This window comes from Pinus tabuliformis, chromosome 5_1, assembly GCF_031772625.1.
Source record: "Pinus tabuliformis cultivar Carrire ecotype Pingquan chromosome 5_1, CPIR1, whole genome shotgun sequence".
Classification (NCBI taxonomy): Eukaryota; Viridiplantae; Streptophyta; class Pinopsida; order Pinales; family Pinaceae; genus Pinus; species Pinus tabuliformis.
In genome coordinates, this window is record NC_142305.1 from 290,579,679 (window position 1) to 290,868,036 (window position 288,358).

The following is a 288,358-nucleotide window of genomic DNA, read 5'->3' on the forward strand; positions in this document are numbered from 1 at the left end:
CCTATATAAACTTTACCACAAGAACATGGAATCGAATAAACGCCTTTGTGACTTTTAGGGTCAATTGCATCTTTTGTAGATTCAAGCAAGTTTTTTAAGGTGTTGGGGGGGGGTGAAAGCTACCATAATGTTGTGCTTAGCGAGAACTTTGGCAATTTTATCTGTGATTCATTTGATATAGGGAAGGGATATTCTAGGGTTATCATTTGATTTCTTTTTGTTTTGTTTATTGGTTAAGGATTATTTAATAATTTTGCTGATGGTGTGATGTTGATAGCCATTGTTTACAAAAACTTCATGGAGATGGATAAGTTCTTCCTCTAGATGTTCTGGGTCGGATATTCTAGAGGCTCTTGTGGTTAGGGTTTTGATGACTCCCATTTTTTGCTTAGGATGGTGGTGGGAGTTAGCATGAAGATACTTGTCAGTGTGTGTTTGCTTCCTGAAGACCTGGTGGCTTAGCTTGCCATCCTTTTTGGTGAGGAGGACATCTAAGAAGGGGAGCTGGTTGTCTTGCTCTATTTCAATGGTGAATTTTATGTGTTGGGAGAGGCTATTTATATGGGATAAGAATTCCTTGAGCCTTTCCAAGCCATGGCTCCATTTAGCAAAGATATCATCTACAAAACGCTTCCACTCTTCCGGTGTAAAGGGGAAAGACCTAAGGGCCATTTGCTCAAAGTGTTCCATGTAAAGATTGGCGATCAATGGGGATAATGGGGAACCCATTGCAACACCATGGGTTTGCTCATAAATTTTACCTTTAAAACTGAAGTATGAAGATTTAAGGCAAATGCTTATAAGTTCCACTGTTTCTAAGTCAGTAATGTTCTTTAGAACTTCTAAGGCTTCATCTACAGGAATCATGGTGTAGAGAGACACTACGTCAAAGCTAACCATTAGGTCATTGTCATTAAATTCTAGGTTTTTGATCCATCTTATGAAGGAAGAGGAATCTTTGATGTACGAGGGGGTGTTCCCTGCTAAAGGTCTGAGTTTGCTTGCTAGATATTTAGCTAACCAATAAGTGGGGGATCCTATAGTGTTCACTATAGGTCTTAATGGAATGCCAGATTTATGGATTTTTGGCACTCCATAAATTCTAGGGATGATGGCACTATTAGGAATTAATTTTTTCTTAATGGAGGTATCAAGGGAGGAGTTTTTAATTTTGTCACTTACTTGGCGAAGAATTTTGCTGCTAGGGTCTTTGTTTAAAACTCTATAACAGCCACTGTTTACTAAGTGATCTTCCATTTTCTGCTCATAGTCTATCCTATTCAAATGATAACCCTAGAATATCCCTTCCCTATATCAAAGGAATCACTGATAAAATTGCCAAAGTTCTCGCTAAGCACAACATTATGGTAGCTTTCACCCCCCCCAACACCTTAAAAACCTTGCTTGAATCTGCAAAAGATGCAATTGACCCTAAAAGTCACAAAGGCGTTTATTCGATTCCATGTTCTTGTGGTAAAGTTTATATAGGGGAAACAGGGAGATCCTTTGGAGTAAGAGTAAAAGAGCACATCAGTGATATTTCTAGAAATAGGTCTGATAAATCAGGTCTTGCAGAGCATGCTTGTTCCTCCTATCACTATATATGCATGGAACAAGCTAAATTAATCCACAAGGAAGACCACTATTTAAAAAGAAGAATTAAAGAGCCTATAGAAATTGAAAAATCTTCGAATAATTTGAATAGGGATGATGGTCTTAAACTAAGTAATACCTGGAAACCCTTGTTAAACAAAATAAAGTAACTGTAACTTATACAAATTCTCCCTTAAGGCATCATTTGCAGGTCAAGAAAGTAAATAAATTAATATATATATATATATATATATATATATATATATATATATATATATATATATATATAAATAATTACATAAATTAATAACTAAATTCTATTAATTAACTAATCAAAATTTAAATTTAATTTAAAATAATTTATCTAATTAATTAATTAAATTGATTCCATTTCAAATTTAGTTCAAACTAATTTTATTTTAGGCCAAATTAATTTAATCTTATAAAAAGTTTTAAATTTATTAATTAAACTCAATATAAATATTAATTAATTCATTAATTAATATAGTTAAAATTTATTAATTAAACTAAATTTAAAATTAATTTAATTTAAAATTAATTTAATTAATTAATTAATCAATTAAATTGATTTAATTTAAATTTAGGTTAAATTAATTTTATTTTTTAATTTAGGTCAAATTAATCTAGTTAAAAATAAAAAATAAAAAATAAAAATTACTTTTTAATATAAATAACTAAATTCTATTAATTAACTAATCAAAATTTAAATTAATTTAAAATAATTTATTTAATTAATTAATTAAATTGATTTTATTTCAAATTTAGTTTAAACTATTTTTTATTTTAGGCCAAATTAATTTAATCTTATAAAAAGTTTTAAAATTTATTAATTAAACTCAATCTAAATATTATTTAATTTATTAATTAATATAGTTTAAATTTTATTAATTAAACTAAATTTAAAATTAAATAAATTTAAAATTAATTTAATTAATTAATTAATCAATTAAATTGATTTAATTTAAATTGAGGTTAAATTAATTTTATTTTTAATTTAGGTCAAATTAATCTAGTTAAGAAATTTTACTTTTAATACAGTTTTAAATTTTTTTTTAATTAAAGTAAATAATTTAAAACATAATTAAAATTTATTTAATCCTTTTAGTTTAAACCAATTTTACTTTTAAATGAGGCCAAATTACTTTAAGTGAATTAAAAAAAAAAGAAGAGAAGTTTTAAATTTATTAATTAAGCTTAATTTAAAAATTAATTAATTAATTAATTGATTAATCAATATAGTTTTAAATTTATTAATTAAACTAGATTTGAAAATTAATTTAATTAATTAATTAATTAACCAATTAAATTGTTTTTATTTGAAATTTAATTTAAATTAATTTTATTTTTAATTTAAGTCTAATTAATCTTGTTAAATGAAAAAAAAATTACTTTTAATATAGTCTTAAATTTATTTAAAAAAAAAAAAAAAATAATAATAATAATAATAATTAAAATTTATTTATTCCAGTTATTAATAAATTGATGAAAATCAAGCCGACCTCAGGTTAAGCTATCCATCCTTCTATTAATAGGTTCTCATTCTCTTGACTCTCTCTTCTCAAAATGCAGATCTCATTACCCTGATGATAGACTCACCTTGCTAGTCTCCGTTTCAAAATCGCTCACAGGTCTTTCCATTAATTAAATACTCTACCAGCCTATATGGAATCTCTCTTCAATACAAATTTAATATTGTATTAATCCAAAGTTATTAAATGTAATAATATTAATATTATAATATACTAATATGAATATTAGATTTACTCATAATAATAATAATAATAATGCTTTAATATTAATATTAGGGTTAATAATATTTTTTTGCATGATATTAATAATTATTTGGCCCATAGGCTTCACCTAAATAAAACCTCTTTTTTATTTTCTTTAAATATAAAGAGGTTTATGAAGTAAATATATAAAAAAAAAAAAAATTATTTATTTAACATACCTCTAGTTTATTTAAATTTTTGTTTATTTACCATAGCTCTTTTGAGTGTTCGTAAACCTTTTTATGTTTTAAATTTATATTGTGTTTATACATAATGATTGATTTTTAAATAGCGCCTACATTAAATTAAAAATTTTAAATGTTAAATGTTAAACATTACCTTTACGTTTACATTTAAATTTACATTTTCGATTACATTACATTTTTAAGTGAGAGCGTTTACATTTTTACGTGAGATCTACCCCCTATAGAGGGCCTCTCTACGCAATAAAGAAACAAAGTTCTAAAACCAAACTATCTGATTTTATTCTTAATCGTAATGCAGAATAGCAAAAGTATATTTTCACAAATTATGTGCATAAAAAACTACATAAACATTATATTTTTATAAATGGCTAAATAAGCGTTGTTATAATATTATGAACCAATATGATAGTTTACAGATACCACTTACCAAAACCAAACCTAACTCATTTTATATAAAATTTCTTTTAATTATTCAATTTTATTAAAATGACCAAAAAAATAATAACTATTTTAAGGAGAAATCTCTTCAACCATCAACACAAAAATTATTAATACTTAAATTAAATTTGTGAAAACCTTATTCCAAAATAAACACCCCCATCAACATAAAAAATTAACCTCTTATATAAATAATAACCTCGTGACTTTTTATATAAATAAATAACCTAACGATATATTTTAAGTGTCTTTATCTGGCCATCTGTAATATATCTTTAAACTTTTTTGATAAAGTATGTCTTATTTCTTTGTATGTGTGTCAGTCCTCCTTTTGTTTTTCCCCTGATGCAAAGGTGTCCTGTCTGCATGCTTTTCAAAAGCTATTGTACTATCTGTTCTATTATATGGCCTCAATATAGTACCTCTCTTTTTGTCCGCATGCTTTTCAAAAAGCTGCCTCAGTCTTTTTATATAAATAACCTAACCCATGTGCACGTGGAAAAAAAACATTTGTGAATCTAATGAAACTCGCAGTACAATAATTGAAAGGGTGCAAAGCGGAGAAAAATTGACAAGGCCGAAATTTCGTTGGATATGCATTGTGAGATACGACGATGACTTTGTGGTAATGAGACGCATTGTGAGATACGACATTGACTTTGGGGTCAGGGCTTCACACTGTTCTAATAACTATAACGTGGAAATTCTTATTTCGTACATTATAGAAAAATAAATGTTCGTTGATAAGTCAATTATTTACTTTTCACTCTCTTCCATACAGTACTCAAATCCAGATAGTAGGTTGGAGAAAGAGGACGAAGGTAAATGTCTGTCATGTCAGTCTGGAGAAAGAGAACGAAATAAAAAGCACTCCTATTCATAAACGGCAAATCCTATTTCCAACCCCATTGAAACATAAATGCAGTTTGACATGCAGGGAGTATAGCAGTTTCTTTGCATTTATATTTCCTTCAAAATTGATTTTGACGTTTTAGCAGCAAAAAAACTGTTATTTCCCTTGCATGTTAGAAGCATTTATGTTTCAATGGGGTTGGAAATAAGATTTGCCTTCATAAACTACAGAAAAATAAATACTTGTTGAGATGTCAAATATTTAACTTCCCCCTCTCTCCCAGCACGCGAATCAAGACGCAATGTCTTTGCAGTGATGGCGTCACACTATCTCCCTTCTCCCTGATGCATCAGAAAAGCTTCACTTATTGCGACAATAATCGTGGTGCAGAGGGAGGATAAGGGACACGCATCAAATCTTCCCGGTTTACTCCCGCGTTTAAGAGCATAAATATTCTAAGGTTCAGTTTGGTGGTGGTGCAGAGGGAGGATAAGGGATCATATACAGCACGCATTCGAGGTAAGTCGAATCCCGGTTTCATTCATTCTTCTCCCTTAAAATAGTTGCAATCCGCTCAAGGCTTTCATAGTTTGTTATGATTTCACACGACAACAATCTGAACAAACGGCATCATTTGTAGCCCGCCCTTCCACACAACAACAATCTGAACAAACGGCATCATTTGTAACCCGCCCTTCTGAGCCTTCCTCCAAACCCATAATCTGAATATCGGGAGTTTCAGTTCTGATACATCCTAAACCAAATTAAATATATATTTTATAATTTTATACTGAACGAAAGCTACCGTATCTGTACTTCTGAAACCAGGCCGTATACTGCCTTTTGATTTTCCAATTAAAATATTTGCAATCTTAGTAGGTTTGGTTTGGTGAACAGGGGACCAGTCGAATCAAATCTTCCCGGTTTACTCCCTTGTTTAGAGCATAAATATTCTAAGGTTCAGTTTGGTGGTGGTGCAGAGGGAGGATAAGGGATCATACACAGCACGCATTCGAGGTAAGTCGAATTCTGGTTTCATTCATTCTTCTCCCTTAAAATAGTTGCAATCCGCTAAAGCTTTTCATTTGGAGCCCGCCCGTCCGAGCCTTCCTCCAAACCCATAATCTGAATATCGGGATTTTCAGTTCTCATACATCCTAAAGCCAATTAAATATATATTTTATAATTTTATACTGAACGAAAGCTATCGTTTCTGTACTTCTGAAACCAGGCCGTATACTGCCTTTTGATTTTCCAATTAAAATATTTGCAATCCGAGTATATTTGGTTTTGTGACTTCCATAATCTGAACAGAGGATCTGAGAAGAGGGCATTTTATACATCTTAAAACAGTAATTACAACAAACAATTTCAATCTACAGAGAATGAAGATCAGGTTAGCGAGTTATATTTTGGTCCATCTTAGGGATGTTTTCGTGCGTTGGGTTAATGTTCTACTGTTTGCAGCCAAAGCTTGCTTTAGACTTTATACTATCAAAGGAATGATAGCCAAGGATAATTGGTAGCCATGTTCTTGATTCAAACATAGCTATTTCTATTTATTTATACATTCTTCAAAGTATTTATGTAGATTTATTTATTTATACCTGCTTCAAAGTATTTATGTAGCCGACACAATTCTGAAACATATTAGATATACGAGTTTTGTTTGTATTTGATTGAATGTCTAGTTATATTAGAAATTGTAATGGATTGAATTCTTATATTCTAATAGCTGCACTTCTCTGTTTACTTCTGCTAGTTGAGGATCATGCCCACTATTATAATAATTATGAATATTATGCTTGATGAATCAGAAAATCTTTTCTTGGGATCAGAATGTTGGAAAAATCACTGCACGTCTATAGAATTCATAATTTCCACCCTGGGGATCCTAGTTACTGGTTTGTAACATTTACCAACACCTGTGGGTTTTGGTGTAACGGCAAACCTCCACATGGTATCAGAGCTTGGACCCATGTTCGATTCCCCCGAGTTGGACACCTGTGGGTTTTGGTGTAATGGCAAACCTCCACATGGTATGACCCATGTTCGATTCCCCCGAGTTGGAAAAATCACCGCACCTCTATAGAATCCGTAATTTCCACCCTGGGGATCCTAGTTACTAGTTTGTAACAGCTTGGAGTTTCTCAAAGCATCAATCCTAACACCGTACAACTATCATAGGTTGGAGTTTCTCAAAGCATCAATCCTAACACCGTACAACTATCACGAATGGAAGGACCAAATGGCTCGATACCTTCGTCAAAAAAGGGTTGTACAGGATTACCATGGCTGCAGAAGTGGAACCCACTTCAACCATAAAGAAATCCAAGTACCTCAACTGCATGGATGAGGCCCACGAATCCATATGCATGTGCATCTCCCCAAAGTTGCAGTTTCATCTATTTGACTGCAATACTCCCAATGAGATTTGGAAAAAGGTTGAAGAACTCTACGGGAAATAGGATGAGATGAAAGGACATCTGCTCGAAGTGGAGCTGCTGTCATTGGATCCACTGAACTATGACAGAATGCAAGACTTCTTCACCAAATATAATGATCTTTTGCTGCAACTCAAGGGTTGTGGAATTGAGAAATCCAAGGAGGAGAGTCGCCAAGTTCTCTCTATTATGTCAAAGCTCGAACTTCCACATAGAAAAAGCTTTTCTTATTGGGAAGATAAGGGATCCCGTACATCAGGCATTCTAGGCGAGTCAAATCCTGGTTTCATTCATTCTTCTCCATTAAAATAATTGCAATCCACTCATGTTTTTTTTTATAATTTGTCATGATTTCACACAACAACAATCTGAACGTATATTTCATCTATAAATTACACTACTCCTTAAAATTATTTTATATATTAATTATTAAATATATATAATTTATTTAAATAACATTAAATTATTAAAATAAAATCAACTCAATTTATAAAAATATTATATAATTATAAATTATAAATATATAAAATAATAAACTAATGGCTCTTCTTTTCCTCTCCATAAGATGACCCTTTTCCTTTCCTTTCCAAGAGTCTATATCAAATAATCCCAAAAAATACTTCATTTTCCGAAAATATAATAACCATAAAATATCTCCATCCACCCATCCATACTAGATAGCTCCACAAAATACTTCATTTTCTAAAACTAAAATAACCATACAACAGCCACCCTTATTAATGAATTGTAGATTCAACTTTTCCATTATAATTTATTTTTTCATAATTTAAATTATATAAATCATTATAATTTGATGATATTTTTTTTTCCTTTAATAAACGCAACTCTTATGTTTTAATAAAAAATATTTAAGTTTATCAAAATTAATAAAAATAAATATTCAACTTTTGTATTTTTAAATAATACTTTTACACACACTCTAATATAATAATAAAATGTTTATTTTCAAACAAATTTTTTTCTAATTTAATGGTTTAAATTTTAATTAATAATTTTTATTTTAAATTTCTGCTTACATTTATCTATATATATATATAATTTTTTTAACATAAATCTAGAGTATTAAAATTTTTAATAATCAATATATTATATGATTTTAAATTATTTTTGAAGAAGCTTTTTTATTTTTCTATCAATAATTTATTAATAAATTATTGGTGGGAAGTAAGAGATCTTATTAATTTATCTTTTCAAATTAGATTATCCTAAGTTGCATGAGGGAATACTTATATTTCCAAATTATCTTTCAAATATTAGGCTCTCCTTTGAGCAACCACCACCAAATGGAATCTATACGAGGAGCTCCTATCAAAGTTTCAGAACAAGTTGGACATTTAGATGCCTTAACATAGCTGGAAGATTAGTGCTCTTGAAATCGGTCCTACAATCTTTAACTATCTACATGTGCTCTATAATGATGGCACCATCCTTTATAATACAAGAGTTTTGTAGAATTCGATGATCTTTTCTTTGGGGTGGAACTTGTCTAGAAAAGAAGTGGTCCTTGACGGCTTGAGATACTTAATGCCGGCCTATGCTCAAGGGCAAGTTGGGGCTCCATGATCTAGCTACCATGACTACAGCTCTCAGAGCAAAGATTTGGTGGTGGTTGCTCAAAGGAGGGTCGAATACGTGTATTTTTCTTTGAACATTTCAAAAGATTTATGAAGTGATAATAATAAAAAAAAATTAAGTTTTTTGAAATTTGTTTTATAAAGGAAGTGTCTACCAAGGTGGAGGAATTGCTCGGCTAGCCAAAAGTGGCTGGAATCCAGGGAAAATAATTTCCAAAAATATTGCACTTGCAATGTTTGAATCATGTTTTTGATGGTGTAAATGGGTTCAATATCATCAAAAACCTCTGGGACACCCAAAAATTTGAAGTTTCAGAGCTAAAGTGGATTTACAAACATCCCTGCCGGATTTTATCAAAATCTTGCCAGAGTTTCCATGATTTTCAGGGCAAAAAAATTTGTAGTTACACTATGATTAATATAAAAGCGCTTTGTTAAAAGGGAGTTTATAAAGTTTTTAAAAGAAGGGTTTTTCGAAGAATAAAAATTTTATCAAGGGTTTTTTGAGAAAATTTTAAAGGTTTGGCATCGATCTGATTAAAGAGTTTAGTAGTATTTTCTGGAAAGTGGTTATTTTTGGAGAATTAAAAATCAATGTGGTTTTATTGAAAAGAGAGTTTATGGATTTGAAAAGTCTGTTCGTTTGTAAATTTTGTTCATTTGAAAATTTTCTTGTTTTGCCAAGTATGACATAGGTTTTTATGTGAATATTATGTTTTATGGGGGCACATATTAAAAATCATATTTCTTTGGGGGGAATATGGAAGATAACCTCATGCAATCAGGAAAGTAGCTATAAGACAGAGGAAATACAACAATCACAAGTTGCAAGGTGTAACTGAAGAAGATTAAAAAAAAAGAAGAGACAAAGATCTTTGTCATAATTAGAAAATTTCAAGCCCGAGCCGAGGAACTAAAAGGTGTAGTAGAAGACAAAAGAGAGATCAAGGGTGTTTGGTGTAGCGTGGATGTGCTACCACTTCTTATGTTTACTAATAAATATTTTGATTTTTGGGTTATCAAAACGCTAACTTTTCTTCGAACTAAAGAGTTAATTGAGTACTAGTCTAATAGCCTATGTGATGAAGTATGTGATGCTTTAGCATTGGATTTTATAAAATAGAGATTGGGTGAGAAGTTTTTTTGCAAGGTAAAAAGCTACAACTTCTGAGGAAGCATGGAAGATCCTGGAAGAAGAATTTGGTGCAAGGGTCAGTGACATGTAGCAATGAAATGTGTCATAATTTGTTGAGTCAGTGGCAGATCTCAGAGTAGATGATAAAGGATCTAAGAAGACAACAAAGCTTGAAGAATCTCACTCAAAAGTGGATGATGGTCATGAAGACTATAAAACTAAAACCCATTATGCAGGCATGCATATGGAAGAAGAATATGTAACAAATATTGTAGAGAGGGAATCAGGAAAGTAGCTATAAGACAGAGGAAATACAACAATCACAAGTCGCAAGGCGTAACTAAAGCAGATTAAAAGAAAGAAGAGACAAAGATCCTTGTCATAATTGGAAAATTTCAGGCCCGAGTCGAGGAACTGAAAAGTGTAGTAGAAGACAAAAGAGAGATCAAGGGTGATTGGTGTAGCGTGGATCTGCTACCACTTCTTATGTTTACTAATAAATATTTTGATTTTTGGGTTATCAAAACGCTAACTTTTCTTCGAACTAAAGAGTTAATTGAGTACTAGTCTAATAGCCTATGTGATGAAGTATGTGATGCTTTAGCATTGGATTTTATAAAACAGAGATTGGGTGAGAAGTTTTTTTGCAAGGTAACAAAAGCTACAACTTTCGAGGAAGCATGGAATATCCTGGAAGAAGAATTTGGTGCAAGGGTGAGTGACATGCAACAGTAAGATGTGTCACAATTTGTTGAGTCAGTGGCAGATCTTAGAGTAGATGAGAAAGGATCTAAGAAGACAACAAAGCTTGAATAATCTCACTCAAAAGTGGATGATGGTCATGAATACTATAAAACTAAAACCCATCATGCAGGCATGCATATGGAAGAAGAATATGTGATAAAGATTGTAGAGAGGGAAGTCGAAGCCTCTATGTCTGAAGTAGAGCAAGAGCATATCAATTCTCAAGGACTCCATTGTAATGTGAAAGGTGCAAATCATGGTGAATCCTACAGTGGTAAAACACATGTGGATGATGACTGCAAAGTGAGATGTGAATTGGTGAATCTAGCTGCCACTGATGAATTTAGTTAAGTTGAAATTGTTAATGAGAAAATGCATGCTCGAATATCCCACAATAGAGTGGATGAAAATTATGTTGATGTTAAATTTGATGAAGAACCATTAACTAGTGATAGGTTGCATATGGTACAACAAAAAACGCTTATTGATATGTTGTTATGTGGTGAGAAGCCCACTTGTGTTTAGAAACCAAGTGGAAGACAACATGTTTGCAGCATCAAAGGTTGGTAAAAAGGCAGAAAATGAAGATTATGATGCAATGACAAAACAAAAGAATGCAGAGAAAGAAGATGAAGAAAAGAAGCTCTCAATGTAGAGCATAAAGAAGATATTTCTAACATTGATCTTGAGTGTGCAGAGTACAAGAAAAAATAAGTACCATATGATAAAAGTGAAGTGAAAGAGATGGATGTTTTCGAAGACAAAGATGAAAGCATTGAAACAATTTTTGAGTGATGGAGTCCAGAAGAGATAAGATTCCAATATCAAGAAATATGGAAGAAAGAAAGTTAGGAATATGAAGCACAAAAAACAGTGGAAACAAGACAATTTGAAGATGAAGAGTTGTGACAACAGTCCATGATAGAACAAATATTTGAAGAGGAAGGTGTGGAAGACATGATTATATTGTTTTTAGAACAAATTGAAGACAAGTCAAAGACAAATTTTAGCAACATCAATTGAAGAAATCCTACAACAAGAAAGTGCAACAAAGAATGAAGCAATTTCTAAGATATAGAATTTAAAAGAAACAAAAAAATTGTTAAAGTTTTAAGACTTTGTAATCATGGTTGAGACTTAGATTAGCATGCATGTTTGACTGATGATTGAGGTAATTTATATTGTAAGCCTACTATTGAGTTATGTTGAGTCATACGGTCGTAATTAAGGGGGAGTGTTGGAAAAAGTAATTACCTCCGCATGAAGATTTAGTAATATCCTATTTGAGTGATGCAGGAAGAGATCAGTTGAGTTAAATGCAGTCCAAATTTAGAGTGTGAGTTAACTAAGTCAAGTTGAGTGATTTTGAGTTCAACTTTATTTTGGGAAAATAAAAATATAGAGTGTGTTTGCATGTTGAAGTTATTTTGAGTGAGTCACTAGTTGAAAAGCATAAATACCCTATGTGGGTTCATTGTAATCATGTCAAGTCAAGTCAAATCAAGTGTATGTAAAAGGAAAGAGCCGAAACTCTATGGATAGTTGTATGTGAAAAGCTAAATTTATGTGATCAATTGAAGAGTCGCAACCAGTGCTATTGTTTTGAGTGCAAATTTTAAGTTTCCTCTCCTTTACCTTTACATCAAATTTTGGTTCAATAAATCCACTCTGCATTTCTAGTTGCATTGGGATTTCTAAATGTCTATGATCTTCAACACCACGATAATTTTTTATCGTTATGTGATCATTAAGCACCATTCCTGCATGAACCTTCGTTATCACATTGTATTGATCCTTAGACTCCACAAGGAACAATCAAGATCTTAGTCTCGAGCCTATTACTAGCGCCAATGGTTGAGGATATTATTGTTGTCTTAATGATAACATCATAGGCTTGTTCGAAACTCAATGTTGTAGGCTATGGACACCGTGTTGGTAAATAGTCAGGCTGGAGTACTATTTTCAAATTAATAATGAATTCCCTCATTATTTTTTGGCTTGGCTGAAGAATTTCAAATCTCTGGGAAGTCTCCGTTAAGAAATATCAACATTCTGTCGACGCAATTATTCAGGCTCTATGGTAGGTTAGTCCCTCCCATTGAAAATTAGGCTACACTCTTAGTGGTTCCTTACTGTACAGACAAAACTGGCTCATTTCGTACACCCTCTACTAATCATACATCGATTTGACTCAAAAATTTCCATGGAGAACTGTAGCAAAATTTTCACTGTGAATGCCAAAGGATAGGTTAGTGTCAACCCTTCACGATTATGAACACGTTGAGATATTGGGTCATTTTTATTGTTTTGAGGGAACTTACAAGCCTCTTGACTACATACTGAAAAGAGATGACATTTTGGGGGAGACCTGTTCGGTGGGTACAAGTAGCAATGCTCCTTGACATATAAAGATATGCCCTCTCATTGTGGGCATCTGCATTGTTTTGTTAGAACAACACTTTGCTATCATTTATATAAGTGGTTGCTCAAATTTTTTTTTGGAGCATCATGGTATACATTTTAATTGTTTATTAGAGTTGACATTGGAGGTTTATGTGGATGCGGTATTCACATTTCCCAAAAATTCAGGATGAAAAGTTATTTTAATTAAAATGTTTTTTTTTTAATAATAATAATAATAATTCTTAAAATTTTAAGGTTTTAAGGATTTAAAAAAATAAAATTCTATTAAAATGATTGAAGAATGATTACATGTTTATTTGGTTCAAAGTGTAATGTATTTAGTGCCTTTATAGTTGGCGGCTATGAAAAGATTGCTTGTTGGTTGGGCATTCAAACTCGTGAGTATTGGTCTCCTTTGTATAGTAGCTAGATATGTAATGTTGTTTTTGTTATCATTAGCCTTGTTTTATAGCAATTTGTTTTTGTGGCCAGTACAAATACATTTGCCAACTTGGTGTTATCAATATTTGTAGAAGGTTGTAGGAACTTTGTGATAAGAAAGAAACCAAATAACTTTGCAATGAGATCATTCATTTGTAGTAAATTGTTTTTGTTGTTGAAACACACATAAAATTAATAGGAAGAATTAGGATAAATCTTGTGATTTAATATGTCTCTTGGACTTTTGTGACTGTTGGAATTCCTCCACACAAACCCTAACATATAACATGCCCAACATTCCCCCCTTAATCCAAAGGGGCATATGTAAGTCCAATAAGAGAGCTGAAATACAAAAATGCATGGTAGCTAATGACTAAATGTGATCTCTGAAATGGTGGTTTAAGGAACAATACAAAACAAATGAGGTAGAAGAACTCAAGGTTTCCATCGGTGGTGGTTTAAGGATGACACCAACTTTGGAGCTAAAACTTGAAGCAATTTCTAGAATAGTTCTTAATCTAATTAGAAACCGAAGTCTTATGTGAAGTGGAAGTGTTGTTTGGTGATGATTGAAAGATGACCCCAAATTGATGTAGCAGAAAAATAAGTCTTCTGCCAGTGGTGTTTTAGGGATGACCACTAACCAAAAACACACTCATGGAGCATGATTTATTTTTGGTTATAACTTTAAATATGACTATGTCTAATTTTGGCTCTAGGCTTTGGCAATTGGCTCTGGTTAAGTCTATGGCTCGAGCTTGCTTGACGTATATTCAAATCTAGTAGTTCATCATAAATTCCCCCCTTGTTAGATACAATGTTAGAAGATGAAGATATATCCACTACAAGACATGTCAATACTTGAGATTGAACTCTAAGGTATGACCGATATTTCTTCTTGGTGGTTGAATACCATTGCCAAGAAGAAATTGATCCAAGGTGAATTATTTTCTTGCAAGAGTCTTATTTCTAGAGAATTTACTTGAATGTTCAATGTGTTTTCCACAATTCTTATGAGGGTGAAGATTAAAATAGTGATCTTTCACATGGCCAAATTGATCACAATGTTGGAAACATTTAAATGTCTAAACCCATAAAGTTTCAAAGTGTTGGATTTCTTTCATCGTATTAAATGAAGGGAGAAAAAGAGAGTGAGATATCTCACTCAAAAGAAGGCTTCAATCTCATATCTATAGATTGAAGATGAAAAATCAAAGAGGGCCTCTCTCACCCCACCATTGAAATTACAATTTGAACTTGTTCTAAGCAAAATTATATAGAACAGTCATATAAAATAAGATGCGTGAATATTCTCCAACAAACACCCTCTTAGCAACCTTCTCTATCCAGACATCATGTTTAGTAATAGTCACTAATTGATCCTTGCACTCCAATTTTTCACAATATGTATTGATATTCATACACATCAACATGTTTCATGTTCCTATACTCCACCAAATAATAGAGTACAATAGTTGTGCTTTGATATCAATTTATGGATGCAAAAATGATGTAGCAATGTGTGGTATACTAGAGGGTTCACATATAAAACTTGAATATCAATTTCCTTCACATAATTTCTAGCATTTTCTACAATAAACAAAAGAACACATTACATAAACTATGACTATACTTCGTCCTTCATTTCTTCCTTCAACAAGGGGATAAAAATGTCTTTTTATCTTACTATACTTCGACCTTCTTATCTTGCTTGGGTACTTCATGCATTTTAGAGATGGACAATTCATATGTTGCATACACGAGTTCTTCTTGAGAGAAGATGAATGTCTTATTTATAAAGTCATATTTATATAGAACCTTAGTTCATAAACAAGGAACTTAAGTAAGGAACACTACTATATTCCTTTTATGGTTCTTTTACAAACTTAGATATATTTCTAGTTTTCATAGAGAAATAATATTTAGATTTATAGATTTCCTAAAACATCACACCATAGAGTTGTAAAATTGGCCCTTCAAAACTATTCAAAACTTCAAGCTTCTACTCAGACCATAGATTCAATATTCAGATCATTTCACTAGCTCTCACACCATGTTGAAATTATAATATAAGAGAAAATTTCTAAACATGGTAATTAATTGTGAATATGTTTAGTGTTCTTCTTAGTTTTTATTTAATACTCATCAAGAAATTATCATTCAAATATAAGACACAAGAAACACAAGAGTTTATCCTAGAGGCTAAGGAAAAAACCACAAGGCTAAAACCCATTAATCCTTTCCTTATATATTCTTCATCGACAAGAGAATTCCATGTCACATCTAACTTACTAGAAAATCCAATTTCCAAGTCAACCCTCCAAATAAGTGTTCACATGAGGTATATCAAGATTCCATATGTTTTCCCATAAGTTTTGTCTCTTTGGAAGCTTGTATAATCACAGAACAATGCTACCACAAATAACTTGGATACTTCAGAAGTATGGTTCCTTAGAAAGCTCAGATTATTTGTGCCTTAGAATTTTGTTCATATGCTACAAAATGCTCAATCAAGTGCCTCATGAATATTGGATATATGTGCTTCAGAAAATTGAATATATGTGCCTCATAATCTTCCATAGGTAGCTCGCATATGTACCTCGAGATCTACGACAAACCTGAATTACTTTTCCACAAAAGATCACTGAATTGGTTGCCAATTGTTGGAGGATAGGTTCCAATATATAGTTGTTCTTGCCTCTGAAAGGACATTTATTTTGGGTAGGCGGACTTACCTTCCTCGTGGTAAAACTTGGCAACTAGGAAGGACAAATAACACTTACAAAAATTCAATTTTTTTTCTTTTCACAAGGGTCACAATAAGCACACCCTTTAAAACTTTTTTTTTTTACCAAAACAAAGCATGAAGAACATGCTTGATAATAAAAGTAATAATAAAAAATATCGTCTTTTTGCTTTTACATGAAAATACATATTTATACAAGTACAATAATTATGAATACCAAACCTAGTTATAGTTTCAACAGAAAGCCCAATTATGATGAGAAGGAAAGTGAGTATGGAAAAGCCATCATAAAGACCATAAAAAAAGGAATAAAAAAAATTAAAGTAACAATAAGAGTTGTTGAAGCTATTACAACAATAGAAGAGAATATGAAAGAAAATGATGTTTTCTTTTATCTTAAAAAGGTTTATTAAACAATTCAATCAGTAGTAGTTGAAGTAAAAGTAGATGTATAAGAATAACCAGATGGAAATAACATTGAAGAAGAATAAATATTGAAGAAGAAGACTAGAATAAGACTGAAAAGAAAAAAAAGAATAAAAAAGTTTCTATAGAATACAAAGTTTGGAGAAAACATTTATACAACATAGATATGAAAAAATGTGCACTAGCATGTAAAAGTATAAAATAATTAATAAATAAAAAACAAAATTTGCTTACGTGTAATCCTAGTGAAGACTTAGACCAACATGTAGTAGTGTTTGTAATTAAGGGGGAGTATTGGAGTGTGTTAAATACTCCTAGTTGGTAGTGTTTGTAATTAAGGGGAAGTCTTGGAGTGTGGCAAATACTCCTAGTTGGCTGATAGTTTCTAGAAGTTTCCAATAGAGTCTAAATTTAGTAAAATTATTGGTGCACATGTGTAAGCTAAAATTAGCATAACCATAATTATCATTCTCAAAGGTCCTAGAAAAGTATATGTGATCATATTAGATAATTATCCATGATCTTTCTAGAGGATACTCCATTGTTATTTTGGGTCCATTTATTCTTGTACCCTCAAGGCATTCAAGGAATGAGAATTTGAGTTACAAATCCGCAACTCTATTATATACTATTGTGTATTTTATTGTCCTTTATTGTGAATTATTTTTTAGTGTTTAAATACTAAAATAATCATTTTTTCTCCTCTGTTGATCATATTGTTCACATGGTTATACCAATTTTATAAATTTTATTTGAATCCAAATACTAATGTAATCTAAATTTAGTAGAACAAATACCTCCATTTCCAGAGAAGAAATGGCCTACAATGTCTGACCTACTTACACTTATTGGAGTCAACACATCACATGAAATAGTTGACAACAGATCACATGAAATAGTTGTTGTCCCTTCTCATGTTTAGAGCAAGCATTTAATTTTTTTCATTTTTTTAATAAAATTAAAATGATTTCAAATTTCTTATTTATTTGGTCCATGTCATCACACTTTTTCCAAAGGTACTAGTGTATAATTGGCCACTTAGTTTTTTCATCATGAACTAAGGCATGATAAAAATTCATATTTAGCCTCTTCATATACTTCAAGTTTTTATTTGTAATGGTATAATGTGTTTATATAATACTAATTCTAGCGAGAGCAATGGATAGAAATATTAATAGCTACAATGCAGCATACTCCATACCTCTATCGCTAAGTAATTGATTAAGATAATGTGAGGTTTGCATTTTATCTTTATTCACGGATGCTTTGTTTCCATAACCTTTCATTATTACCGCTTCCACACAAACTTCGCACTCTGCATAATAAAATTCATCTATAGAGGTATCGCTAAACACACTTCTCCACACCTATGCACTCTGCATTTTCGTAAACAAAATGTGTGCCTTCCACCTATTCATCGTAATAACCTCAATATTCCCAAAATCATAGATAAGAACTAACAATCAAGAACCTCAATTTATGTGTTACAATAATTGTGTGGAAGAGAGATAGCTTCTCTGGTTGTGCAAAGCTTCGCACTTCTAAACTCATGAAGTTAACCTATGCACCTCTGTACTATGCTGGATTCATGAATTTTTACATAGAAATCCAATGACCTTGACTTTCCCCGCACTCCCTTTCTCCTCATCATAAGAGTTACACATCATTTCCAATACTATATAATTCCAAGGCATATGGAGAAAATTGGTTCCATGCTTTTATACAGGAACAAAAGAATTTTGTTAAAGAATGAGCTAAAAGAGACAAAGTAAAAGTTACCTAAGAAATATGCAGCCACCCATTTGGTATGGGCCATAACAATATTTATGTAGATGTAAAAAAATATATATATGATCAAAATGAAAGTTGGTCACTCCTTGGATAAACCTCTTGTAGTGTATCGTTTTCAAATTTTCACCAAGAACACACAAGAAATCACTTCCATACTCATTCTTTTGAACTAGTTCACATTTTCAAATATATCAATATTATTTTTGATCTTTTGGAATGTGAAGGATAGATCTGCTCCTGATCTCACTCCTCTTCATTGCTCAAACTTTGCATTGCCATTTCGGAGGAAGTTAATTGTGCAGAGTGTGGAGTATGTGGAGGATAGCATTCCTTCACATTACACTCCTCTACATTACTCAAACTTTTCATTTCCATTTTGAAGGAAGTTCATTGTGTGGAGTGTGGAGGACCTCCATGCTCCGCACAATGAACTTCATTCATAAGGACAATGCAGATCTAGACAATAAGAGTTACATGTTATTTCCACTACTAAATAATGCCAAAGGCTTATGGAGAAAACTGGTTCCATACATTTATATATGCACAAATGCATTTTTTTAAAGAATGAGCTCAACGAGACAAAGTAAAAGTTACATAACAAATATGCAGCCGCACATTTTCTATGGGCCATAAAACTATTTATGTAGGTGTAGAAAGATACAATATGATCAAATTGCTATTTGGTTATTTCTTGGATAAACCTCTTGTAGTGTGTTGGTTTCAATTTTGCTTCAATAACACACAAAAAAAAATCACTTTCACACTAATCGTTTTCAACCCTATCACATTTTCAACTATATCAACATTGTTCAAGCTCCACATTCTACACAATGAATTTCCTCTAAAATGGCAATATAAATGCGAAGAAAAAGAGTTACATGTTATTTTCACTACTATGTAACACCAAAGGCTTATGGAGAAAACTAGTTCCATAACTTTATATAATCACAGATGCATTTGGTTAAAGAATTAGCTCATAGAGACTAAGTAAAAGTTACATAACAAATATGCAGCTGCCCATTCGGTATGGGCCATAAAACTATTTATCTAGGTGTAAAAAAGTACAATATGAACCAATTGCGAGTTGGTGGCTGCTTGGATATACCTCATTTAGTGTACCATTTTCAACTTTCCTTTAAGAGCACACAATAAATCACTTTCATATCATCATTTTCAACTACATTAATATTGTTTCTGTTTTTTTTCAAGGAATTTGTTTATGATGAGAACATAAGAACCTACCTGTAAAGAATGGATTCCGGATTTGAGCTCTCTGTTATGGCATTCCATTATTTTTGCTTCTTTATCTCTACATGCTTTATCATATTTTTCCTTGGTTATCATTTTTGTAGTGAGAGGCAACAATGGCGGGCGCTCGTTCGATATCAAATAAGGGTGAGATGGATTCCTTACAAGTCCTGTGCCATCGGATTTTTCTGAAAGCTTCATTGTGGGTATGGTTTCAGGTTTCCCTGTTGAAATGGGGGTTTGTTATAGCGATTGGCTTCGTTGTTTCGCTCGAGCTATTAGCTTTGAAATAGAAGAAAACATCTCAAATGCTCTAATATTTAAACATTGCTCTAATAAAATACTGTCACATATTTTTCTAATACACGTAAGGATGTGGGGGTCGAGATCCATTTAAAACCATTTTGTTCACATTTCTCTCTGTACTGCTTGAATTGCCATTTCAGAGGAAATTCATTCATTGTGATGAGTGCGAAGTACCTCTGCGTGTTGAACTTCCTCCGAAATGGCAATGTGGATGCAGAGGATAGTAATGCGAAGGAGATCTATCCACTGCATTCCACCCTTACCACGTGCATCTAGTTGAAAAGGAAAACTTAGATGAATATTTTAAACTACCCAAAAACTTGAAATGAAAGTTATTACGTCATTCTCAAACCAAGCCATGCCTTATAAACTTAGATGAATATTTTAAACTACCCAAAAACTTGAAATGATAGTTATTACGTGATTCCAAGTGAACAAGATTGATGAACGTTCAATAAATTTTTGCACTATGTACCATATTATTGGGTATTCATTCTCTTGGGGAAATATTTGAACACATGGGGCATTTTGGGGAGGATGATATTATTCCAAAATAGCAGAAAGGATCAAGTTGCATGCCTTCTTCAATCCCCCACAAAATTGTCCATCGACCTTAACAACCTTCCTGTACTAGAAAGAAAGGAAGACTAAGAGATAAATGAAATTGGTAAACCTTAAGAGACGAGACCTGAGGTTGCCCGCAACTGTGAATATATTCATTAAATTAACATAATCAATTACATCTTTATAAAGATGCATAGGACTAGGATAGTTAGAACTAGTTCCTAGAAATTAGGAACTAATTTGTAATTGAAGAAAACATGTAAATAAAAATCTGTTTCTCCATGATTTTCAAGTTCCCCCCTTAATGGAGAAAGGATTGATTTCCAAACCTAGCACCTCTCTAAATGATTCAAATTTGATATTTCCAAGGGGTTTTGTGAAAATGTCAGCGACATTTTCACAAGTATTACAATATTCAATAAAAAAATTCCTTAGCTCTAATAAAATGAATTTGGGCATCAACATGCTTTGTCCTTGCATGAAAAATCAAATTATTTTCCAACTTAATTGAGCTCTGGTTTTCACACTTGATCACTATAGTATGCTTTTGTTCTTCTCCAACATCTTGAAGAACTTGCATCAACCAAACAACTTCACAAGTTGTTGCACAAAAAGCTTTATATTATGTCTCTGTAGATGAAAAGGATACAGTTGGGTTATTCTTGATGCTCCATAAAATAATCTTATATCCAACACTGAATGCATAACCTGTAGTAGATCTTCTATCATCCGGATTAATGGCCCAATCTAAATATAAGTAACCTATCCTCTTAACACCAAATGAATGGGTATATTTAAGACCAAAACCAATTGTGCCTTTAAGATACCTGAGTACTTCTTTCATTGCTATCCAATGGATTTTTAAAGGTCTGGTCATAAATTGACTCAGCACATTAACTGAATATGCAATATCAGGTCTAGTGGTAGTAAGATAATTCAGACTTCCAACTACATGTCTGTCAAATGTACCATCAACCTCTTTTGAACCATCATCAAGATGAAGCTTCACATTTTATTGCATAGGAACAAAAGTATCTTTGCACTAATCCATATTAAACATTTTAAACACTTCTCTAGCAAAATTACCCTGTGAAATAAAAGTCTAGCCAACATCTCGCCAAACTTCAAGGCCTAAACAGTGATGCAACTCACCGAGATCTTGCATCTCAAATACTTGTGACATCTGCATCTTAATTTCATTAATTAACTTCACTGAATTTCTTGTAATGATTAAGTCATCAACATATAAAGAAATCAACACCACATACCCCTTTGCATCAAATTTGGTATACGAATTTGATCACTTTGACTTCTCATAAAACCCTATTGGAAAAAGAAAGAATCTATCTTTTGATACCATGACCTAGGTGCATGTTTTAGCCCATACAAAGCTTTCCTTAATCTACAAACTAAATAATCTTGCCCTTTTTTACAAACCCTTCAGGTTGTGTCAAATACACTTCCTTCTTTAAGTCAACATTCAAAAAAGAAGATTTTACATCTAGTTGGTGCAAATTCCAATGATACTTTGTAGCTAACGTAATTAACAAATTAACAGTGTTCAATTTAGATACAGGTTCAAGTGTTTCTGCATAATCAATCCTCTTTCTAAGAGTACCCTTTTGAGACCAATCTAGCTTTATATTTATCTATACTTCCATCTTCTTTAAACTTGGGTTTGTATAGTCATTTGCATCCGATATATGGGCTCTTTTCCTTTAGGAATTTCAGTCAATTCCGACGTTTTATTTTTAATCATAGATTCATGTTCTTCATCCATAACTTTTCTCCACTCTTCATATTCAATAGCTTCATTAAAATGCATGGGTTCTATGACATTCAAAGCATTGGTCATGAGAGCATAGTCCTTGTACCTTTCAGGTAGTCGAATCTGCCGAATAGATTTCCTGCGTGCTTCACTACTTTCACTTGTATTCTCTGAAAGTACTTCTCCATTTATGATTAGGATCTCACTGGTGATGATGCCCACATTGCTAGACTCCTCCCCAAGATTTTGTTTCTCACTGTCTTCTGCTTTTTCTTTTGCTTTATTGTTATCAACTTCAGGAAGAATGTGTCATATTTCATAGTCGTTATCCTTATTGCCTTCATCTACCTGTTCATGGAAAATTACATCTCTACTCGCAAATACTTTGTGAGTAGATGGATCAAACATTTTATATGCTTTAAATTATAGAAAGTATCCTACAAAATACATTTGATACCTTTAGCATAAAGTTTCTTTTTGTTCTCCTTTGGAATATGTGCAAAGGCATTACACCCAAATATCCTCAAATGATGAATCGTTGGTTTAAAACCATACAGGGCTTCGAATGGAGCCTTGAAATCAAGATACCTCATCAGACTTCTATTATTTCGATAAACAACAATACTAATGGCTTCTGCCCAAAAATAATTTGAGAGGTTCTTACCTTTGATCATACTCCATGTACACTCCACCAATGTCCCGTTTTTCCTTTCTGCAACATCATTCTACTTTGGACTGTAGGGTATTGTGAATTGTCGCACTAGTCCATGATCCTTTCAGTAATTGACGGAGTTCCCTAATATGTATTCTCCCCCTTGATTTGAGCAGAGAATCTTTATAAAATTCCCTATATGCTTCTCTCCTTTTTTTTTTTTAATTCTTTGAAGTACTAAAACACATCACTCTTTTTCCTGAGGAAGTACACCTATGTGTACCTTGTGCAATCATCAATAAACAACAGAAAATAATAGGCTCCTCCTAAATATTTGGTCTGCATTGGTCCACAAACACCATAATGCACAAGTTCTAATACATGTCTTATTCTCCTATCAGAATTAGAAGGGAATTCGTCTTTGTGAATTTTACCTAATGCACCGCCTTCACAAGCAACATATTATTTTTAACATAGGGAGACCTTCAACCATATTTTGTTTCTGCAGCAACAATAAATCATGATAATTGATGTGACCATACCTGTGATACCAAAGAATTTCTATTGACATAGTTGTAGAAGTCACTGCATGATGACTTTTGCTGTTAACATCAAACTTGTACAAACCTCCGACTCTAACTCCTGAAGCCACCGGTTTGCAGTGATCCAACAAATCTTTCACTGTGCAATGTGCTTTAAAGAATTCAACCTTCAGGTTCTGATATGTAATTGTAGACATAGAGATCATTTTTTTCTTGATCCTAGGTACATACATAACATTATAGATGCATCTAATGCTACCATTGGGTAAAGTCATGGGTATGTCTCCATATCCCATAGTCTTATATGCACGATCATCTCCAAGGTAGATGTTTACACCATTGCTAATTTCCTTGAAGTTTTTGTACGTGTCCTTATTGCATGTCATATGAATCGACACTTCAAAGTCCACAAACCATATATTAGCATCATCCATTTCAACAGACAATGCAACAATAGACACAAATAACTTGAGATTTTTGAGATCAAAATTCAGGGCTTCTCCTGACTATCTTCTATATTTATGTCTAGAAAGAAAAGAAGATAAAAATTGGGAAACTTCATGATTGGAGATCCAGAAGCTTCTCACAGCTAAGAATACATTCGTTAAATTAACCTAATTAATTAAATCTTTATAAATATGAGTAAGACTAAGATAATTAGAACTAATTCACAGAAATAAAAAAACTAATCTCTAATTACATCAAACATCTAAATAACAATCCGTTTCTCGCATTATTTAATCAAACATCTAAATAACAATCCGTTTCTCCATTATTTTAAGTCATGTGACTTTAGTTTATGATGATGGTCTCACAATAAGGCCAAATGTGAACTTGGAAGCACGAAGTCAAACTTAAAAGGAAATTAACAAAATGTACACAAAATTAATCAAGTCTAACATGATTCTATGCTGCTTCATGACGGGGTTCACCAACTTGGTTTAACATAAAATTAAACATGGCTATGACCCTGCACGACCACACACATCTCCTGGGCTTCTCTCAAATTCTCCAATTGAACAATTCCAAAACAAATAGTCACACTATTTTGCTCTGATACCAACTAGAAAGAAAGGAAGACAAAAATTGGCAAACTTCACGATTGGAGACCCAGAGGCTTCCCACAGCTAAGAATACATTCATTGGATTAACATAATTAATTAAATCTTTATAAATATGAATAAGACTAAGATAATTAGAACTAATTCGCAGAAATAAAAAAACTAATTACGTCAAACATCAAACATCTAAATAACAATACGTTTCTCCATCATTTTCAAGTCACGTGACTTTAGTTTCCGTTTGTTCATGACAATGCTGCTTGATGAAGGGGTTCAGCAACTTGGGCTGCCTCAATATCCCCCGAAGTCCTGCAAAATTCAATATTCTTGCTTAATTAAAAAGGCCAAAAACTACCAAGCATAATGAATACATGACTATCACAAAAAATAATAATCAAAGAGTAATAAATTCATGGCTACCACAAACAAAAACCAATGCAAACTTTTTAATATGCCATAAAAATGTTTAGTACACAAGATCATAAAAGGGAGAAAATGAAAATTCCAATGTCGGTGAGAAGCAAATGCTTAATGGTTTATCTGTGAAGTCAAAACACCGAACCGAATGATTCTCAAGACCTAAACCTTTAGGACTTGTGACGAGATGGCATACATGGGCCGGCTATGTCTTAGAATTAAGCAATATAGCATTTATATGCATGAAGGCTCACTTTAAAAAAAAAAGCATTCCATCCCATTGATGAACTTGTGCACTTGTGCGTGAATGACCCACCAGGTTTCGGTAAGACAATAATAATAAGAAGGGGCAATAATAATTCTTTTCATTTCAAAAGGGGTTCGATTTATGTAAAGTAGAGTGTGAGGTGTGAATACTACAACAAAGGGGCTTTAAGATAATATTTGAGACAATTTTTTGGTAAATTGTTTGAACTTGAGACAAAAAGAAACTTGTATATTGTCTTAAATATTGTTTTTAAGTGAGTGTCTCAAATTAATGTCTTAAAAAATTGTTTTTAAAAAGACAATATATAGCACAAACGTTATTGTCTCTTAGGAGACAATTTCATTTTTTTGTCTTTAGAGACAATAATTTGGATTAAAGACATATTGTCTCTATATATGTCATTCGTCTCTTTAAAGACAATATAAAACAATGAATACAGAAAAATATCTCACCATTGATATAAATCAATATAAAATGTTTTTAATTAAAAATAAACAACAATATCATTGATTAATTCATATTAGGGCACAATGGAATCAAACCACTAATGTCCTACATATAAATTAGATGCTCTTCCATTGAGTTAGCACCCTTTAAAGAATTATGTGATCAAGTTGGGAAGTTAGAGGATGTGGCAGAGATACATGAGGTGATGATGGAGCTTTAGGAGAGTTTCCAAGATGAAATGGATAGGATGGCGATGGTTGAAATTTTACATCAACTATATATTGAACATCTTAAACTCACGAGAATTAGATAGGTATTGAGGTGTTTTTCCATGAAAGTCATCTGCACAGTGTCCAAAAGAAGAGTTAATTCAAATATGAATTGTAGCAATATCTTAAATAGAAAAGAAATTAGCTATTCTATCATTATTGTTGAATTGGAAGAACGTGCAAGATTCAAAACAATTAACTTTCTTGGCAATAAGCATCATATCACTAAATATTTGATTTTTGAAATGTTAATTTTTTTGTCACAAAAAATTATAGAAACACATTTACAAGTCAATTGATATAGTAATAAAGGGCGGGAGTAAAGGAGGATTCTCGATACAAGAAGAAGAATAAATTGTTGCAAATGTAAAGGTCATATAGTTTTCTAGTAGCACCATAGATATATCTATGAAATGGAAATCACTAGACTTCATCACTCTCCAAAAAAATATGACATAATATCTCATAGTTTGAGCCTCAGATAGAGATTTTGCTTTCATTTTTTAAGTATTAGCCACAAAGATGAACAATATCGGCCATAACTTGAGCCCAAAATTTCAATTGTTCCTTCACTTGTTAGGGATCATCTCTTGTGATGGAGATTTTCCACTTGGCAATAGGAGATTATGAATATCCCTCATTGTTTGGATATTTCCTTTTATCAAGAGTAGACACAAGACAAAATTTCTGATGGTGGTCATCATGAAACTGTTGGTCGATTGCATAACATAACTCCAAGGCTAGCAAGGTATTAAGAGCTCAGACATTTCTTCATAATTGAAACTGAATCCTAGATAAAGACACCCATTCAACTCATCTAATTCAATGTTTGTAAGCATCTTAACTTTGGGAGTGCTAGAAGTATGTGTCAAAGTTGAATAAGGACAATCAACTTTGGCCTCTTTGTTGGTTGAGTTAGAAGTTGTCTTAGAGGACTGGAAATCACTGAAATAATTAGAATCGCAAGAAAATTCCTTTAATATAGATTGATATCTTTTCGTTTCCCATGCCTTCTCACTCCAGTATTCTATACTAGACATATATAGGCTTCTTCTGCTTCTACTTTTCTTAGATTGAATGAAATCTCTACACTGATCTACATCTCCATAAACTACGGTGATTGGCTTGTTGAGAGGATTACTTAAATCAGAGAGTGGGGACTTCTTGTCATACCCTGAGATAATAAATGCCAAAATCCCTCATTATATAATCAATTTTTCTTTTTCCTTCACCTTATGAGACTATTGCACAATATTGCAATCAAATCACCTCTGTACATATAGGCTTTCACATAATCAGGGTGGTTTCAACCACTCCCTAGATAGTAGGATCTAAGATCTAATATTAGAGTCTCAATCTTATCATCATCATAACAGTAAATTAAGTTTATCTTTATCCGTTCATTCCAACACTCCCACTTAATGGAGAAAGGGTAATGAACATTAACATATGTCTGTTGGTCTAGTCTCAGCTATGCTCAAAATTAAAAAATGAAACAACTTGGTAATAGAGGTTTTCATTTTTGTCTTCTTGCAGCAGAGCCCATACTTGTTCATCTTAAGTCGAGGCTTCATCTTTTCTTTCCTCGCCATGAGGTAGTGATATCTCTTCACCTCATTTCTTCCCCATTGATGGAAAGCTTGAATTCTTATTCTCACCCTTCTCAAGAATGTGACAGGCTGGATAGGAGAATTTTCCCTCTCACTATTTCCGGTGTCAACCATCTGAAAGTCAACTTTGATGTCTTCATCATTCATTGATGTAACACCTATACACACAAAAATATTAATGAGATCATCATAATCTAATTTCTCTCCAGCTTTGTCTTCTTCTGCCACGTCTTTGTAATCAGCGTCATGTGGCTCGTCCCATTGATCTTCAACACTTTGTTCCTTTTTACACCCTTCCTAAAGGTTAGCTCGTGTGTCTTCAAGCTCAGGATCTTGCACAACAGATTGTGCCTCTTGATTCTCGTGGTCAACAATAGAACCACATTGTTTTTCTGAAATTTTTTCTGACACTAACATACTGCCCATGCTAATGCCTCCGAATGCCCACATGAAAAAATCATCATCATTAGAATCAAAAATACCTAAAAATATAGACATGTTGTTAAACGCCATCTTATCTCGCTTCGAGATTATTTTTTCGGCTCCACACAGTCCTCTAACGAGCTCCAACAACCCGGTTACCACGCAGGGGGGAACTTCTCCCTTTGTAAGCTCTTCAACTGTGGAACCTTGTAGACTGTGGCTTCTGTGCCACATAGGTCTTAGTGCCCTCGGATCTAGCGATGAGCAACTAAACGACATCTCACAAGATTTCTCAATATCTAATTCCGATGCACATATTTCTGAAGATGGGTTCAAATCAGCAAAAAAAAAAAATTGCATTTTTTGTGGCATATAATAATTTACAAGAAAATTTACCGAATTAGTTTTGGGATCTCCACAACTTGCAACTTAAGTTTCTCAAACAATTAAATTTTGAGGACAAATCTGCTATAAGAGAAACATTGCCACATGAATGAGCAAGCTACCACTGAAAACATAAACCAACGTTCTACAATCGACTGCCCTCCTCTGATCCTGCAACGATTTTCACTCTTTTACGCTACTCCTAGAGGCAGATCTACAAATCCATGACACCACGAATCTACAATGATTGAAGGCACTAGCAACTCAATCCACGCGGCACCACCAATCCATGATCAATGCAGTGCTGGCCTAAAACTGTTTGGCCTCAATCAAGACAAAACCTTCTTGGTAGACCGCAGCAACCTCAGCCTCAGGAGCAGATCAGATGTTTCTCCCTTTGACCACGCCATAGCTGCCACACGGTGATTTTGCCATTTCCTACGCAAGGTCATGTTAACGCTCTCATGAATTTGGCGTAGCTGCTGGCTATACGTGGATTTTTCATCACATTCTTTGTGGGTTCTCCACTCAGACATCGAAGATGGGAAGCCTGCAGTTTTACCGGATAGCTTTGAAGAACGAATCAAAGATCGGGCATTGCTTGTAAGTTGGGTGCCTTAGGTTAAAGTGCTTGCCCACACGGTCATGCACGCATGTTTAAGAAACATCGAACAGTTGTGAACTTCACCTGCTCCGAGATGAAAGATGAAGAGCAGCCATAGCACGCACGGTGCGGTCCGGAGGGGATCCTGAGACAGGTTATGGAGGCTACCAAGAAAAACAGGTGTGGGCCTTGCTGGGGAGAATGTGTTGTAGAAGTTCGATGGAAGATGCAAATCTTCTTGAAAAAACTTATCGCACAGCTAAGAAATCGAGCTGCTGCTTAATCCAAAACACTTCAGAAGTAAACGATGGATCAGAAGCTCCGTGCAACTTTGTTTCTCCATGTGCTCCCCACAGATCTGGTCTTCAATCATCGGCGATAGCACAGTCACTGCCTTCCTTGAACACGCAGCCTTGGTTTCTGTTTGCACAGTCGGCGCTCTTATACACCACGGTCTCGAGAAGATCTTCGCAACTGTACACTTGACATCTGCAACGAATGAAAAAATAAAAAAGTGCGTAGTTCCACAGTGGGATCAACGCGTTTAGCCCTCCAATCCAAGCGATGATTTTGCCTCAGTTTTTCTCTCCACTCGGTTTACAAGATTGACAACCGTGAAGCTCTCATACCATGATAAAAATCAAATATTCTATTAATTAAATGGCTCTCTAGGTGAGATACATGGAGAGTGCCCAAACACTATACACAATACACAATCTTTCTTCAACAACCTAGTATATATAGGCTTTCACACAATTAGGGTGGTTTCAACCACTCCCTAGATAGTAGGATCTAAGATCTAAGATTAGAGTCTCAATGCTATCACCATCATGACAGTAATCTAAATTTAGCTTTTTCCATTAATTCCAACACCACCACCTTCCATTTAATGGGCCTTCTTTTGTACCAATTCTAACACATTTGTTTGTATCATCGTAGAAAGAGTAATAGCTATTTTAAAATTTTGGTTCACATTGAATGTGCACTTAGGTTTCTTGACAAATAGGGTAAAGGTGAAGGTTTTAAGTGTAGAATATAATGATCTTAATCGTATACAATCAATATTTATGAATTTTACATAAATGATACATTTGACAACGAGATATGAGAGTTTGCGGTGTGCAAATCTAAACACGTAAGGTTTGAATAAATATTTCACATTTTACATCGAATTATGAGAGTTATTATGGTTGGGACACGTTATTGAGAAAAACTTATGTTCGAGGTAATTCTTAAAGGGAAATATTATATTTGAAAGATCATATTTAAAATAGGTAACAAATATCTCATTGAATGGACATCTGCTCTCTTAGCATTCAATATTCGCGACATCTACTTACTCGGCATTCAATGTTAGGGATGGTTGAGCACAACAATGCCAATTTCAACATAAAATTTGCATAATCCTAATTACATGAGGAACGGAGTTTAGGAAATACATGATAAGTAACTAACAAAATACATCTTTGAAGGAATGCCAATTTCGATATAAAAACTAGCACAAACGGTTAGGAAAATCACGATAACTAATTTGAGCTGACGTTAATTTGAATATAAAAATTAAATGGTTAGTAAATTAGGATTTATAATAACCACTATAAAATTTACTATATGAATAAAGAAAAAGAATTAATATAAGTTAAATATATATATTTTTAAAAATAGGGAACAAAATATTTTATTTTTTATATAAATTTTTTAATTTATAAATAGATTTTATTAGTATTTTATTTTTTATATAAATTTTTTAATTTATAAATAGACTTTGTTATAATATTATAGGTTGATATCATATATCGATATAAAAATCTACAATTCATTTTATGACATGTGTTTATATAACATTTTTTTAATTAAATTATAATAGGCTTTGTTATAATATTATAGGTTGATAGCCTCAAGAGTTAGCTCAATCGGTCAAAACAGTGCCTCGCCAATCGGGAGGTCACAGGGTCAAATCCCGAAAGCTCTTGGGGTCAGGTCAGTATAGGCCGAGGGGTGTGCTCCCCTTCGGGGTCGAACGCCCAGTTCTTTCCGTGGACGTAGCGGCTGCCCATTGACCATGGGTATCCGTGAACCACATGTGAAAAAAAAAAAAATAATAATAATATTATAGGTTGATATCATAGTATATGTATGTAAAAATCTATAATTCATTTCATGACATGTGTTCATGTGACATTTTTTAATTAATTAGTTTAATTAAAAGGGTGAAAATAGTAAAACTAATTTGAATATAAATCCCAACTTTTGATTGTGTATATTACTATGAATATTCTAGAATATTATGCGGAGATTAAATCTTTATTATCCATTTAAGTATAGGGGTTTTCGCAGTGCATTATATTAGATATCATTTTCTTGGGATTCACCCCTGAGCATCACTTGATGCAATGAGTGCTAAGTGAACTATTCAAAAAATCACGAGAAATTAGTCAGTTACGACTACCTCTCATGGGAACGGTCATAGATGAATGACTTACTTAACGCAACTGAATCCCAAAAAAATGATATCTAATATAATGCACTGCGAAAAACCTTATACTTAAATTCAAAAAGAGTGAAGGGAACTCTACTTGAATGGTTCATGAAGCACAATACTTGCTAAGGTTTTGCAAATGGGTAGCAAGCTAAGTGGGCTTGATTGTGGGGAAAACTCCATAGTTAAACGCGCGCTTGAGCCAGAGGTGATCTGGGATGGTTGACCTCCCGGAAAGTCCTAGTCACCGAGTGCAAGCCCCGAAAGTGATGATTGACGCTATGTGATTCATTTCACTAGTTTCAATCCCACTTCTTCACCCCTGTGAGCATCACCCGATGCAATGAGTGTTGAGTCAACTATTCAAAAAATCATGAGAAATTAGTCAGTTACGACTACCTCTCATGGAAATGGTCATAAATGACGTGATGCAATGAGTGCTCAATGAACTATTCAAAAAATCATGAGAAATTAGTCAATTGTGACTACCTCTCATGGAAATGGCCATAGATGAATGACTTACTTAACGCAGTGGAATCCCAAAAAATAATATCTTTATTATCTATTTAATAATTATTGACAATTAAACTAAAATTATGAAAATCTCCAAAATAATCACATTATCCATAATTAAAATTATAAAAATCTTCAAATATTCACATCTATCAATATAATTACATAATCATAATTGAGCTAAATAAAATTTAAGAAATATCATAACAACAAACGAAATTGGGTAAGAAAATGATCTCATGTTAAAAACTGTGAAGCACAAAAACGTTATTTTTTTTTAACTTCTATGGGGATAAATTTTAATAAATACAAATCTCTATCTCACAAAATATATATATAATGTAAAATAAAAAATATCAAATCTCAACTCTTAATTATCAATATATCCTAGAGAAGATAATTATATCAAACTTATAAAAACTTTCCAAAACGTACCTCTAAACTTCTCTCCGACTTCTACATGTTATGCTGAATGCAATGACTTTAACCACCACTACGAGAGACAAAGCTAGACAGTCCACGGCATACATCATTATCTTTTTGAGTCCACGATTGCCGATGCCTAGAATTTCAGTTGCTTGGTTGCGTTCTTCAAGATGTTGTAAAGGAAGAATTATGCAGGAGGCTAGTAGAAGAAGCTCACAGATAAAACCAAGCATTTGGTATATAGTCATTAGGCATTTATTGGCATGTGACTTTGCTAAAGGTACGTCAGCTACAATCATTGTAACCAAGACCGCCACACCTCCCATTACGAAATTCAAATCTTCAGCCATCGTCTCTGTAACAGTTTAAGAAACGTATCAGCGCTACAAATTGAACGACATTAGTCATGGTAATCAAAAGTGGCCATGAGGAAAGTATTTTAGCATCTATATTATTTATTTTACAGGAAAAATCTTCTTAAAAGCACTTTTGTGTTAACAATCATACATAGATCCGAGACATAAGTTAAACTAAGATCTGGGATCCAGCTTATCAAATATACGACCTTCTACCTCTCGTACTAAGTGAAAAACATAGTTGCAAATTAAACATAAATCTCCCGATATTTTTATTGATCATACAATGATTATATATGAGAATAGATTACAGACTAAACTAAATCGGATATAACTGGATTTAATCAACTAAAAATAACTAATCTAAAAATTCACCGCAATTAACAACATGTAACAAACATATAAGCATTAATTCTAACTAAAATGAATTGGATACAGGTTACATTTAACAAATTAACTAAAAATAACTAACCTAAAAACTCACAACAATTAACAATATGTAACAAACATATAAGCATTAATTCTAACTAAAATGAATTGGATACATGTTACATTCAACAAAAATTAATGAGATTCTAGTGATCAAAATGGTGAACATAGATATTAAAATGTAAATGAGATTGATTAAGGTGATTCCAAATCTAAAACAGGTTGAACACAATGTTGGAAATATGATTATACTAGGAGAGGGAAGGGGTGAATTAGGATAATGGAAAATTTTAACCAATCAAAACACTTGCATGCACATATAATATCAATCACTTTAACAACATGAAAATATATATCAAAACTTATTTTATTATGAATGGTCTTGTAGGCATTAATCTATTATTACATTGATTTTTTAACACCAACTAGAAGAATACACCAACGCCTTGAAATGTTATGCTTGCACTAACTAGAAGGAGGTACCAAGCCCTTGAAATGTTTCATTGCCATTGACTAGAAAGAGGCACCAACCCCTTGAAATGTTTTACTCGAACCAACTAAAAGGGCTTCACTGAATTCTTCGTTTACGTCATTGCTTTGTTTTGTGGTACTCCTTTGTGTTGCACATCACTCCATGTTATATATCCTCAAATTAGTTTCATGCACAATCCTTGTATGTTGCTCCTGGATTACATAGCATTTAGTTGCACTTGGATTGAAGTGCTTCACATGTATTCCTTGACTTTATCTTTTAACCTCTTCTATGATCACATGTCTTCCATAAAATTTATGTCTTAGACTTATTTCCACCTTCCATACCATGGAACCACAACAATCAATTGCACAAAACAAAAATACTTCTATCTCAATTGACCGAATTCACACTCAACTTCCAAATTTTTTTGGTTAATTTATGCTAAACTATATCAACAATTTCATACGAGGGATGAAATTCCATATAGGATCATCCATAAAACCTTGAGTATTACTTCAATGTCTTCTATTAGAGATCTAATCTAGATAGCCCAAATAGGATTAAAATTAATAGCTCCTTGGAACCTCAGGGAATTAACTTTATATCCACGAAACCACATGGTGTGACCACCTTTATGAATGCTTCAGTGAATTTGGGTCCAGGTCCACTTGAGTGTCTTACTAGATATTCAGATACTTGGATTGCTTTTAAGATTATCCCTAATTCTAGGGGCTTCACCATCATTCTATAAGATTGAGTTTTGAGATCACATTCTTATTATGTTGCCTCTCTAGTGTACTAGTCGACGCTATTTTATGGGCTAATCCCTGGATGCCTAAGTATCTTTTCATTTGACTTTGGCACCGACTACTTTGACACTATGCAATTGGGACTGAGTGCTAAAGCCCCAAAGGTGCTTAGGTTCTGAGGTTAAACAACCACCAAATTCTAAAGTGCACTAAATGATCTGATTAACATCAACAAAAATGAAGACACTTCGGGGTACACCTGACTATCCAAACTTTATTAAAGGGGGTTGGGGGGGGATGGGGGTTATAATTTATTGTATATGTAATTAACTAACTCACACCTTGTTAATGCACACTAATAGATATCATGATCTAGCTAAAATTGATGACGATGAAACGACATTAGTCTCCATTGACTATCTGAACTATAATAAAGATGAGGGGGTCCACTTTCTATCATTTGATGAATAAAAATTGTTGTTCTCAAATCTTTTTCTATCAGTTTCCACTAGATTGAGAATTCAAAATGCAATGTTCCCTTGTTGATGGGATTATGAAATCTATTATTGTTCACTGCTCATTAGTTACAACTTCCCTCAATGACGATCCAAGGGATGGAACCACTACCTGTTGTCAAATTTTTCTATTGCATATGATGAGGAAATCTACATTTACTTCTCACCACTCACTACCTGATCATAAGCCTTGTATGACCTTAACTAGAAGTATGATAGACAAAATAATAAAAAAACAAGAACTCTTTCGTTTATCATCCATATTTGCTAAAACTACAGAGCCTTGAAAAATTGCTCCCTAGCACAAGTCTCAAAAAACTTCCACCTTATTTTCATTGCAGTTCCTCTACACCTATCATGCTACGTCAATACCACATAATTTCCACATCTCACTCAAAAAAGGTTCACTTGACCACCCAAAAATCTCAAATCCACTTATCACGTGTCCTCACCTTAGGGTGACACATCATCACTTCCACCATGTGTACCAACCAACTATCTCCATGCCATCCTCACCTACTAGGTGGTGGTATCATCTGTACTAGGGACCTCATAGCCAAAATAAATCTAGCTAATTCAACATCCCTTTGATCCAACTATATGAATAGTGAGCACATCCCTAGAGGCCCAAATGCCTGGATGACCTGAAACCCTAGATTAATACAATTAATCTGACATTCGCCTTATTCACTCAATAAATATCTGATGCATTTGGGATTACCAAATGCATAGATGCCTCAGTGAATCCTTTGATGAATCTGTATGCCCAATTTCCTTGAAGCCGTTACTAAATTGTCTTCACTTCAAAGCTGCTTTATACTTCATTCCTTGGGAGGTTTTGTAATAGACATACAAGCAATTTGAAAGGCATATCTATCCAACCATTTTCATGCTTATCTTATCACAATAATTGAAGATAAATTCATGCAAATATAGGTTGACCAATAGACTACATTTACTTCAATCATGAATGTTCAACAAGATCTCCCTGAACTTGACATCAATATCCCATGCTATTGGACTATGACATCAATGAAATTGCAACTAACATCAATGAAAAATCAAACAATCTCCCCTTTTGGCATTGATTCAAATACCACCAGATATCTATTAGTCATTAATGATCTTGGGGTAGACACCGTCTATCTATTTGGAGAATGCACTCCCCCTCATTAAAAGAAATGTTGAGGTATAAAATGGGTCTCATAAAGAATATTATAAAATAATAGTGGGAATAATAAAATAAGATTAGATTACATCATAAAATTTTAGAGGGAACACCCAAATTGGATGCATAATTTAATTTCTCATTCAAGGAGTACCTATGTTGCATACTTTTGATAGACCCTGCTACACGAAAAATTAGAAATACATTAAAAACGTAATTGCAATCACATTTTTCATGTATTTCTAATTTTTTGTGTAGTAGGGTCCATTGAAAGTATGCAACGTGGGTACTCATTGGACAAGGAAATAAATTATGCATCCAACAAGTGCTCTTGCTTGAAATTTCATTAAAATCGTAGGGGAGATAAGCTGAAAATACAAGTTGAAAATATAGTTTTTTTTATTTTTTAATCTTATTAATACTTTTAATTTATTACTCCAAAAATGGAGAATCATCCCTCATGGTTGACATCATCATCTTGAATCCTATTATTTCTTATAAAGTTTATTTTGGTTGTACATTTTTGTTTTGAGGCCCATTTTTGACCTCAAAATTTCTATAATTATTTTCTCTTTGGATGTTGAGTGATCTTCTCCTTATATCTTCTTATTATCACCCTTTAACATCAATGGTGAAGGGAATATACTCCCCCTATGCTAATTTGGAGTCTTTCCATGAACTCTATTTGTTATCAACATTCTTCTTAACTGAAATTAGTGAATCATTCCCCTTTGCGAGGAAGAAATTATGGCCTTTTTATGTCTAAGATATTCAAAACATTCTCTAGCTAGACATTTAGTAAATATTTCTGCAAATTTTACTTTTGTTAGAATGTATTCCAATTGAACAATTTCATCAACTTTTTCTTGAAGAAAATGGTATGTGATAGGAATACGCTTTGTTTTATAATGGTAACATGATTTTTTTGAGATATTGATAACACTTATTGTCACGCATGATGGGTATAGCCTAATTACCATTTTATTGAAGATCCTTGAGATTTCGGTCCATCCATAAGACTTGGGTATCACATGATACTGTTGCAATATAGTGTGCCTTAGTTGTGGATAGAGAAATGAATGTTTGTTTCTCTCTAAGCTAGGAGACTAGACAACTAACTAATTAGGCCCACCCCATTGGCGTTCTTCTTAATGTCAACACTTCCAACCCAATTTGCGTCTGCATAAGCTATGATAGTAGGATTTTTTCCTTTGGATGCCATAAGACATAATCTATGGTTCCTTGTAGATATCTAAGTATCATTTGGATTGCATTCAAACGAGTTTCTTTTGGGCTTGATTTAAATATTCATAGCAAACCTATTGCATGCATGATATTTTGTCTTCATGTGGGTAACTAAAGAAAGCTTCCAATCATCGATTTTGATATGAACTTAAAAAAGAATGCAACAAATACACATATAACCATAAATAAAAAATAATGTAGTAGAAATAACACTTCATTTCATTATTATCAGAACACTGAAATATGCTTACAAATAGAATGGAAATAAACTAGCTCGGGCGATGGTAGCTTATCTCTGAGAAGAGATGTGGTGGCTACATGCCTCTGAACTATGTTACAATGAGGCTCAAAGGCCTATTTATTATTGGGAAACAATGGAAAACCCTAAACATCCAAAAACCTAACCCTAGGAGATGAAATGCCAAAACTGTGGGCCCCGTTTCGGTAAATTGGTACATCAACTTCCCGGGGTCGTAACATTGGCATACGATCTCCGTTTGGCTATCATCATACCTCATTTCGAAGAGGAGGCCGAAATAAAGTGGCAAGGCAATTTGGGATATTTTTGGTCTCTTAATGTTCCCTAAAAATGTCGTTTAGGGCATCAAAATGGCTTTGGTAGACCAGGACCCGAAAAACTAGCAAAAATAGTAAATTTTGTTACAATTAAAGAAACCAAAAAACTGAAAGAGACAGTGCTGGGGGTCCAAGTGGAATAGGTTTGTAGCCACGAATATCCACGTAGATCATTCCTCCCCCCTTAGGAAGCAATGGTCCTCATTGCATTGAGTGCCTCCATGAGTTGGGGAAATTTCTGCTAAACTTCGTCACTGGTGAGCCACTTACCTTGGTGAAGAAGTTGGCCAGCTTTGACAACCCAATATACTTGGATCTTTTGTTGGCAAGTGTTCTTGATCTGTGTGTCCATGATTCGTTTAGTTGTGGCATATTCCATGCAGTATGGGTTTAGCTCTATTGGTGTGAGTTGTTCTACAACATCGGATGTGTACAACAATGGTGGAAAGTATGGCCGAAGGAAGTCAACATTGAACATTTGGTGTAGACTAAGGAATGGTCGAATTGTAAGCTCAAAGGCATTGTCCCTTATAGCTTTGTTAATGGTGTATGGCCCATATCAGAGCAGGCAAAGCTTGCGGTGGGGTCCAATGCGGTGCTCCTTCTGCAAATGTAGCCAAACTTTGTCGCCCATCTGGAACTTGTGTGGCACCTAATGCTGATCATGGCACTTCTTGTACTTAGCATTGGCTCTATCCAATATATCATGGAGCTACTGGAGGATGTGTTGAATGCGCTTAATGAAGTTGTTAACCCTATTGGCTTCGGACTCGACATGAGCCAAATCTGCCTTGAGTAGCTGCAAATGGTATGGCCACATCAATGAGAGATAATGGCTGAAATCCTAGCCCTACCTGAAAGAGGACGTGGCCCATTGAGCTGTGGAGAGCTCTGTTGTAGATGTGCTCGACATAGGAGAGGCTTTCATCCCATGTGTGTGGATTCTTCTAGTTGTACATGGGCAAAATGTGTACGATAATCCTATTGACGAATTATGTTTGGCCATCAGTTTTTGGATGGAAAGTTGTGGACTTAATGAGTTTGGTATCCAGCATCGACCAGAGACTTGACCAAAATGAACTTAGGAATATGCTATCCCGATCAGAGGCAATGGACTGTGGGATCGCAAAGTATACCCACACTCGCTAAGAAAAGAGCTTAATAGTGGCCTTTGCTATGATACTCTTCTTGCAAGCCGCCATAATGGCCATCTTAGAGAATCTATCGAAGACCATGAAAAGGAAACCATTGTTGTGCTTAGTAGAAGGAAGGTTCGACATGTAATTCATGTTGAAAATAGCAACAAGAAATGATAAAAATAGAATCCAGATATTCCAATTTTAATTTGTCCCTGAATTAAAATTGTGAATTAAAAATCGAATTTAGTCTTACCAGCTATTTGGAAATAATTAATTAAGTTATTTTGACTTAATTAGTTAGAGAAATTCAAGTTAGAAGTATTTTTGAAGTCATGCAAGAGTTATCCCTTAAATTAAGGAGATAAGCCTTAAATTAAGGAGATAAAATTGAGTTGTAATTAGTTAACTCAGTTTACTGAGTTAAGTCCAGTTAAATTAGTTCCAAACTGTTTGATGAACTAATAGAGAGTTAACAGTCAGTTGATGCATGCATGCACTCAACTAGTGTACTCTAGATAACTGAAGATTCCCTCATCAGAAACTCATGCATGTCTATGTAGAGAAAGACCTAGTTGAGATTAATGTCAAGGATAATGTACTATCAGTTGCATGTGTTTTTTCATGGATAAAACACAAGCATGCAGAAGGAATAATCATTGGAGATTGTGCAGTTCTGACAGTGTCTGAGAGCAGTGTTCCACTTGGTGAGGTGAGAATCATCCACTAGGAACAGTGCAAGGAAATAGGAGCTTGGAGGGCAGAGAGGAAGGCTTGTGAGAAGCCAAGATTTCCTGTGAGCATCTATGAGGATTGTACTAAGAGCTGGCTAGTTGTGAGAGCTAAGAATTTGTATAATTCTAATGTATTTCCACCTTGTATGATAATACAGATAGTGGGCTTTTTAGCTGAGGCTGTCCCCAAAGTATTTTCATGTGTTCATGTGCATTGATTCTTCTTCTTATGGTTATATGTGTTTAGCTCGATCTTTAAGCTTCCGAAAAGAAAACTTTGATAACAGAAGTAGGCTATAGTATTTTTCTTTGATTTATATTGCATTATCGGGATAACCTATAGACAGAATTTCTACATGGTATCAAAGTTGGATTTGTAGGAAATTTGTAGAATTTCTATATGGTATCAGAGCACTGATCTGTAGAGAGAATTTCTACATGGTATCAGAGCTAAGTTTATTGGAGCTGTGAACAGTATACTAAGAAGAGAATTCAAAGTTTGAAGTTTGGGGTTGTAGGTGCAAATCGAATTCATATCATACTTCAATTGCGATGGGACATTATGTGACTAATTTCCCATAGAAGAAGTCCAAGAAGAGATCCTCAGTAGGATCGAAAGGTGAGGCATTAGCCTCTCAGTTTGAAATGGACTTTACCCTCATCGCATGCATGGTGTCATTGATGATGGGTTGTGTTTGGTATCTTGACAGAGGAGTCTCATTCCACATGACCGGTGATAAAAGTTTATTCAGTACCTTGGAGGAGAAAGACCTCAAGATGCGCATAGAGATGGGTGATGAAAAAAGGTATAGTGTTTCAGGAGTGGGAACGATTGCTTTTCGAAGGGAGAATGGAGCTCCTATCACCTTGACAGATGTGAAGTATGTGCCTGGACTAAAGAAGAACTTGGTATCGGTCGCTGTTATGAACCAGCTCAAGAAAAGATAGAAAAGATAGATCCACGCCTTAGAATTCAGCCTCTTCGAGGGGGCAACCTCCTTTAAATTACATAAATGAAAAATTCTTGGATGATTCAAATGACAAAACCTCCTTTCTATATATAGGGGTCTAAGGAGTCACAATATAACCCAGCCGACCTAACAATAATAATATAAAGCCACAAAAATAACAATAGAGGGATTCTATGGGGCACAGTAATAACAATATGGGGACAATAGGGGCACAACAATATTAATAAGGGATACAACTACAATAGTAATGGGGTAATCACTAGTATTATAGGGACCCAACATGCCCCTCTCCTTCCAAAAAGTGTTGTCCTCAACGCTTGAGTAGTTCTAGGTGCTTCTGTATAAAATTATCATCCTCCCATGTGAAATCTTCAGCAGATAAGTTCTTCCACTTTATAAGATACTTCGAAATTGATCGATTTCGTAGCTGTTGAGTTCTTGTTTTTGTGACTACTTCTGGTTCCAATATAATTTTTCCTTCCTCGTCAAGTTCTGGCAATATTGTTTGAACTGGGAGCTTGTCGCATATAACCTTCTTTAAACATGAAACATGGAAAACTGGGTGCAATCGAGAAGCTGCAGGAAGCTCCAATTTGTATGCCATAGTACCAATCTTTTGCAACACATCGTACGGACCATAATACTTTGGTGATAATTTATTATCCTTCTTAGCTTTCTTGAAGGACATTTGCTTATATGGTTGTAGCCGTAGGAATACCCAATCACCTACATCAAAACTTCTTTCGCTGCGATGTTGATCTGCCTGTTGTTTCATTCTATTTTGTGCCAACACGAGGTTATCCTTTAAGAGTTGGAGGACTTGTTGTTGATGTTTGATGTGATGTTCCACTGCTTGAACCTTAAAATTTTCTCTTAAATATGATGTGATGGATGGTGGTTGATATCCATAAAGTGCCATAAATGGGGTCATTTTTGTTGCTTGATGGAAGGAAGTGTTATACCACCATTCAGCCAGAGGTAACCATTTGACCCATTGTGTATGTTTATCAGATACAAAGCAACGAAGATATCCTTCCAAACATTTGTTTACTATCTCAGTTTGCCCATCAGATTGAGGATGATAAGATGAGCTATGAGCTAACTGAGTACCAAGACAAGAAAATAATTCTGTCCAAAAATTTCCAGTGAAAATGGGATCTCTGTCACTTACAATAATCTTTGGGTTTCCATGTAGCTTTTGAATTGTTTCCATAAATGCAGAAAAAACTGTACTAAATGGATGTGATAATGCACAAAAGTGTGCATACTTGGTAAGTCTGTCAACTACCACCATGATGACACTCTTTCCCTCAGACTTGGGTAAACCTGTGATAAAATCCATTGAAACCTCCTCCCAACGTTGGCTTGGAATGGATAACGGTTGTAATAGACCTCGTGTCTTAATTGTTTCAGGTTTATTTTGTTGGCAAACCAAACATTCTGCCACAAACTTTTGAATATATGATTTAAGGCCATCCCAAAAAAAATTCCTTCTTAACCTTGTGGTAAGTTTTTAAAAATCCTGAGTGCCCTCCTAAGGGAGAAGTGTGCAATTCCATAAGAATCTTTTGTTTTAGCTGGGAATTCTTACAGAGGTATAAGTGATCTTTGTACCATAACGAATCATTTTGCCAGCTAAATGTATTAGACGTACTGGAATATTGTTGTAACTTTTGAATAAGTTCCCACACTTCTTCCTCATTCTTCCATTCCTCCCTTGCTTCGTTTATCCAATCTGGTTGGATTATAGAAATGGCGCACAACAATGCTTCCACATCCTCATCCTTTCTTGAGAGTGCATCTGCCACCACATTTTGCTTCCCTTTTTTGTAGATGATTTCAAATTCATAACCCAACATCTTTGTGACCCACTTTTTTTGCTCTTCAGAGGATAATCTTTGTTCTAAAAAGTATTTAAGGCTATCATGATCCGTTTTTACCTTGAAGTGTCTTCCCATTAGGTAGGGTCGCCATTTCTTAAGTGCATGGAGTATTGACAACATTTCCTTCTCATAAATAGCTTTTTGTAAAATCTTTCCCTTGATTGGACGACTTTCAAAAGCAATGGGTCTTTCATCTTGCATTAAAAAAGCACCAATTCCATTTCCTGAAGCATCACATTCCACAATAAAGGTTTTTGTGAAGTCTGGTGTAGCTAAGATTGGTGCTTGGCACATTTCCTCTTTAAGATGTTCGAAGGCCTTTGTTGCTGCTGGAGTCCATGAAAATGCTTCTTTCTTCAATAATGTTGTTAGAGGTGCTGCTATTCTCCCATAATCCTTAACAAAATTGCGATAATACCCTATCAACCCGAGAAATCCTCGCAGATGCTTTATGGATGTGGGGATTTTCCATTCCTTAATGGCTTTAATTTTGCTAGGGTCTACCTTAACTCCTTCATGAGATACAATATGACCCAGATACTCCACCTCTTGTACTCCAAAGAAACATTTGGATCTTTTTGCATATAATTGTTTCTCTTCCAATAGTTGTAGCACCATGTCAACATGTTCAACATGATCCTTCCAAGACTTGTTGTAGATTAGTATATCATCAAAAAATACTAACACAAATTTTCTAAGGAATGGTTTGAAAATGGAATTCATCAGACCTTGAAATGTTGAAGGTGCATTGGTAAGGCCAAAAGGCATGACCAAAAATTCATAATGACCCTCATGAGTTCTAAATATTGTTTTCGGAATGTCTTCAGTCTTCATTCTGATTTGATGATATCCTGAACGAAGATCCAACTTGGTGAAGTAAATTGATCCATGCAATTCATCCAGTAATTCATCAATGACAAGAATGGGAAACTTATCTTTAATAGTGAGCTTGTTGAGCTCCATATAATCCGGACACATGCACCATGATCCATCCTTCTTGTGCACCAATAATACTGGAGCAGAGAAAGAACTTTGACTCGGTTGAATTATACTAGCCTCTAGCATTTCTGCAACCATACGTTCAATTCCACTCTTTTGGGCATAGGGATATATGCACGACCTGATGTTCGGAGGAACACTTCCGGGAATCAGATGAATAGCATGATCATGATCACGAATAGGTGGGAGACCTTTGGGAGTCTCAAATACCTTGGAATGATTGTCCAAGACTTTTTGGAGATCTGTAGAAATAGATGATTCCAATGTGGAAACATCTAGCGAACATAATTGTGCAATTACACCTCTTTGTTCCTTTTTTAGAAGCTTTGTCATACCGTTAGAGCTGATTACCTTTCCCGGTTTCCCTACAATACCACTTAATTAAACTTCCTTTCTTTCCATAGAAAATTTCATGAAAAGTTCTTGAAAATTAAAAGCTATTGTACCCAAGGATTGTAGCCATTGGACTCCTAGTACAACATCAACACCTCCCATTGGAATGGAAAGCATTGGGCTAGTCAATACATATTCTCCCATGGATATCTTGATACTATGGCACTTTCTTGAGCAATTTATTGTTCCTCCATTTGCAACCATCACTTGACACTCTGGTGCTGGATATAAGAAGCAATTTAATTCTTTTGCTACCTTACAATGAATAAAATTGTGGGTACTTCCTGAATCAATCAACACTATTACCTTTCTCTTCTTGATTTGTCCTTCTATCTTGATGGTTTGAGGAGTGGTAATTCATGCCAACACATTACAAGATATGGTTGGATTCATTTCTTCTTTATCTAGACTTTGTTCCTGGAGTATATCCTCTTCTTTTGACCTTTCTTGCTCCTTTTCTTCTTCCTCTTCACAATCTATGTAGAACAATTTCTTCTCAGCACACTTATGACCTTTAGTGTATTTGCTATCACAACTGTAACAAAGCCCTTTTGCTCTTTTTTCTTCCAATTGTTGTGGTGTCAACCTTATAGGTTGTGGAAGACTAGGGGCAACAACACTTCCATCTTTATAGTTGTGAGTGGTATGCTTCCTGGTTGCCATAATTTTGCTTTCCATTTTTCTTGCTAACCTGAATGCCTTCTCTAATGAATTAGGTTCCCAAAGGCGAACATCATGTTGGATATTATCCTTTAAAGTCCCCATGAACACATCAATCCTATGCTCCTCAGGAATATTTTTTATCGTTATGTTCAATTTTTGGAACTCCTCAATGTTCTCCATTATTGAACCTTTTTGTTTGAGACTTATCAATTGGCTAAAAAAAGTGTTGCTTTTTGTATCCACATAATGTGCTGTCAATTCTTCCGTAAAAATTGCCCAAGTGATAATTTTTTTACGAGAGCAAAGCCATTGATACCATACAAATTGATTTGGTTTCAAATATAAAGTTGCAATACATACCTTTTGTGTGTTTTGCACATTATTGAGATCGAAAAATTGCTCCATCTGTAATATCCATGTTGCGGGATCCTTTCCATCAAACTTCCTCATATCAATTTTTGGAATATGGTGGGTCTTCAATCCCACATTAGAGTCTATGAAATCATGATTAAGATTTCCTTTGTTAGCATCATGAGTTTCCTTTACTACCTTTTCACCATTAGTAAGTATTTCTTGTAGAAAATTTGTCAAATCTGTCTTCAAATCTGCCATGTCTCTCTTCAAATCTGTCTTCAAATCATCAATCTTAGCTTATACGCCCTTTATCTTAGATTCCACGCCATTTATCTTATCTTCTGTTAGCTTTTGTGAGAGTGAAATTTGTTGCACTTGGTCTTGTAATTTTGATATATCATGTAGCATTTCTTCCTCTTCTTGATGAGTCATGCTAGGGCTTTCAAGTTGCTTACTAGGTGTTTGCATTTTCTTTCCTCGAGGTATCAGTTACTAATAACAATGCTCTACTGTGCCCTTTGAATTCATTCAAAATAATTTTTCAAACCAAGCTTAAGCAAAAATTTAAAAAAATCTACACACCGTTTTTCACTTTGTAGGAGCTCGATATTGTCTCTAATCTCTCTCTGTAATTTCGGATCATCCAATTTTGAAATTGCAACCTATAGTAGCCCTCTATCTCCTCTTTCCAATGCCACTAGTTTGATCCAAATTGGATTCTCCAAGGAAGAGTTATGTCAAATCTCCCACAGTGACCTGATTATAGACTACTTCAGTAGGGCGAACTTGTACGACATGCCACGTGTCCCTGTTTCAACCTTCTACTCTGAAAAAGATATACAAGAAGCTACAGTCCATACTCTTTCTATACCTTCTTACGAAATTTCAATCCAATGCTCAGAGAGAAAGTTATGATGATTTTCCCCAGGTCACCTGTTTAGAATGTAATTCAGGAGTCTGCAAAAAGACTAACTTCCTCAGATCATATCTCAACAAATATAGCGCGAAAAGGTCTAAAATTCGGACACGAGATTCAGCGCAATGTCTTCTCAAATGGTTTTTTTTTTAGCTTCTGAAATTTCGCAGAAAAAAAGTTATAGTGAAAATTCCATGATGACCCGTTTGGAGCAGCGAAACCCTAGAATCCAAAGCTCTGATACCAAATGTTATGAACCAGCTCAAGAAAAAGATAGAAAAGATAGATCCACGCCTTAGAATTCAGCCTCTTCGAGGGGGCAACCTCCTTTACATTACATAAATGAACAATTCTTAGATGATTCAAATGACAAAACCTCCTTTCTATATATAGGAGTCTAAGGAGTCACAATATAACCCAGCCGACCTAACAATAGTAATATAAAGCCACAAAAATAACAATAGAGGGATTCTTTGGGGCACAGTAATAAAAATATGGGGACAATAGGGGCAAAAAAATATTAATAAGGGATACAACTACAATAGTAATGGGGTAATCACTAGTATTATAGGGGCCCAACAGTCGCGATTTTGGAGGACAAAGACTACGATGTTGTCCTTAGTAAGGGAAAGGTTTTCCTTAGACATATCACCATGCGACAGGTGAAACAGATTGGTTCATGAGTTAAGAACCTGTATGCTCTTGAGGTTCGAGATGCATGCAAAGCCTTGAGGAGCAAGGAAAATATTAGGGACTTGGTGGTTGAGAGGGAGAGTAAATTACCTCAACATGCAATCCCAGAAGAAGTCTCAGACAATTGTAGAGGAGCCACAATTGCAGAAGTAGAGAGAAGACTGAGTGAAGAGATCCACTCATGTAGATACCTCCATTAGGGGGGAATTTCAATCCAAGTGGGCAAAGGGATCACATGCAGCCTACCTCTAGGTGTGAGGTGGAGCGATGTGAAGTGATAGTCCTAAGAAGGCTGAAATTGTGCAGGGCCCATTGAGAGGTTTTATCTCATGGATTGTACCTTGCTACGGGAGCCCAAAGTACATAGTAGCTGGAGGAATCAGTGGGATTGATGCAGTCAGAGATCAAAGTGACAGAGGCTAGAGCAGTCAGATACTGAAGAGCGTAAAGAAGGATTGACAACGGTGCAGAAAGGCAGAGTCAGCAGAAGCACAAAGTTTTCAGTTGACAAAGGAAATAACAATCAGAGACTTTGATGATAGATGCATCATACTGACTCAGGTTGGATGTTTTTTTTTTTTTTGAGTTTCATAAAATTCCAAAGGTTCATGATCAGGATAGAGTTGAATTCCTTTCTTGTTGAGAGGGGGTGTTGAAAATAGCAACAAGAAATGATAAGAATAGAATCCAGATATTCCAATTTTAATTTGTCCTTGAATTAAAATTGTGAATTAAAAATCGAATTTAGTCTTACCAGCTACTTGGAAATAATTAATTAAGTTATTTTGACTTAATTAGTTGGAGAAATTCAAGTTAGAAGTCTTTCTAAAGTCATGCAAGAGTTATCCCTTAAATTTAGGAGATAAGCCTTAAATTAAGGAGATAAGATTGATATGTATTTAATTAACTCAATTTACTGAGTTAAGTCCAGTTAAATTAGTTCCAAACTATTTGAGGAACTAATAGAGAGTTAACAGTCAGTTGATACACGCATGCACTCAACTAGTGTACTCCAGATAACTGAAGATTCCCTCATCAGAAACTCATGCATGTCTATTCAGAGAAAGACCCAGTTGAGATTAATGTCAAGGACAGTGTACTATTAGTTGCATGTGTTTTCTCATTGATAAAACACAAGCATGCATAAGGAATAATCACTGGAGGATTGCGTAGTTCTGACAGTGTGTGAGAATAGTGTTCCACTTGGTGAGGTGAGAATCCTCCACTAGGAACAGCACAAGGAAATAGGAGCTTGGAGGGTAGAGAGGAAGGTTTGTGAGAAGCCAGGATTTCCTGTGAGCATCTGTGAGGATTGTACTGAGAGTTGGCTAGTTGTGAGAGCTAAGGCTTTGTATAATTCTTATGTATTTCCACCTTGTATGATAATACATATAGTGGGGTTTTTAACTGAGGCTTTCCCCAAAGTATTTTCATGTGTTCATGTGCATTGATTCTTCTTCTTATGGCTATATGTGTTCAACTCGATCTTTAAGCTTCCACAAAGCAAACTTCGATAGTAGAAGTAGGTTATAGTATTTTACTTTAATTTATATTGCATTATCATATTAACCTACAAATAGAATTTCTACATGGTATCAGAGCTGGATTTGTAGGGAATTTGCAGAATTTCTACATGGTATCAGAGCACTGATCTATAGAGAGAATTTCTACAATCCATGGAGATGGATTACCAAGGTCGACTAGGAGTAGGCAGAGGAGTATATAACCCTTTCTTCTTGATGGTTGGTTTGGAAATGGCACAAGAAATATAGGATCAAATGTACTTTGCAACATCCCGACGAAGGTTCGACCAATAAAAATACTTCTACAATACTGCCATTGTTTTTGCTACTCCGAAATGTCCAGTGAGTCGACTGTATTGCACTTCCAAAATCATCTTGGCACACTTGCTTGCAAAAACACAGATGTGTCCCAAGTGGCATAAAAATGCATCATGGAGGTGAAATTTTGGAACTTTCTTACCTTCGAGGAGTGTCTCATATGTGTTGGTGAATTCTGGATCGCTCTTATAAAGATATGGCCACCCTGAAGTCTTGTGCCCATAGGAGTCGAGCACAATGATCAATGTCATGACTAGTGGTTGGCTGAGGTAGTCTGCAACATTATTGGTGCTTCCCTTATTGTACTTAATATTCAAAAGGAACTGTTGGAAGTATGTGGACCATTTCTAATGGCAATCATCTAGCAATTTCCCTTGTGTCTGCATGAACTGCAAAGGTCGGTGGTCTATGTGGATGACCATTTCCTTCCCCATAATGTAATTATTCCATTGACGACATACCTGCATAATGGAATACATTTATTTGTTGTAAGTTGGATAATTTCGGCCTATGTCTAAAAGTGTCTCTGTTATAGACATTTTTGTGTCTAACAGCATGAAGCATGAAATGTCAATAATCTAAGGGATCCAAAGTCCCTAAACATGTTGTTCCTACCCCTAGAGGAACAAGGTCAGCAAAACACAGCACTGAAAATCAGTTCTCCACCTGAAAACACTCAAAAACAAGCTGTTTCTGGACCATGTCAACTGCTCCACTGAGCATCTGCGCTGAATGTCAACTGCTCCACTCTATACCTGCGCTGAATGTCAAAAGCAATGAAGGCTACCTGGGCTGGGCGAGATTGGCCAAGTGGCATAGTCATTCTGCAAGGTGTCAATTGTCCAAGAAGCTTCCAAACTAACACTTGGGTCAAGGAATTCGCCTTGTGATGAGTAAGAGGGTCTTGATCTCCAAGTGGAAGCAAGAATCTCCAAGTGGACTCAAGAACTGAAGAATAACTAAAGTGGGAGAGGACACAAGTCAGCTTCATGCCAAGCTCAAGCTCACTCATCCTTTCTCCAAATATCCTATATATAGAGCTCTCTCATGAGGTCTAAGGAGGCTGGAATTTTGTGCAAGTAAGGAAGTGTTGTTGGTTTGAGTATAGAGCTATTGGGTGATTTGCTTGAAGGAGGTGAAGAGGAGATTTCTTTCTGTTGGGAGGTGTTGCTGGATTGGGCCTATTATGGTTGTAACCCTCTCAGAACTTTACTTCTTCCATTAATAAAGTATTTGAGGTTCTTCTATATGCATGTGTCTTTATGGTGAATAGATGCTTGTATATTTGATTTATGCTAATCCCTGAATCGATTATGGATGTATGCTTCTTGTAGTTTCCTTTTCTTGTGCTTTTACAGGATCTTTGTGTAGCTGGGCCGGTGAAAGAGCAAGGAGCTAGGAGCAAGCAGCAAGGAGTGAGGACTGGATCGACTATTAAGCGCAAGATAATGGTTAGTAGATCACCCTTCTCTTCTCTCTTTCATCTCATAAAGAAGTAATCTTAAATAGCTTTGCATTCAGTTGTTGCTGAGGTACTATCACCCTTAGAGTGGGATAGGGTCATTCCGTATTGGATACTTTTCCCAACAACAGTCTCACTGTGGTAAGCCATTGGATGCCCGTGCTGAGTAAGAACTACACCAATAACATAGTCGGAGGCGTTTATCTCAATCTCAAATGGTTGCTGCAAGTATGGTAATGTGAGCACTGGTGCAGAGTCGACGCAATGCTTCAACTCGGAAAACACCTTCTGTTGGGTTTCAGACCAAAAAAAACTTTTCTTTCGCTCCTCCCTTGGTGATTTGACTTAAAGGCCAAGTGATATGAGAGAACCCCAACATGAACCTGCGGTAGAAATTGGCAACACCCAAAAAGCTGCGAAGCTCTGTAAGAGTGGTTGGGACTGGAAAATCCCAAATGAATTGTATCTTGGTTGGGTCCACATGCACATCCTACTCATCAATTATGTAGCCAAGATATTTAACATGGGTCATGCCAAAAGTGCATTTCTCCAAATTGGCACACAACTTGTGTCATCGCAAGATTTGAAGGACATGTCAAATATGATAGAGGTTCTCTTCCCAACTCTAGCTGAAGATCAAGATGTCATCTAAATACACCACCATGAATTCATTGGTGAAGGGTCACAAGATGTCATCCATCAATATCATGAAGGTTGCAGGGGCATTCATGAACCTGAAGGGCATGACCAACCATTCGAAAAGTTCCTCCTTGGATTTGAATGTAGTCTTCCACACATCGAAGGGTTCGATAGGAACCTGGTGATAACCAGAAATCAAGTCAATCTTGCTGAAATATTTGGCCCCCCTTGAGTTGGTCCAGAAGGTCATAAATCCGTGGGATTGGGTACCTATTCTAGACAGTGATCTTGTTTAGCACTCGATAGTCAATACAGATTCCAAGTCTCGTCATTCTTCTGTACCAATATAATTGGGCTCCCACATGGTGATGAGATTGGCCTGATGTGCCCTCTCTACAAAAACTCCTCAATATGCCTCTTGATCTCATCGTTCTCCCGAATAGAGCATCAATAGATTGATTCATTACATAGTGGCGAGTCTGGGGTCATATCGATGGAGTGCTTGATCTGAAAGTGTAGAGGTACCCCTGTAGCTGAGGTGAAATTGTCCCTGTACTCCTCCACGACCTTGTCCATCTACTACTGCTGTGAGGAGGAGCCCTGTCTAGAAGTCATGGCCACAACCTTCTTCTTACCCTGAGGGCAATCATAAGGAAAAAAAAAATTCTGGTCAGGGAAATGATCTTACTGCATTTCTTTGCAGTGATCAAAGCTATGGCAGTAGGTGGGGCTACCTCCAGTATCCTATACAACTTATTGCCTAAAGTAATAATCACAAAGTGAGGTCTAGACTCATATACATCATGTCACTTCCACAAGTATGGTTGCCCTTATAATATATCCAAACTTCAAGAGGAGCAACATCACACAGTACCTCATTCGTGAAGGGCTTGATGTTGTAGGGAAGGCGACACTATTGGCTGACGCGTAGATCTCATTCTTGGTGAAGCCACCTGATGGTGTATGACTGTGGATGCGTTGTCATCAATAGGCCTAATCGCTTCAAAACCTCTATTGAAATGAGGTTCTTTTGGCTCCCGCTATCGACAATGAACTGCAGTGGAGAACCTTCCACCCACATCTATGAGTGGAAGAGGTATTCCCCCTTCTCTGGATCTTCAAGCTCATTCTTCTAGATCTTGGTGGTGGCCACGGTGCCACTGGGTTCCAAATCAATGATTTGCTTCCCTTTTTCATTCCCCTTTACAGGTTCTGACTCAGAGTCGGAACATGTGTCTGATTCGGAAGCCTTTAGCTTAGCCACCAGTGACAGCTTGGCCTGACACTCACTTTTGTTGTGAGTGGAGCTCTTATGGAACTCACACCATTTTCTTGTGTCCTTCTTTATCTTCGTGGTGTTGTTATTTTCTTTCGACTTCGATTGGTTGTCCTGGGTCACTCTGCCTTAGCTTTGGCCTTTTCTCTATGGTTTGGTAACACCTTTTCCTTGCTTCAGATTCCCAAATCCAAAGTCCCACTTCTTCTATTTAAACTTCTACTCAATCTTGATAGCATATTAGTATGTCGTGTCATGCGAGGAGATGTCCAGGAACTCCATCTCGTCCTAGATGTACTTGTGTAGACAACCACAATATTTGAGTACCAACTGTAGCTCAGAATCCTTGATACCCAACTTCATGCAGAGAGTATGGAAAATATATTGATGAGCCCCAAAAATGGGTAACTTTATGGGCTCATTTTGCCTATTATTCTTGATTAATCCACCATTCTTCATAGTTTTATTCATTCTTTTGAATATATTTATGTTAATTGAATGAATGAGAATAGTCACTTGACCACAATATTAGGTTGGGTGAACCTACCTATGGTTTTTGGTCCATGGTTTTGGACGCGATGGTTTTTTGGTCCATGGTATTAGATGCTTCGACATGTATAAATAAGTATTGTAACATTGAAAGGAACATAATGAAAAATCAAGCTGGTAATCCCGATTTTGGGATCCAGTGGGAAATCTCTGTGTATATGTGTTTTATGTGTTATGCTCTCGCATTGTTTATTTTTTGTGTTTTAAAATTCATATGCAGGTAATTTATGTACAAGGTTAAAACCTACAATCATGCACCCCTGAAACCCTGGATGGTTGAATAAAGCCCCAACGTTGTTTAACATTATCTTACCCTCTAGATACATTGCCACAAACATGTTGTGGAATAGATAACACACCATAAGATCATTTTGGCTTTATTGGGTCATATTTATTTGACTGCACTAGGTTTGGAGGGATTTCCGTGATTTCGATAGCATAATGTTGATCTCTTCTCTCTCTAAGATGCAATCATAATTTCTTTTCTAGGCATGACAACTAAATAGTCATTATGAAATTGAGGCAATTCGCATGCTAAGGGTTTAAATACATTCGAGAAAGTGTCATTCACATACCTAAGATTAAATTATTGGAAGTTACTCATGCACACAATGGATCACGCTTCTGAGAAGTTAATTTACCTTAGTGGTATTTATATCATCATTCAAAATGCCTTTAACATTTTTTTAACAAGTATTTTAAGGCATGGCCCATGTTCATTACACTTTCAGGTCTTAACATTGGAGTGTGCAAAGATTTTTGTTTGTGACATATAATATTATCAACACCTAATATTACCTCTATGTTGGATCAACCATAAAGGAGGTTATGTCCCACGTCACAAAGATCATGATGGCACCTCTAGGATACAAAGACCAAAGTTTCTAGGTCATGAGTAATGACCAACACCCACAGGGTCTCTACGTTGAAAAACCACTTGTATGAACACATTGAAGTTCAATGGTTGACGAAGTGTTAGATAAGGTATGAAGAGGTCATTAAAAGGTTCGACGAATTTGGATTGAATATCAGCTCTGCTCTACTTCAATTCATCAAGACATTGGTGTTTATCACAAAATGAATGTACTCTACTGAATGAATAAAAAGATTGGGTCTTTAAAGATAATAAACATGAGCCTGGAAAAAGGTGGATTGAAGCTACAATCTCATTTTAAAACAATTACTTTGAATAATATGAATGGATGAAGTATTACATGTATATCATCTACCGTGTGTTCATGAATTGTTGGTCCATAAATTATGTTGGACAAGGGATGATTGCAAAGGAGTTGTTTCTCTACTTGGGCATTTCATTCTTGTCTCCACTCTAACGCCTTCTCTTTTGATAGCCAAGAGTAGAAATATTCATGGTGGCAGTCGGGCCCACATACCGGATGGGTCTCCTATCCAAAATGACATGAGTTCTAATTGGGAATTCACACCGGGGAGACCCCCTAATTGTTGGCAGTATATTTCAGCCTGTTAACAAACCCCTACGACCTGTTCTCTACCTAAGAAGAACCTATAATCAAATTTTCATGCCGCTCGTGTTGATTTTACCACAGAAAGACCCGTGAGTCACACATCTATGCAACACATAACCCATATGATACATAGAGAGCTCAAAATTTCATTGTAATTTCTCTTTCCTAAGTGTTGGGAAACCTTTAGTGAAGTTCCTACCCTTCTGAAAAAATTATAGTGTAGATAGGCTACTTAATTGCTTTACTAACCACTATTAGTAGGGTAATTGCTTATCGTTTACTTTCAAAACTTGCATCACACAAAGGAGAGGGCAGCTACTCTAGCTCAGTTTCTGAGCAAGTTTATGATTTGAAGAGCTGATCCACAAGGACTTTAATAAACTCTTAGTGATAGCTTTTCATCCTCCTTTCCATCCCTTAGTGTGTCCTTGACTGATAGCTTCTGATTTGAGCAAAAACTGTGAATTTTTGAGCAATCTGTGACCCGGAAACCACCAGAAACGAAAGTTTCGTTCTTCAGTGCAGGCTGTACAAAGGTTGTCTGCATTTCAGCGTAGTTCCCAAAGGGGCTACCTGCAGTGAAGGTCAAACAGGCAGTGTACCACCTGCGCTGGACCAGTCTTGCATTGTGCTACTGGGGTTTCCTGCTGTTTCTTGCCTTGTTTTCACTCTTGTTTTGCTGTTTGTTGCCAGTCAATGTGCCTATCTGAAACCAACTTCCCTTGTCACTATTCTGCCTCGGTTGTATAAAGAAACTGTGTTTGTTCTTTGTGTATTTCTTGTACATTTACAGTTTCCCATAACGAAAGTGAACTAGTCTTGCTGTGGCCTCTTAGATCTAGACCTGTGATGAAGTGTCGTTTTGATCTTAAGAGTTAGTTTATTTGTTGTTCATAGCTGATTGAGATTTTGCTTTCGTCATTTTCTTTGAGTTTGCATATTTCTAGTGTCGAAGCAAGTAAATCTTAAGGTGTCTTTTGATTTTGGACAAGCTTGTTTGCTTTCACTTGAAATTGAATTCAAAATTATACAACAACTTTCTTTTTGCATTTCACCAACATTAAGAAAGAGAAATACCTGCATATTTGCATTTTGCATATAAGTTTGTATGTTGATTTAAGGAAAAAAGTGCATTAGCGAGTGCTATTTGATCTGTGTGAAAAGATTTTGTCTCTCTTTTCCCTCAGTAGTTAAGATTTTCATAAGTCAAAAAGATTGAAAAAGCTTGCTTCTCATCTTAGACTGCATTTAGGAATTTCTATCAATACATCTCGTGGTGAACCTTGAAAGGCAAATTTTAAAAAGATCAACTTAAAATATATTGAATGAACCTAACAACGCTTTGAAACATAACGCAAACATCTAGAGGTCTAAGCTAGAGATGTGTTCCAGCGTCGTTAAACGTAGTGACTGTCGATCTCGACGAAGGTGGGTGATTCCTCCTGAGAGTCGGTGGCACTAATACGGACTTGTGCTCCCACGTACCGTCGCGTATATATTGGGAGACCCCTATAGGAATAAAGCCTTTATCCAATAGGAAACCGTGTCGGCCACCCTACTGATCGCAATGTAGTGAACACAACATTCACGAAGATCGACCACTCGTACCGTAAAACGTATTCTGTGGTTTTGCGAAAGGTTTGGCACACCCTCTGCCTAGATCTCTAGAGCAGTTTCTTTTGGCCTTTTTCAAACTCTATAACTGAAAAGTCCAACCGAGCATTTGTCACTTCGGGCTCGTTAATACATCGAAGGAGACTAGAGTCATCTTTAACTTTTTCTCGAATCTTAAAAAGTGAAAAAGCAAGTTGTGTCTAAAAGCGTCTAATAAAATTCATTCAATTCGGAAACACAAATTTCCCCTTTTAATATTTTAGTTGGTCGAGTAATCTGCAATCGTGGAAGAAAGTCAATTGAAACCCCGTCGTTCGCGGAGGCTTACGAGTCAACCGTCTTTGTCCCCGGAATCGAAAACAGTACGGGCAAAGCGAACTCGTTTAACCGGTTCAAAATCTCCTTTGAAAGTTAGAACAAGTGTTCCTACTACATCTGAGGTTCCAGTTACTCCTTACATTTCTGGAAACCCTGCCTCTATAGAAGAAGTTCAACAGCCACAGAGGGACAGTAATACTGATCCTAGTCTGGGGGCAAATACTTGTGTAACTGAACCAGTTCCATCTGTAACCGGTCCAGAAAGTTTTGTTCCCCAAACAACTATCGCTGTCGAAACAACCACTTCTTCGACACCATAAATATTTTACGGACGTGACGGTCTTCCTCTTCCACCGGGTTTGATTGCGATAGAAGAAATTGCAGAGGATCCGCAAGCAAGTGCTCCAACTCATTTTGGAGTAGGGGTCACTCTCTTTCCTTCATCAGAGGTTAATCCACAACAACTGGAAGTCCCTGTAGAATCGCTAGGCAATCTATTGGATAGACTTAAAATGTTTGAACAACCGTCATTGTCTAGGGCTTTGTCGAATGACACAACGACAACAGAAGCCCCTGCCGTCACTCCAACGATGTTTGCCGGCATACCAGCTGTCCCAACTAGCTCTCAACAGCTAGAAGGAGTCCACCAAGGGACTATTTCAAGAGTATGGTCTGTTCCAGTTTGTTCATCCGGCGTAATACCCGGTAATTCTTATGTTGAAAATCGAAAGATTGATCCTCATGGAGGTCAATTTGGGCCATATAGTCCTCAAGGACTAACAATCCCTCTGAGTCTGGATTGCTACCATATGGGGGGCAGTATGCCCTTTCATTACCTCCTCCGGGAGGATATCCATATGGCAGTTCTCAACAGTATTATGGTTATACTGGAATTGCATCAAGTAGTTGGGTACCTATGCTACCTCAACAACCAAGGATTGTATATTCTATGAAACAGTGTGTACCTGTGACGAACATCCCAACCACACCGGCTATTGTAACCGTGTCGCAAGTTCAAGCGATACCTGTTACATGTCAACCTCAGATTTCTCAGGTTGTAATGCAACAGTCGCTTGACCATGGGTCACAACCACAATCGCCAACTGGCAGGACGACACAAGTACAATTGGGTACAATTACCCCACACCTTGGTCCAATGGTTAGCATGGCGCAACAAAACATGGCATGACAACCATGGCTTGTACAATACCAACAACCGAAGTTCCAGCAAGTGTACCAAGGTTCTGAGCAGCAGATCTTTGCGAATAGTGGACAGCCATATATCCAAAACGGTCAAAACCAACCACTTTACAGTGGTCAAGTCCACCAACCGTATCAATCATACCAACATCAATTACATTATGCTTGTATGCAAAGACCCACTGCTCAAGCGATTCCATCGTACCCTGGTTACGCTTCGCCTAACCTGAATCAACAGTTACCATTCGTGGCAACTTTAGAGTTACCAGATTTACACCGTTTAACCAACGATCTGATTGCTTATGCCCCTTGGTGGCCAATGATTCCTCATAAACTTCCATCTGACATTCCTAAATTCAATGGAAATCCAGGTGAAGACCCATCGAATCACGTTATGACTTTTCATCTGTGGTGTTCGTCGAACACCCTTAACGACGATTCGATAAGACTTCGCCTTTTTCAGAGGACATTGACAGGTCCAGCGGCTAAATGGTATATTGAATTGCCAAGAGCCTCTTTCGACAACTTTAGTTCCCTAGCCACGACTTTCTTAACCCACTTTCAATTACCGATAAGGTATGAAACGGGAACAGAAATATTAACCAACCTCAAACAGACAACTGCTACCCATATATCGGATCATATACATGAGTGGCGTCGTCGTCGTAGGATGGTGAAAACATATGTTCCCGATCAGCTATTAGCCGAATGGTTTATAAAGTCGTTAGTTCCGGCTATTACGGAAGATGTGGCCAAGTGGGGAGTCGTAACAGAGGAGCAAGTGATTGCTCGTGCACAATATTTGGAATTAGTTTATACTCAGTCCGGCACACTCTATGACAAAATACCTGACGCCCCTAGACCAGAATTTTCAATTCCTCCCCCTCCTAAATAAAATAGTGACTCTCATGCCAGTGACGGGGTGATTGGCGCAACAAACGCGAAATTGATAAAGGCTTCGTCAAAGAAAGGCCGTAAGAATTCGGATCAAAATGCAAAAGAAGAAATTCTTGCTTCGGAAGTAAATGCCGTATCAGAAGATAAAGGCAAAGAAACCAATCAACCAGGAAGCAAGAAGAATCAAAACAAAGGGAAGAAGAAGGAACAAGGAAAATCATCTCCTAAAAGATCTTCTTCAAACTCTCCTAGGAAAGGAAAACCAAAAAGTCCATGTTTTATATGTGACGAGGATCATTGGACAGCAGACTGTCCATACAAAGCTGAAATAAAAAGATTTTTTAAGAGTCCGAAAAATCCAGCTGTGTTGACTGATCCGTTTCCCAACCCAGGTCAAAATCTGGTTGATAGTGGAAATGCTTCCCCGTCGCAAGTACTTATGTTGTCAGTTGCAAAGCAACAGAATGATGCTTTGATTTCAACAGAGAACAAAGATCACAGAAATCTGAAGTTGTCGAACAGCAAGGGAAGAGATCAACCAAGCAGTTCGACGACAACTTCGACAGAAGTTGTGCCGTCATTTATTACGGGAAGCATTCCAATGATCCACGGAAGGAATCATTCTCTCCAAAATATCGGAGTAATTTTCCTAAAAGATCCCACTTTAAAGGGTACTTTTGCCCTACCGCCTACAATTAATCTGGCAGAAATGGCCACAGCGGAATATGAAACCTTCTGTTTCTAATGGATCTAAAACCTCGAGGATAGTTCCTATCTCAGGTCAACCTCGTTAAAAAATGAAATAAAGAGTCAAGAGGATAGTTCTTTACGGTGTCAACCTCATTAAAAAATGAAACGCCCCCCCTTAAGACTAGGGGGCATGTGCCTCGTTTGCATTATTATGCTGGGGGCATACAAAATTATATCGAGCAGTTTTACCGCGGAATTTATGCTCGTTAAAAAATAGAAAAGCGAGATCCGAGCAGTTTTAGCGTCATAGTTCATGCTCGTTAAAAAATAAACATAAGCTTTTGAGCAGTGGTTTGGCGCATTCAAGCTCTTTAAAAAATGAACCCAGTACCGGTAAATAACCATTGTGATCGTAAATTTATTCGCCATAAAAGCCTTGGTCGTGTTTGCACCCGCCACCTCCGTTTCATTTGGCCAATTGTTCACCTCCATATGATTGTTTACCCATTTTGAGGAACAGCTGCGAAGAGTGATTTCACTTAGCCATCCTTGTGACACTGCCGTGATTGGAAAATTCCAACCTATACCTGGAATCTGCTGCTATCCCTGTTTATCACTCGTTCCTCAAAAGACGAGTCTTCTTTGAGCTCTTTTCTCCTGACTCGTAAAATATGAAAAGTTTGCCGAGTTTTGGCCTTCCAGCTCGTTAAAGTGACCGGAAGAGCTATCCCTCCTATAGATTTTAATCTTTTTGGACCTGAGGGATTATTGCACAAAAAGGTCGAGCGCTTGTTTTATTCGGCTCGTTAAAATTATCGAAAACTCATCCCTTCTGTATTGTTTTATACTTTTTCGGACTTAAGGGATTAGATGACGAAAAAGGAATTTTGGAGTTAACTTTCTGTACCTTTTCAGACTCTCTAAAAATGAAAAGGACCGAGTTTTCCTTGTCGTTAGACTCGTTAAAATGATTAAATAGCAACAAACTTGTCTTTAGACGAGAACGAGTTTCCCTATCGCTAAGCTCGTTAAAATATAGTGATGGGCTTGCCCGAAGGGCAGGTTATAGAACAAGCATATGTTATCCTCCTCAAGCTTGACAAAAATAAAGAGGTACTGGTCAGAAATGACTGGGGAAAAATTGGGAGAACCTCAAAGCTTTAATGGTAGCAAGTCGCTCTTGAACATGACACTTTGTCCTCTGTATCACATCGAGTTGGGTTGTTTCATTCACCGGTCTCATCACCATGGTCCTCGCCAAACCATCCACATTTGGGGTAATGCTACCGATCCATCACATCAGTGTCGTTATATGTTCAGGAGATGTTGTTCAGAAAGAGTCAACCGTGTCCCATCCATTGCCATACATTATCCTTCATCCACCCATGATCGCCACCCTGAATCATATTTCACAGATTGTTTTCACCTCCACTAAAATCATTAACTCCGTTCCGTGTCACTGATGTGGGATTCATTAAGGCCCTCCTTTGACGGATCGCTTCTTGTCGACTTCAGCTCATTATCCAAGAAGTTGATCTAGGGACAAACCCCCCAGTACTTTGAAGCTTGCATGCCTCAATGGCAAGTTTCTCACTTCCGGCGACATGTATACATCAATGACCTTCGACCAGAAGATTTTGCATGGTGTTCGACGCCAAGTCCTTTATTCACACCACGTGAATTGTACTGCAGTACCTTAAGGGTCATTGTCATTATTGGTGATTCCTCTCGCGCTTGTTAACGTTTTACATTATTGACCGGTAATCAAGCGATGTCTTTTCATGTTCGACTTCAACGTAATTCTCACGTGGATCGACTTGTACTTAGAGTGAAGATCGAATGAGATTGAAGACCCCGGATCTAGTTTCATCCATCCGGGCTACGATATATATTCAGGAAATATAAAGACATTTGATATGTACATTATTGCAGCAGATGATCATCCTACTCAAAGGATGATAATTTCAGCAGATAATTATCAGTCTATCACCAGACGATCGTCTGATCTATGTACCAAAATGAATTTATAAAGCTGAGCATGGGAATGCCCGCCTCATCTAGATCATGAAAGCAGAATGAAAAATAATGTATTGTATTGTATCTTATTACAGGGCACCTCTCAGCGATTGAATGAACTTCGGATCCTCCTGATAAAGCATTTCACCCGATAAACGACCTCATACTTTAGGGGGCAACTGTTATAGACATTTTTGTGCCTAACAACATGAAGCATGAAATGTCAATAATCTAAGGGATCCAAAGTCCCTAAACATGTTTTTCCTACCCCTAGAGGAACAAGGTCAGCAAACCACAGCACTAAAAATCAAATCTCCACCTGAAAACACTCAAAAACAAGCTGTTTCTGGATCATGTCAACTGCTCCACTGAGCATCTGGGCTGAATGTCAACTGCTCCACTCTGTACCTGCACTGAATGTCAAAAGCAATGAAGGCTACCTGCGCTGGGCGAGATTGGCCAAGTGGCACAATCATTCTGCAAGGTGTCAATTGTCCAGGAAGTTTCCAAACTGACACTTGGGTCAAGGAATTCGCCTTGTGATGAGTAAGAGGGTCTTGATCTCCAAGTGGAAGAAAGAATCTCCAAGTGGACTCAAGAACTGAAGAATAACTAAAGTGGGAGAGGACACAAGTCAGCTTCATGCCAAGCTCAAGCTGACTCATCCTTTCTCCAAATATCCTATATATAGAGCTCTCTCATGAGGTCTAAGGAGGCTGGAATTTTGTGCAAGTAAGGAAGTGCTGTTGGTTTGAGTATAGAGCTATTGGGTGATTTGCTTGAAGGAGGTGAAGAGGAGATTTCTTTCTGCTGGGAGGTGTTGCTGGATTGGGCCTATTATGGTTGTAACCCTCTCAGAACTTTACTTCTTCCATTAATAAAGTATTTGAGGTTCTTCTATATGCATGTGTCTTTATGGTGAATAGATGCTTGTATATTTGATTTATGCTAATCCCTGAATCGATTATGGATGTATGCTTCTTGTAGTTTCCTTTTCTTGTGCTTTTACAGGATCTTTGTGTAGCTGGGCCGGTGAAAGAGAAAGGAGCTAGGAGCAAGCAGCAAGGAGTGAGGACTGGATCGACTATTAAGCGCAAGATAACGGTTAGTAGATCACCCTTCTCTTCTCTCTCTCATCTCATAAAGAAGTAATCTTGAATAGCTTTGCATTCAGTTGTTGCTGAGGTACTATCACCCTTAGAGTGGGATAGGGTCATTCCGTATTGGATACTTTTCCCAAAAACAGTCTCACTGTGGTAAGCCATTGGATGCCCGTGCTGAGTAAGAACTACACCAATAACATAGTCGGAGGTGTTTATCTCAATCTCAAATGGTTGTTGCAAGTATGGTAATGTGAGCACTGGTGCAGAGTAGACGCAATGCTTCAACTCGGAAAACACCTTCTGATGGGTTTCAGACCAAAAAAAACTTTTCTTTCGCTCCTCCCTTGGTGATTTGACTTAAAGGCCAAGTGATATGAGAGAACCCCAACATGAACCTGCGGTAGAAATTGGAAACACCCAAAAAGCTGCGAAGCTCTGTAAGAGTGGTTGGGACTGGAAAATCCCAAATGACTTGTATCTTGGTTGGGTCCACATGCACATCCTACTCATCAATTATGTAGCCAAGATATTGAACATGGGTCATGCCAAAAGTGAATTTCTCCAAATTGGCACACAACTTGTGTCATCGCAAGGTTTGAAGGACATGTCAAATATGATAGAGGTTCTCTTCCCAACTCTAGCTGAAGATCAAGATGTCATCTAAATACACCACCATGAATTCATTGGTGAAGGGTCACAAGATGTCATCCATCAATATCATGAAGGTTGCAGGGGCATTCATGAACCTGAAGGGCATGACCAACCATTCGAAAAGTCCCTCCTTGGATTTGAATGTAGTCTTCCACACATCGAAGGGTTCGATAGGAACCTGGTGATAACCAGAAATCAAGTCAATCTTGCTGAAATATTTGGCCCCCTTGAGTTGGTCCAGAAGGTCATAAATCCGTGGGATTGGATACCTGTTCTAGACAGTGATCTTGTTTAGCACTCGATAGTCAATACAGTTTCCAAGTCTCGTCATTCTTCTGTACCAATATAATTGGGCTCCCACATGGTGATGAGATTGGCCTGATGTGCCTTCTCTACAACAACTCCTCAATATGCCTCTTGATCTCATCGTTCTCCAGAATAGAGCATCAATAGATTGATTCATTACATAGTGGCGAGTCTGGGGTCATATCGATGGAGTGCTTGATCTGAAAGTGTAGAGGTACCCCTGTAGCTGAGGTGAAATTGTCCCTGTACTCCTCCACGACCTTGTCCATCTACTACTGCTATGAGGAGGAGCCCTGTCTGGAAGTCATGGCCACAACCTTCTTCTTACCGTGAGGGCAATCATAAGGAAAAAAAAAATTCTGGTCGGGGAAATGATCTTACTGCATTTCTTTGCAGTGATCAAAGCTATGGCAGTAGGTGGGGCTACCTCCAGTATCCTATACAACTTATTGCCTAAAGTAATAATCACAAAGCGAGGTCTAGACTCATATACATCATGTCACTTCCACAAGTATGGTTGTCCTTATAATATATCCAAACTTCAAGAGGAGCAACATCACACAATACCTCATTCGTGAAGGGCTTGATGTTGTAGGGAAGGCGACACTATTGGCTGACGCGTAGATCTCATTCTTGGTGAAGCCACCTGATGGTGTATGACTGTGGATGCGTTGTTGTCAATAGGCCTAATCGCTTCACAACCTCTATTGAAATGAGGTTCTTTTGGCTCCCGCTATCGACAATGAACTGGAGTGGAGAACCTTCCACCCACATTTGTGAGTGGAAGAGGTATTTCCCCTTCTCTGGATCTTCAAGCTCATTCTTCTAGATCTTGGTGGTGGCCACTGGGTTCCAAATCAATGATTTGCTTCCCTTTTTCATTCCCCTTGTCAGGTTCTGACTCAGAGTCGGAACATGTGTCTGATTCAGAAGCCTTTAGCTTAGCCACCAGTGACAGCTTGGCCCGACACTCACTTGTGTTGTGAGTGGAGCTCTTATGGAACTCACACCATTTTCTTGTGTCCTTCTTTATCTTCGTGGTGTTGTTATTTTCTTTCGACTTCGATTGGTTGTCCTGGGTCACTCCGCCTTAGCTTTGGCCTTTTCTCTATGGTTTTGTAACACCTTTTCCTTGCTTCAGATTCCCAAATCCAAAGTCCCACTTCTTCTATTTAAACTTCTACTCAATCTTGACAGCATATCAGTATGTCGTGTCATGCAAGGAGATGTCCAGGAACTTCATCTCGTCCTAGATGTACTTGTGTAGAAAACCACAATATTTGAGTACCAACTGTAGCTCAGAATCCTTGATACCCAACTTCATGCAGAGAGTATGGAAAATATATTGATGAGCCCCAAAAATGGGTAACTTTATGGGCTCATTTTGCCTATTATTCTTGATTAATCCACCATTCTTCATAGTTTTATGCATGCTTTTGAATATATTTATGTTAATTGAATGAATGAGAATAGTCACTTGACCACAATATTAGGTTGGGCGAACCTACCTATGGTTTTTGGTCCATGGTTTTGGACGCGATGGTTTTTTGGTCCATGGTATTAGATGCTTTGACATGTATAAATAAGTATTGTAACATTGAAAGGAACAAAATGAAACATCAAGCTGGTAATCCCGATTTTGGGATCCAGTGGGAAATCTCTGTGTATATGTGTTTTATGTGTTATGCTCTCGCATTGTTTATTTTTTGTGTTTTAAAATTCATATGCAGGTAATTTATGTACAAGGTTAAAACCTACAATCATGCACCCCTGAAACCCTGGATGGTTGAATAAAGCCCCAACATTGTTTAACATTATCTTACCCTCTAGATACATTTCCACAAACATGTTGCGGAATTGATAACACACCATAAGATCATTTTGGCATTATTGGGTCATATTTATTTGACTGCACTAGGTTTGGATCGATTTCCGTGATTTCGATAGCATAATGTTGATCTCTTCTCTCTCTAAGATGCAATCGTAATTTCTGTTCTAGGCATGACAACTACATAGTCATTATGAAATTGAGGCAATTCGCATGCTAAGGGTTTAAATACATTCGAGAAAGTGTCATTCACATAGCTAAGATTAAATTATTGGAAGTTACTCATGCACACAATGGATCACGCTTCTGAGAAGTTCATTTACCTTAGTGGTATTTATATCATCATTCAAAATGCCTTTAACATTTTTTTAACAAGTATTTTAAGGCATGGCCCATGTTCATTACACTTTCAGGTCTTAACATTGGAGTGTGCAAAGGTTTTTGTTTGTGACATATAATATTATCAACACCTAATATTACCTCTATGTTGGATCAACCATAAAGGAGGTTATGTCCCACGTCACAAAGATCATGATGGCACCTCTAGGATACAAAGACCAAAGGTTCTAGGTCATGAGTAATGACCAACACCCACAGGGTCTCTACGTTGAAAAACCACTTGTATGAACACATTGAAGTTCAATGGTTGACGAAGTGTTAGATAAGCTATGAAGAGGTCATTAAAAGGTTCGACAAATTTGGATTGAATATCAGCTCTGCTCTACTTCAATTCATCAAGACATTGGTGTTTATCACAAAATGAATGTACTCTACTGAATGAATAAAAGGATTGGGTCTTTAAAGATAATAAACATGAGCCTGGAAAAAGGTGGATTGAAGCTACAATCTCATTTTAAAACAATTACTTTGAATAATATGAATGGATGAAGTATTACATGTATATCATCTACCGTGTGTTCATGAATTGTTGGTCCATAAATTATGCTGGACAAGGGATGATTGCAAAGGAGTCGTTTCTCTACTTGGGCATTTCATTCTTGTCTCCACTCTAACGCCTTCTCTTTTGATAGCCAAGAGTAGAAATATTCATGGTGGCAGTCGGGCCCACATACCGGATGGGTCTCCTATCCAAAATGACATGAGTTCTAATTGGGAATTCACACCGGGGAGACCCCCTAATTGTTGGCGGTATATTTCAGCCTGTCAACAAACCCCTACGACCTGTTCTCTACCTAAGAAGAACCTATAATCAAATTTTCATGCCGCTCATGTTGATTTTACCACAGAAAGACACGTGAGTCACGCATCTATGCAACACATAACCCATATGATACATAGAGAGCTCAAAATTTCATTGTAATTTCTCTTTCCTAAGTGTTGGGCAACCTTTAGTGAAGTTCCTACCCTTCTGAAAAATTTATAGTGTAGATAGGCTACTTAATTGCTTTACTAACCACTATTAGTAGGGTAATTGCTTATCGTTTACTTTCAAAACTTGCATCACACATAGCTTAACTGGGGGAAAGTAAGTGGCCCAAATCCACAAATCCTTTCTATCTTGTTTTTCTTGATTACAATTGTTAAACACATACATGGCAGAAATAGAAGATGAATGATAAGCATGAGTGTGTATCTATTATTGACAAGAATATACATTTATAGTACATTCATATGACCTTTGGTTTCATATTCCAAGGTCTCTTGGACTTCCTTAGACTATTCAACTTCCACACCAACCCTTAGAGGATTAGGTGTCCAACATTCCCCCCCTTAATCTGAAGGGTTATGTATGAGTCCAAGAAGAGAGCTGTAATACAAAACGTGCAAAAATGCATGGAAGCATTAGGCTGAATGTGCTCTCTAAAATGTTGGTATAAGGGAGGTGGTTTAAGGATGACCACCAACACTGGAATGCCTAGTGCAGTTCCTAGAACTCTTCCAAGTCTGGCATGAAGCTCAGGTATTCTACTAGAGGAAGTGCTCCTGATGTTTTGAAGAGGGAAACCTTCAACCATAAAGGGAGGTCTCACTCTACATAAAAGGGATAACCTCAACCTGAAAAGGGAGGTCTCAACCTACGATGGTTTAAGGATGACCAACAACTCTGGAATTCTTAATGCAATTCGTGGAACTCTTCCAAAACTAGCAAGAAGCTGAAGTCTTCTGCTAGAGGAAGTGTCCTCAATTCTTTGATGAGGTATCACCAACTGAAGGCATGCTCAGGGGCATCTTTGTCTCTGCCTACAACTCTGAATCTGGTATGGCAAGTTGTCGCTCGGGCTCGCTTGATGTGGCTTTGAAGCTTATAAATGACCATCACTTCCCCCCTGTCAGATACAAGGTGAGATGATGGAGAAAACTCAACTGCAAGAGTGTTCAATACTCTAGAACAATTTCAGACATATGACTGAAATATCTTCTTGGTTGTTGGTGCCCATTGCTAAGAAGCGATCCATCCAAGATGAATATTTGTTCTTGCAGGAGGTTTGTTTCTGAAGCATCTGTTTGAAGAATGACTAGTTTTATGACAGTGCATACATGGATGAAGATCAAAACAATGATCTTTCATATGGCCAACTTGGTCACATTGTTGGCATTTAAAAACTTGTTGTGGCTGATGTGGAAGAGGAGAAGAATCTGGAACAGTTGAAGGTGGACTGTCATGAAGGAATCCAACACTCTGAAACTGAATGGGATTTGAGTAATCTGGAATATGAAAGGAAACCTCCTTGTCATATCCAAGACTTGTTCTGTGCTTGTTATGGACAAGCTCTTCCCAAGGTCTGATGATGGGCTTGGGAAGTGCAAACTGAACTTCTGCATCTGCATGTACAACTACTACTTCATTGGGTACTAAATCTGAATGAACTTCAACAATATTGACTTGTTGTTGATGGGTGGTTGTCTCAATGTTCTGAACAAAAACAGGTTCAAAATGATGTCTATTTTGATGTAGCTCTTCTTGCTAGAATTAAGATTCAAGCTGAAAAACGTCAATTTTCTCATGTGCATTTTGCAGACAAATTTTAATATCAGAAAGTGTATCAGACCTAATTTTTACCATTCCATCAACAGTAGAATGAATTAGGATATTTAACAACTCTAATGTATCATCAATTCTATCCATTGTCTCAGCAAAGAAATGAAGGCTCAACAATCCTAGTGGAGACTGTAGCAAGGTTAGACAAACTACAATGGGGTGCTTCTCAGGTACAAATTCTAAGACTAGAATGAGAAAATCAGCAAAATCATTTGCATATTGTTTAGGAAAATTATATTTTTCTTCAAGGAATTAATTCAATGGCCAAAACCGTAGTCGCCGAACATGTCTTAGATCATTATGCCTATGGAAAAAGTCACGAGAATATTGTCCACCTGTTCAGGGAGTGCATGCCATAGCCTTTATGGTGGAGTTGTAAAATGGATGATGGGAAAGGAAACTTATGGAAGTGATAGCATTGTTGTTCAGCTTGCAACTGCGAAACATTGGGAGGATCTTGTCATTTTGATTGATGTGGTAAGCTCACATGAGAAGGAAACAAGTAGCATAACTAGCATGAGTCAAAGTGTTGAAACTAGTGAGCTTCTTCGCCACAAATCACAAGAAGTGGTTCCGAAGTGAATTTTTCAAATGGAATAAGCAATTGAAAATCATGATTTTGGATCCTTTGCGAAGATTACTTGTGCAGATAGTAACCAGTTCCATGCAGTTTTCCTTGATACATCTCCTCCAATTTTCTAATAGGAAAGTTGCAGGCCAATTCCAACAGCGTAGACACTCACTCTTCCCTAGTTGTGGAGACTCCAGCTGCATCCTCTATGAATTAAACTACCAACGTCGCAAGATCATCTCCCTAGCTCTTATTCGAGTGCAATCATGGCTAAATTCTCACAAGCAAGGAGAACTACAAAGACTCGGCATGAACAAGGGTGCAAAGGCATATAATTTATCAACGGAAGTTCAACGCTTCATTCCAAGAATTAATCAATGCGTGGAGACCTTTTTCTTCAACCCACGAACATGGACTTCAACGCATAGTGAATCACATACTATGAATCGAACATGCATACTATGAACTGAATCGCACCTTTCTACTGTCTTTCAATCATTCCATTCTGTTCCAGAATGTACCAATGCCTCAAATCAATGCCATTCTGTTGATACATAGAATCAATTTATTTTTACCTCTGATATTGTTGCAATTCTCTTGGAATGGATTCTTTCAAGGCTGATCCTTCATCCCAACATACATGCCAAGATTCACAAGGAGATGGAATCTGTGGTTGGAAACTCTCGACAATTAACAAAGTTTGACATTCCCAAGCTCCACTATCTGGCAAACAAGGGAATTGATCAACAACCCATGGATACAAGTTTTGATGCCAAACATAGAGTTATTGAGCATTGGAGAACACCAGAGGGAGTGACGTAGTTCATTCTTGAAAAGGGATGTGAGGGAACTCTTGAACTACACTTTATCCTCGACACTATCTAGTCTTCTTTGCCAAAGTTGTAAGTTGTTATTTAGGAGCTCTGCTCCGAAATTTTACATGAGATGGACATGTGTCCAGACTGTCAGGATGGCTCCAAATCCAACATCTGTATGGGTAATTTTACATGAGATGGACATATGTCCAGACTGTCAGGATGGCTCCAAATCCAACATCTGCATGGGTTTATCAGACCTTGGATTTAAGGTTTGAATGTTGATTTCTTCAAAGCTAAAGGATATTGTCTTTATAACACATAATCTTTTTTTATTATTCTTAAAATGCTTGGTCTTCTTGCATGCCGACTCCTATTTGTTATAGTTTTCTCTAAGAGTGGAGAAGCTATGAATCTGAAATTCCCTTTTTCTAACTCTTTATTTCAACCTCAAATATTGTCAGAGTGTGGCTTCTTCATGACCTACGAGGCTCTCAATCTCAATATATGAATGAAGCTTTAATATATATATGAATGATGCTTCACTTCTTCGTTGGAGATAACCTACTTTTGGGGGACAACACTCCATCGACATTCTAAATGTATCATATCTTCCTCAACTCTCTATGAACGCAGTTGAGCCTTTCTTCATGCATTTTTTATTCTACAAAATAGATTTAGGTGAATAACACACAAGCAATAGTAAAAGGAAATACAATTGTCGACTGTAGATGTCGAGTTATGCAAACCTGTCTAGTTCACAGAAGTCATACCAACATTATTGAAGATAGGAGCATTGGTCTACAGAGCAGCGCATTTCATGCCAACCAATAGATATTTTGTAGAGAGGACAATCATACCAGGCCTTATTTGAGTGCAGAGCTATCACAATGAGTGTTGAGCATTCAAAGAATCAACAGAGGCATTTTTGTCAGGCCAACACGCAAATGATCAGATAGATCACTCTTCAAGGCAGAATCTAAAAGAGAAACGGTTGCTGATAATAATTATTAGTAGCAGAGAGGGTATGGCATCGATTCTGATGAGTAGAGGGCAGAAGTGACACACAGAGAAATGACACAAAACCAGTGGCTCAAATTGAAGCAGGGTAGGAGTACGTTTGCTCTGATACCATGCTAAACAAATACATGGCAGAAACAGAAGATGAATGATAAGCATGAATGTGTATCTATTATTGACAAGAATATACATTTATAGTACATTCATATGACCTTTGGTTTCATATTCCAAGGTCTCTTGGACTTCCTTAGACTATTTAGCTTCCACACCAACCTTTAGAGGATTAGGTGTCCAACAACAATTATCACACATAGCTTAATTATGAGGAAAGTAAGTGACCATAATCCACATATCGTTTCAACTTATTTTTCTCATTCCAACATAGCTTAATTAAGAGGAAAGTAAGTAGCCCTAATCCACATATATTTTCAACTTGTTTTCTCATTTAACAACTCACATTACATAGCTTAATTAGGCAGAAAGTAAGTGGCATTAAATCCATTTATATTTTTACTAACCAAATATTTTACTTCATTTAAAATTAGTATTGAGACTAGGACCAAGTGTTATTAAAGAAAGGGAGTAACCCCTTCTTCCTTTTCATCCTTGTGATGATCCAGGGCTTGCATCTAAAATATTTCTCAAAGAACTAGGTTTCCATCTCCCTTTAGGCCCACATGGTGTAATTAGGAAGGAAGTAAGTGGCCCATCATCAACACATTATTTCTTTTCTTGCAAGGAACAAGCATATCATAATGTAATTAGGGCAGTTTGTAAATGATCATTGCATATCCACATCGCTCCACACTTTGTATTCTCACTATTTCATTTGCACACACTTTACACTACACACACTAATCTATTTTAATTGTACAAAAGGTATCCACTTTCTGGAGCTTTTGTCCTTAGTTTATTCTAGCTTACATTTCACACCCTAAGTGAATTAAGACTCTCTAAAAGCAACCGTAACGTGAACACATTAAATTCCCCACAGGGACCCCAAAAGAATGAATAGTTCAGGTTAGTACCAATGGGGGTAGGCATTCCATAAGCCATCATGGTAATTTTACATCTTTGAAACATAGAAGTTGTATTTTAGGGTGCTTAATACACTTCATAATCCCACGAAAAATAATATTCGGGCACGCTAGAAACCCAGTTCAGAGGGGGTTAAGCTAAGGTCTCAATGTGTGTGGTTCCAAACGAGGCTACTCGACTCGTCTAGGGCTCCACATTATTGATTGACTACCAAGAAGCTCAAGACTCAACTACCCCCATGGGATGAAGGTAACTTTAGTGGCCAAAATTTTAGGGCATCTTTTCCCAATAGGTAAAGGTGTGGGAAGCACTAAAACCTCTCAATCCCTTGGTTGCTTCTTCGCTACACGAAGCATTGCCAGTACTTTTAAGATGTAGCCCTAGTACCTGTCCAAAATATATCATCACAATGCCTAGTTACTTTTGAGTGGAAAGGATGCATAGGTCTCTTAGGATTTTTTTATCATACACAAATGAACAAAAACCTTTTTCTTGTTTGATTGATCACATAACATAAAGTTAAAGGGAGAATTAACCATTTATTTTGGATTTATTTTATGTATGTGATTTACTTGATTTTTTTAAAAATCCCCTCTCACCATATCAGTGTCACACACTCCATCAAACACCATAGGGGGCCCCACAATACCCCATCACTCTAGCCATTTTCAATACCTCTCCCCATTGTAGAGAGTTGTGCCAGTTCTCTCACCATTTTGGCAGAGAGGACATAATTTAGCCACTATGATTGGTTCATATTTCTTGGAGAAACCTTGATTTGGATGCCTATCCCCCAAGGTACCCCCTTTACTACCCCTAAAGGGAGTCCACACACTACCCTCTTGGGTATTCCCATGCATACTTCCCCACAATGGACCCCTTTCACACCGCATTTCAAAATTGTTTTACCATGGTGAATAAAAATTAAATCTCATTTATTTATTCCTTGAATATCCCATATTTAAGCAAACTTACAAACAATCCCATTGCACATAATCTGCAATGGCCCCCTATGCCAACCAATTTGTCTTCTCATATACCATAATTTAAAAGAAAATAGGGGGAGGATCTTGGAAACCATATCATGACCTTTCATTTATGGAGCTCATCCAATAGCATCATAGGTGACTCAGTTCATTCTAGACTCTTTCAACACACCCTCACTAGTCCTATGATGAAATGGTACGTAAGCGAGGCCTCAGGTTCCCATAGAACCTTTGACTCCTTAGATAGGTCATTTCTCACCTTTTGTTAGCTCCCAGTTCATTATGATACTGGGTTAGAGCTACTCACCCACTTCTGGCAAACACATTTCACACATATTTCAGAACATTCCTATAAGTGGCGAAATTGTCATAGCCAATGTAAAGTGAACATAACAAAAGGCCTCCCCCTCAACTTTTTTCTAAAATCTCTTGTGCCAGCAATAGAAAAATATGTGGCCATCACCATTCCCCAAATAGAAAAGGAAGCTATTAGTAAATCTCAACAAATTTGAGCTCATTTATACTTAGTCAGGGTACCTTGACTATGTCCTACCCAATGCCCCTCGATTACAGTCATTTAGACAATATAAATCGAGTGCATCAAGTGTTGTGGATGGTCTAATTTGTACCATCACCCAAAATAAACCTGAAAACACTTTCTAATAGTCTCAAAACATGTATAATGGACAAACCCATTTCCAATCATATGGTGCTCAACTTACAACTCAAATTCCACCCAACATGAGACATCATTTTAATCATGTTATGCCCTCTCAGAACCATACCATGTAGAGTAACCAATACTCTAACATTCAGGGTAACCAATATCCTCCCATGCAGGTTGGTTAGTACCTTCCATGGGTTGCATAGGTGGTGTCCACCTCCCAAACCACTTATGCTAACCCAAGACAAAGGAACCCTTATTACCCTTTTTTATTATCCCAACAGACCAACCTCATGGCTCAGCCTAATGTTGGGGTTAATTTTTTGCAACCTTCTTTCCCACAACAACAACAATGATTTGAATAGTTGAACACAACAAGCCCTTCAAATTCCAACAAGAAGAAATGAAAGAAAAAACAAAAAGGGGAACCTCAGTAGGGGGAAACAACCAATAACGACCTTCGCCGACATCGGCTGGAGGAAATCCCCCTAACCAAAACCAGAACCAAGGACAGAGTAACAAAAAACCCCAAAAGAAAAACAAAACCCCTAGTATAAAGACTAATCATTCTTGTGCTATTTGTGGGGAATATGCGCATTACACCCATCATTGCCCTCAACTCCCAGAGTTGAAGAGGCTGAGAGAAACCAGAGGGTAGGGAGGTACAAACCAGAAACCTACAGTCATGTAGAATCCTTCCCACAGTAGGGAGTAGTAGCCACCCCACAAGAGCCCACCCCCCACTGGTATCAAATTCCAATTGGGAGTAGTTTGAGTGACCCAACCAATCATGACATTTAGCCAGAGAGGATGTTCTCCTACAAACACAAAACTGAGATTATTTAACCCCTCCAGAAACCAATCCTTCCACCTCAACTAACGCTAGAACCATGACACCGTTAACATAGCCGTGACCCCCTTTCGAAACCATCACATAGATGATCAAACTTCTAGTACGTTATGTGGGCCATAATTGAAAGGCAACCCACAACTATAACATCATTGGTGACTTAACGCAGTCAACTTCTACCATGTCATCGTTATAGGTTTTGCAAACCTACCCAACCTAACAAAAAGCCATTATTTATGCATTAGTCGCAATCCACCCCTCTAATTCGTGTTTGATGTCTTTTTTTTTGGATAATTCTACACCACGACTTCCATCTATAATTTCTTTCTTGATCCTAGACACCATCTAGATCATCACCATCCATTATTGCATCGTTGATGAGGGGGAATCTACCTATATCATGTTAAAATTAGTTTGTCACAAACTAGGATCCCCCAAGCTAACTTCTTCACCCATTACACTTAGGGCATACAACGGGCAACCCTCAGCCCCCGTAGGACCTTTTAGAACATCCTGGTATAGCTCACCAGCAAAACAATTCTTATCGATATCGAAGTCCTCAATGCCTAACTAGATTACAACATCCTGTTGGGTCATATATATATGTACGCCATGAAAATGGTAGCATCATCATTGTTTCACATCATGATGTTCACACATGATGGGAATATCATCAAATAGATCAACTTAGATACTATGAGAAAAGGGAATTTACCACCCTCGATGGTATATTACCCTTCGTAGGGTCCCATAGATATTTTATCCCATCTTTGACTAAAGCAGGCCTAAGGAAGTTCAAGGCATCATCACTCCTAAACACATATCTAGGAGACCCATATTTAATCTAGTCTATCCCCATAGCCCCTTTATGTATGATGATTTTTTCTAACACACCCCATTCTCACCAAGCAACTCAGGACACACTTAGCACATTAACTACTGACTCAATGTTCTTGCCATATGCAATCACTCAAACACCTTTCTTGTATCCCCCACCTAGTTTTGTCTCACACCAAATCATGGAAACACTTACATTTCCAAATATGGATCACACGATATCCATCGCCCAACAAGCCATATCAGCAAGTTCAGACATCACCTCATCTGGATTGATCCCTATTGGTACCCCTCCAACCATTACATATTTTGTCCCACTAACTGTATGGCACCTACAGTTGCCAACAAAAAGGACAAGCATAAACTTAAGAAGGTTGAAATCCTAGCCACTTCCTCTCCCAGGGTACTCTGCCCTGTGCATTATGTGATATGTCTGGGCACCCCACCAAATAGTGCCTGAAACTAGAGGAGTTAAAGGTTCTTCTTCACGCCCCACAAAAGACAGTGGCCCCACCACCACCTCTAGGAGACAAATCCACGCCATCATGTAATAAAGGCTTACAGACCAACCAGCCATGCACTATTTATGCACATGGGCACTACACCCACAATTTCCCTAATCTCCCTTGTTATCAGGATGCATTGGTGGCCCTCTATTAGACCAACACTACCACACCATCATTTCATACCACTTCAACTATTGACAAGGTGTATAAAACCATTTATTGTGCCTTTGAGGAAGAATATTTGCACTCGGTTCATCCTTGTGCCCATTGTAATTCTACCTCTCACCTATTGTTAGTCTCCAATAGGATGGGAAAGCTTCCCACATCAGCCTTGCTAAATCCTTCCCACTCCTGTGGCCTATGTAACAGATTAGGCCATCAGATTAATCAATGCTGAGAGTTGAATAGAATCAGGGACCCTTTTCTCTCATTGGTCCACCTTCCTATCCTGTTTTTTCAAACCAATCTTGACGTAAGTGCAACCATTGTTACATTTTTTCCCAAGTCCATCATACACAGGACTGCCAATACCTCCCTCAATTTGAAGAAGCAAGGGAAGCTTTGTGGCAAACTCACGTCAATACCACAAACCTTTCCCATACCGCTGCCACTAAGATCAACAGGTGGCACACACCTTTAAAAAATGCCCCACCACATGACAACAACCACCCATCATCGTCATGAACCATGAGAGATGTTGTTACACAAAACCATGTATTTCATTGGCACGGGACCTGCATTACATGAATCACACCCTTGCAACATTTGTATCAACACCTTTCATAATTCAAATACATGTCCAATGTTGCAAATATTTGGACTGCGTAGCATCCGATGACGTCTGCTTCATATAATTCCTCAACTACCTTCTCCCATAAAGGAATATTCCTTAGCTCCCAAGGATGCCAACACCCTCTCTTGAATCTTCTCCCACTCATCATCAAGCTACCATCAGGGTAATTCTCCTACTACTTGGTGTTGATGACACCAAACACCACATATGATCCATTTCCTTGTCCATAGGAACCCTAATTCGTGTCATCTTCTCATTATTTCTTAGTTTCTAGATTGCTTCACTAGTTATGAAGCTTGCACCACCCTTGACTGTGTAGACCCATGCAATCTATGCATTTTCAACATCACTGGGTTCTATGACAACAAAAATTGAATCATTGTCTTGCTGGTAAACCAACACCACCAGGTCCTAATCCCATCCTCATGACCTCCCTTAACCTCTACCACCATTACACCATCTTTTTCATTTAGATGAAGATATTTTAGAGCCTATGACGAAACCTGAATATTGGGATTCCATGCATCATTGATCTTTCTTTTTACCCGAAAAAGTGTTCACACCTATAACAAAATCAATTCACAATATCTGCACAGTAGAAACAAAGGACTTCCTATCACCAGGTTAGGTAGATTGGTTAAAAAATCCCATTTCTACACCACATGTATTTGAGGAAGGGAACAGGTCAAACATCTCACGTACAGTTAAGGTAGATATTTCCACCAAGCCTGGTATGGTCAAAGAAATCTATCTTGGGGCAACTTTCTCTCTGAAAGAATGGGCTTCTTACGAAGCCTTATTTCAAGAATATAGGGACATTTTTGCATGGTCTTATTAAAAAATTCTAGGAACTAGTCCTACACTCATGGACCACCACATCAACACATGGCCTGATCCTTACCTAGTTAGGAAAATGAAACATTAGCTCCACCCTTCCAAGTTATAAGAGATTAAACAAGAAATTGACAAAATTCATAATGTATGTTTCATCTACCCTATCACTTACACATATTCAGTTTCTAAACCTGTACCTGTCATTAAGAAACAGGGCACTATTTAGGTTTTTACTAACTTCAGAGATCTGAACAGGGCATGTCCTAAAGACAATTACTCTATGCCCTTCATGGATCAGGTAGTCGATGCTTGCATTGGGCATGAAGCCTTATCCTTTATGTATGGCTTCTCAGGGCATAACTAGATTCATACACAACATACTGATTGGTACAAAACAATGTTTACTACCCCATGGGGCATGTTTTCCTATTGTATCATGCCCTCTAGCCTTAACAATGTTGGCACCACCTTCCAGCAGGCCATGAATTATATTTTCCATGACTTGTCTCAACTAATACTAGCCTATTTGCATGACCTCACGGCACAATCCAAAAAATGCTTAGAACATTTGGAATATCTCCGCCTAATTTTTCAAACGTGTTAGCAATATAACCTACACTTGAACCCCCTCAAGTGTGTCTTCTGCATAAGCGTAGGATGACTACGAGGATTAATTTCTTCTCAAAAATGCATTAGGGTCGACCCTTTGAAGTTCTATACCATCCAAGAAGTCCCACCTCTGAGAAATTTAAAGCAATTAGAAATATTGCAAGGTAAGGTTAACTTCTTACACTACTTTGTCCCTAAGTATGCAACTTGTGTGCATGGTTTTTTGTGCCTTCTTCATCAAGACATTCCCTTACAGCGGGATTAAGAAGCTCAAAAATCATTTGAGGTATTGAAATATACATTATCACAAGAACCACTTATTAGCCCCCTAACCACGCCAAGGACTGTACCCTCTACCTCTCATCATCAGAGGTCACCATCATGGGGGTATAGTCAAAGAAGGAAATGATAGGGAACACATCATCTATTACATAATCAAGGGCTTCTCTAGGCCTACTTTAAAGTAGGAGCCCATAGAAAAAACTGCCTTAGCCCTTGTACACTTAGTATAGAAGCTTGGATATTACATAATCTTGTGGACTACGACCGTAATCTTGTCGACTAGGACAGTAATCTTGCTCACTCATCTTATGATGAACCATAAGTATGCTACATGGGTAGTCATTTTGCAAGAGTTCAACTTAAAATTTTCTTCCCCTAAAAGTAAAAAATCTCTTATTCTTGCAAAATTCATTATGGACCTCCCCTCAGATTCTCAAGGGTATCCTATCAACGATGCTTTCCCCAACGAATACCTATTTGTCATATCCAAAAATGACCCCTGGTACAATGATATCCTCCTCTTTCTTTGAACTCAGAAGCTCAATTGAAACCTCTTGCGAAATGATTGATGACCCATTTTCTATCAAGCCCCTCGTTATCTCCTCATAGGACATGTTTTATATCATTGTGGACTATAAACCATATTACGTTCTTTCCTTGCAATTGATGAATTTGAACAGGTCCTAAATGACTGCCATAATGGAGCATGTAGTGGCCACCTCTCAAGTATCGCCACTACCCAAAAGATCCTTCGCGTTGGATATTTTTGGCCTACTCGCTTCTATGATTGCATTGATGCCATCAAGCGGTGAGAGTGATGAGAACATTATACCCATTAAGAATAAGTGCCACCAGCTCCTTTGCATCAGGAAATCACAACAGGACCCTTCTCACATTTTGAAGGTGGGCATAAGTACATTGTGGTCACATTCGACTACTTTACCAAGTGGGAAGAAGCCATGCCTACTTATAGCAACACCATTGATACTGCTACATGGTTCTTCTTTAACCATGTTACCGCCTGTTTTAGTGTCCCTAAGTAGTTGGTCTTGGATCATGGTAAACACTTCGAAAATGTGATTTTCCAAGAATTGTCCCAACTCGTGGGCTTCTCCCATGAGTTCTCTTCTCTATAATACCCCTAGTATAATGACCAGGTAGAAGTTGTCAATAAAGTCCTCAAAACAATGTTGCAGTATATGGTGAACAATCACAAAACAAATTAGCATCACATGGTCTTCTCAACCTTGTGGGCATACCACACATTGGTCAAGGCATCCACAGGGTTCACACCTTTCCATTTAGTTTACGGGGTCAAGGTCGTACTCCCTATTAATTGCAAGATCCCTACCTTACGCATAACCATCAAGATTCTCCAAAATACCTCACCTTTAGAATAGAGGCTAGCACAGTTGGAAAATGTAGATGAAAGTTGGCGAGAATCTCTCCAACATAATGAAGCCCACAAAAAGAGGAAAAATGGATCCTTTGATTGCAACATCACCCCTTGTTCATTCATCTATGGGGACGTAATCTTTCACTATGATGTCACCAAAGAAGATTTAGGACAAATAAAGTTCAAAACTTTATGGAAAGGCCCATACATAATTGAACATTTCCTTCTCAAAGGTGTCTATATGTTAGCATAGCTAGATGGGACTTGTCTCAAGGACCCCATCAACGGGCTCTACCTCAAAAATTCTACCCATAAATCTTAATTCAACATTATGATGTAGAAGCATGAAAATTGAATTATTTTTTATGATGATAACCTCATCACAAATTTATTCTAAAATCGCATTTTCATCATGTGTCGCAAATGGATCATTGTCTAGCTTACCATCATTGGTTTGTTGATGGTGCTTCTTGATGGTTGCAAAATATCGCTGCAACAACCTAGGCCATATACTCCCCTATCCCGATGTCCCTCCACTAGAATTGGCTTTAAATTGGATCATCCATCAATAATCAAGCTAAATATGATGTCATCATTGGCTTCTTGGTTGATTCCTACCACCTAGGCATCAATCACCTACATGTGTTCCTTGACTCCCAACTTGTTTTCTTGTTGTTAAACAAAACCTTTAGGGTATGTGACCCTTTGCATTTTTCATAAATTTGTGAATGCACAAATTATAGCACATGGTTTTAATCATATCACATTTTCATACATACGAAGAAGTCAAAATCCTATAGTTGATTATATCACTAATCAATCCTAAATTGGCACGCATCAGATATTGTTATGCAACCAACTCACGAATAGATAGATCAACGAATTGAAAATTATCCTCCTCAAGGGGGAACCGTCCTTTACATTACATAAATGAACAATTGTTGGATGGTACAAATGATAAGACCTCCTTTGTATATATAGGGGTCTAAGGGCTCACAATATAATCAGAGCCTACATAACAATAATAATAATATAAGGGCACAACAATCACAACAATGGGCTCCTATTGGGTACAACAATAGCAATATGGGGGCTACATGGGCACAACTATAATAATAAGGGTGATACACTAGTATTAGAAGGACCTAACATGCCCCTCTCCTTCAAAAAAGTGTTGTCCTCAATGCTTGAGTAGTTCTGAATGCTTCTATATAAAATTCTCATCCTCCCATGTGGAATCTTCACCGGGTAAGTTCTTCCACTGAATGAGATACTCTGAAATTAATCAATTCCATAGATGTCGAGTTCTTGTTTTTGTAAACACTTTAGGCTCAAATATGAATTTTCCTTCTTCATCAAGTTCTGGAAACATTGTTTGAACTGGAAGCTTGTCACCTATAACCTTATTTAAGCATAAAACATGGAAAATTGAGTGTACTCAGGAAGATGTAGGCAGCTCCAATTTTTATGCCATAGTACCAATCTCTTGCAACACCTTGTAAGGATTGTAGTATTTGGTTGATAATTTATTGTCCTTATTAGCTTGCTTGAGAGACATTTGTTTTTATGGTTGTAGCTGTAAAAATACCTAATCACCTACATCAAAACTTCTTTAATTGTGATGCTGATCTGCATGTTGTTTCATTTGATTTTGCGTAAGAGTGGGGTTATCCTTTAAGAATTGGATAAATTTTTTTTGATGCTCGATGTGATCTTCCACTGCTTGAACCTTATAATTTTCTCTTAAATATGATGTGATGGATGGTGGATGATATCCATAAAGTTCCATAAATGGGATTATTTTTGTTTCAGTATGGAAGGAAGTGTTAAACCACCATTCAGCTAGAGGTAACCACTTGACCCATTGTGGCTTTTTTTAGATACAAAGCAACGAAGATATCCTTCCAAACATTCATTCACTATCTCAGTTTTCCCATCAGATTAAGGATGATAAGATGAGCTATGAGCTAATTGAGTAACAAGACAAGAAAATAATTCCATCCAAAAATTTCTAGTGAAAATGGGATCTCTATCACTTACTATGATATTTCGATTTCCATGAAGCTTTTGAATTGTTTCCATAAATGTAATAGTAACTATGCTAGCTTTAAAAGGATGAGATAATGCGCAAAAGTGTGCATACTTGGTAAGTCTATCAACTACCACCATGATGACATTCTTTCATTCAGACTTGGGTAAACCTGTGATAAAATCCATTGATACCTCTTCCTAATGCTGACTTGGAATGGCTAAAGGTTGTAGCATACTCATGGTCTTAATTGTCTCAACTTTATTTTGTTGGAATACCAAACATTTTGCACAAATTTATAAATATTAGATTTAAGGCCATCCCAAAAAAATTCCTTCTTGGACCTATGGTAAGTTTTTAAAAATCTTGAGTTCCCTCCTAAGGGAGAGGTGTGCAATTCCAAAAGAATCTTTTGTTTGAGTTGGGAACTCTTACAAAGATATAGGCGATATTTGTACCATAATGAATTATTTTTCTAGCTAAATGTATCAGATGTGCTTGGATCTTGCTACAACTTTTGAATGAGCGACCATAGCTCTTTATCATTCTTCCATTCATCCCTTGCTTCGGCTATCCACTTAGGTTGGATAATAGAAATCGAACAAATCAATACTTCCACATCCTCATCCTTTCTTGAGAGTGCATCTGCAACAACATTTTGCTTCCATTTTTTGTAGATGATTTCAAAGTCATAACCAAACATCTTTGTCACCCATTTTTGCTGCTCTTCTGAAGATAATCTTTGTTCCAAAAAGTATTTAAGAATATCATGATCTGTTTTTACCTTGAAGTGTCTTCCCATTAAGTAAGGTCGTCATTGCTTTAGTGCATGTAGTATTGCCAACATTTCCTTCTCATAAATAGGTTTGTGTAAATATTTTCCTTTGATTGGACGACTTTCAAAAGAAATGGGTCTTCCTTCTTGCATTAAAACAACACCAATTCCATTTCTTGAAGCATCACATTCCACAATAAAAGTTTTTGTGAAGTCTAGCATAGCTAAGACCAGTGCTTGGCACATTGCCTCTTTAAGATGTTCAAAGGCCTTCGTTGCTTCTGGAGTCCAAGAAAATGCATTTTTATTTAGTAATGAGATTAGAGGTGCCACTATTCTCCCATAATTCTTAACAAACTTGCAATAATTCCCTATCAACCTGAGAAATCCTCGAATATGCTTTATGGTTGTGGTGATTTTCCATTCCTCAATGGCTATAATTTTATTAGGTTCTACCTTAACACCCTCATGAGATACCATATGACCCAAATATTCCAACTCCTGTACTCCAAAGAAACATTTGGAGGTTTTTTCATATAATTGTTTCTCTACCAATAGTTTGAGCACCCTGTCAATATGTTGAACATGATCCTTCCAAGACTTGTTGTAGATTAGTATATCATCAAAAAATACTAACAAATATATGTTGGAAATACTGAGAGGGGGGGGGGGGGGTGAATCAGTATTTATTTTTCACTATTGTTTTACCAGTTAAAACATATATGTTCAGAACACAATATGAACAACAAGAATAAATGCTTTTATTAATATAACTGTGCAGAAAAATAAATACAACATATAGATGGTCACAATTGGTTGCCAAGCTCCAACTTGGACTTTGGTGAGGCTCCAACCTCCAGAGCACCAACTCTACTTTTCCAAGACACCAATCTTGGACTTAGGAGCACCAACTCCCAAGGACTACTATCCTGTTCAATTCTGAGGCTCCAACCTCTTTGGTATACACTGGTGTGTTGTTGCACTCTTTTCAGCTTCCACTGCTTCTGCTGCCCCCTTTGCTTCTGCTGCTTCCACTATCTCATACTCAGGTTATCCCATCTGCCAACCACACCTCAGTTCTCTGTTTTTGCTGCTTTTATATGCTCCATGCCCCTGTCCATTCGTTTCCTCTTATATGCTGGCTCTTTGGCTTCCTCCTCAGTCGTTATCGTTTCCTCTAACTAACTTGATCGCTTGGCACTTTGTCTTCCCATTTCTTTGCTTCTTCTGTCTATACAAGTGTTCCAATATTCGCAGGACGCGTTGTATCAATGGCAAGCATTGAGTCAACGCAGAGGACTATATTTATAGGACTGTAACAGCGCTGCTTTTATGTTTATCAGAGACCACCACTCAAGCACTTTAATCACCCATCAAAAGCCACCTTTTATTGGTGCTTTAGTACTATCAGAAGCCACCACTAGAGCCATTAATCAACCATCACACAGGCTTTATCAACCATCACCGAGCGCTTTAATCAATCCACCACACTTATAGAATCAGAGCCACCCTTCTATTATCGCTTTTATGTCTATCGGAAGCTTTTAATCACCCATTGGAATCCACCAGCCGAGCATTTCAATATATATATATATATATATATATATATATATATATATATATATATATATATATATATATATATATATATATATATATATATATATATATATATATATATAACCGCGCGGCCATATATCGCCTCATATATTCATACATGGAAAACATTATAAGACCCACACTACCATCCAAATGTCGGATCTCAATTATTATACTCCCACCTTTGTAATTATCGGCGGGTCCGGATTTTGGCAACCACAACCAGCCCGTTAACTCCGATCTCCGATGCCCTCACGGACCCGATATCTTTTAGCATCCCAGTCTATAAAGAGTTCGGGTCCGATGTATATCGGCGAGTTCTGTCGGCGATGTAATATGGATGGCTCTAGCAATGCGGACCCGACGCCTCCTTCAGCTGATATATATAATATTTCGGCTCCGGATATCGGAGCTCGCCACTTCTCCATGCCGAGGGTTCCTTTCGGACCCGAAAGGTTATATGCAGCGTTATATATATATTTCGGCGGGTCCGGATATCGGCACTATAACAATAGTCTCCCCTCCTTTCTTCCGATCCGACGGACCCGATGGCCCTTTCCGAATCCTTCTATAACGATTTCGGGTCCGGGTCTTTTTCGGCGATTTCTCCTTTTGGCAGGGCATGACCTCCGACGAGGTGCGGACCCGATGGCTCATTAAACTCCCTTTAATATTGTTTCGGCTCCGGATGGTCGGAACTTTGCACTGCTGAAGGCCCTTTCCGGACCCGATCTACTTTATACTGGGTTCATAATATTTTGGCTCCGTTAATTCAGATCTTTCACTTCGGCTGTTCTAAGGCCTCTCCTCCGATGCAATATTTGGTTTCTTTGGCATATATATGGTATATATATATGCTCTGTTCCATTTTCTCTGTTTGCTCCTGTAGCTCCGTTAACTCTGTCTGCTCCATTGCTCCTCCTCTTTGGCATATATGCATGGTCTCCTGTCTGCTCCATTGCTCTGATATATGTGGCTCCTCCGATTTGGTTCCTCTGGCTCCTTTTGATCCTCTCGGCTCCGATATGCTCTGTCTCCTCCTCTTGAATATTGCCATATTGACATCAATGACAATCTGTGTCCAACAATATATTCTAAGGAAGGGTTTGAAAATGGAATTCATCAAACCTTGAAATGTGGAAGCTACATTAATAAGGCCAAAAGGCATGACCAAAAATTCATAATGACCCTCATGAGTTCTGAATGTTGTTTTCAGAATGTCTTCATTCTTATTTCTAATTTAATGATATCCTAAACGAAGACCCAACATGGTGAAGTAAATTTCTCCATGTAATTCATCTAAAAATTCATCAATGACAGGAATGGGAAATTTATGCTTAATATTGATCTTATTGAGCTCCCTATAATCCATCATTCTTTTGCACTAATACTACTGGAGTAAAGAAAGAACTTTGTCTAGGTTGAAATATACTAGCCTCTAGCATTTATGCACCCATACTTTCAATTTTACTCTTTTGGGCATAGGATATCTATAAGGTCTGATGTTTGGAGGAACACTTCTTGGAATCAAGTGAACCGCGTGATCTGGATCACGAATAGGTGGGAGGCATTTGGGAGTCTCAAAAACCTTGGAATGATTGTCCAAGACTTTTTGGAGATCTAGAGAAATAGATGTTTTGATGTTTGAACCCCTAATGAGCATAATTTTGTAATTACACCCCATTGTTCTTTCTTCAGAATCTTTGTCCTACCATTAGAGATGATTATCTTTCCTTGTTTCCATACGATACCCCTTCATTCAAATTCCTTTCCTTCCCAAAGAAAATTCAAGAAAAGTTCATGAAAATTGAAAGATATCGTCCCCAAAGATTGTAACCATTGCACTCATAGTACAACATCAGCACCACCAATTGGAATGGAAATTATTGGACTATTTAAGAGATATTCCCCCATGGTTAGCTTGATATTATGGCACTTCCTAGAGAAATTTATAGTTCCTCCATTTGCAACAATCACTTGACACTTTGGTGCTAGATATAGGAAGCAATTCAATTCCTTCGCTATGTTACAATGAATAAAATTATGGGTACTACCTGAATCAATCAACACTATTACCTTTTTCTTCTTGATATATGCTTCTATCTTGAGAGTTTGAGGAGTGGTAATTCCTGCCAATTCATTACAAGATATGGTCGGATTCATTTTTTCTTTCTCTGGGTTTGGTTCCTTGTGTATATCCTCCTCTTTTGATGTTTCTTGTTCCTTTTCTTCCTCCTCTTCACAATCTATGTAGAACAATTTCTTCTTAGCACACTTACGACCTTTAGTGTATTTGCTGTCACAACTGTAATAAAGACCTTTTTCTCTTTTTTCCTCCAATTGTTGTGTTGTCAACCTCGTAGGTTGTGGAAGACTAGGAGCAACAACACTTCCATATTTATAGTTGTGAGTGGTAGACTTCCTCGTTGCCATAATTTTGCTTTCAACTTTTCTTTCCACCTTGAATGCCTTCTCCAATAAATAGGGTTCCCAAAGGTGAACCTCATGTTGGATGTTATCTTTTAAAGTCCCTATAAAGACATCAATCCCATGCTCCTTTGAAATATTGGTTACCCTAATATTCAATTTTTTTAAATCTTCAATGTGCTCCATAATTGAATCATTTTACTTGATATTTATCAATTGGCTAAAGAATTTGTTTTTCTTTGTATCTTCATAATGTGCTATCATTTCCTTCGTCAAAATAGACTAGATGACAAGTGGTCTATGAGAACAAAGTCATCTATACCATACAAACTAATTGGGTTCTAAATTTAAAGCAATATGTACCTTTTGTGAGGGTTTCACATCATGTAGATCAAAATATTGTTCCATATGAAGTATCCAAGTTACCGTATCCTTGCCATCAAACTTCCTCATATCTATCTTTGGAATGAGGTTGTTCTTAAACCCCACATTTGAGTCTCTAAAATCATAATTGATATTCCTTTCATCTTAATCGTAATTTTCATGGATTGGCTTGTCACCACTGGGACACCTTTCTTCTAGAAAATTTTCCAAACCTTCCTTTAACCCCTTTATCTTGACATTAATCATTGCTACCATGTCTTCTTTTAAACCATCATTCAAAACTCCCACGTCTATTTTTATACCATCTATCTCAGCTTTTGTTCTTTTTATGAGAGCGAAATTTGTTGCACATTAGGGGATTTTTGAGGTCTAAAATGGGCCTCCTAAGGAAATTATAAAATAATAGTTGAAATAATAAAATAAGATTAGATGACATCATCAAATTTTAGAGGGAAAAAAGAGAAAACTATTTTTTCAACTCATATTTTCAACTTATCTCCCTATAGGTTTACTCAAATTTTGAGCGGAAACACTTGTTGGATGCATAATTTGATTCCTCATCCAAGGATTACCCATGTTGCATACTTTTGATGGACCCTGCTACATGAAAAATTAGAAATACATGAAAAGCGTGATTGCAATCACGTTTTTTCATGTATTTCTCATTTTTCGTTTAGCAAGGTCCATCAAACGTATGCAATATGGGTACTCTTTGGATGAGGAATTAAATTTTGCATCCAATGAGTACTCCCTCTCAAAATTTGTGCAAAACCTTAGGGAGATAAGTTGAAAATACGAGTTGAAAAAGTAGTTTATTATTTTATTATTTTTAATCTTTTTACTTTTTTACTCCAAAAATGGTGAATCATCCCCCATGGTTGATATCATCATCTTGAATCATATTGGTTCTTATAAAGTTTATTTTGGTTGTACATTTTTCTTAGGAGGCCCATTTTAGGCCTCAAAAGTCCCCTAATGCTTTGTCACGTAATTTTGATATATCACATTGCATTTCTTCCTCTTCGTCATGTGTCATAGTATAGATTTTGGGTTGCTTATTAGGTGTTTCCATTTTATTTCTTTGGGTCATCAATTAATGATACTTATGCTTCATTATTCCCTTTTAATCACATCAAACTATCTATTCAAACACAATTTATGCAAATTTTAAAAAATACACACCTTTTTCTTGCTTTGTAGGAGCTTGATTTTGAATATGTTGTATCTCTGTAATTTCCGATCTCCAAGATTTGAAATTTCGTATTTTAGTATCCCTTTAAGTCCTATTTCCAACTCCACAATTTTGATTGAGATTGTATTCTTCAAGAAAGAGTTATGTCCAATCTCCCACAATGACTTGATTATAGACTGGTTCAGTAGAGCGAACTTGTACGGTGTTCCATGTGTCACTGTTTCAACATTCGGCCCTGAAAATGATACCAAAAAAACCAAATTCCATCCTCTTTCTATCACTTTTTACAAAATTTAAATCCGATGCTCATAGAGAAAGTTATGATGATTTTCTCAAGGTCATCTGTTTGAAATGGAATTATGGATGCTGCACAAACCCTAACTTCCTCGGATCATATCTTCACAAATATAGGGAGACAATATCTAAAATTCACTCACAAGGTTTAGCAAGATTTCGGCTCCACATTGTTTCAATTTCAACGTCTAAATCTTCGTAGAAAAAGGTTATAGAGAAAATTCCACGATGACATGTTTGAAGCAGTGAAACCTTAGAATCCAAAGCTCTGATACCAAATGTTATGCAACCAACCCACAAATAGATAAATCAATGACTTAAAAATTATCCTCTTCGGGGGGGAACCTTCTTTACATTACATAAGTGAATAATTCTTGGATGATACACATGACAAGACCTCCTTTGTATATATAGGGTTCTAAGGGGTCACAATATAATCAGAGCCTACATAACAACAATAATTTAAGGGAAAAACAATAACAATAAGGGGGATACACTAGTATTATAGGGACCTAACAAATATACATCATCATCAATACACATGAATCAAAATGAACATGTCCATCAAATAAATGCAAATACATCCCATATAACATATAGGCACACCATGATAGTAGAAAAAAACAACTCAACATATATATCTATATCTATATATATATATATCATCTAAGAAATATGTATATACGTTGGTCATAACCAGAAAAATGAGTCATTAACAAAAGGGGAGCATCCTCAGAATGGGTGATTCCCCTAGTATATGATATCCTACATTTATGGTTGGGGCCCAATGACCCCTACATCGCCTAGGCCCCCTGCACCACCTAATGGAGGTCCTCTTGCCTCATCTGGTGCAGGAGCCAAAATTGGTCGCGCAATAACCATTTCCACTACCACTCACCGGGGAACTGGGTGCTACTCCTTATCTTGTGACATCATCCTCTTGATGGTGTCCTCACCGAGAAATTCCAACCCAATTTCAGGCATACCCCTGATTAAATATTCCAAGTGATCACATGCATCATCAACAGCCTCTACCTGATCTCACAGTCGCTCTACCTCTGCTTAGAGAATTCCATCCCCTCCTCCTTCAACTGGCCTGCCTATCTCTAGGTTCACCCTCTACATGAGCCTCTCCTCTACTCATTCCTCTCATTTGTGTTGTCGCCCTCTAGTAGAGCTAGTCCCACCAGGTTCATGTGGATCAGACCCTACCAACCTCCCTAAAGGGTGCTCTCATAGTCCAACATCTACAAGAAAACATAAATAATATCAACATAAAGATATATCATAAAAAAACATATGCAAATCATAAAATTTTGAAATCATACTCGCATACCTACTCGACCCTAAGCATCGCCTTGGGGTAAGCCCATCTTTGGATCTCCTCGGAAATCCACACCAGCATAAGGGAACTCAAGAATCAACTAAGGGTTGGACTGAAATGAACCCTCAACTATGGGAATCCAATACTGCCCTACCTCCCCCCAAATACCCATCGAATCAAGGGTGCTAAATGTCAAATCTATGGCTCTCTCGATGGCCTGAGTGCCACTAGTATCACTGGCCGCAACATCACTACTCTCTCGTAATTAAAGTTGCACAACACATTGCCATAGAAAAATCTGCTCACCTTGCCTCTAATGACCTATGAAAACAGCATAGTCATCATCTAATGAAGGAAGCCCTCCCAATCAAAGAAGGTTCCTGCCCACATCCTCTCTATCACTACAATCTGGAAACCTAAAATCTAGCTTTGGGCTGTTGACCCCACCAACTGTACTATCATAGCCACCACCGCCTACATCTCCAAATCCAAAATAGATGCAACATAGATGCAACCTTGGTCGAGTGGATCATATCAGTAGTGATCATGAGCCCAAGCTATCAGCACCACCCCTCTTTGTGGGAGCTCTGTCGGTAGCACCTCACCTCGAGGTACCAACCTTGTAACAAAATACACATCCACCTCTGGGTGAATTCCAAGTATGTGCCTCGAATGTCAAAAACCTTTCTATTCAGCTGCCATCAACTGACCGTAAATTGAGGGAAGTCTTCCTACAACATCAACAAAGGATTTTGAACAACCTTCAGTAACCCCCAACTCACTATTTGAGCTCGAGCTTGAGCATCATCAACCACTGTAGTACGCAGATAGTCCCAATCATACTCAAGCCATGTCACCATCCGGCCCAAAAGCTAAGAAAACCAAGAAATCAACCCCATAAACAAAGTTTTGACTTTTTGGTAGTAACACACGTATGTTCCAAAAATAGGTGTGTGGTTGTGCATCTGTTACCCAAAAAAATGCACGTTGTCATGCACCTTCCCCCTATACAATCACATGCACTGCGTAACTGTCATCTCCTTACCCACAAAAGCCTCGGTCGAGGGTCCTCATGCCTTTTTTCAATATAGTCACGCATTACGCTTGACTCTAACCCCTTTAACTGCAAATTCTTCGACCCGAAAGTCTTGTGGCTTTTTCCCTCACATTCGCACATAATGTACAACTATATCCCCCCTACATGCATGTGTCATGCGTTTGTAAGCCATAAACACATGTGTCCTCATGTGGTTGTTTCTTAGTTGCCTGCTTGGTTTTCTAAACAATTTCCTAAAAATGTTCATACAAGGCATCCTATATGGCCTATCTACCCTAGACTACTAAATTCATGAAGGGGGGGTCAAGACCTCTAACCAGGCCCTCCTCGTGTGCTACCCAGGTGCACTAGTTTACTACCACAACTGAAACACCTCTTGGGCTCCACTCTAGAGTACAATTTAGTAAGTGCAAATGAGGTGGAAATATGGGCCCCACCCCCTTATATATTTCCCTTTCTATCATTCTTCTAGAGGTCCATTCAGGAGCTCGCAATTTCCCTTCACAAAATCATCAGGGATGTTGGGATGAAGACATCCTCACCTACATCATGGTACCCTCTATTCATTTCATCAACATACTCATTTTTAGGTCCATCTCACATTTCAGAGTTAACCATTAGGTGTGCATTTCCGTGTTTTTTGGTTCATCTTGTTCAACAAATTTCAATTTTCATATTGTTTCATCAAGATGTTATCACTTGTAGTATTGGTTTTCGAAGTTGTAGGTTTCTTGTAGGTTCTCAATAAAATCAGTGCCCCTGTGTCAATCGATAGTGAAGGTATCATTCTTCACCCAACATGATAGGCTTCCTCCAAATCTTTGCATATCCTAACATCATTTATTTGAAATAAACCATAAGGTCCACCATCTCGATCGTGTTTACCATCAACTTCAACCTGCACATGGTAAACATCCACATAGGTCGATAACACTTCCCTTACATGGATTACCCCATTTCATAGTTCCCCTCACACTATTGGTACCCATGAGCATTCCCCCAAGCTTGGGAGTCATTTCATATGCATGTCTAGAATATCAACCTCATACTTCTCTTCTTCGCTCATTTTCTTACTAACCTCACTCCCAGGCTAGCATTATTACTCATTATTAGATTGAATTGAATGCACACCCACATTCTATATTTGGCCTACCGCTCCACCATATGGAAATAACCCATTTGCATCACTTCATCTGCCTCATCAACCTCACACTGAGACCAACTAATGGGGCCCTCACCCTTAGAAAAAAACCCACCTGCATCATCACGCAGGCTACCATTTTCTTGGGGCACCCATCTACATGTTTGTACATATCGTGACCATTGCAGTTCTCCTATTTGATTGATATTGTTATTATTGTGCCCCATAGAAGCCCACTATTGTTATTATTGTGCCCTTACATTATTATTGTTATGTCGGCTCTGATTATATTATGACCCCTTTGACTCCTATATATAGAAAGGAGGTCTTGTCATTTGTTTCATCCAAGAATTGTTCATTTTTTTAATGTAAAGGAGGTTTCCCTGTCGAAGAGGGTGATTTCTAAGGCGTTCATCTATCTTTTCTATCTTTTTGTTTATGTTTTGATTGTTGTCGATAGATTCTCTAAGATGGCCATTATGGCGGCCTACAAGAAGAGTATCATAGCAGAGGCCACTCCTAAGCTCTTCTTTGAGCGAGTTTGGTACAGTTTAGGATCCCAAAGCCCATTAAATCTGATCGGGACAACAAATTCCTAAGTGCATTTTGGTCAAGACTCTGATCGATGCTGCATACCAAGCTCACTAAATCCACGACTTTCCATCCCCAAACTGATGGCCAAATAGAAGTCGTCAACAAAATGTTCGTACACATTCTGTGCATGTACAACTCGAAGCATCCATTTACATGGGATGAATGTCTCCCTTATTATAAGAAATATACAATATAGCTCTCCACAACTCAACGAGCCACAACCCCTTTCAGGTAGGGCTGGGATTTTAGCCATTATGTCCCATTGATGTGGCCATACCATTTGCATCTACTCAGGCAGATTCATCTAATGTCTAATCCAAAACTAACAGGGCTAACAACTTCAATGAGCACATTAAACACATCAGCGAGAAGATCCATGATATATTGGATAGAGCCAATGCTAAGTAAAAGCAATGCCATGATTAGCATCGAGTGCCACATGATTTCCAGGTGGGAAACAAAGTTTGGCTACATTTGCACAATGAGCACCGCGCTGGACCCCACTGAAAGCTTTGTCCACTCCAATATGGGTTGTTGGCTTGAGGGGGCCTGACCCAGGTTCAGAGTTATTTATCCAAACAAATCCATACACTATTGTCCCTTTAGGCATTAGCCTGCGGATTGTGGATTGAAGTCTCACTCGAAGCAGTATGGGGGGATGCTGGAACCAAGTTTCCACACCCTTGAGATGTCTGTGATGTCGGTTTAGTCCAACTACACCAAACTTCGTGCAGGTCACTTCGCATACTATTCTAATCTTCAAAACCTTTGTGATCTGTTATAATCATCTTTCACGCAGCCTTAACCAGAGGTTGAGATTCTTTCGTACTACTATGGTAGTGACCTGCACTATTTCCCCAAGCTACACCGCGTATCTTACTTATTTTCTTAATAGATCTTAGTTAACATTGTGTAAATAGATATTCTATCTTGCATTCACTTAATCAACACATTTATATTCATTCGTGCATCATATAAATAGTAGAAGTGCAATTCATACCAAATATATTCAATGCATAAAACAAAAAATAAATACGCAGAAATGATATGAAAGTTCTATTTATTACTTCCAATTGTTATAGCCTCGACTCGCCCTGCACACTCAGCTGTAGGGATCCACACACTCAGCTACGAACTACTAGGCCTCTGCGCACTCAGATTCAGAGCCTTCTCCTACTTTACGACTCAAAACTAGACTTTACACCTCAGATCTATCATGCATAGATCATATGTCCATCTTCCACTATGCTCTCAAACTACCTAGAGCCTCGCTCTATTTATACAATCCCATGGTCCGCAGACCATGGGTAGATCTCTACAGCCGACTTTACAACAACAAAATTAAGGATGGACAACCCTACGATTTTTTACAAGCTACATCCTCTGCGCCCACAAAATGTGGAGTCTTTACATCGGAATTACAATTTTTGACCAAAATCTGGGTTCTAAGCCCCAAAACTTCCCTTAGGAGATCCCGCGCCCAACAGGCCCCCAACACAAACATCGTGACTCACCCTCATGTCACTCTGTCGGTGTGGAGATCTTTGCGTGAAGACCTCCCAATTCTACCTGGATCGCTACAATGTCGGCAACGCACTGAGTGGAGGCTTGATGTACCTCCTCTACGTGTTGTTTAGAGACCGTTGTGGCTGAATCGCTGCCCCAAACCTTTTCCTGTACTGCTTGCAGCTGTGCAAGCTTTGCTTCAATGGAGGCTATAATGATATACGCCTCATCAATCCACGACTGTAAGCACACCTTCAAAACTACTTCCTTATGCCGAGCATCATCCACCTGCTCCTTGAGCGCTTTAGCCTACTGCATCCTCGCGACCCTCTATGTAAGGGCAAGTGTCTGTGCAGTACCATTTACTTCATCGTATCACTGTTGTAGCTCGTGCACCTTTTTCTCTAGGCGTTGTATGTTCAGGTCCTCCTGTAGGGTGATGAGAACCTCAAATGACTGCTCGAACAACTTTGTGCAGTCTGTCACTGCACTTTTAACCTTTGCCATTGCTGTTGTAATCGCGATGGCGCACTGTTCCTTAAACTCTAACGGAGTTGAAGGCTGTGCCTTCAATTTCAGTTCGGCTATTTGAAGGTTCAGCTCTAGCTGAACCCTGGCCATTTCTTCCTTTACCTTGCACACCACTGTCGCTAATTTCTAGACGCGTGCCTCCACTGGTTCTTCTGCTTGGAAGGCTAACTCTAGGACCATCTGACAAGCTTCCTCCACCACCTGCACGATCTCTCTGTTCTGCGCTACTACCTCGTCATGCTGCAGGTTCAACTGCTTCATGTTGATGCGTTGCTCGCACATTACCTGGAGCGCGCAACCCTCCCTGGCTCATAGTTCTGCAGTAACTCCATCCTGCAAAATATACAGTGTCTCCCTAGGGAGTGCAGCTATGTCTAATCTGATTCCCTTTAACCTGCTAACCATAGGCCTATCGGCCTCATTTTCTGTAATGAGTGCTCCATCTAGTAGCACTATGGTGTTGGTCATTTGGGCACACATTATTTCCTCAGTCGTAGACGTGCCTACTACGAGGCTGGTTGACATAGTGCCAACCTGTGGAGTGCGCACCTACAACTCCTGTATCTATGCCCGAAGAGCCCCTAACACCACCTAATGTTCCTCCTCGAACTGTTGGAGGGCCTCCACGGTGACATCCCTAACAGTCTCGCCAATGTCGTGTGTATACCCCTTAGTGAGGGTGATAAGTTCGAATGAAGTCTTTGAAGCCTTCGACTTCTTTCACGGCCCTACCTGCTCTCTTTGGCGCAGACATTTTAGCCGGGTGGACGCTCTCTGTGGTTCCACGCCACCTTGCTCTATATCAATCTCTGGCTCAAGCTCAGTGCACTCTTCTTCTGCTACTTTCTACTATTCTTCTACCATCTTCGCAGCATCACGCATCGCCTGGGCCTTAGATGCTGCTGCTTCGTTTCTGCGCTTTTCTGCCAACTATACCATCTGCAGTTTCACCTCTTCCTTATCCCGCTGCATGGTGGACTTCTCCTCTTCCATCGCGGAGCTAGCTGTGGCATGCCACTCCGGTGGCCACGACTCAAGGATGACGAAGATGACATCGTCTATCACCAGATAGGGTAGCTCATGCCATGTCTTCGCAGGGTCCTTCTGCGCCCTGATGTAGACTTGGTGAAAATATGCCTTGAACTCCGCAAAGCTCTGCACACTACTATAGACCGTGGGTGATAACCATGGCTTGCGATTAATCCCCACTCTGATGTTCATCTCCATGAACACCCAAAATATTTTGATGTCCCTTATCCTTTGTGCATTCCTGGTTGCCCACAACGAAGCGTACTTCGTTGCCTCCAAAAGGTCTTGCACGATCATCGGGAACTGGCTATCTTTGGGAAATTCCCATGCCACTAGTACTATGGACAACAAAATCCACGCATATTGAAAAAATTTTCCTCGCTCTTGTGCCTTGCAACAATTCTCAAGGAACTCTTCACATAAGTAGTTTTCCTAGTTGAACTGGACCCGTTTTGTGCATTACGTTGCTAGTACAACCACCGGTGCAGGAACCTCATCCGCGCGGCACTTCTGCATAACCTTTCCTACCAATATCTACATCGTGAATTTGAACGGAAGGTTGTTGATGCCGGAAATGGCATAACCTCTCTTCTTCTTCTCCAGTTTAAACTTCTCCTTCATGCCTCCATGATGGCCAAATCATCACTCTTTCGCTCCGAGATGTTTGTTGGGTCCTCCCCTTTAAAAGGAAGTCGAGTAATTTTGTGAATCAAATGGTCTATGATGGGGATGGGCTCCTCCAGCCACAAGCACCCATCATGCACCAAGCAGAGCAACTGTCTAATGACAAAAATGGTCACTGGGGTGAGATGGTAATGCGACACCCAAAGCAGGTTTAACAATCATGCCTTTTCTACACCTCTCATCCATTTACACGGCTCTAACTCTATGATTCCAGTCAGTGTGTCTTTCTTCTAGCTCATTAGCTACGCAGTTGCCAAATGTGGGAACTTCTCATGGTCTGCGAGATCCCAGTCTTCAAATTTCATTACGGGCATTCGCCCCAAGTGCGCTCCTTAAAAAATAATGCTGTCAAGATGCAACAGAGTCTGCAGAGAGCTCTTGCTCTCACCTATATCTTTGGGCACCTTTGTTATACCATTCCACGGATGAACATATGCTGGCAGCCTAGTAAGAGGGTTTGCACCCTGGGTTTCAGCCTCCATTTCTACATCCTCCTCCTCAACCAAGATTTCTTCTTCCTCCTCATCAGCCTCCAAATTGATAGCCTTCGCCTTTTCTTCCATGGTAAGCTTAGTTCTTAACAGATTCCTAGGGGATATGCGCTCCGGTACCATGGCTTGCTTGTCCTTCTTGGGTCTCGACGTGCGTGGCGTTTAGGGATTTCTGTGACTATCCCAGCATTTTCTGGGGCTTCCACCTCTGTAATGGCCTGCACGGCTTCTTCAACAGTCATTACTCCAGTATCCATGGATTCCTCAGGTGCTGCCATAGTGCGATTCCACAATTCTCTCAACGTCTCGGGTAATTGCTCAAGCAACGAATTCACCTTCAGAAAATCGAACAAGTTTGGGTTCATGAATGTTTGGGCGCGAAACAACTCAATTCTCAAATTGACAAGTGTTGTTTCCTAGACAGCCCCTTGTAATTTATAGCGCCTTTTGAATTTGAATTCAACTGTTCCCCCCACATTCGGTCCATTAATGCTCGATTGGCAGCAGATTTTCAAGAATCTAGCCCATAAAGTTCGCCTTAAATGCCTACCGCCCACTCCATTTGGTCTCAAACCAAGCATCACATCGTGAATAGTGAATGTAATGGTCACTTTCCAACTAACCTACATGGCAGTGCAACTACCCTCGCGTTGTCGCGGAACCTATGACACTTTGCTATTGCGTGCAATTCTGACATTGCGCAGCTCCCAGACAGAGTAGTTTATAGTTCGGCACCTCCTTTTAGCCGCCTGAAGTGCTAAGACTGTCCTTCCATCGGCTATTTAGATGGTCAGGCCACCTGTGTATGGCTTCAAATGGCTACCATTTACTTTTCCTAGGAAAGGTTCTCCATTTAACTTTACCAACTGCACCGCGCCTCCATCTGTGATCTCCTTAATAACATATGGTCCTAGCCAATGCATTCTAAGCTTCCCTAGGAATTTATCAAACTTACTATCATACAACAACACCAAAGCATTTACCTTGAATGTGAGCAACTTAATATGGCGATCATGCCATGCCTTTTTGCACTAATTTTGTACCTGCTGGTGAAATCCAGCCAAAAACCGTTCTTCTTCAAGATCTTCTAACTACATGAGCCTCTCCTCCAAGACTTTGCGATCCGTCATACCTGTGAGCGCTGCTATGTGCAGAATAGGCATGATGTATTCCATAGGCATTACGGTTTCCACTCCATAGACAAGCCTGAAAGGTGTCTATCCCGTTAGTTTCTTGCATGTCGTCCTATAAGCCCATAACACTGTAGGTACGTGTAGGTCCCAATCACTTCACTGTGCATTTCATACCTTTTTCAACGTGTTGCATACCTTGGTGAACGCTTCGACATGTAGAAACATCTGCGCGATTGTTCTTCCTACATAATGTCTTCCCATCATTAAGAGCCATTTGCACATTTGTCCCCCAAACACATGCTTATTGACCATGCATTTCAGCACGGAGTACATGTGCATCTGCATAGGTTGTTTTCCATATGGCTACACCCACTTGGCCAGATGCTCACGCAGATCATCCCGTCTGTTATACTTGTCTATCAGTCACACCCTATGCTTCCCAAATTGTGTGCACATCATTCTCCTACATTCATGCTAGTCGTTAAAGCTTCCTTTGTGCGTACCCCACCATCTCGTAGACGTAGCACGCAGTACCCAGTCCAAGGCCTGGAAGCATTGCTTTTCTGACACCTCCCTTTCAAATTTATCCAAGAAGGTATCTACCTCACTTAAACCATCATAAGTAGGTAGATCTCTTTCTTTTTTCGATACGCAACACAGTGACCTTGTCATCATATTACAATTCAGCATCGTTACTTTGTGTAACCGATTCTACCATCGCTCTATCTCCTCATCAGAATTCGAAGTATAAGAGCTCTCGCACTCCCATGAAATCCGCCCATACATGGTGGGATTTACCCAGCCTTGCTTGCGAGCTGTTATCTTGTAGATGCAATCCAAATCATCACTTTCATAGCTGTGCATCGGCTCCGTATAGCGCGATCCTTCAACAGGATCCAGGGGTACAACTACGCGCAGTGATTTCTTCTCAAAAATCATCTTGCACTTCTTCAGATTAATCACCTCGTTCATGTTAGTGGCCTAGTCAATTCCTAAGAGCGCGGGGTAGGGAATGCTATCATCCATAATCTATATCACTTCAAATTCTGTCAACGCGCTCACTCCCTCAATATCCACAGTTATTCCTTGCAATCGCCCCATGGGTATTATTTTCTGTTGGTTCACCATTCTTAGCTAAATTGGATACCACTGCAGCGCAGGTCTCCCCATTCGCTCCCATGTCTGTTTTGGTAGAACATTCGCATCCAATCCTAAATCCAGGATGAATTGATCCATCTCATATTCTCTGATCTGCGTGGTTAGCCTCATTTCTCTTCTCATCCTTGTCTTATGCTTTCCAATCTTCCGAACTATCCACGGTTCTCTTGGCGCGGTCCCAGCACATCTGTTAATGAGTTCCTGTAATCCTTTTACAGCCTTACTGTCGCACAGTAACTTCATACATGTATTTAGGAATGTTGTGAGAATATATAGGTCCATCTCCGGCTCTGTTCTGTCTTTGCTTCCTGAAGTGGAGGCATCAGCACAGCTCTCCTTAGCTTCCATGAAGGTTTCCCAAGTGTGCTCCATATCAAACTCCACTTCTTTCACCGGAGCTTTGTGAACCCAAGTACTATCTTCTTGTTGTTTGCCTTTGTCATCTCCCATCGCAATTCCATTTCAAAGCACAATGTTGACATTCGGATCTTCCTCGCATGGCTTAGACCTCATCATCTACAAGTTCTGAGTCGGGGGAGGCGGTAGCGCTCCTTTGTCGCGTATCCTAGCTATCAGTGTAGGACAATATTATGTCTCATGATCAAACAAGGTGCACTACAAACACGATGGGCACATTGGATTCATGCAATCGCGGGCTTAATGTCCTCATCCTCCGCAATTGTAGCATATCAACTGTCAGCGACCTCTTCGAGGTCCTCCTCCACCTCGGCCTTGTTTGCGCCCCTGAAATCCTATTCGCGCCATTCCTGCATTCTGGTTAAGGGGCCGCGTTTCGGCCTTAACCCTGTAGGTGGGAGTTCTATCCACCATCAACTCATGGCTTCTAGAAGTATGCTCATCATGTCCCATTGACCTACAAAATTTGTAGAAAAACTGTTGTGAATTTTGTGTATAAGTCTGTAACAAGTGGCAGTTTTCCATGCCATGTTTTCCAGCTATTTGACAAATCGTGCACCACAAAGTAGGCACTGTGCTAGGTCCTGCTTGCGCTTCCAGCCTTAAAGGCATTGGTCCTCCTCCTGCGAGGTAATTTGTGAAAACTAGGTAGTGGTCCTTGTCATGATCCTCACCCTTGCATTTTACGCACCATACCTCCGCGCGCACTTCTGGTCGAGCTGTCCTATCCGGTTTTAAACTCTGCATCTCAAGGCATAAATTCTTCGGCTGCATGTGGATCTGCTGAACTCCCAAGTTGGGATCCTGCATCTAGGTCTCATGTAGCCTCATCGCGATCTCTAAGGCCTTTGCTTGAGTCGTTATCTTTTGCTGAGATAACGCACTCCTTAAATGTTGCGTTAGTGAAGCTACAAACCACTCGCAATGTTGTCCATCTGTCAGATTCATATTGGCTTTGCGAATCATGCATTTTAGCCTCTGATCCAGCTCCCAAGGAGTCTCGCCTGGTAGCATCGTGATCTCTTTGAATCCAATGATCGACTGTGCTTCAGACATTGGCTTGCTAAATTCTTTATTTAGCATTGTTTGGATATTCGCTATTCCCGCATTTGGATTATCATTGGAGTGCTTAATATACTAGGTCAGTGCGCGATCCTACACGGCGCTAACTAGTGTCGCTTTATTTATATTGTCATCTATATCTCCTTGCGCTTCCCATACAACGAACTAGAATTGGTCCAGATCCTCATTTCCCAATCCTTTGAACACATGCAAGTTCACTATGCTTGCCATATTAAATCATGGTGGTGGTGGAAGTGGTATAGGAGAAGATGGAGGTGATGGTGGTGAAGCTGGTGGCCATGTGGGTGGAGGTGGTATTCGTGGAATTCTTTGCCTTATCAGATGAATTGCACTTCGTGGACAGACCTTTGTGCGTTCTTCCTCATCCCCTCGCGGAGGTGAAATCAAGGGGCTATTTTTTGGTCCCTTATTTCCTTCATTCCTGTAAGCTTTTCCATTCAATGTAGCCCCGAACATCAAGGTAACTACATAACCCTCTTTTCACACGATAGAATTTTAACCCAAGTATTAAAAGACTTTACGTACTTACCTCGCGGTCCTTTGAGAAAGCGTCGCTTTGCCTCACTATAGCTGACTGAGGTGTCGATCGTGAACTCAGTAATGAATCCTCCTATAATCCAATCAATCCAATGATCAACGACATGCGTGATCTTATCCTCTGATGCTTCCAACCTTCGCACTAACTCTGGGGTCCACACAATAGGACTGTCAAGTTTCCACCTTCCTTGGCTATCTGCTAGCTTCGCGATCCACTCGTATAGCTCAGTAGGAAAGGACACGAAGAAGATTTCGTGGATCTCCATGTATAGGTAGTAATCTAACAACTCTACTTTTGACCGTCGCGGGTTCTTGTTCTCCTGTGCTGTGAACTTGTGAATTCTTCTGTCCAACCAACCTTCGATTTCCTTCTTAATTGGATTCCAATGATATGACATCAGACATCTCTATACAGATTCCAGTCCCAGCAATGGAACCATTTGTTGGCGTGAGGGGGCCTGACCCAGGTTTGGATTTATTTAGCCAAACAAATCCCTACACTACTAGGCCTTTTGGCATCAGCCCACGGAGCACGGACTGAAGTCTCACATGAAGCAGTATGGGGGGATGCTAGAACCAAGTTTCCTCACCCTTGAGATCTCTATGATGTCAATTTAGTCCAACTAGACCTACCTTCGCGTAGGTCACTTCACGTACTATTCTAATCTTCAATACCTTTGTGATCTATTAGGATCGTCTTTCGTGCAGCCCTAACCAAGGGCTGAGATGCTTTCGCGTTGCTATGGCAACGACCTGAACTATTTCCCCAAACTACACCACGTATCTTAGTTAACTTCGCATAAACAGATATTCTATCTTGAATTCACTTAATCAACATAGTTATATACATTCGTGCATCATATAAACAGTAGAAGTGCAATTCATACCCAATATATTCAATGCATAATACAAGAAATAAATACACAAAAATGATATGAAACTTCTCTTTATTATTACTTCCAACTATTACAGCCTGGACTCGCCCTACGCACTCAGTTGCAGGTGTCTGTGCACTCAGCTGCAGACTACTAAGCCTCCATGCACTCCACTGTAGAGCCTTCTCCTACTCTATGACTCAAAACTAGACTTTACACTTCAGATCTATCTCGCATACATCATATGTCCATCTTCCACTATGCTATCAAACTACTTAGAGCCTCACTCTATTTATACAATCCCATGGTCTGCAGACCATGGGTAGATCTCTACAACCAACTTTACAATAAAAAAATTAAGGGCGGACAACCCTATGACTCTTTTACAAGCTACACGCTCCGCACCCACAAAATGCGGATTATTTACATCAGAATTACAATTTTTGACCAGAAACTACTCTCTAAGCCCCAAAACTTCCATTGGGCGATCCCACGCCCAACATGGGACATCAACCATCACCGGGGCTATAGGGGACAATGCCTTCGAGCTTAACATTCCACCATTCCTTGGTCTTCACCCAGTGTTCAATGTAGACCGCTTTTGGCCATACTTTCCACCATTCTTGGACACATAGGACGTTGCAGAACAACTAACACCAATAGAGCTAAACCCAGACTCCATGGAATAGGCCACAACTGATTGAATCATGGACACACAGATCAAGAACACTTGACAACAGAAAATCCAGCTATATCGAGTTTCCAAAGCTGGCCAAATACTTCACCAAGGCAAGTGGCTCAACAAGGACCAAGTTCAACAAAAATTCCCCATCTCATGGAGGCACTCAACGCAATGGGGACCATTGATTCCTAAGGGGGAAGGAATGATCTAGGTAGATATTCATGCCACCTATCTATTCCAATTGGACCCCAAACACTCTCTTTTAGTTTTTTGGTTTCCTTAATTGTAGCACAATTTACTATTTTTGGTAGTTTTTAGGGTCCTGAACTTCCAAAGCTATTTTGAGGCCCTAAACGACATGTTTAGGGAAAACGGAGAGAGCAAAGTGTCCCAAATTAGCCTAGTATCTAGATTTTTTCTTATTCTTTGAAATATTCGAAACGAGGTATTATGATAGCCAAATAAAGATCGTATGCCAAAGTTACGACCCTAGGAAGTTGATGTACCAATTTACCCAAACGGGCCCCATAGTTTTGGCACTTCATCTCCTTGGGTTAGGTTTTTGGGTTTTTAGGGTTTTCCATTGTTTCTCAATAATAAATATGCCTTTGAGCCTCATTGTAACACAATTCAGAGGCATGTAGCTGCCACATCTCTTCTTAGAGATAAGCTACCATCGCCCGAGCTAGTTTATTTCCATTCTATTTGTAACCATATTTTAGTATTTTGATATTAATGAAATGAAGTGTTTTTTCTACTGCATTTTTGTATTTATGGTTATATGTGTAATTTGTTTTGTTCTTGTTTAAGTTCAGATCAATGGTATCAGAGTGGTATGCTCTTTCTCTATTTTTCTTTGCATGTTCCCAACGAGGTCAGGGTATAAGGAGTTAGGGCTCGATCTGGTTGAACCTTTGCAAGACCAATCTCGCAAACCCCGACAACCTACCATGGCGGAAGAAAAGAAAGATGAGGGGGCAATAGATCCTTTCAAAATATTTTTTGCGGAAGCCCTCGAGTGACAGAGGAATGAAATGATGGATAACTTTGCCCAGTTCATTCGACGACTACGCACAGACGATGCATCTTCATCCAGAAACTGCTCTAGAGGCACCATTCTTTTTAAGGTACATGTTAACTTCGATATTCCTGTATTTGAGGGACAGATAGATGCAGACACCGTAGATAAATTGTTGAATCTATTGGAAGGATATTTCTCAATTCATGACTTTTCAAATTGGGAAAAGATTACTTTTGCACTTCTCAAAGATACCCCACATGTCAAGAACTGGTGGGAAGCCTACTGTGAACAAAAGGACGAGTGGGAATCCTCACTGTTTTCAACCGTACCCACTTCAAATTATTTCAAAGATGCCATCAAGGAACAATAGTACCCTGTATGGAGCTATGAAGATAAATACATCAAGTGGACCACTCTGCGACAAGGAAGGGACCAAGAGATTAGGGGAATTTTGAGGCCTAAAATGGGCCTCCTAGGGAAATTATAAAATAATAGTGGAAATAGTAAAATAAGATTAGATTACATCATCCAATTTTATAGGGAAAAAAGAAAAACCTATTTTTTCAACTCGTATTTTCAACTTATCTCCCTATGGGTTTACTAAAATTTTGAGCGACAACACTCGTTGTACGAAAAATTTGATTCCTCATCCAAGGAGTACCCATGTTGCATACTTTCGATGGGCTCTACTAGATGAAAAGTGTGATTGCAATCAAGTTTTTTCATGTATTTCTCATTTTTCATGTAGCAGGGTTCATCGGAAGTATGCAACATAGGTACTCCTTGGATGAGGAATTAAATTTTTCATCTAACGAGTACTCCCGCTTGAAATTTGAGTAAAACCTTAGGGAGATAAGTTGAAAATACGAGTTGAAAAAGTAATTCTATTATTTTATTATTTTTTAATCTTTTTACCTTTTTACTCCAAAAATGGTGAATCATCACCCATGGTTGACATCATCATCTTGAATCCTATTAGTTCTTATAAAATTTATTTTGGTTGTACATTTTTCTTAGGAGACCCATTTTAGACCTAAAAATTCCCCTAATCTCTGTTAGAGTTAACATATATGGTGGGCTCCAGTATTGCAGCAATGATGCTGCAACTCCTGGGACTCCCTTCTTTACTTTTATCAACCTGGTAGTTTGTAACAAACTTGGAAGCGACGGTGCTATATGCACAAGTACTAGCTCTTGCCGCAGGCTGTCACTTGATCAGCTGGCACAATTTCGCTAGGAGCTTAAGCCAACTTCTATGAGCTCTTAGAAGAAGCTTTTAACTGTGATGGATGAAAGCTAACTCAAAAGAGGCTAGTCTACTTGTAGAAAGAAGCGGAAAGCTGAAAGGAAATGCAAACCCTAGCAAACCCTAGTTTTACTGACTAACCCTACTGGTGCAAGAAAAGAGATGAAAGTTGCTGAAATGGATGCCATTGACTCTTGGAAAGGTAAAATGCATGTGACTAAGCTACTTATGAAGGAAAATATGGAAAAAAACATCTTTTTGTATTTTTTAGTAAATTTGCAGAATTATTATGCATGTGCTTTAACTATTTATGATTGTGCAGAGGTTGATTGGTGAAAGGAAATGGAGTGGGCACTTGCAGGAGGTTGGGAAAGTGAGAAGAGGGCCTAAGGGGTCCCTAGCACCCTTCTAGAGAATTGTTGAACCCTAAAACTACCTCTCTTCTACATACTTTCCTAGACCTTTTTCCCCTCACCAATGTCTCATAAGATATCAAAGATCATTACATATTGATTCTAAGAGTGCATTTAAGTGGTTTTCTAACTATATTTTTGTGTTTGCTATTTGACTTAGATTTTGATCATCAGCTGCGGAATGTAGCCACTTTCCACAGCTGACTTGTGATTCCGAAGCTATTTTTATTGATCTATGGATTACAGGTGTCGGAAAGTAAAACGAGGCACGTGGGTAGTTCAGGAATGATCTGGACATGGACCAGGTCCTATCTGTTTAGTCAAATTCATAAAGGGAAGCCTTGGTCAAACGAAGGTCAAACAAGGAGTCCTACAGAAAACAGGTCCCTGTTTTCTGCACGTGAAAGGTCCGAGACCGTTCCTAGATCTGTGGATCCCTTTTGACAGTTGTAGACCGTCTCCACAACGCAAATCCAACATCCACTTTTTGTAGATTGAATGATCATGGCAAACAAGATGCTAAGCTCACGAGTTTTGTCTTTTTACGTGCCCTCTGCTGAAGGTTTCTCATAGAAAAACAATTATGTAATTTCCTCTATAAATAACGTGTTTGCAAATGCATGTAGCTAGTCTTGATATAATCTTGTTGTTATTTTTATGTTGTTGTTGTAGCATTAGTCTTGTTGTTGTAACGAGAGGATACTTCCTCTGTTTTGCAATATAAAGACTCTATTTCTTATGACTGTTTGAGCATAATTTCGGATTGACAACGTATTAACCAAGGCCGTGCAGAGGGCCCCTGCTGGCTGAGGTTTTGTTTCTTTATTTCTGTAAAGTCTTCATGTATCGTTTTCTTATTTCCATTGTAAATATTTCATAGCTTGTTCACCTATATATATTTCATAATTCATTTATGGTGTTAATGTTTCATTCCTGTACATGATTTTCCAGCACTGTATATTTTTGCTAACACTGATCAGTGTGTTTCAGGATAGGTTATGCTCGAGCATTTTCATATAATTTTTGCATCAAATAGTGACATGAGATTGGCCTCTCTGCTGACTTTGTTTTTCTAACTTTTTAATTTCAGTTATGCTTTGATTTCAGTCTTATTTATTTGTTGTTGTTAGCTAGTTTAGATATCAAATTCTTCATGTCATTTGACGTTATCTCCAGAGCCATGGCTTAACCCCGAAAAGCTACTTGGCGAGCTATCGGATTATGAGTGAAGTGATTTGATTTTACTTTCGTTTCTGCAATTAGATATCAGGTTCTTCATGTCATTTGACATTATCTCCAGAGCCATGGCTTAACCCTGAAAAGCTACTTGGCGAGCTATCGGATTATGAGTGAAGTGATTTGATTTTACTTTCGTTTCTGCAATTAGATATCAGGTTCTTCATGTTATTTGACATTATCTCCAAAGCCATGGCTTAACCCCGAAAAGCTACTTGGCGAGCTATCAGATTATAAGTGAAGTGACTTGATTTTACTTTCATTTTCAAGTAGGTAATTTAGATATCAATTCTTCATGTTATTTGACGTTATCTCCAGAGCCATGGCTTAACCCCGAAAAGCTACTTGGTGAGCTATCAGATTATAAGTGAAGTCAATTGATCTTACTTTCATTAGTCTGCAATTTTTTGTTTGTTTGAGTGCAATAGTTTAACTTTTATTTCTATATTTAGATGAGCAGCAGAGACAGTGATTTCATGATTAATATTTTATCATTTGTTTGATTTGAATAGTTGCACATTTACATTTATGTTCAAGTACTAATTTTATCACTAGTATGTTTTGAGATTCTTTGCACTGTTAAGCTCTGGAAGTTGTCATAAGGGACATAAAACCTTGTCTTAAATCTATATCCATACTTGTCTTCTAAAGTATTCTTAAAACTTAGGAATAGGATTTCCATTTGCATTAGGAGACAAATAAAGACAAAACCCCAAAACAAAATAAAATTGAAAACAATAAAAAGTAAGAAAGAGGTTATCTTGCACATATAGTGCGCCACACTTCATCAGTCTACAACTCCTGGATTGATAATTAATGTAGAAATTTAGGACATACTAAATTGACTAAACAAGAATTTCACAGCAATCAGATCTCGAAAAACTACTCACGTGAACTTCTAGAGGAAGTCTGCAGGGGTTCTACATGAAGTTCTACAGGAACGACCAAAAGAGGATTTTAGAGGGTTGATGGAGGAAAAACGGTGGGAAAGTGGAAATTAAGGATGGATAAGGATGTTAAGGGATCTAGGACCTGGTAAGTGAAGCTAAGGAGTGATGAAGGTGGTTGGATTTGTTCAAGGATGTAAAGAGAAATGTTGCACAAAAATGTAGAAATTAGGGAAAATTGGAGAAGTGTGGAAAATGAAGGGAAGGAATCTTGAATTAGGGCTGGAACAGGTTGTATGATGGAGGAGGGGTAGGTAGGAATGTATCACAGGTGCTCTGCACACTATTTTCCAAAACTGATCGAACAAAGACTGAAGAAACCAGAGATTTATCTACTTTAACCTAATCTGACCTAAAAACCAGAAACATGATGAACAGAAGTTTATAGACAGGAAATCATGCAAGATAGCTATGGAAACTAAGCAAGAACAGATCTAAACATGCACACACAATTGATATCAACTTTTCCAACTTAAAACCTAACACTAGCAATTGCATAGGAAGGCAAAAACAGTGTTTTTGTGGCAACAAGTATGCCTTGGTCTCAGCTCATGGTCCCAAGGAGGGAGAGATGAGATCAGAGACTGCTTGATGGCCTTTTTGCAGATATTTTCTGTTACTAAACTGTCAAATCAACCTGAAGCATAAAAACTATCTTAATCATCAAGAACAACCTAAGTAACAAAGCAAGATTTTAACCTAAATAATAGAAATTATTCTATGAATGCAAGAAAAATACATAAAAGTACACAAAGGAGGTACTGGCACTTGGGTTGGGCCCAACCCCAAGAGCTACAGCCTCCTAAGAAAACTCAGAGCTGGTGCAAAGCAAAGTTCATCTCCATTACTCAAAAAATAATCATGTCACAAAATTCTTTACAACAAGAGCTTGAAAATGGCTGAAAAGAAAAGCTACACTAAAGTGAGAAAAACAGTTATTCAATAGCTAAACTACCAAGGCTTGAAGCCTTCCTACTTATGCAACATGAGGACTCCCAATAGTCCTCCTTAACTTTAGGAGCTTGGCTATTCAAAACTGCAGTTAATCATCCACTTCACAAAACCTGCTCGGTTGCCCCTTGAAATCATCTTTGGTGGGCTTTTGAACTCCGAGCTGATGGTGGAGAACTCGAGGAAGGGGTCATTTAGTGCAGGAGACACCCTTCCTACAAATCCTCAACCTTGTTCCTTCGTATTTGGCTGTCAACTTGCTCATAAATGCTTGACCTTGGTCCAAAAGATGTCCAAAAATCTGCAATAAGCACGTATTAGACTTTGTGGTCAAGTGACTATTCTCATTCATTCAATTAACATAAATATATTCGAAAGCATGCATAAAACTATGAAGAATGGTGGATTAATCGAGAATAATAGGCCAAATGAGCCCATAAAGTTATTTATTTTTGGGGCTCATCATCACCCCCGAGCTAAATGTGTTGCTCATCCTCTGAGCAACTAATCTAGCTCATCATCTTTGATTGCTTTGACTGCCTCTCTGACATCCCAAGCTTCCGAGGTGATGTCCTCTTCTCAGTCATGAAACCCTACTTTTCTCTCTACTTCCTCCCATTGCCTGTGTTCTTCTTCTTCTTTGACCCCTTCCAGTAGTCCTAAAAGCAATGGAGGACTGAACTTTAGGCATTTCCAGTTGGCCTACATATTTTGCATTGGCTGTTTATAAAGTGGCACTCTTTCCAAAGCCTCCCTCATCCTTGTTGGGAAGTGGTACTCTCTTATTTTTAGACTATAGGACAATGTGTTCCATCTCCTTGTGCAAGCATGAATGCAGTTATCACCCAACAGTCTTTCCATGTCTTCAAAGTGAGCAATGGCCTGAGCTTGCCTTTCAACGTAGTTTGGGAGAACCTGTGGGTTGTTGGCAAAGTGCTGATGGGCATATACTAAAGCTAAAAGATCTTCTGGTTCTGCCCTGATCATGAGTGGCTCACTTAGCTCCCTGACCATAACATTCCGAATTTTTTCTGCCCTCTTTTCCTCATGGCTTAACCAAGAAGCCATGGCCATGAGTTGCACATCTCCCAATGTAGCATTTGGATTCCATAGATTCATGTTTGAAAGTGCCAAGCTGTGTAAATAGAATTCTACTAACTTGGCCTTATCTTCAGCTGAGCTATTGTCACACAAATACATAAACTGATTGTAATTCTGGAATGGAATGGTGCCCCGTTGGGCCAATGTGTTGATTTGAAATTGCAACCATTGATCTTTAAGATATAAGGCATAGGACTTAGCAGGTTGCCTACATTGTACGGCTTTTACTGCCCAACTAGCCATGTAGACCATTTGCAACTTTTCCTCTCTCTCTTATTCCTCAGTTGTTTCCTTGTCTGCTGGAGGTCCTTCGTGCTGCTGCTGTTCTCCCAAAATGGACGGCCTATCTTCCTTATGGCATTTTTGTAGCTGCAACTGCTTTTTTAGCAGCTCATTCTCCTCCTATAATTTGGCTCTTTGACTGCTCTCTATGTGCCTCACCATGGCCAACTCTTTCCTTGATTCTCTTAGTTGTTCTTCAAGGTGGCCTGTGTCTGCCACACCCTTGAATTTGGAAATCCTCATCCAAGTGTGAGTCCTAACCCGTTCTTGTTCCAATGCAAAGAAAAGTGGTACAAAAAACTTCTATGGGATGATCTTCCCACTTTATAACAAGTTGTAATATGAGCCCAAGCTAGGATGAGGGCTTGGTTCCAGTATCTCCTCGGTCTTGTCGTCTCCCTGTGATTATTTGGCTGTGTTCTCCTCCAATTTCTCAATCTCTTTTAACTTAGCTAGAGTTTCCTGTAGAGATGTCTCAGCTTCCTATAGAGCTGCCTTTGAGTCCATCATCCTAATTTTCTCTCTCCAGGCGGAGGTTTTTGGGCTTCCTCTTTCATAGGTGATAGATATCTTGGAAGGAGACTCTTTTTTTTGTTTAGTGGTTGTGTCCTCAATGACAATTGGTTCCTTTGATTGTGGCTGGGGTTTGCCCATTTTGATCCTTGTGCTTCTCCTGGCTTTAAAGTACATGGAGGTTTGCCTCTTTCTTTTTCCCTTTTTTTTGATGGGTGTGTCAAATGCAGCAAGCACGCTGCTGCTTCCCATGCCAACTTTTTAGGGGATTCCTCTTGCTGCTATTCTTTTCGTTCACTTCCTGTAGAAACCTCTTTGTCCACTATTTCTGTCTGTGTGACTAATATCTCAGGGTGTGTCTTTCCCTTTTCTTGTTGGGTGCCTGCTTTGGCTGTGTCAGCCTTCATTTGGGCTTTCTCGGCCTTTTCCTTTCTAATCTGTGACCTCTTTTCCCTTGTTGTTTTTGTTGTTGTTTCTTCCTCTGTTTTAGGCTCAGTAGTCTTGCCAAATTCTTCTTTTTCTTTATGTTCTTCCTCTATTTTGCCCTCTGCTTAAATGTCTTCTGCTCCCTCATCATTGTTCTTCTCAATTTCTTTAGTTGGCTCCCTCTCCTCACTGCTAGATGGGGTGATGTTCTCAGCCAAAGTTCTAATGTTATCATCCCTGGACATATTTCTGAAGGTTTCTCAAAATATGGGGATAGTATAGGTGTGTAAACAATCTTCCACCAATAGTTTGATGAGCCCATGATGGGCCAACTGATCTGGGATCCCTTCATTTAGCTTTGTACCACATTCAATTAAGGACTGAAGAAGGAAATATGGGATGCTCAATTTCTTGGCTGGAGGCAAGTCCATCCCATACCTTAGTTCATGTAGCAACCTGAAATGGTATCCATAAATGATGCTAAACCTCCCTTCACATGTGATATACTTCATTATTTGATAACTAACTTCACTCTAGAGAGAAGGCAAGCTTGTCCTTCTAACCCTATTTTTATCTTCTACGGGATGCTCCTCAGGCAGAAAAATGTTTTCTTAGGAACTTGTCCCAATGATCTCTCCTCTTTACTCCAAGGGAGCCCCAATGGTAGACCAATAATTCTACTGATGAGCTCATGGGTAAGTTCTAGGGTCAAACCCCTAAAATTGACTGTGGCATGTGTCTTCGAACGTGGTCTCAGGGACATCAAAAACTCTTTAGTTATCTCCTCATCATAACCCTGAATTCTATCAAAGAAGGATATCCAATTTGCCCGGGTGAAAAGGTCCACCACCTCAGGGTGCTTGTGCAATTTGCTAGAGTCTGAGGGTTATTTCCTTATGAATCCTCCTGGCATGGTGTTGAGTGCTCTTTTATGTTTTAATCAGAAAAGAAAATGCTCAGGTGGGATTAAACAATCAATTACTGAAACAGAGGATAGCTGAATTCGGTTTCTTCTGAACCCAAGAAGGAATTTCTCGTGTGTTCCTTACAATATCAAATAGCAATAATTACCTATTTTAAAACTGCTGTCACCCAGAATTTGACTGTGTGTTTATGAAGAGAATTTTGTATTTTTTTTTACAGAACAGAGCATAAGGACACAGGTTCTTTCCTCGGCACATAGATAGATATGTAAATTCGGGTTTTTTCCCACACACATAGGCTGGCCTCTACTGCTGCATGTATCTTCCTTATAGGAGAATTTAAAAATGATGAGGATATTTTGGAATATAGAGAAAGAACTAGGTAAACTCAGTGAAATATGCAGGCAGACTTTCACTTTTTTCTCAATGCACAGGCAGACTTTTACTCTCGTTTCTCAATCTAATGTCGTTCAATTCACCACCTTGCACAAACAAATCATGCACAGAGAATTTTTCCCGAGCCTACCTTGTTTGGAGCTTGAAATTCGACGAAAATTTCGGGTTTCCTCTCCACAGAGCTGTTCTGCCTTTCCTGTAGAACCCTTCCTGTAGAAGTCTCCCAGCTCCTATAGAATAGAACTGTGCTTCCGGTAGAGCTGATAGGCGGGAGATTTTTGAAAATAGGCAGAAAACTGGTGGAGGAAAACTAGTTAATTGCTCTGAAAGCGGTGGATGCGTACTCCACTCGAGAACGTCGTGAGTGCAAAATGAACAGAGGGTGGTGTATGTTTCAATTGAGCATCTTTTAACTGCGGTGTGATTCGTGGTGAGGGGATGAGGTGGTCGAACCAGACCGTTGATCCGACGTCACAACCATAATGTTTTTGCATGTTTCTAACCTCCATCACCTTCGTTCTGTTGTTATTTTCTGCCATCACTACCAGTCCCAAAGATTTCTTCCTAAATGGACACTCCACACGTGCTGGCTGCACATCTAATCGGCAGTTTTGAATGTAACGGGGCTCGTTTGGATTCCACGAGGATGTGTAACTGGTCGAGGGTGGCCAGTTGACTGGCCACTGATTCCACTCAATTCGAACCATTCCCATAGTCATGCAACCTTAGAATATGATTTATGCAATTGAAGAATGAGTTCAGGCACTTACCTGCGTGGTCGCAGCCGTGTTATGCAGATTTCGAATTTTGGAAGTCATTCCTTCGTTTGCTGTTACTGCATGCTTGGCCTCTGCTGTTGTTGATGTTCAAACGTTCTAGTAGAGCTCCATGCATGTTTCTTCTACCATACATTGTTGTCCCTGTCTCTGGAGTATGTCTTTTAGAGGGATCAGCGGCTACCGGAATCCTGTAGGATCTCCTGTAGCTGCTTTTCCTCCTGGAATGCAAGCTAGAATGAGCAGGGCTACACTGTTGACGAGGGTCTCAGCTGATGAGGAGTCTAGATGGAGGGTATTAGGTATGGCCAGTGACAAACTGCTGCTTAGATTTGTCATTAAACATTTTCACTGGTAGCATGAAGGAAACAGGATTTCTGTGTGTGACTGTGTAGGGACATAAAAATGAGTGCAATGGAGGTAAACAAAGATGGGAAAAGGGTGACATATGGCGATGGATGGAAGCAGGGATGTTTACAGGCCTCATAGATAGATTCCAAACCTTCGGGTCCTCTTTTGAAATGAATTTTGGCTTGTCTGTAGGTTCTACAGAATCTTCCTGTAGAAGACACAGAACTTCCTGTAAAAGGTGAAATCTTGGCCCAAATGAAATCAAATCTTAGGAAAGGGTAATAGTCATGGAGGAATGGATTATGAGGGATGCTTGTAGCCTAGTGCTAACCTCTTTCTTTGTCTTGTACGATCCTCCTACCCTGCAATGTCCTTCCTGCAACCTGCAATTTATTCAACATAAATTAGGTTTATTTTTTTCTTTTTCTTTTTCTTTTTTCCTCTCTCTTTTTTTTTTTTTTTTTTTTTTTTTGTTTTTTAGTCTGAAACAGCTAGGGTGCCTCCAGGAGGTTTTCACCCTCACTATCTACCCTGTGTGCCTCCAAGAGGTTTTCAACCAAGGATCTTTTATTCTTTATTCTTTTTTTCTATTTTTTTCTCTCTCTTTTTTTTGTGTTCAAGGTGTGGGTGGAGTGAAGATAGGGGCCTACTCCACTACCAACACTGATTTATCCATAGTTTCAATGAATTCCTGCTTAGAAAGGGGCTTCCTGTAGATTTTCAATCAATGCCCATTGACGAGCATGGGGATGGCTTCTTCATCAATGGCCTTGATAAGGACTGAACCATTGTCGTTTCACTTCTCCACTGTATATGGTCCTAGCCATCTTGTCCTCAACTTTCCTTTGAAATCCTTGTATCTTGAATCATATAACAGTGCCCAATCTCCTGGCTGAAATTGCTTTTCTTTAAGGTTCCGGTCATGCCATATATTTCTTTGAAGTTGGACCACCTCTGAGTGGAGAAGGGCCTGCATTCTTTGTTCGTCCAGTCCATTCAGCTGAAGTAATCTTTCCTGTTGTGCGTGGCTGAGATCTAGGTCCAGCTGAGCTTCCAACCTCAATGTGTTATATTCAAATTCTATGGACAACAAAGCCTTCTTCCCATAGACTAGCTCATAAGGTGTGAAACCTGTCGTAGTTTTCCAAGTAGTGTTATAGGCCCAGGTGGCCTCAACCAAGTGATCTGCCCAATCATTTTTGCTGTTGCTCACCACTTTAGTTAAAATCTCTTCCAAAGCTCGGTTAGTGACTTCCACCTATCTATTTGCTTGCGGATGATAAGGGGTGGAATTTATGTGCTTAATCTTGTGATGAGTGAGCAGGTCTTCAATCAGGTTAGAGGTAAACTGGCTTCCTTGATCTGTGACTAATTCCCTTGGGTAGCCAAACTTGTAGAAGATATTTTCCCTCAAAAACTCAACCACTTTTTCTTTTGTTGCTGCCTTGATTGCCTTTGTTTCTACCCACTTTGTCAGGTAGTCCGTACACACAATGATGTAAGACTTTTGTTTTGAAGGAGGGTTGATAGGACCCACAAAGTCCATGCCCCACTTCTCAAATGGCTCGAAAGTCACCTGAGGTTGGAGGGGCATTTGATCCCTTGGAGTCAGTTTCCCCATCCTTTGACATCAGTCACATTGGCTAATGTATCTCCTGACATCTTGATGAAGAGTGGGCCAATAGTAGCCTGCCTATAGAATTTTGAAGGCAGTTCTTTTTGTTGCAAAGTGGCCTCCACAAGGCCCATCATGACATGTTAGGAGGATGTCAAAAACTTCCTCCTCCCTGAGGCAACGCCTCAAAATCTGATCTGAGCGGAGTTTAAATAGGTTTCCCCCAATTCAAGTGAATGAGGCGCGTTTCCTCACGATCTTGCTATTCTCTTTTGAGGATAGGTGTGGCGGGAACTGTGCTAAAATCAAGTAATCTGTTATATCAGCAAACCATGGAGAGAGTACTGAAATAACAAACATGTGTTCATCTGGCATTTGATCATCCACCATCCCTTATTCACCTGCAGGAAAATCTAATCTAGACAGAAAATCAACAACAACATTTTCCTTACCTGGCTTATCAACAATGGTCAAATCAAAATGTTGCAATAAAAGTAACCATCTAATGATACGAGCATTTATATCAGGTTTATTCATCAAATACCTAATTGCAGCATGATCAGTGTGTACGAATGTTTGATAACCAGTGATGTAGTGTCTGAACTTGTTTAGGGATTGGACTACAGCTAGGAGCTCTTTATCAGTTACAATATAGTTTAACTCTGCCTTGGACAGGTTTTTACTGACAAAATATATGGCATACGATAGCTTCTCTTCAACTTGTCCTAAGGCTGCTCCTATGGCTTTGTTCAAGGCCTCTGTGTGAATGTGGAAAGGTAGGGCCCAGTTTGGACCTCTCAAGATTGGGGCAGTTTCTAGCTTACATTTCAACACATCCAGATCCTCTTGACATTTGTCAGTCCATATAAACTCAACATCCTTCCCCAAAAGACCAAACAATGGAGAGGCTAGCATACTTAAATCTTTAATGAATCTTCTATAATATCCTGCTAAGCCTAGAAAACTCTGAACATCTCTTACCTTTAGGGGAGGTGGGACCCCTTGGATGATAGCAATCTTGTTGGGATCCACTTGTAATCCTTGCTGAGAAATTGTATGACCTAGCACGATCCCTTCAGTCATCAGGAATTCACATTTTTCAGGACTGAGGGACAAGTTCATTTCAATACACTTGGTTAAAAATTTTCCCAGGTTATTCAATGCTTCTTCGAAGTTGGACCCATAAGGAGTAAATTCATCCATATAGATTTCCACCGAATCATGAACCAGCTCAGCGAATATACTCAGTGCTGCTCTTTGGAAAGTGGCAGGAGCATTGCATAACCCGAAGGGAAGGACCCGATAGGCAAAGGTACCCCATGGAGAAGTGAAAGTGGTCTTATCTTGGTCTTCTAGGCTGATTTGGATCTAATTATACCCACTAAACCCATCCCAGAAGGAAAAGAAATTCTTCCCTGCTAGGCCATCGAACACTTGATCTATGAAAGGCAAAGGGAAATGGTCCTTCTTGGTGGCTTTGTTAAGTTCTCGATAATCTACACAGATTCTCCACTTCCCATTTTTCTTGGGCACAAGCACCAGAGGAGAAACCCACTCGCTGTCAGAGAAGAATATCCAACACTCTATCCAATCCTGGTCTTCCTTGGTAGCACAAATGATAATCACTAGCGCCACGCAAATACTTGAAAACCCACTTCACTGTCGTCCAGTGTTCCTTCCTTGGTTTTGACATAAACCTGCTCAATACTTCCACAGCATGTGCAATGTCTAGTCTAGTACATACCATCGCATACATCAGGCTACTGACTGCACTTGCATATGGAACACAGGGCATGTCCTCTTCCTCTTCTTGTGTCTTGGGACACTATTCAGCAGATAACTTTACACCTACATGAATAGGAACCTTCACCAATTTACTATCCTGGATATTAAACCTCTGCAGTATTGTCTTGACATACTTCCTTTGGTTTAACCAGAGCTTCCTCTTTGCCCAATCTCTTTTAATTTCCATGCCAAAAATATAGTTTACAGCACCAAGATCTTTCATGTCGAATTTGGAGGACAATTGGGTCTTCAAATCCTAGATAATTTCTTTGTCATTTCCAACCAGCAACATATCATCCACATACAAGACCAGATAAATAACATGGTCACCAATTAATTTAAAATACACACAATGATCTGCTTTGCTTCTCATGAAGCCAAGTCCCCATATAAATATATCAAATTTCTGATACCACATCCTTGGTGACTATTTTAACCCATACAGAGACTTCTTTAACTTGCATACCAGTTCTTTCTTACCCTTCACTGCAAAGCCTTCGGGTTGTCTCATGTAGATCTCCTCTTCCAGATCCCCGTGAAGAAATGTTGTCTTCACATCCATCTGTTCTACCTCAAAATCAAAAGCAGTAGCAACAGATAAAAGTAATCTAATAGAAGTTACCTTGGCAACAAGAGAAAAAATATCACCAAAATCAATTCCTGGCACCTGGGAATAACCTTTTGCTACCAACCGAGCTTTGTATTTCTCCACCTTTCCTTTTGCATTGTTTTCTTCTTGAACACCCATTTGCTGCCAATGGGTTTCCTCCCAGCCGGAAACTCCACCAGATCCCAAGCCTCATTTTTGTGCAAAGATGTTATTTCATCAACCATGGCCTCTTTCCAAAGTTTTCCATCCTCTGAATCTACTGCTTCCTTCACAGTTCTGGGATCATCATCAGTAGTAGATAAAGAAAAATTTGAACAGAAAGCAGATGGAATATACCTTTCTGGCTATCTTCTTTCTCGAACTGATCTTTTTACACCCGTAGTTTGTGGCTCTTCATATTCTGATTCCTCCTCTACTGTAGAGTCCGATTCTTCCTCCTTTAGCTCAAACTCTATCTTCTCAGGTTCCTTTTCTTGTACTTCATGTTTAATAATATCTTTCACCTCTCTGAACACCACATCTCGGCTGTACACAACCTTCCTTGTTTCTAGGTTCCAAAGCTTATAACCTTTTAAACCATCCTTATATCCAATAAAGATGAACTTTTCAGAATTACTATCCAACTTGCTTCATTTCTCCTTTGGAACATGTACATATGCATCGCATCCAAATACCCTCAGATGTGAAAGAGAGGGTTTCTTACTAGTCCATACCTCTTGTGGAGTCTTATCCTCCATCGCTGATGAAGGTGATCTATTGACCAGGTAACATGTTGTCTCCACCGCCTCTGCCCAGAATTTCTATCTTAACCTCACAACACTGAGCATGCTTCTTTCCCTTTCCATCAACATCTTGTTCATTCTTTCTGCAACTCCATTTTTCTGAGGTGTATATGGAGTAGTCTTCTGCTGTGCTATACCACACGTTTTATAGAATTCTTCAAATTCCTTACTGCAAAACTCTCCACCATTATCTGTCCTCAGCATCTTTATCTTCTTCTCTGTTTGGTTTTCCACCAGAGCCTTAAATTCTTTAAACCTGTCAAAGACTTTAGATTTCTTCTTAAGGAAATATACCCATGTATTCCTTGAGAAGTCATCTAAAAATGATACATAGTACACAAACTTACCCAGTGATGGAACCTTCATAGGTCCAAACACATCACTGTGCACAAGCTCTAATATCTGTTTTTCCCTCTTACCACCAAAGGGAAAACTCACCCAATTTTGCTTCCCATATACACAATTTTCATAGAAATCAAAATCCAGAGAGCTATTACTCATACCTTCTGCCATACCTTTACCATGAATTATTCGAAGGCCCTTCTCTCCAATATGTCCAAGCCTTTGATGCCACAACATGGTCTTCTCTCCAGAGACCACTAGATTTTCTGCTCCACTTTCAGGAACCACAGAACTATTGCACCCATCAACAATAGTGCTACCTTGCAGCTTGTACAGAGTTCCAATCTGAACTCCACGCATCAATACCAGTGCTCCCCGAAGCATCTTGCTGGTATCCTTCTCGAACACTATTTTTACACCTGCATCATCCAGCTTGCTTACAGAAATCAGATTTCTGGCCAATGCAGGAATATACAGAACACCTGGAAGTGTTCTAACCCTTCCACCTTGCAACTTCAACTTTACTTTTCCATGACCAACGATTTTAGCCTTCCTATCATCCCCTAAGAATACATCGCCACCATCGTATTTCTCATACTCACAGAACCACTCTCTATGGGGAGTGAAGTGAAAGGATGCACCTGAGTAAATCAACCATGCCTCATGATCTACATGTGTACTTGAAGAAGCCAAGTGCACATCCCCCCCTTCATCTGAGGTGGTTTCCACCTCTGCAGAAGGAGAATCATCAGATCCCTTTCCTTTATCAGGAGCTTTAGATTTATAGTCCCTTTTGTAGTGCCCTTCCTTTCCGCATTTCCAGCACACCACCTTTACAAGTTTTCCTGGAGATTTAGATCTCCCACTTGATGACTTATTTTTGTTTCTGTTCTGGGACCATCCTCATACAAACAAGGCATCACCATTCTGGCTCTCCATATTTTTCCGTCTCATCTCCTCCGTCAGCAAGGATGAGACTATTTCATCAAACTGCAAGGCAGTTTCATTGCTACCTATTGCAATAACCAGACTATCCCATGAATTTGGTAGAGAACACAACAAACTGATGCACTTATTTTCATCTGAAATTTTAATATCAACAGCGCTAACTGACTTACCACACTATTAAATGTGTTCAGATGCTCTGTCACCGAGTCTCCATCTTTCATCATCAGGTTATACAGCTTTTTCCACAGGAACAGTTCATTCACCAGAGACTTAGATTGATACAAAGTCCCTAACTTGTCCCACAAAACCTTCTCCATAGCTTCCCCTGATACATTCAGCAATACTGAATCTAAGACACACAATCATGTTGTGCTCTTCGCCTTCCGACCCAAGTTTTTCCATTCTTCATCAGACACTCCCGTTAGTTTAGTACCCGGATATACCATGATCCACTAATCTTTTTCCACCAACAGATCCTCCATCTCGATTTTCCACAACTCAAAACTCTGACCATTAAATTTCTTGATCTCTATCTTTCCACTGCTCACCATCTTCTTTCACCACCAGAATCGATCCCGTAGATCTCGCACTGAACAGGGTCCACCACAGGCCTGAGCGAAACCCCTCAACAACAAAGGCGTCCCTTTGAAGCCAAAACAACTCTGATACCAAATGTAGATTTTAACCCTGTACAGAAATTGCCTGCATACGAATTCTAAAACACAAAAAATAAACAATGCGAGAGCATAACACATAAAACACATATACACAGAGATTTCCCACTAGATCCCAAAATTGGGACTACCATCTTGATTTTTCATTATGTTCCTTTCAATCTTACAATACATATTTATACATGTCAAAGCATCTAATACCATGGACCGAAAAACCATCGCGTCCAAAACCATGGACCGAAAACCATAGGTAGGTTCGCCCAGCCTAATATAGGGTCCAAAATTTTTTTTCCCAAGACGCTGCCCCAGCCCCCTCAAACCCCCTATATAGGAGGGGGCTCCACCCCCCCATCTAACCCTCCGGTTAGTCGTGGAAAGAATATAACGCAACCCAAAAATGATGAGGATTAAAATGCATAAACCCTAATGAATTTGGAAAAGATGAGGATGATGGTGAGACGAAGTCATCGCCAAAAGGTAATCCCATAAATCCTAATTCTACTATTGTGATCATGCTTCGAGATAACATGAGAAGGTGAAGATGATAAGCACCCTAGGAAGTGTCGATTAATTCAAAGTAGGGATGGACCTTCAATCACATATGTCTAGGGTTACAAGGATGTAAAGGGAGCATACAATTCCCGCAAAACCTAATGCCCATGCTAAGGTGTAGGACTAATCAAGAACCTAGGGGAATATGTTCTACATTGACTCTCACCATGATTTCATGTGATGCTAATGAGAATGCATCCCTAGAGGCATGTGAATTAAGTTAAAACAGGAAGGGGATCACTCTTTTGACAATCTAAGGTTTCTCCCAAATCCTAATATGGTGAATCATAAGGAAAGCCAAATTAAATTCATGCTCTTCCAAATATAGGGCCTCTATTGGTCGCGATGCATATTATGGAAATATAAGTTTCAAAATCATGGGAGACTCTTAACGCATCAATGAAGAAGCAAACCTTCAAAATCCTAATGCAATCATAAGCTCATTATCTGAAACAATACATTATGTGTGAATTCAATATGTGAAGTGTGAATCAGTACATCAACATGGTTTGATAAGAAGGGTCGCGGTGAGAGTAACCAATTGAAGGCCCAATAAAAACCCTAATAGCTTGGGGCGTGGAATGGGGATCCCAAAATTTTTGATATGGCTAAATTTTTTTTCTTGTTGTTGTAGCAGCTACAACAATTGGTGAACCACTAGTAGAATCCATCATCTCTGCCAACATCCCTATAATAGATCAATTCTAGATAATGATGCAAGAGAATATTGAATAGTTACTATGGGTACCTCTTGTGTTACCTTAAACTTTACAGATATGCCTTCCCTTTCTGTCTGAGTTATGTCTTGCTAGTCAGTAAAAACCCAATTAGAAGTTTATGCATGCCAGTAGTTAGTGATGATGTAGAGAATAAAACAAAGGGCTTATTGTATCCAGGGTTTTAAAACAGGTTTCTGGTGTTGCTTCACTACCAGCAGGCTTGGACAGTACCCTGGTGGAGTCACTTCAAGAAATCACAAACATTGCTCCACTTCCAGCGAGCATGGTGAGTACCCCGACGGAGTCATTAGATTACATTTCATTAGGTATTATGAGTCTTGAGATGATTGACATAGATATCTTGTAACTTGAGTAACTAGGATCCAAGTGCTTCTAAGCCTTCAAAATCACTTGGGATTACAACTAGCCTCAGCCACACCAACCCTTAACATGATTGGCTTTTTACCCACAAGGTTTTGAACTGATAACATTTTCATCATTGAGTGCCTTAACAAAACACCTGTCACTGTCTATTCTATACCCATGAGCATGTAGTTGACCATTTTAATTAATTGAATGTTCCGTGCTTTTTAAGTATAGCAAATCTACATTATACTACTCTATAATTATTCCCATGAAAAGTATATTGCTATCAAATACTTTTTTGCATAAGAAACAGGTACTAAGGAACAATGTTCTATATTACACTTGTTATATTTTAAATATTTTTCTTAACTTTTATTATAATTTATTTTTTATATTTTTCTAATGTATTTTCATTTGTTTTAAATTTATTTTTGATATGTATTTTTTTTAATCTTTTCTATATTTTTTAAAATTTTTGAGTTAGTGAGATTTTGTTTGGAACAACAAGATGGTTAGATTTTTTATTTTTTTGGAACAATAAGATGGTTAGATTTTTTATTTATTTTTATTTTCTTGGTCTGTTTTTATTTTTTAATTTTAAAACTTTTCTTCACCAATTTATTTTTTTAAATTTGTTTAGTTTTTGAGTCGATTTTGTCTAAAATAATAATGAACGTTTAGGACTTATTGGAAGTTAAAAAAGTTAGAAGTGTTACTAATGAGTCTTATTTTGATTTGGAAAGTTGATTTTATTAATTATCAAAACTATCATAATCTCTAAAAATGGGGTTGTTGGTAATTTTAACCCCAACTTTGTAATTTTAACTGATAAACAATGTTATGAGAATTACCATTTTTATATTACAGAGTTAATTTTGATGACAAAAAAATTTGGGTATAGGCCAATTTCACTAACATATTCTTGTATTTTCATCCAAATTTTTATTTTCCTGGTTAAGAAAAAATAATTTACAATATGTATTATAAGTGAGGTAATGTAAATAATATGGATAGGTAATACACAATTTTTATCTAAAACCCATTTTTAAAAACTATAATCTCTAATAATATGTTTAATCAAACTTACTCCAATATAGAAAAACCCATTTACATTACAATAGAATCTATAATTTGAACTTTACTTTTCAAATATCTAACACCGCATTTATATATTTATTTGATATACTCTATTATAAAATTTGAATCAAGACCATGGCTACTAATTTTCCTTGGTTATCATTCCTTTGATAGAATAAAGTCTAACACAAGCTTTGGTTGCAAACAGTATAACATTAACCCAACACACAAAAACATCCCCAAATGCACCAAAATATCAAAGAAGACATCTAATAAAAAGTTTGAGCACGATCTTTATCTAGTATGAATTATATCTTCACTGTCAAACTAGATCAAAAGTCTAATTTGATTGATCTACACCAATGACAATCCTAAAATATATCTAGAGTCCAAAGTATTTCTAGTCATCATAGTGAAACTAAATGAGAAGTGTGTGGTTGTGAAAAGATCCAAATTTTCTAAGCATATGTTCAAGGTCTAAGATTTCCATTTGAAATATGAAGCAAACATTGCAAGCAACCTCAAGAATTTATGATTTGGCATTGTATTCAAGGAAGACAAGTAAAAATTGTCAAGAGGTGATTATAAACCTTGTTTTGATTTCTCAATAACTAGGCATAGATTTATGTTAAAGTTCTCATGCATCTAAGTTTTTTTATCCTCAAATATCTCATCTATCACATTGCTAGATCTAATATGTTATGAAGGAATCACTTTAGATGTGAATCAACATGAAGTATGAACTACCAATCTTATGAAAGAAATTGTTGACACCTATTGTGCTATGAAAGGGTCTTTGCATAAGGAATTATGTCTTCTTTCTTGAAGACAAAGGTGAAATCAATATGATAGGTGTTTGGACCCTTTTCGAGCACATGAGGACCAATTTTTTGTGAATCAATGATTAGAATGTCAAGACACTCCACCTCTTTTATAGAAGGCGTATGAATATAATCTCTAGGGTTTACAACTAACACATTTGTATATTTAGAATTTGCAAAGCTTGGAGTATGGCAGGCCTTTTAAAATTTGGATATTGAAGCATTTATGGTTTGTAAAACCTAGCAAAGAGTTAAATTTTAAAACCCTTCGGACATATCCTAGGACTTATCTTTTTACACTGACAAAAACAATCCTTAACTCTTGGAAATGACAAATATGACATCTTGTTGTTATGAGGACAAGGACGATGAAAATTACAAAAGGATGAATATTAAGTGGGAGCTTACTCTTCTCTAAAGATAAGCACTCTACATATCCTTTCTTTGATTACTACAATTATTATTGTCTTTATCTTTGAATAGTCTTTTGTACCTTACTTAATTATATTTTTTCTTCCACAACCTTTTCCTAATAAATTTTGTAGGTTAATCATAAGACTGGATAGCAAATTTGCAAAAACATAGCAAAGCACAAGGGTTTTCTTGAATCATGGAGAACATGAATGTAGTAAGAACAGAGCAATTTGAAGTATGCATTAGAGAAATAAAAATCAAATGACAAGCATGGAAGAAATAACATTCTCTCAGTGAGAAAGAGAAGATCATGTAAATTTGATTTCCTTAGTTAGAAGAGTTACCTCAAATTTTGAAGAAGCCTCATGATTAAAGAAGACCTTGAACTTTTGAAAGAAGGATTCATGAGCCAAATGAATAAATATTGAATATAGAGGGAGACAAAAGAAAAAGTTGACATGTAGGATCTTACACTACAACTTGGGAGTTGAGGATACACCGTTTGGATTGGTAGTGCTAATAATGAGTAGAGATGCCGCCGATGGTTGAGATCTAGTATGGTTTCCTAGAAGAGTATGAAACTGATTTTTTTTGCATTGTTGAGGAAGAAGACATGGATGTTGATACAATTATCTATAAAGAAATTTGGATCCATAAAATGTTTGATGAACTGTCCGATGATGTGTTGGATTTGATTGTGATTTTCTATAAATATTGTCAATAAATTGGTTTTTTATAGAAAATGGAAGCTCTTGAATATTTAGAGTATGGTGTAGATAGGAGCCATAAATATGCAACATATCTCCATGGATGGATAGGTGATTGATGTAAGGGAATTCTGAGTACCTTCGACGCAAACATGGGCTTGCAGATATCTCCTCCCTAGTCGAGAGGGAGTGAGGATGGACATTGTGTTCTCCATGTGTCATGTGACTATCGTCAGGAAAAACCGTTATAAGCCTAATGCATGAACATGGGTAGGGAGAATGCTGGATTGGGTAAGCATTAGGGACCGACATTATTGAGATCTGTATTGTGACCAGGACTAACAGTCGTAATAGTTAAGTACATTGATATTATATAAGAATTGTCTGGAGGACCAACATTTATTTTGTCAAGTATTGTGACAAAGGATTAAGAAATGACAGTGTGAGGAAATACCTTGGTGAATAGCTAGGCAGGGTATGTGCCTCAAAGAGGCAGTGTGGTGTCCTATTGAATGCCTCTCTGCATTGTGCTATGATATAGTAGAGAGATAAAGCATACTTTTCAAAGCCTTTGTAGTTTGAGAATGTTGGCTATGATGATTCTATCATCATTTATGCTTATCAATATGGATCCTTTCTTCTAAAAGTTCTCAACTTAAGAATATCCTAATAAGTCAATATGAATAGATCCCTAGTTAAGCGGGAGTGTTAAAATTGTAAGTAGGTTCAATGTTCATAATTATTGTACTTGTGTCAATATGTATTTCATGTAAGAAAATAAAATAAAAATAAATAATATTATTACTTTTTATTATCAGGGATGTTCTTCGTGTTTTGTTTTGGTGACAAAATAAAATGTAATAGGGAATGTTCTTTGTGACCCTTGTGAAAAGAAGAAAATTTGATTTTTTGTAAGTGTCATTTGTGCTTCTAGGTTACCGAGTCGGTGCTCAAGGAAGACAAGCCGGCCTCCCCAAAAGACATGTCCTTTCGAATGCATGAACAACTATATATCGACACATATCCTCTAATAATTGGCAACCAATTAAGTGATCTTTTGTGGAAAAGTAATTCAGGTTTGTGGCAGATCTTGAGGTACATATGTAAGCTATCGATGGAAAATTTTTAGGTACATATATTCGAGTTTCTAAATCACATATATCTGAGATTCCTAAGGCACTTGAGCTTGATTTTTGTGGCATATGAATGAGCTTCTAAGGAATATATATCTAAGCTTCATAAGGCACAATAATTTTGAAGTATCCAAGTTATTTGTGGCGGCATTCTTTTGCAATTATACAAACTTCCTATGAGACAGAACTTATGGATAGACATATAGCATCTTGGCATATTTCATGTGGACATTTTTTTTTAGTGCTGACATGGAAATTGGATCTTCTATCCATTTAGATGTGACTTGGATTTCTCTTGTTAATAAAGGAGCTATAAGGAAAGGATTGATGGGTTTTCCCTTTGTGTGTTTTGTCCTGGCCTTTGGCCTAATCTCTTGTGTCTCTTGTCTCTTATATTTTAATGGAAATTACTTAATGAATATTAAATAAAAACTAAGAAGAAGAATAAACATCTTCACAAGTAATTATCATGTCTACAAATTCTCTCTTGTATTCGAATTTCAACACTTTCCATGCCACTCTCCAAGAAAAAATAATTCATCCTCATAATAAAATTCAACTTTCACTACTAGGTTATTCTCAATTTGCTATTTTGAAGGTGGTTTCAATTTCATCATGTGAACATGTATGTTTATTTTATTAACCATGTTTACGCTATAGATATTGTACATAATAATTTTTTTCTTCTACAGTTTTTTTAAAATTTTTCTCTCTAGTGTTTAAATCAATTGTAGTCTCCATGTCTTGTATACCTTCTTCTACTTAGGTATGCTCTTCCTTAATGTCTCCAATTAATTCTACACTATCAAAATTAATTGCTTCTCCTATTATAATAGCAGCTCCATTAAAAATTGCAATGCTCTGTTGATGAATGTTGCTTTCCCTTTCACTATATGTCATCTCCAAAATATTTCAAGCTTCTTTGAACTTGGTTGCTATTGTAATCTCGGGAATAATGTTTTCATCCAAACCTTATTGAATAATAGACTATATTATTGCATCATTCTTCTTGTTATCTATAAATTGATCTCTTTGATCTTATTTCATGGCCTCATATGTCAAGCCCATTTGAAACGATCTTCCATAAATCACTTATTTAAAAAAAATCATAATTTTTATGGAAGAAAATAAAAAGTGATAGAAAATTAAAATAAGAAATCCATCCTAATAAAAAATATATAAATATGTTATAAGTATGTGAATTTGTATACCAACCCTCTCGCTTTCTTAATTAAAATAGAAATAAACCAAAATCCTTTTTCCTTATCTCTTATTTTGTAAACTTTGCCCTTTTTCAACTTTTTAATCTTTTAATTACTTAATAACCAAAACCCTTTTTCCTATCTCCTATTGTGTAACCTTTTCCTTTTTAAACTTTTTTATTTTATTTTCCAATCTACCTTCTCTTTTTTTAAGTCCATAATAAAAAACAACATCCTGCAATATTTCGAAACAAATTCCCTCATAAGAAATGTTTTGTCGTAAAGAAAACTTGGGTAGCTATCATAAATTCAATAACTTGAAAGAAAACTGCAGAGAATTAAAATATTTAAAAATATTTATCTTCAGAAGAATGACAGTCGAGTCTCCATCTATAATACCGTCTCCGATCTATATTTCAAAAGTTGTCATTATTGATACAGCTCGAGGCCTCCCGGATCTGGGTGTTTAAATGTGGTACAGGTACGTGGGTAGCAAAATCGGTGGGCGCGTGGCACATCTCCATCGCCTCTTGGTCTCTCACAGAATCGGTCTTTAATTCCCTTGAACTCAAATTTAATGCTGCTTTAATGCAGCCTATCCCTCCTCCCCGGCCTGTTCATCTTCTAATCATGGCGCCCTCAACTCATCTCACTTGCGCTCCTCCTTTGTGCTCAACTCACTCCTTTGCTGCTACAGAGATTCGATCTCGAACTATCCCTGGGAAACATTGGGCTCTGGTTCGCTGGGTGGATTTCTGGCTGGGCCTTCAGGTTTCTCATTACCATATCTACAAATTCAATAGCTACTTTTCCTCTGCCCTTCCCTTCGCCCATCTGTGTGCTGAAGCCAAGCTAGTTTTAATGCTTTTCTACCTCCTTAGTTTTGCAGCCTGTTCGGATCTTCCTGTTCTTCCCACCATGCCCAATCTTCGACAGAGGATGAGTTGCAGGAGAGGCAGCTCCCGAGGGCAAACTGTCCGCCAGGTCTCCTCCTCCATGATGGATTCCTCGAATTTTTGTTCGAACTTCCGCTCGGATCACTATCCTACTACAAGAAGTGGTCGGGGACGAGGTAGAGGACAACACAATTTGGCAGCGAGCTCTTTCAATTCTTCTACTAATACCGCTCGGCTCCAGTTCCCCTGCAGTCATGGAAATTTTTCCTTCATGGCCTCTGTTACCATAGAGCTAAGGGAGATTACTGCTGGTCAGGAAGTTGTTTCCCCTGGGGTGGCTAGGGAAATGCTGGCGGAAGATAGATATGGTACGACTCAGATGGATTACAAGCAGAGTAAGGCCTCAGGGTCGGGTAAAGGCATAACATCCCAGGTCGTGGAGGATCAGGCGGGCCTGAGTGTCCCTATCGACGGTAGTTCTACAAGAAAAGAGGGCCACCCCTCTGAGGATGAAGACGACTACAAATACGGATGTCGTATCATTGAAGAGCAGCCCTCCACCTCCCATGATGTTTAAGCAGGTCTGCACTCTATGGTTTTTTGAAACTCTGTATGCTCGAGGGTACTCATTCATCACCTACTTGACCGTCATTATAAGCGCATCATTTGTAATTGCCGGTCTCCCCTACGAGGGTGGAACTCTGCTAGTCTATGGTTTTTGGTCTCGATTTCAGTCTCAGTTGCTTCTGAAGTTTGTCCTTAGTTTTTTTGTTCTAGGTAGTGCTTCTCAGTTCACTTGTCGTGGTCCAGTCATCTTGTTATGGTTGTTGAATGGCCTCTGTTCAATTTTTTGTTTCAAGTACGATAATAGGGGCTTCATGTTTTATTTTATTAGTCATGGTTAGGTTCCTAGCAGTCCTTTAGGGCAACATTCAACAGGTTTTTTTTGGGTAATGTTCAGCTATGCTACGTAAACATGTCGCATCTTTGGGCTAGCTTTCTCGAGGCCATGGCCTCGGTGTAAAAATATTTTGTATCAATATAGGAGTAGACAAATTCAGAAAAAATAAATAAATAAATATAGCTCGAGGCCAAACCGTCAAGGTAGTTTCAAATTTCTGTTTATCCTTCAAATTTTCTCTTAGATCCAGAATTAAAAAAATTCTCCAGTGTTGGAACCTTTAGGCATTTAAGTTCAGACTCTTTTCTTCAGTGTTTCATATTTGGGACGGTTTCCCTGAATCTTTAGTTGGGAATTCATGTTCTCTAGCTTGGAAATGAAGAGCAGATGTTGATTTGATTTCTAGTGGCCACGTAATGCAATGAATGTTAAGGCAAACTTCCAATTACTGGTCATAGATTTTTTAGAAATGGATATGCTTTGAACGTTCTGATTCAAAGCCAAGTCATCGATGATCCTAACAATGATCAACGATGAATCCTTAAGCTCCAAATGTGTGCTTTGATTCTCCATTCTTGTTGAAGTAACTCTTGTTGCGCATTCCGTAAAAACAACTCCTGCTCATAGGTATCTGATGATCACAGCTGCTGCGAGTATGGCGAACAAGAGTATGCGATCTGGGGTCGCTGCTGCTGGGCACTAGACTTCATAATATTTGACACCAGTATTTCTCAGGTTTGATGTTCACTGCCCTGTTTTCTCCCCTGTTCTTTCGTGTTATCTTGTTTTTGTTTCTGCCATTGTCTCTGCATTGCCTTCTATGGACACTAGTCTAGACTTGTGGGGCACTCCTGGTCATTGACTCCTTCCATTTGTGGGGGATCCTGCCTACTATCTGGGGTGTGTTTCATCATATGCGACTCTTGGGGGTGCTCCTATTTTTTCTCGGTCTTCCTTTCCCTCCCTCGATTCCACCGGATATATAGCATGCTATTCCTGTATCTCAATTCCCTCCATTATTACTTTCACTCGGAAGTCCTTCATATTCTTATACTTCTCTGCCTTTCCATATACCTTTTTATCTATATTTTCTGAAACCATTTTCATCCTTCCTCTCGACGTCAATATGCCTCTTTGGACTGAGATTCTTAATCTCTTGTGTCCTCTATTTTCTCGGGAGAAAGGATCCTGCCTACAAACAAACAACTTTCTTCCAGTCTGGCATCGGTGGATCAATTCTTTCATCATCTCTCGGCCTTGCAAAACTTTTGGTATCCGTTTTTGCAATAGATGGTGGACCTATAGGAGCTGCTGTTGCTATTTTTGTTGTGATGACTTTTAACTATATCCTTTACTGTGCTATTGTGCAGGGGTTCGATCTCTCCTCTATGCTCTGCGCTAGTCTGGTTTCTACTCTCGGTTGGCTTGTTTTTTCCGGCTACCTGAGCCTGCTCTTTTTCGAATGGGTTTTCGATTTTTCAGATGGTTTGGTGTTGTTATAATTGCTTAAGGTGACTTGGCTCTGCATCATACATTCTCCCCCTGACATTCTCCTACACATACTCTCTCACATGATCACACTCCTATTCAAAAATTCCACTCTAGGTACTTTCCTCATACAGACTGGCCTTTTGACGGTGCTTCACTTTTTTGGGCATTATGTGGGTGTTATGTTCGGTGGTTTTTGTACTTCGTAATTTGTGTTTTGTGGATCCCTAGATATCGTTGACAGGGATTCTTTGATGTAGTCTATTTAATTATGACATACCTTCCAGAGATTCATTTAGTTTACATTTGCATTTCCCACCATCTAGTTGTACTCGTCTTCTTTCTCATTTATGCGGTCATGCACCTGCTGGATTCTGACACCGTAGCCCACGAAGCTTTCATTCGGGCCATGCTGGATGCTGAGTCAAATTTTGGGCGGTGGGGCCCAACGATCCCAAACACTTGGCTCTCATCTTAGCCATCGATGCACTCTCCAGATGGCTCACATGCGGAACATGGTTAGCATGGACGTCCACACGCGGAAAATGGACGGCGATCTCGACATCAACATCATTCTCTCAAGATTTCTTCCCTGGCCCCTACTCTGGTTTTCGACCACGACGTCCTCATAGACTGGGTTACCAGCCTTCAGAAGCAGGCTCTTGTTGGAAAGTGGAATTTTTCCAATTTGTGCGAAGCGGATATGAGGCATTGGGTTGACACGAAGTGGAAAACACTATTAGATTATATGCCTACAGTGGTGTGACTGTTAAATGGTTTGTAAAGTTTTTATTTCCTCAACTAGGAGGATATTATTAAAATCAAGTCAATTCCTTGGATCAACGGGCGAAGCTTTCTGGCGCTACATTCTTGGTACATTGGGTTCAATCCACTGAAAGAAACCCCCCAAAACAAACTGATTTGGGTTAAGTTCCCTGGTTTTCCCATTGAATTCTGGATGAAACAGGTCTTTATGGATATCAGAAACGCTATTGGCAAATTTGTGTATGTTGATCCTTGGTGTTTGGGCGCATAGGACAAGCGTGTTGCTTGGATCTTAATTGAAAAAGAATATAGAGGGGGCTTTCCGAATCATATTGAAATCAATTGGGGTGTCACTCATCTAGTTCAATGGCTCGACTTCTGGGGGGTTCCTTTCTGGTGTCTTAACTGCCACCATACAGGTCATATTCTGGCACAATGTCCACGGCGGCTGGGCGGGAGACTTAGGACTCACTGACGCTATCATCATGATATGTTGGGAAAAAATGATTCTCATCTTTTTGTTTCTCCACGTAGTTGGTATGAGATGCCTCCTCCTAGACGTAGCCCCCTATGGTCTACAGGTATTTCGAATCCTCCTTTTTTTGTTCATTAGTATGTTAAACCAAATATCTCTACACATATTAACATTCCTTCACCCCCCTAATCTTCGAATGGGTCTGGTGTTCCTTTGACTGATGCCACCTCACCTCCTCCTTCGAATAAGATCCCTCCTCCACTCGATGACTATCCTCCTTCACGTCCCACATCATATCTTCTGACATCACGTGATGAGCCCTCATCTTCACATATCTTGTATATCCCCTTGTCGTCTCCTTCACGTGACACATCTCGCCCACCGGCCACTGGAACCTGCCCTACATCACCACTTAATTCACCCACTAATTCGATTGGCAACAATCTAGATTTTCTTCTATAGAAAAAGACACTACATCTTCTCTCTCTCACCATTCACAAGCCACCTGGCTCTTCATCTCCCTTTATCATCCCCTCCTCTTCTGGGAATATCATTATACATCGCAAACAAAATCGCGATAGCCGACATTTTTGAGGTCGCCCTCACCCTTTCCCGTTCAGTCCTGCTATGTCTATCCTTTAGATTTATTCAATGCGGGGAGGGTTCTCAGACAAGGTTTCTCACTATCTCCACTTCTCTTCATCTTGGTTATGGATGGGCTGAGCCTTCACATACAAAAAGTTGTAGCATAAGGGAAATTTCAAGCATTGCATATGGGGCGGGATATATATATTTCGCATAGTTTCTTTGTTGACGACGTCCTCATCATGGGGATACTTAACAGGTTTGCATGGCTCTATCTTTTTAATATTTTTGCTAAGTTTGGAAATGCCTATGGGTTTCTCATGAATCTCTATAAATCCATCATTCTCCATGACATATGTGATGAGGAGATTATCGCATACATAAAAAGATTATTTGGTGTGGCTTCCGAACCATTGATGGGGGGTATGAAATACCTCGAATTCCACATCAAGCCGTGTAACTATAAAGTCAACGATTGAATGTGGCTCGTAAATCAATTCTATAAGAAAATAAATGGCTGGGAGTTCAGATGTTTATCTTTGGGAGGCCAAATCACCCTGACACGGGCAGTGGTCACTCAATTGGGAGTGTACTTGGCACACTTATATCTTTTGCCCCTCGCCATTATAAAAAGACTCAACAGGATTACGACAAACTTCATCTAGTCTGGTATAAAAAATCAGAACAAATACCACCTTGCCAAATTGGACCACCTCACTCTTCCAAAGCGTCTGGGTGGCTCGGGTATTATGAATCTGAGGAGATTTGGTTGGGCACTATTACTTAAATCTATGTGGAGATGGATTTTCGGTGATGGTACCTGGGGTACGATCATTCAGCACAAGTATTTAAAGAACTTCGATCTCTCTATCTAGATGCGACGTGGAAGTATTGGGATCACTACAGCATCAAAAATTTGGCTCAGTTTCATCAAAATTCACCTTTTCTTCCTACTACAACTGGAATGGAAATTGGATATTGTCCACTGCATTATCATTGGTTTGGATCATATTCAAGGGATTGATGTTGCCTCCAATATATCAGATGATCTCATATATTGTTTAAATAGCCACGACATCTTTTTCTAGCATCAAGTCATTTCATTATGGTAAGATAGATGTCCTATTTGGAAAATGGTTTTGGAACTGAGACTAGACGAGCAGATGGCGCAAGAATGGGAACATATTAGATATAACATGCAACTTGTTGGAGTTTGTCTTGTGGTTGAAAGGGACCAGATTGCCTGGACTGGAAAAATGAAGGAAGGTGGTCATATGGTGGTTGATACATATTTTTCTCTTTGCCATCAAGAGACATTATATCTTGAGGTATGTTGGTTCACAATCTTCTGGAAATCCAATTCTCCCATTAAGATTATTCTTTTTCTTTGGATGGTATTGTAAAGTAAAAATCTCATGTGGGAAAACCTCTAGAAGAGGCATTGGTATGGGCCGGGTTTTTGTGTTATTTGCAGGGATGAGGAGGAGAACAATTTACACTTATTCTTACTTTGTCCTAAGATTATACAACTCTAGAAAAAACTTGTTGTTTATACTAGTTTCCCATATCAGCAACTTGATCATATCTCTGATTGCTTAAGCTGGTGGAGCAAACAACAACCTACATGGCACAAAATTCCCCTTAATTTCTTCTGGGAGATCTGGAGATGGAGAAACAACATAATATTCAACAATCTCAAAGATTATGAATCACGGGTTCTAGAGCGCATCATATTGGGTTTCTCTATTGGCACTCTACAGGGTAAAGGACTGAAGGATACTATTCATAAACCAACTGGCCCAAAGTTGGTCTTCTCGGCTGGCTATTTTGACGAAGCTTCACAAAGGAATAGGTGTGGATGCGGCTTCTTGATTGCTTATTCTCCGGAACAGGAATTTTGGGTTCACTGGGGTGCTAGCTGCAACACGAACTTGAAGGTAGAAGTTATGGCACTCTGGGGACTTATATGGTTCTCTAGATATCTGAACATCCCTACTATGCATATATTTTGGGATTCCGAGATTCTCATTGATTATGTTATGGGACGGGTGCAAATTTACCAACCCACACTCCAAGGACGTAGAGCTATTCCAAGTTCAACAACAATGGATTTTTTTTATGGGCTCAACGATTGAGCACTTTGGAAGGGAGTTCAATTAATCATCGGACAAACTCTTGAAGAGGGGGTTACTAGACGAGTTGGACGAGATGCACATTGAGATCAAGATGGAGGATTATATTATGGATGCTGGGGTGATACCTCTTCCTGGATAACTTCTACATTCACTGGAAACTCTCATATGATAATGCTGGCAGAATATCTCAGAGTATCTTCTGAGATATATTATGTTTGTCAAGAATTTTTATTTTCTTTTTTGTGTTTTTCTCTACTGTATATATATACTCTCATTATAAGCTTAGGACTGCAGATAAAATTAGTTTTTGCTATGCTCGCACAGATTCTGGCCATGGTGCTCTATATGTTTGGTCATGTCATTATGTCATTGATTCTGGACCACATTGATGACTTTTGATGATATTGTATACAACAGCATGCTACTATCCTCTCTATATGTATTACTCATATATTGATGAATATAATGTTTTTTTTCATACTGATAAAAACTACAACTACACAACGGACAATTGCTCACATCTTAAGACAGCGGTAGCTTTTCCAACCCTCAAAACCACATACAACCCCTTTTTGTTTCTCGATATGGTGGTGGCTCTGCACACTAGTAATTAGCTACTCTCTTCTAAGAATCCTTTCATATCACTAGTAAAGTGTGATTGGAACCTTGTTTTTAGAGCTTGGTTTCTTTGGCTCTTATACTATTTTGATAATGGGAAGAGGAAAAGTTTATTGCTACAACCTACAAATAATACACAATAACATATAATAGATATGCTATTCTCTCATTCAAATTCTCATTGCTTGAATTGATTGATCATACAAGAGTAAGTAGGCCTAAAAAGATTCATGAAAGATTATCTAAAAAACTTCATGGAGAATTATCTAAAAGTATCTTTAAAACTAGAATAATGGTCATACTAATTTAAGATTACATATGTGCATGACTAATGACTAATTAATTCATAGAGAATTATCTAAAAGTATCTTTAGAACTAGAATAATGGTCATACTAATTTAAGATTACATATGTGCATGACTAATGACTAATTATTGTTAAATTTAAACTCCATCGAAAACTACCATAGTATAAACAATTAACAGATTCAAAATAAAATAAAATAAAAGCAAAAATTGTATAACAATGTGCCTCTTACCTAGCCAACAAGCCACACTGAATTATGTCCTACTACGTAAAAAAATGAATAAATGAGTTACTTGGTATTTTAATCTTTTAGCACATATCATACAAAAAAAATTTACCACTTTCTTTGTATTCTTGAACATCTCGTTTGGAAAGTCTGATTATTCCACATCTTTGTTTCTTGTAAAGTTGTCCTTCAACCGGAAATTAGGTATTATTCCAGCATGTTAGGTACACGTACCTGCAATGGGATCTTTTACAACCATCGTAGCTAGATTTTGCGCCTTTTCTGTTATTGGTTCACCGTCCTCTCCTGCGCTATATTATATAGGAGTCGTTCCGGCTCCACTTTGTATATAGGGATCATTCTCGTTCCACTTGGTATGGGTACTACCTAAGCACGTCTGTGACTTTGCTGAAATCTTTTTCTTTTATAAGATTTGTGTTTTGTTTCCTATTTTGTATTTTTTTTTTTCTTTTAACTTTTTGAACTTTTTTTGTAAGCTTCGTTGGATCTTTTCATTCATTTTCTTCAAAAAAAAATGTTACAACAAAAATTTAAGGAGTTAGGTGGCCTCCACTTGCCGAGAGAGAAATTGGTCACCGAACAACATTGTAAGCCATCTAAAAACATAAAAGTTTGACTCTGTCTAACAATGTTTCATATGACTGAATGTCTTGAAACCTTCTAAGGTCTAAGTAACTGAAACATAATAACCTAGCAAGCAGATTTACCATATAGAGTTAAACAAAAATTGAAACTAAACAAAACCAATCAAACTATTATTCATCGAAGGAATCCACTGGAGTGGATCTTTCGCACTTGAACCTAGTAATTCAAACTAGGGAAAACACGGAATGTGTTTCTCAATGCGGCTGAGGTAGACATTTTGTTGCTGAATTTAGAACTAAATAAGTTGAAATTCCTTCTGGATTTCCTGAAGACCAAAATCAAACTTAAAGGAACTAGCTGGAGGGTTCATTATGGCCTTAGCCACAATGTTCTTCATTAATCAATAGAGGTCAACATTTTGCTTATATTGAGAAGTACGACCTCTGGAGTGGCCAGGGTTGGGGACTAGGTCTCTTCAATCGTCCATTTGAATCTCTGCTTCTGCCTATTGATTAAGTTTAGTGTCCCAGTTGGAAGTAAGTTGTCAGACCTGAGATGGGGTACCTGACTGGTATGATTGGGATGCATCATGTATTTTCCATGAAGCTGAATGGCGGCCCCTACCCCTCGGTCGACGAGGCTAAGCTTGGCTGCTAGCGTCATGCCTCTCGGCGTTCCTCCCCTGACCCTGACCACCTCTCACCGAAGAGGCAGAACCAGAGGGATGAACCATGACGCCTCTCAACAAAACTATGATGGAATAGAAAAATTTGTAACAAACAACCCAAACCTCAAGCTTGAAGCAGCCATTGAGGTCCTAACAATTACACTGACAATGTAGATCGGGAAGTTATCACAGCATAAAGGAATTAAACATTGAACATTAGGCCTAAACCCAACAGTTGACTTGAAACTGAGATGGGTTTGATGCCCATGGAAAGGAACAACATACACAGACTCCTCGAGGTCACTTGAGACCAAATGCAAAGGTAAGATGAGAGGAACCATACAGAGGAAACCCTAATTCTTCCACGCTTTCAAAGACATAGTAAGCAATGACCATAGACAACTAGACATGTGACATATAATGACTCCATGCTAAAGAAATGTAGTACATTCCCATATGAGAAAAATTCCAAAGAGGATAGAGACAGTAATATAGAAAGAAAACATCTCATAATAAAACCCAACGGGATCTTTCCATAATTCTCAATAGAGATTCGAATTGCTTTCATATTCCTTATTAAGAAAACTTCCCCATTGAATTGACATAGGAGTTTAGGCTGGAAAGAGCGAGCGTGAAAAGGGAGAAGAGAAATAACATACCCGATTTCGTTGGACATGACACTAAGGGAACCGATAGCACCAGGGTAACCAACCAGCGAGGCCTCCCTCTCGAACAACCACGAGTGACCCATGAACACTATACCAATATTAGAGGTGAGAACCATGAAGCATACGCCTGAGAATGAGGAGAGGCCACCCCCTAACATCCTTAATAAGGTGACGCTCTCGCCAATTTCATCGACATTAATTGCATGCATGTGCGTTGGCACCATGCCTTCCTTACCAAATGTGTGAGGGCTATGGTGAAGTCTTCCTCTAGCCCTTACAATCTTAATCTTACACATGACTCAGATCCCAATGAGACCTTTCTGCCGGTACAGACCCTGATCGGGGAAATAGGGTGGAGAGTTGAACTAGTGAATTAATATCTAGAGTGTCTTAATATGGCACTAAATCACCATCTATCCAAGACCCCATGGACTCAACTTCTTAATTGAATTTAATTATTTTATATGTTTTTTTTTTTTTTCATTTTTTGTTTATCATATTTTAGTTGGTTTAACAAATTATTTATTTTTTCAATTTTATTTAAGATATTTTTTGTTCTTATTTTTGTTTATTTATTTCACTATAACTTTTGAATTGGTAATTTTGGGGCACTATTTTGGACAACATCCACGATCAAATCACAAGGACCACTATTATTCACCTCAATATCAAGATATTCCACAATTTTCAACTTATTCAAATTTTTGCCGCATAAGTTAACAAGACTCCTGATAATAAAAAAAACCAGATGAAGAGAATCAAACCTGTTAACCACCCCTTGGGCTATTGTCTTTTAACTTTTAATCTTATTTTTTTAAACAAATGTCATTTTATACTTGCTCTACACATAGGTTATATTGTAATCAGTTTAAATCAAAATACATTAAAAACTATTTCAAAGTTTAATAAAAAAATTGTAAAATTAAATATTAAATTTATTTTTTTGGAAATTAAAATATAAATTTTGAATTTTAAAATTCAAATTTCTTATTTTAAATTGATTTTTTTTTTTTTAATTTTACTAGTGGTATGGAATTTAAAATCTAATTTTCATACTTAAAAATAGTTAAAAAAAAATTTAAACTAAAAATATCTCAAAACACCTAAGCGTCCAGAAAAAATGATTATAACAAAAAAGAATATGCCGATACAATCTCACCACATCATGTACTCTATAGTATTCTTTATTTTAATTATGATACAACCATAAAGTTTAGGCATAAAGACGGACAACACACGGTTTAATAATTCTAGGTCAATTTCAAAATACATGGTTTAACGCATTGTTACCAAATTCGGCCGTCTTGGCAAAAAAAAATCACAAGTTCGCTGATTCCGTTAGGTACGATTAAGAATTCGGTATGGTGGATGAATTATTTTTTCCGGCGCTTGAGCAATGGCAGGAAGAGGGGCGCTTGAGCAATGGCAGGAAGAGGGAAATCAGTTGATGGTAAGAAATCTATTCCCAGAGGTCGGTTTTCAGTTTTTCGTTGGTCGTATTGCCAAGCTTCTCAAAGGGAAGTATGTCGAGCGTGTGGGAGGAGGAGCTCCCCTTTACCTATCTACTGTTCTTGAATATCTTGTCGTCGAGGTGTTCGAGTTTGCTGGAAATGCCGCAAGAGATAACAAGAAGGCGAGGATTGTTTCACGCCACATTCTGTTGGTAGTGAGAAACGATGAAGAGTTGAGCAAGTTTCTAGGTGGTGACCATACCTAATAGTGGTGTGTTGCCCAAGATTCACAATGTTCTGTTACTGAAGAAGACTGGTAGTGGTAAGGCCAGGGAGTGAACCCCAGGCTTGAGTTTGAAATGCACATGTATCCATTTTATGGTGTTTTAGGGGAGTCTGTGATAGGAAAAATTAATTAAAAAAAATAAATACTATATTAAAAAACTTGTAGTTTGCAAATTTTTATAAGAAAAAAATAATAAAAAATAATAATTTTTATATTAATTTATTTTATAAAATAGCAAATTACAATGTAAAAAAATTATAACTTTCATATTAACAAAAATTATAAAATAGTAAATTGGTTGCAAACTAGTGTCCTATATAAAAGTAATAAATACTATAACTTTTATAGTAGACAAAATTATAAAATGGCAAATTTTAGTTTCAAATAGATAATTCCTATTAAAAAAAATTACTAATTTAAGTATTTGTAACATATGTATTATATAACCCCTCTAATTATCGGACAATTATGATCAGCCCTCTCTTAGCCAAGTTGTACGGGAGTATTCTGGAAAAAAAGTTAAGCATATGGCTTGAAAGTGAAGGTAAGCGGGCTAAAGGCCAGCAAGTTTCAGAAGGCATCACTCAACAACAGATCACCTTGTTACGCTTAGGATCATTGCGGAGGAATGTCGTAATGATAAATCCAATTTATTTGCTGCTTTGTAGACTTTAGAAAGGCTTTCGATACGGTTCCTAGATACAACCTTTGGAATAGGTTAGAAGAGCTAAAGGTTCCTCTTGAGATGAGAGCTGCTGCTATAAGGCTATACGAGAATGTAATTGCCAAGCTAAAGAACAATGAGGGCTGGTCAAAAGATATTAAGTGTAACATCGGAGTTAAACAAGGTTGCCCCCTCTCCCCTACCCTATTTGGCATTTACATCGATAAGCTTGAAGGTTATTTAGAAGAAGCAGGATGTGGTGGCACAATCTTAGCTGGGATAGTCGTTATCCTTCTTCTCTACGCTGACGATATTGTTCTTTTGGCAAGGTGCCCTTCTGATCTTGATAAGCAACTCAAGCTTCCTAAGGATTTCTGCTCTACCATGGGTATGACTGTTAACACTGACAAAACAAAAGTTATGATTATCAAATCCAAGAAGAACACTTGCGCTAATTTTATGTATGACAATAATAACTTGGAGGAAGTGTATTCTTACAAGTACCTAGGAATTGATATCCATCACAAGCTCAACTTGAACCATAGCATTGAGAAAAGGATCAATGGGGGATGGAAAGCTTATTTTGGTCTTGAAAATAATTGTAAAACTGCAAACCTCGTAATGTGGGATAAAAAGAAGTTCCTCTTTGAAACTTTAGTCATTCCTATTATCTTATATGGCTGTGAAGTTTGGGGATGCAGCATCTCCAGAGAATCATGGAGAAATATTGAGCAAATCCAGAAGCGTTTTATAATTTATAACCTGAAAATTAAAAGTAATACACCCTATCCTATTCTCCTTATAGAAGCAGGTCTTTCTCCTATTGAGAGCCTAGCTATGCTTAGGTTTCTGGTGTACAAGCACAAGCTCAATAACATAGACAATCATAGACTTCCTAAGCTAGCTATAAATTCCAGCCAAAACCACCTAAGGCTTAACCGAGGATGGCATAAGGACACAAGGGCCTGGTTAAACTATTGGGAGATCAATGAGAATGATGCTTTGCAAAACATAAATAACATTAAAGATATTGTTACTTCTAAGTTCAAAGAAAAATTGTGGTGTGAGAAAGATTTAGCGTCTAAAAGAAAATTAACCTATTATAAGAGGGTCATCAACCCCACCCTTGAAGATCAAAAGTATCTCTCTATTTTAACTAGCTCAAAGAAGAAAATTAATATAGCAAAGATTAGAACAAATTCTCATGAGCTCCATAGTGGAACTGGCCGTTGGACAGTTCCTAAAACGCCATGGATAGAAAGGATCTGCCATATTTGTGGGAATAGGAGCATCGAGGATGAAAACCACTTCCTCTTAGAGTGCCCTGCATACAACCACATTAAATCTCAATTTCACAACCTTTGTTACAATACTGACCTTCCTAGCCTTTTACAATGCCAAAATTATAGTGAACTCAGGAGGCTTCTCTCCAAGCTTTTTGAGCATAGGAATAAAATCTTAAATCAAAATAAATAATTTGTCTTTTTAGGTCCAATAGATCATTATTTGGTCTCAGTGGATGTTAACCATCATCACCATAATTTTTTTTCCCTATTTAATTTTATAGCATTATATATGGTAACTATAATTTAAGGTGCTTGTTTTTCACAATTATATTTAAGGTGGTTGTTTTTCACAATTAGCGTTAATTCAATTATTTTGCTTCTCATCACGTTAATGTTAAAGAGTCAAAGGTGGTTCATTAATTTAATTGTTAACCATTCTACTGGTTTATTGAAATAGTCAAAGGTAGTTCATTAATTAATTATTGTACAACGGTAGGTTTTTAAAATAATGTTTTCCAACCAATTAAGCTGTAAGCCGTTACTCTTTGAAATGAACTTTTTTATTGTCCACTTGTCATTACTACGTACTTACGATTAAAGAATCGTAATCCGTTTGATCATTGCAATTGAATGTAGTTGGAAGAAACAGTTTGAATGTAGTTGGAATAAACCGTTATTGATAACCAACCGGTCATATTTCCTTTGCCCTGTTTTGCTCGCTACTTCTATTATTGGAACTTGCAAACTATCACAGGGGGCTGGATAGATATTGTACCTCTACCGAACAATGTAATGGCTTGCATGTTAGCCTTGCATATTCGCTGCTGTGGGAACAGCCTGGATATCCTGGTCCTCGATTTCCCATCTGTGAAAGTTGTGGTGACATTCGCAGGCATAACATATAATTGGTGTTTATGCTCTTCTGTTCGTTCATCTTGTAGTAGACTCACAGTGCGAAATCATCATGTTTATAATGTTTGCCCAATGGTTAATTTGTGAATTTGTGAATCTCTGAGAAATTTTAAATGATTGTGTTTCTCATGAGTGTGGCTTAACTTATGTGCAGGGAGGAGAATGGGGACTAGTAATTTTTCCCATCGCTTGAGCCTTGCTCTCTCTTTTATCTTGGGAGGGATTAAACGAGTCAAACATTTTGGTTGAACTTCTATTGGCAAACATTTCGTGTGAATAGATTAACAATGAAATACTCAGTTGATTATTTAGCTTTGAGTTTGCTCTTAAGTAATGGGATATCCATAAATATCCCAGCGGAAGCGGGCGTTTTTCTACCAAATTTGGTGCTCGAGTCTTCGTGAAAATCTTCGACTGTATCGGTAGTTGTAAAAATCCTCCAGTCTACAATCCTGAGATCTTTGGGCCATTTCCAGTTCAATCCAAGGAGGAGATCAAAGTCTCTGTCAGCTGGTTCATTTGGGTCTCATTTAGTGCTTTACATTTTTCCGTTTATGGATAAAATGACTTTGCAACACTCGAAAGACAGACAACACTTTGCAACACTCAAGGACTCACAAAATTAAACCATGACATAGAACGTTGAAAATCCAAACTAATATAAGTAATGGGATAAAAGCGCTTCGCACCCAAAGATAAAAGCCAACCAATGCTCAGAATTATCACACTCGCTAAGTGAAATAGGTATGTAATAAAATATGTAAGAGGTATGTGAATGAAAGTACGTGGTAAAATATATATATATATGAAATAGTAAAATAACAGATATTTTAACATTAAACGTTTAACTGTTTATTTATTTATCTTCTCTAATTGTTGTGACTAAAACTAAATTTCAGATTCATCTGAGACCACGCTCTCCGATTCCAAACGCAGACAGATAAAAAGCACAACAGATGTAAGCATATTTTCTTTTCTCTATTGACATTGATTAAAAGTTTCATAATTATATGTACACTTTACATGTTTCATGTGATTTGTAGATTGCAGATCCAAGGGAGGGCAGACGGAATTTTGTAGTTATGGAGGATTTGGGTAGTTGTAGCAATAACTTTCAAACGCTGGAGTTGTTTCCACTCCGTCCCGATCGAGGTGGACTTGAACAGCAGCCAAACACTCGCCTGGTTTCTGGCGATGACCAAAAGGTTTGTTCTGGCAAATATGGACAAATCAAGCGAACTTAATAAATGGTTTGAAATGTCGATGTCAATAATCATGGTTTCCTTTATATATATGATTTTCAATAATCATATTAACATTTAGATTACACTATTATTAATATATTTATTATTATTTTTAATTACTATTAATTATATATTTAGTTTAATAAATTTAATATGATTTTCATAATTCTTATTTAGTTTAATAAATTTAATGTGATTTTCATAATTCTTAATTAGAAACTCATTTTTTATTTTCTTTAAAATTGGTGTGAAATAATGGGTCGATTCCTTACTTTACAATAACGGTTTTATTTCTTTAGAGGTGGAATTTTTTAAAATAAGTTTCGCTTTAGTTTAGTTTTGTTTCACACTTTCGGAACTATAAATAAAATATTTCCTACTCTATATTAAATAATATAAACTTCTATTTTACATATATTTTAATATCAAACTTTATATATATTTCAATATAAAACTTTATATATATTTGTTTTTATATAATAGGTAATTAATGAAGTAATTAATTGCATATCATTTATAAGAGAAGAGAATACATTGTATCACTTACATTACATATTTCCTTTATATTAAGATGTAAAAAATATCAATATTTTATGTAAGAGGGATAATGAAATATTTTATTTACTATAAAAATTTGAAATTTATTAATATTTTTTCACTGCTGCACATCAATTCCAATTTCATATTATATTGAATAAAAAAAATTATATATACATTATATTGAATAAAAAAAATTATATATATCAAAAATTAATATATAATTAAGCATTATAAATATTTAGAAATTTTAAGAATTTTATAGCAAACTAATAACCTGATAGACTATGTTGCAAATATAATTCATCAATTTATAAAAGATAAGCTCCGTACAGTTCCATTTGCTCTTCATATCAGCATGACTTCGCCATTGAAGACTGAAGAAGCTCTGTATATATCGAAACTAATTTTGGCATCGTACAGTTCCATTTGCGCTTCATCTCAACACGACTTCGCCATTGAATATTAAAGAAGCTCTGGATATATTGAAACTCATGCTGACATCGCACTTATACGCTCTCTACCAGGCAATAGATCTTCGACAATTGAAACAAATTCTTCTGAAAGTTGTGTTAGAAGTCATCTCAAGCGTTTCAGACGCATGCCATCTTCCTAAATCCATTAAAGAACAACTTATTAAGGTCGCCAAGGGTATTCCAATGTACACATATTTAGAACCCCCTGCAACCCTTCCCTCGCACTTGTCTCCGCCCTCAAACAGACATTTCTTGACGCCATTCTTGCATTCCACAAGATTGAAATTGTAGAGCAGTTAAAAGAGTTCGAATCCCACCTTCAAGAAGAGATTACAGAAATCGTGCTTTCTTACGCGGAGCGCACTAACAGTCACATGCTGCTCCTGTTGCAAAACAGTAATCCATGGCTCTAAATTATTTCCTCTGTATGAATTTATCCTCGAGAAACTCAAAACGAAAATGATAACTCCGAGGACAGACCAAATACCCCAGGAGGGCATCCAGAAGGTATTCAATGCAATTGTGGATGGCCGAATCACTGCACCTCTGCTTCAGTGCCTCAGCGGATTCATAAATTGATCATCAAATTTGTGAAGTCTGCACTCAGAAATTTACATGTGCGTACAACAAGAGTCATTTGACAATATGAGTGAGTCTACACATCTATTGCAACCAGAATCTCCTCCAAATATCTGTGGAGAAAAGCATGACAGAAAACAGGCATAATCATTGCAGAATCCTTGAACACCATATCCACGTTGGCATCAAGATAATTGCTCAGAGGGGAAATGTTATTCAACTTCAAAGCAATTAATGGGTAGTGTGTGGCTGCACAATGCAATTCTTACTGCTACCAACTGGGGCAAAGCAATGCATTCAATAAACTCTATAAACTTATATGAGTGTGCCCGGATTGTTGTTTAGATGTTCTAAAAAAAATGAGGATGTCATCGAATTTATTGCCATTCAGAAAAGTCACTTGCAGGTTAAGAGCCCATTGAGACTGGGGAGCATTCTAGTGAATCCATTCTGCTATTGCAGGAACATGGCAGTTGGCAGTTGAAGATTTGAGCTGGTTGAGATTTTCAGGAAGCTTATCTCTCAGAGATCAATTTTTTGGTCGACGTTGTCCGCAACAAATTTAGATGGTGAATGGTGAACAAATTTAGATGGTGAATGGTGTACCAGATTGAGTTATAATTGGTGATATTGCAAAATTGAAAATACACAAGCCTATATTAGGACCGTTTCCCAAGCCTAAAAATTGATGAGATATAGGTCATATTGGAGTCAGAGTAGTTGTTTACCAGCTTTTTTTTTTATATAATATTTTTTAATGGTTTAAATAACTATAAGATAATAAATAAATTATTTTGTATTTAGTTTTGAAATAATCTTTACTATATACTTATACTCATTCTCATGATTTTGATGTCATGGTTTGTTTTTTTAATTTGGAATAGTTATTAGGAAATTCATAGTTTATAGTATTTTTTCTCCACTACATGGATTCATTATTTAATGTTTATCGATAAAGATTGGAGGTTAATTTCATATTTCATACTATTTTTTCTTTACATAAAGATTGAAAAGTCGCTTAATTGATTTTTCATTTCTTATTTAAATTCGAAATTTTTGAAAAAAAATTGAAGAGATGCCATGTTATTGTTTATCTAAAAGGGAAAAAAACCAATAACAAAACTTTGTTGCAGATTACAACACGAATATGCATACTTCTTTTACTTGATTATTACCTTTCACATTTCTACTCCTTTCGTAATTTCTTTGGACCTCTTAATGAAATTGTTAGTTTGTAATGAGACCAATTTTCTCTCCTGACGAGCTTGTGTCCCATATTGTTATTACTAGCATTTGCACTAGATGCTGCAAAGGAAACGTCATTATTAGTAGCATTTGCACCAGATGCTGCAAAGGAAACACTGTAAGTTGGTAGTGCATATGGAAGGAGAGCATAAATGAAAAAAATGTGATATGTTAGGTGATCTAACTATAGCCAAATTTGAATGAAAAAATAAATCTAAATGTTAAATGTAATACAATCAAATAATCTATTCAAACCAAAGGCATGCACAACTTCATTCCCATGTGCTCAATCCAAGAGCTTACTTTAATTAAAAATTGCATCCCAAACCAGAATACACCATAAGTCGGTAGCGCATATGGAAGAAGAGCATAAATGAAAAAAATGCGATATGTTAGGTGGTCTAACTATAGCCAAATTTGAATGAAAAAATAAATCTAAATGTTAAATGCAATACAGTCAAATAATCTATTCAAACCAAAGGCATGCACAACTTCATTCCCATGTGCTCAATCCAAGAGCTTACTTTAATTAAAAATTGCATCCCAGACCAGAATTTTGTCTTTCATTGCCTCATCCAAACCGAACCCTTCACCCTCATATGGTAATGGTTCCAGATCAAATTAACGCCATAAGTGACTTACAAGGAGTGCAAAAGCATCAACTCAAGTGGATGAGATTTCATCTAATCTTGAGATACACTTCTCAATGGTCTGATGCCTATCATCTGACATCATGTGTGATGTTGACTGGTATGTGAATGCCTATCATTTGACATCATGTGTGATGTCGACTGGTATGTGAATGCCTATCATCTGACATCATGTGTGATGTCGACTGGTATGTGGATGCCTATCATCTGACATCATGTGTGATGTCAACTGGTATGTGGACGGTGGAGCCCGCAAACATACAAACTCTAACAAGAGTACGTTTAGTAGAACTTGATGATCATGCCACATATCCAGTTGCAAGAGTAGGATCCATCAAATGATATCCTTAAGCTTAATAAGTTATCGATGTTTTGTATGTACCTATCATAACTAAAAATATCTTTCCAGTTTCAGTGATGATAGAGCTTACATATATGGCTAACTTTGAAGATCAACAAGTCCTCATTCTAAATTGCAAAGGGAATCCTATAATAACTTTAGGGCATGATAGTGACAACTTGTGTGAGCTTTGAAAAAAGAGACTAGGTCACTTTCTCTAGTGAATGTTGCCAATATTGAAGAACATGGTTTTGTTGACATTATAAGATAAGTAGTTTCTTCAGGCCCAAACACATATTTTAGAGTGCAAAAAATAATTTGTAATTTGTAATTTTTTAATTTTTATTTAATGTTATAGAGATTACGTAACGTGCACATTGAGTCATTTTATGAGCACACATTAAACTAATTTTTTTATTTTTAATATATTTTTAAGTATACATTAATATTAATTCATTAAAATATTTTATATAACATTAAAAAAATGAGGAAAGGTAGATTTTAGAAGTAGGATCCTTTCCTTCCAACTGTGAATAGAAAGTGCTTGTAGAGAAGAGAACCCTTAGATCCACTTGATCACACACATAGAATCGTGGAAAACCTGAAGGACCTTAACACCATATGAAGAGAAAATAAAAATTAATTATCATGCTGCAATCAATTCTACAGTCGTGTTTCATGATTTTCCTGTGTTTATGTTGAGATGGAATGTATATTCTATAAGATTTTGAGGTTTCACTCTAACCTACAAAGATGTTCTTCAAACTAGAAGGTTCCAACTTGGTCTCTACAATGATTTTCTTGTGTTTATGTTGAGATGGAATGTATATTCTATAAGATTTTGAGGTTTCACTCTAACCTACAAAGATGTCCTTCAAACTAGAAGGTTCCAACTTGGTCTCTATAGTCATGTTTCATGATTTTCCTTGTGTTCATGTTGAGATGGAATGTATATTCTATAAGATTTTGAGGTTTCACTCTAACCTACAAAGGTGTCCTTCAAACTAGAAGGTTCCAACTTGGTCATTTTCTCCTCTAGAATATGTCGATAGGATAATCGAAAAACTCAAATATGTGTTACTTGATGCTTCTAAAATCCTCGATTGATGTCTTATCCTTCAAAATTTTGTGAGGATGCCTATTCAAAATATAGAAAATGATAAGACATGTTTATACACAGAGACACATGAGAAGAACTAGATCATGAATCATGGATTTGGCTACTTTATGATAGATATATTCCTCCTCTTCACAACCCTAATCTACTGAGGATTGTAGGTAACTATCAATGTTTTTTTGATTCTTTCTTTCGTGCAAAAGGTATCAAACTCGTTTGCGGTATATTCCTCTCCATTGTTGTACCTTAACAACTTAATCTTGATACCTATTTGATTTTCTACAATACCCTTAAACTCTTGAAACTTCTCAAAGTCCTCGTCCTTGGTTTCCATGAATTAAGTCCATGAATTCCTAGAAGACATGTGCTAACATACATTTGAGTGGATTAGGTCAAAAACCCATCTTGACCTATGTTCACTCAGGAAAACATCCTTCACATGCTTGCCAAGTACACAACCCTTGCACACTCCTTTCTTCCCAGCCTTGAAGATTTGCAATCCGCACACCATGTTCTTCAATATTGGCAACATTCACTAGAGAAAGTGACCTAGTCTCTTTTGTCGAAGCTCACACAAGTTGTCACTATCATGCCCTAAAGTTATTATAGGATTCCCTTTCCAATTTAGGATGAGGACTTGTTGATCTTCGAAGTTAGCCGTATATGTAAGCTCTATCATCACTGAAACTAGAAAGAGACTTTTAGTTATGATAGGTACATACAAAACATCAATAACTTAATAAGCTTAAGGATATCATTTGATGGATCCTACTCTTGCAATTGGATACGTGGCATGATCACCAAGTTCTACTAAAGGTACTCTTGTTAGAGTTTGTATGTTTGCAGGCTCCATTGTCCACATACCACTCGACATCACACATGATGTCAAATGATAGGCATCAGATCATTGAGAAGCGTATCTCAAAGATTGGATGAAATATCATCCACTTGAGTTGATGATTTTGCACTCCTTGTAAGTCACTTATGGCGTTAATTTGATCTGGAACCATTACCATATGAGGGTGAAGGGTTCAGTTTGGATGAGGCAATGAAAGACAAAATTTTGGTCTGGGATGCAATTTTTAATTAAAATAAGCTCTTGGATTGAGCACTTGGGAATGAAGTTGTGCATGCCTTTGGTTTGAATAGATTATTTGATTGTATAACATTCAACATTTAGATTTATTTTTTCATTCAAATTTGGCTATAGTTAGATCACCTAACATATCATATTTTTTTTCCATTTATGCTCTTCTTCCATATGCGCTATCTACTTATGGTGTTTCCTTTGCAGCATCTGGTGCAAATGCTAATAAAATAGTATTTCCCAACTACTAAACGAGACAACGAGTATGTTTTAATGATAGAAAAATGGTTAAAAATTGAACTTGTCTTTTTCCACTTACAAAGGAGAGACTCTCCTTTCATGATTAATAATCATAATAAAGTTTGTTCATTGCTTTTTATCCAAATTCTTATTTATTAAAAAACATTAATGGTGGAAGGGTTGGTCAACCCTTTCATTCGAAGTAGTTAAATGATCTTAAATAAAGTATGATTCTAAGAAAAAAAATATCGAAATATAGCAAATACATCAATATCATATATTCTTTGATATTCTTATAAGGGGCCAAAAATTAGGGATTTAGAGAATCGATTCCAACATTTTTACATAAAATTTAAAGTATTGTTAATATAAATTAAAAATATTGATTTTTATATGATTTTTAAGTTAACAATAAATTTAAAATATTTACATAAAATATAAAATAAATTATAATATTTAATCTTTGTTTAGTAATTAAGAGATGAAATGGTATTTTGGTTTAAATTAGATGGTATAATTTAGTAAGATTGTGATTTCTTATAGTGTAAATAATGTATAAATGAATTTAATACTACAATTTAATTTTATATTTTAATTTTTTTTTTTATCAAATTTTACATAAGTTTACCTAAAAATGTGTTTAGAAAAAAATCTATTTAATTTTTTAAAACATTATAAAGTCTTGCCATATCTTAATAACTTGTTAAATTATGAAAACAAAAATTGAAATATTTTATTTCTATAAATAATTATAAATAAATTCCATAAAAAATTGTTTACATATATATATATATAATTACTTAGGGTGGTATTATTAAGATACTTTTGGTCAATCACATTTATAAATTTCAATTATCTTTTTATTATGCTTGCCAAAAGACAAGTTATATTGTAATTAATTTGTAAAATAAAATATATGATTATATATATATATATATATATATATAATTACTTTAAATTTTAAATAATTTTTAGTTATAATTAAATTAATAATAATAATCTTTATAATTAAGAAAATATTTATAAATACATTTTGTTCATTAGGTATTGTGAATGTAGAGATGATTGACACACATATTTTGTAACTTGAGTAACTAGGATCCAAGTGCTTCTAGGCCTTCAAAATCACTCGAGATTACAACTAGTCTAGGCTACACCAACTCTCAACATGGTTGGCTTTTTCCCAGGTTTTGAATCGATAACATTTTCACCATTAAGTGCATTAACAGAACACCCTATGTCTATTCTATACATGTAAGTGACCATTTTAATTAATTAAATGTTCTGTGCTTTTTTAGTATAACAACTCTACATTATACTATTTTATAATTATTCTCACAAGAATTATATTGCTATCAAATACTTTTGCATAAGAAATAGATACTAAAGGACAACTCTGCATATTACATTTGCTATATTTTAAATATTTTTCTTAACTTTTATAATAATTTTTTTTTTTTTTTTTTTGAGTCAGTGAAATTTTGTTTGGAAAAATAAGATGGTTTAGATTTTTTATTTTCTTTTTATTTTTTATTTTTTTCCTGGCGTATTTTTATTTTTTAATTTTAATTTTTTTCTTAACCATTTTTTTAATTGGTTTAGTTTTTGAGTCAATGACTTATTCTAAGTTCAAATAGAAGTGTTACTAAGGAATTTTCTTTTGATTTGGAAAGTTGATTTTATTAATTATCAAAATTTTGATAATCTCTAAAAATGGGGTTTTTTTTTTCCAAGGAAAAAAATCGAACTTTTTTATAAGGAATAAAAAAGTTACATAGTATATGAGTAAACATTCTGCAAAAACTGCATGAGAAGGAGCAAAAACTCCTCTGAGTAAGAGCATCAGCATACCTACAGAAATCTATAAGACTCCTGTACCCGGCCTGTACAGCCAAACCAAAAAGAAACTGAAATCCAAGATGTCTCCTGGGTCTCCTTTCATGAGGAAAACAACCCAGAAAACACATACAGTAACACAGTTCACAACCCGCTCTATCAAAACAGAGCATAATAGTATATAAAAAGAAAAACAGTTTTCATATGCCACCATTATCATATAAAACCACTGATAAACTAGTGCATATAAGTATAGACAAAAAACATTATATGTTTGGAGGGAGATCCGACACACGGATCTGATCCTGAAGCTGTTCTGTTATTCTCCATGCGCCCACAGCTTGCTGCATACCCTTTCTGCCTCCTCATTGTTGTCCATGTAGATGTGATCAATAGAAAATACATTAAACTGCAATTTTAAAGATTGGATTTCTTCTAATAAAGGCATCAACATGTAATGCTGGCATCTATATTTTCCAATGACCCAATTAACAACATTCATCGAATCTCCAAAAATCTGAACTGCAAGGATATTTTTGTGGATGAGCCAGCAAAGAAGAAGTTTTAAGGCTGAAAGTTCTGCAAAGTTATTTGTTCCCATCCCAAGTCCCACTGAGGCTTTTAGCGAGTGAGCGGCACTAAGATGAATACAAATCCCAGCTCCTGTGATATTATTTTGGGCTGCCCCGTCAAAGAAAGCCCACGGAATCCCATCTCTAAGACGAAGCTCCTTCCGCTGATCATTTTTTACAGGACCATCCGGCTCAGGAATGCTGGCAAGTATGGCATTGCTTTGAATAGCAATAGCTGCCGCTGGGGTCGAAATTTCTCTAAAAATACTACGGTTCCTAGCAATCCATATGCCCCAGCAGATGATGGGAGGCAAGTTCCTCAGATTCTTCTCGTGAAAATGGTTCCACCAATATTCCCAGGCTGTGGACAAAACATCCCCCTCCCACCTAACTTTGGCATTCAAGAGCTTTTCCGCTTCAATCCAGACTTGCTTTGTAAAAGGGCAGGCGAGGAACAGATGAGAGATGGATTCTGAATCTGCAAAACATAAAGGGCATCTACCAGGCCCCTGTTTAAACCGGGATTGAAGAATTTCCCAGGTAGGGATCTTGTTTTTTAAAGCACACCAAAAAAAGATCCTAGCTTTTTTAGGACACTTCAGTTTAAACAGAGGCTTTGCCCACCAAATAGGAGGATCCCAACCTTTTTTCTTCATTAAAAAATTGTACCCAACCTTTGGAGAATATAGCCCTGTCTCGGCATGTGCCCAAACCAAGGAATCCGGCCTGTCCTTTATTCTAACATTTGATCTTCTAAGCTCCTGAAGAAAAAGCTGCCATTCATTCCTCCAAATGAGATCTATGCCTAGATCATCTTCAGTCTTCCAAGACTGCCCCCATATAGTTGACTGATCCATATTTGCTATCTGGTTTAGGCTTTTGATTCCTTTTTCATCCAGATGATTGAGCAATTCAGGAGATAGAGCAAAACCTTCACTGCATCCTACCCACGGGTCCCTGCCAATCCTCACACATTCACCATTTCCAACCCGCCAAGCCAGACCTTGTTCAATTACCTTAAAAGCCTCTGTAGTGGTTTTCCAAGTAACAGAACAATTCCTTCCTTTTTTGTTTGGGCACCTAATCCAATCTTCAAGAGGAGTAGGGTCAATGTACTTTCTCTTAACCACTCTAGTCCAGAGATTCTCCGAGTTAATAATTCTCCATCCTGATTTAGCTGCCAAGGATTGACTGAAGTCAATAGGACTTTTCAGGCCCCATCCACCCCAATCTTTTGGCCTAGCGATCTTATCCCAAGCCACCCACGGAAGAACAGTGTCCTCTTTAGACCCAGACCACAGAAACCTGCTGCAAATCTGCTTGATTTTATAAAGAATCCCTTTTGGGATCCAAGTCAATGCAGCCCAGAAGACCGGGATAGCCTGAAGAACCGAATTTACCAGAGTAAGTCTACCTGCCCGCGATAGCCACTTGAAACTCCAATGGGATATTTTTTGTTCAATCTTCGCTATCAGCCAATTCCAGTCCTGCTTTCTGTAAGAGGATGGTTTTAGCCAAAACCCAAGATATTTGAACGGCTGCTCCATATTACAGGTTCCAAAAGGCAAGTGAGATGCAATCAAGATCTCTTCTTGTCTACTGAAACCTTCGAAGATTAATTGAGACTTCCTTTCATTTATTTGAAGCCCTGTAGCTTTCAGGAACTGATCAAGAATGAGTTTAATCTCTTTAATTTCATTTAAGTTCCCATTTGTAAACAAAAGAATATCATCGACAAAAAGTAGATGAGTAATGAACAGGTTAACAGCAACTTCCAAACCTTTTACCAAACCTGAACTTTTGGCCTTTGAAATCAGTCTACTTAGTCCTTCTGCTGCTAGGAGAAATAGTAGAGGGGAGAGCGGACAACCTTGACGCAGACCTCTTTGGCTTTTAAAGAATTGAGAGGCAGCTCCATTTATCAGAACAACAAAATTTACGTTTGTGATGCATCCCATGATCCAATTTATAAAACCCACCTGAAAGCCTAGATGGGTCAAGAGCATCCTTAAATACATCCAACTGACCCTATCATAGGCTTTGGAAAGGTCGATTTTGAGCACTGCCCCCTTTTTGCTTGCTTGCCTGATACTGTGAATAGTTTCCTGTGCTACCCCGATAGCTTCATGAATTTGGCGACCGTCCAGGAATCCAAATTGCTCCTTTGAAATACAGGAGGACAAAATAGGTTTCAGGCGGACCGCAATGATTTTTGCAATGATCTTGTAGATGGTATTGCACAGCGAAATAGGCCTGAAATCTTCAAAAGAAACCGGGTCTTCTTTTTTTGGAATGAGGGCTATGAAAGTAGAATTAAACGGGCCATAGATTTCTCCTTTCACCCTAGATTCCTCCACTACTTCAGTAAGTTCTGCTCCAATAGATTCAAAAAAGTGGGAGAACAGTTCTATGGTCCATCCATCGGGCCCCAGACTTTTATCTTTCGCCATAGATTTTATTATACTTTCTACTTCCTCCTTTGTCACTTCTCTAAAAAGATCTTCAGCATCTTCCTCCTCCACAAAACGGGGAAAAGCTTGGGCAGTTCTGATTACTTCAGGTAAAGAGATCCCCCCAGGGTCAGAGAAGAGGGATTGGAAATGGTTCTTTCCCATATTTGATAACTCTTCAAAAGATGAGGCCTCTCTGCCTTCAGAGTCCCTCAACTTCCATATAGTATTTGCATTTCTCCGGCCCTTTGCATAATTGTGAAAAAATTTTGTATTTTCATCCCCCGCTTTCAACCAGATAGCTCTGCTTTTCAGTCTCCACTCCTCTTCTCTATCCAGTAAAATCTTAGCTCTACTCTTTTCCAGAGCCATAATTCTTTCTTTCGATTCCTGAGATGCATAAGCATCAGTCTCTGGGTCTTCAAGAACCCCAAGAGCCTCATCAATACTGACTAACTCTTCAATTTGCTTTTTCCTCCTAGCTGAAGCCCATTCGATGGCTGCTTTCTTGAGTCTTTTAAGGTTATCCATGAAATAGGATCATTTATTCTCTGATAGCCCCAAACCCGAATGCCTCCAAGTATCATTGAAGAGTTTAATGAAAGAGTCCTCCTGTAGCCAAGAGGCGTTAAATTTGAAGGGAGCAGCCAACTTTGGAGGAGGGTTGGAGATTTCCAACAGTATGGGAAAATGGTCCGAGTTCCCCCCTTCACCCACCCATTGCCTGAACAAAGGAATACTGGAAGCCAACCTTTCACTGATGAGAAACCGATCCAATCTTTCTGCAATTCTATCCTCCCCCGTTCGTATGTTCCTCCAGGTAGGTTTAACTTTTATGATATTTACATCAATCAACTTGTGAGAGAGGCGGGCATTTGAGAAGAAATTTGTCAGAGGATCCTCCCTCGCAAGAGGCCCCCAAGCTTCGGTGATCCCAATAGAAAAATTAAGATCTCCCCCAATAATTAGATTTTTATCCTTTATCAGGCCCTTTGAGAGGAGGTCGTTCCAGAAAGAAACCCTACCCTGACAGGGGCCGTAGACATTAACAAACAGCAGAGGAATATCAAAATCAGGTGAAACAACCTCCAATCCCAAAACATTTGATAGACCCCAAAAATTTAACAACTTCAGTCTTCCTTCCTTAAAACCCATAGCAAGGCCTCCCGAATGACCGGAGGCATCAATAGCTATGAATACCCAGCCCGGTAAGAAAGAGCGGAGAGCAGATTCAATATCAGCGCTTTTGCCCAAGGTTTCTTGAAGGAAAACAATATCCGGGTTATGACGCGAGATAAGGTCTTTTAAAGCCAGTTTTTTGGGTTTACTGGCTAAACCCCTGCAATTCCAAGAAAAACAAATCATTTTTTAACCACCTCAGGGGTTTTTGCTGCTCTAAGCGCCCCAGGAATTGACATTTGTTTTCCATCAGCTACATCATAAATTGCTTTAACTTGAGCTTTTGAAAGAAGGGATTTTCGACCTCTACCTTTTTTAGATAAACTCTTAGAAGTCTCAGCTCCTAACCCACCTACAGATTCCATAATCTCATTCGAACCAACAGGCTTCTTACTGAGGGATCTAAGGTTATAATGGCGGGCAACAGAGGAAGGCCCAGCACCCTGACCCACCGGGGGGGAATCCTCACAGTTCAGAATGGAGGGCATATCGGCTGAAAGATTTTCTATTTTTTGCATGACATCATTACAATTTTTTAACAGAGGACTACACCCGACGATAGATTCAGAATTAAAGGCAGAAAAGTTTGGAGAGGACTGCATACCGAGTAATTCATCTTCAGCAACGATGGCCGGATCAGCAGGAGGCGGTTCCAGGTTCGGTTGGACATCTGAAGGGCGCACCGGGGTACCGTCCTCCTGAGGCTTTCCCTCCGCTGACTGATGTAAGAGCTCTTCTGAAGAAATTCCATTTGGAGCAGACCCCGCCATCGGATTCTCATCATGCCTCCAAGACCCCTCCCTCTCCTCTTCTTTGCTTTGAGTCCTCCTTCTTCTCCTTCCCAACGGGCAATCCCTCACCAGATGTCCATACTCGTGGCAACGGTGACAGCGAAAAGGAAGAAGTTCATAGTCCAATGGTTGTTCGATGACATACTCCTTGTACTGTAATGTTATTGATTCTACTAAGCCATCCATCGGATTGAGCCTCACTAGAATCCTTGCCACAACTTTTTCATAGGTATGGAGATACGATCTATCAGCATCCATAAAGGTACCCAAAAGATTCCCTATAGATTTGAAAATGGAGTCCGCCCAGAGAAAGGGGGGCGGATTTGGAGCCCTAACCCAGACAGGAAATTCTTCGACCTTTTCTTTGGAGGCGTCGAAAAGAGGGGACCATCTTTTAAAGAAAACAGGCCGGTTCCCGAACTCCCAATTCTTCCCCTCGACCCATTCCAGAGCCTCCTTACTATCAAAGCTAGCCATGAACCAACCTTTTACCAGCGAATTGGTTTTGAAAGAAGAAGCTGGGGTATCCCGCCACTGACTCTCCGCCCATTGCCTAAGGGATTTGCCTGAAACAGGCCGACCTCTGATTCTGCCTACAAGAGTGACCTCTGCCACATCCAGAACATCCTCCACCTGCACATCCATGCCAAGAACCAAGTTCGCAAAACGCTTCTTCTTCAGAGGTTTAGCCTTCTTCCTTTTCTCCCCTGTCTTCCGCGACTCCGACTCCGCACCCTTGGCTCTGAAATCAGGGTTTTGGTCTCCTACTTCCCTTTGCGTCCCACCTTCAATGCCTGCTGATTGTTCAACCCCATTGCTGGGCGGGGTTTCTATCAACCCTTCAATCGGGCTGCCCACATCTCCTTCAACCGAAAAACCCTCCTCTAACCCCTTATCTGCACCGAGAGATTTTGAAAAAAGCCCCTGCTTTGCAGACCTTCCAGCACCGGTAGACAACCCCTCCGACCCTGCTAGCCTCTGAGAGGAGTCTTTTGAGAAAAGGACTCTGTTAACTGCCGACAGATGGGAATTACTGCCAACCTCATTCCCTGATGTTTGAATACCCCCTACAGGCCTCCAAATCCCTATATTTTGAGCTGAGATGATGATATCTTCAAGGTCGCCAGTCGGGCAAATTTTTTTTGAGGGAGATAATGACTTACCAACAGATGGGGCGAAACCCTTGACACCCGATGCGCTTAGTTTTGCTTGAGGGTTTTCCTCCTGAGAGCCCTTGCCATTAATGCCCAGACCGCCAGAGAGGTCCCAACTCTCGTCCAACAGTCCTTTTGCAATTTTAGAAGCTCGCGAAGCACTTGCCGAAAACGAGGCAGACCCATGACTGTCAACTTTCCCAAAAAACTCACCGAGATTCTGCTCATTGATCTCCTTTCCCCAAACCGAGAGTATATCTTCAGGGGCTGGGTCAAGTTCCACCGTTTCGTTTGCAATTACCATGGTAATAAACACACAAAACCCCGTAATAGCGACACCTCCTCGCAACCGTTACCCGGGAATAGCGCTGAAAACCGCCTGCAAACAAAAGAAAATGGCTTTGCAAAAAGACCGGAACAACATAACACCACGAAAAATTCACGGGTATAACCTCCAGAAAACCGCTCCCCACAAAACCCAAACCATGATAGAAAACGTCGCCAGACTGAAAGAAGACATTTTAATCCCAGATGTCTCCTAAACCGGTTGCCCAACGACAAAATACAAGCTCGATGGGTCCACCAGCGCTGCAAACCCCGTACCTGCGTGTCATTCCTACGGCGACTACATCACCTAGGCCAAAGGCCTAGGGTTCCCGGGTCGAAACCTACGCTCGCCATCCGACGCTACCGCATTATTCCGTCTAAGGTTCTGGGGTTGTTTGTTATTTTAATCCTATTTTTGTAATTTTAACTGATAAACGATGTTATGAGAATTACCATTTTTATATTAGAGAGTTAATTTAGGATAAAGATTTACTTTTAAAACCATCATATTAGCTTGATTATATTTTTCTATTTTTATGAGTTTTGATTATAGGAATTTATTATAGGCCAATTTCACAAACATATTTTTGTATTTTCATCAAAATTTTCATTTGTGTACTTAAGGAAAAGTAATTTACAATATGTGGTATAGGTGAAGTAATGTAAATAATATGGGTAGGTAATACACAATTTTGATCTGAAACTCATTTTTAAAAACTAATGTCTAACAATATGTTTAATCAAACTTACTCCAATATAGAAATAACATTTATATTACAATAGAATCTATAATTTGAACTTTACTTTTTAAATATCTAACTTTGTATTTATGTATTTATTTGATATACTCATTTATAAACTTTAACCTATGAAATTAATTACTTTTTATATGATCAGAAAAGAAATAGTAGATAAAATCTATTGCTTCGGTAAATTTAAAACACGACATTACTTTATTTAAGAAAAATGTTGTAAGAGTATTGCATTGTTCACAATTTTTTTAAAAGTACATAAAAGACGTCCATTATATAGCAATGGAGGAGGCCCAGTATCAGTTAAACATAACTATGAAAATGGGCAGATACAAATCCCTATGTGAGCTTACAACCCACTATAGCTAGCTCATTGTGGAAAGAAGCGTTTGAAAAGGTCGATACTAAGAACCACCCTTAAGAAAAAATAGGGAGTAAACATAAAGAAAACATTGGGAGGCTTAATGAGGTACGCAAGTACAAACTCTCATAAGTGGAGAAAGGAGAAACTCAAAGGAAAAAACTTCCTCTACAAAAGAGAGAAATCTTTCAATGCTCAAATAAGCATGGAGTTGAAATCATAGATCCTACAATGATCCTCTAAATGGAAAGAATAGAGAATCACTCCAGTCATGAAGTATTGACACGTCTTGTAGTGGATATATCTTCATCTTCTATCTTTGAATCTGATAAGGGGGGGATTTATGATGAACTACTAGATTTGAATATATGTCAAACAAGCTCGATCCATAGCCTTAACTAGAGTCAATTTCCAAAGTCTAGAGAAAAAATTAGTCATAGTCATATTTAAAGTTATAACCAAAAATAAATCCATGCTCCATGAGTGTGTTTTTGGTTGGTGGCCATCCCTAAAAAACCACTGGGAAACCACTTATGTTTCTACTACATTAGTTTGGGGTCATCTTTCAATCCTCACCAAACAACACTTCCACTTCACATAAGACTCTGGTTTCTAATTAGATTCAAAAATATTCTTGAAATTGCTTCAAGTTTTAGCTCCAAAGTTGGTGGTCATCCTTAAACCACCACCGATGGAAACCTTGAGTTCTTCTACCTCATTTGGTTTGTATTCTTCCTTAAACCACCATATCGGAGATCACATTTATTCATCGGCTACCACACATTTTTGTATTTCAACTCTCTTATTGGACTCACATAAGCCCCTTTGGATTAAGGGGGAATGTTGGGCATGTTATATGTTAGGGTTTGTGTAGAGGAATTCCAACAGTCACAAAAGTCCAAGAGACATATTCAATCACAAGATTTGTCCTAATTCTTCCTATTAATTTTATGTGTGTTTTAACAACAAGAACAATTTACTACAAATGAATGATCTCATTGCAAAGTTATTTGGCTTCTTTCTTATCACAAAGTTCCTACAACCTTCTATAAATATTGATAACACCAAGTTGGCAAATGTATTTGTACTGGCCACAAAAAAAATTGCTATAAAACAAGGCTAATTATAACAACAACAACATTACATATCCAACCACTATACAAAGTAGACCAATACCCATGGGTTTGCATGCCCAATGAACAAGCAACCTTTTCATAGCCACCAATTATAAAGACACTAAATACATTACACTTTGAACTGAATAAACATGTGATCATTCTTCTTTTTTTGTTGATTAGCATAATCAGCAACGACAGTGGTATCGTACTCGCGTTACACAGGGTCGAATCCCACCGGCTACCACTATAACCTCTAGGAGGAACCACCTAGCCTGCAAGAACGACCCTCGGGTAAGACGAGACTCGAACTCATGACCTGCACAGTGGCACAGACGACTTAACAGATCGTATGTTGGCCACGAGACCAAACCTCTGCGAGCAACATGTGATCATTCTTCAATCATTTTTGATATATATTTTTTATTTAAATCCTTAAAACCTTAAAATTTTAGGAATTATTATTGAAAAAAAACATTTGAAGTAAAATAAAATTTCATCCTGAATTTTTGGGAAATGCGAATGCCGCATCCACATAAACCTCCAATGTCAACTCCAATAAACAATTAAAACGTATACCATGATGCTCCAAAATAATTGACTGGCCATTTATATGAATGATAGCAAAAAGTTGTTCTAAAAAAACAATGGAGATGCCCACAATGAGAGGGTATATCTTTATATGTCAAGGAGAATTGCTACTTGTACCCACCGAACAGGTCTCCCCCAGAATTGCTACTTGTACCCACCGAACAGGTCTCCCCCAAAATGCCACCTCTTTTCAGTACGTAGAGGCTCGTAAGTTCCCTCGAAACAACAAAGCTACCCCAATATTTCAACGTGTTCATAATCATGAAGGGTTGACAATAACCTATCCTTTGGCATTCACAGTGAAAATTTTTGCTATAGTTCTCCATGGAAATCATTGAGCCAAATCAATGTATGACTAGTAGAGGGCGCACTAAATGAGCCGGTGCTTGGAGCTATGTTTGTATGGTAAGGAACCACTAAAAGTGTAGCCTAATTTTCCACGCGAGGGACTAACCTACAGTCGAGCTTGAATAATTGCGTCGACATAATGTTGATATTTCTTAACAGAGACTTCCCAGAGATTTGAAATTCTTCCGCCAAGCCAAAAACTAATTTGGAAATTCATTATTAATTTGTAAATAGGACTCTGGCCTAACCATTTTCCAACACGGTGTCCATAGCCTACAACGTTGAGTTTCGAGCTAGCCTATGATGTTATCATTAAGACAACAATAATAACCTCAACCATTGGCGCTAGTAATAGGCTTGAGACTAAGATCTCGACTGTTTGTTGTGGAGTCTAAGGATCAATACAAAGTGATAACAAAGGTTCATGTAGGAATGGTGCTTAATGAGCACACAACGATAAAAAAATATTGTGGTGTTGAAGATCATAGACGTTCAGAAATCCCAACGCAACTAGCAATGCAAGAGTAGATTTATTGAACCAAAATTTGATAAAAAGGTAGAGGAGAGGAAACCAAAAATTTTCACTTAAACAATAACACGAGCTGCGACTCTTCAATTGATCACATAAATTTATCTTTTCAAATACAACTATCCATAGAGTTTCAACTATTTCCTTTTACATACACTTGATTCAACTTGACTTAACTTGATTGCAATGAACCCACATAGGGTATTTATGCTTTTCAGCTAGCGACTCACTCAAAATAACTTGAACATGCAAACACACACTATATTTTTCTTTTCCAAAAATAAGACTAAACTCAAACTCACTCGATTTAGTTAACTCATACTCTAAATTTGGACTTCACTTAAATCAACTTATCTCTTCATGCATCACTCAAATTGGATCTTACTAAATCTTCATTCGAGAGTAACTACTATTTCCAACACTCCCCATTAATTACGATCGTATGACTCAACATAACTCAAACATGACTCAATATGAATCAACAATAGGCTTACAATATAAATTGCCTCAATCATCAGTCAAACATGTGTGCTAATCTAAGTCTCGGCCATGCTTACAATGACTTAAAACTTTAACAATTATTTTTGTTTCTTCCAAATTCTATATCTTGGAAATTTCTTCATTCTTTGTTGCACTTTCTTGCTATAGGTTTTCTTCACTTGATGTTGCTGAAATTTGTCTTTGAATTGTCTTGAATTTGTTCTGAAAAACATTCTAATCATGTCTTCTACACCTTCCTCTTCAAATATTCGTTCAATCATGGACTGTTGTCACAACTCTTCATCTTCAAATTGTCTTGTTTCCACTGCTTTTTGCGCTTCATATTCCTAACTTTCTTTCTACCATATTTCTTGATATTCGAATTTTATCTCTTCTTGGCTCCATTATTGAAAAATTGTTTCAATGCTTTCATCTTTGTCTTCAGAAACGTCCATCTCTTTCACTTCACATTTATCATCAGGTACTTTTTTTTTTCTTGTACTCTGCACACTCAAGATCAATGTTACAAATATCCTCTTTATGCTTTACATTGAGAGCTTCCTTTTGTTCATCTTCTTTCTCTATATTCTTTTGTTTAGTCATTGCATCATAATTTTGATTTTTTTCCTTTTTACCAACCTTTGCTGTTGCAAACATGTTGTCTTATACTTGGTTTCTAAACACAAGTGGGCTTCTCACCAAATAACAACATATCAATAAGCGTTTTTTTGTTGCATCATATGTAACCACTCATCACTAGTTAATGGTTTTTCATCAAATCTAACATCAAGATAATTTTCATCCACTCTATTGTGGGATATCTAAGCATGCATTTTCTCATTAACAATTTCAACTTAACCAAATTCATCAATTGTGGCTAGATTCACCAATTCACATCTCACTTTGCAGTCATCATCCACGTGTGTTTCATCACTGTAGGATTCACCATCATCGACACCTTTCACATTACAATGGAGTCCTTGAGAATTTATATGCTCTTGCTCTGCTTCAGACATATAGGCTTCGACTTCCCTCTCTACAATGTTTGTTGCATATTCTTCTTCCATATGCATGTGTACGTAATGGGTTTTAGTTTTATGGTCTTCATGACCATCATCCACTTTTGAGTGGGATTCTTCAAGCTATGTTGTCTTCTCAAATCCTTTTTCATCTACTCTTAGATCTGCAATTAACTCAACAAATTGTGACACATCTTACTGCTGCATGTCACTCACCCTTGCACCAAATTCTTCTTCCAGGATCTTCCATGCTTCCTCAGAAGTTGTAGCTTTTGTTACCTTGCACAAAAACTTCTCACCCAACCTCTGTTTTATAAAATCCAATGCTAAAGCATCACATACTTCATTACATGGGCTATTAAACTAGTACTTGATTAACTCTTTAGCTCGAAGAAAAGTTAGCGTTTTGATAACCCAAAAATCAAAATATTTATTAGTAAACATAAGAGGTTGTAGCAGATCCACGCTACACAATCACCCTTGATCTCTCTTTTGTCTTCTGCTAGACTTTTTAGTTCCTTGGCTGGGCCTGAAATTTTCTAATTATGACAAGGATCTTTGTCTCTTCTTGTCTCTTCTTTTTTTTAATCTGCTTCAATTATGCCCTGTAACTTGTGATTGTCGCCTTTCCTCTATCTTATAGCTACTTTTCCAATTGTATGAGGTTATCTACCATATTCCCCACCAAAGAAATATGATTTTTTAATATGTGCCCCCATAGAACATAATATTCACCTAAAAAACATACTTGGCAAAACAAGCAAATTTGCTAATGAACTGACTTTTCAAATCCCTAAACTCTCTTTTCAATAAAACCGCATTGATTTTTAATTCTCCAAAAATAACCAGTTTCCAAAAAATACTACTGAACTCGTGACAAACCTTTAAAAATTTCACAAAAAGAACCCTTGATAAAACTTTTATTTTTGAAAAAACCCTTCTTTTAAAAACTTCTTTTTAACAAAGCATTTTTATAATAGTGGTAGTATAACTAGACTGCTTTTTTGCCCTGAAAATCATGGAAATTATGGCAAGATTTTGATAAAATCCGCAGGAATTTTTGTAAAATCCACTTTACGGTTGTCAAACTTCAAAATTTTGGGTTTCCGAGAGGTTTTTGATGATGTTGAATCTATTTCCACCATCAATCCATTTCCACCATCAAAGACATGATTCAAACATTGCAAGTGCAAGATTTTTGAATTTTTTTTACTCCAATTCCAGCTTTTTTTTCCAAATTCCAACCACAACTAGGTAATGAATCAATACATCTGGATTTATTATTAAAAATAAAACGTCAAGATTCCATTGATTCACAACTAGGGAATGAATCAATAGATCTGGATTTATTATTAAAAGTAAAACGTCAAGATTCAATTGATTTACAACTAGAACGGAAACTGCATTCATAAAAACAAAAAATTATACCCAAAAAAATTATTCAGCAAGGCAGGAAACGAATATCAGGTAAGAATATTGTATTATTTACAATGTTTTTTTATATCATTTACAATGTTTTAAAAGTACATAGAATAGTTTTGAAGAACTTAAAAATAACTCTGATAATATACAAATTTAAATGTAAAATTACAACTCATTATAACTGGTAAAAGCAAAACTAATTCTAAGACAGGTAAAAGCAAAACCGATCTCAAATTTCAAAATGTTTAATACAAACAAAACTCATATATCTAATGTCCGCTACATAATTACTTTGAAGTAGGTATAAATAAATGCACCAAAATATAACTCACTAACTTGATCTTGATTCTCTGTAGATTGAAATTGTTTGTTGTAATTACTGTTTTAAGATGTATAAAAATCCCTATTCTCAGATCCCCTGTTCAGATTGTGGAGGTCACAAAACCAAATCTACTCAGATTGCAAATATTTTAATTGGAAAATCAAAAGGCAGTATACGGAAGTACAGATACGATAGCTTTCGTTCAGTATAAAATTATAAAAGATAAATTTAATTTGGTTAGGGATGTATGAGAACTGAAAATCCCGGTGTTCAGATTATCGGTTTGGAGGAAGGCTCGGAAGGGCGGGTTACAAATGATGCCGTTTGTTCAGATTGTTGTTGTGTGGAAGGGCGGGCTACAAATGATGCCGTTTGTTCAGATTGTTGTCGTGTGAAATCATAACAAACTATGAAAACCTTGAGCGGATTGCAACTATGAATGAAACCGGGATTCGACTCACCTCGAATGAATGAGTGCTGTGTCCTCTGCAAATGCCTATCCAATGCGTTTCCCACGAAATTTTTCTCTCACAATGCGTTTCCCACGAAATTTTTCTCTCACAATGCGTATGTATAATGTAAAGTTATTGTCGTATCTCACAATGCCTTTCCGACGGAATTTCGTATTTTCACTTTTTCTTCCTACCATTCATAAAAAGCCACCGTTCAAAAAAAAAGGACGTTTTTTCATTAAAAAAGCCTTCGATCAGCAGAAAGAGCCGTTGATCAGTAGAAAGCCTTGTAAAGTCCGGGGAATTATTTTTGTAATTTTTAACAACATAAATGTGAATTATGTCGAGCGCTGGTGAATTTGTGAAAAAAGACCATAGGGTTTGAAGTAACTGAATTGAAGAAAAAATTGAATTGAAGTTCCATTAACTGATAATAGACATGTACTTGAATGGAAGAAAAATGATTTTTTTGGGAACGTTGGATTCAGATGGTTACAAGTTTACAAGTCAGAATGGAGTGTTGAAAGTTTCAAAAAACGCCCTTGTTGTTATGAAAGCAAAAAAAGTCAGAAATATTTACAGACTGAGGTTAGTAAGACAGCCACTGTGTCACAAGAAGAAAGTACTCACCTATAGAATCAATGATAATGAACCAAATTGCTTCCTGATTTGAAATCCTTAAAGTTGGATTTTGTAAACATTGTGTATATGGAATACGATGCATCATAAAAAAAATTAATACTTAAAAATATTATAGATATAAAAATATTATAGATAATTTTTTTAGTATGAATGTTATCAGAATTTTAAAGTAAAAATTATTAATTAAAATTTGAACCATTAATTTAGAAACAAATTTGTTTGAAAAATAGACGGTTTATTATTATATTAGGGTGTGGTTAAAAGTATTATTTAAAAAGGCAAAAGTTGAATATTTTTTTTTTATTAATTTTGATAAACTTAAATATTTTTTTTGTTAAAACATAAATGTTGCGTTTATTAAAGAAAAAACAAATATTATCAAATTATAATGATTTTTATAATTTAAATTTTGAAAAAATAAATTATAATGAAAAAGTTGAATCTACAATTCATTAATTAATGTGTGGCTATTGTAGGGTTATCTTAGTTTTAGAAAATGAAGTATTTTGTGGAGCTATTTAGTATGGATGGGTGGAGATATTTTATGGCTATTATATGGATATTAGAATGAATGAAATTGGGATTCGACTCACTTCGAATGCGTGCTATACACGATCCCTTATCCTCCCTCTGCACCACCATTATCCTCTCATTACATTATTCATTATTCTACCCAAGCAGTTTCTTAGGATTTGGGGCAAGGTTATAGCATTTGAATATAATCTTTGTATCATACATCGATACCTTTTCGATCATAAACATTACTCAAGCACAAATACTTTTATTTGGTCCTACAGGTTACATAAAATGTCATTGAGGCTATTTGGAATGGTTTTTATTTGATTCGACAGGTTACATAAAATGAGTCATTGAGGCTATTTCAATGGATTTAGCAGGTTACATAAAAGGTCCTTCACACCTGCTATTTGGAATGGTTTTCTTAGATAGGCAGGCGGTAATGCGTTTCCCTTTCAAATCAACTTCTCTCCTTGCCTTTTTGTCTGTCAGATCCATTGTTAGACGATAATGGTTTGTCATCGTAGACGATTAAGAAAACATTTAAAACCGTCTAATTTCATTTAAAAAAACATTTAATTAAAATTAGTTAATTAATTAATTAATTATGCCATAAATTTAATTTTGGTTACTGCGCCCATTGTGCCTGCGCGAATAGCCAGCTTGGTTTGTTGCAGAGGAGTGCAGGGGTGAGTGCTGCGAGAGGAGGGTCGGGTTTCTTGCAGCACGAGGGCGGCCAGGGTTTGCAAAATAGCCAGCTTGGTTTGTTGCAGAGGAGTGCAGGGGTGAGTGCTGCGAGAGGAGGGTCGGGTTTCTTGCAGCACGAGGGCGGCCAGGGTTTGCCAAGGTTTTTTGCAGAGGAGTGCCAAGGCGAGTGCTGAGAGAGGAGGGTCGAGTTTCCTGCAGCACGAGGAGGGCCAGGGTTTGTTGCAGAGGAGTGCCCAGGCGAGTGCTGCGAGAGGAGGGTCAGGTTTCCTGCAGCACGGGGAGGGCCAGGAGGATGGGGAGGGCTCATCGTGCCCGCACGAATAGCCAGCTGTGTTCTGTTTGCGTCAGGTGCGATGCCCTCCTCTGCAAAGCGGAAATGGAATCTATGTTCGAGGCACTAGAGTTGGACACCGCCAATCGGGCAGTCTGCCTGTGGAGAACTCGCTCGACGGAGTCATCAAGAGGAACTACGATTTGATGTTATTCCATACCGATCTCCATGTCGTGGGTGAGGTTTTGTTGCACATAAATCATTGCCTATTAGTAGTAAGAGGGGTGGGGAAGAGGTGTACTTTGAATAGAGTGATTAGCCATCCGCAGACCCTAGCTCATTGCCAATGGTGTCTCGGGGGCTCTTAGCGTGGAGGTGGTGGCCGTAGACAATGCTAGGAGTGCGACTCATTTTGTAGCGGAGAACCGCATATATGACACACTCGTCATCGATAGTGCGATTGCCGGACGTGAATAGGGTCTTGAAGTGGTGGAAGAAGAATTCCAAGATGATTCCTCCAACACCACCAGATTTCTCATTCCCACAAAAAAGAACCCTAAAAAAATTCCTCTCCAGTATCAGGCTTAAAGATGACAGTGGCTTTCTCGCTGGAAGAGGGAACAACCGATCTGTGCAAGGCCTATCCGTCCTTTCGTAGCTCGCTTAAGCTAAAACAAACAAAAATATTATTTCTCTTCGTTCTTGTGATAGATCGACATTTGTAAACTCAATACCTTGTACAGGGATTTGAGGATTAAATTATCAAGAACTACAAAATTTGTATAAGGATTTGAGGATTAAATTATTAGCTCCACACGGTTGGGACGAAAGAGTGTTGGATTCACACTTAACAGAGCACAGGGGCAAATTCCTTCTTTGTTGTAAGAGGGCCGCGTTTGCACCAAACTGTCTAATTTACCAACTGTCCACAAATTTGTAGCCTTTCGCCTCTGAGGTTATCAGGTTAGTTAAATCTCCTATTAAACTTGTCCTCTTGCTCTCCTTCGGCTGCTGCAATGAAATGTAATGCTGTAGGCATATGCTTTGGAACAAATCCCCTACATCATGTAAAATTTTTAGCATTTTATAGTTGAGTTTTGTTGAATACGAACAAAGGTGTTTGGTTCCTCAGTAGAAAGTCCACAAAAAATTGGCAAGACAATCGGGTTTATATTCTTCATAGGATCTAAATCAATGGGCTCTCATATTGGGAACTCATAGTTCTCCTATTTTTCTTCAGCCTTGTTTCTCTCGTCAATATTCTTTCTCTAATCAGTATATGCAATCTGACCTTTAGAGTGCTCAAAGGGCGTTTGAGGGTTACTAGCTTCTAATCTAGCAAGATTTTCTAACTACCCAAAAGGGAGTTGAAGCTTTGTTTCCAATCCTCCCTTTGTCCTTCCCCATAAAAACTACCTTTAAAAAAGTAATTTGTCAATTACATTTTTATAAGCACATATTCCATAGATTTCAATAGTGTCCAAAGGACATTCATTTTTATCACACTTCTTGCAACATCTGGGGCACAAAATTGCTAAGGATTTTTAGCTTCTCTCTTTTCCTCTTTCATTGCATTGTGTCCATTTGCATTGCAAGGGAATGAACAATGTCAACCTTAATATCCTCCAGCATAGTACCCAACTTAGATCTGGAGATAGTTGGTGTGGTAGGCTTGACTAGCTGAGGATTAAGACTCCTTAGGCTCTTACCCTTCTTGCTGGAAGATATAGAATAGTTCTTGAAAATATTATTTATTTCCTCATATGATAATGTAGATATTTCCCCATTAGCCAAAAGATTGAGTGTGTCCATATATTCTTATCTCACTCCTCGACGAAGCACAAGTTTGAGGGACTATTCATCTGAGGTACATGTGTGGGCTTGTTTATGACTGAGCTAGAATCTTTTTTCAAAGTTGTCCAGTGACTCATTCTCTCCTTGTGTCATTCTAAATATTTATTATAATGTATTCTTAGATTAGAAGTAATATATTTCTACATAAAGGTTCTTTCATCCACTTCCATGTGTCTATGCTATTTAGGTAATCTGCAATGTTTTTAGGATGGATGATAGAATTAATCCTTACCAATTTCTCAACAAATATGTTTGAGCATCATATTATCGATTTACCCTACAGATATGCACCTCCCATTACCTGCAATCGCTCCTCTACCCCGACATCATTCTTAGGTTTCCACATCATGATGAAATAGAAGCAACAGATATGCACCTCCCACATTACCTGCAATTGCTTGTCTACCCCAACATCATGCTTAAGGAAGAATGCATGTGATGTTAAGAAGCCAATGAGTGATATTAATATGCCTCTTCTTCTTCTCCATATACGCTTGGATTCCTAGAAATATCAAGCAGCGGGCCGAAGGTGTAGACCAAGAAAGCCTAGCCCATCATTACATTTGGGAAGATATTTTGTACTTAAGGCAACAAAATTGAATACTCCAAACCAATTACTTCCTATAGTTTGGACTGACCACATGTACAAGCAAGTTTGAAGATGAAAAGTAATATGGCAATGTTGTTGTTGTAATGTTGTCAGGTCACACACCCAGATCCTCTATGAAGAAATTCATGATGTATATTCGCCATTCCCATGGTGTGGATTCCATATGCCTAAATTTCCCTCCTTGAGGCCCGCAAGGAAAATTTTAAGGATGGAAAATTTTCTTGAAGTTTAAAACATTGGCGAATCTCACTAATCCATAATATGCAAATTATAAATGTTTATTGATATATTTGTAAAATTAATAAAATTTATAATTATTTTATATATAGTCTCTCTATAATGTTGGCGATTTTTAAGGTAAAATAATTTTATATTCTAAAATTTGGGCGAATCGTCTTTTATAAAATTGGAAATTGGCGAATCTTTTTTTTGGAAAAATCATGGAAAATTAGCCCACTGGGCGAACATTAGCCCCTAAAATTTTCCATGCTTGAGGGTCTGCAAAAATCCATGCAGAGGTTTGCTTATGTCAATGCAATGCATTCCGATCATATAGAATTCCAATCATACAACATTTGGATCATAAACTTTATATTTTTCCAAGGTAAAGTCTGTCTCTATTTCCATTTGAATCTCCTTTTCAAAGTTAATGCTGTTGGAACTATTTCAAATTTTTCTTTTGATTGGTGTATGAATCTTATTTGGAAATGTTACATATAGGTCCTAACAAATGGGAAATACAAGAGTATAGAGCACAGGGCGTTGACAAATAGGAATAAAGAAATATTGTCTATAGTCATGTTCCATGCTCCAAGTTACAATGTGGAAATTGGTCCTTTGTCTCAGCTTATAGATGAAGCTCGCCCACGCCTCTACAGATCATATAAACACGCATACTACAATTGCCATTATCTCTCCAACAAGCTGGAAGTGAAAAAAATGCTAGACTTCACAAAGATTCATCCTTGAAATACTAATGCTATTATTGAAATGTAATTATTCAGGGTCGCTGAGACTTCATCTAATATAATTTGCAAGTATTCCTGGTCTATCTCCATGTAATTGTGACAATCAATATGTTCCATTATGATAGTAGTGTACGATTCCAATAATATAGAATTCCAATCATACAGCGTTTGGATCATAAACTTTAAATTTTTCTGAGGTAAATTTCGAAACTAACAATGGAATTTGAACTCTTATGGTGGAATTAATGGTCTATGGGTTTAAGCATGTGACCATAAGCATTGCGAAGACACGAAAAGGGTAAGGGAATAGCTACAGAAAATAAATTTTCATGAAATGAACTAAAGAAAGCCTATCATCAAATAATTTTTTAATGATCCTAGAGTTCTTTAAAAAATCCCATTTAAATTTTTTTTTTTAATATCTTATACTTCTTAAAAAAATATTGTTAATTATTTTAATTTGAATCATGTTTATTTATGTTCCTGAATGAGTTAGGCTGAGTCACATTTTTCTAGTACAATAAGTGCAATCTGAATGGAATTATTAGAGCTTACATATTAGTGAAGCTCACATTTTTGTTATGCTACTCTTCTTATGCGCTCTTTATCTTTTCGATTTGTAAATATTATGAAGTCGTTAATCACTTTTGCAATAGCATGATGAACTAAAGAAAGCCTATCATCAAATAATTTTTTAATGATCCTAGAGTTCTTTAAAAAATCCCATTTAAATTTTTTTTTTAATATCTTATACTTCTTAAAAAAATATTGTTAATTATTTTAATTTGAATCATGTTTATTTATGTTCCTGAATTAGTTAGGCCGAGTCACATTTTTCTAGTACAATAAGTGCAATCTGAATGGAATTATTAGAGCTTACATATTAGTGAAGCTCACATTTTTGTTATGCTACTCTTCTTATGCGCTCTTTATCTTTTCGATTTGTAAATATTATGAAGTCGTTAATCACTTTTGCAATAGCATGATTTCTCCTGAGTGGCTTCCAATCCATATTAATCATTATGTTTTTTGTTTTTCTAATGAATCTTTCATAATGAAATATGTTTTTTAAGTGTTTAATTACATGAAGTTTTATAACTACCACTTATTTAATAAAAAATACATTTAATCTAACAACACTAATTGTTTACACATATAGATTTAAGTACTTAAGATTTTTTTTTAATTGACTTGAGATAGTTATCCTTTACTCTTTAAGTTTGAGAAAAGGGTAGGATAATCAAGTTTCACAACCAAAAATATCCTACCCTATTGGACACTAATGAAAGCAATTCCATAGAGAGTGCACCTAAGATACTATGATTCAAATTTGGACCTAGAATTCTTTTCATCTTGGCCATCATGGTTGGAGGGCATGGCAACAATTGTCCCGAAGTTATATTATGCTTCAAATTTGGACATAGAATTTTTTTCATCTTGGCCATCATGGTTGGAGGGCATGGCAATAATTGCCGTGAAGTTACTCCCTTTGTTAACATGTCTTCAATATTCTAGGTAGTATGTATCTTTTTCATTTTTTTTTTTTTATAATGGAAGGCTCATTTACTTACAAGATGAATTGAACTCTCATTGTCACTATACAACCTACCATTTTATTTCTTATTTCCTAACTCCTGCAGAAATTTGTTTATTTCCTATTGTAATTTCTAGTAAAACCACATCCTTATCTTACGATACTCTATATTGCTTACCATGTCTAAATACTCATATACAAAAAAGTATTTGGAACTCAAAAAAATAAAGTCAAGTATTCATCTCTCTCAAATACATGAGAATCCACTTTATTGTCTACCAATGCTCTTTACATGGATTGAAATATATTACCTTGTGCACACCTTATAGATTAACATGTAAATGTGTAGAAATTTGGACATGGAGTGTATCTCCTCTTATGTCTTGGACACATATTTTTATTCAATTTGAAATAGCTTTCCAAACATGTACTAACTAGCTTTGCATCCTACATTTTAAATCTTTCCAATACCTTCTTTATTTACTCACCATTGTAGACAATGTTAATTCAATATTTTTCCTATCTTTTGTTATTCTCATATTCATTGCAAATGATTAGCTAATTGATTTTTAATCTTACATGTTATTTGCTTCAAAAAACATGACATCTATATACAATAGCATGATACTTAACTAACATTATGTACTATGTTAAAATAAACAAAGTGGTGAGAGTGACTTTGTTCTATCATAAGCTTATAGAATTTTAAATAACACTATTTGGATATTGTTAACCGCAATAGGGAAATGATTTATGTGACACCTATATACAATAGCATGATACTTAACTAACATTATGTACTATGTTAAAATAAAAAAAGTGGTGAGAGTGACTTTGTTCTATCATAATCCTATAGAATTTTAAATAACACTATCTGGAGATTATTTTAGAATTTTAAATAACACCATTTGGATATTGTTAACCGCAATAGGGAAATGATTTATGTTCCTTTCCATATAAATATATCTATGTTTTTATATTAGGTTTTAGAGTTAGTTAGGTGTAATGTATTAACGATAATAAAGAAATGATTTTTCTTCCTATAAATAAGAATGCATATTTTTTCTTGCTTACCTATATATATATATATATATATATATATATAATGGTTAGGGTTTTATATTATTTTTATAGGGTTTTTTTCCCTAAATAAATATTAATACATATTTATCTCTTTCTTATCTATATGTACTTCATTTTGGTGTCACTGCTCAATATATTCTTTAGTTTTCAAGAAAAATATCAATAGTTGTAGAATTCATTTGAGAATGGAAAATAAAGTAGAACCTATAATTTCAACTTCAATAATAGCCTGACCATTTTGTTGCAATTTCAACTTTGATAATAATGTGACCATTTTAAAATTAGCTTCAAAACATTAATTTTATGATCATAACCATGTTTACACATTTTAATTTAAGTTTAATCTATGGCTTTCTTATTCTTATTACTTGTTTTGAATACACCAACTTCCACACAAGAATAGTACATAGCCACAATTTAATTTACTAATAATATTATAAATTATAAATTCTTGGGAACAAATATAAAATTGAAAGATTGTGATTTTGAGACACAGATATTATTATGATTAATAGATGATATGTAGAATTCTTGAAAAAAGGAAAAAAAAATATTTATTATGAAAGTAGATTGCCAGAATTGTATTTGTTAGTAATTTTATAAATTTTATGTAAAGAATATAAGATTCAATCTATAATTTCAACTTCGATAATAGTTTGACCATTTTAAAATTGGCTTCAAAACATTAATTTTATGATGGTAACCATGTTTACACATTGTAATTTATGTTTAATCTATAGCTTTCGTATTCTTATTACTTGTTTTCAATACACCAACTTCCGCACAAGAATAGTACATGGCCACAATTTTATTTACTAATAATATTATAAATTATAAATTCTTGGGAACAAATATAAAATTGAAAGATTGTGATTTTGAGACACGGATATTATTATGATTAATAGATGATATGTAGAATTCTTGAAAAATGGAAAAAAAAATATTTATTATGAAAGTTGATTGCCAGAATTGTATTTGTTAGTAATTTTATAAATTTTATGTAAAGAATATAGGGTTCAATGATTGTAATTTTGAGAAAATTTTATATTATTATAATTACTAGTAAGTTCTTGAATAATGTAAAAAAAATATAATACAATTATAATATCTATATATTAAATTTTGTTATAAATTATTAATTATAATCTCTTATGTTAATTTTTTATATAAATTTCTAAATTTAAGCATGTATGATTTCAATTTATTTCTTTTTTATTTTCATACAAATAATTTTATATAAACTATGAAATAGCTTTGTGTTTGGCATGTGGCTATGCTAATTGTTTGTATTAATGCTCTATGCTTGCATTCTTAATGGATTATTGATACATAACCACCGGCCAGAACCATCCATCCATAATGGATATATTTATATCTCAATTTTATTGACCTCATGGTTGAACAATTGTACGAAATGGTTGAACCATATATTTATATCTCAATTATTGACCTCATGGTTAAATAATGATAGGAAGAAACAATGAAAGATGTTCTACCATATACTTTTGGTTTCTTAATTCAATTTAATATCTTAAATGTTTGTTTAAACGTGTGTGGTGTAGAAACATTAGTAACAATACACACACTTGATGTTGTGGTTTGCTATTTGATTTGATCAAACCTTGAGATTCTTGTTCTTATTTATTATTAGATAGCACTTTTCTTATGAATTTTTTTGATAAGACCACTAAACTAAAACTTCGTGGTTCATTAGATAAGAGATATGACATACTTCATAAGCCAAATATCCCTTATTTGCTAATAATATTATAAATTATAAATTCGTTGGAAAGAATATAAAATTGAAAAATTGTGATTTTGAGACACATAGATATTATTATGATTAATACATGATATGTAGAATTCTTGAAAAATGGAAAAAAATATTTATTATGAAAGTAGATTGCCCAATTATAGTAGTTTTATAAATTGTATTTGTTTAGTAATTTTATAAATTTTATGGAAACAATATAAGATTCAATGATTGTACTTTTGAGAAAATTTTATATTATTATAATTGCTAGATGATATACATGATATAGTGAGTTCTTGAATAATGTAAAAAAAATATATATTTTATAATAGATCAATTTTTTTTGTAATTTTTATATTTATAAGAGTAGTCTAATTAATTGCATTGATATTTAGTTAATGACAATAAACAAATAATGAAATTCCCACTCTATTCACTTAGTTCAAAGTATAAAATAAATTCACAAATATATCCACTACAATTTTGAAAGTAGTTCATATAATCTTCTAACTTGTACCCTTTAACATCTAGAAAAATATACATCATTAAATAATTATTTAAACTTATTTTCTCAAGTTTTTGCAAGCAATAGCTTTTCTAAAGTTTTGTAAGGAATAATTGTCTTCCACTGGTTTTTGAATTGTTTCATAATTTATTTATTTATTTTTAACCATCCACTATGAAACTCTATTCTAATATTATCATTCATTATGTCTTCTTCTCCCCAACTTATTGCATTCAAATAACTATTATTGTCATGTAAAAGATTTTATTTTTAACAATTATTTTTAAAAATTATGGATTGGTTGTACACTATTAGTATGTCCATCAGGTCTTGGATAGATGGTGATCTCTATGCTCTTACATGATATAGATATAGTCCTATCAAACTTACACACTAATATTTACCTAGTACTATTATAATATTCGTATATTTATTTGTTCACATTTAATTGATACAATTATAATACCTATATGTTAAATTTTGTTATAAATTGTTAATTATAATCTCTTATGTTAAATTTCCATATAAATTTCTAAGTTTAAGGATGTGCAACTCCAATTTATTTCTTTTTTATTTTCATTCAAATAATTTAACATAAATTATGAAATAGCTTTGCGTTTGGCATGTGGTTGCGCTAAATGTATTAATGCTCTATCCTTGCATTCTTAATGGATTATTGATACATAACGACTGGCCAGAACCATCCATAATAGTTGAACAATATATTTATATATCAATTTGAGACCTCATGGTTGAACAATTGTAGGAAGCAACAATGTAAGATGTTCTATAATATACTTTTGGTTTCCCAATTCAATTTAGTTTCCTAAATATGTTTCTAAAAGTGTGTGGTGTAGAAACATTGGTAACAATACACACAATTAATTTTGTGGTTTGCTATTTAATTTGATCAAACCTTGAGATTCTTGTTCTTATTTCTTATTGATAGCACTTTTCTTATGAATTGTTTTGAGAAGATCACTAAATTAAAACCTCTTGGTTGATTATATAAGACATATGGCATACTTCTTAAGCCAGTTTTCCCTTGTTGAGTACGAGATGTTCAAGTATTTGCCATCTAAGTCAGTTGCTACTGCAATCTCAATGTGTCACCTATAAGTGTGCACCATGGAACAAATATCTTCAAATTTATACACATTACAATGAAGAGCAACTCAAGTAAGTAATTTCATATGGTGATGCATTTTGCAACCTATTTTTATTATTTACCTATGTTTGTTTTCAATGTTCATAGAATGTTTGATGGCCAATTTCCACAAACATTCACACAACACATTACTAGGTCTTAATACTAAGTTTTCAAGAAGATTAAGTTGTGTAGCAATTAAGCCACCTACCACCATACTTGAGCGATTATAAATTAGATTATATTTTTTTGGGTTTTGCGTGTCGTTTTGTTGATTATGATTTTTGATGCTTTATTACATATTTGAGTTTTGATCCTACCTCATTTGAGTAGAATTCAAATTTACACAGTGGAGGTAGCTAATTTGGGTAGATTGAGTCCTAATATAGTGTTTTCTTGAGTGTGATTGAAGTCTAATTATATTTTAATTATTGGATTTAAAATTTTGTAATTGAAGTCAATTTATATTTCAATTATTGGTCCAATTATATTTCAATTATTCATTAAAAAAAACATAACATATGATAGAAAAAGACAATAAGTATAGAAACAAAATTGCATAATAATCTTCTTTGATTCCAACAAGTTTTGATGCATTTTCAAATATGGAATGACAACTATGATGTTTTTCACAATGTCATATCGCTTTTTTTACCTCTTCCATTAAAATCCACTAGTATTTCTTTATAGAATCTTCAAAAATCATCATTGAAGGTCAAATTATGATTAATCCTTAATTCCCCCATATATCAAAAAACAACACTATGACTAGGTTGTATAAATTCCCATTGTAGATCAATAGATTATGCAATATACTAAAACAAAATACAAGATCTACTTCTACAACACTTTGCGGAAGCTTAATCGAATTGAGCAATATCAAGAGAACACATATAACTGAGAATGAGAAATCAATCACACATAACACAGAAGAAATAACCTGGGGAAATCCTCAACCTAAAACCCCAACTCTGTATTATCATACAAGTGGAAATCTTGTTCAAGTTACAAAAAGAATCAGCTCTCAAGCTATCCTGCTCTCTCTGCAATCAAACAATATTGCTCATATATAGTCAAAGGCTCTCACAACCTTCTCCTCTACCCTCCAAGCCTCCTATTTCCTTGTGCAGTTTTTCTTGGGGTCTAGTGCTTCCACACATGTGAATTCCCACCTGATTCTGCTCACTTGGCCTAGTAGTAACTGCTCAATCCTAAAGGAGATAAATCCTTCTGCATAGGTGAGTTTCCTTTATAGGAAAAATTCATCCAATTGATAGTACATTATGCCTCCTCTGATCTCAACTGGGTCTCTGACATAACTGACATGCATGAGTTATTTATGAGAGAATATTTAGTTATTTGAAGTGCAGTAGTTACAGGCATGCAAGCATTAACTAACTGAACTCACAATTAATTCAACAAATGGTTTGAATTAGTCTAACTGGACTTGACTCAGTTAACTAAGCCAACTAATTACAACTCAATATTACAACTCATCCTTATCTCTTTAACTAATGGATAAATTCCTCAATCAATGGAGAAACTGTTGCATGTCCCCACATAGACTTCATGTTTGATTTTCTACAACTAATTAACTCATGGTTAATTAATTAATTATCTTACAAATAGTTGCAAAGATCAAATTCGAATTTACTTCTCTATTTTAGTTCAGGGACTAACTGAAATAGGAATCTAACCCAAAATGCAGTTCATAACAAAGCTATTTTTAGCATTTTTTCATTCCTTGTTGCTATGTCCAACACTGGTATCCGAACTACTATTTATAGCAGTGTTATTTTTAGCATTTCTTGTTTCCATTTTCAACACTCCCTCTCAACAAGAAAGGCATTCAACTCGAATCTGATTCTGAACCTTTGGAATGTTTTGCATGCAACACTTCTCCCAAGTGTTGTTGCTCCAGCAACTCTAGAAACAAAAAAACTCCCAACTGACCTCCCTGTTGAGCTAGAAACATACTCTGATGCTAAAGGTCCCTCTGCCGCTGACAAGTGCTCCCTCTCTGACCTCTAAGCTGTTGCAACACTCCATGCATCTCACACCGTTGCACACCTCTCTGTGCCATCCTGCACTATTGCAACACTCTTGTGCCTCTCACATTGTTGCAGCCTGCTAGCTCTGCACTGTAGCTCTCTTTGCCGCTCCATCTGCATTTGTCTCTACCCACTCAGCCAGTCCTACTACTCCTTGTCGGGGCTCCTGTAGCAAGGTCTAATCAAAGAGGTTGGGTACCTCAATGATCTTGCCCCTATTCCAGCCTTCTTAGGACTGTCACTCCACATCACCCCACCTCCTACCTGGAGTTATTGATGCATGTGATCCTCTACCCACTTGGCTCGAAATTCCCCCCTACTGGAGGTCTCTGCATGAGTAGATGTATCTACTCGATCTCCTCTCGGCTTCTCTAGTTGTGGCTGCTCCACAACCTCCTGAAGCTGCTTCTCCAATTGTGGCTCCTCCACAATTGTCTGAGACTTCTTCTAGCACTACATGTTGAGAGGTAATTTACTCTCCCTCTCAACCACCAAGTCTCCATCAGTTTCCTTGCTCCTCAAGGCTTTGCATGCATCTTGAACCTCAAGAGCATGCAGGTTCTTGACTTTTGAACCGATATGATTCACCTGTCTCGTGGTGATGTGTCAAAGAAAAACCTTTCCCTTACTGAAGACCACATCATAGCCTTTGTCTTCCAGCATTGTGATCGACACCAAATTTTTCCTCAGTCCTGGTACATACTTGACATCGGTAAAGGTAATACGATCTCCATGCTTCCTCTGAAAAACAATCGTGCCTACACCTGAGACACCATATTTTTTATCATTACCCATCGCTATGAGTATTTGGAGATCTTTCTCCTCCAAGGTACTAAACAATCTCTTGTTTCCGGTCATGTGGAAAGAAGCTCCACTGTCAAGAAACCAACCACTTCCCACCATGGATGAAACCATGCGTGCGAAATGTGTGAAATCCAACTTGAACTGTGAGGTCAGTGCCTCACCTTCTAATCCTTCCACGGATCCCTTCTTGGATTTCCTCAGTGGACAATTTGTAGCAAAATGGCCCACTTCATGACAACGAAAGCATCGCACTTTTGATTTGTCAAACTTCTTTCCACCATAGGAAGAATTCAATTTGGGATGAGAATCCTTCTCCTTCCCTTTCTTTGCCTTACTCGCTAAGGCTAGATTTTCCTCATCATCTTGCTTCGATGAGGATCCATCTCTGGTGCTTCTTCTTATCTCCTCCTGCATCAGATCCGACCAAAGTCATTCCCAATCTGACAATTTTTCTCTTCCATTAACTGAGTCTTGGTAGCTATGGCAGCTCTTAGGAAGACCGAGGAGTGCAAGACTCACCATGTCATCATCAGCGGTCGTGATCCCTACACTTCCAAGCTCATCCCTACAGGTGGTGAGCTTGTTCAGATATGTAGAGATCATGTCGCCCTTTTCACACTTTATTTTGTGAAGCTTGTCTTTCAGTGCCAGCTTCCTCTGATCGCTGCTATTTTGATATAAATCTTTCAATGTTTTCCACATCAAAAATGGTGTCTCCTTCCCATGGAGACTCGAAACTATGTGGTCTCAAACTCCCTCCAGAAGGATTCTCCTTGCTCTAGCCACACATTTCTTCCATTCCGCCAATTGAGTAGCATTAGCCGCTACTAGCTTGGGGAATTCTTAATCAATGAAGTCCTTTAGACCGTTATCCTCTAATACTACTTCCACGTGATCCTTCCAAGCTATATAATTCGAGCTGCCATCAAGGGCATACTCGAGTCTTAAGCCACTGAATGCCATTGGTGAAATTGAGATGTGATAAGAACTCGATTTCTATCTTCAGGAACCAAAAACTTCGAAATTCTCCCTTATCGTATACTGTTCTTCACTTCGATCACCTTTGCTCTGATAGCATGTAGAAATTCCCACTCTAGATCAACAGATTATACAATATACTAAAACACAATACAAGATCTACTTCTACAACACTTTGCGGAAGCTTAATTGAATTGAGAAAGATCAAGAGAACACATATAACTGAGAATGAGAAATCAATCACACATAACACATAAGAAATATCCTGGGGAAAGCCTCATCCTAAAACCCCAACTCTATATTATCATACAAGTGGAAATCTTGTTCATGTTACAAAAAGAATCAGCTCTCAAGTTATCCTGCTCTCTCTACAATCAAACAATACTACTCATAGACAGTCAAAGGTTCTCACAACCTTCTCCTCTACCCTCCAAGCCTCCTATTTCCTTGTGTATTTTTTCTTGGGGTCCAGTGCTTCCACACATGTGAATTCCCACCTCACACTGTTCACTTGGCCCAGTAGTAACTGTGCAATCCTGAAGGAGATAAATCCTTCTGCATGGATGAGTTTCCTTTATAGGAAAAATTCATCCAACTGATAGTACATTGTCCCTCCTCTGATCTCAACTAGGTCTCTGATAGAACTAACATGCATGAGTTATTTTTGAGAGAATATTCAGTTATCTGAAGTGCAACAGTTACATGCATGCAAGCATTAACTAACTAAACTCACAATTAATTCAACAAACTATTTGAATTAATCTAACTGGACTTGACTCAGTTAACTGAGCGAACTAATTACAACTCATCCTTATCTCTTTAACTGATGGATAAATTCCTCAATCAATGGAGAAACTGTTGCATGTCCCCACATAGACTTCATGTTTGATTTTCTACAACTAATTAACTCATGGTGAATTAATTAATTATTTTACAAACAGATGCTAAGATCAAATTCGAATTTTACTTCTCTATTTTAGTTCAGGGACTAACTAAAATAGGAATCTAACCCAAAATGCTATTTATAGCAAAGCTATTTTTAGCACTTCCATTTTTCATTCCTTGTTGCTATGTCCAACACTGGTACTCGAACTACTATTTATAGTAGTGCTATTTTTAGCATTTCTTATGCCATTTTCAACATAGGTCGCATATGGAAAAATTACATCCCTGAAGAAAATGATCATATCTTATACAATATTTTTTTCCTAAAAAAATATCGAAACATGTTCACATAAACAACAACAACTCCATAGATAATGGATAACCTCTGCATGACACTACTATTATTTACAAAAAAAGCCATATTCAGAATAGAAAACTAATAATTGCAACTATAACTCGTTATCATCCACTCTTGTTTTCAACAATGTCCATTCACATGTCGTTATTCTTCCACACTTTATGCCTTACAGTGTTTCCTTTGCAACATCTGGTGCAAATGCTAGTTTATATAATAGGTTAATATTTTTATGTTGATGCCCGGTGTGTTTATTGTGAAGTATGTTTTTTTACAAATATTATATTTTCTATAAAAAGAAAGAAAGAAATTATTTTAACATCCACGAGGCTAAAGATAGCCCATGGGACAGATTGCTTCTTCATCTGCTTGATGTATTCGACCGTTTTTCTGTGAAGCTTCACAATAAATGCTCCCAGCTTCTCGAAAAACACCTCGCTAAATAGATTATCCCAAGAGTTAGCTGCCAACATATCTGGATAACTTTCCTTGTTGTCTTTGAAGGCCTCACATTCTAAAATGAAATTTTTTTATGTTTCCACTTTTCGGGAAGAAGAAAAAATGCATACGTTATCCTCCCATACTTCCTTTGGCCTTTTATAGTGCCCTGTTTCACAACAGAGTTGATGAGAATTAGTCCTTAACTGAGCAATAAGAATTTTGGCTCTCCAAGAGATATTGGCCTCTATGTATGCTTTTGATTGATGATTATGAGTGGGATTAAACACTTCAATATAGTAATTTTTCTTTCTTCCTAGCTCCTTATCCAAAGTACGTTTGTGGAACTTTTTCATAACAAAAGCTTTTATCTCTTTGTTGTTTATGGGACACATGTTTAAGAAAATACCCCATTTACTAAACCATTTGTTATTTTGTTTCATCCAAGTTTTTTTTCTCTTGCACAATCTATCATTAAAGACAACCTTAGGCCTTCTACCCTCTTCCATTTGCTCAATTTTTTTTTAAATACCTTATGGCTTGTACCATAGCAATGGCTTCAATAGAAGCAGTCCCTGTTTCACTTAGCAAGATATCATAAGGAACTGCACTTTTAATGTTAATTTTTTTTGTAATCAAACGCTTATGAATTTCTCAATTTGTCTCCACTACATGTCGAAGGTACTGCTAGCCCACAGTTCAAAACCATAGAGAATCACCAGAATCACTACAATGTACATGGGTTAAGTTTTATTTATATAATAAATTATTATTTTTTAATGTTGATGGGTTTGTTTATTTTGAAATAAAATTTTCACAAATTTAGTTTAATAGTTAATAATTTTTATGTCAATGGTTGGTTTAATAGTTAATAATTTTTATGTTAATGGTCGAAGAGATTTCTCCTCAAAATATTTGTCATCGTTAGATCAAAACTCTAGTTATAACTGAAACTCATCCTCTATTATGTTTCTCTGTAGATTTTAGGGTTTAGTATAGGATTCGATAGAAGACTCAAAGTGGAGAGGAGCCTGAACATGCTTTGGGTCTTCTTATTAAGGCATTGGAAGCCTTGCGTGATGCTCCTGGAAGCGGAGCCTGAACATGCTTTGGGTCTTCTTCTTAACGCGTTGGAAGTCTTGCGTGATGCTCCTGGTCAACAGAGTGTGATAGCAAGCATTGAAGCACAAATGGATGTTTTATACTTTGTCATGGGGAAGCATACTAAGGCACGATATTTGTTAAGAAATTCCATTTCAAAATTGAGGGCTGGCGGGGAGATCAGATTTGTCTTCTTTAGCATTGCTTTGAACCCAATGGTATTGGCTTGCTTGCAGTGCTATGATATAAATGAAGCTACAGATTTGTTTGAAGAATCAAGTTATTTTTATGGTTTAGTAGAGGAGCCTAGAGAAGACTTGAAGCAAAGTGGAGGAAGAAAAACCTAAACATGCTTTGGGTTTTCTTCATAAGGCATAAGGCATTGGAAGCCTTGCGTGATGCTCCTTGTCAACAGAGTGTGATAGTAGGCATTGAAGCATAGACGGGTGTTGTATACTCTGTCTTGGGGAAGAATGTTGAGGCACGAGATTTGTTAAGGAATGTTATCACAAAATTGAGGGCCAGTGGGGAGATGAGATCTGTCTTCTTTGGCATTGTTTTGAACCAAATGGGACTAGCTTGTGTTCAGTGCTATGTTATAAATGAAGCTATAGATTTGTTTGAAGAATCAAGGTTGATTTTGGAAGAGACGTGTGGTCCCTATCATCCCGATACGCTTTCATTTTGTAACAATCTTGCTAAACGTATGATGCAATGGGCAGGTAAATAAATTTAAACTTTTTATTGAATTGCCTCCATGGTGGTAATTGTAATTTCATTTTGACTATGAGCTCATTGTTTCAACATAGAGCCAAGATTTTTAGGCATTCACATTCTCATGGTGGCTTGGGAGGTCTGCACAAGTTTCTTAGGAATTTTGAATCATTTTCGATGATTTCACTCATAGACTAGTTGAAAAATAAAAACTTATTGATGGTTGTTTTAGTATCTGCATATCTTTTTAATCCCTTGAGATTCTCATTCAACCAATTATGCTAAAAATTGTACAATTGCAATTGTAGTTTGATTTTGATTCTGAGTTCATTGCTTCAACATAAATCCAAGCTTTTTAGGCATTCACATTCTCATGGTGGCTTGGGAGGTTTGCACTAGTTTCTTAGGAATTTTGAATCGTTTTTTATGATTTCACTCATAGACTGGTTGAAAAATAAAAACTTATTGATGGTTGTTTTAGTATCTGCGTGCCTTTTTAATCCCTTGAGATTCTCATTCAACCCATTATGCTAAAACCTGTATAATTGCAATCCATTTTCATTGTGATCTGTTTTTTTGGCTTTAAAGTGTAGTGTAGTCGTGGGGTTTCTTAGCTCTTATGTATTAAAGCATACCAAGATAGTTTCACTTATCCGTTCTCAAAAACTAAAATTTTGTCTTTGGCTCATTGCATAAAAAGAATAAACCCTCTGAGATCTTCAACCAGAAAGCAGTTTTTAGAAGAAACAGAGCTAACCTACAGAAAATTTACTCTATTATAAATAGGAAAAAGTGCATTGGCAAATCTAAGTGCAGAAGTTGCAAGTTAAACAAACTACAATTTTTTCTCTTTATATTGGCATTGCTTTGTGTTGGTGATCATATCTAAAAGGCTTGTTTTAGATATATTATAAGGCATGATTAAGCGGAGCCTGAACATACTTTGGGTCTTCTTCATAAGGCGTTGGAAGCCTTGCATGATGCTCTTGGTCAATAGAGTACATAGCAGGCATTGCCTGAACATACTTTTGGTCTTCTTCATAAGGCATTGGAAGCCTTGCGTGATTCTCTTGGTCAACAGAGTGTGATAGTAGGCATTGAAGCACAAATGGGTGTTGTATACTCTGCCTTGGGGAAGCATGCTGAGGCACGAGATTTTTTAAGAAACGCCATTGCAAAAGTGAGGGCCAGTGGGGAGATGAGATCTGTCTTCTTTGGAATTTTTTTGAATCAAATGGGACTAGCTTGTGTGTAGTGCTATGCTATAAATGAAACTGTAGATTTTTTTGAAGAATCAAGGTTGATTTTGGAAGAGATTTCTTGTCCCTATCATCTTGATACGCTTGTGGTCTATAGCAATTTGGCTGGAACCTATGATGCAATGGGCAGGTGAATGAACTTAAATTGTTTGTTGAATTGCCTCCATGGTGGTAATTGTAGTTTGATTTTGATTCTGAGTTCATTTATTGAACATAAATCCAAGCTTTTTAAGCATTCACATTCTCATGGTGGCTTACAAGGTCTGAACAAGTTTCCTAGGAATTCTAAATCATTTTCGATGATTTCACTCATAGACGGGTTGAAAAATAAAAACTTATTTATGGTTGTTTTAGTATCTGCATGTCTTTAAATTCAACCCTTGAGATTCTTAGTCAACAAATTATGCTGAAGTGCAAGAAATTTTTTCGTGGCTCAACATAACAGGTCCATTAGTTTGCCTCTACATAGCGTGAAGTCATTAAAGTTTTCAATGAATCCATTATACAGAGGCATTTTCCCTGTGCTTTTTCTTTTCAACTAGTCTAGCCATATTCACTTTACCTCAAATCAGTTCTTCACAGTCACAAATTGTTCCATGTACTAATTAGCAAAATTGCAATGGAACATTCACCATTATATTTTACATTTATGTTGTTTCTCTATATATATTTTTCATTCTACAAATTCATAAGATTTTTTTACTAAATTATACTTTGGTATTTCATTCCTTTATAAATTTCTTTCTAAAATGAATAACTCTATCTCATGTAGAGTTGTATGATGCAATTGGTGTAATGGAGCATGTGGTAGGAATTAGAGAAAAGAAACTTAAACAGAGCGTGATAGCAGGCATTGAAGCACGGATGGGTGTTGTATACTTTGCCTTGGGGAAGCATGTTGAGGCACGAGATTTGTTAAGGAATGCCATTGCAAAATTGAGGGCTAGTGGGGAGATGAGATTTGTCTTCTTTGGAATTTTTTTGAACCAAATGGGATTGACTTGTGTGCAGTGCTATGCTATAAATGAAACTGCAGATTTTTTTTAAGAATCAAATTTGATTTTGGAAGAGATTTCTTGTCCTTATCATCCTAATATGCTTGTGGTCTGTAGTAACCTGGCTGGAACGTATGATGTAATGGGTAGGTGAATGAATTTAAACATTTTATTGAATTGCCTCCATGGTGGTAATTGTAGTTTGATTTTGTTTCTGAGTTCATTTATTCAACATAAATCCAAGCTTTCTAGGCATTCACATTCTCATGGTGGCTTGGGAAATTTTCACAAGTCTCTTAGGAATTTTAAATCATTTTCGATGATTTCACTCATAGACGGATTGAAAAATAAAAACTTATTGATGGTTGTTTTAGTATCTGCATGTCTTTTTCATCCCTTGAGATTCTTAGGAAACCCATTATGCTAAAGTGCAACAATTTTTTTCATGGGTCAACATAACATGTCCATTAGTTTGCCTCTGCATAGCCTCAAGTCCTCCAACTTTTCAATGAATCCATTATACTGAGGCATTTTCCCTATGCTTTTCGATATATTATAAGGCATGGTTAAGCGAAGCCTAAACATTCTTAGGTCTTCTTCATAAGGCATTGGAAGCCTTGCGCGATGCTCCTGGTCAACACAGTGTGATAGCAGGCATTGAAGCACAAATGGGTGTTGTATACTCTGCCTTGGGGAAGCATGTTGAGGCATGATATTTGTTAAGGAATGCCATTGCAAAATTAAGGGCCAATGGGGAGATGAGATCTATCTTCTTTGGCATTTTTTTGAACCAAATGGGACTGGCTTGTGTGCAATGCTATGCTATAAATGAAGCTACAAATTTTTTTGAACAATCAAGGTTGATTTTAGAAGAGACTTCTTGTCCCTATTAGCCTGATATGCTTGTGGTCTGTAGCAATCTGGTTGGAATGTATGATTCAATGGGTAGGTGAATGAATTTAAACTTTTTATTGAATTGCCTCCATTGATGTAATTGTAGTTTGATTTTGATTCTGAGTTCATTTATTCAACATAAATCCAAGATTTTTAGGCATTCACATTCTCATGGTGGCTTACAAGGTCTGCCCAAGTTTCCTAGGAATTTTAAATCACTTTCAATGATTTCACTCATAGATGAGTTGTTAAAATTGGCAAATAGGGCCACACTCCATGTGGGTCACCTCATTTATGGCAACTGATATTTTTCATAGAATCCTCTTGTCGAGAGGTGTAAGATTGATCTAAAGATCATCCGATCATGACAAGTATTTATGGAGATATGAATTTATTTGTATTTACTTAACAAATTGTCAAGGTCAGCCAACAGTTAAATGTGCGGCACACATGCCGAGTGAATCATAGAACTGCAAGAGAGGTTGATTCATTTTATAATCATCTCATCTCCACATCTCTTCTCTCTCTTAGTCTCTTGGGTATGCATAAGAGGAAGAAGACTCTCTCACGTGGGAAGAAGAAAGAGGACGTAGTTAAGGCAGTAAGTTGTGACGTGGAAGGAGGAGGATGCAGGAAGGTACAACAACACGTTTTGGGTGCTAGAGGACTACGTTGACCAGCATATAGGCTCCCTTCATTGCAAATTTGTGTGGGGAGTCTCTCTCTTGCTAGCCGCAGTTCAAATCAGCCTTGTTGATGTCTGTTTGACTGTTTTGGGGCAAAATTCACTGGTTAGGGCTGACTGCAAGAGCTGATATATTGACTGCTATTTTGACCATGTTTGGAGGATTGTTTTGGGCTGCTACTTATTTTTGTTGAAGACCGAGTTCTTCAATTTTCCTAGAAGTCAATCCGAGGTTGTTTGACCAAGTTTGACTTTGCTAATCTAGGGTTTGCTGCTGCTGATATAAAATTACTGAATTCTGATTTTGTACTATTTCTCTATGTTGAACTATTGAAGATAAAAGAAGATTTGATCAAATGGTTTCATTGCATTGGGGTTTGTCCCTGGATAGCTACCATATCTTTTGTCTCTTGTCTTGGGTTGTTTTCTATCGATCATTTAATGTTCTATCTACACTTTAATTAATGTATATATGATTGCTAATCTGTGGCTAATAAGAAGAAAACAAGTAAATTTCTCTAAGCATAGAACATACCATAAATTAACATGGTATCAGAGCTGAGGTGAAGACAAAGCCCAATCAAGGGCAAGAGCAAGAGAAATCACCGAAGGCTATTGAAGCAATCTTAAACAAGTCATGGGGTCCTCAGCACATTTCCCCGCTGAAGACAAACACGTGAGAAGTCTGACTATCACAGATGGAATATGTCTCTCCATCTAACATTGGAAGAGTAGGAAGTGTTGGACCATGTGAGAGGCAGAATCATTGAGCCTCCATCAAATGCATCCACCGTTGCTAGAAGCAAGTGGACCAAGGGATAAGTCAAAGCAAGGAAGATCATTTGGGACTCTATCAACAAGCACCTGGTGGCCTATGTTTCCAAGCTGACCACCTCTAGGGAAATCCATGATAGACTGGTGAGTTTATTTAAAGTTAATGATGCAAATCAAGTTTTGTTCCTTAGAAATAAGCTAAAGGAAATTAAGAAGGGAAAAGATAAAAGGATGCAAGACTATTTATTAAGGATCACAAAGATCAAGAATGATCTCCTATCTATTGAGGAAGTAGTTCCTGACAGGGAAATGATAGTCACAACTCTTGGAGGACTGCCACCTGAATGGTATATATTCAAGACTACTCTTCTCAATAATAATGCAATTCCTTGATTTGAGGAATTGATGGCAAGATGCATTCAAGAAGAAACAAGGATGACAAAGGTAAAAGAAATGTTGGAAATCAAGGAAGAGGACAACCCTTAAGAAGGAAAAAAACTTTAGGTATGAACCTAACGTTGTTAACAATAATCAAGATGAATATTATCTACCAGCGGCCCTCTCTACTACTGCTCCCCTGGACTCACTGGGAAATTGGCTTATTGATAGTGGTGCCTCAAGGCACTTCATTGGTTATAAAGAAGCTCTCTCTAATATGATAGAGAAGGAGACCAACTTGGAAATTTTTCTTGGGGACAACTCAAAATATCCCATGAAAGGCATAGGGAATGTCACTCTTCAATTGAATCAGGGAAATACAATTCATTTACAAGAAGTATTATATGTACCTGATCTCAAAAAGAACCTGGTACCCATTTCGGCAATGGAAGACAAAGGCTACAAGGTGGCCTTCATCTATGCCAAGGTACGTGTATGGCAAAAGAACTTTAAAGATGCTTTCCCTCTTGGGTTTCGAGTTGATTCATTATATCAAGTCGGAGGAAGTCCTCTGGGTATCATGTCTTGTGACACATCTCTTCAGTTTGAAATATGGCATTGGAGGTTTGCTCACCTTCATTATAAAGCTCTACCCGATGTGAGAAAAATGGTGACTGGGATGCCTAAGTTTAGATTAGAGCAAGAAGGTGTATGTTCGGGATGTGCCAAAGGAAAGCTCAAAAGGCGACCATTCCCCTCAAGCCAAAGCAAGACCTCTTGATATATTGTAGTTGGTTCACTCAGACATATCTGGTATGATGCCTGTGAACTCCTTGGGAGGATATTTATACTACCTCACTTTTACAGATGATTATTCTCGCAAGAATTGGATATACTTCTTGAAAAAGAAGGATCAAGTGTTCTCCTAGTTTCGTCACTTCAAAGCCTTGATCGAGAATCAAACCGAAAAGAAGATCAAGATATTAAGGATTGATAATGGGATTGAGTATGAATCCAATGAGTTTCATGACTTTTGCAAAGAGGCTGGCATTAAGAGGGATACTACTACACCATATACTCCTGAGTAGAATGGTGTGGTGGAAAGGAAGAATCGTACGATTGTGGAAGCTGTCTGTGCTATGCTCCATGATCAAAGGCTTTCGAAGTTTCTATGGGTCGGAGCTGCAAATACCGCCATATATGTGCAAAATTGATACCCTCATCAAGCATTGGGTTCCAAGACTCCCAAAAAAATGTTCATTGGTAAGAAACCTGATGTATCTCATTTTAGAATTTTTGGAAGTCCTATATATTTTCATGTGTCGAAGGAGAAAGGGAATAAATTAGGTGCATCTGGAAAGAAAGGAATCTTCGTGGGCTATAGAAAAAATACTAAGGGCTATAGAATCTATGTGGCTGGTCAAAGGGAAGTTGAGATTAGCCATGATTTCACCTTTGACGAAGATATGGCTCTTAGCAAAGTTGACAATCTTCCTACTCTAAGGGGATCTAAAGAAGTTGACACCAGGGAACCGAAGGAAAAGGAATATGAGACGATGCCCGATGTGAAAGAACCTATGGATCCTATTGATCCCCCTCCGTAAGAGCCCTCCTCTTCTAGGAAGAGGCCTTCATGACTTAGGGGGACACTTGATGACGCTGAAGGGCACGTTGCACCTAGGGGAACGTTTTGGGAAAGTAAGAATCCGACCAGGTATCAAGGATACTTGACCATCATGAGCACGATCATCCAAAATGAGGCTTCGTCATTCACAGAAGTTGTCAAGCATCAAGTATGGAAGGATGCTATGACTGAGGAATATGAGTCCATCATGAAAAACGATGTCTGGGATGTGGTCCCCAGATCCCAGGACAAAGAAGTTGTCACTTCGAAATGGCTTTACAAGATAAAGTATGTAGTTGATGGAAGTGCGGAAAAGTATCAGGCTCGTTTTGTTGTTCGTGTCTTCTCTTAGAAGGAAGGTATCGACAATGACGAGATATTTGCACTTGTTACCCAATATACCACCATCCACTCGATCATAGCCCTTGCTGCTTCACAAGGATGGAACCTACATTAGATGGATGTCAAGACTGCGTTCTTGCATGGTTTGATCAAAGAGGAGGTCTATGTGGAGCAACCTGAAGGATTTGAGATTCATGATCGAGAATCTCATGCATGTGCAGGTTGAAGAAGGCCCTTTACGGGCTGAAGCAAGCACCTCAAGTGTGGTATGAGAAGATTGATAGCTACTTGATGAAGCTGGGATTCACTAGGAGTGAATCCAACCCTAAACTTTACTTTAAGGTTGAAGATGACAATCCTCTCATACTGGTGCTATACGTTGACCACCTCTTTCTAATAGGGGCAGACCCTCTCATTCATAAATGTAAGAGGGAGTTCGCTTTTGAGTTTGAGATGAAGGACCTAGGACTGATGCACTATTTCCTAAGACTAGAAGTCTGGCAAAAGCTAAGGGAGGCTTTCCTATCTCAAGGAAAATATGTGGTGAAGATATTGGAGATATTCGATATGGTGGATTTCAAGACCGTAACTACCCCGATGGAGCTTGAATTCAATAAGTTAAGTGGTAGAGCTACCAGACTTGTTTTAATAAATGCCACCGAGTATCGTCAACTTGTCGGAGCATTGATGTTCTTGGTGAACTCCCGTCCAGATATATGCTTTGCAGTCAACATGTTGAGTCAACATATGGTTGAGCCTCACCACACACATTGAATTAGTGCCAAGAATTTGTTGAGATATCTTCATGGCACAATCACTCATGGGTTGAGATACACTACCGGAGATGTGAGACTACTTGGATATATCGGATGTTAATTGGGCAGGCAGTGTGGTGGACCGAAAGAGCACTTCCGAGTTCCATTTCTCTTTGGGATCTTCCTTGATATCCTGGATGAGCAGGAAGCAGAAGTCGATGGCTTTGAGCACCAACAAGGCAGAGTACAATGCTACTAGTATGGCCTCTTGTGAGGCGGTCTGGTTGCAAAATCTTTTCAGTGAGCTATTTGGATTTACATTGGATACCACCGTGATCTTGTGTGACAACCATAGTGGGATTCGTTTATCAGAGAATCTCGTATTTCATGATCACTCCAATCATATTGATATTAGGTACCACTCTATTCGAGATATGGTGCAGCGGGGAGCAATAAGGCTCCAACATATTGGTACAGATGAACATGTCGCCGACATTTTGATGAAGCCCCTTGGAAAGGTAAAATTCTTGACTTTTTGAGAATGAATTGGTGTCATTCAGAGACCCTCTTATGAGGGTCGAGTATGATGTATTGAGCTCTGGGAGTTCCAGGGGGGTGCGGGTACTTGTTGGAGCGACATGCGACCACAGGGTGACTCACCATCCCCTAGTGGTGCACTACGTACAGGGTGAAAGGTTCAACCTTCCCTTGTGACACCCCATGGCGATTGTAGGACAGGATGATTAGTATTCCTATGGGCCAGGATGATTAGTTCTCCATGGTGACTGTAGGACAAAATGATTAGTTCTCCTGTGTTGGGTCCCTATAATACTAGTGATTACCCCATTACTATTGTAGTTATACCCCTTATTAATATTTTTGTGCCCCTATTGTTCCCATTTTGTTATTACTGTGCCCCGTAGAATCCCTCTATTTTTATTTTTGTGGATTTATATTATTATTGTTAGGTCAGTTGGGTTATATTGTGACTCCTTAGACTCCTATATATAGAAAGAAGGTTTTGTCATTTGTATCATCGAAGAATTGTTCATTTATGTAATGTAAAGGAGGTTTCCCCCTCGAAGAGGCTGAATTCTAAGGCGTTGATCTATCTTTTCTATCTTTTTCTTGAGATAGTTACATAACATTTGGTATCAGAGCTTTGGATTATAGGGTTTCGCTACTCCAAACAAGTCATCGTGGCATTTTCACTATAACGTTTTTTCTTCGACGTTTCAGAAGTTAAAAACAAAACCCATTTGAGAAGCCAGTGCGCTAAATCTCGGGTCCAAATTTCAGAGCTTTTTGTGCTATATTTTTGGAGATATGATCTGAGGAAGTTGGGCTTTTTGCGGACTCCTAAATTACATTCCAAACAGGTGATCTGGGGAAAATAGTCATAACGTTTTCTCTGAGCATTGGATTGAAATTTCGTAAGAAGGTGCGGAAAGAGGATGGACTGTAGTTTCTTTTATATATTTTTTAGAGCTAAAGGTCAAAACAGTGGCTCGTGGCACGTCGTACAAGTTCACTCTACTGAACTAGTCTATAATCAGGTCACTGTGGGAGATTTCGCATAACTCTTCCTTGGAGAATCCAATTTGGATCAGACTGGTGGCATTGGAAAGAGGACATAGATTGATACCACAGATCGAAATTTTAGAACTAGATGATCTCAAATTACAGAGATACATCAGATTCAATATCTGGCTCCTACAAAGTGAAAAAAGGTGTGTAGTGTTTTTAAATTTTTTTCATAAGATTGGTTTGAAAAATTAGTTTGAAGGAATTCAAAGAGCATAGTAAAGAATTATTATTGGTAATTGATGCCCTGAGGAAAGAAAATGCAAACACCTAGTAGGCAACCTAAAATCTCTAGCATGACCCATGAAGAAGAGGAAGAAATGCAACATGATATATCAAAATTACGAGACCAAGTGCAACAATTGTCACTTGCACAAAAAGGAACATAATCTAAGATGGATGGTTTAAAGAAAGTTGTAGAAGCTAAAATGGATGGTTTAAAGAAAGGTGTAGAAGCTAAGATGGACTATTTGAAGATAGATTTGAAGACAGACATGGACGAATTGAAGATAAATATGAATAAGTTGCTACAAGAAATGGTCACTAATGGTGAAAGGGTAGTAAAGGAAACTCATGATGACAACAAAAGAAATGTTAATCATGATTCCATAGACTCTAATGTTGGATCGGAGACCCACCATATTCCAAAAATCGATATGAGGAAGTTTGATGGCAAGGATCCCGCAACATGGATATTACAGATGGAGCAATTTTTCGATCTCAATAATGTGCAAAACACACAAAAGGTACGTATTGCAACTTTATATTTGGAACCAAATCAGTTTGTATGGTATCAATGGCTTTGCTCTCGTAAACAATTTATCACTTGGGCAATTTTTACGGAAGAATTGATAGCACATTATGAGGATACAAAAAGCAACACTTTTTTTAGTCAATTGATAAGTCTCAAACAAAAGGGTTCAATAATGGAGCACATTGAGGAGTTCCAAAAATTGAACATAAGAGTAAAAGATATTCCAGAGGAGCATAGGATTGATGTGTTCATAGGGTCTTTAAAGGATAATATCCAACATGATGTTCACCTTTGGGAACCTGATTCATTAGAGAAGGCATTCAGGTTAGCAAGAAAAATGGAAAGAAAAATTATGGCAACCAGGAAGCATACCACTCACAACTATAAAGACGAAAGTGTTGTTGCCCCTAGTCTTCCACAACCTATAAGGTTGACACCACAACAATTGGAAGAAAAAAGAGCAAAAGGGCTTTGTTACAATTGTGATAGAAAATACACTAAAAGTCATAAGTGTGCTGAGAAGAAATTATTCTACATAGATTGTGAAGAGGAAGAAGAAAAGGAGCAAGAAAGGTCAAAAGAAGAGGATATACTCCAGGAAAAAAGCCTAGATAAAGAAGAAATGAATCCGACCATATCTTGTAATGCATTGGCTGGAATTACCACTCCTCAAACCATCAAGATAGAAGGACAAATCAAGAAGAAAAAGGTAGTAGTGTTGATTGATTCAGGAAGCACCCACAATTTTATTCATTGTAAGGTAGCAAAAGAATTGAATTGCTTCCTATATCTAGCACTAGAGTGTCAAGTGATGATTGCAAATGGAGGAACAATAAATTGCTCTGGAAAGTGCCATAATATCAAGCTATCCTTGGGAGAATATGTATTGACTAGCCCAATGCTTTCCATTCCAATGGGAGGTGCTGATGTTGTACTAGGAGTCCAATGGCTACAATCCCTGGGTACAATAGCTTTTAATTTTCAAGAACTTTTCATGAAATTTTCTGCGGAAGGAAAGGAAGTTGAATTAAGGGGTATTGCAAGGAAACCAGTAAAGATAATCATCTCTAATGGTATGACAAAGCTTCTAAAAAAGGAACAAGGAAGTGTAATTGCACAATTGTGTTCGCTAGATGTTTCCACATCGGCATTATCTATTTCTCCAGATATCCAAAAAGTCCTGGAAAATCATTTAAAGGTATTTGAGACTTCCAAAGGTCTCCCACCTACGCGTGATCATGATCATGCTATTCATCTGATTCCAAGAAGTGTTCCTCCAAACATCAGGCCGTACAAATATCCCTATGCCCAAAAGAGTGAAATTGAACGTATGGTTTCAGAAATGCTAGAGGCTGGTATAATTCAACCGAGTCAAAGTTCTTTCTCTGCTCCAGTAGTATTGGTGCACAAGAAGGATGGATCATGGTGCATGTGTCCGGATTATAGGGAGCTCAACAAGCTCACTATTAAAGATAAGTTTCCCATTCCTCCCATTGATGAATTACTAGATGAATTGCATGGATCAATTTACTTCACCAAGTTGGATCTTCGTTCAAGATATCATCAAATCAGAATGAAGATTGAAGACATTCCGAAAACAACATTTAGAACTCATGAGGGTCATTATGAATTTTTGGTCATGCCTTTTGGCCTTACCAATGCACCTTCAACATTTCAAGGTTTGATGAATTCAATTTTCAAACCATTCCTTAGAAAATTTGTGTTATTATTTTTTGATGATATACTAATCTACAACAAGTCTTGGAAGGATCATGTTGAACATGTTGACAGGGTGCTACAACTATTGGAGGAGAAACAATTATATGCAAAAAGATCCAAATGTTTCTTTGGAGTCCAAGAGGTGGAATATCTGGGTCATATTGTATCTCATGAAGGAGTTAAGGTAGACCCTAGCAAAATTAAAGCCATTAAGGAATGGAAAATCCCCACATCCATAAAGCATCTGTGAGGATTTCTCGGGTTGACAGGGTATTATCGCAAGTTTGTTAAGAATTATGGGAGAATAACAGCACCTCTAACAACATTATTGAAGAAAGATGCATTTTCATGGACTCCGGAAGCAACAAAGGCCTTCAAACATCTTAAAGAGGCAATGTGCCAAGCATCGGTCTTAGCTACACCGGACTTCACAAAAACCTTTATTGTGGAATGTGATGCTTCAGGAAATGGAATTGGTGTTGTTCTAATGCAAGATGAAAGACCCATTGCTTTTGAAAGTCGTCCAATCAAGGGAAAGTTTTTACACAATGCTATTTATGAGAAGGAAATGTTGGCAATACTCCATGCACTTAAGAAATGGCGACCCTACCTAATGGGAAGACACTTCAAGGTAAAAAAGGATCATGATATCCTTAAATACTTTTTAGAACAAAGATTATCCTCTGAAGAGCAAAAAAAGTGGGTCACAAAGATGTTGGGTTATGACTTTGAAATCATCTACAAAAAAGGGAAGCAAAATGTGGTGGCAGATGCACTCTCAAGAAAGGATGAGGATGTGGAAGCATTGTTGTGCGCCATTTCTATTATCCAACCAGATTGGATAAATGAAGCAAGGGAGGAATGGAAGAATGAGGAAGAAGTGTGGGCACTTATTCGAAAGTTACAACAAGATTCCAGTACGTCTGATACATTTAGTTGGAAAAATGATTCGTTATGGTACAAAGATCGCTTATACCTCTGTAAGAATTCCCAGCTAAAACAAAAGATTCTTATGGAATTGCACACTTCTCCCTTAGGAGGGCACTCAGGATTTTAAAAAACTTACCACAGGGTTAAGAAGGAATTTTTTTGGGATGGTCTTAAATCAGATATTCAAAAGTTTGTGGCAGAATGTTTGGTTTGCCAACAAAATAAAGTTGAAACAATTAAGACACCGGGTCTATTACAATCTTTATCCATTCCAAGCCAACGTTGGGAGGAGGTTTCAATGGATTTTATCACAGGTTTACCCAAGTCCGAGGGAAAGAGTGTCATCATGGTGGTAGTTGATAGACTTACAAAGTACGCACACTTTTGTGCATTATCACATCCATTTAAAGCGAGTACAATTTCTACTGCATTTATGGAAACAATTCAAAAGCTACATGGAAACCCAAAGATTATTGTAAGTGACAGAGATCCCATTTTCACTGGAAATTTTTGGACAAAATTATTTTCTTGTCTTGGTACTCAGTTAGCTCATAGCTCATCTTATCATCCTCAATCTGATGGGCAAACTAAGATAGTAAACAAATGTTTGGAAGGATATCTTCGTTGTTTTGTATCTGATAAACAAACACAATGGGTCAAATGGTTGCCTCTGGCGGAATATTGGTATAACACTTCCTTCCATACAGCAACAAAAATGACCCCATTTATGGCACTTTATTCCACCATCGATCGCATCATATTTAAGAGGAAATTCTAAGGTTCAGGCAGTGGAACATCACATAGAACATCAACAACAAGTCCTCCAACTCTTAAAGGATAACCTCGTGTTGGCATAGAATAGAATGAAACAACAGGCAGATCAACATCGCAGCGAAAGAAGTTTTGATGTAGGTGAGTGGGTATTCCTACGGCTTCAACCATATAAGCAAATGTCCCTCAAGCAAGCTAAGAAGGATAATAAATTATCACCAAAGTATTATGGTCCATACAACGTGTTGCAAAAGATTGGTACTATGGCATACAAATTGAAGCTTCCTGCAGCGTCTCGATTGCACCCAGTTTTCCATGTTTCATGTTTAAAGAATGTTATAGGCGACAAGCTCCCAGTTCAAACTATATTGCCAGAACTTGAAGAGGAAGGAAAATTTATATTGGAACCAGAAGCAGTCATAGAAACAAGAACTCGATAGCTACATAATTGATCAATTTTGGAGTATCTTATCAAGTGGAAGAACTTATCCACTGAAGATTCCACATGGGAGGATGAGAATTTTATACAGAAGTATCCACAACTACTCAAGCATTGAGGACAATACTTTTTTGAAGGAGAGGGGCATGTTGGGTCCCTATAATACTAGTGATTACCCGATTACTATTGTAGTTATACCCCTTATTAATATTGTTGTGCCCCTATTGTCCCCATTTTGTTATTAATGTGCCCCATAGAATCCCTCTATTGTTATTTTTGTGGCTTTATATTATTATTGTTACGTCGGCTGGGTTATATTGTGACTCCTTCGACTCCTATATATAGAAAGGAGGTTTTTTCATTTGTATCATCGAAGATTTGTTAATTTATGTAATGTAAGGGAGGTTGCCCCCTCGAAGAGGCTGAATTCTAAGGCGTTGATCTATCTTTTCTATCTTTTTCTTGAGCTGGTTACATAACATCCTGTGGGCCAGGATGATTATTTCTCCTATGGCGACTATTGGACAGGATGATTCGTTCTCCTATGGAAAGGATGATTAGTTCTCATGTCGAGGCATCCTACCCATGTAGTCTGGGACTTATGGGAAGTACCTCTCATTTGATCAATGATTAGGGAAATGGGGTTAGGGACCATTAGTAGTACTATCGATGGATACATCGTTGTATCTACTATACTCCCTATGCTAGGATGACCTCCATTGATCTGGGATCAGTGAGAGTGGTATGAGACACTCTGAGACTGACTTTGGGTCAGTGGAGGATGGTATGATACATCCTCGATCATTTCTTCTTCTTCATAGTTCAAGCAGAGCAGAGCAGGGCCAAGCTGTGTAGGAAAATGCATTTTATGGCTTGGATAGTAGTGACGGTCAGACAGATTGCAGATGGCGTTCTCCCTAGTTGAGAGGGAGTGTTAAAATTGGCAAATAGGGCCAAACTCCATCCGGGTCACCTCATTTATGGCAGCTGATATTTTTCCTAGATTCCTCTTGTCGAGAGGTGTAGGATTGATCTAAAGATTATTTGATCCCGATAGGTATTTATGGAGATATGAATTTATTTGTATTTACTTGACAAATTGTTAAGGTCGGCCAGCAGTTAAATGTGCGGCACACATTCCCAGTGAATCATATAAATACAAGAGAGGTTGATTCATTTTCTAATCATCTCATCTCCACATCTCTTCTCTCTCCTAGTCTCTTGGGTATGCATAGGAGGAAGAAGACTCTCTACGTGGGAAGAAGAAAGAGGACACAGTTAGGGCAACAAGCTGTGACGTGGAAGGAGGACACAGGAAGGTACAACAACGTGTTTTTGGTGCTAGACTGCATTGAGCAGCGTACAGGTTCCCTCCATTGCGGATTTGTGTGGGGAGTCTCTCTCTTGCTAGTCGCAGTTTAGATCAGCCTTGTTGACCTCTGTTTTACCATTGTTTTGGGGCAGTGTTGACTTGTTAGGGCTGACTGCAGGAGATGATATATTTACTACCATTTTTACCATGTTTTGAGGACTGTTTTGGGCTGCCACTTATTGCTGTTGAAGGTCGAGTTCTTCAATTTGACTAGAAGTAAATTCGGGGTTGTTTGACCAAGTTTGACTTTGCTGATCTAGGGTTTGTTGCTAATTACAGAATTCTAATTTTGTACTATTTATCTTTGCTGAACTATTGAAATAAAAGAAGATTTGATCAAAGGGTTTCCTCGAATTGGGCTTTGTCCCTGGCTAGCCACCAAATCTTGTGTCTCTTGTCTTGGCTTGTTTTCTGTCGATTGTTTAATGTTTTATCTGCACTTTACTTAATGTATATATGATTGTTAATCTGTGGCTAATAAGTAGAAAATAAGTAAATTTCTTTAAGCATAGAACATACCATAAATTAACACGGGTTGAAAAATAAAAACCTATTGATGGTTGTTTTAGTATCTGCGTGTCTTTTTCATCCCTTGAGATTCTTAGTCAACCCATTATGCTGAAGTGCAAGAAATTTTTTCGTGGGTCAAAATAACAGGTCCATTAATTTGCCTCCACATAGCTTGAAGTCCTCCAAGTTTTCAATGTATCCATTATATTGGGGCATTGTCCCTGTTCTTTTTCTTTTCAACTAGTCTACCCATCTTCACTTTACCTCAAATTAGTTCTTCACACTCACAAAATGTTCCATGTACTAATTAGCAAAATTTCAGTGGAAAATTCACCATTATATTCTACATTTATGTTGTTTCTCTCTCTATATTTGTCATTATACAAATTCATAAGAATTTTTTAGTAAATTATACTTTGGTATTGCATTCCTCTATAAGTTTCTTTCTGAAATGAATAACTTTATCTCATGTACATTTTGGATCATGAAATTGGTGTAATAGAGCATGTGGTAGGAATTAGAGAAAAGAAACTTGACACAGAAAACATAGATGTGGATGTAGATGTTGAGAAACAGAAGCTGAGAAAGCTCTTGAAAGAAGCTGGCAAAGCTAAAATTTGGAAGGAAAAATCCCTTCAAAGCATACCAAGTTCCCAGAATAAGAAAAAGTAAGACACCAAAGGATATGATGATAATCCATAAGATCATCTACTATATGGAAATTGATTAAATTAGAAGATATATCTACATTGTTCTTTTGTGATAGATTGTTGTAGGACCATGAAGAGTCTAATAAAGGACTAATCTAACTGGACACTACTGGTTTTCAAGGTTCCTAGAGTATATTTATAAATTTTCTGATTGATTTGGAAATTGCATACTTCATTATATAAAAAATTTCATTAAACAAAATAGCATGAGGGGATACCTAGTAACGACAGAGTTACATTCAGTCCCCAAATTTGGCCAGTGTAAAATAGAGAGAAACCTAAAAGAATGTTCTTAGAAAAAGTGGTCTATTTGATGTTTGAACTTGTATCTAATGGCCTCAGTATGGGCCAAGTGTTGCTACTATTCTTTCTTTTGATGATGTGGTTTTAAACAAAATTTATTTCAACAAGGATTGAATTTGTTCAGATTCTTCGTTGTCTAAACATTGTCATTATCGTAACGATTTTACAAAAATTGTACAATTGCAATCCATTTTCATTGTGATTTGGTCTTTTGGCTTTAAAGTGTACTGTTGTCATGGTGTCTATTGGTTCTTATATATTAAAGCATACTAATACAGTTTCACTTATCTGTTCTCAATAATTGAAATTGTGCCTTTGGCTCATTGAATAAAAAGAAAAAACCCTCTGAGATCTTCAACCAGAAGCAGTGTTCAGAAGAAACACAGCTAACCTATAGAAAATTTACTTTATTATAAATAGAAAAAGGTGCACTACCAAATCTAAGTGCAGAAGTTGCAAGTTAAGCAAACTACAATTTTTTCTCTTTATATTGGCATTGCTTTGTGTTGTTAATCATATCTAAAAGGCTTGTTTTAGATATATGATAAGGCATGGTTAAGCGGAGCCTGAATATGCTTTGGGTCTTCTTCACAAGGTGTTGGAAGCCTTGCGTGATGCTCCTGGTCAACAGAGTGTGATCGCAGGCATTGAAGCATAGATGGGTGTTGTATAATCTACCTTGGGGAAGCATGCTGAGGCACAAGATTTGTTAAGGAATGCCATTGCAAAATTGAGGGCCAGTGGGTAGATGAGATTGGTCTTCTTTGGCATTTTTTTGAACCAAATGGGATTGGCTTGTGTGCAGTGCTATGCTATAAATGAAGTTGCAGATTTTTTTGAAGAATCAAGGTTGATTTTGGAAGAGATTTCTTGTCCCTATCATCGTGATACACTTTTCGTTTTTAGCAATCTAACTAGAATGTATGATATAATTGGCAGGTGAATGAATTTAAAATTTTTATTGAATTTCCTCCATGGTGGTAATTGTAGTTTGATTTTTATTTTGAGTTCATTTATTCAACATAAATCCAAGATTTTTAGGCATTCACATTCTCATGGTGGCTTGGGAGGTCTGCACAAGTTTTTTAGGAATTTTAAATCATTTTCGATGATTTCACTCATAGATGGGTTGAAAAATAAAAACTTGATGGTTGTTTTAGTATCTGCATGTCTTTTTCATCCCTTGAGATTCTTAGTCAACCCATTATGCTGAAGTGCAAGAAATGTTTTTGTGGGTCAACATAACAGGTCCATTAGTTTGTCTCTGCATAGCCTGAAGTTCTCCAAGTTTTCAATGAATCAATCTATTATACTAAGGCATTTTGCCTGTGCTTTTTCTTTTCAACTATTCTAACCATCTTCACTTTACCTCAAATCAGTTCTTCACACTCAAAAACTATTCCATGTACTATTAGCAAAATTTCAGTGGAACATTCACCGTTATATTTTACATTTATGTTGTTTCTCTCTATATATTTGTCATTCAACAAATTCATAAGATTTTTGTAGTAAATTATACTTTGGTATTGCTTTCCTCTATAAATTTCTTTATGAAATGAATAAATTCATCTCATGTATAGGTTGGATGATGCAATTGGTGTAATGGAGCATGTGGTAGGAATTAGAGAAAGGAAGCTTGACACAGAAAATGCAGATGTGGATTTTGAGAAACAGAGGCAGACAAAACTCTTGAAAGAAGCTAGAAAAGCTAAAAGTTCGAAGGGAAAATCCCTTCAAAGCATACCAAGTTCCGAGAATGAGAAAAAGTAAGACACCAGAGGTTAAAACATATGATGATAATGCATAAGACCATATACTGTATGGAAATTGATTAAACTAGAAGATATATTTGCATTGTTCTTTTGTGACAGATTGTAGTAGGACCATGAAGTAATAAAGGACCAATCTTACTAGACATTGTTGGTTTTCAAGGTTACTAGATTATATTTATAGATTTTCTTATTGATTTGGTAATAACATACTTCATTATATAAAAAAATTCATTAAACAAAATAGCATGAGGATGCCTAATAAGGACAGAGTTACATTCAGTCCCCAAGTTTGGCTAGCGTAAAATAGAGAGAAACCTAAAAAAATATGCTTAGAAAAAGTGGTCTATTTGAAGTTTGAACCTGCATCTAATGGCCTCAGGATGGGCCAAGTGTTGCTACTATTCTATCTTTTTTGATGATGTGGTTTTAAACAACATTTCTTTGAACAAGGATTGGATTTGTTTAGATTCTTCATTGTCTAAGTGTTGTCATTATTGTAACAATTTTACAAAAATTGTACGATTGCAATCCATTTTCATTGTGATCTGGGCTTTGGCTTTAAAGTGAATTGTCGTCATGGTGTTTATTAGTTCTTATATATTAAACCATACCAATATAGTTTCACTTGTCTGTTCTCAACAACTGAAATTTTGTCTTTGGCTCATTGCATAAAAGTAATAAACCCTCTGACATCTTCAACCAGAAAGTAGTCTTCAGAAGAAATATAGCTAACCTATAGAAAATTTACTCTATTATAAATAGAAAAAAGTGCATTGCCAAATATAAGTGCGGAAGCTAAAATTTAAGCAAACTACAATTTTTTCTCTTTATATTGGCATTTCCTTGTGTTGGTGACAAGATTTCAATGAATCCATTATACTGGGGCATTTTCCCTGTGCTCTTTCTTTTCAACTAGTCTGGCCATCTTCACTTTACTTGAAATCAATTCTTCACACTCACAAACTCTTCCATGTACTAATTAACAAAAATTTAGTGGAACATTCACATTCTATTTTACATTTATGTTGTTTCTCTCTATATATTTGTCATTTTAAAAATTCATAAGATTTTTGTATTAAATAATACTTTGGTATTTCATTCCTATATAAATTTATTTCTAAAATGAATAACTTTATCTCATGTACATGTTAGATGAAGCAATTGGTGTGTTGGAGCATGTTGTAGGAATTAGAGAAAAGAAACTTGACACAGAAAATGCAGATGTGGATGTTGAGAAATAGAGGTTGACAGAGCTCTTCAAAGAATATGGCAAAGCTAAAATTTAGAAGCCAAAATCCCTTCAAAGCGTACCAAGTTCCCAGAATAAGAAAAATTAAGACACCAGAGGATAAAACCTATGATGATAATCCATAAGATCATCTACTATATGGAAATTGATTAAATCAGAAGATATCTCTGCATTGTTCTTTTGTGACAGATTGTTGTAGGACCTTGAAGAGTCTAATAAAGGACTGATCTAACTTGACACTATTGGTTTTCAAGATTCCTAGAGTCTATCTGTAGATTTTCTGATTGATTTGGAAATTGCATACTTCATTATATACAAAATGTTGGATGATACAATTGGTGTAAAGGAGCATGTGGTAGGAATTAGAGAAAGGAAACATGACACAGAAAACACAGATGTGGATGTAGATGTTGAGAAACAAAGGCTGAGAAATCTCTTGAAAGAAGCTAGCAAAGCTAAAAGTTGGAAGGCAAAATCCCTTCAAAGCGTACCAAGTTCCCAGAATGAGAAAAAGTAAGACACTAGAGGATAAGACATATGATGATAATCGATAAGATCATCTATAGTATGGAAATTGATTAAATTAGAAGATATATCTACATTGTTCTTTTGTGACAGATTGTTGTAGGACCATGAAGAGTCTAATAAAGGACTAATCTAACTGGACACTACTCGTCTTCAAGGTTCCTAGAGTATATTTATAAATTTTCTGATTGATTTGGAAATTGCATACTTCGTTATATAAAAAATTTCATTAAACAGAATAGCATGAGGGGATGCATAATAAGGACAGAGTTACATTCAATCCCCAAGTTTGGCCAACAGAAAAATAGAGAGAAACCTTAAAAAAATGTGCTTAGAAGAAGTGGGAAGTTTGAACCTATATCTAATGGCCTCAGGATGGGCCAAGTGCTGCTACTATTCTATCTTTTGATGATCTGCTTTTAAAAAACATTTCTTTGAATAAGGATTGGATTTTTTCATATTCTGTTGTCTAAACGTTGTCATTATCGTACTGATTTTACAACAACTGTACAATTGCAATCCATTTTCATTGTGATCTGGTCTTTTGGCTTTAAAGTGTACTGTTTTCATGGTGTTTATTAGCTTTTATGTATTAAAGCATAAAAATATAGTTTCACTTATCTGTTCTCAATAACTGAAATTTTGTCTTTGGGTCATTGCATGAAAAGAATAAACCCTCTGAGATCTTCAACCAGAAAGTAGTCTTCAAAAGAAACAGAGCTAACCTATAGAAAATTTACTCTATTATAAATAGAAAAAAAATGCATTGCCAAATATAAGTGTAGAAACTGCAAGTTAAGCAAACTAAAATCTTTTCTCTTTAGATTGGCACTGCACTGTTCCATGTACTAATTAGCAAAATTTCAGTGGAACATTCAGCATTAAATTTTAGATTTATGTTGTTTCTCTATACAAATTTGTCATTTTAAAAGTTCATAATATTTTTGTAGTAAATTATACTTTGGTATTGCATTCCTCTATATATTTCTTTCTGAAATGAATAACTTTATCTCATGTACATGTTGGATGATGAAATTGGTGTAATGGGGTAGGAATTAGAGAAAAGAAACTTGACACAGAAAACGCAAATGTGGATGTTGAGAAACAGAGACTAACAAAGCTCTCGAAGGAAGCTGCCAAAGCTAGAAGTTGGAAGGAAAAATCCCTTCAAAACATATCAAGTTCCCAGAATAAGAAAAAGTAAGACACCAAAGGATAAGACATATGATGATAATCGATAAGATCATCTATTGTATGGAAATTGATTAAATCAGAAGATATCTCTGCATTGTTATTTTGTGACAGATTGTTGTAGGACCATGAAGAGTCTAATAAGGGATAATCTAACTGGCCAATGCTGGTTTTCAAGGTTCCTAGAGTATATCCATAGATTTTATAATTGAGTTGGAAATTGCATATGTTCAGTCCCCAAGTTTGGCCAGTGAAAAATAGACAGAAACCTAAAAAAAATGTGCACAGAAAAATGGTCGATTTGAAGTTTGAACCTGTATCTAGTGGCCTCAGGATGGGCCAAGTACTGCTACTATTATATCTTTTGATGATGTGGTTAGAAACCTAAAAAAAATGTGCTTAGAAAAAGTAGTTGATTTGAAGTTTGAACCGATATCTAATGGCATCAGGATGGGCCAAGTGATGTTGCTATTCTATCTTTTGATGATGTGGTTAGAAACCTAAAACAATGTGCTTAGAAAAAGTGGTCAATTTGAATTTTGAACTTGTATCTAATGGCCTCAGGATGGGCCAAGTGTTGCTACTATTCTATCTTTTGATGATGTGGTTTTAGACAACAATTCTTTGAACAAGGATTGGATTTGTTCAGATTCTTCGTTGTTTAAACATTGTCATTATCATACATATTTTACAAAAATTGTATAATTGCAATCCATTTTCATTGTGATATGGTCTTTTTGCTTTAAAGTGTACTGTTGTCATGGTGTTTATTAGCTCCTATGTATTAAAGAATACCAAGATAGTTTCATGTATATATTCTCAATAATTGAAATTTTGTCTTTGGCTCATTGCATAAAAAGAATAAACCCTCTGAAATCTTCAACCAGAAAGTAGTCTTTAGAAGAAACAAAGCTAATCTATAGAAAAAAGTGCATTACCAAATCTAAGTGTAGACACTGCAAGTTAAGCAAACTATTTTTTTTTTCTCTTTAGATTGGCATTGCTTTGTGTTGGTGATCATATTTAAAAGGCTCATTTTAGATATATTATAAAGCACAGTTACATTTGTTCTAAATAGTTAGGTGGTTTTATATATGGTTAAATCTTTATATATAGTTTTATATAAAGTTCTGATATATATTCTACTCTTTGATGACAACGTGGTCCTCCTCTCCTCATCCCCAGAAGGATTATAGTGGCATTTGGATGCCTTAGCTCTGTTTTGTGACCATCGATAGTTGACGGTCAACCTGGTTAAAACCAAGGTTATGATCTTCAATGGGGTGAAGAAAACCTCAGACCTTCACTTTCTATTCAAAGGGGAGGAGTTTGATATCACCAACACGTATACTTACTTGGGGGTGCAATTTTCAAGTCCCCGCTTCAGTTTGCGACCAACACTTCAGCCTCAAATCAACAGAGGATATGGATCCTTAGCCCTTCTCAAGAGACAGTGCTTTCGACATCACTTCTAGGACATCTCATCCAAGATGAGCCTCATGGACACCTTGATTTGTCCCACTGTTCTATATGGCTCAGAGATTTGGGGACTGTCTTTATTTGAGTTAGACTGGGATTTAGCTGAGAGAGTCCAGATTCTTCTTCTCCGCCACATCATTAGGTGCAAACTAACAGTGCTGTAGCACATCATCCTTGCATAGTTTGGAGCTCAGCCCTTTCGGCTTGAGATGGTCTTCAGATTGGTTTCATTCTTGCATCGCGTCCATGGCTTGGCAAACTCGATAAAGAGTAGTGACAACTATCCTTACTTGTTATATTGCTCTTCTGAGACTATTTCCCGTTCTACCACCTTAGGCCAAGCCAAATGTTCGTTTACAGGAGTGTCAAACCTCTTAGAGTTAGTGGGAATTCAGTTGGATCATTTCCCTCCTTTTCGATATTCCTTAGATGCTCCTATTCACCTTTTACCCACTAGACAGGAGCTAAACAAGATCTTCAGGGAGGACATCTACAAGCAGTTCATCCAGGTCACCTGGGTCAATCCTCCAGGAGGGTTGCGCCCAAAGATGACCTTCTATGTTGAGAACTTTTTGGAGTTGAGAGACGGGTTCATTGTTTGAACCTAGTATATGTTTCACCACTGGATGCATGCTCTTCGCATTCCTCTAGGCCAGTTTAGAGTAGATTCTCATAGACTTCAGGTAGAGACATACCACCAGGTGGATAGACTAGATAGACTCTGCTAGGTATTTCATTTACAAGAAGTGGAGACCGAGGTGCAATTCATCCTTGGAGGCCCTGTCTACTACGAGATTAGAGGAAGGTTTCATTGCTTGTTTAGAGATTCTCGAACCCTTGCCGACTTTTTCAGGTACCTTGATCAAAGATGTCTAGCCCTATATATGTAGGATGCTCTTAGGTTCCAAGCACATATTCTTCAGCCTCCCATCAGACTAGACCCCACACAGAGGATCACGACATTTTTCAGGGTACTACCTTCAGACAGGGGCACCAAGAGATCGATTGATACTAGTACGGATCCAGACTCCAGATCAGTGAGGATCTGTGGGACCTCACCCTGCCACACGAGATCTCAGCAACATTTTTCTCTCAGATCTGTTCTTGGTAGACAAACTAGGTTCTCTAGCATTCAGCAGTGTGTGAAGCCCCCCAAGACACGATTTAGTGGACAGTCTGCACTTGCCATCGACTCTTCATCGAGCCAACAGACATTGTTGAGTTTCTTCAGCGTTATTCATTCAACCCCAGATGTTAGGAGAGATGGGTCTGATCCTTAGACCTATTAGGTCCTAGATCTTCTCCGTTAGGGCCAGATGTTGATTTAATTCATGCATTGTATCTTCTATAGGAGACTGCTTGGTTCTCCCACTTTGTATATACGTCAATGTACTCAACAGTCCCTCTGACCTACTTTGTGGTCATTAGTTGGACATAAATATAATTATCTTATCTTATCTTATAGGTTGAAATAGGAAAAACATGGATATTTATATTTAAAATTTCAGTTTAACATTTTGGTCAAGTACCTATATATAGTTTAGTTGTTCGTTTTGTCGCATTTCAACCCACATACTCAAAGCCATGTTTCAATTGCAAAAATTATTTAAAAGTTTCTTTACCAACTTGATTGAGTCTTCCCGCTCCATCTTGGTTAATGTAAAAAATTATTTACAAGGGCATTTATGTAACATGTTATGATTTTTTATTTTCAATCACATTCTATGTAAGAACAGTTTCAGGATTTTTTTATAAATTTTCATTCTTGTGATTGTCCTAGTTCGTATTTAACGTAAGTGTAATTAGTTAATAGTTAATTAAAAACAATTAATTAATTTTTGTTTCGTTCTGTTACCTACCCAACCGTTTTGTTACCCTACCCAACCCAACCCATGTCTACCCAGCCAGTCTGTCCTACGCATAGATAGTCGTGTTTGATGCATAGGAGGGCGGGGGACCAGTAGAGGAGGGCATGGATGGAGGATTGTTGTAGGAGGATGACGAGGGCCGCAAAGGATGGGGGGTCTTATTCTTGGTTGCACGACAATGACAAGGGTTGTGTAGGCCACCTTTTCTGCAGGAGGAGGAGGGCCAGGAGGATGAGGAGGGCTACAACGAGAATTAATCAGTTGGTCATTTTTCTCTGCATCCGAATTTGACAGCCTCTGCATCAAAATTGGTTATGGTGGTAGTTATTAGGTTATATATACATTGTGGGGTTACTATTCTCATTTCTCATCTCATCACTGTTCCATTTTTCTTATGTGCATTGTTGCTCCTGAAAACTTGCAACTCAGCTGTATGGATGTTTTTTTGTCTTGTTTATTTAAAATTTTGTTATTTTGTTGTTTTAAACCATTGAATATTCAATTGTTTCTATTTTTTTAGGATTAATTCTGCTCTGCGTCCGGACAAAGCTTGAAGCTCGAGTTCTTTAGCGTATTAGGAATTGGAAAGGTATTACAAGATACCTGTTGATAAGATTCCGTCTTCACTTGAAATCCTGTGCCTATACTCGCAACAAGCTAGAAACAAAAAACAAAACTAAAAAGGTGTGTGTTTCATTTCGAACCTAACACATTTTATATTTCCTAGTTGTGGATTTTCTTATCCGGGTTCTTTAAACAATGTTTATAGTATCATCTATCAGTTCTAGGAGTTTAATTAAATAGGTTTACGTTTAGAAACATAACCTTGCATACTCTGTTTCCAATAAAACTATTGATCAAAGACTGCATATCCATAATTTGAATTTCCAAACGGAAGTAAACTAGGAACCCATTGAATTTCTCAAGGTGCTTCTCCATATTTACCATCCTCTGGTTGAACATTTGGACCATCTCTTTCAAGTGTTTGTCCTCTTCTCAAGTATCGACATTGTTGGCTCCTAAGTCTTCCAATCTCTCTCTGTCTTCTTTGCCCATGTTCAGGCTTGCAATTTTCTCTTCATAGTTTTAGCAGTTGAGTCACAATCAAGGATGTAGCCGCCCTAATACGTTATGATCCATAAATGGACTTGCAACCCACTTACAAAAAAAGATTCATTGTGGAAGTTGTAAATCTGTTTTCTATATCAATGTTGGATAGCGGACTCTATATTGGACAATGCCTAGCAAGCGATTTTATCACCCAGGGAGAGAGAACGGGGCTGTGTGCGGCATGTATGACCGTCGTACGACCTAAAGGTAAGAGAGAAGATGACCAGCAAAATGAATGTGATATCACTTCTTCCTTTACCTCACCTCTTAAGTTTTCATTGTCATAATCTACTACTGTTATTGTTCCCCTTCTTTGAGAAGCTTCCATGGCATCTAACCTTCTTGTTATGGCTCTCAAAATCTCTATATCTCTTCATTAACAGCTCCTCTACGTGGTCCTCCTCAACCTCTCTAGACAGATAATCCCCTTCTATGTGCCTTAATCTACTGTTCCATGTAGCTCTCTCTACAGTTTAGAACAGTATATACCCAGTCCTAAAGCTGGCACTGTTTATGTACCTTGAAAACTTTATCCAGCAATCTGCTTGGTCGGAGTTGTCTTCACCACTGGATTAACCCACTATGATGTAATCACTTGATGCAGATACCCCTGAGGCACGAAATAAATCTAGCAATTGAACGCTTGCAATTACAGAGTGGACAACAAACTACACTGCTAACTGATTTCTTGTTTTCAACATAAATAAATTGTAACTACTACACCGAAAAAGGTATCACTGCCAAATTTTTGTCAACAATAATTGTATCAATGTTAATGGATAGGCTCAATAGATCTCTCATTCAACACAATATAGTTTACATTACAAGCTCGGTAGCTCTATATCTCATGTTGGTTAAAGCACAATAATGCTAATCTTACATTTACCAGGCTTATGGGCTATTGCCTTTGCAATAAAAAACACCTGAACGGGGATCTAAGAATATCTTTGACAAAATCAAACTCTGTTTCCTCTACATACAGGCTTAAGGCCTTATTGTACCTCAACTAGACTGTAATGACAGTCACTAGAGTCCACAGATCTACCAGTTCTATTCCACTAGCTCCTCTGAGTTATTACCAAGCTCTACCAGCTTTTTAACAGGGCTTTTCCGCCAATATTCAATTAAACTACTGAGCTACCAAATGCTACTTCCAAGGGAAATGGTTCCTCCTTTAATAGGCCCTAAGCCTCGTTAAAGTATCCTAATGAAAGTTGACCATTTCAACTAGCTCGACTTCTCACCAATTACCAGTTGTTATGTGGAGTATTCTCAACGGTTTTTTTACCAAAATGAAAACAAATTAAAATGAAATTTTTTTGAGTGATGTAAGATTGTCAACTGCATAGGAATGCTCTACATCAATAGTGAAATAGGCATAGTTTTCATTAAATAGTAGGATATGTTTTCCTGGAACAGAGGGATATGCATTAACATTCAAATCAAATGAGTTGGTATTAAGTTGATCAAACAATCAATGTCCATCATCCAATATTTCTTAATATTTTTGTGTCCAACATCTAACATTCTATCCACATCAATTTCTATGGTGTTCTCATACCCATAAATACTTGGTTGAGTCTCCATAAACTTTCTAAGAACAGAATCCTCAATTGACCATTTCAACTAGCTCGACTTCTCACCAATTACCAGTTTTTATGCGGAGTATTCTCAACGGTTTTTTACCAAAATTAAAACAAATTAAAATGAAATATTTTTGAGTGATGTAAGATTTTCAACTGCATAGGAAGCATCAACAGTGAAATAGGCATAGTTTTCATTAAATAGTAGAATATGTTTTCCTGGAACAGAGGGATATGCATTAAAATTCAAATCAAATGGGTTGGTATTAAGTTGATCAAACAATCAATGTCCATCATCCAATATTTCTTAAGATTTTTGTGTCCACCATATAACATTCTATCCACATCAACTTCAATGGTGCTCTCATACCCATAAATACTTGGTTGAGTCTCCAGAAACTTTCTAGGAATAGAATCCTCATCTTCCAGGATGTTCATTTAGCTTCTCTTCATCCCCATCTTCAATTAGAAGGGTATTAACTTATGGAACATCCCCTGAGATATATCATATTGTGATGCTAATTGGTCTGCTCAAATTTTCACTTAAGTATGCATTGTTTGTCTTAAAAATGTTCAATGGTATATCAAACATGTTAACATATGATTGGGTCTCTAAATCTTCTTGAATCAAACATGTGAAATGATTAGACTTAGAATCCTTATCATCAAAGTCACATAGTCTATCAGAACATAGTGTGTATGATTTTCCTTTGTTTTCACTACAGAATGAATGCATATCTAATTCAGTTAAATACCATTGAGATTGAACATCACTCAAATCACTTTGAAAGCACAACACCACTTTGAAACCACAACTCCTTTACAACTATAAGAATAGTATTAGTTGTAGATACTTTCTCCTCAAGTACACAATCAAGTAAGGTTGCATGAACTACTTTCTTATACTAAGCATACTCCACAGTATCTTTCTCATGTGCATTCATCACTTAGATTTCATTGATCAGATCATAGTCTTCACCTCATATAGCTATTACCAAGCTCTACCTACTTTTTAACAAGGCTTCGCCACCAATCTTCAATTAAATCGCTGAGCTACCAAGCACTACTTCCAAGGGAAATGATTCCTCCTTTAATAGGCCCTAAGCCTCCTTAAAGTCTCCTAATCAAAGTTGAACATTTCAACTAGCTCGACTTCTCACCAATTACCAGTTTTTATGAGGAGTATTCTCAACTGTTTTTTTACCAAAATGAAAAGAAATTAAAATGAAATATTTTTTAGTGATGTAAGATTGTCAATTGCGTAGGAATTCTCTGCATCAACAATGAAATAGGCATAGTTTTCATTAAATAGTAGGATATATTTTCCTGGAATAAAGGGATATGCATTAACATTCAAATCAAATGAGTTGGTATTAAGTTGATCAAACAATCAATGTCTATCATCCAATATTTCTTAAGATTTTTGTGTCCAACATTTAACATTCTATCCACATCAACTTCAATGGTGTTCTCATATCCATAAATACTTGGTTGAGTCTCCAAAAACTTTCTAAGAACATAATCCTCATCTTCCAGGATGGTCATTCAACTTCTCTTCATCCCCATCTTCAATTACAAGGGTATTAACTTATGGAGCATCCCCTGAGATATATCATATTGTGAGGCTAATTGGTCTACTCAAATTTTCACTTTAGTTTGCATTGTTTGCCTAAAAAACGTTCAATGGTCTATCAAACATGTTAACATAGGATTGGGTTTCTAAATCTTCTTGAATCAGACCTATGAGATGATTAGAATTAGACTCCTTATCATCATCAAAGTCAGACGGTCCATCAAAACATAGTGTGTATGATTTTCCTTTGTTTTCACCACAGAATGAATGAAGATCTAACTCAGTTAAATACCATTGAGATTGAACATCACACAAATCACTTTGAAACCACAACTCCTTTACAACTATAAGCATAGTATTAGTTTTTGATGCTTTCTCCTCAGGTACACAATCAAGTAAGGTTGCATGAACTACTTTCTTATACTAAGAATACTCCACGGTATCTTTCTCGTGTGCATTCATCATTTAGATTTCATGGATCAGATCATATTCTTCACCTCATATATGTTCTCGAACTTCAACTCAATTTTGGATACTAAGTTTTGTTTTTTACTATCTGGGATTGTAGACCTTATTCAAACAATAGTAGGATATGCTTTCCTGGAACAGAGGGATATGCATTAACATTCAAATAAAATGAGTTGGTATTAAGTTGATCAAACAATCAGTGTCCATCATCCAATGTTTCTTAAGATTTTTGTGTCCAACATCTAAAATTCTATCCACATCAACTTCAATGGTGTTCTCATACTGATAAATACATGGTTGAGTCTCTAGAAACTTTTTAAGGACAGAATCCTCATCTTCCAAGATGGTCATTCAACTTCTCTTCATCCCCATCTTCAATTAGAAGCTATTATCTTATGGAGAATCCCCTGAAATATATCATATTGTGAGGCTAATTGGTCTACTCAAATTTTCACTTAATTCTGCATTGTTTGTCTTAAAAATGTTCAATGGTCTATCAAACATGTTAACATATGATTGGGTCTCTAAATATTCTTGAATCAAACCTGTGAGATGATTAGACTTGGACTCCTTATCATCATCAAAGTCAGACATTCGATCAAAACATAGTGTGTTTAATTTGCCTTTGTTTTCATGATAGAATGAATGCAGATGTAATTCAGTTAAATACCATTGAGATTGAACATCACTCAAATCACTTTGAAACCGCAACTCCTTTACAAATATAAGAATAGTATCCCCTTCTATGTTCCCTAACCTACTCTTCCATGTAGCTCTCTTTGCAGTTTAGAATAGTATCTACCCAGTCCCAAAGCTGGTGTTGTTTCTGTACCTTAAAAACTTTATCCAGCAATCTGCTCAGCTGGAGTTGTCCTCACCACTGGATCAACCCACTATGATGTAATCACGTGATGCAGATGCCCCTAAGGCAATGAATAAAGCTAGAAATTGAATGCTTGCAATTACAGAGTGGATAAAAAACTACACTACTAACAATATCCTAGCTTCTTTAATATAATGGAACTGCACTTCATTAACTAATTTCATTTTTTTTAGCAGAAATAAATTGTAACTACTACACTCAAAAAGGTATCACTGCCAAATTTCTGTCAACAATACTTGTATGAGTGTTAATGGATAGGCTCAATAGCTCCTTCATTCAACACAATATAGTTTACAATACAAGATCGGTAGCTCTATTTATCATGCTGTTTAAAGCACAATAATGCTAATCTTACATTTACTAGGCTTATGGACTGTTGCCTTTGCAATAAAAAACACCTCAACAGGGATCTAAGAATATCTTTTATAGAATCGAACTCTGTTTCCTCTACATACAGGATTAAGGCCTTGCTATACCTTCAGTGGACTGTAATGATAGTGACTGGAGTCCACATATCCACCAGTTCGGTTTCACCAGCTCCTCTGAGCTATTACCAAGCTTTACCTATTTTTTAACAAGGCTTTGCCACCAATCTTCAATTAAACCTCTAAGCTACCAAACATTAATTCTCTGTTTCCTCTACATACAGGCTTAAGGCCTTGCTATACCTCCACTAGACTATAATTATAGTCACTGGAGTCCATAGATCTACCAGTTCTGTTCCACCAGCTCCTTTGAGCTATTGCCAAGCTCTACCTGCTTTTTAACAAGGATTTGCCGCCAATCTTAAATAAAATTTATGCCTATCCTCCTCTCCTCTATCTATGGGAGATGATCAACCATTAGAGTTTAAGTGAATAAAAATAGAATAACGGAAGTAATCTCAGTGATATAAATTGTCTATTGCTGTTGTGTAAAGACAAAGAAGACAGTAGGGCAGAATTTGTATCATTCAATATTTATGTTTAATGGACTGGACTGCTCTTAGCACTGTCAATGGTTAGTATGATGAGTTTCATATTACATTTGATAGTTCAATAATTGAGAACATTCTCTGCATCATATGGTTTAGATGCTAACAGTTCCTTACCTACTTCAATGGATTGATCTTCTTATTTTCAGCAAGAATAAATTGTAACTACTACACTCATAAAGGTATCACTGCCAAATTTCTGTCAACAATAATTGTATCAGTGTAATGGATAGGCTCAATAGCTCTTTCATTCAACACAATATAGTTTACCTTACAAGTTCGGTGTCTCTATTTCTCATGCTGGTTAAAGCACAATAATGCTAATCTTACATTTACCAGGCTTATGGGTTGTTGCCTTTGTAATGAAAAACACCTCAACAAGGATCTAAGAATATCTTTGATAGAATCGAACTCTGTTTCCTCTATATACAGGCCTAAGACCTTGCTATACCTCCACTATACCATAATGATAGTCACTGGATTCCACAGATCTACTAGTTCTGTTCCACCAGCTCCTTTGAGCTATTACCAAGCTCTACCTGCTTTTTAACAAGTCTTTGCCACCAATCTTCAATTAAACCACTAAGCTATCAAACACTACTTCCAAGGGAAATGGTCCCTCCTTTAATAGGTCCTAAGCCTCCTTAAAGTCTCCTAATCAAAGTTGAACATTTCAACTAGCTCAACTTCTCACCAATTACTAGTTGTTATGTGGAGTATTCTCAACAGTTTCTTTTACCAAAATGAAAAAAAATTAAAATGAAATATTTTTGAGTGATGTAATATTGTCAACTGCATAGGAATGCTCTGCATCAACAGTGAAATAGGCATAGTTTTCATTAAATAGTAGGATATGTTTTCCTGGAACAGAGAGATATGCATTAACATTCAAATCAAATGAGTTGGTATTAAGTTGATCAAACAATCAATGTTTAGATGCTAACAGTTCCTTACCTACTTCAATGGATTGATCTCCTGTAAGTTGTTTTTCCTCACCCATGGGCTATGCAGACTGTGCAGGCCTTGTGTGGGTTATCTCATATTACCATCAAACAATCATTCACTTCAATATTATCATCCCAAGATTTGGTCCTAAGATAGTTACCAAAACCTTTTTTGAACAATTTGTTCATTGTACTCAAAGCTCCTATACAAGGATGGCTTTTTTACACGAGGTTGATAATTTGTCACAAATATTGAATGGTCCTACACACTTGCCTATTCCTTGACTAATATGTGTCCAAAATCATCAACACATCGATCATATATCGTCAATTTTGTCTTAACATCATAATTCGCGGCCAAAAGTTGATTTGTTTCCAATCCTGGGAACCCTGAACAATGTTGTTTCTCAACATCATCAATAGTGTCAATATCCATACTAATCTCCTTCTTGTTGTTAGACCCAGAACATGGATTTTGGTCCTTAGGAATATGTTGTATCTCTGATTCTTCGTCAAAAATGGGTTCACACTAAAAATTCATCCAATATTCCTTAAGATTTTTGTGTCCAACATCTAACATTCTATCCACATCAACTTCAATGGTGTTCTCCTACCCATAAATACTTGGTTGAGTATCTAGAAAATTTCTAAGGATAGAATCCTCATCTTCAAGGATGGTCATTTAGCTTCTCTTCATCCCCATCATCAATTACAAGGGTATTATCTTATGGAGCATCCCCTCAGATATATCATATTGTGAGGCTAATTGGTCTACTCAAATTTTCACTTAAGTTTGCATTGTTTGTCTTAAAAATGTTCAATGGTCTATCAAACATGTTAACATATGATTTGGTCTCTAAATCCTCTTGAATCAAACCTGTGAGATGATTAGACTTAGACTCCTTATCATCATCAAATTCAAACAGTCCATCAAAACATAGTGTGTATGATTTGCTTTTGTTTTCACCACCGGAATGAATGCAGATCTAATTTAGTTAAATACCATTGAGATTGAACATCACTCAAATCACTTTGAAACTACAACCCCTTTACAACTATAAGAATAGTATTAGTTGTTGATACTTTCTCCTCAAGTACACAATGAAGTAAGGTTGCATGAACTACTTTCTTATACTAAGCATACTCCACGGTATCTTTCTCATGTGCATTCATCACTTAGATTTCATGAATCAGATCATAATCTTCACCTCATATATGTTCTCGAACTTCAATTCAGCTGTATTTTCTATTAGTTCAAGGAGTTTATTTAAATAGGTGTAGGTTTAGAAAGAGAAGCCTACTTACTTTGTTTCCAATAAAACTATTGATGGAAAACTACCTTTGGCTTCATCTATGCTCACAATTCATTACCTACTTGAATGGATTGATCTTCTCTAAGTTGTTTTTCCTCACCCACGAGCTGTGCAGACTATGCATGCCTTGTGTGGGTTATCTCATAGTACCATCAAAACAATCATTCACTTCAATATTATCATCCCAAGATTTGGTCCCAAGATAGTTACCAAAACGCATTTTGCACAATTTGTTCATTGTACTCAAAGCTCCTATACAAGGATGGTTTATTTTACATGAGGTTGATAATCTATCACAAATATTGAATGGTACTACTCACTTTCTTGTTCCTTGACTAATATGTGTCCAAAATCATCAACAGGTCGATCATATATCGTCAATTTTGTCTTAACATCATAATTCGTGGCCAAAAGTTGATTTGTTTCCAATCCTGGGAAGTCTGAGCAATGTTGTTTCTCAACATCATCAATAGTGTGAATATCCATAGTAATATCCTTCTTGTTGTTAGACTCAGAATATGGATTTTGGTCCTTAGGAATATGTTGTATCTCTGATTCATCGTCAAAAATGGGTTCACACTGAAAATTCATCCAATATTTCTTAAGATTTTTGTGTCCAACATCTAAGATTCTATGCACATGAACTTCAATGGTGTTCTCCTACCCATAAATACTTGGTTGAGTCTCTAGAAACTTTCTAAGAACATAATCCTCATCTTCCAGGATGGTCATTCAGCTTCTCTTCATACCCATCTTCAATTACAAGGGTATTAATTTATGGAGCATCCACTGAGATATATCATATTGTAAGGTGAATTGGTCTACACAAATTTTGACTTAAGTCTACATTGTTTGTATTAAACACGTTCAATGGTCTATCAAACATGTTAACATATGATTGGGTCTCTAAATATTCTTGAATCAAACGTGTGAGATGATTAGACTTAGACTCCTTATCATCATCAAAGTCAAACAATCCATCAAAACATAGTGTGTATGACTTGCCTTTATTTTCACCACAGAATGAATGCAGATCTAATTCAGTTAAATATCGTTGAGATTGAACATTACTCAAATCACTTTGAAACCACAACTACTTTACAAATATAATAATATTATTAGTTGTTGATACTTTCTCCTCAATTACACAATCAAGTAAGGTTGCATGAACTACTTTCTTATACTAAGCATACTCCACGGTATCTTTCTCATGTGCATTCATTGCTTAGATTTCATGGATTGGATCATAGTCTTTACCTCATATATGTTCTTGAACTTCAACTCAATTTTGGATACTGTTGTGGCCAGCAACAATCCCCCCCCCCCTTTTTTCATTTAAGTGTTATCCAAAATACTAAATGAATGGGGACCCTTAGTTAAAATTCAGGAAAAGCAAGAATTTCTTTTCTTCAGAATAAGGTTACCATCGTAAACTTATGAAGATCTTTTGAACACTTTAAAACCTAAGTCTATGATAAGGGAAAAATCTTTAAAGCCGCGTTGCAAAAAAGATAGGAAGTTCCTCCATTTCGCTATAATATCAGTATGCGCAAGATTCTCGTGCTAAGCAATATATCGCATCACAATTAAGTAATACTCATAAGGGAAAAACTTCAAGATTTACCGATCTGCGATAACATCGATTGCAAGATCGCATATCGCAAAAAATGAGCTGACAAGATTTGGCAAGCATAAAACTTTTGCGATCTGCGATGATGCGATATCGCGACCTGCGACGAATGCGATGTCGCGATCTGCGACGATTGCGAACCAAATCGCAAGATCACTCCATCGCGAATCCTTCAGGCACGCTAGTCGAGAAAAGCCACTTACCATAATCTGACTCAAGATCATGCGCTGTTAATGATAGTAAAGGAATTAGCTGTCAGCTATTAAATGAAATGTAGACGCGTGCTTTTGTAAAGAATTACTTCACGTAAGGTGGCATATTTTATATATCTGCTGCATTTAAAACTCTCCCATCACCTTTCTTGATCAGTCATTTCCATTTCACTTGTGAGCTGCAGGAATGAAGAATGAAGGACAATTCAAAGCCAAACACAGGGAGAAATGGGAAAGAAAAATAAAGCTCAGGGCTCTGAGGCGAAGGAAAAGACGAAGGAAATGGCGCCTTTGTATACAGACACAACCTGTAACAGAGACGGAGGGATATCGACGTGGGAAAGTAGTACAGACTGCTTGAAGAAGAGAACCCCAGAATAATGAAGGTTACTACTGTCGCGGGCTCACAACGCTCTTCCGAAGCGTCCTTAGAAGAGCTAGCATGCTCATTTCTTCATCGGATAGCAGCAAGGCCCAAAATTCTACCATATACAGATATGATCAAGTGGATACTCGACAATGCAGAGATGAACAACAGACAATTCAAGATTCAAGGACATGGGCTCATCGGATCATTCGCTGCACAAGATTTAAAGCTTATGTATCATCTTCCTGAACCGCAGACGACTTAGAATGCACAATTCGTTAAGAAATTTGTGGCGGAAAACCCAAACCTAGCAGAGACCACCAAAGATTGGTCCAGAAAAGAGGAACCGCTCAAGAAATAAAAAAACGATATGTACCGCACTGGTTCCCTCACCTCTCCGTATTGGTTTGCTATGGCCATGCTTTGTAGATTATTTGGGATGCCAGATATCAATAAGTTTTCGTCTGAATGGTTACCATTAATAGATGCTGCCACAAATGCCGATATTATGGATTGGGCCAAGATCTTTTCTGATAATCTATACACGGATATTATCAATTACCGGTCTAAAAGATCCTTGTCTCAAAGGATCTATCCTCCTTTTTATCTATCCGCATATGTTATGGATTCTATTTGTTATGTGTCTAAATTTCCCATTATGGGTTGGAAATGGACTACCCAGGACCCATTACCTATCCATGTTTATCATAAGATATTATGGGATTCTCAGTTCATCCCACATTTCTACCAGATTTGTCACGGGCTTATCTTACCCTTGTATAGAATGATGTATGATGAAGATCCCCCGAGGTGCTCGCCCGAAGCACAGATAGATATCATCCCCATCGCAAGATGGTTTGGAGAAGAACATTTCACCTATGTTAGAGTATTTGGAAGCACTGTACCTCCTCACGTTCTGCCTCTGTATATCCCCGATAAACTTTTGGCTCGGGAAATTGCATATCAAACCTGTTCAGAAGGCGGCCTAACTAAAGACCTAAAAGACAAAAAGAAGGCCATACAAGTGGTAGACTTGCGAACTGACTATCATCAGAGTGACAAACGAGTGACAGAGTACTTGGCTTGGCAGGATGAAGATGAATGGAAAAGAGCAAGTGCACCCAGAATAAACGAGAATCATAAAGAATTACTCTTTAATAAATTGGACGATCAAATCAGGCAGGCGGAACAAGCAGTGGAGACAGCGGCCACGCAAGCAAGCATTCTTATCAACTGTGTAAATGAGAATTTGCACAGGGCCAATTTAATCGAAGAGACCACCCTGGGGTATCTACCAAATAAACTATGACTGGAAGCAGAATGGAAGCAAAAGGTGCAAGAAAAGGGAAAAGTGATCCAAGAACTAAACAGATTGAATTGGGAGTGTTACTGGGCATACTTCGTGAAGCCACATAGTCAATGGATGACTATGAAATACATCATAAACGTGGCCGAAAAAGTAGTGCCAGCTCTCATAGATTCCATTTTCGCAGCCCAGCTCAAAGCAGAAGTCAGCCAGCCGACTCTCCTCAAGCCCATGATGAACACTTGCAGCTTTAAAGATCAGATTCAGAAATAACCTTATTTAGAATGTTGTTTTTTTTTTTTTAAATTAGATTAGAAAAAGGACGGTCATTTGAAAACCGCATCCTAAATTTTGTAAATATACTATTATTAGAATTAGGAAGTAGTATTTTAACCCTTCTCATTGCATTTGGAGAAGGGTCCAGAAATTTGTCAAAAACTTGTCCTCAGAACATGCACTTTTGCACCCTCATAGGAGGTTTTGATGAATTGATGGATCGAGGTTTATTAATGTTTGCATTTGATGTCTGCTACTGATGTTGCACTTTTGTACTCTTAGTAGATGTTAGAACAAGTAGAGATAAATCATTGTTGCTTGAAGCTTATGAGTAGAACCAATCATAAATGGTACTTTTATCTCTTGACCATTTCTGCCTATATTCTTAAAGTGATATACAGTTTTTAGTTGTTTATATGTTATTGCATGAATGTGTGAGTTACCATTTGGCACTTTTGTACGGTGGAGCCATTTATTTATGTCTGATATATGAATAACTTATTATGCGCTTTGCTGTTCACAACTGTTTTGCCTAACTTTTTATGCAAAGTAGTTCATCTTAATTGATTTCTATTCTTATGATAGCTGAATGATCTTTATTACCAGTTATTATCTGAAATCTTTTTAGATCGCATAATAGAAGAAATATATCCCGGGTTAGCATAGATTAGATGTGTTGTTTTTTATTAGATTACAATAGCATAAAGTTAGTTTAAAAGTTTGAATTAGATTAGCTTTAACTATTCTTAGATCAGCAACATCCAACTCTGCACACACACACACACCCTTAGATTGGGAAACTGGTCCCATTATCCCCAGTCGGACCCGCTATACCAAACGGATAAGGAGCTGCCAACCAAGGTCCAGACCGGGTGGGTATCCCCCTTGTTGTCGACCCGATTTTCGGGGCTTCAACAGATACTAAGTTTTTTTTTCTATTATTTGGGGTTCTAGACCTTCTTCAGACAATAGTAGGATATGTTTTCCTAGAACAGAGGGATATGCATTAACATTCAAATCAAATGAGTTGGTATTAAGTTGATCAAACAATCAATGTCCATCATCCAATATTTATTAAGATTTTTGTGTCCAACATCTAACCCTGCATACTCTGTTTCCAATAAAACTATTGATGGAAAACTGCCTTTGGCTTCAGCTATCCTCCTCTCATAGAAATGAAATTTATACTTATCCTCCTCTCCTCTATTTATGGGAGATGATCAACCATTAGATTTTGCATGAACAAAAATAGAATAATGGAAGTAATCTCAGTGATATAAATTGTCTATTGCTACTGTTTAAAGACAGAGAAGATAGTAGGGCAGAATTTTTATCATTCAATATTCATGTTTAATGGACTGGACTACTCTTAGCACTGTTAATGGTTAGTATTATGAGTTTCATATTACATTTGATAGTTCATAATTGAGAACGTTCTTTGCCTCATATGGTTTAGATGCTAACAGTTCCTTGCCTACTTCAATGGATTGATCCTCTCTAAGTTGTTTTTCCTCACCTACGAGCTGTGCAAACTGTGCATTCCTTGTGTGGGTTATCTCATATTACCATTAAAACAATCATTCACTTCAACATTATCATCCCAAGATTTGGTCCTAAGATAGTTACCAAAACCCATTTTAAACAATTTTTACATTGTACTCAAAGTTCCTATACAAGGATGGCTTTTTTACATGAGGTTGATAATCTGTCACAAATATTGAATGGTCCTACTCACTTGCCTATTCCTTGACTAATATGTGTCCAAAAGCATCAACAGGTCGATCATATATCCTCAATTTTGTCTTGACATCATAATTCGCGGCCAAAAGTTGATTTTTTTCCAATCTTGGGAAGCCTAAACAATGTTGTTTCTCAACATCATCAATAGTGTGAATATCCATAGTAATATCCTTCTTGTTGTTAGACTCGGAACATGGATTTTGGTCCCTAGGAATATGTTGTATCTTTGATTCATCATCAAAAATGGGTTCACACTAAAAATTCATCCAATATTTCTTAAGATTTTTGTGTCCAACATATAACATTCTATCCACATGAACTTTAGTGGTGTTCCCATACCCATAAATACTTGGTTGAGTCTCCAAAAACTTTCTAAGAACAGAATCCTCATCTTCTAGGATGGTCATTCAGCTTCTCTTCATCCCCATATTCAATTACAAGGGTATTAACTTATGGAGCATCCCCTGAGATATACCATATTGTGAGGCTAATTGGTCTACTTAAATTTTAACATAACTCTGCATTGTTTGTATTTAAAAAGTTCAATGGTCTATCAAACATGTTAACATATGATTGGGTCTCGAAATATTCTTGAATCAAGCTTGCGAGATGATTAGACTTAGACTCCTTATGATCATCAAAGTCATATAGTGCATCAAAACATAGTGTGTATGATTTTCCTTTGTTTTCACCACATAATGAATGAGATCTAATTCAGTTAAATACCATTGAGATTGAACATCACTCAAATCACTTTGAAACCACAACTCCTTTACAACTATAAGAATAGTATTAGTTGTTGATACTTTCTCCTCAAGTACACAATCAAGTAAGGTTGCATGAACTACTTTCTTATACTAAGCATACTCCACGGTATCTTTCTCATGTGCATTCATCACTTATATTTCATGGATCAGATCATAGTCTTCACCTCATATATGTTCTCGAACTTCAACTCAATTTTGGATACTAAGTTTTGTTTTTTATTATCTGGGTTTGTAGACCTTCTTCAGAAAATAATAGTAGGCATCTATCTTTGCCTACTTCCAACCAGATAATAATATGATTTTATGAATGTCCACAAACAACCAAGGGTTAGGTCAACGGGAGTAGATAGTAGAGTACAAATTTTGATCAATCAGAGAAGAAAAATTCTACTTTGTCAGTCAGAGATCAAATTTTGGTACACAACATCTTCTTTCATTGTGAGTGTCTCTTTGATGTCTTTTAACATGGTGTTAGATCTGAAAAAGAATATGTGATAAATCAGAAATTTTTACCAATGCTATATATCCTTTTTGAAACAATCTGAGACTTAATGTATTGTCCTACAATTTCATTTTCTAATGCATTTACCAAAGATATCAAATATCTTGATCACACTTTAAGCAATATAGGTTGCTTTATCGAACCTATATAATTTTCCACTGATCCATCAAGGTATTGCTACAAAATGCCTAATGCTATTATACGGTATACTTCCTAAGTGCCCACCATTACATCGTTAAACTATAGTTACCTTTAGTTACTACCCACCAATATTAATGGCACAGAGATCTAATTTTAGGGTATTAGGACCATATTTTTCAATGCATGCATTTCACTTCAACAATGTTCCTTACTATGTTCAAGATGTTTAGAACTTAGAACATTGTATAGGTTCATATGGTTTTTGTTTCCTTAGATGGACTCACCAAAACAAGTTCTTTGAACATATACTAGTCCTGTTTTATCTCATCTCATATGCTTCCGAATAGTAACCTTAATCATATTTGAAGTGGTGTGATTACAACATCCAAACATTTTTACACAGTCAAAATTATTCTCCACCTAGGATACTTAGGGAACATGGGAGTTTATATAAATAGGTTTGATTTCCTTAGATGGACTCATCAAAATAAGTTCTTTGAACATATACAAGTTCTTTTTCTTCTATAAGTTGTCTCCTCTAGAAGGCAGTATGGGGATATTCCCCAAGAATCATCACTATAAAGTGAATAATTTTTACACAGTCACTATTGTATAGCTATCCTACTCTCCTCTCTCTATGAGAGATGAGACCAAGTAAATTGACTAATAAGTTAGACTATGTAAATTAATTCTTTTAGGTGTAAAAGTTATAAGATTAACAACAATTAGATACTCACTTATACTTCCCCCATAACCACCTTATAAGAAACATATCTAAATATTTTAAGGTGACTTACCTTTGGTTTTTGTTACTTCTTGAACCCTCTCCTAAGGAAAAAGTCCTAAGCCAATGGGAGAAGCAAGGTGAAACTACAAGCAAGCCACCCATTGTCACCTCAGTGGTCTTGCCTCTCGCTTTAAGGCTAAGAAGGGACTTCCTTACCTAAGGGGAGATTTCCTAAGGTCGAATCTAGCTAGGATTGATAGGTAGAGATGAAAAATTCTGAACTCATTTTGACATGTTAAGTGCAGGTTATTTCAAGATTAGACATGCATAACAATGTGAAGCTATAATAGGTGATCTCACTTGAATGGACTGTAGAAATGTAAAACACCATGAAGGTGTCAAACATATACTCAGTTATGCAATGATAAATATCCATGAAATCAAATGATTTGAATCTTCCATTTACCATTGTATTGCCAAAATGCCATCTGAAAGTTAGTGATATAAATTGTCTATTGTTGTTGTTTAAAGACAGAGAAGACAGTAGGGTAGATATTGTATCATTCAATATTTATGTTTAAAGGACTAGACTGCTCTTATCACTGTTAATGGTTAGTATGATGAGTTTCATATTACATTTGATAGTTCATAATTGAGAAAGTTCTCTTCCTCATATGGTTTAGATGCTAACAGTTTCAATATGTCCACCATTTAGTTCCCTTAAGGTTTTAAGATCAATGGCTGTAGAAACTGAGTTGTTGCACTATTTTTGAGCGTTGTTATTTTTGTTTCTCCAAACATTTTTACAAGTGGGGAAATCACGATGTCTTTCTTGTTTTTCATAGCTGTCTAAGTTGACTCCAATATCTTCTTGGGTTGAATCAACTCCATTTGGACAATTTGTCTCTTATTGGTTGACTTTAGACCAGCTAGGTCGATTCCTTACCTACTTGAATGGATTGATCTTCTCTAAGTTTTTTTTCCTCACCCACGGGTTGTGCAGACTGTGCATGCCTTGTGTGGGTTATCTTTCTCCCTTTTGGAGTGATTCAAAATATTTTTTTAAAGTTCAGCATTGTGTCTATTACTGTAATCTACATTGCATCTATTAGTGTAATCTCACCTTTCAGAGGTGCTTAGGATTCTCTGTCAAAAAGTTAGGAGATGGAAGAAAATAAAAATAGAATAGCGGAAGCAGTCCTCATTGAGTGCACAATACTTTAACAAATATATATACATATATATAGTTAACTTAAAAAATTTAGATTGAACCAATCACATTGATAAGGAAAGGGAACAAAGGACATATATACATGGATGAGAACCAAATATGCACTATTGAACTCTTAAAGGCATGCTCATAATATTCAATCATTGAGTTGAGCATGTGAACATCTATTTGTGGAAATCTACCCAATTTGTATTCTAAAAAGGATAAGATTTAAATCTCTTCAACATGTCAAAGGTGAAGGTTACCAACTGAATCCATGCAAACAACAACTGGGTATTTATATGATGGATGTGGGAACCAAACCCATTGTAAAATTCAGTATGTTTTACATATGGTACAACAATTGACCTATTTTTATTTCATCAAACTATCAATATCCGGAGGAGCTTTTTTATGCATGATGATATTTCCTTCATGAAAAGCAACACAACATTTAAAGAACATGGGAGTTTATTTAAATAGGTTGAGATTTAGAAATAGAACCTTGCATACTCTGTTTCCAATAATAACTAGGCACTACATATATTTATATTGTCTGTGACAGTTCTTTGGGAGAACTGGATAGATTTTTGTCCAAATGTGCCCCAGGTCATATTTACACAGTCACTATTGTAAATCTTTTATGGACTTCTAAATTTTTTACTAGCTTCACAACTAATATGGGAATGTTTAACTAAGGATCAAAGGCAATGAGGACCTATGGGCTAATAGTTGTACTGATTTGAGCATGATTTAATCAATACTTTACAATATAATATGATTATATTATTGCTAAACTTTCAGTCTTCTCTTATTCTTCATAATTATACTTTGTCTGTAAATTTCAGATATCAACGAGAAGAAGCAAGAATTGAAGCTTGGATAAATATGTAGACTTCAAAAGCTGAAGCTGAAACCAAAAAAACTTGAGGTATAAGGAGTGTGTCTATAGATATTTGTACACATTTTTCTGTTAAAATATTCAATGATATTTTGTCTAGGCAATATCTTTGCTTGCTACATAATAATTGGCAAATTGTCTTGGATAGCTTAATAATTAGATTGTAGAGTACAAAAATTTGAAACACCATGCATTTGGCACGAATCTTACTTCTACTGAAAAGGAAATGTTGGTATGCATTGAATGACAATTCTCCACTTTTCGTTTTGTGGAGACTATAGCATTTAGAAAATATTTCGTAGCTTAGGTTTCAACCTTAATAGGATTTTTTCATACGAAATTTTTCTAACATGCATAGGTTTATGAAATTTAAAATTTGTAGTAATAAGTATGTTACGCCTGTCTGATTGCTTCTAACATGCATAGGTTTATGAAATTGTTAATTTAGAGTTTTAACTATGTTTGAAAAAGAATGATCATATAGAAGTTGTTGTCATAAATCTCTTCATTTTTATGTTTACAAGCCTAGATAACCACTCAGTTACAAAAAAATTGAACATGCTTCCTACCCTATAGTTCATAAATTTTCATGTAGTGTTATAGCAATGTAATGAATGTTAAACATCTTACGCGAAGAAAACCACATTTTTGAGTTTTGTTTTGTATAGTACTTATTTTGTTATATCTAATTTTAGAAAATGACAACAAACCTTATTGAGAATGCTATTTTCTCAATGCTATCTGGATCAACTAATATTCAACCATACCTACAAATTGTTCAACTTGAACCCATACAATCAATGCAAAATTCAACTCCACATTATTGCATTGCCATCTTTGACAGCACATAGAAGAAACACCTTATGTTTCCAACAGATTTCAATGACCTCATAGCAACAGGCTTGCTACAAAATGGTTCTGTTATAAATGTTAAAAGTTGGAGTACTTCAGCTATTGGTCCATCAATGTAAGTTTGTTATAAACTTCTTATTTCATCTTTAATATTTTTATCAATAACACTTCCACCTCTAACAATTATTCCTATGTCTCTCATTTGCCATGTAGGTCTATAATGCCAATAAACTTCGATATTTCTACTTCATCTGCACCATTAATTGGTAAGCCAAAAAATATGAGTATCCCGATCACGTCTGAAGAAGACACTCCCTCCTCATCGAACCAAGATCCTTCATAAAAAAGGCACTGCCCTCTTCCAACTACTCCAACCCCATCCGTCATGCCAGTCCAAATTCCCATCAAATTAGTAAACCCTTACCATTCAAATTGGTGCATGAAAGGATACATTCAAAGGCAAACAATGCTTCGACAATTTAAGAGTCAATACGGACCCGGTAAAGTGTTTGGTTTTGACCTGTTCGATACAGAAGGTGGAGAAATACATATTATTTGTTTCAATAATGTTGCCGATTATTTTTTTGACAAAATCCAACATGGAAATGTCTACATTGTCTCTAAAGGGATTGTGGAAATGGCTAATAAGAAATACAACCACTTAAACAATGACCGGGAAATTTTTTTAAATGCAACATCTACCATAGAGCATGTTTCCAGCGAAAAAAAACATAAGCCAATAGTGCAATTCAATATAAAATCAATCAATGATATCAGAACAACAAACGTCAACTCCATTATTGATTTTCTTGTTATTGTCACAGACATTTTCAGTGTGTGCACTATACGTAGAAAAGGCGGCTCTAAAGTCACTAAAAAAACACTACAACTTCGAGACATGTCTGGGTATAACATGGATGCAATCTTTTGGGGAGGAAATTTTGATGCCATATTAGAAGAAATATCCTCCCTATGTGTTGCAGGAAATAACCCCATCATTGCAATCAAGTTTTCCCGTGTTCGAGAATTTAATAGAAAAAATGTTGGCACTACAACGAGAGCCATTATTCTTGTAGATCCCGACATTGAAGAGGCCCACACGCTAAAGTCATGGACCATGGAAAATTTTAGGGGCTAATGTTCGCCCAGTGGGCTAATTTTCCATGATTTTTCCACAAAAAATATTCGCCAATTTCCAATTTTATAAAAGATGATTTGCCCAAATTTTAGAATATAAAATTATTTTACCTTAAAAATCGCCAACATTATATAGAGACTATATATAAAATAATTATAAATTTGATTAATTTTACAAATATATTAATAAACATTTATAATTTGCATATTAGGGATTAGTGAGATTCGCCAATGTTTTAAACTTCAAGAAAATTTTCCATCCTTAAAATTTTCCTTGGTCATGGTTTAAAAAATAAGGTTGTATTGCAGCTTCTGCATCCTTGACAACAAGATCTCCTTTTGGTCATCAATAAAAAAAAATAACAATTGCTTATATTTACAGTATGGATTCCTCAGAGAAACCAACATTCTTCCAATTGAATGGCACATTAACAAAAATTGGGATGGATAGTTTTTACTACATTTCTTACCTGTCCATTGTTGATGGGAAAAAATGCATGAAGAAACTTATTCCACAAAATACAGGCATGTGGTTTTTCCCAAAATGCAATGCCGAAGTAACTGACTGTGATTACAGATACTTATTTAAGATTGACATACAAGATCACACTGGTAAATTAGCTTCAAATGTTTCTTTCGAAGACACGGGATCTACAATTCTTGGGAATAATGCCAAAGGCTTCTATTTGTTATCCTCAGATCGAGATCAAATCAAGGAAATTGTCTCCAAAGCACTACGGACAGATCATATCTTCACACTATTAGTGAAGACATAAACTTTTAAAGGAATACCACAGTTGAAATGTGTTATCATGAAAGAATAAAGCTTGCATTTCACAACAGAATGCAACAACATCCTTCGAGCGATTGATAACATCTCGATATCATAGATAGATATCGCAAAATGTATTCCTCACTTTCTGACAATTTCTATTATCTTATTTTATAAGTACAATTTTGCACCATATACTATTGCATGCCTTCTCGACAAATTCTCTTATATAGTATTGAAATAAATATTCGTCCTCCATTGTATCTAGCATTGTGTATGTACACTTATTCACATTTTTTTCATCTTCTTTCTTTTAACAAATGAGGTAACTTGTTGCATTACACATGCAACTATCTACATGTATAAATGAAAATTACTAAAATGTTCTTTCAAACACATTATTCAAATAAAAAGTTCACATAAAACTATTCAAAACTTCAATTTCTTTCTCCTCTTTTGCTTTTATACAATAACATGGTTGTTCTCTCCAAATAGCATTCCTATTTTCCCCACTCTTGCCTATAGGTACCATAACTATTCCAAATGTCTTATTCTTGTAATGATGAATGTGCCCGAAGATACTATCCAGTAAATAAAGAACAAATAAATGCAAGTTAACATGATCAGGCAAAAAAAGGCATCACAAAATGTCAAAAGAATAAAAATCAAAGGGAAAACCAACATTCATCGTCTGAAACGTATGCTGAACATTCAAATTTGCCAAGAAACCTCTCTATATTTCCCAATTCCCACCCCAAAAACAATCCTCCTTTGCAATTATCAAACTCTATCTTTTTAGCAAACCTCTCAAACAAATACATCCATGCCTCATTGCCCTAACCCCTCCTTTGCACATGCTTTCAACAATGTTTACACTAATGAAGCACATCGAGAATTCCATGCAAATATTGATAAACTTGCACCTAAATGCCCATGCTCCATTTTTCTTGAATCATATCCTGGAATACATATCTGCAATTTGAACCAAATGTATTGTTGCTCCAGATGCATCTCTGAAACAAAGGGTCATCGCTTCTCATTATCAAACAACATGGACCCCGGTCCTCATCCAGCTATCCTTACGTATCTTTCACAAATAGAAGAAATGCTCATTGTTAGGGTTAACCCTATAATGCAGGTAACACATTGTTAATTTTAGGTATGTTCTATGCTTAGAGCAATATATTTCAATTTTCACAGTTAGCTCAATATATTTTCTAGATTAGCAATCACATCAGCATTAAAGTAAACTATAGATAGAACATAAACATAAATCGCAGAAGACAAGCCAAGACAAGAGGACACAAGATGTGGCACTAGCTAGGGACAAACCCCAGTGTGTGAAACCCTTGATCAATTCTTCTTATATGTTCTTCAATAGTTCAGCAGAGAGAGAGAGAGACATAGTACATTTACAACCAAAAGTTAACACTTTGACTTATCTAGATAAGAGCAAAGATCATCTCTAAGAAGATGATACATGAGATCAGTTGAAGACATGCTACTTCAACTGATTCTCCAAGGTGACTCCTTCACCTACCCTTGTGCTGCATTTCTTCATCATGCTGCACCTCACCATGCTGCACCCATCATCACTATGATGCATCTCATCACACTTCATTAATCATGACTGTACCCATCACTGTATTGCATTATGTGCCATTGTTGCACCATGTTTCCATACTAACCTGTGTGTTGGTTGCACCTTGCTTTCTTGTTTTCCCTTGCTTGCTTATTTTCCCTAGCATGCTTGTTGCTCTTAGCATGCTTGCTATTGCATGCTAGCTGTCCCTTGCATCCTAGCTATAACATTGCATCCTTGGTGTATTTTCTGCTAAGTACCATACAACTGTCCCAATGTTAGTTAGTTGTCCCTTGCATGCTGCTCTCCTTTGGACACAGATGCTCCGACAGTCCCGGCAGTTCCCGACAGTTCCGGCAGTTTCGGCTGTTCCTGACAATTCTGATAGTTTCTGACAGTTCTAGCTGTTCCCGACAGTTCTGGATTCTGCCCTCTGCATCAGCTTTCCCGGTAGTTCCAATAGTTCACGGTAGTTCTGGCTTCTGCCCTCTGCGTCAGCTTTCCCGGTTGTTCTGGTAGTTTCGGCTTTTGCCCTCCGCGTCAGCTTTCCTAACAGTTCCGGCAGTTCCTGGCAATTTTGGTTTTTCCTGGCAGTTCTGGCTTCTGCCCTCTACGTCAGCTTTCCTGGCAGTTTCGGCTTCTGCCCTCTGGATTAGGGCAACGTTATCCCTTAGGATCTCGCCTCCTTCTAAAACCCAAAGACAAGTAGAGAGGAAGAGATCCCAAGTGTGTTGAAATGACTTGAAGGCCACCTCTATTTATACTAAAACGTTGATCACAAGTGGGGCTTATTTGGTTACTAGCCGACCTTGACGAATTATCCCATAACACAAATAGATTCATAACTCCGTGAATACTTATCAGAATCGGATGATCTTTAGATCAGTCCAACACCCCTCGATGAGAGGGATCCAAGAAAAATATCAGCTTCCATTAATAACATGACCCACATGGATTTTGGCCCTAGTTGCCAATTTTAATGCTCCCTCTCGACTAGGGAGAAATCCATCCGTTGATACATATGTCTGACTGTACTATCTCTACCATCAGTGCCCTACACTTCTCTGCTCTGTTGAGCTCTGCTTTGCTCTGCTCTACTCTGCTCTGCTGAACCATGAAGAAGAAGAATTGATTGAGAATGTCTCATACCATTCTCTACTGACCTGAAGTCAGTTTCATCTTAAGATATTGTGTCAAATCACTCTTACTGGCCCGAAGTCAGTTTTATTAATCCTAGATCAATATCACAAGAGAGTGTCTCAAACCACTCATATTGATCCCAGATCAGTTTCATTGATCCTAGATCAATGGAGGTCATCCTAGCATAGGGAGTACGATAGATACATCAATGCGTCATTCGATTGTACGACTCTGGTCCCTAACCCCATTTCCTTGCTCATTGATCATATGAGAGGTACTTCCCATGAGTCCCAGACTGCATGGGTAGGATGCCTCGACAGGAGAACTAATCATCTTGTCCATAGGAGAACGAATTATCCTGCCCCACAGTTGCCACGGGAGAACTAATCATCCCAGCCCACAGGAGAACTAATCATCCTGTTTCACAGTTGCCACAGGAGAACTAATCATCCTGTTTCACAATTGCCACAGGAGAACTAATCATCCTGTTTCACAGTTGCCACAGGAGAACTAATCATCCTGACCCACAGGAGAACTAATCATCATGTTCCATAGTTGCCATGAGAGAACTAATCATCCCGGCCCACAGGAGAACTAATCATCTTGTTCCATAGTCGCCATGGGGTATCACAGGTGAAGGTTGAACTTGTCATCCTATACATAGCGCACCACCAGGGCAGGGTGAGTCGCCCTGTGGTCGTATGTTGCTCCAGTAAGTACCCCAAGCCCCCCAGAGCTCCCACATCTCAATGCATGCAACATGCAAGACCCTTATAATAAGGTCTCTCAATGACTCCAAGTCGTTCGGGAAAGTCACAGATTTGACCTTTCCCCAGGGCTTTGACAAAATGCATGCGACCTATACATCAGTCTCAATGCTATGGAGCCTCCTTGCTCATAAACTTACCATATCCCGGATAAGGCAGTATCTGATGTCTATCTGTTGGAGCAATCATCGAATACGGGATCCCTCAATAATCGAATCCCCCCTCTGGTTGTCACAGAGAATCACAATGGTATTCATCATGTGACAAAAAACTCAATTAAGAGCTTCTGCAACCATGCAGCTTCACACGAGATCATACTCGTAGCTATGTATTCGGTCTCAATGGTGCTTATAACAATCGACTTCTGCTTCCTTCTCATCGATGATATCGAAGTAGAATCTAAAGAAAACTAGCATTGAGAAGTGCTCTACTGATCCTCCACATTGCATGCCCAGTCAGCATTCGAATAATCACGCAGTTTCATATTTCCAGCAGTGTATCTCAATCCATGAGAGATTGTGCCCCGAAGATATCTCAGAAGATTCTTAGCATCAATCCAGTGAGGCTCAACCAAATATGAGCTCACCATGTTAACTGCAAAACATATGTCTGGACGGAAGTCCACCAAGAACATCAATGTGAATGAGTTTATGAAACTCAAAGGTATTTCCCAAATCTGGTCCAACATCACTACCATATAACTTCTGAAAGTTAAGATCCTCGAGGTAGTCATAGGCTTGCAGTTTATCATTTCACATCTGGAATCCAACTCCCTCTTACTTCTGCAAATGAGAGGGTTTGCACCTATTAGAAATAGGTCGTCCTCATAAAGTGCCAGTATGAGAGGTCTATCATCCACAACCTTCGGGTAATGGTTTGGATTGGTTTCACTCCTAGTGAATCTTAGCTTAATCAGACAGCTATCAATCCTCTCATACTATGCCCAGGGTGTTTTGCTTCAAGCCTTAGAGGGATTCTTCCACCTGTATACATGAGATTCCCAATCATGAATCTCAAACTCCTTAGGTTGTTCCAAACCTGTGGACTTGTTGCATGAGGGGAATGGTCCCCTTATAAGATTTTCCTTCCATACATCTCAGACATGTACCTTCATGCTCTTCTTGAATTCAGGCATCCCAATCACCATTTGACTCACATCGGGTAGGGCCCCATAGGTAGACCTCTAGTGTTATAGATGCGATATGTCAATTGGCATGATCCCCAATGGACCATCCTGCAACTTGATACAAATTGCCAACCTTGAACCCATGAGAAAAAGCATCTTTGAAAATTCCTTTTCATCGATGAATGCCACCCTGAAACCTTTGACTTCCATTTCCGAGATAGACACCAGGTTCTTCTTGCGATTAGGTACATAAAAGAGATTCTTGTAAATGAATAGAGTTACCCTCATGCAATTGAGGGGTAACATTCCCTACACCTTTTATGGGACAGGTGGCATCAACTCCAAGTATAATCCCACGGTTGTTTCCATCTCTACCAAATTAGAGAGAGCACCCTTCTATCCGATGAGGTGCCTTGAAGCACTACGATCAATAAGCTAGATTCCTAAAGAATCTGAAGGAGATGGCCAATACAAGATAATGCTTCTTTATCTTTTCAGAAACAACATTTGATTCTTCATACTTGGGGTTCCTTACTTTCTCTGAAGAGTCGGTCATTTCCTTGATGACTTACATTACCTATCATTCCTCTGATCATTGAAGATGTCCCTGGAATGATTGGTATCATCATCAAGTGATGTGTCCCTACCTCAGACACTCCTTCGCATAATGGGCAAACTTATTACAACCAAAGCATCTTCCTTTCCTTCCTCCCTTCGAATCGGACTTCCTAATGAAGTGATCTTTAGGTAGGCCATCAGAAGTTTTTGTTGTGCCATTCTGATAATATACTCTGCTTCGACTTCACCCTAGGTGAATTTGAAGAGGGATGAGGAATCCATTGATCCTTTTGTCCTTTCCCAACTGTCTTCGGTGATTGCTCTTTCACTCTTGCTTGGGCTTTGTCTTCACCTCAACTCTGATACCATGTTAATTTTAGGTATGTTCTATGCTTAGAGCAATTTATTTTAATTTTCACAGTTAGCTCAATATATTTTCTAGATTAGCAATCACATCAGCATTAAAGTAAACTGTAGATAGAACATAAAAATTAATCGCAAAAGACAAGCCAAGACAAGATGACACAAGATGTGGTGCTAGCCAGGGACAAACCTTAATGTGGGGAACTCTTGATCAACTCTTCTTATATGTTCTTTAATAGTTCAGCAAAGAGAGAGACAGATAGTACGTTTACAATAGAAGTCAACACTTTGACTTATCAAGATAAGAGCATAGATCATCTCTAAGAAGATGATACATGAGATCAGTTGAAGACATGCTGCTTCAACTGATTCTCCAAGGCAAGGAAAATTTTAAGGATGGAAAAATTTCTTGAAGTTTAAAAACATTGGCGAATCTCACTAATCCCTAATATGTAAACTATAAAATGTTTATTGATATATTTGTAAAATTATTCAAATTTATAATGATTTTATATATAGCCTCTATACAATGTTGGCGATTTTTAAGGTAAAATAATTTTATATTCTAAAATTTGGGCGAATCGTCTTTTATAAAATTGGAAATTGGCGAATCTTTTTTTTGGAAAAATCATGGAAAATTAGCCCACTGGGCGAACATTAGCCCCTAAAATTTTCCATGCTCCAAGGTGACTCCTTCACCTATCCTTATGTTGCATTTCGTCATCATGCTGCACCTCACCGTGTTGCACCATGCTGCACCCATCATCACTATGTTGCATCTCATCACATTTCATTAATCATGATTTTACCCATCACTTTACTGCATTATGTGCCATTGCTGCACCATGTTGCCATACTGACCTATGTGTTGGTTGCACTTTTCTTGCTTGTTGTCCCTTGCTTGCTTATTGTCCCTAGCATGCTTGTTGTCCTTAGCATGCTTGTTGTTGCATGCTAGCTGTCCCTTGCATGCTAGCTGTAACATTGCATGCTTGGTGTATTCACTACTAAGTACCATACAACTATCCCAATGTTAGTTAGATGTCCCTTGCATGCTGCTCTCCTTCGGAGATAGATGCTACGGCTATTCCGGCAATTCTCGGAAGTTTCGGCAGTTCCAACAGTTCCCGACAATTCTGGCAGTTCCCAACAATTCTCGGTAGTTCTGGAAATTCGCGCTATTCCCGACAGTTCCAACAATTCTTGGCAGTTCCGACATTTTTGGCTATTCCCAACAATTCCAGCTTTTGCCCTCTGCATCAGCTTTCCCAACTGTTCTAGCAGTTCCTGGTAGTTCCGGCTATTCTCGACAGTTCCGGCTTCTACCCTCTGCGTCAACTTTCCCAGCAGTTCTAGAAGTTCTCGATAGTTTTGGCTTCTGCCCTCTACGTCAGCTTTCCTCGCTGTTCCGGCAATTCCCGGCAGTTCCCGGTAGTTCCAACTTCTGCCCTATGGATTAGGGCAGCGTTATCCCTTAGGATCTCTCCTCCTACTAAAACCCAAAGACAAGTAGAGAGGAAGAGATCCCAAGTGTGTTGAAATGACTTGAAGGCCACCTCTATTTATACTAAAATGTTGAGCACAAGTGGGGTTTATTTGGTTGCTCACCGACCTTGACGAATTGTCCCATAACACAAATAAATTCATATATCCATGAATACGTATCAGAATCAGACGATATTTAGATCAATACTACATCTCTCGATGAGAGGGATCCAAGAAAAATATCATCTTCCATTAATAAGATGGCCGACATGGAGTTTGGCCCTAGTTGCCAATTTTAACACAATGCACTTGGTGGCCAATATAAATACAGTGGCCACACAATTTGTTTTCCACAAGACATTAGAAAAATCGCAAGCATGTTGCCATGACGTGTTGAAGACTTGGACATTCTAATTGTCACCCGTCATAGTAATGACCATCATGCTTATGATTGCATTGTCAGTAGACATCACGTTCTCGCTGCATTAGAATACAAATTGGCAAAATGATCCATACTATAAGAATGCTTGTATTGATAACAACGCACTAGCATCTTTATTAGCAATCCCCACCAATGTCTCCTCCTCCCTTCACCATTCCAATACTATAAAAACAACTGTCCACCTTTCACCTGAACCACCACTTGAGCCCACTGAAGATTCTGTAAACCCATCCCTACACCAAACATCATCATTCATACCCATTATTCCTAATACAAATACAAAAATCCAAGAAATCTGCCATTATTTACATGCTTGCAACCACCATTCTGATACTACAATTGAATGGCCACCAAATGGCTTATCCCCAATCAATGAATACAACACAAAAGGTCTACTCTCTATGGATTTCCCCACCCATTCCCCACATGAGATGTAATGCCAAATCAACCAAGAATGAAAGCAATGCAATTACATGAATACAAACTTCATCTCATATGTTACTACAATAACAGATTCAGCAAGCACCCACGCTTTCATTATTACATATATAATCTCATGATGCGACATCGAAATCAAGCAACAACCTCGGTTTTTGTGAAAAAGAACATCGCAGATAACTTTCCAACATCTATTCAAGATCTGAAGATCCGATTAGAACAATTTCTAGATGAGCAATTGGTAGAGCAAGTCATGCAATTCAGTTTCTCTTTACGTGGAACAAGATTTTTTTGGCACAAAGCAAAAAATGAACTGATGGACATGATATCCCAGCTCGGTTGCCCGACGTGATTCTTCACATTAAGTGCAGTTGATACAAAATGGCCTGATCTTCATGCAATCATGCTCGGATGTCAACCTTTTGATATTGCAAAACAACAAAAATGGAGAAATGATAACATTATCTCTAACCCACATTTAACATCACTATATATGCACCATAGATTCACAGAATTCCGTGAAGTTATCTTAGAGAAACACTTGTAGACAAAAGACTACTGGTATAGGTACACATTCTATTGCATTTTTTTCATAATTCTCTAAACATCATACCTCATCTACTACAAAATTATCTTACAGAAATTCATACTTGATAGGTATGAATGGCAACATAGAGGATCTACACACCTGATATGGAAAACCTCAACTGGGAAGACATAGAAGCAATCGACATTACTAGGCAATTCTTCAACAAATATATTTAAGCTTGGAACCCTCGTATTCCTTCGATTTCAAACCAACCAATTGCTAGGACAAATCTAGAAGACCCTTGTCTATTGTCCACACACCAAAAATCTTCAGAACCAATCCTTTCAATGATTATGAACAACTCATCAATTACGTTGAACATCACACAAAATGCACTGCAAGCACATGCCTAAGAAAGAAAGGATCATCATTCGAATGTCGCTATAAAGCACCATGGGAATTACATCCAAAATCATCCTTATAAATTCACTCCAATGGCCAAAAAACATACACCCCTGCTTGCAACAATGATTGATTCAATACCCATAACCCTACCATCCTATCTATTTGGTGTGCAAATGTTGACTGCCAACCAGTACTCTCCATACATGCTGTACAAAAATATATCACTAAATATGCATCCAAAGCAGAAAAAATAAATAAATCCAAACACTACTATTACTTACAAAATATCCATATTCAAAACACACATAACTGATACTTTCAATTGTAACTCAAAATGATCCACCCCTTGCTTTCAACAATGTCTATTCACATGTCACTATTCTTCCACACACTAATTTTATTTACAAAAAAGCCATATTCAACATACACATAACTAACAATTTCAATTGAAACTCATTATCATCGACCCTTGCTTTCAACAATGCCCATTCACATGCTGTTATTCTTCCACACTCTATGCCTTACGGCATTTCCTTTGCAACATTAGGTGCAAATGCTAGTTAAAAGAAATTTTAAATAAAGTGAGTTATGGTTGGTTTTGGTAAGTGGTATCCATAAGCTATGATATTGGTTCATAGTACTACAGAAAAGCTTATTTAGAAATTAAAAATCTCTATTATAAAGTAAGATTAAATATAAATGATTTTATTTCATATTTTTTTAAATGTATAAATAATCAACTTTTATATTAATTATTTTTATTATCTTTTATTAATAATAATAATTTAAAATAAATTACATTTAAAAGATTTTTTATGATTTTTTAAATTTTAATAATGTGACATGTATAATGTAATAAAATGTTAGTAAGTCGAAAAATCATAGTAAAAGGAACTTTTATCCTTACTCAAAGTAGTGGACCATCTTCTAGCCATTTATAAAAATATTATGTTTCTATATTTTCTTATGCACGTAATTTGTTAAAATATACTTTTTCTCTCATGCATTACTATTATGAATAAAATCAGATAGATTGGTTTTATAACTTTGCTTCCTTATTGCGTTGAGAGGCCCTTTACAAGGGGTATATCTCACGTAAAAATGTAAACACGTAATCATGTAATCGTAAATGTAAATGTAAACGTAAACATAAATGTAATGTTTAAAATTTAAGTTTTAAATTTTTTAATCTAATATATGCCCTATTTAAAAATCAATCATTATGTATAAACACAATATAAATTTAAAATGTAAAGAGGTTTACAAACATTCAAAACAGGTATGGTAAATAAATAAAAATATAAATAAACCATATGAATGATCAATAAATAAAATCTTTTTTTATATTTACTCGAGACGTATGGTAAATAAACAAAAGGTATGTTAAATAAATAAAACCTCTTTTTATATTTACTCCGTAAACCTTTTTATATTTAAAGAAAACTCAAAAAAGAAGTTTTATTTAGGTGAAGCCTATGGGCGAAATACCATATTTATGTTGTAAGGCACTCCCCTCTTAAATGAACTTCCCTAAATGCCTTTCTATCCTAATCTTAACCATAAGATCCATTGTTAGATGATTCAACAATTATCTATCGTCCAATTTAATTAGAAAACATTAAAAAACTGTTAAAGTTATTAGTTAATTAAAAAAAAAATTAAACCCTACCCAGCCTAGCCCAGCCCGTCTGTCTACCTAGCAGGTTCGTCGTGCGCATGTAGATATCCCGTTTGCTGCAGAGGAGGGCGCTGGGCGAATGCCTTTGCTGCATGAGGATGAGGAGGACTGCACAAGGCCGCTTTTTCTACAAGAGGAGGAGGGCCAGGAGGATGATTGTTGGTAGTTTTGCCCTACATCGGTTCTTAAGGCCCTGTGTGCAGAAGCCAGTTGGACGATCGAGGAAGATAGAACTACTTACCGCAAGGTTATTTGTTGAACCTGAGACTTCCTTTCCCTTTGTTTCCAAGGTTTCTTGCTTTTGTTCTGTTTTTAGGGTTATCCTTTTTTTGTGACTGGTTTTCTTATTTTTGCAGGGATGCAAGCCAATGGAGTGAATAGAGGTAGGATGGGTGGTATTTGGATGATGGCATTTCCTTCAACGGGGCCTTCCTCACTGACTTTAAAACTGCTGACCCGGCCGCACAATTTCAGCACAACCTGGCAAGAGAGGGTGATAGGCTATGGACACCGGGGCAGAGTGGACTCTTGTGTCCTTGCAATAACCGGGCAGGTAAGGAGGAGAGGTTACTACCGCCATTTCAAGAAGGCATGGATGCTTCAGACGAGTTTTCTTTTGGCAGCGTTGCGGTCAATCAGTGGCAAGGCAAGAGGATTCATGAGGAGTGCGAGGGGGAGATGGGATCCAATGATCTGGAGCTTACTTGATGAAATGCTACCTAAATGTGATGTACTTGTCATTAATATGCCTATTTTTTACAAAACTAGGTGCGCGTTATCACAATTTCATAAATAATATCTCCCATTATTCAGTCAGAGATCAATAGAACCTATATATTTTATACAACTTGTGAACATAAGCCTAATTATTGTTTCTCTTTCCCTTTCCTTTTGGTTACAATAGGGGAATGTTTAACAATGAGAAAATCAGCCAGTTGAAGAAGGGTGTATTGATTGTGAATAATGCTCGAGGGGCCATCATGGATGCTCAAGCAGTCGTTGATGCTTCTACAAGTGGACACATTGCAGGTCAGTGATATTTATTCAAATCCTCTTCATATTGCCTCCTTCCTAGTGTCAATAATGGGCATACAAGTCCCATCATTAAACATTTCTCTTAGATTCAGAAAGAGCATGATGATACGTTGCTAATAAAACAATGTAACTATATTTTTGTGCTTTGGCAGTCCTTTTGTCATTCTTGGAGGCAATTAAAAGACAATGAATCGTTTTTCTATGTTTTAAATTTCTAAACTATGTTCCTGTTTGTTAGAACAAGTTAGCTTGCCAATTGAATTGATGGAAACAAGCACATTGCTAACTGCCAATTGCAGTGATGGAAACAAGTACATTGCTAACTCTTGGGACTTTCTGCAATGCAGGCTACAATGGATATATTTGGTTTTCTCAACCTACTCCAAAATATCATCCATGGCGCTCCATGCCAAACCATGCTATGACTCCCCGTATCTCTGGGACTACAATAGATGGCTAGGTGTCTAATTTCATCCAATTTCATGCCTTTTTTTCTAGCAATTTCTTTGATTGACAGACATACCTCACAAATAATTCAAAAATTCAATTATATTGCATCATGGTCCATTGCACAAAGCTTTAACGCTGTCATTAATTTATCATTTTTGTCATCTTTGGAAGCAGAAAATAGGAATCATAAAAAGTACATAGATATTCTTAAGAGTTTTCTGAGTAATTGTTCATAAAATCTCTACTTCAGATAAGGTATGCAGCTGGAACGAAGCATATGCTAGACATACAAGGTATGCAGCTGGAATGAAGGATATGCTAGACAGATACTTCATGGGAGAAGATTTTTATTCACAGAATTACATTGTGAAGGAAGGAAAGATGGGCAGTCAATACCTATAAATAATTCATGTTGGATGCTAAAGCAAATGATTTATCCTGTTGAAGGCTGGTTTATCTGGAATAACAAGCAAGAGCCAGAGCAGAGCTCGCTTCCCTCGAATAAAACAATGCATCACATATTGAACTGTCAAATACATTCCTGAGACCAATGATGCTTCAAAGAATTATGCAGGAATGAATGATAGAAGATTAGCATGAAGCTCATTCCATATGATTGATTTTATAGGTTAGTAGTTTTGAAATAAACAAAATCTAAAATGGAGTGAAGTCAACGCTTTAGTCCTTTGTGGTTGTTGATGCATGAAGTTGGCTCACAGATTCAGGTAATTCTATGCATCGTTTCTACTAGTAGAGAAATGAACCTTTATTCATGTATGGAAGGGTAGGTTTCTGTCTTGTCTTGGTGTGGTTTTCAGATAATTTTATGTTGAAGTTTCTCTTGATTATAGCCATACTCAAGTCATTGTCTTTTCTAGGTATTTAATTTTTAGTGTTTGTGTTGCCTAATTTGGCGAATATATAGTATCTGGGTAAATCTATGGTAAATGGGGTTCCACTTCATTTGTGGACTTCTAGGTTCTATATTAGACCATGTGCAAGGAGGTAGAACACCGTGTAATTCTTACTTCCCAGTGTCAATAATGGACATACAATTCCCATCATCAAATATTTCTCTCAGATTCAGAAAGAGCATGATGATACGTTGCTAATAAAACAATGTAACTGTATTTTTGTGCTTTGGTAGTCCTTTTGTCATTCTTGGAGGCAATTAAAAGGCAATGAATCGTTTTTCTGTGTTTTAAATTTCTAAACTATGTTCCTGTTTGTTATAACAAGTTAGCTTGCCAATTGCAGTGATGGAAACATGCACATTGCTACTTGCCAATTGCAGTGATGGAAACAGGTACATTGCTAACTCTTGGGACTTTTTGCAACACAGGTTACAGTGTAGATGTTTGGTTTCCTCAACCTACTCCAAAAGATCATCCATGGTGCTCCATGCCAAACCATGCTATGACTCCCCATATCTCTAGGACTACAATAGATGGTGAGGTGTCTGATTTCATCCAATTTCACCCCTTTGTTTCTAGCAATTGCTTTGATTAACAAACATACCTCATAAATAATTCAAACAGTCAATTATATTGCATCATGGTCCATTGCACAAAGCTTTAATGCTGTCATTAATTTATCATTTTTGTCATCTTTGGAAGAAAAAAATAGGAATCATAAAAAATACAGAGATATTCTTGAGAGCTTTCTGAGTAATTTTTCATAAAATCTCTACTTCTGATAAGGTATACAATTGGAACGAAGGATATGCTAGACAGATACTTCAAGGGAGAAGATTTCCCTTCGCAAAATTATATTGTGAAGGAAGGAAAGCTGGCCAGTCAAAACCTATAAACAATTCAGGTTGGATGCTAAAGCAGGTGATTCATCATGTTGAAGGTTGCTTTATCTGGAATAACAAGCAAGAGCCAGAGCAGAGCTCGCTTCTCTCGAATAAAACAATGCATCAAATATTTGACTGTCAAATACATTCCTGAGACCAATGATGCTTCAAAGAATTATGCAAGAATGAATTATAGAAGATCAGCATGAAGCTCATTCCATCTTATTGATTTTATAGGTTAGTAGTTTTGAAATAAACAAAATCTAAAATAGAGTGAAGTCAGTGCTTTAGTCCTTTGTGGCTATTGATGCATGAAGTTGGCTCATAGATTTAGGTAATGCTATGCATCTTTTCTACTAGCAGAGAAATGAACCTTGGTTTGTGTATGGAAGGGCAAGTTTCTGCCTTGTCTGTGTGTGGTTTTCAGATAATTCTATGTTGAAGTTTCTCTTGATTATAGCCATACTCAAGTCATTGTCTTTTCTTGGTATTTAATTTTTAGTGTTTATGTTGCTTGATTTGGTGAATATATAGTATTTGGGTAAATCTCTGGTAAATGGGGTTCCACTTCATTTGTGGACTTCTAGGTTCTATATTAGACCATATGCAAGGAGGTAGAAGACCATGTAATTCTTATAAAAGTAACCTCTTTATCTTTTTAGTTTGTTTCATTGCAAATTTTATGACCATGTAATTCTTCTAAAAATAATCTCTTTATCTTTTTAGTTTGTTTCATTGCAAATTTTATTTTTGTGCATAGGTTATCTTTGGTAATTTTATTGCCAGATATAGTTTTTTAATAGGGTTTGTTTTGTTCTTAATAGACAATGTACATTTCTTCATTTTTAATTAATATATGTGAAGTTTCTTGTTGTCCGTTCATGGTTGTTTGTAATTGACATGTTTTCTATGTATGAAAGTAATTGTGCTAAGTTGTTTGTCCTTAGTAGTGAGCATTTTGAATTATCTGTTACGAATATTGTATTACCATAATAGTAATATTCATAATAGTAATATTTTCATTGATGCTAGAAGAACTTTTTAGACTTTTATTACAAGTATTTTATGAGCCAAAATCCAGATGTATTTTGTTCGTTCTATATTCTATAATGTTGTTTAGTACTTTTGTCACATAAATTCTTATTTTATATGCACTTGATGTGTGGATTAATTATATAGTGCGCTAAGTTATGCTCTTATGCTTTTGTTGGTAATTCTCAAAGTGGCTAGCGGTCCATGACCTATTTATTAATATTCTATGTCCAAGTCTCCTCATATACACATCAAATGAACCCCTTTGATGGCTGTCATGTATACCTAGCTTTGAAAAATCTAGCTTTGAAAAATTTAGCTTACATAATGGAAGAATCCAAGTTAAGGACAAATGAGATCAATTCATATTTTTGGATTCCCTAATCATTTGGCTTTATCCATCACGGATTTAAGTAATCCTTCTTCGAATAATATCATGATAATTAGCAATCTTTTGACCTCCCTCTCTCTATCTAATTCTTCCACATGCATTAATTCCATATCAAACTACGATGGAATATTCCCCTCCATTTTTTTGAGAGGTCTTTAGTTGGAGCATACACCACCCATTCCGTGTCCTTAATTGACATCGTTTTCCATGCTTGATTTGTATTGCCTGAACCTCATGCTCCAAACATAAAAAGTTCTCAGCTCAAGCATTTGGAAATTTCTCCGAGTCATTTAATGATGACAAAATAGAAGCAAAACCATGGGAAATTTATGGTTGTGATAATGAAATTTATGTGTGCTGATAGAAATGGTAGTGTTAAATCCGCAAGGGACCTCTCCTCCAGCATTCATTTCATATTTCCTTCCTCTAAGAGTGCCTCCATTCCAAGATCTGGATCATCAGGTTTTGGCTAATCTTAAATTCTCAGATGTGGTGTCAAGGTGTTCTCTTTGGTGGAATCTTTGGGAAGAGCTTCAATTTCGTCTCTTGTCTCTCTTCTCCTCTGTATTCAAGTGGGAAAGGCATTTCAGTTCGTGGGAGTTCTGGCGCTCGGTACTTTCTGGTTCGGAGGTAAATTTTGTCTCGGGGGGGGGGGGGTTAAAACCTCATCTCAGACTGTTGCATATCTATCTTGATAAAGGTGTCTCTATATCCATTTTTTTAGTTGTCATATTTTGGGAATTATTTGCTATCCCTGGGACTCCGACATTCGCGTTGGGCATTACAGTATATCCAGTTTTTAAGTTGTCATATTTTGGGAATTATTTCCTATCCCTGGGACTCCGACTTTCGTATTGGTCATTACAGTATATCCAGTTTTTTAGTTGTCATATTTTGGGAATTATTTCCTATTCCTGGGACTCCGACTTTCGTATTGGGCATTGGTCTGTAATTGGGAACTAAACAACGCATCATTCTGTAAGGTGGAATTTTGATTTAGATAATTGGGTCAGTATGGTTTATGTTTCCCTTTTAATTTCCGTGGTAAATCGATTCCCTTCCCTAATCTCAATTGGGGAAAGTGTTTCCAGTGCCCTAATTCAATTGCCTCCTCCCTTCATTTGGAGTCTAGACGACTACAGTATTAAAACATTGAAAAATGCCTTTGATTTTGGGTCCTCTTCAGATGAATGTTCTTGGTTTCATTGTCTCTCTTCTCATGATTCTCTTCACTAGGAAGATCATGTTTTGCAACTTAAATTATGCCAGATGTCCCATTCTCACATCAAGCTCTCAGATAAACTATTGGCTCTTCAATTTAATTTTTCTCGCTTATTGGACGAAGTGGATGCTTTAAGGAACATGGTAATGGATCTAAAGCTGACCAGTGATACTCAAGTGGATTTGGACAATCATCAGGAAGTTAACGTGAAGAGATACATTGATTTAAACCAACCTGTTAATGACAATAACTCATATCCCCCGTTGACTTACAACTGGAACCTTTTCCCATGGTCTCGAGATGAAATGTGTGTATTGTAGTGTTCTATGTTTTGTAATAATGGTCAGTCAGTTTTCTCCTGTGCATGAGATGGAAAGAATCTTGTGTCTAAGTCCTATGTTTTGTAATTTTGTTTAGATAGCACTGTTGACTGTTGTAGTTATACACTTGTGTCAAGTATCAAGTGTCTCTCTACTACCTGGTTCTGGTCTACCTGGTTCTGGTTATTAGGATGTTATGTTTAGGGGTATCACGAAATCTGGATGGATCTGAAATTCGAGGATGTATTTCCTGATTTTTTTGGCTGTGAACATGTGAAGTTTTTATCTATTTATACTCATTTTTGTTTTAAAAAATAATAAAATATTTTAACCTAAAAAATAATGGAAAGTAAAAAGGTTCACTTACAATTTATTCAAATTTTCAATATAAAATTAATATGTGGCATTTAAAATATTAATAATAATAAAATTTAACTTATTTCATAAATAAAAATTTTCAAAGATTAAACAATATTAACATGTATTCCAATGTCAACTATTTATATATTATATATAGCTAAGTATTATATATAGTTAAAGGAAAACAATCAAAATCAATGTATATTTGAAAAACAAATAAATCTTATGGTTAACACAAAGATACTTTATTTACTTCTCTTAAAAACAAAAAAATACTTTATTTACTTATTTCCAATGTTATTTTTTTGTGTGGATTTAAAATATCTAAAAATAAGTGAGACAAAATGCATCAAATTTATTAATATTAAGAATTCGGAAAATATGTAAATAAATCCTGATAATATCAATAATAAAAACTCAAAACTAAAATATAATCTTAAAAAAGTTAGATATTATATATTAAAAGTAAGTTTTAAGTAATATCCACATACCAATAAATTTATATTTTAATCATTATCCTATTAAGATCCAATTTTATTCAATAATAAAATCTATATCTCAATCACTATCCTATTAAGATCCAAATTTATTCAATAATAAATGTGTAAATTAAATTTTAAAATAGATAAAAATAACCCTTTAAATTGAATTCCAAATAAACTTTCATATTTTTGTAATAAGACAACTCCAATAATAACTATTTCCAACATACTAATAACTATCATCAGATACAATCATAAAAATAGAAAATTAAATATATATATATATATATATATATATATATATATATATATATAAAATTTAACCTTAATTAATTTTATGAATATAAAATTTAACCTTCATCGTAAATTTCTAATAACTAATTTCTGTAAATATTTTTTTTAATATTATAACTCATTTCTTAAATAGCTACTCTCTCTAACACAAATTTTAATAAAAAATCCTTTTTATTTATATAAAAAATAAACGTATGCATGTATTTTGATGATTATTATGAATGGATGTCATCCTCAACTAAGAACCATTAAATTTCCTAGTTGGAAGGAAAAAGAACAAGATGAGCTGCAAAGTTGTAAGTCCCTCCCATACTTGAAGGGTGTTTGGCCATTGCAATGCAAGCTTAAAAGCACACATTGTGGTGAAAGGAAATTTGAGATTGACATCTAGTACTGACAGATCCAGTGGCCATTTCTATTTCTAGGTTGTAGTTTCACTGTTGGTCAAATTGAGCTGCGACAGAAAGATCCATCTTGTTGTCTATAGATAGACGGAAATAGGTTCTTTTGTAAGGTTGCATATGTCCATTTATGAATAATTTATGTATCAAATCGCTGGCTTGAAATTCTTGTGGAAGCCTCTGCCTCTGTCCGATGGATATCTAAAGACTTCGCACTTGAGCAATCATACACAAAAATTGGAAGTAAAAGTCACATTAACAATGTTTCTGATTAAAACAATGGAGTTGAAGCTCTTCTCTTTTGTTTACTCTCTTTACACAAACACATAGAATGTATTAGTATGGAAGCATTCAGTGAAACATGGACTTGTTGAGGTTTCGTTGTTTCCAGGGTGGAAACTATATTTCAAACATAACCCTTTAACATATGACTGCAACATAAAATTAAACATGGAAAAATTTATGTAATAGACTCCCGATAGTATTTGCACGGGACATATAAATGCATGTTGAGTTTGATATGAGTTAAATGAGAGAATGCTTAAGCTACCGAGGCAATATTGAAAATCATTATTGTAATTGTTGATTAAGAGGGCATTACTGAATGAATTAGCGGTGAAGCTCACATGTTTTACAATCTCTAGGAGTATCCTTCTCCCATTGGATTTGTTCCCTATTTCTATGTATCCTCGTGGATAGCTTGCCTAACTAGAGTTAGGAGTGCCTAAAGTTGGCCACTATGGTAATGATCTTCTATCAGTTGGCCGCTTATGGTTTAGAGGTAGTGATGCATGTGCAATTGGAGTTGAGTGATGAAACTATTGTAGGACATAGTGGAAGAGCCTAACAAGAGAAAAAGGAGAATAGATCAGGTGGTTGAGGTCCAAGAGAAAAGGAAATAGGGGGAAACTACTTGGGTATTTCTTTGACCTGGCTTGACTGACCTGTATTCTATTAGCATAGGTATCATTCACTTCCAACTTGGTTTCTTGGTTGAGTATTTGCGATGAATATAAATAGATTATATTTGTAAATAAAAATGTGAAATTCACTCGAGTTGTACAGTATCAAGCTACAATCCCTAAAATTGCATACTTCCTACAACTTTGCAGCATTTAAAATGAAATCATATTTTGTCTTTGCTCATTCATTGTTATGTTTGTAATTTGTTACTTATTTGTACTGTGGAATGAATTGGAGAAAGAAAACAGAGAGTTCTTTTCAACTTATAATTTGAAAAACACAAATGGAAAAAAAAGAAACAAAAATGGAAAAAAGAGAGTATTGCAGCCAAGCGGCAACCCAGCCGATGTTGGAAAAAGAAACCGCCACATTACACCATAAAGGACTCAGCGAAGATTCTTCTAATGCCCATAACTGACATCTTCCCATTCAAAGCTGATGGACTCTTCGACTCTTAATGATCACATTTGTAGTGTTTGTATTTATGCTTTAGTTCTATGCTGTAAAAACACCATGGCTATTATGAAGCATCCGATTCTATTGAAATATGACAATAAAAGTGTAATAATGGGTAAAATTGAAAATTATTGTCAGCTAGCTTTTATAACGAGATTCACAACGAGAAGGAGTTATGTAACGAAGTGCCCATATTATTTGGGATGGAACAAGAGGCTTGTATTATGGAAGATTCATCTTTTGATTAATATATTTCTATTCCCTTGTCCTGTGGAGGTTTCCTTGACACATTGTTAGGTTTTACCATGTAAATTCATTGCGTTTACTTGTGTATGTTTATTTCAGTTTCTATTCAGTTTCTCTATATTTTCTTTCTTTTTTAATGAACTCTTGAGACCAACAAGTGGTATCAAAGCCTGTGCGTGAAGAAATCTCTTAAGGTCTGACTATTGAAGCATTGATGTGGAGAATCCGTTGGTCAAATAGAAACATAGTTTTCGGACTGACCGCATCTATTTGAGGTGAGAAGTCCCAAAAAGAGCCATCTGATTGGCCGAAGAATTTTAGAGCTCTTTATGTAGAAAGGAGTGCATCCCTGTAAGGAGTCAACGCCCCTGAGAAAGTCACAACCAATGTCGATGAGGTCTATCTGAGCAGAAATACGAAGCACATCTCTGTAAAGAGTCACATCCCCTGAGAAAGTTGCAACCAATGTTGATGAGGTATGTCTGAGTAGAAAGAAATAGAAAGGGAACCGTTGGTGGTGTTGAAGAAAGGACAGAGCAACTGTCACCAAGGGTTGTCGTTACTGCTGGAGAGGAGATTTTTTATTTATTTTTGGTAAGTCAGGCTATCGTCTATTAGAGCCTGAAAGATCCGTTGTTTAAAAAAAACGATGTTATTTCAGAAAGAAGCCTTCGATTAGCAGAAAGAGCCTTCGATCACCAAAACACCTTGTAAAGTCTGGGCAATTATTTATTATTTTTAACAACATAAATGTGAATTTCGCTGAGCGTTGGTGAATTTTTGAAAACAAAGTAATAGGGTTTGAAGTTTCTAAACTTTTTTTGTTTCTTAGGGTAATCTCAAGAAATTAAAAAAAAAAACTGTGGAGTAGGGAGTAGGGTTTGAAGAATTGTATTTAGAAGCAAGAACATAATCAGAATATTTTTTTTTCTTAAAGGAAATTTAAGAAGCAAAAATTGAAAGAAAAAAGTGAAACCCTAGTTGAAGTGAAACCTTAGTTGAAAAAACCCTAGAACGAAAATATAGAATCATAATTTTTTAACCCTATAGAAAGAAACTGGCAAAAATGATGAATGGAAAGTTCGAGGTGGAAAAGTTCATCGACAAAAACAATTTTGCTTTATGGAAACTAAAAGTTAGGGATTTGCTGGTGCAACAAGGGCTGCACAAAGCATTAGACAGGGTGAAGAAAAAACCTACTACCATGACAGATTTAGACTCGGAGGAATTGTATGCCTGAGCTCTCAATACCATCAGGTTATGACTGGCAGATGAAGTTCTCTTCAACATCATTGAAGAGAGTACAGTTGCAGGTTTGTTGGAAAAACCAGAAAAATTGTATATGACAAAATCGTTAACCAACAGAATTTATTTAAAAAGACAATTGTAAAGTCTTCAGATGAAGGAGGGTACAAAAGTTGCATAACATCTAAATGTTTTTAATACACTTATTTTCCAATCGTCAGATATGGAAGTTAAATTCCTGGAAGAATACAAAGCTATAACCTTGTTGTCTTCGTTGCCTAAGTCACGAGACAACTTCGTAGCTTCAATCAGGTTGAGCACTGTTGATTCTTTGAAATTTGAATAAGTTGTGGGAGCTCGGTTATCTGAAGAAGTACGGAGGAAATCTAGTATTGAAATATTTGCACCAGAAGCCATGATAGCCAGAGGCCGACCAAAGGAAAGAGGGGAGAAAGCAAGGGGTTCTTCCAGATCAAAATCAAAGGGCTTTAGTGTAAAGCTAAATGTTGGTACTGCAACAAAATTGGACACCTCAAGAAAGGCTGTTGGAAATGGAAAGAGTCTGAAAATCAGAAGAAGGAAGCAAATCAAATTGATTCAGGTATGGTTGATGAAGTTTTATCTACTGAAGTAGGAATATTAGATGAAGCTTTACCTGTTTCTAATGTTTCTCAGAATGTTGAAAATTGGTTGTCAGACTTTGGTGCTTCTCATCACATGAGTCTGCACAGAAATTCTTCGATCTCCATAATGTGCAAAATGCACAAAAGGTATGTATGGCAACTGTATATTTGGAACCAAATCAGTTTGTATGGTATAAAGAGATTTGTTCTCGTAAAAAACTTGTTACGTGGTCAATTCTCACGGAGGAAATGATAGCACATTATGAGGATACAAAGAGCAACACCTTCTTTAGAGCAACACCACAACAATTGGAAAGAGTAAAAGGGCTTTGTGACATATTTGAAAGTAAAATTATGGCAACAAGGAAGTCTACCCCTCACAACTATAAAGAGGGACGTGTTGTTCCTCCTAGCCCTCCACAACCTACAAGGGTTACACCACAACAATTGGAAGAAAAAAGAGAAAAAGGGCTTTGTTACAATTCTGATAGAAAATGCACTAAAGGTCATAAGTGTGCTGAGAAGAAATTATTTTACATAGAGTATGAAGAGGAGGACGAAAAGGATCAAGAAACATCAAAATAAGAGGATATATGCCAGGACCCGACCCCAGAGAAAGAAGAAATGAATCAGAACATATCTCGTAAACTATTGAAAAGAATGACCACTCCTCAAACTCTCAAGATAGAAGGAAATATCAAGAAGAAAAAGGTGCAAGAAGTGAAATATCACATCAAGAAAGAAGAAATGAATCCAACCATATCTTGTAATTCACTGGTCGGAATTACCACTTCTCAAACTAGCGAGACAGAAGGACCTATCAAGAAGAAAAATGTTCAAGAAGTGAAAGATCACATCGAGCATCAAGAAACGAATCCGACCATATCTTGTAAAGGATTGGAAGAAATTACCACTCCTCAAAATCTAAAGATAGAAGGACATATCAAGAAGAAAAAGGTTCAAGCAGTGAAAGATCACATCGAGCATCAACAACAAGTTCTCCAACTTTTAAAGGATAGCGCCACTTCAGTGGAAAATCAAATGAAACAACAGGTAGATCAACATCATAGTGAAAAATGTTTTGATGTAATCGATTGGGTATTTTTACTGCTACATCTAAAGCAAGCTATTTATGAGAAGGAAACGTTGGAAATACTACATGCACTTAAAAAATGGCGACCTTACCGAATGGGAAGACTCTTCAAGGATGAGGATGTGGAAGCATTTTTTTGTGCTATTTCTATTATCCAACCAGATTGGATAAATGAAGCAAGGGATGAATGGAAGAAGGACAAAGAAGTATGGCCACTTATTCAAAACTTGCAAAAGATTCCAATTCAAACAATATTGCCAGATATTGAAAAGGAAGGAAAAATCATATTGGAACCTGGAGAAGTCACAGAAACAAGAACCCGACAGCTACGAAAGCGATCAATTTCAGAGTATCTCATCAAGTGGAAGAACTTACCCGCTGAAGATTCCACATGGGAGGACAAGAATTTTATACAGAAGCATCAAGAACTACTCAAGCGTTGAGGACAACACTTTTTGAAGGAGAGGGGCATGTTAGGACCCTATACTACTAGTGATTACCCCATTACTATTGTAGTTATACCCCTTATTTATATTGTTGTGCCCCTATTACCCCCATATTGTTACTTCTGTGCCCCATAGAATCCCTCTATTGTTATTTTTGTGGCTTTATATTATTATTGTTAGGTCGGCTAGATCATATTGTGACTCCTTAGACTCCTATATATAGAAAGGAGGTTTTGTCATTTGTATCATCCAAGAATTGTTCATTTATCTAATGTAAAGGAGGTTGCCCCCTCGAAGAGGCTGAATTCTAAGGCGTTGATCTATCTTTTCTATCTTTTCTTGAGCTGGTTTCATAGCAGAATGGTAGTTTTGTGTTTATGGGAAATAATGTATCTTGTCAGACTATTGGGATGGGAAATAACAGGATTAAAATGTATGATGATACAATTAGAAAATTAATTGATGTTAAACATTTATCCGAATTGAAGAAAAAATTGATTTCTTTGGGAGTGTTAGACTCAAATGGTTACAAGTTTATAGGTCAGAATGGACTGCTAAAAGTCTCAAAAGGTGCCCTAGTTCTTATGAAGGTATAAAAGGTCAGAAATATTTACAGACTCAAAGGAAGTACTTAGGTCATTGAGGCAACGGTTGTGTCAGAGAAAGTAGAAGAAGGTACTCACCTATGGCATCAACGATTAGGTCACATGAGAGAAAAATGTTTTCAGGTACTGATGAACCACAAATTGCTTCATGATTTGAAATCCTTGAAGTTGGATTTCTGTAAGCATTGTGTGTATGGAACACAATGTAAATAATGATTTAAAACTAGGAGTCATAGTAATAATGAAATTTTGGAATATATTCATTCTGATCTATAGGGACCATCTCCTATTTTATCATCTGGAGGTGCATTACATTTCTTAACGTTTATTGATGATTTCTCCTGGAAAGTTTGGATCTATATGTTAAAAAGGAAAGCTGATGTATTTAATGTTTTTAAATAATTTAACGTAATGGTGGAAAAGAAAACACAAAGATCAATTAAACTTTTGAGAACTGAAAATGGCAGTGAATTTACTTCTTTATAATTTGAACAATATTGTAAGGATGAAGCAATTGTTAGACATAAAACCGTTGTTTATAATCCTCAACAAAATGGCGTTGTTGAAAGTGTGAAACAAACTCTTATTGAAAGAGCCAGAAGCATGATCAACAATGCTAACCTACAAAAGGAGTTGTGGACAGAAGAAGTACCTACTCTTTGTTATTTAATTAACAGATCACCATTAGTTGCAATTAATTGTAAAATTCCTGAAGAAGTTTGGTCGGGTTAGTCTTTTGATTATTCACATTTAAGGATTTTTGGTTGTGATGCCTTTGCTCTTATTCATAAAAATTAAAGCTCAAAATTAGATCCAAAATCGAAATGTTATGTATTTGTTGGGTATGATTATGTAGTGAAAGGATACAAGTTGTGGGATCCTTTTTCACGAAAGATAGTTATTAGTAGAGATGTAACATTTGATGAATTTTCTCTTCTAAAATCAGATGTTGAAAAAGTTGAACAGGAACAAGTATCACCAAATCAAAAAATTCAGTTGGAGACTAGACCTTTTTTTGAAAGAAAAAGGAAGGAGAGACTACTGAATAAAAAGGTGAAGAAGATGCAAAGGAAATTGTTGAAATTTTAGAACCAGTTCAACAACCAATCGCTCTAAGAAACTCTAAAAGGGAAAGAAAAACACCCAAAAGTTATGAAGATTCCGCTTCATCTTTTGCATTGATTACTGAAGATGGGGAACCTTCTTATTATTTGGAAGCAGTGGATGATGTGGAGAGAAAAAAGTGGAAAAAGGATATGGATGAAGAAATGGATTCCTTAGCCAAGAAAAAAACTTGGGGTAATACGTGAATGGACAAGTGTTGTTGGATGCAAATGGATCTTCAAGTTGAAGCAAAATTCTGATGTCAGTATCAAGAGGTATAAGGCAAGGCTGGTTGCAAAAGGGTTTTCTCAGGTTGAAGGTATTGACTTTCATGATATTTTTTCACCAGTTGTAAAAATTGTTTAAGTTGTAATGTGTTAGCACCAACTGCATTACTTGATCTTGAGTTAGAAAAATTAGATGTTAAAACAACCTTTCTACATGGTGATTTGAATGAAGAGATTTATATGAAACAAACAGAAGGTTTTGTACAAGGTCGCAACATAAGATTAGTTTCAAGCTCAGGAAATCATTGTATGGCTTGAGGCAATCTCCCGAGCAATGGCACAATAAGTTTGACTCCTTCATGATGAGCCAAAACTTTAGTAGAAATGAGTATGATCATTGTGTATACTTCAAGAGTTTCAGTGGCATATTCATTGTCTTGGTTTTGTATGTTGACGATATGCTTATTGCAAGAAAAATAATGGAAGAGATCAACAGGTTAAAGGCTCAACTTTCTAGGACATTTGATATGAAGGATCTTAGAGCGGAAAAACATATCTTGGGCATGGACATACACAGAGACAGAAAAAAGGAAAACTTTGGTTATCACAACAGAAGTATGTGGAAAGAGTACTTGAAAAGTTTGGTATGAATAATGTGAAACCTGTTAATGTTATATTAGCTTCCCATTTTAAACTTTCTTCGGTTTTGAGTCCTAGAATTGATAAAGAAAAGAAGTATATGTCTTGCGTACCATATGCAAATGTTGTAGGCAAATTGATGTATGCGATGGTATCTACAAGATCTCACATTTCACATGCAGTTGGAGTTGTCAGCAGGTACATGGAAAATCCAAGTGAAGAACATTGGCGAGAGTTGAAATGGGTGCTTCGGTATTTAAGAGGCACAAGTAACCCTTGCATCATCTTTAACGGTAGTGAAGGATCAGTCTACGGATATGGGGATGTTGATTACGCAAGTGATTTGGACAAAATGAGATCTACTACATGTTATGTCTTTACTCTTGTTGGTGGATCAATTAGTTGGATGTCAAAGCTTCAGGAAACAATTGCTTTATCCACTACTGAAGGAGAGCACATAGCTGCTTCAGATTCCAGTAAAGAAGCAATCTGGTTAAAAGGTCTACTTGATGAGAATGGAAGGACGTAGGAGAAAGTGAATGTATTCTGTGATAGTCAGAGTGCTATTCATTTGGCTACAAATCCAACTTATCATAGCAAGGCCAAGGACATTGATGTAAGATGTTATTTTCTGAGACATGTGATCGATGGAAAAAAAGTAGCTCTCAAGAAGGTCCATACACGGAAACTTGTGCAGACATATTCACAAAGCCAGTTACAGTAGAGAAGTTGCGATGATATTTGACTTCTCTTGGCTTGTAGAAGAGATGATGAATGGGCATGGGCAAGGGATTAGGAAAATTGTTGTGGAGGTGGAGTTTGTTGAAATATGACAACAAAAATGTAATTATGGGTAAAGTTGAAAAATATTGTTAGTTAGTTTTTATAACGGGATTCATAATGAGGAGGAGTTATGTAATGAAGTGCCTATATTAATTGGGATGGCTTGAGAGGTTTGTATTATGGGATATTCATCCTTTGATTAAAATATTTCCAATCTCTTGCCCTATGGAGGTTTCCTTGACACATTATCAAGGTTTTACCACGTAAGTTCATTGTGTTTACTTGTGTATGTTTATTTCAGTTTCTCAATATTCCTTACTTGTTTAATGAACTCCTGAGGCCAGTAGATTTGTGTTTTGTTTATCTCCCATCTATTCTATTTATGTATATATTGTACTACAATTATGGTAATAAATGGACCATTTTGTTTAAGTTGGGCCTGCACAATAAATTTGGTAATAGAAAGACCGTTTTGGCTATGTTGGGTTGTCATTTGAGTGGATTTGGAGGTTTTGGCTATGTTCGGTTGTTATGCGATCTGTTGCCATAAAGTGAGGGACCATGAAATTTCACTATTGTGAGTCTCGATAATTGTTCAAACTTCCATCCATATCGGGACACGTCTAGACTTTTCGCCATGGCATTACAAATCCTGAAACATTTGTTGTTGTTGTTGTGGTTTGATAAACTATTGTTGTTGTGGTTTTGATAAAGGCAGGGACCTGGTGCTCAAACACATCGAAATCTTGTAATGATGAAATACTTGTTCACAAATTCCAATAGTAAAAAGAGACCAGGTTTCATCAAATGCCATACCAATTACAATGGATGATGAAGTCTAGCTAACTCTATAGCAATAGAAACCACATGTCATGGGGAGCAACAGTTGTTTCATCGAACAAAATACTAGAGAAGCCACACACCATGGGGATGCAACATCAGCTTCATCAAACAACATAGTATTTGTTCCAAGTTTGTTTCATCTCCTATGGTGGTTGTTCAATCCTTTGTTCATCCTTGCCTCATTATGGGTTGTGAATTGAAACACCTTCCTTGTAAAAATGGAGCTTTAGATTTTACCTGGTTGCTCAATATATGCTTCATCACAAAGAGAGGCACAATAGCTCCAGTAACTTATATATGCTTCCCCTATTCTTCCAAATTATGCATCATGTCTCTGAGAACAAGGCTATGTTTCTCTCTCTGGTGAAAGAACAAGGGTAACGCACTCGAAATTGGCACTCTATGGATTGTTGATGCAGGGATGCTTCAACAGGATTAACATAATCAACTATTGGTTCAAATGCACATACCTCATCAACTCCACCTTCCTGGTAAACTTATATATCTAACATAGAAAAAAAAGTTATACTTTGTAAATCCTTCAACTCCAGAGATCACAGAAATAATTTCCAGCTTTTGTTATTCCTGTAATGGTGTCTACTATGGTGTAACCAACTTTCCTTTGATCAGAACCTCAACAAGCTAGCTCGCAAGCTAACAATCGTATTCTCTTCTAAGCTTGTTGCTTGTAATCAGAGAATGTCTTACTGGCTTATCTGTTGACCTACCTGGGACTACTTCTTTGGTGATCAAAAGTAGAAAAATAGTCAACGAGCAAGGATAGTTTTGGTTTTGGCTTGGTGCCATGATCTTAATCTTGTCCATGAAGTAGAATGGACGTCGAGTTCTAGTTCATCCATAAAACAGAGTCTGCTTATTTAATATCAGGCATTTCCCACCAATAATTCCCTCTTACACGGGATAAGTACTGCTCTCATTAACTTCTTTCTTCAGGTTCACGCCCACCAATTCCTATTTGAGAATCCAGTTCCTCAGGTTCATGCCCAGCAGTTCATGTTTGAGAAGCTATTTCCTATTAGAGAGATGGATCAACAGCTAGTTCCAGTTTGAGGGATGGATCAACAACATACAAGAAAACTTGGGTAGTCGCGTGTACCAAAGAGCTCAGAGCTCAGTGCCCTGTGTACCAAAGAGCTCATAGCTCAGTGTCGCGTGTACCACACAGCTCATAGCTCATTGCCAAAAGGAAATTGAAGAGAAGAACATGTGGCCAATTTGGCCAATGGAATGTAGCAGAGAGAGCTTAGGATTGTCATGGTGGTAAACTCGTTAGCAGTGGCCAAATTCATTAACAGCGTCAATAATAATATTAACAACAAACAATTAATGTTAACCCTCTAGAATTACTTGATTACTTAGAATTACGTAAAATTTTTATCATAATATGCTTTATATCCCTAAGTTTTGTGCCTCTCTCCCCCGGGAAAAAGCCAAATAAAATGTGAACAATTTTAATTGGCTAACAAAAAATGATGCCAAAATTTAATAAGGTAAATTTTTTATTATTATCACAATTGAATTAAAACTTTAACTTTGATGCATTGATTTGTGTGTAGTCACATATACCAAACACCCTACCAGCTACTATAGTCCCTGCCTGCTTTATGGAAGGAACTAAAAACATGATTATGAATAATTTTTTTCTCTAACATAATTCTTTAACTTTTTCTCTCCTTAACTAAAAACTTGGAATTTATATTTCTTTAACCTTTTTCTCTCTCTAACTAAAAACTTCAAAAGTTAGACAACGTCGTTTAGTTACAATAGGTCTTCAGGGTTTTTTTTATCTATTAATTAACGTTTATGTTATTGGGTGCTAGCCTTTATTAATTGTCCTTTCGTAAAGTGTGTCGTTTTTGACGTTTTCCACCGAGATCCAAGTTGGTTTTTTATTTTAGCATGATCTCATATTGGGTTTCTCCTAGGTCGGGTATAATGTATAAATATGACCAATATCTATGTTGGTATGTCGTATTTAAGGGTAACAAATATATATTTTGTTAATGAGTGTTAAATGAGTGGGAGTTGTATATGCTTACTGTTTGATAATTGGTTTGTCAAAATTTAATGGTGGGCATATACAACCACGCTCATTTAATGCCCATTAGTAGGCTAAAGGAATCAAATATATAGCTCGATGATAGGCATTAAATGAGTGGAGGCTATATATGCCTACCGTTCGATAACTGACCTACCAAAATCCAACAGTAGGCATATACAATTCCCACTCTTTTAATTCCCATTAACAAGATACTTATTTTCTTATGCATTTAATTGTGCGGAAAATGAAACAATATATAGGATGTCAAAACCATGGATCAACTAATATTCGTTAAAATTTGGGTGGAGTAGTCAAAACAATCGACGTTTTGGGTACCTCTCACATGCAGAACTATCTAGCCGGCAACATCCACTTCTTACCTTTTACTATATTCCTTTGGAATATAGGTTCATGTTAGCGTTAAAATAATATAATTAACATAATCAATGACAATGTGATATGTATATATCAACAATATTAATAATTATTAAGTGTATAATAAATGTATTATAGGGATTTAAAAATCCTAATATTAAATATAGGGGTTATAATATTGAGTTTTATATTGAGATTTATAATATAGAATGTTTAATATATAGGGTTTTAACAATGTGATAGGCATATATTAACCACATTATTAATTATTAAATGTATGGTAGAAATTTAAAAATCCTAATATTAAATATAAGAGTTATACTATTCGGTCTATAATATTGAATTTTATATTAAGGATTATAATATAGAGTGTTTAACATATAGTATTTAATATATAGGGTTTTATGTTAAGGTTTATATTAATGTTTAATATCTATGATTTAATATTAGATAGTCTAGAGAGTTAGCTCAATTGTTTAAGTTTTTAAGTTTTCATTGCTAAAGCATTTTGCTAATAAGAGGACATAAGGTCAATTCTTCTCCTCTCGATTAAGTCCTAAATAAATGAGAAGAAATTATGATATACCCAAATATTTATTTGATATATATATATATAAAATCTTAAACCTAATATTATACCCAAACCCAAAATATAACCCATATTTAGAGTTATGGCATTTATTATTTAGCTAGTTGAAATGAATAATATCACTTATCTCAAAGTCATAACACACTTTCTTAAATTGTTAATAACTCCTAAGTGTATAAATGTCTATCATAGTAGCTAAGGATTTAACTCTTTTGAATTTGTTTTCATGGAGGATCCATTATCAAAGGATGAACACTTTCCATATTGTCAGTAATTATAAAGATGTGAATAACTGTTTAGCATTTAATAAGTATTAATATTTCATTGGTGAAATTTTATTTATGTTTAAAATATGTTATATTAATCAACATTTAATAATTATTATATGAATAAATGTAGATTTTTTAGTAGAAATTATATTGGAAGTGTATTTCTTACATGTTTCCAACCATCTAGTGTTGTTTATTGTCAAGATAAGATGGAGAATTAAATTTTGGCATTAGAATGTAACAACTAATTTTGACTAAGGAAAATTTATTTTTTAATATTATTATTATATGTTTTAATTATTATTAATATTTAATAAAAATATAATATAAACATGCAAGTCATTGTTTGGTATTTAATAAGTATAAAGATTTTATAGGTGAAATTTTGTTTATGTTTAAAATATATCATATAATATTAAATGTTGATCAATTATGTTGATAAGCATGGTTTATATTGAAATTGAGGTGCATGAATTTTCATTTTGCTAAAATTTCATATTAAAAGAATATACTAGAATATGTTTTGTTGGACAAAATAATGGATGCTAGTGACTAAATCTCTAGCTTTGAACATTACACTCTTATTAGTCCGTTTCGTTTGGCATGGGACTATAGTAATCAAAATCCTCTTATAAAACATTGGTTGGTGTAAAATTAACCTAAATGTCCTTGCTGTGTATTTTCTATAGTTCAATCAATTTCACCGTCTTATTTGGCCTCTTCCTGGAAGCTGGGAAGCCAAAACCATAGGTTATGTTCATCGGTTTATTTCTATTTTGAAAGTGCTAAATTGATGCCAACATTAACTTAAAACATTAAATGTTATGTGAATAAAGTTGTTTTAAGAACCAGTGGCTATGCAAAGTAATTGAGGCAAGTTGAGCATCAAAGTATGAGAGCCAAGCGGAGTATTATACTTAGCCAGTTGGGTGGGTGTCCAAGCTAAAGCCATTTAGTCACTAAAGTTGCCACCTGCGAATGGAGGTTGTTGCTATGTCCACAGTGGCATCTATGGAAATACATGCCATGATCTCCTTATCCCTCTGCTACACTTTTATATGCACCACAATATCCTTAGCCCTATGCTACACATGGTTGCTTAGTTGCTTAGATTGGCCACATGTTCTTGTCTTCAATGTTCATCTTGTCTTCAATTTCCATTTTAATTGCCTGGTTGCCTGCTGGTTACTTGGTTGTTGTTGATGATTGATGCTTCTCTCATACCGAAGTTGAAGCTAGTTGAGAGTGAGTCAAACTGAAGCTAGCCGAGAGCGAGTGAAGCCACTTGAGAGCAAGTCGAGCGAAGCTTCTAAAGTAACAGGCTTTGCACCTAGATAGTTACATTTAGCACCAAGAATTTTGGTATTGTTAAACTCATCACAACACCTTTCTGAAGGTGTTTCAGGTATTGTGAATGCGTTGCATGTATTTTTGTAGAGCGAGTTGCAATGAAGTCTTTGAGGGCTATCGGTGTGTCATATTCCCTCACCTGCACATGCACAGTTTTAGTTGTATGGTCAGTTCGCCCACTGTTTATACTCGTATTCTTTCTATATTATTTCTCCATTAAAACAAAGAAATACTTATCTTTGAAACTAAGGGACTCCAATGTCAGCTAAAATGATTTAGCTAAATCATATTCTAGCACCAGCCTTACAAAAATTAAATCCATTCTAACTCAGGGTAGTGCCATGTCTAGCTGGGATAGGTTCTGCACTACCTTTTTTAGGGCTTCTATAAATTGATCAAATTTTCTAGGCTTTCAATAGGGAAGATCAACAAGGAAGATCTTATTACTAGGCTAGGATGTTCTCATTAAGGCTAGGGCTAGGATGTTCTCATTAGGAAGGATTTCGGATGAAGTTGTAGAGTTCTGGACCAGTGGGTTGTGAGAAAGGTTTATTTGCAATTCTGCACACAAAATAATGGAGCCCATATTTGCAGATTTGTCACATCTAGACACAAATAAATTTATCTTTACTTACCCTGAAATCTTGTCCTTCCAAAGCCTTCTAATTTCATTTCTAGAAAAAGATGACACTCATGCGAAGAATGAATGCAGTCCCTAAAATTACTAAACCAGAAATGGTCCTGGTTCTCTTTTTCTTGGTGAGGCCGGTGGCTAGAGGTGTTTCTTCTGGGTCCAAAATGACTCATCCTCCATCCCTGGTTCAGGTGTATCTAGCAATTCGAAATAATCATATTTATCTGAAGCCCTTGTGGTAGTGACCCTTTCACAAAAGTCTTTTTCCCCTACTGATGCTCTATCTTTTTGTTGTCTAGTCCTTTGGCTTAGCTGCGCTTCTTATTTTTTTTGTTGTTTCTGGTAGCTTAATGCCATGTAGGCAATTCGACTCTCAACCACTCATATTGTTTTTGTTATATATATGGATTTCTAGAAGGTATTAGATGGCCACTGCAACCACAAAGAGTAGGGCAATTGAGATGGCGTAGAAACATCTCAGAATCTGCACGCTACAGTTGGGGTGGAGAGGAGGGCTAGCTATTTGACTAGACTAGTTAGGAATGTCGTTGAGAAGTGGCCCGCTCAAGGGTTTTCTATTGTTGTTTTTATCAACTACCATGGAAAATTGTAACCCTAATGAACTCGCTTTCCCTGGTTGCTTCCTTGCACTTACACAAGACTTCGATTCAAATTCAGTGCTCTTGACTCAAAATACTTGTAATTCTTCTACTAATAATGATTTAGGAGATTCAAGAGTATATTAAAGCAAGAAATGATAGCAAAAATCCTCAAAGAGAGAAGGATTTTACCATTGGTTGTCGCCTACGTTTAAAATAAATCAAAGAACAAAATTATGGAAGTATTTTAATGGTGGCCATTAAGTATAGAAATTATTCAAAAAGGACGAAGATTGAATGTTTAGGGATTGGCATTTTGCCGTCCCTACAAATATAATGCATTCCGTTTTCGTGCCATCTTCACAAACTTCAAACAAAGAACTGATGATAGCGTATATATACTAGATCAAATGTAACTATAGGTGCAAGACTCATTTCCCTCCTGCATGGGAATTTGAATGCATATTGATTATGTGTATAGATCATATATGACATTTGCTTAGTGCATGTAAGCACATATAAATAGATTATGTGATATACATTACTATTTAATAATATAAATTAAATACGTCGCAATTCATAATATAGTTGTCAACATGGTCAACTTAATATATGTGATATGTGTAATCTGTTATATTGTTAATTGTTGCTTTGCAGTAAGTTCTTCCCTTTGTCCTTGGTTCATGAACACTCATTTAACTGGTATGTTTGCGTTCTCAAGGTGCTTTGATGATTTGGTTGTAAAAGCCATTCATGGATCTAGAGTTCCAAACAATTGAACTCGGCAGAACAAAATTCTCTCTATATTTGAGTTGGGCAGTATTTTGGCCTATTTCTTGAATATCCAGCCTCCTTGAGGAATTGGTTTTTGGTTTTCGGGATTTTTCTCAACTCGTTCTTGTACAAATTCTTCCCAAGAATCTTTCTAGCAGGTTTTTTTATCAGATTTGGCTAAAAAAAATGAGTGGTTCCTATTTTAAAATGAGTTATGAGGGGTTTTTGTTTTAGGGTATTTTAAGTGTTTTCCCTGTGCACCTTTTGGGTGCCTGTGAGGGCCTAGTGGGTATCTGTTTTGGTTGGATTTTAACTCTTCTGCAGTTGAGTTTCTATGTGTTTTAGGGCTTAAATCCTGCTACATAGAAACTTGAAGACATATTTGAGGAAAACTAGTTTTTTGGTCTTTTCTTTTGAAGTTCTTGGAATATCTTTGAAAATGGGAGGTTTGGAGGTAGATTCATTGTGTTCTTACTCGAGAAGCTCTCACTAGAGCTTATGCAGACTTTTTGAGTGCATTTGTCTATGAAAATTTGATCATAACGTAATCTATAGGGAAGATTGTTGGGCTTTTCAATGTAATTAAAGAATTTCTTAGCTATGTTACAAGAAACAAGAAACAGGAAACGAAATGAGAAACAACAATGGTACAAGAAATAGAGTTTCAATTTTCAATATAATTTCAACCCAATTTAATTAAAAAACTAAATAATTTGAGTACCATTTATCTCATACTGATGCTCCCCAAATTTGCCATGAAGTATATATATTCTTGTGCCTCCTCCTAATTATTGTTTCTATGTTGATTGCCTTCCGTTAATTATTGTTTATATGTGGAAATTTAGAAGGATTATATATATATATATATATATCACCCAAGTCCAAGATATACCATTCAGAGGAAAACAATAAGTATATATGTGGACAATCCGGTAAATACTACACAAAATAACAACCACATGAGCTTAAAGTCTTACATATATAAGTATAATTTTCAATTGAATGTGCACTTCTTATATAAGTATAATTTTCAATTGAATGGACACTTCTTAAACCATATATGGAATTATGTTTTAAGCTATGAGTTTTACCAATATACACGCTATATACATGCTAAATAGACATAAGATATTGTTTGAATTTCAAGCTTGTTTTAACTCTATCTTGAATAGATCCCTTTTTCATCCAAGGGTTAGGGCTAGTGAAAACAAAACTTGTCATAAGTTAGGGAAAATGTTAAGAAAAGGCATTGAATAACTAGATCAACTTTCTAGTGACTTTCCATAGGCATTTAGACTAATAAATAAATATATACATGAGAGAAAAATAGGTCTGTAGACTATTAAATAAATATATGCATGAAAGCGTTACAATAAAGAGAAAAAATACACACAGTTGGGAACACATTGTTAAGGAACAAACTACGATGAATTGGCCTCTAGACTATTAAATAAATATATGCATGAAAGCCTTACTATAAAGAGCAAAAATACACAATTGAGAAAGAATTGTAAAGGAATGAAATACGATGAACTGAGCTCGAACCCATGGAAAAGTCCCTAGTATTTGTTCGTAATAAATATATGCACTTGTTAATGAAAACAGTGTAAGAAACAACATTTTTAGTTCCATCGTGTTTCTATTGCATTTTTTCCCGCAAACAGTGGTTACTGTCGTGTTTTTGGTAACAATGGTTCTGAGTACCAATCTCGATATGCATTTTGACCACAATTTTGTTGGGTTGCGGCTTTGATTAGGGGGCACTAGCTACAATTTCACATTAATATTCTCAAACTATCCCAAACCCAGAATGTAAAGATCAATATTTTCTCTTAAATTTACAATTTTGTTATTAGGTTGCGACTTTGATTAGGGGGCACTAGCTGCAATTTCACATTAATATTCTCAAGCTATCCAAAACCTAGGACATAAAGGTTGGTATTTTCTCTGAAATATATTAGTTCAAACCCTCTATTCCATAATTTGCCCATAACTATCACAACTTTCTAGTTGCTTTCTATTAGACTTAGAAAGCATCACCCAATCTAGCTGTCTGCATAAAATTAAACAATAGGTTTATCTTTTCCAATAGTACAAACGTGAGAAGTAAAAGTGAGTTAATCTCTTCCAATAGTAGAAACATGAGAAGTAAAATTAATTTATAGGTGGTTTAGGCCTACGAAACAAGGTTGATAGGGGCATCCTCTCCTTTTAGTTGAGTGTGCATTAGCACCCTCACCCATATGATGAATGAGCAACTTTATCCCTTCGATTTACAAAGAGTTGTACATAACGGGTTCTGCCATCAATAAAGAAAAGCGTAAAATGATGGCTCTATTTTTAGTAAGGTGTTGAATTTCCACAGAGATAACAAGAGGAAAATGAACTGGTAAGATGGATGCTTTTACTTACATAATTATGGATAAATCAAAATCCACAGTCCCAACCCAAGTGTCCTTTTAGTTGAGTTGTAATTATAGATTGAATAAGAGTGTATAGATTGGTATGTTTATCTGATGTTTCTTATTCTGGTGTTGGGGTAGGCTAGGCACTAAGAGCATTTCTTATTCACTTTATATGTTGTCTGACCTACTTTTAGACTTTATGTTTGGCCTAATACTAACAACCTTTCGTGTTAACCACCTTTCAATTCCCCTCTGTCTATTCTCATCCCTTGGAAATGCCAACTGGGACAAAATTTCTCATACATGACTAGGGGAGGGATGCCATTACTTGTGTGCCCTCCCTTCCAAGTGGGAAATCAATGTGAAACCCAAAAAAATTATCATACGATAGGTGTTCATTGTACACTGCCATGCATCGTGGCTGGTGGGAGTTATAAAACTTTTCATTAACGGAGGGTTTAGGGTTTCTTTCGGGCGGTTTTCTTCAATTTGTTTCTCACCCTGTGTTATCTTGTTCGGGCCCAATGCTTGGGAATTTTTCTTGGCTGACGATGGCTCCATTCGACTGCATTTCCTATTTGCCTGGTCCGCCATTGCTGAGATGAGGTGCTGATATCGTTGTTTGCATAGGTTGGTTTTGGGTTTGTGGTTTCGCCTTTGACTATTCACCTAGTTTGCCATTGTAGCACTGGTTAGTTGGAATTGTTGTTTATAGAGGTTGTTTTTGGGTTTATGGTTTTTCCTTTGTCTATTCACCTGGTCTATTATTTTAGAGCTCCTCAGACAACATTGCTATTTGTAGAGGTTGATTTTGGGTTTATGGTTTCTCCTCTTTTTTTTTCACCTAGTTCGTGGGGGCTCTGTGGTTGTTTTTCGAAGCTTGTCCTTGTTTTTAAATAACCTAGTGGGAGATGTGAGCAAGTTCGATGGTTGACATGAAGTTCAGTGGTTGACATGGAGGTCAGTGGTTGAATAGTGAATTTCTAGGGTTTTTTTGGCAAATTTGGTTGTAATTTTTGTGTTTATTATTCACACCCAGTTTTTCTCTATTTTCGCTGCAGGTAATTTGTGTCACTGACGTTGAAGACGTCTGACGAAGTTTGGGAAAAAATTTGGACATGGTGGTGTCTTCTGCAGTTCTCTAGTAGGATTCTAAATCCTACCAACCACTTTGCGTTTTTTAACACTTGAATTTGTTGTTGGGAATTTAGCTCTAGCTGCGGTTTTGTGTTTTTCAACACTTGAATTTGTTGTTTAATGACTTGGGTTTTGTTGGAGGGTTTAAGGTTTATAGTGTTATTAGGTTTGGGTCTTGTTTTCTATTCATATATGAGTTTTCCCTCTACTATTGTTGAATCGAAATTGAGGCTTTTCTCTGTTTGGACAATGCATTCTAAATGGGTTTTGATTTTGGATTTAAGGGGTTATTATAGTTTCTTTGGATTTTGAAGTTAATTTTTGAATTGAGGCTATTTCAAATTGCTTGGGATTTGTAGTTCATTTCTTAATTGAGGCCATAATCTGTCTGCAACTTTTCTTTTGCAATAGGATTTGAGATTAATATAATTTTTGTTGCTAAAAATGTCTTTGTTTGGACAATGCATTCTTAATGGGTTTTGATTTTGGATTTAAGGGGTTATTGTAGTTTCTTGGGATTTTGAAGTTAATTTATAAGTTGAGGCTAGTTTAGTTGCTTGGAATTTGTAGTTTGTTTCTTAATTGAGGCTAGAATTTGTCTGCAACTTTGCTTTTGCAATAGGATTTCTTATTGATATAATTTTTGTTACTAAAAATGTCTCTATTTGGATACTGCATTTTGAATGGGTTTTGATTTGGGAATTAGGGGGTTATTGTAGATTCTTGGGCTTTTGAAGTTAATTTCTAAGTTGAGGCTAGTTCAGTGGCTTGGGCTTTGTAGTTCATTTCTTAATTGAGGCCAAAATTTGTCTGCAACTTTGCTTTTGCAATAGGATTTGAGATTGATATAATTTTTGTTACTAAAAATGTCTCTGTTTGGACAATGCATTTTGAATGGGTTTTGATTTGGGATTTAAGGGGTTATTGCAGTTTCTTGAGACTCTTTGTTAATTTATCTCTATATAAAAAAAAAAAAAATTCCTGCGAAGTGATTTTATCTCCACAACTTTGCTCTGTAGTTAAAAGGGTTCCACAGTCTTTCTTTTTTATGGAATTCACACCCATTTCATTGTATTATTATGCTTCTATGTTGTATAGGATATTAGTTCATTATAGTTGGATTTATATTCATTATTGGCTTATGTTGTATCTATTTCAGTACTTCTTGCTCGGATTCTCTGTAGACATTATTGCAGTTTCTTAAGACTATATGCTTACTATATGTGATAGTCTTTCTCTTCTCCCCCGGCTACTATGTTTTCTTCTGGATTTCGATATGTAAATGATGAATAAAGAACATGTATGGATTCTAGTTGGTTTATGGATTGGATAAGGCTTGTTTGGAACAAAGGAGCATATGACCCCTTTTCTATTGGGCTTACATATACCTCTTCCTGGTATATCCTAACGTATGGGCCTGTGTCATATAGCTTGGTTAGACATTGAATATGAATCCATGAGTCAATGAACCAATGTGGTTTTGATAGGAAAAATCCTTTCTGTTGTTCGTCGATAAATGAATGTATGTCTCAGGATGTTTCTTAAGGGAGAATGTGAAAGCATATTATTGACGATGTACGCTTGTTTTTATTCCATGATGTAATAGCAAGAGTAAGTATGAAAATCATTAGTGAGACATGAGTTGTTGAGTTAGGCTGGTCTAAGATAATGAGTGAGTGAGTTGATTAGTGTTCCTTGTCTACAAATAGTAATCGTAAGTGTCAATGGTTCCTTGTGTATTGTCTAATCTAATAAAAAGAAGAATAATACAATTATAAGCATGGAGCAAATAAGCATGCCAAGATATTAGTGTTGTTTATCACAAAATATGAGAATTGTTGTTTTAGTACAGTGAATATTATAGTGATTTATTCCTTTATTAGTTAATCAAAGAGATGAACATGTGATAGTCATGGTAAACCCCTGAGAAATTATCAATTGTATATAAAATGTTCACATCCCACATGCAATTCTAATTTTCTACTGCTAGATTATGAGTTTCTTTGTCTCTGCAATCTTTAATTTCTACTACTACATACAAGTGATCTCTGAACCTCATAGTATATATTCTCTCTTATTCCTTCGATTTTTTTCTTTTTTTGCAATGTGGAAGAAATTTAAAATTTATTAAAATTGATAGTGGGTATTGGCAATAGGGCTAGAAAATTTTGACATCAATATGAATTTTCATATTTTATATTTTGTTATCTTTGAAGTAAGGTTCATTTTGATGGCCCTCAGACTGGATGAAAATGCATTCTAAATGGGTTTTGACTTGGGATTTAAGGGGTTATTGCAATTTGATTCAGAGCTAATTTGTGCATTGGTTTTCCAATCTAGAATGTGTCAAGGCTGACACTTTCTTGGGCTTGATTTAAAATGGGAAATGTTCATTTGATTATTCTCTTAGCTTGTTGATGCATTATTTGGCTCAGTTTAGTGGAATTTAGTTTGGTTTTCATCCTTAGTTTGACATTAGAAGAAATGAGAATATTGCCCAAGTCAACTATTGATATCTTCTTCAACAGTATGATGACTTGATTGCCTATCTTAAATTTTCAAGTGCAAATTACCATAAGAAAAAAAATATTTTTGCAAGTATAGATCCCAGATGTGATGTTCTGGATTGACATGTATTTTTTTTTCCTCAAAATGAGTTATTTCTAATTGTTGCTAATATCTCTGTAACACCTTTTAAAATATTAATGTGAAAACTATTTTTCTTTCTAGTTTGTAATCCATCTTGGTGATGCGTTAAAACTTTTGAATGTCATGTATGGGTTGTTAGATGAGTTATATAGTGTTTGTGAATGCAATGGTAATAATCAATTTCCTTTATATTGTGTCTGCTTTTTTTTATTCATTTCTTGTTGTCTAGAGCATGATTTCTATTGTTATAGTTTGTTGTCTTTGAAGTAAGGTTCGTTTTGATGGCACTTAGAGTGGATGACTATGCATTCTAAATGGGCTTTGATTTTGGATTTAAGGGGTTATTGCAGTTTGATTCAGCGCTAATTTGTGCATTGGTTTTCTGGTCTAGAATGTGTCAAGATTGACACTTTCTTGGGCTTGATTTGGGATGGGAACTATTCATTTAATTGTTCTCTTGGTTTGTTGATGCACTATTTGGCCCAGTTTAGTAGAATTTAGTTTGGTTTTCATCCTTAGTTTGACATTAGAAGAAATGATAATATTTCCCAAGTCAACTATTGATATCTTCTTCAACAATATGATGGCTTGATTGCCTATCTTGAATTTTCAAGTGTAAATTATTGTAATAAAAAGCCTATTTATGCAAGTACAGATCCCAGATGTGATGTTATGGATTGACATATATATTTTTTTCCTTGAAATGAGCTATATGTTGGACATGTTATATGTTAAGGTTTGTATGGAAGAAATCCAACATTCACAAAAGTCCAAGAGACCTATTGAATCACAAGATTTATCCTAATTCTTCCTATTAAGTTTTGTATGTGTTTTAACAACAACAATGATTTACTGCAAATGAATGACCTCATTGAAAAGTTGTTTGGCTTCTTTCTTATCACAAATTTCCTGCAATCTTCTATAGATCTTAATGACACCAAGTTGGTAAATGTATTTCCACTAGCCACAAAAGAAAATTGCCATAAAACAAGGCTAATGATAACAACAACAACATTACATATCCAACCACTAAACAAAGGAGACCAATACCTATGGGTTTGCATGCCCAACTAACAAGCAATATTTTCATAACCGCCAACCATAAAGACACTAAATACATTGCACTTTGAACCAAATGAACATGTGCTCATTTTTCAATCATTTTAATAGGATTTTTTTTTAAATCCTTAAAATCTTAAAATTTTAGGAATTATTATTATTATTAGTTTTGAAAAAACACTTTTAAGTAAAATAACTTTTCATCCTGCATTTTTGGGAAATTCAAATGTCAAATTCATAGAAACCTCTAATGCTAATCAACTCATAATGTTAAAGAACTTGTCTTGTAAATCACTAATAAGACATTGCATTGCACATGGTATGAATAGGAACCAAGTTGTAGAATCAGTGGTGTCTAATTTGTAGTGGAAATTAAACAAACCATGAGACCATATGTTATGTGGACTTATCCCTCTTGTGGATAAGAGCGATCTCCCTAGACTTCAAAGAACCCTTGTAACAAACAAACATGTACTACTATCTTTCTCTAAAATTTGATTAATTGAAAGCAACTAGAATGATAGAACCCTCTTACCAATTTAAGAAAATGATTAATGAAGTCCCTCAAAGCTTTTGACCATTCTCTCCTCGATGCTCTAGAAGTCCTCTCATCACTCCCGACAGCTTCTCCATACTATCTTGAAAGAGATCTGCAAAGACATAGGCAGATAAGATATCAAAGCATACAATATATAACCAAAGAGATAAATGGACTAATTAACAAATTATATATCATAAACTAATCAATATGCAACCAAAATTCATGTAGGTGATCAAGAAATCCTACAAATTAAATTAATGAAGATGTAATTGAGAAAGAACAATTTCTTTTATATTCATAAAACTAGAGAAAAGCCTTACAACCATATAGGCTCGATGCTGCAAGTCCCTTCTACAATCTCCAACACTCTCCCTTGCAAGAAAAACCTTCCAACCTAATCTCAACAACATAAACCTACTTCCAACTGTCCTCTCCAAATCCTCAGCCCTATAGTAGCTTTATAGGCTAAGAATGGGAAGTTTTGGATCCATTCTCCAGGGGATGAGATCCATTATTAGTGGGATAGAGGTTCCACAAAAGAAAGGGAGTTACTCCATGATGGGAGGGATCAATACTGAATAGGCACCCATTCAAAGCTTATTGGTTGGAATAGATGCTCTCAACAATGCTTCTAGAATTTACTTTTCATTTTTACATACTTTAAGTCATGTTTGCAAGTCATAGTTGAAGACATCGTACTTATGTGCAACTATTAATGGTCTTCTTTATGTATGCGCAAAAATCAACTAGGGAACTACACAGGTAGCCAAAATCAAGGTTTTGTACTATGGGATCCAGGAATTCCACTTTCTTTGGGATGATTTAGTTTCAAACTTTGCATTGGAATGCTCTCTGACACATTCATGGGTAGCAAGAGATCCAAACCAATGGCCATTTTCCTAATGCGACAAAATGACGTGTAACATCAAATAAAATTAGCCTTAGTCATTCGACTTATATTGACTAATCACAAAAATAAATTTATAATTTATATTATTGTTTTTATTTTAAATCAAATTTAATATATTTTAAATATTAATCATTTTTAGTTTTTAAAATAAAATTTAATTAAATATTAAACCTTATGAAATGGTATTATTAATATGTATTAACAATTAATTTATACAATTATTCTTAATAAATAATTATATTGAAGTGAAAAGGAAAAATTAAATCATTATCCACTTTAGCTTTACAATTTGATTAATATTTAATAATTTATTAAGAAAAAAATACAATATAATCTTTCTAGAAAAAATATATAATAACCAAATATATTTCATTATAACACATCCTACACATATCATTGAAAATATCTTAATATAATAAATCTTAATGGTAATGAAAAAGATAAAAACTTAAAAATAATTATTTTTTATTTTATAAATTAATTAAAAATCAAATAAATTAACCAAAAATGTTAATATACTCTTACTTATATGTGGGTGACTGTCATTGTCATACACGGCCGTCATGTTCAATGCATCTACCTTGGAACACATTTTCAGATCCGGGCCTCCAGAAATAATGAGTTAAAATGGAGTAGCGAACAGAAATCTGTGTTGGGGTTAAGAAACTCGTCAGAAATATTATCATTACCAGATTCCTTTGATCATTATCAAAACTCCAACATATGGAGCTGCCTCGTTGAAGGGAATTGATGAGGATTTCCAATTTTTCTATTGATTGACTGGTCAATTTTCAGCACCCGTAGCTTATCTTGATCGCTGATTCGCCCACCGGGCTCATATCCATCGCATTGCCCACGAAAACGCTTGGAAAAATAAACGCGCTCGAATGCATATATCTATACAATGCTATAGCAATGCACCTGAAATATATACATTTAGTAATAAATGTATATTATTAAAACTTTGAAATCAAAAGAAATCGTGTTTGGGAGAGGGGTGGAATTCCCAAATCGTTTATGGCTCTGCTCGGTAATGTTATGGTTGCCAAATTTCTAGATTTTGGCACCCTTAACGAGTGTTCCAAAATCCAGAGAGAAGCTGAAGGATCGTGAACCGATTGTGGTTCATAATGCAAATATGACAAATTGCAAAACAAAAATTGTGATCTTCGGCCATTGAAGGGCATGGACTTACGAAACTGATTAGAAATAATGTCATTACCACATTCCTTTGGTCATTTACCAAACATCCAACAGATGGAGCTCCCTGACTGCAGGAAGGAAATTGATCAGGATTCCAACTTCCTTCGGAAATTTAACTAAGCTTACACATTTTGGTTAGAATGGTTGCACTAGACTACGCTTGCAAATATAAGCACGGTTGAATACATAGATATATACAATGCTATAGCTATGCAACTGAAATATATACATTTAATATATATATATAACCTACCAGATTTTAGAATTAAGGAAGCATGAATTTTAGAATTAAGAGAGTATGAATCCGAAAGGAGTTAAAGCATACAAAGACCGTTTAAACTAATGAAAGCTAAGCAAAGATCATAATTGTGAACAGTCTTCAAAAATAGGTTTCAGTTATTATTCCAAATATCTCCAGCTTTGTATTAGATTTTATGGTGTTTCACAATATTCTGCAAGTATTTCCATGCAAGAATTAGGCAACTAAATAATGGAATTCTGTTTTCTTATGTTGATTGGAAATATTTATTGTTTGGCATGATTCATGGGTAAATGTCAGTGATGTATGTATTGTAGGAGTTTCAATAGTGCAGAAAGATCTCATGTCAGTAGCCACAACTTAAGCTCATCCATCCATGAGCACCAAATGTTGGGCGCGGGATCCTCCAAGGGAAGTTTTGGGGCTTAGAGCCTAGATTTTGGTAAAATATTGTAAGTCCAACGTAAAGACTCCGCAATTTGTGGGCGCGGAGCGCATAGCTTGTAAAAGAGTCATAGGGTTGTCCACCCTCAATTTTGCTAATATAATGTTGGTTGTAGAGATGGACCATAGGATTGTATAAATAGAGCGAGGCTCTAAATAGTTAAGACATCAATGATGATCACGAAGGATGAGGAGTTGAGTCATATCTGAAGTGTAAAGTTTAGTTTTGGGTCATAGAGTAGGAGAAAGCTCTGCAACTGAGTGCACAAAAGCCTAGTAGTCTGCAGTTGAGTGCACAAACCCCTGCAGCTGAGTGCGCAGGGCTAGTCGAGTCTATAATAGTTGGAAGTATTAAAAAGAAGTTTCATATCATTTATGCATTGAATATATTGGGTGTGAACTGCACTTCAACTGTTTAGATGATGTGCGAATATATATGACTGTGTTGATTAAGTAATTGCATGATAGAATATCTGTTTACATGAAGTTAACTAAAACCTGTAAGAAGATAAGTAAAATACGTGGTGTAAATTGGGGAAATATGGTTGGTCGCTGCCATATCAATGCGAAAGCATCTCAACCCCTGGTTAGGGTTGCGCGAAAGCCAATTATAACAGATCGCGAAGGTATTGAAGGTTAAAACAATGCACTAAGTGGCCTGCACGAAAGTAGGCACAATTGGATTAAATAGACACCTCAGACATTTCAAGGATGCAGAAACTTGGTTCCAACATCCCCCCATACTGCTTCAGGTGAGACTTCAGTCCACGCTCTGCGGGCTGATGCTGAAAGGGCCAGTAGTGTAGGGATTTGTTTGGCTAAATAACTCTGAACCTGGGTCAGGCCCCTTCAAGCCAACAAATGGTTCCATTACCGGCACCGGAATCTACATAGAGATGTTTGATGTCGTATCATTGGAATCCAACTAAAAAGGAAATAGAACGTTGGTTGGAGAGAAGAATTCATGAGTTGGTAGTGCAGGAGAACAAGGACTAGCAACTGTCAAAAGAAGAGTGGTTAGGCTGCTACCTATACACGGAGATCCATGAAATCTTCTTCGCATCCTTCCCTACTGAGCTATACGAGTGGGTCGCGAAGCTAGCAGATAGCCAAGGAAGGTGGAAAATTGATGGTCCTATTGTGTGGACCCTAGAGTTAGTGCGAAGGCTAGAAGTATCGGAGGATAAGATCGCACGCGCTGTTGATCATTGGTTCGATTGGATTATAGGAGGATTCATTACTGAGTTTGCGGCTGACACCTCAGTCAACTATAACAAGACAAAGTGACGCTTTCTCAAAGGACCGTAAGGTAAGTACATAAAGTCTTTAAATACTTCGATTAAAATGTTATTGTGCGAAAAGAGGGTTATGCAGTTACATTGATATTTGGGGCTACGCGAAGTAGAAAATCTTACAGGAATGAAGGAAGTAAGGGACCAAAAAATAACCCCTTAATTTCACCTCCGCGAGGGGACGAGGAAGAGCTCACGAAGGTATTTCTGTGAAGTGTGATCCATTTGATAAGACAAAGAATTCTGTGAATACCACCCCCACCCACACCGCCACCATCTTCACTGCCATCACCTCCATCTTCACCCATACCACCGCCACCACCACCGCGATTCAATATGGCGAGTACAATGAATTTGCCTGTGTTCAAGGGATTGGGAAATGAGGATCCAAACCAATTCTGGTTCATTGTAAGAGCCGTATTGGAAGCGCAAGGAGTTACAGATGACAATATAAAGAAAGTGACACTGGTTAGCACCCTGCAGGATCGCGCGCTGACCTGGTATTTTAAACACTCCAATGATAATCCAAATGCGGGAATCGCAGATATCCAAAAAACGCTAAATAAAGAGTTTAGCAGGCCAAAGTCTGAAGCACAGTCGATCATTGCATTCAAAGAGATAATGAGGCTACCAAGTGAGACGCCTTGGGAACTGGATCAGAGGCTGAAATATACGATTCACGAAGCTAATATGAATCTAACGGATGGACAACATCGCGAGTGGTTGGTAGCTTCGTTAATGCCACATTTAAGGAGTGCAATATTGCAGCAGAAGCTAACGACTCAGGTAGAGGCCTTAGAGATCGCAATGAGGGTACATGAGACCCCGATGCAGGATCCTAACTTAGGAGTTCAGTAGATCCATGCGAGGTTGAAGAATTTATGCCTTGAGATGCAGAGTCTGAAATAGGACAGGATGGCTCAACCAAAAGTGCATGGAGAGGTGTGGTGCGTAAAATGCAAGGGTCAGGGTCATGGCAATGACCACTGCCTGGTTTTCGCAAACTACCTTGCAAGAGGAGGATTGATGCCTTTAAGGCCGGAAGCGCAAGCAAGACCAAGCGTGATGCTACTTTGTGGTGTGCGATTTGTCAAATTGCTGGAAAACATGCCACGGACAACTGCCATTTGTTACAGAAGTATACACAAAATTCACAACAGTTGTTCTGCAACTTTTGTGGGTTGATGGGACATGATGAGTGCACTTGTAGAAGCTATGAGCTGATGATGGATAGAACTCCCACCTACAGAGTTCAGGCCGAAATGCGGCCCCTTGACCAAAATGCAGGAATGGCGTGAAAAAGGTTTTAGGGGTGTCGACGAGGCCAAGGCGGAGGAGGACCTAGAAGAGGTCACAGACAGTTGATATGCTACAATTGCGAAGGGCCAAGACATTATGCCCGCGATTACACGAATCCAACGCACCCATCATGTTTGTATTGCACCTTGTTTAATCATGAGATAGAAGATTATCCTATGTTGATAGCTAGGATACGCGATAAACGATTGCTACCACCCCCCCAATCCCCCTCTCCCGACTCAAAACTTGCAGATGATGAGGTCTGAGCCATGCGAGGAAGATCCAATGTGAACATTGTGGTCCAAAGTGGAATCGCGATGGGAAATGATAAAGGAAAACAACCAGAAGATAGTACGTGGGTTCGCAAAGCTCCGGTGAAAGAAGAGGAGTTTGATTTGGAGCACACTCGGGAAACCTCGATGGAAGCCAAGAAGAGCTTCGCTGATGCCTCCACTTTAGGAAGCAAAGATAGACCGGAGCTGGAGATGGACCCATCTATGCTCACAACGTTCCTGGAAACATGTATGAAGCTACTGCGTGACAGTAAGGCTGTAAAAGGATTACAAGAACTGATTAACAGATGTGTTGGGACCGTGTCAGGAGAACCCAGCGTAGTCTGGAAGATTGGAAACCATAAGACAAGGACAAGAAGAGAAATGAGGCTAACCACGTAGATCAAAGAGTATGAGATGGATAAAGTCATCCTGGATTTAGGATCGGACACGAATGTTCTGCCGAAACAGACATGGGAGCAAATGGGGAGACCTACACTGCATTGGTCTCCAATTCAACTGTAAATGGCGAACCAATAGAAAATAATACCCATGGGGTGATTGCAGGGAATAACTATGGATATTGAGGGAGTGTGTGTGCAGGCAGACTTTGAAGTGATATAGATTGTTGATGAAAGCAACCCCTACCCCACGATCTTAGGAATTTATTGGGCCACTGACATAAACGAGGTGATTAATTTGAAGAAGCGCAAGATATTTTTGAGAAGAAATCACTGCACGTAATTATAAACCTAGACCCTGATGAAGGATCGTGCTATACAAAACAGGTGTGCAACTATGAAAGTGATGATGATTTGGATTGCATCTACAAGATAAAAACACAAGAGCAATACTGGGTAAATCCCACTACGAATGGGTGGATTTCATGGGAGAACGAAAGCTCCTGTACTTCTGATTCTAATGAGAAGATAAAGCGGTGGCAGAATCACTTACACGAAGTAACCACGCTTAGTTGTAATATGATGACCAGATCACTGCGCTGTGTATCGATAGAAGAGATCTGCTTACTTATGATGGTTTAAATGAGGTAGATACCTTCTTGGATAACTTTGAAAGGGAGGTGCCGGAAAAACAACGTTTCCAGACCTTGGACTAGGTACTGCATGCTACGTCCGTGAGGTGGTGGGGTACGCACAAAGGGAGCTTTGACGACTGGCGCGAATGTAGAAGGATGATGCACACATGATTTGGGAAGCCTAGGGTGCCACTAATAGACAAGTAAAATGGACACGATGATCCGTGGGTGCATCTGTCCAGGTGGGTGCAGGCATATGGAAAACAGCATACGCAGCTGCACATGAACTTCGCGCTTAAATGTATGGTCAATAAGCATGTGTTGGGGGGACAAATGTGCAAATGGATCTTAATGTTGGGGAGACATTATGTAGGAAGAACAATCATGCAGAAGGTTCTCCGTGCAAAAGCGTTCAATAAGGTATGCAACGCGTTGAACAAGGTATGTAATGTGCAGCGAAGTGATTGGGACTTGTGCGTACCTGCAGTATTATGGGATTATAGGACGACATGCAAGAAACTGACGAGACAAACACCTTTTAGGATTTTTTATGGAGTAGAATCCATAATGCCTATGAAATACATCGTGCCTAGTCTACGCATAACAGTGCTCACAGATATGACGGTCCGTGGAGCCTTAGAGGAGAGGCTCGTGTAGTTGGAGGAGCTCGAAGAAGAATAGTTTTTGGCCGGATTCCACCAACAGGTACAAAAGCAGCACGAAAAGGCCTATCACGATTGACATATTAAGTTGTGCACCTTTAAGGTAAATGATCTGGTGTTGTTATATGATAGTAAGTTTGATAATTTCCCACGGAAGCTCAAATTGCATTGGCTGGGACCGTATGTTATTAAGGAGATCACAGATGGTGGTGTAGTGCAGTTGGTAAAGTTAAATGGAGAACCTTTCCTAGGAAAAGTAAATGGTAGATATCATTTTTGGGATTCAACTGCGTTAAGTAAGTCATTCACGTATGACCATTTCCATGAGAGGTAGTCGTAACTGACTAATTTCTCATGATTTTTGAATAGTTCACTTAGCACTCATTGCATCGGGTGATGCTCGCAGGGGTGAAGAAGTGGGATTGAAACTAGTGAAATGAATCACATAGCATCAATCATCACTTCCGGGGCTTGCACTCGGTAACCAGGACTTCCTAGGAGGTCACCCATCCCAGATCTCCTCTAGCTCAAGCGCGCTTAATTGTGGAGTTTTCCCCACAATCAAACCCACTTAGCTTGCTACCCCATTTGCAAAACCTTAGCAAGTATTGTGCCTCATGAACCACTCAAGTAGAGATCCCTTCACTCTTTTTGAATTTAAGTATGGGGGTTTACGCAGTGCATTATAGTAATTTTTGGGATTCAACTACGTTAAGTAAGTCATTCATGTATGACCATTTCCATGAGAGATAGTCATAACTGACTAATTTCTCATGATTTTTGAATAGTTCACTTAGCACTCATTGCATCGGGTGATGCTCACAGGGGTGAAGAAGTGGGATTGAAATTAGTGAAATGAATCACATAGCATCAATCATCACTTCTGGGGCTTGCACCTGGTAACCAGGACTTCCCAGGAGGTCACCCATCCCAGATCTCCTCTGGCTCAATCGCGCTTAACTGTGGAGTTTTCCCCACAATCAAGCCCACTTAGCTTGCTACCCCATTTGCAAAACCTTAGCAAGTATTGTGCCTCATGAACCATTCAAGTAGATATCCCTTCACTCTTTTTGAATTTAAGTATGGGGGTTTACGCAGTGCATTATAATCATTTTTGGAATTCAACTGCGTTAAGTAAGTCATTCACGTATGACCATTTCCATGAGAGGTACTCGTAACTGACTAATTTCTCATGATTATTTAAGTATGGGGGTTTATTTAGTGCATTATAATCATTTTTGGAATTCAACTGTGTTAAGTAATTCATTCACGTATGACCATTTCCATGAGAGGTAGTCGTAACTGACTAATTTCTCATGATTTTTGAATAGTTCACTTAGCACTCATTGCATCGGGTGATGTTCACAGGGGTGAAGAAGTGGGATTGAAACTAGTGAAATGAGTCACATAGCATCAATCATCAATTTCGAGGCTTGCACCTGGTAACCAGGACTTCCCAGGAGGTCACCCATCCCAGATCTCCTCTGGCTCAAGCGCGCTTAACTGTGGAGTTTTCCCCACAATCATGCCCACTTAGCTTGCTACCCCATTTGCAAAACCTTAGCAAGTATTGTGCCTCATGAACCATTCAAGTAGAGATCCCTTCACTCTTTTTGAATTTAAGTATGGGGGTTTATGTAGTGCATTATAATCATTTTTGGGATTCAACTGCGTTAAGTAAGTCATTCACGTATGACCATTTCCATGAGAGGTAGTCGTAGCTGACTAATTTCTCATGATTTTTGAATAGTTCACTTAGCACTCATTGCATTGGGTGATGCTCACATAAATGGTAGTCGATTGAAGCCATACATAGGTGGCCCGACCATCTGACTAGCCGACGGAAGCACAGTTTTAGCGCTCCAAGTAGCTGAAAGGAGGAGTGGAACTATAAACTACTCTGCCCGGCAGCTGCGCGATGTCAGGACTGTGCACAGTAGCAAAGTGTCACAGAGTTCGCGACAACGCGAAGGTAGCTGTGCTACCACATGGGTCGGCTAGAAATTGACCGTTACAGACACTATTCATGATGTGATGCTTAGTTTGAAACCAAATGGAGCGGGCGATAGGCATTTAAGGCGAACTTTATGGGCTAGATTTGTGAAAATCTGCTGGCAATCGAACATTAATGGACCGAATGTGGGGGGAACGGTCAAATTCAAATTCAAAAGGTGCTATAAATTACAAAGGCATGTCCAACAAACAACACTTGGCAATTTGAGCACTGAGTTGTTGCGCACACTACATTCATGAACCTAGACTTGTTCGATCTTTTGAAGGCGAATTTGTTGCTTGAACAATTACCCAAGTAGTTAAGAGAATTGTGGAATAGCACTATGGCAGCACCTAAGGAAGCCATGGATACTGCAGTAATGATCGTTGAGGAAGTCGCGCGGGTGATGAAGAAAGTAGACACCCCAGAAAGTGTCGGGATAGTTGCAGAAATCCCTAAATCGTCGCGCATGCCGAGACCCAAGAAAGACAAGCAAGCTATGGTACTAGTGTGTGTATCCCCTAGAAACCCATTAAGGACTAAGATTACCATGGAAGAAAAGGGAAAAGCTATCAATTTGGAGGCCGATGAGGAGGAAGAATTTGAAGAAATCCTGGTAGAGGAGGAGGGGGATGTAGAAATGGAGGTTAACACCCAAGATGCAGACCGTCTAACCAAGCTGCCTGCATTTGTTCCTTCGCAGAAGGGGAAGACAAAGGTGCCCAAAGAACTAGATGAGAGGAAGAGTTCTCTGCAAACTCTGCTGCTCCCTGACAACATTATTTTTGAAGGAGCGCACTTGGGGAAAGTTCCTGTACTAAAATTTGAAGACTGGGATCTTGTAGACCACGCAAAATTTCCACATTTGGCAACCGTGTAGCTAATGCACCAAAAGAAATATGCACTGACTGGAGTCATAGAGTTGGAGGCGCGCCAATGGCTGAGAGGTGTGGAGAAGGTAGGATTGTTAAACCTGCTCTGGGTTCTGCATTACCATCATGCCCCAGTGACCATTTTTGTCATCAGACAACTGCTCTACTTGGTACATGATGGGTGCTTGTGGTTGGAGGAGCCCATCCCCATCACAGACCATTTGATTCACAAAATTTCCCAGCCCTTTGTAAAGGGGAGGACCCAGGGAACATCTCGGAAGGTAAAAGTGATGATTCAGCCATTGTAGAGGCCATGAAGAAGAAGTTTAAGCTAGAGAAGAAGAAGAGAGGGTACGTGATTTCAAGCATCAACAACCCTGCGGTCAAAGTCGCGACACATATTTTGGCAGGAAAGATTATACGGAAGTGCCGCACGAATGAGGTGCCCATGCTGGTGGTTGCACTAGCAGCGCAATATGCAGAAGGGGTACAGTTCAACTGGATAAACTACTTATGTAGAGATTTCCCTTAGAACTTCTGCAAGGCACAGGAGCTGGGGAAGAATTTTCACTATGTGTGGCTCCTGTTGCCGATAGTACTGGTGGTAGAATTGCTCGAAGATAGCCAGTTCCTGATGATCGCGCAGGACCTTTCGAAGGCAGTGAAGTACGATTCACTGTGGGAAACCAGAGATGTGCAAGGGATAAGGGACAATAAAATCTTCTGGGTGTTCATGGAGATGAACATTAGAATGGGGATTCATCACAAGCCGCAGTTATCACCCATGGTTTATAGCAGTCTGCAGAGCTTCGTGGAGTTCAAGTCAGACTTTCACCATGTTTTCATCAGGGTGCGAAAGAACCCTGCAAAGACGTGGCATGAGCTACCCTAATTGGCAATAGACGATGTCATCTTCACGATCTTTGAGTCATGGCCGCCGGAGTGGCGTGCTCCAGCCAGCTCCGCGGTGGAAGCAGAGAAGTCCGTCGCACAGTGGAAAAAGGATGAGGAAAAATTGCGGATGGCGCAGTTGGCAGAAAAACGTAGGAATGAAGTGACAGTAGCTAAGGCCCAGGTGGCGCACGATGCTGCGAAGGTGGTGGAGGAGCAGCAGAAGGAAGCAGAGGAAGAGCGCGAAGGAAATAAGTCTGCTTTGCTCGAGCCGGAGATAGATACAGAGCAAGGTGGCGCAAACCCGCAGACAATTTCCACCCAGCTGAAATGTCCATGCCCAAGAGAGCAGGTAGGGCCGTGGAAGAAGTCGAAGGCTTCGTTTGACCCAATCACCCTCATTGAGGGGGATCTACACGACATTAGGGAGACAATGAGGTACGTCACCGCAGAGGCCCTCCAACAGTTCGTGGAGGAACACCCGATGGTGTTGGGGACCCTACAAGAACAGATACAGGAGTTGTAGGTGCGCACCCCACAGGTTGGCACTGTGTCAACCAACGTCGCAGTAGGCACATCTGCGGCAGAGGAAATGTTGCGTACCTGGATGATCAACACTATAGTGCTGCCAGATGGAGCACTCATGACAGAGAATGAGGCTGACAGGCCTATGGTCAGCGGGTTGAAGGGAATCGGGCTAAATATGGTTGCGCTCCCTCGGGGGATGCTCTATGTTTTGTAGGATGGAGTTACTGTAGAACTGTGAGCTAGAGAGGGTCATGTGCTCCAAGTAATGAGCGAGAAGTGCACAAACATTAAACAGTTGAGCCTGCAGCGTGACGAGGTAGTGGCGCAAAACTGACAGATCATGCAGGTGGTGGAGGAAGCCTACCAGATGGTCCTAGAGTTGGCCATCCAAGCAGAGGAACCAGTGGAGGTGCGCGTCCAGAAATTAGCAGCAAGGGTGCACGAGGCAACAAAAGTAATGGCTAGGGTTTAGCTTGAATTGAACCTTCAGATAGCCAAACAAAAATTGAAGGCGCAGCCTTCAACTCCGCCGGAGGTTAAGGAACAAAGCGCCATCGCCATTACATCAGAAATAGTGGAGGTAAACAGTGCAATGACAGATTGCACAAGGTTGTTCGAGCAGTTCTTCGATATTCTCCCCACCCTGCAGGAGGACTCGAACATACATTGCCTGGAGATAGAGGCACGCGAGATACAACAAAAATACAACGAAGTAAAAGGGACCGCGTAGATGGTTGCCCTTACATAGAGTCTCGTAAGGATGCAGTAGGCGAAAGCACTCAAGGAACAATTAGATGTTGCTAGACATAAGGAAGTAGTTTTGAAGGTGCGCTTACAGTCGTGGATTGATGAGGCGTATATCGTTATAGCCTCCATCGAAACAAAACTCATGCAGTTGCAAGCAACACAGGAAAAGGTTCAAGGCAACAGTTCAGCTACAGCGGTCTCTGAAAAATGCATCGAAGAAGTACAATAGGCAGTTGCTCAGTGCGTTTTCGATCTTGCAATGATCCAGGCAGAATTGGGAGGTCTTCACGCAAGGATCTCCACACCGAAAGAGTGACTTGAGGGTGAGTCATGATGTTTGTGTTGGGGGCCTGTTGGGCATGGGATCCCCCAAGGGAAGTTTTGGGGCTCGGAGCCTAGATTTTGGTAAAAAATTGTAACTCCGAAGTAAAGACTCCGCAATTTGTGGGCGTAGAGTGCGTAGCTTGTAAAAGAGTCATAGGGTTGTCCACCCTCAATTTTGTTAATATAATGTTGGCTGTAGAGATCTACCCATGGTCCACGGACCATGGGATTTTATAAATACAACGAGGCTCTAAATAGTTAAGACATCAATGATGATCACGAAGGATGAGGAGTTGAGTCATATCTGAAGTGTAAAGTCTAGTTTTGGGTCGAAGAGTAGGAGAATGCTCTGCAACTGAGTGCATAGAGGCCTAGTAGTCTGTAGCTGAGCATGCAGACACCTACAGTTGAGTGTGTAGGGTGAGTCGAGTCTATAACAGTTGGAAGTATTAATAAAGAGAAGTTTCATATCATTTCTGTGTATTTATTTCTTATTTTATGCATTTAATATATTGGTTATGAACTGCACTTCTACTATTTAGATGATGCACGAATATATATGATTGTGTTGATTAAGTGAATGCATGATAGAATATCTGTTTACGCGAAGTTAACTAAAATCTGTAAGAAGATAAGTAAGATACGTGGTGTAAATTGGGGAAATAGTGCAGATCACTACCATAGCAACGTGAAAGCATCCCAACCCCTGGTTAGGGCTACACGAAAGCTAATTATAATAGATCGTGAAGGTATTAAAGGATAGAACAATGCACAAAGTGAGAGAGAGAGAGAGAGAGAGAGAGAGAGAGAGAGAGAGATTTGTGCATTGTTTTGAAAATTTGGTGTTATATACATATCTAGAGAGAGAGAGAGAGAGAGAGCGATGAGTGCATGAGTTAATGATGAAAATTTAGGTTTGAGTAGAGAGACTGAGATAGTGTCTGAGATTGATTAAGAGTTTTGTAATGACAAAGGAAAGAGTTGTTGGTGTGAATCGAAAGAGAATGAAATGTTAGATCGTGGTTTTTTAGATGTGGAATGTTGATTGCTACCAGAATACAAGTATGATGTTGTTATGTCGTGTATTACTAACATCAGTTGTGTAGGGGCCAGAGATCGGTTGTAGAGGTTATATTGTTATAGCTTTTGTCATGGGATAAATTTAATGCATGTCTTATATTTCATATTGAAGCACTCTAAAATTGAGTGTAAATTCAGAGTTTGATGTATTGTATCGATGACACAATATTAAGTCATTGTTTAGATGTTAGGATGTCTAGGCTATAGTGAATTTTCCACTACTGTGATATGTGTGCAAAAAAGAATTGTGAGAAGTGTCTTGTTGGTCTAATTGTTGATTTTTGACTTGAGTTGTTGAGGGAATTTGAGCTGTAGAGAGACATTTAAGTATGTTGCTTCTAGGACTGGTATGAAAATGTATGAACGGGTGGTTGATAGTGATCGAGTAGTTTGGGGCCTCTGGTAAGTCATGGCTTACCAAGATAGGGAGTTGGGGCTTCTTAGATGGTAGTGGCCAGCAAATTGAGAGAGAGAGAGAAAGAGAATGAAATGTTAGATCGTGGTTTTTTAGATGTGGAATGTTGATTGCTACCAGAATACAAGTATGATGTTGTTAGATGTGGAATGTTGATTGCTACCAGAATACAAGTATGTTGCACAATATTAAGTCATTTTTTAGATGTTGTTAGGATGTCTAGGTTATAGTGAGTTTTCCACTACTGTGATATGTGTGCAAAAAAGAATTGTGAGAAGTGTCTTGTTGGTCTAAGATGGTATGCATGAATAGTTTGGTATGGTAATTTTGTCTTGGCTAAGTACAATGATAGTATCTTGCAGTTGAGGGAAGATTATCTTGATATAGAATTATTGATGAGGGGTTTGTTGATATGCTATTGAGTTAGGGCTTGATGTTGATTTACTGAAAAAATAGGTTATCTTGATGTAATTGTTGACTTGAGTTGTTGAGGGAATTTGAGCTGTAGAGAGACATTTAAGTATGTTGTTTCTAGGACTGGTATGAAAATGTATGAAAGGGTGGCTGATAGTGATCGAGTAGTTTGGGGCCTTTGGTAAGTCATGGCTTACCAAGATAGGGAGTTGGGGCTTCTTATGTGGTAGTGGCCAGCAAATTGTTACACAAAGTAGGGGCTTCCTAGTTGATAGTGGATAAACAAAAATTACATAGGGAGTACGGGCTTCCTAGTTGGTAGGATCCAACCAAACTATGTAAATTAATTTGAGTGGAGATTTAATAGAACAAGAGAGACAATGCAATAGTAGGGTGTTTTTTCTCCCCTTAAGGGTTTCCTCTAGAAATATTTACGTCCCTTGTGTATGATTAATTTGATTCTTGTATGTTATGTCATGTTTCTATTTTTATATCTTGATGAATGTTTAAAAGGGTGAAATCTTTAATAATTGTATCACTAATTCACCCCCCGCTTTCAATAGTGACTTGTTTACCAATAGAAACCCTTTCAAGAGAAAACTCAACTAGAAGGTGAGGTTTCCTTTCTCTCCTTATCTAAATAGAAAATGGGTGTCATTACAAAGAATTAAGGTCTACATCATGTGGGATACTATAGTGAACAATTCCTCTCTATGTAGTGGTTTTTCTTTGGACTAGATGGCTTTAAGGACAAGGAATGGTGCTAGTTGTGTGTGGCACATAAAGCACCAAAGAATGTAGGGTTGAGGAATGTTAAAGATAAAAGACTCCCTTTTGTTTTGCAAACCAACATGTTTCTTTTGTGAATGTGAGCCTATATGTGTGTGAAGGAGAATGGTCTTCACTTCTGGTGTTAAAATTTGTTCTAAAGATGTGTGTGTAAAATACCGCCGAGTTAAGCTTTCCTCAAGAAATCAATATTTGGCACAGGGCTCGTTAGTTGTGAGAATTGTTTTTTTCTGATTCAGCCTATGTTGGGGTGGAATGTGGCTAATCCTACTATCGTTTTAAATATTTTTTTGGCTATAATAAATAAATACTTCTTTCTATGTTAATTATATTTTTGGCATATATGATTTAGTGACAGGTATGATTATTTTTTGTTGTTATATCATTTAATTTTTCGATCGTAGTTCTGGTTGTAACAGCAAAGTTTGAAATCAAATAAGTGTAGTGGGTTTGACTCACTAGGCTATGGAATTTAAATAAATTTGAATGCACGGGAAATGCACGAAAATCTTAGTATTGCATGCCTTCCCCATTAATTCCATGTTGCATTTTATTTAATTTACCCCATAGGTTATAACTCCCAATTTTTTCCTCTGATTTAAATAATCTAAGGAAGAGTTTTGGGGCCATTCTTGGAGTTTAAAGGTAAAAGCCAAAAATGTGATTTTCAGGGTGAATAGGTCATCTTGGCATTTTTTTATAACTTTTTTGGAAGGTTTCAGATGTTGAAACTTGGACAATATTGAAGCGAAATCTAGGTGAACATGTGATTCAATTTTCATATCTCAATTCACTCTATTTTAGAAGATATGATATAAGGAAGTCATGCTTCTTTAATGTTTATGGAAACATGCTTCAAACATGTTATCTTGGAATTCTTGCTATATTTTTTTTTCTAATATTTTATAGACCATAAAACTTGGAGGCGATAAAGAATATATCTCAACGAACTTGTTCTACAAGTTTCATATATGGGATTACTATAATTAAAAGATATTCGCTGAGGAAGTTTCCTCTCCTAAATTGTCCCAAAGTTGGACGCAATTTTTTTGAAGAAATGCCTAAAAGGTTTCATAATTGATTACATAAAAAGTGTTGGATACAGTACCTCAAAGACAAATAATTTAGTTGCATGACAAGAAGTATATTTGAACAAATTATGTGACAAAGTGGTATCCCCATATCCTTCATCAAAATTTAAGGGATAAAAATGTAACTCCCCATAGCCCTAAATAAGGAATAGTGGCTAGGAGTGTGATAAAGTGGCACTAGAGCTTATTGTCAAGCTAGTAAAAAGAAAAGGAAAAATTTTGGTAACCCTTAACCTTTGTAAGCCATACGGGAACTAGGTACATGACATCTTCATTCCTTTTCTTTAATGCTCCAA

At 36.9% G+C, this 288,358-nt stretch overlaps 1 long non-coding RNA gene across 1 annotated transcript; it reads left to right on the forward strand.

The window, feature by feature from the left end:
* The first annotated feature begins 5,767 nt into the window (after window positions 1-5,767).
* LOC149164489 (uncharacterized) lies at window positions 5,768-142,370 on the forward strand. The gene is made up of 3 exons (XR_016260070.1): window positions 5,768-5,900; window positions 19,961-20,062; window positions 142,170-142,370. It is a non-coding gene; the product is annotated as an uncharacterized LOC149164489 (long non-coding RNA).
* Window positions 142,371-288,358: the final 145,988 nt, after the last annotated feature.